Genomic DNA, 288,358 nt, shown 5'->3' with positions numbered 1-288,358 from the left:
AATTCCTCTATTAGCTCTAGAAGTTTTCTTGTGGACTGTCTGGGATTTTCTATATATAGGATCATATCATCTGTGAATAGAGATAATCTTCTTTTCTGATATGGATACCTTTTATTTCTTTTTCTTGTCTTATTGCTCTGACTAGGACTTCTAATAAAACTGAATAAAAGTGGTGAGGGCAGGCACACTTGTCTTACTCCCCATTTCAAGAGCAAGGCTCTCAGTCTTTCTCCACTAAGTATAATGTTGGCTGTTGTCTTTTCATATATGCCCTGAATCATCTTGAAGAATTTCCCTTCTATTCCAATCTTTTTGAGGGTTTTCATCAAGAAAGGGTGGTGGATTTTGTCAGTTGCTTTTTTTTTTTTTTTATCCATAGAGATGATTGTGTTTCTTTTCCTTTGTTCTATTGATGTGGTATATTATGTTGACCTATTTTCTAATGTTCAACCATTCCTGAATTCCTAGAATAAATCCCACTTGGTCATGGTGTATGACTCTTTTAATGGGCTGTTGTATTTTATTCCCTAGTATTTTGTTGAGGATTTTTGCGTGTATGTTAATAAGAGATATTGGCCTATAATTTTCTTTTCTTGCGGTGTCTTTGTCTGGTTTGGGTATCAGGGTTATGTTTGCTTATGGAATGAATTAGGGAGTATTCCTTCTTTCCCTATCTTTTGGAAGAGTTTAAACAGTGTTGTTGTCAATTCCCCAGAGAAGCCATCTGGTCCAGGACTTTTTTTTGTTAGGACATTTTTGATCACTGATCTTATCTCTTCATTTGTTATGGGCCTGTTGAGACATTCTATTTCTTCTTGAGGCAGTTTGGATAGTGTGTATACTTCTAATCATTTTCCTTTTCATCTAGATTATCCAGTTGGTTGCCGTACTGTTGTTCATAGTATTCTGTCATCATTCTCTTTATTTCTATTGGATCAGTTGTAATGTCCTCCTTCATTTTTTATTTTAGTTATGCGTATCTTTTCTCTTTCCTTTTTTTTTTTTTTAAGTCAGTCTAGCTAAAGGTTTTCAATTTTATTGATCTTTTCAAAGAACCAACTTTTGGTTTAAGTGATTCTCTCTGTTTTCGATTTTATTTATTTATGGTCTGACCTTTGTTATTTGCTTTCTTCTGGTAGATTTAGGCTTAGTTTGTTCTTCTCTATCTAGTTTTTGGAGTTGTAGAGTTAGGCTGTTGATTTGAGATCTTTTTTCATGTAGGCATGTATTGCTATAAGTTTCTCTCTGAGTTCTGTCTTCACTGCATCCCATAAGTTTTGGTATGTTGTGCTTTCATTTTTGTTTGTCTTTCGGAAATTTATGATTTCTCTTTTGATTTCTTCCTTGACCCATTGATAGTTTAATAGTGTGCTTTTAATTTCCATGTATTTGTGTATTTTCCAGGGTTTTTTTTTCTGTTATTGATTTCTAGCTTTACTCTGTTATAGTCAGAGAAAATACTTTATATGATTTCAGTCTTTTTAAATTTATCAGGATTTATTTTATGACCTAACATGTAGTCTGTCCTGGAAAATGATCCGTGTGCACTGGAATAGAATACATATTGTGCTGTTTTAGGGTGGAGTGTTCTATATATCTGTTAAGTCTAGCTGGTTTATAGTGTCATTCAAGTCTTCTGTTTCCTTGTTGATCTTCTTTCTAGACGTTCTATTCAATATTCAAAGTGCTGTGTTGAAATCTCCAACTATTATCGTAGCACTATTTCTCCCTTCAATTCTCTCAGTGTTTGCTTCATGTACTTAGGTGCCCCAATATTGGGTACGTATATATTTAGGATTGTTAAATTTTCTTGCTTAATTGACTGTTTTATCACTTTATAATGTCCACCTTTAACTCTGCTAACAGATTTTGCCTTAAAATCTACCTTGTCTGATACCACGATTACCACCTCAGCTCTTTTTTGGTTGTTATTTGCATGGAATATTTTTTTTCCATCCTTTCACTTTCAACCTGTTTGTGTCCTTGGGTTTAAGGTGTGTCTCTTGTAAACAGCGTATAGCTGGATCCTGTTTATTTTATCCGTTCTTCCACCTTATGCCTTTTATTGGAGCATTTAGTTCATTTACATTCTCTGTAATACGAAGTGACTTACTTCCGCTATTTTGTTTTTTGTGTGTCTTAAGTCCTTTACTACTGTGTGCTTTTTGTGTTTTCTTGTAGCGAGATTTTTTGGTTCACTTCTTTACTTTTGTATATGTTTTTGATATATTTTGTTAATGGTTACCATGAATTTACGTTTAACATCTTATATTTGTAACATTCTAGGGTAAATTGATACGAACTTAACTTCGGTAACATACAAGAAATTCTGTATATATACCATTCCTCTCCTCCCCCTTTTGTTGTTATTATCACTAATTACGTCTTTATGTTTCATGCTTCCTGTAACATATTTTTTTCCTTTTTTTTAATATACGTGTTAAAAAACAGGAAGGACAAAACATTTAGAATTATCAAGCATGAATATCTTATTAATAGCGTTTATACTTGCCCATGCACTTTTCCTTTACTATGGCTATTTTTATGTATAGTTTTGAATTACTTTCTAGTGTCTTTTCACTTCCATCTATAGAACTCTCATTAACATTTTTTGTAGGGCTGGTCTGGTGATATGAACTCTCTCAGCTTCTGTTTCTCTGGAAATGTTTTAATTTCACCTTCTTTCTCGAAGGATAGTTTCTCTGGGTATGGTATTCTTGGTTAACAGGTTTTTGTTTTTGTTTTTTCTTTCAGCACTTTAAATTTATCATTCCATTGCCTTCTGGCCTCCAATGTTTCTGAGGAGAAATTGGCATTTGATCTTATTGGGGATCCTTTGTACATGACTGTTTCTCTTTCACTGCTTTCAGGATCCCCTCTTTATCTTTGCATTTTGAGAGCCTAACTATGATGCGTCTTGGTGTAGATTGATTTGGGTTTTCCTGCTTGAGGTTCTTTGAGATTCTTGTATTTGTAGGTTAATGTCCTTTGTTAGATCGAGGAAATTTTCTGTCATTATTTCTATAAATATTCTTTCTGTCCTTTTCTCTCTTTCATCTCCTTCTGGAATTCCCATGGTATATAAATTAGGTCTCTTTTGTTGCCCCATAATTTCATTAAACCGTGCTCAGCCTTCTTTAGCCTCATTCTTGTTGCTCTTCAGTGTCTGTAATTTTAATTATCATATCTTCTAATTGAGGAAACCCTGGTGGCGTAGTGGTTAAGCGCTACGGCTGTCAACCAACAAGTCAGCAGTTCGAATCTGCCAGGCGCTCCTTGGAAACTCTATGGGGCAGTACTACTCTGTCCTGTAGGGTCACTATGAGTCAGAATCAACTCGACGGCACTGAGTTGTCTGGGTTTTTATCCTCAAATTTGCCAATTCTTTTTTACTGGCTGATTAAATCTGCTGGTTTAAGTCCTTCTATCGTGTTTTTCATTTCAGTTATTGTCCCTTTCAATTGCAATATCTCTTTAGGTTATTATTTTGTTCATGCATTGTTTTCTTTATTTCTTTTATCTCTTTGTGTTTTCCCTTAGTTCTTTAACTATGTTTAATGTTGTTGTATAGACAGTCTTCCTTTTATTTTCAGTATTTGGTTATCCCCAGATGTGCTTTCAGTCCCTTTTTTATAATCTTTTGAATGAGCCATTATTTTGCTGTTCTTTGTGATTTTTTTTTTGTTGGAGCATATTTTCTAGGATGTTAACATTCGCAGTTTTCCCCAGTATTTGGTGTTTTTGCCCATACTATTTTCTGCAAAAAACTCTTAAGCAGGTAGAGTGGCTTTTGCTTACAGTTTCCTCTCTCTCTTTCTGATAGCTCCTTCTCCCTCCCTGGTTTTATTAGGATTTGAAAGTTCCAGATGTTGGTTTTCAACTTTCAATCTCTCTCAAACACACCAGAGAACACGCTGTAGTCTGTCTGTCCACCAGCTGGCACTGCCACTCAAGCAAGATACTGTGTACTAATCAATCTGTCCACCAGGGGCACAGTCCTCTCTCTCTAGGTATCACTCCCTTCACTTCTCTGTTTCTACAACCACATTTTTAGTTGCAAAGTCCACATCCAGTGAGACTCTTTTGTTGCCCTCTGATTTTGCCTGAGGCTTTCTTCACTCTGTGGGGGCTGCTTATATCTATGCTGGCATTCAGGGGAAGCACAGGCAGACTTTCCTCCATTGCAGGAGGAAGAAGGACTGGCATTTTCCAGAAGGACCTCTAAGAGATCTGTGTCATTGGTGGCCCTGTGTTGGTTGGGGGAGTAGTCTCCACTTAGGTGACTTACCTCCTGACTCCCCTGCAGGGAACCTGCAGGAGTTTGTATCAGTCCAGCAACTGACAGTTACCAATTGGGGGAGGGGTTTTCACACTCTGAATAGACCCCCAAGGAGGTCTGCCTTTGTGCTATCAGAGCCTCCTCCCTGCCATGGCATACTGTCTGTGGGTGCAGACTCCACTAAAGATTCTTACTTCCTAGCACACAGCAGCCTCAGTCAGCAGTCCTCAGTGTTACCTGGAAAGGGAAGTAGACAGACCCAAACTGATCCTCAGGGAGGTCTGTCCTGTTGGTTTCAGAGGCCTAAGCTATTAGGTGCACAAGTAGGCAGGTAGAGTGCTGACTATGGCAGCAGACTCCACTTCAGGGGCCTTCTGTAGCAGTGTGCAACAGCCTGGCAACCAACAATTACCAGGTGAGGAGTGGGTGTCACACTCTGGTCAGATCTCCTTGAAAGTCTGCCTTATTGCTGTCAGAGTACCTCTACTAGATTGCTGGCAGTGAGTGCAGCCTCCACTCAAGTCTCCTGCTTTCTGGCACACAGCAGCCTCAGGCAGCAGTCCTCAGTACCAACAAGAAGTGGGGGCAGACTAATCTTAACTGACTCCCAGGGAGGTTTATCCTGTTGGTTTTAGACAAGGCTTCTTTTTTTACATTCCCTCAGCACAGTGCAGAGTGCATAAAAGTGTTCAGTAAATTGTTTTTAACTAATTAAAAAAGATAAATTACACAAATAATCAAAGGTGAGATCATAAATTGATATTATAGCTAGATAACTCTAAAACCATTTAAGGGCATGATAAATAGCAAAGTCTCAAAAAAGCTATTAATAATTAAATTAAAAAAAATTTTTTTCTGGAAATGTCATTAGTTCAACAAATATTATCATCAACCATGTGCCTGGCCATGTTACTGAAGTTGGAAATACCGCAGTAAGACAGGAATTCCTGCCCTCATGCAACTGTAAGTTGCATAAAACTATCTCTGTTATTTTTTCCTCAATCTCACTATTACACAAAGTTGAAGAAAACATAGGTTCTTCACAAAGGTGACACAATTGTTCTTTGTTGTCCAACAGAAATATAATGTGAGCAATATATGTGATTTTAAATTTTCTAGTAGCTACCTTTTAAAAAAGTAGAAAATAATTTTAATGATATATTTTATTTAACCAAATATACCTAAAACATCACAACTTTAACATGTAATCGATGGTTTTAAATTATTAATGAGGTATTTTCCTTTTTTTTTGTACCAGGTTTTCAAAATCTCAATATGAACTACACACATTCCGAGTGCTCAAAAACCACATGTGGCTAATGGCTACCATATTGGAATAGTGCAACTCTAGTTTTGTTTTTTTTTTTTTAATACCTTTTATTGTGCTTTAAGTGAAAGTTTACAAATCAAGTCAGTCTCTCACATAAAAACTTATACACACCTTACTAAAAACACCTTACTACATACTCCCAATTACTCTCCCCCCGATGAGACAGCCTGCTCCCTCCTTCTAGTTTCTCTTTATGTGACCATTGTGCCAGTTTCTAACTCCCTCTACCCTCTCATCTCCCCTCCAGACAAGAGATGCCAACATAGTCTCAGGTGTCCACCTGATGCAAGTAGCTCGCTCCTCATCAGCATCTCTCTCTAACCCATTGTCCAGTCCAATCCATGTCTGATGAGTTGGCTTTGGGAATGGTTCCTGTCCTGGGCCAACAGAAGACTTGGGGACCATGACCGCCGGGGTCCTTCTAGTCTCAGTCAGACCATTAAGTTTGGTCTTTTATGAGAATTTGGGGTCTGCATCCCACTGTTCTCCTGCTCCTTCAGGGGTTCTCTGCTGTGTTCCCTGTTAGGGCAGTCATCGGTTGTAGCTGGGCACCATCTAGTTCTTCTGTTCTCAGGATGATGTAGTCTCTGGTTCATGTAGCCCTTTCTGTCTCTTGGGCTCATAGTTACCTTGTGTCCTTGGTGTTCATCATTCTCCTTTGATCCAGGTGGGTTGAGACTCATTGATGCATCTTAGATGGCCACTTGCTAGCATTTAAGACCCCAGACACCACTCTTCAAAATGGGATGCAGAATATTTTCTTAATAGATTTTGCCAATTGACTTAGATATCCCCTGAAACCATGGTCCCCAAACCCCTGCCCCTGCTTCGCTGACCTTTGAAGCATTCAGTTTATTCAGGAAATTTCTTTGCTTTTGGTTTAGTCCAGTTGTGCTGACTTCCCCTGTATTGAGTGTTGTCCTTCCCTTCACCTAAAGTAGTTCTTATCTACTATCTAATTAGTAAATACCCCCTCCCACTTTGCCTCCCTCCCACCCTCATAACCACAAAAGAATGTGTTCTTCTCAGTTTAAACTATTTCTCAAGTTCTTATAATAGTGGTCTTATACAATATTTGTCCTTTTGCAACTGACTAATTTCACTCAGCATAATGCCTTCCAGGTTCCTCCATGTTATGAAATGGTTCACAGATTCCTCACTGTTCTTTATTGATACGTAGTATTCCATTGTGTGAATATGCCATAATTTATTTATCCATTCATCCGTTGATGGGCACCTTGGTTGCTTCCATCTTTTTGCTATTGTAAACAGTGGTGCAATAAACATGGGTGTGCATATATCTGCTCGTGTAAAGGCTCTTATTTCTCTAGGATACATTCCGAGGAGTGGGGTTGCTGGGTCGTATGGTAGTTCTATTTCTAGCTTTTTAAGGAAGCGCCAAATCAATTTCCAAAGTGGTTGTACCATTTGACAATCCCACCAGCAGTGTATAAGTGTTTCGATATCTCCACAGCCTCTCCAACATTTATTATTTTGTGTTTTTTGGATTAATGCCAGCCTCGTTGGAGTGAGATGGAATCTCATTGTAGTTTTAATTTGTATTTCTCTAATGGCTAATGATCAAGAGCATTTCATCACGTATCTGTTAGCTGTCTGAATGTCTTCTTTAGTGAAGTGCCTGTTCATATCCTTTGCCCATTTTTTAATTGGGTTGTTTGTCTTTTTGTGGTTGCGTTTTAGCAGAATCATGTAGATTGTGGAGATCAGACGCTGGTCAGAGATGCCGTAGCTGAAATTTTTTTTCCCAGTCTGTAGGTAGTCTTTTTACTCTTTTGGTGAAGTCTTTAGATGACCATAGGTGTTTGATTTTTAGAAGCTCCCAGTTATCTGGTTCTCTTTGGCATTTTTAGTAATGTTTTGTATTCTGTTTATGCCTTGTATTAGGGCTCCTAACTTTTCTAGTTATTTTTAAGTAGCAAATTTGATTAGCCAATCATTTCTGTGATAGCAATTTCAACACATTAATAAAGCCAACTTAAAAAAAAAAACCAGTTGCCACTGAGTTGATTCTGACTCATAGCGACCCCATAAGAGAATAGAACTGCACCATAGGGTTTCCAGGGAGCATCTGGTGAATTTGAACTGCTGACCTTTTGGTTAGCAGCCGAGCTCTTAACCACTGTGCCATCAGGGCTCCAAAAACTAGGAGTCAAATTCAGGTTATACAGTGTCTCTCTTCCCTGAACTCTGGGAAATGTTTTCAGGTCCTTGATTTAAACATAATGTGCATGTACTAATACTCAGAGCCCTGCTGGTGCAGTGGTTAAGAGTTCAGTTGCTACCTAAAAGGCTGGCTGTTCAAATTCACCCTATGGGGCAGTTCTACTTTGTCCTGTAGGATTGCTATGAGTTAGAATTGACTCGACAGGAATGCGTTTGGTTGGTTTTGGTACTAATATCCACCAAAAGCTCCATGGGAAAAAGATGTGGCAGTCTGCTTCCCTAAAGATTACACTCTTAGAAGCCCTATGGGACAGTTCTACTCTGTCCGATAGAGTTGCTGTGAGTCAGAATCAACCTGATGGCACACAACAACAACAATACGAATACCTGTGCCTGCAAACCTATTCTTCCAAATTTTATCCTTGGAAAGGCTTACTCTGTGGCCCAGCATATTGCATATTTGTCTAGGATGATGTGGGAAAATACTATAATACCAAATTGTAATTTTAATTAATAAACTTGATAAGCAAGCCCCAAAAAGGTGAGTGGGAATAACTAAGAAACAAAATCTCTATTACTTATCACACTTCTGGAACTTGGTGAAATCCTCATCAAACCAGCCACAAAAATATTAGCAACAGAAACAGTTTAATTATATCCCTATTATAAAACAAGTTTTTTTTAAAAAATATACTTTCATTCCACATGATTAAATGACCTCACAGTAATTGTAGTGTGATTTATATCAGACATAAATGTTTATCATAAACACTTTTTATGTTATGGCCACAGCCAGCTCTGCATAGCGAAAACAATTTTATTTGGGTTCCCAATAGTTTTGGTTCCTTATGTGCTTTGGTAAAACAGAGAAGATTGTAACAAACAAGAAGTAGTGTAGGGAAGGAGTGGAAATTACTCTGGATTAGGAACATGAAACCTGGCTTCTAATACCCATAAATATTATAACAGTGCTATCGAGTCTAATACCCAGTTCTCTACAAACCAACGGGATGACTGAAGAGGTCTTTGTCATTTAAGCTCTTAGGATGGTATTAGCCTTATCTGTAGATTTGGAGAGGGTGGTGGAGAAGAGATCGCTGCTGGACTAGATGATTTCTAAAGTTGCTTCCAGGCACTTTTTCAAAGTTTTCAGCAGCTCAAATTATATGTACTACACAATATTTTAAGATATTATAGTGAAGCCTCTCTCGATTTATTTACCATACTCATTGTGAGAAAAAAAAAAAAGACTCCATGAGAAAACAAATGTGAAAATGGGGAAAGTGTATTAAAAGACAAAAGAAGTTAAACTGTCTTTAGCTTGAGAAAACTGATGGACTACAAAATTATTTTTCTATAAAGTGAGAAGGCCAAATGGTGTAGGGAAAAAGAATCCTGAATCAGAAGACCAGGGTTCTGGTCCTAATTTCATCTCTAACTTCTTTATCTTGTACAATCTCAAAATCTCTGATCATTTCTTCTTCTATAAAACAGCATTAATCTGCCTCAAAGGGTCTGTGTGTGAATCAAAAGAGATAACATACTTGAAAACACTTTGGAGAAGTTGTGCAAATCTAAGATAGCATTATAATAATATATCAGTAATTATGTCTAGGATGCTGTTCACAAATAATGATTTTAAACTAACTGGTTCTGGAAAAGTAATTTTTTTATGACAAAAAATGAATACCGAACATGTCAGAGAATTATATAACACCCATGTGTCCTATGCCTAGAATTAAGGGTAAATAGTTCGCCACATTGCTTCAGATTTTTAAAAAAATATAAACTACTACTGAGAGTTCTCTTTAGTGTTTTCTGACTCATTCTATAGTTTACAACAAAAATGTACATCCATGAATAACAACATTGGTTTATTTTCAAAAATCACTTACATTGCAAAAGTCATATCATGTTTTACTATCATTCTGAAGCTTTTTTGCTTTTCATTGCTTTTGCAATCTAATCATATTGATAACCTACAGTTCCAGTTTTCCTTACGTGTTAAATAGTAATCCATCTATGAATATATCACAATTCATTTATCCATTAAAAAGTACTTATTTCGCCAGAAAATGTTCACTAGGGAATAAAACAGAATCATAGGAAAATGTATAGATACAGAAAGGATCCCATTTACGTAAAGAAAGGAGATCATCTGGTTTAGCTTCTTAACCTGGGATTCATAGACCTGAAGTCTAGGAAATTGGAGCGTCTGTTCGTATGAGCATTTTCTGCAGAAAGATATAAAACCAAATCAAACCCGCTGCCATCAAGCCTATCCCAACTCATAGCGACCCTATAGGACAGCGTAGAACTGCCCCATAAGGTTTCCAAGCAGTGGCTGTTGGATTCAAACTGCCTACTTTTTGGTTAGAAGTCTGAGCTCTTAAACACTGCACATAATAATTACTTGTCCTAAGAAGGTTAAGAACCACTGGTCTAGTTCAACTCCCTCATTTGACACCTAAGGAAACTGAGGTCCAGAGAAGTGTATACAAAATCATAGTCATCATGGAGCCTGTTTATAGACCCAGATCTAGGTATATTGCCTTTCCAGGAATGCCACATTGCTGGGGTTTTGTGCTTGCTTATTTGTTGATTTCTTATACAAAGATAATGTGAGTTAAATTCAACTTTTAGTCTTTTAATCTTCTTTTTTCTTTTAATTATTATCCACTGCTGGTGGGGAGGTGGTAAAATTAGTACACTCCTATATTGCTGTGGCATTGTAAACTGGTATAAAACCAAAACCAAATCCACTGCCGTTGAGTCGATTCTGACTCACAGAGACCCTAAAGAACAGAGTAGAACTGCCCCATAGGGCTTCCAAGGAGTGGCTGGTGGATTCCAGCTGCTGACCTTTTGGTTAGCAGCTGTAGTTCTTAACCACTGCACCACCAGGACTCCAAACTGGTATAGCCTTTTGGAAAATAATAAAATAATAATAAAAAATGAAGTGCCAATAAAACATTCATAGCCTTTGGCCCAATGATTTTCATATTAAGAAAAAATTCCTAAGACTGGACAAAGCTGCACGTACAAAATGTTCATCGAAGTATTATTTGTAATAGTGGGAAATATCCACTAATTGGGTAATGGGTAAATCGTGCTATGTCCACTCGATTAAATACTATATATTAAAAAAAAAAAACCCAAACCTAGTGCTGTCGAGTGGATTCCGACTCATAGACACCCTATAGGATAGAGTAGAACTGCCCCATAGAGTTTCCAAGGAGCGCCTGGTGGACTTGAACTGCCGACCCTTTGGTTAGCAGCCGAGCACTTAATCACTATGCCACCAGGGTTTCCAAAGCAATTAAGGTCTTATTAGATTTTGAGCAATAGGAGGAAATTCTTACAAAATAACATTAAGTAAAAAAAGATACAAAATCTATTTACATTGTGATTACAACTTTGTAAAAAGTCTGCACAGGAGAAGAAATTAGAATACAATAAATGATAACTGGTTGTTTTTCTTTTCTTGATGCCAAATCTTTGGCAATACAGTTATGGTCATAATTTTAAAAAGAAAACAAAACTAATACTATCACCTGGTCCAAGTAATGAATTCTACTTAGTTCCCACAGACTTATCATCTTAAAAACAGCTAGAGATAAAAACTTTCCTTTTGGAATACAATTTCATAAGCATTAGAACGCTGTCTTCAGAATTAAAGGCAAGATTACCAATTACAGGTTGGTTGATTACACTTACTAGTCAGCTGGCCAAATAGCTGCTATATTTCCACATACAAAGTTGGAAGATGATTTTTTTCATTGTACCTAAGTGAGTAGGACTGGCTTCTGCATTTACTAGACAAAAATGTTCATTTTATAAACATATATGTACTAAAATCAGGCAGTTACTTCCCTAAAAGCAGGGCTTTGATGTTTATAATTCATTATTTTGGTTTAAATATTTTACTGGTGTGTAGGGTCTGCTTAGATCTTGTCATATGTTCTTATTCTGGTATTTCTGTTTAGTATAGCTATCATATGGTAGTCTAAAATCAATTTATTTCCAGTTTCTCGGCACACACACAAATATTTTTTGCTTCTCTCCTTACCGGTCAATAAACATTTATAGTGACATACAGAGTATATTCAAGCTGGCGCACGAGCTAAACCAGCAGGGGGCGAAATACAATAGGAATAAATTTGAAAAGCCTTATAGATTTTTTTTCACTTTAGTGACTGAGCAATAACAAAAAACCCAGCACCACCCCAAAGCAATTGGTACTCCAATTTAAAGTGATGCAGGCTCCGTATATCTTACAACGATTGAGTTGTAAAGAGACAAATGTGGGTCTATTTTTGCTCTCCAAGTTAATTTGTCTGAAACATTGCAGAGGCGAGATAAACCGTGATGAACTGCTATTGTCCTGATCTTTTCCCTGATTTGTATAATTTCTTCATTCAAAGGGGTAGACACTTGTGTGGCTGAGGGTGTGTTTACCATCCTTGTTTTCTGTAGGTGCTGAGCTTTGCAGTTCTGGAACTATTTTAAATTATTCAAATTACTGGCGCAGGTTAGGCAAACACGGGCAGACCCGAAACCCTGCGGATCCAGCACCAGGAACCATCGCCGGACCCGGGCACATCATCCCGGACGGTAACAATCCTTGCAGCCTGGTGACATAGTCTGGTTTTTACAGCGACCGGTGTTCTAACAGATATTCCTGATAAAGGGGGAAAAGGAGGTTATAAAAATGCAAATGAGCAATTGCTTGGACTGATCATAGGAAAATCTGTTTTGACCTCTGTTAGAGAAATGCATTTAAATACAGAAGTTGGTTTGATTTCTTTAATTTCATTGGATATTTTCCCGCATAATTTATGAAAAATGACCGCCGTCTCCTTTAGCAAAGTGCCGAATTTTTTGTTGTTGTTGGTCAGTTCGGCGCTGCTTTCCCTCCTGCTTCCCACCTCAAATTTGATTTATACCAATCTCTTCTTGTTACTTGTTATATTAGCTTTTTCCTACGTCGACTTAAAAACGAGGAAAGGATTTAAACTGTGAATGAAAAAGTCGCTTTTCGGGACAAAAAGGTCAAGTTCGTAAGTGCTCTCTAGCAGGTTTTTGATGGAGAAACGAATATGGTTCTGTATTTCAAAACTTTCGCAATTTTATCTGGAGAGGGAGAGACTTAACTCGGTCCTGAGATGAACGTTAACAGTTTTCAACCGGCTGACAGAATCCCCTGTCTCTGGCCGGGAGCGAGGCTTCAGCGTGCGGCGGAGTGCGGGAGGACGTCTTTCCCTCCCCTTACAGCTCGATGACTCGCAAGGAAGGAGAAAGGGCGGCTTGCCCGCACTCAAAATGGCGGCCTGCGCGCTGCACCAACACGCCTGCGCAGGGATGAGCGTCGGTGACACTAATTCCCGCGGAGTGTCTTCCCCGCCCCCTGCCAGCACCCACCAGCGCCCGGGCCCGACCCAGCCACCTGCGCCCGGAAGTGACGTCTGGGTAGCAGCGGTTCCCCCGCTGCATGATGGGAGAGTGTGTGGAGTGGGCGGGGGGTCTCCGCGGAGGAGGAGGTGGAGGCGGCGGCGGCGGCGGCGGAAGAGGGCGGAGGATAGTGGGATGGGGGGTCCCGCGGCCGCGCTGAAACTCCGGGTGGGCGTCCATGGCGCTGTTCGGCTGACAGGGCTGTGAGCAGCCTGCTCTCCGCGCTCACCAACTCCCCGTCGGAATAGCCGGTCCTTCCCCGGGGAGCCAGTTCCTCCCCGGGCCCCTGAGCCATGCCCATCGCGGCCGCCGGGGATGAGCCAGGTAAGCGCCTCCGCTCGGCTCCCCCAGCCGCGCGCGAGGAAGAGGGTACGGGAACCGGGCCCGGCCCACCAGCCGGACCCTCGCCCGGACCGGGGGCACCTGCCCGCCGCTGAGCCTGGGGCTGCGGGGACGCAGCCGGCTCTGCGGGCCTGCGGGCTCCGGGCTCAGGCTCTGCCTTCCCCCGCGGCGGGTGCGGGGACGCCGTCGCCGGCGCCCGAAGCGCGCGGCCCCCGTCGCCATCCCGGACACCGGCCCGGGAAGTGTGAACCCCTTCTCCGCCCGGGCCGCCGTCGGCTCGCCCTGCTCCTGGGCTTCCACTTTCCCGCAGCTCCGCGCCGGCCGCTCCCTCCCAGGAGCTGTTGAGAAGTTTGGGGCTTTGCTCGGGCTTCCTCTTTCTCCCTTCCCCTCCCTCGTGACAGGTGTAAACACTGCCTGCTTGGCTCAGGCCCGAGGCCGACCGCCACCGGACTGTGCTGCTCACAAGGGTCTCTGAAAGAAGCCGATTTGGAATCCTCCAACAGAGGAGACGGCCCCCAAAACTCAGGCGTCCTTTCCTGAGAGAATCTTTCTGCTCCCTTCTTGCACTCCTCAAGAAATAATCTGCTTCTCCTCCCTCGACTGTGTTCGAAAAGTTGGACCATTTATTCTTTAAGTGCTCACCTCGGCAGGTGCTGCGTCTTGCTTGGGCAGGGTACGGAGTGTGGGGTGAACGGGTGGGGTCCTGTCTCCATTAGGAAAATAGTAGGAACGGCTGAATATTTTTTTGTTGTTGGCGTTTTCTGCAGTTCGTAGCTTAATTTCCCACTGAATCTTCTATAGGGGCTGAGAGCAGGAGAACATGCAAATATTGTCGAGGGGTGGGTTGCAGATGAAACAAAGGCAGTGAGTGGTTCCTTTTCAGAGTTTTCAGTTTAGGAGACGAAAAGTAGAACTTCACTTTTGAACTTTTCCTAATGTGTAAACCTTCCCTTCCACTGCCTGTATTCTCCTACTCCGAAGTTTTTTGAGGGGTAGAGGAAATAAGGTTTATTCTTGAAGGTTACAGTTAATTGTTGCTTTCAGTTAGCCTTTTAGATGTAGAAATACATCCTAATTTTAGGGGAAAACATGTTTCAACGCTATTGTGTTGAACTAGCATAGCTTATCTGCATTTTATATGCTTTACCAGCTTAAATGCTGGCTTTTGTAGTTGTCATTTTTAATTCTTTTCAGAAGTATATTTGTCGAAAGAAAGTGTCTGTGTTGGTCTTCTAAATTTTGTCCGTGAAGATTTTTCAATGGATTGAAAGATAGATCCTGGGTAAAACATGCAGCGCAGTAAATGACACCTAGTAGATACTGGTTAGCTCTAGTTCCTTTGTTTGTATGTGTATCAGATATGTTAGTTGATCTTCAAAGCATAGATATAGTTGAAAACATTTAAAAAGCTATTGAAAGAAATTCACTTAATATGTAGGGCATTTAAGTTTTGGATGTTTTCTAATCTTTTGATCTAGAGGCTATTATAAAAGTAATCCTATGTCGAAACAATGATAATGTGTCCATAATTGCATTGATAAATCTTGTAGAATCCAGTTCTCTTTACATAAATCATGTAATCTATGTGAATCCTATTATGAAACGTTGTTTTAAATTTTAATTTGTTCTGCTTAGAATTAGTTAAAAATTAGTTCAGAAAAGTAGTAAAAACTTGAGAACAAAATAGTGTTTTATATTTTGTGAAATATAAAGCATCTCTCTCAGCAGGCTAAGAAGTCTTTGAATAGCGGCATCTCATTGAGGAATCACCTCTTCTCTCCCACCCCCAGTCCCCAAATCTCGTAAAAGGGGGCCACTAAGTATCCTGGTATTTTTAAAGCAGCGCCATAAATTATTTAATTCAAATGTTTACATTCTAATTTAATGTTGCCTACACTTACTGTTTTATGCCCTTGAGTCGGTTCCTACTCATATGACCCTATAGGACAGAGTAGAACTGTCCTAATGTTTCCTAAACTGTAATCTTTATAGGGAGCCCTGGCGGCACAGTGGTTGAGCATTTGACTGCTAACCAAAAGATCAGCAGTTTGAATCCACTAGCCGCTCCTTAGAAACCCTATGGGGCAGTTCTTCTGTCCTACAGGGTCAGTATGAGTTGGAATCCACTTTAGGGCAGCAGGTTAATCTTTGTGGGAGCAGACCACCAGGTCTTTTCTCCCTTGGGAGCAGCTGGTAGGTTCGAACCACCTACTTTTCAGTTAGCATCAAAGCACTTAACCATTCCACTACCAGGGCATCTTTGCCTACAATTATTAAAAATTTTTTAAAAAGGCTATTTTTTTCCGTGGTTAGCACTAATAATTCCCGTTTCAGTAGCCTAGTGAATCTTGCCGGCCTTAGTTTCATTTCTGGTTTTACTCAATTTTGAAAATAGCTGGCATTATATAGATTTTACATATGTCATTTTGGTAATCAGTCTCTGTCTTTCTGTATATATATGTGTGTGTGTGTGTATTTATGTACATATATATACACACACAAAACACGTACATTTTGCAACTTTATATGATAATTGCTAACAGTGATATATATTATTTCCTGTGAGCAAGGTACTTTTTTACGTACTTTTATATATTAACTCATCTAATCGTCACAGCAGCCTTATTATCCCCATCTTTTCCGAGAGGAAGCTGAGGCCCGGAGATGTTAAATAACTTGCCTGAGGTCAAAGAGCTGGTAAACTGGCCAAGCCAGGATAAAACACAATACTACCTCTGTAAAGTTTTAAAGCATACAAAACTATCCTGTATGTTTCCTGTGACTCCTAGAATATATAGTAAAAGGATAAAAACATGCAGGAAATGATGATGAACACCCAATCAGAATCGAAGTTAACCTCTGGAGAACTGGAGGGGGAAAAGGATCTAGGAGGGGACCATGAGTTTTCAACCATAGCTTTACTGTCTTTAAACTACATCTGAAGCAGATTTGGTAAAAGGTTAAGATATAACACAGCTGTTTGAAATCCTTCATAATAAAAGGTCAGATATTTAACTTTAAAACAGATATGTATAGTATCACTTTATCTCTCTGCATTGTATATCTTTAAAAAGAACAGGGAAAGATTGATTTAGTGCTAATTTGTGTTGACTTCCTTTTAAAATGAAAACAGCCTCTACCTTGAAAATATTTGAATTAAGAATTGTTGCCCTCCCCAGGTTCCCTCGCAGTAACTTCCCTTTTCTGTCAACATATTTAGTTTCTTTTTCTGGCCTAGAGTAGGGACTCACCCAAAGACCAAAACCCCTGCCAGTTGAGTTGATTCTGACTCATAGCCACCCTGCAGGACAGAGTAGAACTACCCCAGAGGGTTTCTGAGGCTGTAAATCTTTACAGAAGCAGACTGCCACATCTTTCTCCTGTGGAGCCGCTGGTGGTTTTGAGCCATTGACCCTTCTGGTAACAGCCAAGCACTTAACCACTGCACCACCAGGGCTCCTTCTCGAACCAAACCGCATTGCCGAACCAAACGTGATTGCCGTCAAGTCGATTCCTACTCATAGTGACTCTATAGGACAGAGTAGAGCTGCTCCATCGAGTTTTCAAGGAGCCCTGGTGGGTTTTAACTGCCAACCTTTTGGTTAGCAGCCGTAGCACTTAACCACTATGCCACCAGGGTTTTCTTAGGGGCTCATAAGTCTGTGAATTACACCTGCTCCCTAGGAAATGGTAAAGGTCAGTAACCCTATTGGGTGGGGAGGAAGAGGGAGATGGGATGGAGTCATTGCCCATTGGTTTGGGAGAATTGAAAAGAGAAGGAAAATAGAATACTCCATCTTATTGTTTCTGTCATCAGTAGCCCCATTCGAAATAGCTATAAAGGTAAACCTTGCAAAGATAAATTGCTGATAAATTAAAGGTTGCCTGCATGCTCAAAGCTTAATTTACAAGCATATTTGTGAATAGTTCCCAGGAAAAAGTTAAGTAGTAAATTAAAATAAATTCACTGTAAGTTCTATTTATGTAAATATAGTATGTCAGAAACCATTTCTACAAAACACTGACATCATGGCATTCTCTTTCCTTCATTCACACAGCAAATATTTATTGAACACTTGCTATATGCCAGTCCTTATTCTAGGTGCTGGAGATGCTGAAATGAACATAAAGAAAACACCCAGTGCCGTCGAGTCAATTCCAACTCATAGTGACCCTAGAGAAGAGAGTAGAACTGCCCCATGGAGTTTCCAAGGAGCACCTGGCAGATTCGAACTGCTGACCCTTTGGTTAGCAGCTGTAGCACTTAACCACAGGAGGGCAAAAAGTCTGCTCTCATAGAGCCTCAATTCTTGTGTGTGTCTGTGTGCGTGCGTGTGCGCGTTGTGTGTGCATGTGTAGGACAGACAAGTAAAATCTAGAGATGGCAGAAGGTATTAAGTCCTATGGAGAAAAAAAAAATAGTTGTTTTGGGGGGAAAGTGCTTTTAGGAGGTAGGTGCTTGCTGTTTTACATAGTGTGGGGCCAGAGAAGGCTTAAGACCTGAAGGAGGTAAACAGAAATAAGGGGAAGAGTGGTAGAGGCAGAAGCAGGCCTAGAATGTTCAAGGAACTACAGTAGGGAAATCCAGTGTGGGTGTAATAGGGTGAACAAACGGAAGAGTGGTAGTGGATGTGTTCAGAGTTAGACGGTGGAGGGCAGTGTTGTAGGGTCTTTGTAAAAATTCTAATGGCTGGCTTTTTACTGTGAGAGGCGGAAGCTGTTGCTGAGTAGCCATTTTTGAGTAGAGGTGTGGCTTGATCTCTGTTTTAAAAGGATCTGTCTGGCTGGTGTACAGAAAATAGATTGTGGGAGTGCAGTAGTAGAAGCAGGAAGATCAGTTAGGAGATGATCGTAGTGATGGAGGTAAGAGATGACAGTGGCTTGAATCAAGATGGTAGCAGTAGAGGTGATGAGAGGTGGTAGACAGTTGCTTGAGTTGAAACCTCTAATAATTTCCTACAGCTAAATTCAGAAAGCTTGCAGAGGTACCCCCATCTGAAAATTCAAAGCCCTCACAACCTCCATTTCCAGCTTATTGCCCAGTCCCTTTATATAGCCTACATTATCTAATCAGACTCCTTTGTGGGACTTAGTGTTTCTTTACAGTGGCCCCATGTTCTCTCTCTCTTTTGTTTTAGTGCCTGCCATTTCCTCTATCAGTTAAGATCCTTCCTATTTCAAATTCTCCTTCATGGAGCTTTTTGTTTGTTTGTTTTCACCATTCCTTCTCTTCCCAATCAAAGAGATCTTTTTCTTAGAATCCCGGTAGCCACATTTTGCGTCATTTGATGCTTATAGTCTTCCTTGCATTACTCTTACTGGTCTCTTGTATTTTTTTCCCCTAATTAATTCTAAGTTTCTCTAAGACTGTGACATCTTTACTCACTTCTGCCCCTAACAGAACCTAGCAGTTTTGTATATGATAGTTTTTAAATATCTTTTATTACAGAAACAGTATATGAGCGTCATAGAAAGTAAAGAAGAAAAAAAAAATTCTCACTACCCGCAGATCCTTACTGTTAACAGTTTAGTGCATATCTTTGCACACATTTTTTTTAATATGTTATGTATGTGTGCTTTTTACCAGGAAACCCTGGTAGCGTAGTGGCTAACTGCTACGGCTGCTAACCAAAAGGTTGGCAGTTTGAATCTACCAGGTGCTCCTTGGAAACTTGATGGGGGCGGTTCTGTTCTGTCCTACAGGGTCACTATGAGTCAGAATCGACTTGATGGCAATGGGTCACTTTTTACCAAAATGAAATCTTATTGTACATACTGTTTTGTAGGGTTTTTTGTTTTGTTTAGTAAACTAATCTCACCTTACCATTTCAGGAAATTTCCCTCTAAATTAATGCCCAAGGTCATATTCAAACTGTTATCCCATTAGCCCAGAAATGTCCCTTTACAGCCAATTTGTCCAAATCAGTATCTACTCCATATTATATTTTTCTGATTATTAAATTTATGAAAGGTCAGTATATATATTTCAGAAATTTGGAAAATGTGGGGGAAAAAAGTGTAAAGAAGACTGGTAAACGACATGACAGGGACCCAGCCTGTGTCAATGCCTGGCACAGAGGAGGCACTCAATAAATACATGTTAAAGGGAATGATAGAAGAAAAACATCACTACAGAGAGATAACTCCTAACATTCTGGTTTTCCTTTGGTTGTGTTTTTTCTCATGGGTGTGGAAGTGATATATATATATATATATATATATCACATGTATGAACCATGGTGTACAGATTTTCTTTTACTTACTATTGTGAGCATTTTCCCATGTTATTAAATACTCTTTAAAGCGTGATTTTTAATGTTTAGGTAGAATACCATCAAACAAGTTTCAGGTTATCTCTGCTGGCTATTAGGGTGGTTTTGGTTTTACCAGTTTTGACTCCCATAGAAAAGCATCTCAGCGAATACCTTTTTACATAAATCTTTGACTTGTGTTTGGTGATTTCCATAGGACCAAGTTGTAGAAGTGGTATTACTAAATGAAAAGGAAAGCCAGTTGCTTTCTAAAAGGTTGGGATAAATCCACTCCCACCAGCAATGGTTTGGAGTACCCATCATCCTGCAAATATGCAGGGTGGTTCTCCTCCTACCCCATCACTTCTCAGTCCTCCTACCCACCCCCAGCCCTAGGCAACCACTGATCTACTTTCTATCTGTATAGGTTTGTCTTTTCTGACATTTATATTTTCATTTTATTGTAGTAAAATATATGTGACATAAAATTTGCCATTTTGGCTGTTTTTAAGCGTACAGTTCAGTGACATTAATTACAGTCACAGTGTAGTGCCATCACCACCACTATTTCCAAAACTTTTTCATCTACCCCAAACAGAAACTCAAAACTAAAACCAAACCTATTGCTGTTAAGAGTCAATTCTGACTTATAGTGACCCTATAGGACAGGGTAGAGCTGTTTCATAGGCTTCCCAAGGAACAGCTGTGGATTTGAATTGCTGACCTTTTGGTTAGCTTCCAAGCTCTTAACCACTGTGCCACCAGGGCTCCATACAAACTCAATATCCATTAATTAATAACTCCCCATTTCCCCCTCCCCTCAACCCCTGGTAACCACTAATCAATCTATTTTGGTCTTCATGCATTTGCCTGTTGTAGATATTGCATATAAGTTGGATTACACAATAATTGTGCTTTTGTGTCTGGCTTATCGCACTCCATGTAATGTTTTCAAGATTCATCCATGTTGTAGCATGTATCAGAACTTTATTTCTCTTTTTTGCTGAATAATACTTCACGGTACGTATAAGCCACATTTGTTACCCATTCACCTGTCGATGGACACTTGGGTTGTTTCCACCTGTTTGGCTATTGTGAGTAAGCTGCAATGCATAGTGGTGTAAATAAATATGCAATATTATAATTATTTCCCTGAATTATTATTTTGAATTTAGGCTTTTCAGTAGTCTGAAATGTTTGCAGAATTTGAAAGTTTTCTGAAGGATTGGAACATGAGACATGTCCTCGTTTAATATGAGGTTAAAATTTCTTAAGGCCATGGCTTTTTAAAATAACTCTTGATTCTGTTAGCAAGCTATTTAAGTACAGGAAATACATTACTATTTTCTAGGCCTGTGCTCTTCAATATAGTAGCCACCAGCCACATGTGGTACTCGAAATGAGGCAGCTTTTAAAAATCACATGTTATATTTAAACCTCAGTATATTATTCGTAGTACATATAGTTTGCACAGTTATTTTTCAAAGGGGTCTGATTACACACCTAAGAATTGAAGGCTGGATGGGACTGTCTTTTAGGCAATGGAACCGCAGGTGCAAAGGTCCTGTGGCACAAAAACAAGGGAATATATTGTTTGCATTTAGAAAACTGAAAGAAGGCTTAGCCCCAGAGCATTGAAAACAATGTTTTGAATTTTATCACAAGCAGGAGATAGACATGATCAGATTTAGCTTCTAAAAAGAGTACCTGGGCTAAGCATTATTGGATACTAGTTAGAGAGCCTAATTTAGATGATAATGACCCCTTTAGACCACAGTGGAGGCAGGGGAGTTGAAAAGATACAGACATTACAGAATTGAGAAATGCATGAGGTAAAATCATTCTTTAGAGAGAGAGGAGGGTGGAGGTGGGGAACTCTGTTAAGGTTGGCTCTTAAGCATCTACCTTGGTAACTGAGTAGATGGTAGGGACATTCACTGAGTTAGAGGACCAGAAAGAGGTCCTCTCAGAGGAAGACCAGGCTTGAGGAAGAAGAGCTTGAACTCTGTTCTTGTTAAGCTTAGTTTGAGATCTTTGAGGACTTCAAAAGAGGTCTAGTAGAGAGTGGGCTCAGCTGGAATGGAGTTTGGGTTGGAGGGCTGGGCTTTAGAGATGAATAGTGACCCTACCAAATAACCACCCAAACCCAATGCCGTTGAGTCGATTCCAACACATAGCGACCCTAGAGGACAGAGTAGAACTACCCCATAGAGTTTCCAAGGAGCGCCTGGCGGATTCGAACTGCTGAGCCTTTGGTTAGCAGTTGTAACACTTAACCACTACGTCACCAGGGTTCCCAGTGACCCTGCAGGACAAAGTAAAACAGCCCCATAAGGTTTCCAAGGAGCGGCTAGTGGATTTGAACTGACCACCTTTTGGTTAGCAGCGGTAGCTCTTAACCACCATGCCACCAGTGGTCCCTGGGAGTCCTAGAATATGTTAATTAAAGCCTTACCCCATTGCTCCTGGGGTGAAACCTGGAAGAATTTATTTAATGCCGAAGAGAAAATTTCAGTTTGTTTTGAAGCCCACTTGTAAAAGTGAAAATAAGAAGTTAGATTATGTGAATTAAGTACTTACTATTTGACATATATATAATCAAGTAGATAATCTTACATAATGCTTATTTAATTCTTTGGGAACATGTACCTTTCCTGAAGCACAAAGCATAAACTGGACTTCCTAATTATCAAACAGGCAAAAAGAATTATGAATAGGCATGGGTATTTTTGCTGTATTAATAGATCTCAGAAAAAATTTTGTATATCTCCCCATGAATACTGAAAAGGCATTTTAAAAACCCATTTCTGATTGTTTTTAAGCAAAGCATCTTAAAATAGGAATTATTATACAGTTCTGTAATATGATAAAACATACATACTTTAACCCCAAAATTTAGCATCTTAATAATGGTTTTGTTTTTCCTTGTGCACCATACCTGCTAATGCCTCCAATACAAAGTCTAGTAATGGTGGTGATAGCAGGCATCAAGTGTTCCAAGGGGGGAACAAGGGGGGAACACTTGATGCCTGCTATCACCACCATTACTAGACTTTGTATTGGAGGCATTAGCAGGTACGGTGCACAAGGAAAAACAAAACCATGAGAATCGGAAAGGAAGAAGTCAGACTGCTCCAATTTGCTGATAATGTGATGGTATACTGCACAGATACCAAGAGTTTTCATTTATATAAACAGTAGTCGCCAATTAGAAGATATGATGGAAGTGAACCAGCTGCCATTGAGTCATTTCTGACTCACGGCAGCCCCACTGTGTCCAAGTAGAGTTTGTGCTCCATGGGGTTTTCAGTGGCCAATCTTTTCAGAAATGAATTGCTAGGGCGTTTCTTCCTAGGCATCTCTGGGGGGACTCAGACTTCTGACTGAGCGCGTTAACTATTTGCAGTGCACAGGGACTCCCATAGAAGTGAAGACCCCCATTTACACAAGCAGAAAAAAAAAAGACTAAATACCCAACAAAACACATAAAAATAAATGTAAAAAACCTGTATTGTTAACAGATTGTTCTTATGTTAAACAAAATTAACATTTCTGTATCTGTAGGTAACAGAGGAAATCATTCCTAAGTCATGTCTTACTGTTCTTAAAATGCTAATAAGATAATTTCAAAGCAAGCCATTTAGTTGTAGGATCTTCAGTATTTGCATGTATCTTAATGAAACTAACCCATTGCCGTTGAGTCGATTCTGACTCATAGCGACCCTATATAGGACAGAATAGAACCGCTCCATAGAGTTTCCAAGGAGCGCCTGGTGGATTGGAACTCCCAGCCTTTTGGTTAACAGCTGTAGCACTTAACCACTACACCACCAGGGTTTTGTAATGAAACCAGTTTACTAAATTAATGAAATGAATAGTATTTCTGCCTCACCCACCACCCCGAGCGGGGTGTTTGTTGTTGTCTTAGTCGTTGCTTATATTTGGTAGTATTCTCTACTTTGCTGTTTGTCATCTCACAATTTATTATGTAGATCAAAAATGTTGGAGTATTTACGGATAAAATACTTACACAGTGATGCTCAAAACCTGAAAGCGTTGATTATTTTCTTAAGGCTTTTGTTTTCAGTAGCCATTTATAAAAAATAATGAAGATACATCTATAGAGAGAGAGAGTTTAGCTCTTTTTATAGTGGATATTTTTAATAACATCTTTGTTTCTAAAATAATTAGTACCAAGAATATCAGGTATGAAAATCTCAGTTTTGTTTTACCTTGAGCCCAAACAGGATGTTTGAGTATTTATTACTTTTTCCTTGTAGTTAAATCATCGTTTCCTCTTGTGCCTTTTGGTACTTCAGACTCATTGCCCTGTATCCCAATAGGCCAGCAGATGATAACTTTGTTGTATTATTAGGTTTCCCGTATGTTTACTTGAAGCACAGGGAAAGTATTACACCTAATTAAAAAGTTCAGATTTTAGTCAGGTTACCAGTGACCTGTGTTTGTGGAGGTAGATAAAAGTTAAGGATTTTTTGCTATTGTTGCTGTTGTGATTAATGTTTTAAATGTTTTATTTTTGTAAGAATTCTATAGCGTTTAAATTATATGCGTAATTGTAAGTGATGCTTCAAAAAAGGTATGCATAAGTTTCATAAGCTTTTTGGTTTAAAAAAAAAAAGCTGCGGTTGAGTTGATTCTGACTCATAGCCATCCTATAGGATAGAGTAGAACTGCCCCATAGGGTTTCCAAGGCTGTAAATCTTTACGGAAACAGGCTGCCACATCTTTGTCCCATGGAATGAGTGGTGGGTTTGAACCTCCGCCTTTTGGTCAGCAGCCACTGTGTCACCAGGGCCCCTTTTTGGTTAATAGGAAAAAGTAATTAAATATTTCTGAAAGAGAATTCCCCAAATCTAGAGTTGTTTGAAACACTTATTTTTTAATCAGTTTCAAAGATTGTTGCAGTAATTTAAATTGGATCCTTTTAAATCATCCAGCTTCCATTTTTAAGGAAAATATTGACAGTTTTGTAAACTTCCTATTTCTGAAATTTCTTAGTGCTATTTTTAAATAAATGTGTGTGACGCAACTTTAAGAAATATTTGTACAATCAAACCATTGTAAGTAAGGGTAAAACTTTTCGCAAGAAAATGTACTATTATTACATCATGTTTCCCACATCTTTGGGTATGTGGGTACAGTGGAGCCCTGGTGGTGCACTGATTGAGCACTTCAGCTGCTAACCAAAAGGTCTGCAGTTCAAATCCACCAGCTGCTCCTTGGAAACCCTGTGGGGCAGTTCTACTCTGTGCTGCGGGGTCGCTGTGAGTTGAAATCAATTCAGTGGCAGTGGGTTTGGGTGTTGTGTTTTTTTTTTTTTTTTGGTTTTATGGGTACAGTGGTTCAATTTTGAAACATTTATGCTACCCCTGGTGTTATAAAGACCAATAATGCTCTTATCCTCTGGGAAGGATGAGAATGGCTGCACGATTCATAAAATGTAATCAGTGTCATTAAATTGTATACATGCAAACCGTTGAATTGGTGTGTGTTTTGCTGTATATATTCTCAAAAACAACAAAATAAAGAAAATGTAGGAAAAAGCTTTCAAGCAGCCATTGAGGGTACAAGAGTTGGTCTGTTCACCTGGAGCAGAAGAAGTAGGAGAGTCAGGAATAGGAGGAAGAAGTGGAATGTATGGCTAATTGCCTTCTTTACCATGAGACCAGAAGAACGGAATGGTGCCTGGCTACCATTACTGAACATTTTGATCAAAGATTCCGTAGAATAATTCTGATCAAAGGGGGGAAAATGCAGAACAGAATTTCAAATTCCCACGAACTCCAGATTTTCTGGAACTATGAACACTGGATAAACCCCTAAAACTATTGCCCTGAGATAATCTTTAAACCTTAACTTTTTTATATATTACTAAATTGCCCTACGAATGTGTGAACTAATATGTGCTCTCAGCAATGGTATCTTTTAAAGAACTTTAAAATTGTAGATACTACCCCAAAATTTCAATATTAGAAAACTTAAACAATTGGTAAATGCCTTCTGAAAGTGAACATTTTTCAAATTTGCCAAATGTTTTTGCTTTGTATTATGTGTGCTTTTAAACATTTTTATCCTTAAGGTGGCTTGCTTCCTAGAATGAAGGTAGTAAGAATTTAAAGAAAAATAAAGACTTTTTTATTTATTATTTTTATGTAAATTATATAAATAACAAAAGGGACACTTTCATTTTATCAGATTACTTAGTAGATTCAAATAATTTAAGAATGCGTTTTGTCCTTGTAAGCACAAGATCAAGGAGATCTTTAATTAGAAATCTGGTTCTTTGTTTAAAAAGAAGCTTCGGCCCCTCTTTTTCTGCGCTGGAAGCGGTAAATCGGTTTAGAGGAAGTGGATGAAAAGGAAAGAGAATGGTAGTATTTTTGTGAGGAAGAGTAAAGCTGAACAAAATTCATGCATGTGAACAGTTCTTATGACTGTTGTGGACATACTGATGTTATCAACACAAATCCTGTGCTAAGACTTTTTTTAGAAAATATTTTTAAATTTTATTTTGCTTCTTATAGCAAACTAACAACTTCCAAGACTGTAAAATGAGTAATTCTTGTAAAACTTAGCGCAGTGAAGAGCTGATGTCTTGGAAAATATGCTGAGAGTAGAGACACTGGAAGTCTAGCATACCTTAAGTCACATGGCTTACACAATTTAAAGGTTTTTTTTTTTTTTTTAATGGACAGATTTCACAGCTTCGTTTTTCTAAATTACCTGACGTTGTTTAGAACCCCTTTGTGGAAGGAGCCACTGTCTTTCCCTACCTCCAAGGTACTAACAGCGTTTGGGGAGGAATTGACTGCTAGTTTTAGTCATTTTCTCTAAATTCTTCACTGTCCCTTACGTCAGAATTTTTTATATTTTGGATTTTGACTCACATCTGAATTGTAAAATCAGTTTTGAAGGTCACTGCCAGCTTTTAGGAAACCCTGATGGCACAGTGGTTAAGAGCTACAGCTGCTAACCAAAACATTGAGTGTTCGAATCCACCAGGTGCTCCTTGGAAACCCTATGGCAGTCGTATTCTGTCCTGTAGGGTTGCTATGAGTCGAAATTGACTTGACAGCGATGGTTTTCTTTTTTTTGCCAGCTTTTAAGAAAAACGGAAATAGAGCTAAGAATATCAGTACGCAGAGAGTAAAGCTAAATACAGTTTGGTGAAACTGCTTTTGTGTGTGTGTGTAGGTATGTATGTATGTATGTATGTGTTTGTTGGGCTGTCAGATAAAATGTATTTCTGTGGGTCACGAGGAAGAAAAGGTTGTGAAATCCTGCTTCATATGACAGGCTAATTCCTACATCTTTTCTAACTAAAGGTACATGGTACATTTACAAGTAATACGTTTTTCCCTTTTGCCCTTTAATCTTCTCTACCTCTCAGGAAAAAGTAAAACTTTAAACCAAGTAAACCAAGTAAAAATACCAGTAAAAGGTCAACCAGCTAGAAATCTGTCTGCCATGGGGATTCTTTCCATAGTTTGCATGGGGTTATGTGTGCAAGTAGGCCCACTTGTGGCATTACCTGTGTATACCACACACACGTGCACATACCTGTATACTCATGAGCACTATTGTAGAAGGTGTTTATATTTTATTTCTGAGATATACAAAGCGTTTGCTTCATTTCTTCCCTCCCCCTCATCACCCCCTCCCTAGGATGTTATCTGTGGATCATTTATGGCTGTTTTAAGCCTGGCGCATTGTCTGGCTTCCCTGTGCCGCCTCACAGGTCTCCAGGTCATCTTTTTCTCTTAGTTCGGAAGTGTTCAGGGAGCAGATCGAGGGAAAACTGATAGCACCTGGCAAAGACATAATTCGAAAGGTAAATCTGATGCTTCCTAGATCATACTTTAAGGCCAAGTTTGTGATTTTTAGATTATTTAGGATATTGTCTGCTTTCTTTCTCATTAGCTCAGGAAACTGAATTCTACCTGCATTTGGTTGCAATTTTATAACCTTTCCTAGACTCTTCTTACTCCAAAAGGTGAGTTGCTCCTGTGGAAGGCATTTTTAATGGAGAGAGAAGCACCACTAGAGGAAGGACAGCTGCCAAGGGCAAGCCAGTGTACACACTTTTTAGTTACACACTAGAGTGGCATCCTTAGTTTTGAGAAGCCAGAAAGTAGATTTCTTTTTCATGGCGGGGTGAGGGGGAGGAGGATATCCTGGGCTCTTGAAGTTTAACTCACCAGCCTTGACCAGAATGCTGATTTAAAACTTTGTAACAATTAATTTCTTTCAAAACGGGTCAGCTACTCATGCCAGCTTATTGAAGAATCTTGTGGGAAAATTTACATGAAGCAGTAAAGAAAGTTGCTGGGGAGCAAAGAACTCGAGCAAGGGAAATCAAAGTTGGACTCTCCAGAGTAAGTAACATCTGCTCTGGCAGCTGACACCTTCACTTAAGCTGAGAAATTGCTTCAAATCAAAGCAGATATTCACGTTAGCTGGTCTGTCCAAACACACTAACACGCTTTTGTTATTTACCCTGTGTTTTTCCCCCTAGGTTTCATATAAATTGCTGCCCCACTCAACATGTTCCACCTTAAGATGGATTGCAGCACAGACTATTTTGGTTCGTTTTCTGTCACATTTGGTCACATTTCAGGCCATCCTCTCTTAGATCACACTTCCTTTCCTTGATTGAAGCTGGGTATTTCCTAACTTACTTGATGGAGCACTTGGAGGCCAGAGGTAGGGTATAGAAATCACGGTGGGGAGGAGGGAGAGGGGAAGATTTCGAGTGCTCAGTGGAATCAGTGCCACTGTCAAAACAGTAATAATGTATTCAGCGCTTCCTCTGAGCCAGACCCTGAGGGTGCAGTGGCGAACAGTAGAGGCCTGTCAGTCTTTTGAGATCAAGTAGAGAAACTCGTGCAATAGCAGTTTCTGTGGAGTGGTAGGATGGAAGCCAGATTGTCTTGGGTTGAGGAGTGAGTGGGAGGTTAGGAAGTAGAAATAGTGAATAGACAGGGGTCTTTCAAGAAGCTTGGTGCTGAGGAAGAGAGCTAGAAGGGCACAGAAGGGAGGGCTTTTTGTTTGGTTTTGCACTGATTTGTTTCTAGGATAAAGTCTTGAACATTTAAGGACTGATGAGAAAGCATCAGCAGTGATGGAGAAATTCAGAGTCCCCTCTGCAAGAGATTGAGAAGAAAAACAAAAGGTCCCGCCCGGGATGATCCTTGGGCAAGATTGTGGGTATAAACAAGATTCTAGGGGAGGGGCATGAAACTGAGGTAGTTTCTGCCTGTTAGATCCTGTTTTCATTGTAAAACTTCAGAATATTAGGGTGGAAAATTAGAGTGGCTGATTTATGCTGCCACTCCACAAAAGAAGCAGAGAGTACTAGGGGAAAAATTGTTTTCCAAGGACTAATGCATCTGCTGCTTCCGTTCTGTTGCCCTTGTTATTAGTTACTCGGTGTCCTTTGTGCAATTTCAAGTTGAAATACCTTTTGGGAGAAATAGCTGGTAAACACTCAAATATGATCAGTTGATATAACAAGCTAAAGGCAAAACAATTTCCAGTGTTTTTACCTTTAAATACTTTGACAGTTTAATTTTTAGTGCCAAACTATCCAAACTCAGCTCTGAAATGCCTTACTATGGATCTGTGTAGAAAATTAAAAACCTATAGTACAATACAAGGTTTTCCATGGGGATTTTTAAAAACCAGCTTCTATAACATACCTTACTGCTCTTTAACAAGATGGTTAGCACTAGAAGAATGAATGTGTGCTTTGGCTCGTGTCGGAATTGACTTTATGTATATGATATTGGTACTTTTGTGAACCTTTCTTACTGACATCTGCTGTGGATTGAAATGTGTCCCCGCAAAAATAATGTGTTGTATATCCTAACCTTCATGCCTGTGGTTGTAATTCTATTTGGGAATAGGCTGTCTTTGTTATGTTAACAACACAGAATTAGTGTAGGGTGTATCTTGAGTCGGTCTCTTTTGAGATAGAAAAGGAGATTAAACACAAGCCAGCAAGCAGAGATGGGGTAAGACAGATGCCAAGCCACGTGGAGATCTCCAAGAAACCAGGAAGCAGAAGCTGAAGAGACAAAGACCTTCCCCCAGAGGCGACAAGGAGAGAAAGCCTTCCCCTAGAGCCAGCGCTCTGAATTTGGACTTCTAGCCTCCTAAACTTGTGATATTTCCGGTATAGCAGCACTGGGTAACTAAGACAACATCAAAAAACAGGAAGACAGAAAAGTTGGTTGTCACTTCTGGCAGTCTGGCCTTTTAAGGGTGATCAGCTTTGACACAAATGTATTTTGCTGCTTATTTTCACTGTTTCCTCACAATTAGTGCTATGTACATTCTGAAACAAGAGATTTGGTTCTTGGCATTCTTGGTGGTTATACTTTCTTCATCTGGGCTTATAAGCAATTTTTTCTCCTGGAGAAAATTACCGTGAAAGTTTCAGAACCCTTCTGAACAACGAAACCTTTTGGGGAAAACTCCTGTGATTCTGTTTTTTTACAATCACTTCTGCAATATTATAGAAGATACTCTTCAAATATTTGATTAGTTAGTGACTACTTCACTCCTTACTGGTTATTCTTGAAAAAATATTTAACCGCTTTAAGCCATTATCTCTTTGTCTACGAAATGAGGATAATTCCTACCTCACAGGACAGTTGTGAGAACTAACAGAGGTAATTCATGAATGCGCTTCACATAGTACCAGCACATAGTAAGGGCTTAATAAATATTAACTTGGTGTTGGTGTAAGCAGGGAGTGAAAGTACAGGAAAGATGATATTTATTTAGCAGTGTCTTAAATAAAACTGCATAAAATTCTGCAGTATTACATACAGTTGGTGTCTGTGATATTTGAGGATTTGGGGTTTTAAATTGGCAAGTTCAAAGAAATTATGAAAACTTAAAAATACTTAGCTTTGGGGTTGCGGGAATTTGATTAAATAGCCTTGAGGTTTGTAGCCTGTGTTGAAGAGGGGATGGAGACCTTATAAAAACTAACAAAAAAGCTTTCTCAGTTTTTACTAAAATGCATCCTTTTGCGGGCTCTGTCTGCGTTTGTTATTTATTAGCCTCCACTGAGCTGCTGTGTTGAAGACAAATACCCATCCCCCAAAAAAGAAATGAGAAATTAATCATTTTTGTAGGTTTTAAACTTTAGAGGCATGAAAACTTTTGTGCCGTCTTGGTCCAGGTATCTCTAGATGTATTGAAAACAAAAAGTTATCTGTCATCTAAGCCTTTGTGAGGCTCAGAGAAGGGGCCTCTGTTTCTCTAATATAGCATACTCCACCCCTCATGTGACAAGGTGACTCGCGAGCAGAGACGCAGGCCAGGTGGCTTTGTTGACAGTACGATTTGGTGGTACCTTAAGACTCCCATGAGGATATTCTAGTAAAGATTTGAAAATTCTGAACTACTGCAACACCAGACAATATTTGCAGTGCAAGTTGATGTTGTTAATTGCTTACATAAGATTTTTATTGATTTTTCTAAAGAAAATACAGATGTCATTTTTTTTTCTTCCATTCACCCAAATGGTTTAACAATTGACTGACTTAAACCTCAAACATATTGTGGTAAGAAGGCAGTGATTATTTTTTGTGATTCATTGACTATACCTTGCTAGTGTAGTTTGTGGTGCCTTGGTGGAGTAGTGGTTAAGAGCTAGGCTGCTAACCAAGCAGTCAGCAGTTCAAATCCACCAGTTGCTCCTTGGAGAAACCCTATGGGGCGTTTCTGTTTTGTCCTGTAGGGTCACTCTGAGTGGAATCTACTCGATGGCAATGGTTTTTGTTTTTGTTTCTTTTTTAATGTAGTTTATACTATTGAAGTCAGCAGCATGATTTCAGATACAGTTGTTTTTCTCCCCCTACTCTCCCCCCACCTTTAAAAAAAAAAAAAAAACCAGCATTCAGTCAAGATTCAGTTAGTACATTCGGTTGTTACATGTATTTTCCTCCAGTATTGGTCAGGATTTCACGGAAAGGGAATCAGTGAGAAGTATATATTACAAGATTTATTGAGAGGAATTGGCTTATGCGATTGTGGGGGCTGGCTGGGCAAGTCTCAAATCTGTACCAGACCCTCGGGAGAGGCAGGGTAGGACTCCTGGGCGGGCCAGAGCTAAAGCTGCAGTCCACGGGCAGAATTTCTTCTATTACTGCCGTCCTCCCAACTTGTGTTCCTCCCCAGCCCCACATACCAGTTCCTTTATTTTATTTTTATTGTGCCTCAAGTGAAAGTTTACAAATCAAGTCAGTCTCTCCTACAAAAACTTACACACACCTTCCTATATACTCCCAGCTGCTCTCCCCCAATGAGACAGCACACTCCTCCTGTCTACTCTGTATTCCCCATGTCCATTCAACCAGCTCCTGTCCCCTTCTGCCTTCTCATCTTGCCTCCAACTGGAGCTACCCACATAGTCTCGTGTCTACTTGAGCCAAGAACCTTACTCCTCACCAGTATAATTTTCTCTCTTACAGTCCAGTCCAATCCCTGTCTGAATAGTCATCCCAGTTCCTTTAAATGAAACTTTGGAATGAAAGGTTCTCACTGAAGCTGGAATGTATGATCTAGGCTTGTTTATCTGGCCTTGAGAGATGATGTGCACCTTGATGTTGTCAGGCTAGTGCCCTGTAAAAGATACTAGTTTTTCTCTGGTGAGCAGTGCGTACTGAAGGCTTTTGGCTTGTCTGTAAGAAACCCTCTATGTTTGATTCTGGGAGATTCCTAGAGGCCAATAGCCTCTTTCTTAGAGACCCACCACTACCACCAAATGTGAGCCCAGGGCTTTTTAGGGTGGGTAACATTGTGTGGAAGATGGAGGGAGGGTGGCAGGGACTGATGATCTAGTAGAGGAATGTGAAGGGCAACCCGAACAATCCTTTTTATCCCAACCAAGCACCTACTTGTAGGCTTCTATTCTTGCGGTCTTCCCTCTGACTAGTAGCTATAGCTGGTTTACTTCAAGGTACTGGTGAAAACTTCTAGGTTGCATTTTTCTTTTCCTCCTCAAAACCTCCATCTATCTCTTAACAGACTAATCTTCTGAACTGGTTGAGAAGTTATAGTCTTAGTTCTTCAACCTTGGACTTTAGATTTGGTTTGTTATCAGCTCCCCTCTCTCCCCCAAGCCTACATTTTATAATTTACTTATATAAGTTTCATATTTTTTAAGGGTTGGTTATAAAAATTAGCAAGAAAGTCAACTTCATGTACCTTTAGTGTTGTTAAGAATATATTTCTTAAATGACTTACTCTTTCAGTGACCTTTTTAAAAATATATGCCGAGAGCCATGTGAGTCTGTGCCAACTAAGCAAACATTGACTTAGATTTTGTTAAGGGGAGATTATGATTTGAGCCACAGACTTGGTAAAGGTTAAAATGTGACATTAATACTTACTGAGTGCACAGAATGTACCAGGTACTGAAGGTTGTCTATAATTTTCACTACAGCTTTGAAAGGTAGGGGCTGGCAGCTCCCACCCCACCCCCTTTTTTTTTAAAGGTAGAAACGAGGCTTAGAAAGGGCAAGGTCATGTAACTAGTAAATGGGAAATCTGAACTATTCTGACTCCAAATCCAAGATGTTCCATCTATACCATGCTGCCTCTTGAGACATACATGCATACATATATTGCCTTAAATCCCAGAATTAGGCAAGGTATACATAAGCGAAAAGATTTTTTGATACAATAGTAAATTTAAATAACTATAGTCATATATTCATCCCCTTGTAATGTAGTGCTCTTAATCTAAGTATGTTGATTTTCTGGGAAACATTTTTTTTTTTCTTTTTTATTGATGTATAGACAGCAAGTGCATAAATCTTAGTGTACAACTGGATGAATGTTTACAAATATATGCACCTGTGTAACTATAACGCATATCAAGAGATGATAACATTAGCAGCACCCAGCGGACCCCTTTATGCCCCTTCCAGTCAGTACCCTGCCCCCATAGGTTACCACTATCCTGACGTATCACCATAGATTAGTTTTCCCTGTTTTGAATTTCATATAAATGGAATTACACAGTAGCCTTTTGTGTGTGTTTATCTGGCTTCTTTCGCACATTATGTCTGTGATACGGTGTTACGTGCAGTAATAGTTCATTTCACTGCTATGTAGAATCCCATTGTCTGTATATACCAGTTTATTTTAACCGTTCTCCTGCTGATGGAGATTCGAGTTGTTTCCAATTAAGAATAAAGTTAGCATGACCAGTCTTGTACATGTCTTTCAGTGCACTTATGTACTCAGTTTTGTGAGGTATATGCTTGGTCATAAGGTCACGTGCATGTCAAGTTGTAGCAGATATTGCCAAACAGTTTTGAGTGTGCCAATTTATACTCCCATCAATAAAGTCTGAAAATCCCAGTTGCTCTACATTCTTGCCAACAGTGGGTATTGTTAGAATTGCTTTTGTTTTCGTTTTAGCTGTTCCAGTGATTGTGTAGTGGTATCTTACATGGTTTTAATGGGCATTTCCTTGATGACATTTCATATGCATATTGGCCACTTGGTTATCCTTTGTGAAGTACCTTTTCACATATTTTGATAATTTTTCATTGGGTTGTCTCTCAATGATATTTTTAGGAATTCCTTACATATTCCAGATGTGAGTTCTTTGAGAGTTAAATGTATTTTGAGTATATTCTCCTAGGCAGTGGCTTGCCTTTTCATTCTCTTAATGGTGTTTTCTCTTAGTTTGTTTTTTAATAAACAGAATTTTTTAATTTGAATGAAGACCAATTTTTCTTTTATGGTTAATGCTTTCTACGTCTTGTTTAAAACACTTTTGCCTTCTTTTAGAAGGTTAATTGTTTTACTTTTCACATGTAGGTCTGTGATCTATCTGGAACTGATTTTTGTGTAAGGTGTTAGGTAGAGTCAGAGATCATTATGGATATCCAGTTGACCTAACGCTAATGGTTGATAAGGCCATCCTTTCCCCGCCGTACTGCAGTGGCGTGTTTGTTATAAATCATACGAGCATGTGGCTTTAACCCAACTCTTGATACCTAATAGTTTAAGTCCGCCAACTTTGTTCTTCTTGAGAAATAGTTTTTGAATGGCCAGCTAGTCTCAGATAATAGTTGGCCTCAAACCTCCTTTCCTCCTCTGCTTCAAAACCCACCTTGCCTCTTGGCCACCTATCTCTCAGCCTTAGGCTCACCTTGTCTTCTCTCCCATTACCGTTTCAGACTTGGGAATAGAAGTCCTTAAACAAGTGCAGCTCCTCTTCCTATGGGGGAGTAATACTGAGTCACCTTCACCCATTGTATGCCCTACTACCCTGGCTCCTAATCTGGCACAGGGCTCAGAGTTCCACTGCTGATTACTGCTGGATTTCGGGGCTGTTCCCCAGATCCCTCTGTATCAAATTAATTTTGATAAAGGACCACCTATACCTGAATTCCTAAACTCAAGACCCTTTGATTGTCCTAGTTTGTAATGTTGAAGGTTTGCTTTGGTTTGCATTTTTAATTACTGTTATTCACCTATATTTCTCCCTAGTCTCCCTGTAAGGATGTGATTTCCCATGGACAAATCTGCATAGTGCAGGAGACCTGCCCAGATTCTCTTACCTCCATGCTCTACCCACTTTTATGATACCCCAATACTTCCCAGCATTGAGAACATCATGCCAATTATTGGTTGATACCATGGCCTGAGTCTTCCTTGGCTGCCAAGCCTATACCCCATTACTTGTTTACTCTCTTCCAGCAGGCCTTAGAAGGAGCCCTGGTGGCACAATGGTTAAAGGCTTAGCTGCTAACCAAGAGGTTGGCTGTTGAACCCACATAGTGGCTCCATTAGAGAAAAGTCCTGGTGAAATGGACCTGTAAAGATTACAGCCTAGACCCTGTGGGGAAAGTTGTACTCTGTCACACAACAACAACAGGCCTTGGAAGAAGCAGACATAAAAATGGCAAGTTGAACACAACCTGCTCTTCACAAATACACAAACACTTGTTCAGATTATAAAGAAATTGGGCAACTGGTTGGGACTTCTTGTCTCTAGTTCATTCAGGAAGAAGAGACATTTATTGAGTTTGCAAAATTGGATGTGCCAGGCACAGTATTAAAGTAGCTCTTCTATCCTTTTTTCTCTTTCCTGTTAAGTAAAACCCACCAAACCCACTGCTGTCGAGTCAATTCTGACTCATAGCAACCCTATAGGACAGAGGAGAGCTGCCCCATAGAGTTTCCAAGGAGCGCCTGGCAGATTTGAACTGCTGACCTCTTGGTTAGCAGCCGGAGCGCTTAACCATTATGCCACCAGGGTTTCTGCTCCTGTCAAGTAGGAGCAGCTATTTAAAGCCTGTGTTGTCTGTGTAAAAAAGAAATGGGCTTGTCTGATCTCTTTGTTTGTAGATTTATTATACAAATAACACCTCAGTTAAACTTATTTTACTTAGAATTGGCCTTGGACAATGAAGGCTTTTTTTTTTAAAGAAGGTTTCAAGCCTCTTCTGCGCTAGCTGGTTGACATTCTCAGCTGAGGAATGGGAGAGTGGCACTGTCTTAGATTTTGAAGGGTGAGGTTGGCCAGAACCAAGGCCCGCTGGAGAGGAACACACAGCTCAAATTCTTCTCATCAATAGGTGACTCACTTTTGAGAAATGTGGAAATGTCTGTAGAGCCTGTCTCACTTAGAAGGAGAAAGAGGGAGTACCTTGCCAAAGTATGCCAGGAAGAAAAACTACTTTCTAATGTTTTGCTACCTTTGATTAGAAAGTTCCTGATACAGATTTTTTTTTTATTTGCATAAACGTCTGAGTTGAAATAGGCCTTGAACCATTGAAATACTTCATATTTCAGTGAAGAGTTTTGGAAAAACCAATAGGTTTTGCAAGAAAGAAACATTATGGGTATTAAAAAAAAAAAAATGAGGATGTATGATGGTAGAGCCAGTCTGGAAAGTAGTGTTGCATTTTTTTACGAAACTAAACATGCACTTATCGCAGGATCCAGCAGTCACACTTGAACATTTATCCCAGAGAAATGAGAACTTATGTTCACACAGAGACCTCTACACGGATGTTTGTAGCAGCTTTATTCATAATAGTAAAATACTGGAAATGTTTCTCAGCGGGTAAATGGTTGGACAAAGTGGTAAGTTCCTACAATGGAATACTACTTAGCAGTAAAAGGATTGAACTATTGATGTGTGGAACAACCAGAATGGACCTCAGGGCATTATGCTGAGTGAAAAAAAACAACTTGAAAGGGTTATATCCTGTATGGTTCATTTACATAACATTGTTGAGATGACAAATCTGTAGAGATGAAGGACAGATTAGTGGTTGCCAAGAGGCAGGGCTGGGGGGCCATTCTGTATATTGATAGTAGCGTTTACACAAATCTGTACACGGGATAAAATTGCATAGAACCGCACACGTACAAATACAGATGAATGTAAATTTTTTTAAAATGGTAAAAACTGAATAAGGTCTATGCCCATTGCCGTTGAGTCGATTCCAACTCATAGTGACCCTAAAGGACAGGGTAGAACTGCTCCATAGGATTTCCTAAGGAGCACCTGGTGGATTTGAACTGCTGACCTCTTGGTTAGCAGCTGTAGCTCTTAATGACTACACTACCAGGGTTTCCAAAGAAGGTCTATAGTTAACAGTAATGTACCAACAATGAGAATTTCCTGGCCTTCATATTATACTGTAGCTATATAAGATGTCACCATTGCTGGGAACTGGCCGAAGAGTACACAAGACTACTATTTTTGCAACTTTCTGTGAGTCATTTCAAAATAAGTTTAAACTTAAGGTATTATTAATATTTTATAAGTAACGTGTATTAAAACCAACACCCACTGCCATCGAGCTGATTCTGACTCGTAGCAACCCTATAGGACAGTTAAAACTGCCCCATAGGGTTTCCAAGACTGTAAATCTTTTTACAGAAGAAGCAGACTCCCACATCTTTCTCCTGTGGAGCAGCTGGTAGGTTCAAACCACCAACCTTCCAACCAGTGTGTCACCAGGGCTCCTTATAAAATGTGCGTTTAAATGCATATATAATCCAAACCCAGTGCATATATAGGTACATATAAATTTTCTTGAATGGCTGTTTTTCAATTTTTCATTGTGAAACAATCACAAACAAAAAGTTACAAGTTCAGTACAAATAACTTTTTTTTCTGAACACCTTTAGAGTATGTTGCGAATCTGTTGCTCCATCACCCCCAAATACTTCAGTGTGTATTTCTTATAGCCGAGGACATTCTCTTACATAACCACAATACTACCATCAAAATCAAGAAATTAGCATTGATATATTGCTGGTGTGTAATCCTTGGACCCCATTCAAGTTTCAGCAGTTGTCCCGATAATGACATTTGTAGAAAGGGGATCCAGCTGAGAATCAGGCGTTGTATTTAGTTGTCTTTTCTCTTTAGTCGTCTTCAATTTGGAACAGTTCTTCAGTCTTGATTTTCATGACCTTGATACTTTTGAGATTATAGGCCAGTTATTTTGTAGACTGCCCTTCCATTTGAGAGTGTCTAAAGTTTCCTGATGATCAGATTCAAGTTATATGTTTTGGGCAGGAATATTGAAAAAGTGACCCTGTGGTCCTCTCACTGCATCTCCTCAGGTGGTGCGTGGTTTGAATGTTTCTGTTACTTTGCTCATTTGATTAAGGTAGTGTCAGACTTGAGCATTGTAATGTTACACATCTTCCTTTTGTAATTAAGCATGTTGTAGAGAGATACTTTGTAACTATGCATGTATCATGTTCCTCATCTTTTAGTTTATTCACTTACGTATTTACATCCGGGAGGACCCATAGTTTATTATTTTATTCAGCGGGTTATACTCCATTATTTATTTAGTTTATTGCCCCCGATGTGGCCAGTACAAGCCCCTTCAAGCTGGTGTCTGTATCCTTTTGACAAGACCCCATCATTATGAATACTTTTCAATTTAAAAAGAGAGCAAGAGAGAAGAATCATGGCTGCAAAACATGCCATTGTAGGGATATAGCATAATTTACTTAATCCCTTTGGAGCATTTTTACATTTTGGATATTAGTTATCTTTGTACCTAAGTAGTAAGTTATACAAGCTTGTGCAAATATTCCCTTAGTCTATATTCGTGGAAATGGAGTTGATTGAGTCAGAGGGTTGTTTGTTGAAGAGCTTATACGTGTATAGCAAAAGTGCCTTCTGGAAGCCTTGTAACAATTTACATCTACAGCAGCAGTGTATGTGTGCAGGTGTCCCTTTCCTCATACTCTCATTAACAATCACAGAATATTTTTTTCTAAATTTTATTTACCGTTGAGAATATGCACAGCAAAACATATACCAATTCAGTTCTTTCTGCATGTACAGTTCAGTGACATTGATGACACTCTTCGAGTTGTGCAACCATTCTCACCCTTCTTTTCTGAGCTGTTCCTCCGTCGTTAACATAAACTCACTGGCCCCTAAGGTTCCTATCTAATCTTTTGGGTTGCTCTTGTCAATTTGATCCCATACAGGTAGTTCTTAAAAGAGCATAATCTCAAGGCAGACCTGTTTTTACTAGTTAAGCTAGATTATTCAGGTTTAAGAAGACTTCAGGTGATATATTTTGTTTAAGGTTTAAAGATTATCTCGGGGCAATAGTTCAAGGGGTTCATCCTCCCTTCCTGACTCCGGAAAGTATGAAACCCATGAGAATGTGAAATTCTGCTCTGTATCTTCCCCTTTTACGATCGGGATCCTTCTGTGGAACCTTTGATCACAACGTTCAGTGATGATAGCCAGGTACCGTCGAGTTCTTCTCGTCTTGTGGCAGAGGAGGCAGTTAGCCACACATTCCATTTCTTTCCTCCTACTCCTGACTCTCCTCTGCTGCTCCAGTGGAGTAGAGACCACTTCTTGTGCCTTGGATGGCCACTTGCAAGCTCTTAACACCCCAGACACTGCATGGCAAACTAGGAGGTGGAGCGGAAGCACTGAACACGTTATTAGGACAATTAAATGTGCTATTCCATGAAACCATGACCCTAAACTTCCAAACCGAGGAATCTAATCTATGAGGTGTTTGGTTTTTCATAAGCAGCCTCATCAGCTACTCTTTGTTTTTGTCATTGTAAATATATCTATCGCACAACTTTTGCCAATTCAACTTTTTTACAGGTGTAAAGTTTAACAGCAATTACAATAATCAGCTACGCAACCCTACCCTTAATCAATGCGATTTTTCTTTCACCATTAGCCCCCTTTTCCCCCTCCCTCTCGCCCCTGGTAACCACCAATAAACTTTGGTCTCTGTACATTTGCCTTTCTTGTCTTTTTATATAAGCGAGGTCATACAATATTTGTCCTTTTGTGATTGGCTTATTCACTCAGCCTAATGTCTTCAAGCTCCATCCATAACTGTCACAGAATATTTTTAAATAACAATTTCATGGATCCCTTACTGGCGCAGATGGTTAAGTGCTTGACAGCTAGCTGAAAGGTTAACAATTCGAACCCACCCAGAGGTACCTCAAAAGACAGGCCTGGCAATCTGCTTCCAAAAGGTCACCCTATGGAGTAGTTTTACTCTGCACACATGGGTTGGACTGAACTCAGCAGCAACTAACATCACCAATAAGAGTTTTATAATTACGGGCACACGAACCATAGAAAAAACCATATTTTCTTCCCACATTTAGTGTCCTGATAATCCCTCCACGAAGCATTAGGAGGGATTATCAGGACACTAAATGTGGGAAGAAAATATGGTTTTTATGTACCTTTTTTGTTTCTTGTTTTTTTCCCTTTTCTCTTTAAACCAGCAGCAGAAAAGAAGGGTATCTTAGAGCTAAAAACAGTTACTTCCTTCTTTATGATGCTCATTTCGTAAGGAAGATAAGTTAAAGTAGATACATTACAATGGAGTCTTTTACTTTTCTTATGTCTTGCTCATTTCTTGCTCGTTTCTTTCAAACAACTCCCATGACTGACCAGTCTTTGACCTCACAGATCCTTTTCAAAATTCTGAAGCTCTGACGTAAGCTCCAGGAGGCTTGGGTTCGTGTGCCCTTCTCTACTAACCAGCTGTATGACCTTTGCAAAAATTACCCACCAGTAGGCCTCATTTTCCATGTCTCTAAATTATGTGGTTTCTAAGGCACCTTCAAACTCTAAAGCTGAAAAATCTCACAAAATTTCATTCTGAAAGTTGGAAGTGACTTTTTCCAGCTTGCAAACCTGGTTTGATTCTACAGTAAACATTTTCCTTGTATATCCAGCTTGGTAACTGTGCGTTGCAGAAAAGCACCAGCTCAGTGTTTGGGGCTGGTTTTATTCTAGGACTTCGGTGGGCTGTTTTTGCATTGAATGTTAAGTCTGTCTTGTGACACTTTTGAGTCCTTAGCACAAATGGACAGAAGAGTCCAGAAACGCTCCATTTAAGAATTACTGTGTGAAAAGGAAGATACTATAAATCCATGAGTACGGGAAGGATTACTCAATAAATGGGATATGATGATTGGTGGGCTATTTAGAAAATATTATTAAGATGCCTGTTTTACATCATACACCAAAATAAGTTTTGGATGTATTAAAAATTAAATGTAAAACAATCACTATAAGACTAGAAGAAAATAGAAGTGAATTAACTTGGGTCAGAAATGAACACTGAAAAGCAAAGTGAAGAAAATATTTGTAGCAAATATTACAGATAAAAGTTTTGTCTTTTAATTACAAAGAATTAATACAAATCCATAAAAGCACTGAGTCCCCAGTAAACTTGAAAGAGAACTTAAGAGAAAAAGCATATGCTCTGAGTTTTGTGGATATACTTTTTTAAGTGTATATTTTGAAATTCTCTGGAATTACCAAATTCAGTAATACCCTACCAATGCTCTTGGTAATATAAAGTAGATTTTTTTTTCTTTTTGCCAATGTATTCTAGCTATATGTATATAGAATTTTTTGGTTTTATTATAGCTGTATAATCTCACTTAAGAAAAAAACAGTTTAAAAGTTTCAAAACAGAGCAGTGTAAATTTGCATTGTTTACAAGTAGGTTTAGGAGTCCCGGCTGGTAAAAACAGATAAGTGCTGAACTACTGGCTGAAAGGTTGGAGGTTCAGACTCACCTAAAGGCTCCTCAGAAGGCAGGCTTGCCATCTACTTTGCACACATGGGGTTGCCATCAGTCAGAATCAACTCAACCTCAACTAAGAGCAACAAAGCAGCTTTGAGATAATTTTTAAAGGCCTGGTGTATGTAATCTCTCCTCTCCCCCCCAAAAAAAACACTTTTTTTTTTTTTTTTACAGGTGTGAATTAATTATTTGAAAGCACTTAAACAATGGAGCCAGACATCATTCGAATGTACTCTTCATCCCCACCACCGCTAGACAATGGAGCCGAGGATGACGATGACGATGAATTTGGGGAATTTGGTGGGTTTTCAGAAGTTAGCCCTTCTGGTGTAGGGTTTGTTGATTTTGATACCCCAGATTATACTCGTCCCAAGGACGAGTTTGTACCTTCAAACCATTTTATGCCAATTCATGATTTCTCAGAAAATGTAGATAGCCTTACAAGCTTTAAGCCCATTAAAAATGGCAATGATAAGGACATCACTGCTGAACTTTCTCCTCCTGGGAAAGGACAGTCTGATGTTTTACTTTCTGCCACCAGCACAGAACTAATTCCATCTAAAACTTTAGATATTTCCATTGATGGTCTGGAAAGTCCAGGAGATTTAAATAAAGCAGTGGAACAGAGACAGAATGTTGGAACACCTGAAAGTTTCTCTCCAGGAGATTTTAGAACTGATATGAACATTGTTCACCAAAACAAGCAGTTAGAGAGCTGCAATGGTGAAAAGGCTCCTTGTCTGGAGATTCTGACGAACGGGTTTGCAGTACCAGAAACTGTAAATCCTCAGGGAACAGATGATCTGGACACTGTAGCCGACTCAAAGGGACTAAAGCCTCTTAGCACTCAGAGCACTGAGTATAATTTTGACTCTGCACCTAGTCCTCCTGAGGAATTTGCAGATTTTGCCACATTTTCCAAAAAGGAAAGGATGCAACTGGAAGAAATAGGATGTATAGTTTTAAATGATAGAGAAACACTAACCGTTCAGGAAAACAATAAAATTAACAGAGTCAGTGAACTGAGTTGTGTAAAAGAAGCGTCTTTGGATAGAAGCTTTGGCAACAAAGGAGACACTGACAGAGAGGAACAGGTCTGTGTTCAGGAAGGAAGCATAGTGAGTAACAGAGGTTTCAGTACTGAGAAAGAAGGCTCTACAGCACTGCAACAGGATGAGCTTTTTAATTCTAGTGCTCCATCACATGCTTGGAGCTTGGTAGACACAGCTGATGATTCAGAAGCCAGTAGGAGAGAACAATGTAAAACTGAGGAAGAACCTGATTTATTTCCTTCTAAATGTGCTCACCTCTGCATGGATTTTATTAAAGCTAACGATGCTGGTAATGAAGTTGATTCTTCCAAAGAAGAAACTACAAAGTTTACTAATTCCCAAAGCCCCAGCATCGATCCCACAGAAGAAAATGTTTTAGACGATTCTCTAAGTATAAAAAATGGCGATAGTAGTAACGACTTTGTGACTTGCAACGATACAAATGAGGATGATTTTGGTGACTTTGGCACAGCCAGTGGCGCAACTCCACCTTTTGCCCCTGGCACTCAAGATTCCATGAGCGACATCACTTTCGAAGAGTCCTCAGAGCACTTTCCACATTCTAGTGAACCAGGTGATGACTTTGGAGAGTTTGGGGATACAAGTGCTGTTTCTTGCCAAGAAGAAATGATATTTACCGAGTCAGACCTAAAACAGACTTCTGATAGTTTATCAGAAGGATGTCAGTTGGCAAGAAAGCCTCCTGGGGCAGGCATTGAGCCTGTTTCAAAACTGGAAAATGGGCAAGAAGGAGAGTTTGGCGATTTCGATTCTGTGCCAGATGATCAGGATGACTGCAGTGCTTTTCAAGACTCGGATGATTTTGCGGACTTCAGTTCAGCTGGCCCTAGTCAAGTCGCGGATTGGAACGCTTTTGAGGATGAGCAGAAAGAGAGTTGCTCTTGGGCTGCTTTTGGAGACCAGCAAGCTACTGAATCTCACCATCGAAAGGAGGCCTGGCAGTCACATAGGACAGATGGAAATACTGCTACTCCAGGAACCCCCCAAAGCCACAGTGTCCCTTCAGCAACTTCCAGAGGAGCAGTGGCTACTGGCCAGTTACAGGAATCAGCCACTGCAGTTCAGGTATTTACAGATTTTCTCTATTTTGTCTGACATATTAATTGCTGTGGAGGCTTCTAATTTAGCTTTATTTTATTTATTTTTTTTATTTTTGCTAGGGTACCTGTTAAAGGAGTCTTTTTTTCTGACATATATTGCTTGCCTGATGTGTGGGTTAGTTATATTTCTGCAACTCTTTGGTAAGCTAAATAGTCCTAGGATAAAGCTTGGTAAGATTTTTCTTTATCTTAGTGAATTTAATAATTACAGAAATTCATCAATTTGGTGTTTTGGTTTGATTAGGAATGTAAATCATATTTATGTAAAACTCCATTCATTGGCAAAATAACCATTTAAGTGAATCCTTCAGTTTTTACCTTTACAGTGATTTTAAAAGAAGGTTAAACTGAGATTTAGTTTTGTTTGTTTTTTTTAACTTCGGAAAAAGATGTCTGTTAATTTTATCCATCAGAGGCTTAGGAGATTGAAGTACGGATTGGTTGTAAGAGAAAGTAAGCAGAAGTTGAAACCCCAGCCTGTGCTAAAGGCTATCATGAATTGAAAGATAGAAAAAGAATTTAGAAAATGCAGTTCGGACCTCATAACTTAGCAGCTGCTTTTAAAAGGCCTGGGGTGAGGGTGGGCATGGATTAAGGTTTAGACCTAGAACAAAAACACAGCCACAGATTGACTTATTGTGGTTGTATTTATTTGCTTATACTTTCTTAAAATGTGGATTTATGTTTGCTGTCCTTAAGGCATGGAACCCTGGTACACAGTTGTTAAGAGCTAGGGTGCTAACCAAAAGGTCAGCAGTGGCAGTTGGAATCTACCAGCCACTCCTTGGAAGCCCTATAGGGCAGTTCTACTCTGTCCTATAGGGTCACTTTGAGTCAGAGTGGACAGCAACAGGGTTTGGTTGGTCCTTAGGGCATAGGTGTGTTTGGGAAAGTATTTTCACCACCCTCCCCTCACCCTTACCCCTGTATTTTATCCTTTTCAAGTCTAGGCTCATTTAGAGAAGATTCTCTAAGTTTTATTTTGACCTAAAGTAGCCCCAAGAAGTACAGGTACAGTTTGATATAAGGTTGTTCCCCAGCCTAGAGTTACACCATGTGCTAAATTTCACTTTTCCTCAGCCTGGGGAGGGGGGTAAAAGTGGGCGCTCCATTGAAAATCACAGCTTTATCCTGATAATTGATGTATTTAACTGCTGGTCCACAGGCTTATTTTAAAGATACTATGAAAACAATCAGAATCTATAAACACTGGTTTTCTAGGTATCTTTTGTTAAAAAAAACCATTTTCCCTTGGAAATATTTCCAGAGTCTTGAGTGTTAATCAAAATGATCCTACATCATTGCTTTGATACCTTTGACACAGTAAGATTTAGAGATATTACAGTATTACCAGTTGGTGTGCACAGCTAATCACTTCTCATTTGGCTTTATGTGTCTGAATAGTTTAATTTCCTAATTCAGGTATTACATGGCTTGGCTAATGTATATTACTCCTGTCTTGTAATTTATTATTGAGGTAGAAGCTTGCAGTTTTAAACAAGTAATGAGCTAATTATAATGCAAAGTGAAGACTGTTGGTTTTGACCTAACCCACTCACTGTTTAGTTTCATCTTACTACTAGAGAAGAGGGTGACACTAGTATCGGATGATCTTTAGTTGGTAGCGTTAGAACTTTGACATAGTGTGACCACTCAGATAGGGGTTCCTTGCATCATTTATGTATAATTTGGCCATTGGACCATAGAGCATAATGAAGCACATGGACTGTTTGAAATCTGATGGGTCCAAGTTTGAATGTTGACTCAGCTTTATGATTTTGGTCAAGTTACTTCCCTGAACTCAGTTGTCCAAAAAAAGGGGATGATACCTACTTCAGAGGATTTTCGCAAAGATAACATAAAAGCAAATGAGAAAATGAGTGAGAAAAAAAATCAGTCTGCTGAAAAATTGGAATTTTGTAGTATGATTCAATTTATAAAAAAAACACAAAAACTGCATATATGTGGTAAGATGCATAGAGACTCCCCGAGATACGTTTGAGAACCAGTGGGTGAGCTGGTTTTGCTGAATGAGTTAAGTAAATTGGAGCAGAATTTTGGAGATTGATGTTGTGGAGGAGAGACTGCAGGAAGGGACCCAGAATGGCGGGAAGGAAGTTGGGGTAGGAAAGTGGGTAAGCCCTGCCGCAGGAGTGGCCAAGTAAAGTGGGTCAAGGTTATGCGGTGACTCCCATTCTTCCCCTGCTGTGGTGATGGAGATCCGTGGTCTGCAGTTCTTCCTTGGCCTCCATGTTCTGCTGGAAAACTGCATTAATCTAGTCTCCTTACAGAGGTTTCGATTTATTGGTATTTTTCTGAAAATGCTTCTCCTAATTGCTGCAGTGTTGAGGACAGCACAGAAATCCTTACATATCAATGGCAGGAAACATTAGGTTTTTGATGGGAAAACTTGAAATGATTTACTCCTGTTGAATCCTCCCTGGATGCATCTAACACCCAGAACAGAGTGCCATCAAGTGGTTTTGTCCAAATCCTGCTTCGACAAAGTGTTGTGAGGCTCTTTTAGAATTCAGAACCCAATAAAAGCCATATGGTGAACATTTATTGAGAAATACACATTCTTCTCCCTTGGGTGATTTTTTTTTTTTTTTTTTTTTTTTACCCCTGAGACCCCAGAGTTCAATAGATCTCATTCTGTTGTCAACATTCTCATAAATTGTTGAGAAAAGCAAGTGTTGGTATCTCCATTGTACAGATGGGAAATAAGCGAAAACTGTCTTTTGTTTTTTTCAGTTTTAGAGCTAACCTTAAGATTTAAAACAAAACAAAATGACAGCAACAACAACCAAAAAGCCCTCCCTCATCTCAAAGCACTCCTCTTTTCCAAAAGACTATTATGAATATTATTCCAGTGATTTTCAGTTTTTTTAACTTTTAATGTCTTAGAAAGGAATCTTGGTTGAAATAGCGGAAACACCTTTTTCTTCATGTATGGTAAAAGAAATAATGTCATAAGCACTGCATTTAATCTTGAACTATTGTAAATTTTTAAATATTCTGCTGGGTGTTGTATGAGAATTTATGTAATTGGTAGCTAATCTGTTTATATTAATTGGCTATCTAAAAGGAGGCTGTTAGCCATCTAATTGATAATACTATTGGGAAAACATTATTAGATGAAGATTCATTTTTGAGAGCTTTAAAAATTAAGAGTATCACAAAAAAGAAGCCTCACTAACGCTTTAGCTTATATTGTTCCTGGATTATTTAAAGTTGTTGGTTTGTTCACCAGAAAGTCAGTCTTCTCCAGCTGAGAACTATATTTTCACCTTCATTTATTTAATCATCTACCTAAGATTTGTATAGATCTTCCCTTCAGTGGGTGAACACTTGAACTTGTGACTGACAACAGAAAAGTAAGCAACAAGGGAATTGAGACTTAGGGCTTTGGCCTTACTGCTCTTCGCTTGTTTGAATAGCATTTCCTTTTGCTGTTTTTCCCTCAGAAGACTTTTGACATTCTGGTCTTTAATTCCAGCATAGAAATACTTCATTAGGTTGATTGCAGAAATCATGGAGAAGGGGCAGACCATCGTTTTAGAGCGTGCTGAGTATTACAGTTAGTTGCTCTTGTTTTTTTATAGCTTGAAATTGGGGATTGCCAAGTATACAATTGTAGATTGTACTTGATATCTTACTTAATATTTAATGGTGGGGAGGCATAAGGTATCCTCTTAAATGGAAGATTAAATTACCCAGTGGATTTTATGTTTCTTTTAAGCTTCCATTTAAGTGCAAGCACCTAGTGCTGTCAATATTAAAACTATTGACATTCATTAACTTCTGTTCCTAAGCAAAAAAGGAAAAAAATAACTGGAAATATGTTGAAAGAGCTTTAAGAGTTACCTTAGATATAAGGTGCTTTAAAGGAGATGTGCATTTGAGGGGTCCAGAAGCCTAGGTGCTAGTTACACCCCTTTGAAAAGCTGAATGTGACTTATAAGAGGCTTTATCTTTTTATACTTCCATGTTGTTATTTGTAATAGAGGGAACACCATATGCCCATATTTAGCTTTCAGGATTTTTGGAAGACTTGTAACCTGTTTGTGACTGAGACACACCATTTGGGAAGCTCTGCATTAAATAATATGGCTAATTTGCACCAGTGGATAAAATGAAATGACAGCTTATAAACTCAGGCCTTTCTTCCCCCACCCCAAGACATGGAGATTTGACAGAACTGCAGAGTGGTGGAAGTTGTGAATTTATACAAGATGCTTTGTCTGCATTGATGAATCAAACCATCAGATAGTTAATTGTTTTTGCTTGCCCAGGAAGCGAATCTGGTTTGAAAAAATAAAATAATTGTGGAGACATTCAAGGTCATGGAAGATCCTGATAGGAAAACAAATATATGAGAAGATTGGGAAAGAGGAAAATGCTATAAAAGCCAGTGCACCTCAGTATGACTTTTGGGGGCCCCTCTCCTCCTCCATTAAAAAAAAAAAAATTATATAATTCTATTTTATGACAGTTGATATAAAGATATATTAGCTGTTAAAACATTTTCATATACCCATAAAAGGATTTTGAGTCCTGGGCCCTGTGCCTGCTTAGGTAAGTTGGCCCTGGGTGTATATAGAGGTTAAAAGCAGGACTCGGGGGTCACACACTGCTAGATTCAGGCCCAGGTTTTGGCACTAACTTGCATTAGCAATTTCCTTAAGCCTCAGATTTAGAGAATAATTACAGCACTTACTTCAAAACTCTCAGGCAGACAGAATAAAGTTGTGCACGTAAAGGTGCTTACACCACAGAGCCTGGCATGTGATAGGTGCTCAGTAAATGTTAGCTGTTACTGGATAACCTCAGAAATGAACTTACGGAAAATGGTTTTCAGGAAGCATAGGAATCAGTGTTGCCAATTGGGTTTTTTCCTGGAACAGTGGAAAGTAATAAGGAGGCAAGACAGAATTTGTGTGAAAGTGCCCCCAGCTCTGGCTCAGGTCAGTATACTCACCTGTCGAGCTATTTTGAGAGCAGATGCTGCCACTCTGGGCTAGTTCCTGTTCTCAGAATAGTTAGGACAGGCAGCCTTCTGATCACAAGTGCACTTCTGTCTGGTGACCTCCTCCTTTGGGTTTATCGCATTGGCCACTGAGAGAGAGAATAAAAAGGGAGCCTTGGACTTTCTCGAAGAACATTTGAAGAACGTTTGACTTTCAACCGGACATGTATCACAGCCAGACTTCTTAAAACGTTTAATGGCCAGGTGTGTAGCTGTTTGCAAGGCTTAAAATGTGGTATACATATGAATAGAAGGACAGACCCGAGTTACGGAAACTGGTATTCAGCTAACCAGTCACCAGTTTCTGTATTCCCAGTTGGAGGAAGAAGCGATGGTTATTTTTCCCCTTTGTACTTTGGAGTTGAAGGTGTTTACAATTCAAGTAATTGGTGTGAATATTATTTTATTTCATTTCCTGGTGAGTTAGTATTGTAACCTCAGTTAAATATTTAGTGTGTGCAGAATGTGTGCACTTATTTGTTACCCTTATACTCACTAGGGTACAACACTGACTCTGTAATAAAAATGTACAATTTGCTTTACTGAAAACTAACATTCTAGTGTTAGATAAATAGTTTGCTTTTTAAAATACAGTCATCACCTCAGCAGTTAGTGTCTCTGGGCTTCGCTTTCTTCATCTGCAATGTGGAGATAATACTTATCTCGTGGGTTTCTTTTAGAAGACTCATCAAGTAATCTATGTACAGCGTCAAACATATTAGGTAATACATAGAAGACATTCAGCTATTGTTATTTATGTATGTTATAATTATATAGATACACCTAGCCTACCGAAAAAAATGATACCGGTGGCTTACAGTAAGATAGACTTTCATAAGTAGAACAGATATGCCCCCTGCAGTCTCAAATAAAAGTCACATGCTTTTTTTTTTTTTTTTTTTAATCTAGTGCACACTGATGTAGCCAGCATCTGTGGAATACTAACTTTGCAGGAATCTAGGTCCCAGCAATTCCAGAATTACACATGGGCCCTGCCCACAAGGCTGCTGTAGTTTTTAGAACTCAGACTTAAACCTGCTCTCCCAACAATATTGTGCTGTGGTTAAAACTCTGAAGCTGGACTTCCTGGCATAGAAGTCTGCCTCCTTAGTTAATATTCATGTGACCATGAGCAAGTTACTTCAACCTGTCTGTGCTCTGTTTTTGTCATCTCTAAAACGGGGGTAATAATATTACTATTACCTCCTTCATATGGTTTCTAATAGACTTAAGAGAGTCAGTATGTGCAGAGCATTGAGAATAATGCCTGGTACACGGTGACCACTATGTAAGCATCAAACCGAAACCGTCGTACATCATATCAGGCCTTTTGTACTTTCTGACCAGGTTTCAAAGAACCTTCTTTTCATCTTTTGTTGAACTTAGGCCCTCAGTTTCCTGAACTGAATTATACTTGTCTTATTTGCTTTACATACATATTTGCTTTACATACAACACCGTGGCTGCAACAATGGACTCAAGCATAACAACAATTATGAGGATGGCGCAGGACCAGGCAGCGTTTTGTTCTGTTGCACGTAGAGTCACCGTCAGTCAGAACTGACTCGATGGCACCTAACAACAACAACAACAACATGCTGCTGTATCTGCCTAGAGAAACTGGAGTTCAACCAGGCCAACTTTGTCGCAAATTCCAAATAATGGAGTATAATTTTTTTTTTGGACTTTTACATCTAATAAAATTCACAGGTACTATAATGTATTATTAACATCTTTTTCTGAGTTAATCAGATACAAGATATTTTAAAAATTAGGTGATACTCTTGTTGACTCAAGACCAAGAGTAGACCTGTTATGGCTGAATATTTTATAAAGGAACAGGCATTCACTTAAGCAGGGGTAATATGAAAGTTTCTTTTTGCTCATCCACAGAATAAATCCATGTTTAAATAATATTTTGCTTTGTTGAGTTTGTAATTGTGATGTGATTTAATTTATTTATTTGGTCTAAGGCTGTTGTGTATATTAAACTATCCTTAGCTCATAGTGTTGAGAGAAAAAAACTGTATATACTTAAAAATGGTTAAAATTATTTAGTGAAGTTACCACACACACAAAAAAACTTGAAACTTTTGCCATCATCACAGTTTCAATATATTATCTCAGATGCTCAAATATTATGCTCAAAATGATGACTTTTAAAAAATGTAGTGTCTGATTACAGCACAGTTTTGGAAAATATGTTTCTTGAAAGAAACTTGTCTGCGTGATGACAAGAGACACTATTCCTATCTGTGGTAGGTTAATTCCTTCTGTTAGTTCTATTGTTGTACTTGTTATACTTATCAAGTTTTGGACTATGTCCTGTCATATTTTTGAACTTTTAACTTTGCTTCTTTGGAAGAAAAATACTCTTAAACACTCTTAAGATTGTGGTTTGTATACTTTGTATTTTATTTTATCTACACTTTGTATTTTATAATGCAGTCAAGATTTAAGTCACAAGTACCAAGTCAATCAAAATGTTTACTAGTTTCCAACATTTAAAAACCACAAGGAATAGCAGTAAGAGGTTCTATTTATATAAAAGGTTCTTAAAAATAGATATTAAAAAAGTAGGTCTTCCTCTCCCCTCCCCCCACAATGCAAGAGGAAGATCTCTGGGAGGATACAAAATACTTGGATTATTTCACGTCTTCTTCTGTCATAATGGTAGAAGTTGATAGAGATAAGTACTTTCATAATGATTTAAAACGCTAAATAGCTATAGAGAAACATCCTTAGTAAGCTTGGAGCCTAGTTTTGACACTATTACCTGACAAGCCACTGTGTCTTTTTGTATCATCTGTATAATAGCAGTAATCCGAAAAAAACCAAACCCATTGCCGTTGAGTCAATTCTGACTAAAATGGACTCTATAGGACAAAGTAGAACTGCTCTATAGGGTTTGCAAGGAGCAGCTGGTGGATTCGAGCTGTTAACCTCTGTGCCACCAGGGCTCCAAAGCTTCCACCTCTTCAGTGACACACTAGGTGCTAGTATTTAATCCTCTAATTCTACATCTACCCTGGAAGGTAGGCCTGAAACTTCCAGTTTATAAATGCAGAAACTGAGTCTCTACTGAAGTGTTGTAATTCCATCATTCGTTTGCTTACTGGAACACAGTAGTGAGTGAAACATGGCATTATTTATTATCTGAGCAAGGTAGTAGTGAGAAACTCATTTTAAAGGATGTCCTTACCGTCAAACTGGCTTTGTGATAGTTCAAAGATGATTTTCTTTTAAAAGTGAAATGTCAGGAGAAATTTAATTTTAATCATAATCTTGGCTAATTCTGTTAGCCACATTCTTGCTGAATTCTTGAACAGTTCCCTCTTTTTGGTTCAGTTAGTGGACTCTGGTTATTTGAATCTTGTTGTTTATTTATTGCTCTACCTCGGGGGCCAGCAAACTATGACCCATGGGACAAGTCTGTCTTGTCACCTTTTTTTGTAAATAAAGTTTTCCTGGAACACAAACCAAACCAAACCCACAGCCGTCAAGTCGATTTAACGAGCCTACAGGGCGTAGAGTTTCCAAGGAGCGCCTGGTGGGTTCGAACTGCTGACCTTTTGGTTAGCGGCCAAAGCACTTAACCACTATATGCCACCAGGGTACGGCTACATTTATTTGTTTATGGAGAGCCTGCAAAACCTAAAATGTTTACTATCTGGCCCTCAGTAGAAAAGATCCCGTACCCCTGCCCTCTTCTACCTCACTCAGGAAAAGATTTGATGCAATCCAATTTAATACCTAGTCCTAAAAATATATAGAACTTGCTCTTTAAATTTCCATGTAATGTACAGTGAAACCAGTGAGAGCCAGAACTCGGCAGGACTGCCTTGTTTTTCTGGTCTCGCAAGTTTTCTGCCTTTGACAGAATACAGTCTTACCACTTTCCTCTCGCTCATTTTAGGGGAATATATTTGAGTTTTCCTTCTCTGACAGGTTTCTGCCTTACACAGGTTCCGCTTTTGCAGGTTTTACCGGGTATTCTTTACGGGAGAACGTTGGGGACAAAGTGAAAGTTGAGGTGATACGGTTAATGTTTAGTTTCCTCAAGAACATTCTGCTAATTTGAGAATTTGCTCACTGGTGTATTTACAACCTGGTTTTTTTTTTTTTCTTCTTGGAGCGGGGGGAGGTATTGCCCAAATAAGTGAATGTATCTTGGGGTCATTTCTTTCTTCCTATGATAAAAGTTTTTTTTCTATCCCATTAAAAGGATAACAAAAGAGGATACAAGAAAGATTCTGTATTAATTTACAGAGAACTAAAATTTGGTCTTGTGTGAGTTTTTGTTTACCTTCCCTACCCCTGAGGAGCTAGTGCTGCATCATGTTTCCAATTAGAAGGTTACGTTACCTGATCCTTCTCCGAGTCAGCTCTGCCCCTGCCCTCTGTGGAAGAGAGGGAGTGCCAAGTCCCCTGGATGCGCTCAGGTTTCACAGGCCTTGGGATCGCAAGTCTCCCCTCTCCTTTAGGTTTCATAATTGATAGTGAGAACCTTTCCCATCTCTCACATGTGAATATAATGAAGGTGTTAGAGTGACTTATGTGGAGATCACAGAAGAGCACCCCGAGACTAATTATGCGGCGTTCAGCTTTTTGCCCTGATGCTGCATCCGAAAGAGATTTTGGTTTGGAAAATCCATTTGGGAAAATGTTTCCTTTTGTTTTTCATTTCTCTGGTTGCCGACTATACTACACTACAGAAATCAGGTGTTACATTGTTTTTATTACTTGGCAGCAAGTACAAACACGTGGCATTTTCTTGTCCACCGAGTACCATTTCAGTAGTGCACTTAATCTTCCAGAGGCTTTAACTTATTAAGAGTTTGTATTCCTATCTGATGTTTAAGTAGTAAATTGTGCTACATTGAAAACCATCTGACATGTATCTGAAATACAATTAGGAAAGTGGGAATAAATGTCACTGTAGGTTGCACGTGTAGGCTAAATCTAGCAGCACCCCAAAAATGTAAGTTAATTTAAATCCAACAAGTTTTAATTAATAAAAATACTCCAGAATACCAAGAGATTTATCTGTCTGACCTTGGTGAAAATACTCTAGGGAATATTCAGGCTTTGCTTGAAAGGAAGGTAGTTTTCTATTCAAAAAATACAAACATGCGCCGTAGAAGAATAGAGAAATAGAATTTCTAAAAGATAAATCATGAAAATAATAAATGAACTGCTGAATTTCTTATGTAAAAATTGAGACATTCTTTCCTACTTTGGCTTATACTGTTGGCAACAAAGGTATTTTTTTAAAGGCTTCCAAATTTCAAGTGTCTGGGTCCAAAAAAAGGGTTCTTACTCCGCTATACTACCGTAATACTTTTCAGGCGCATCCAATCTTATCGTTCCTAAATCTACAGTATGTAAATGGTGGTGAGCGATATCTCAGTGTGGTGGAGAAGAGTATGAATGATGCCGGCTGTCAAGTTTGGTTGTTTTGTTTTAGGCAGATTATTCAAACTTCGAGATCACTTTTTCACTGTACAACTCGGTCATATTTCTTCTTTATAGAATTTTAAAAAGGATTAAATAAGATAATGTTTGTAAAGTACCAGGTATGATACGGGGCATGTAGCTACATGTATTTGGCACCTGCTGTATTAACACCATGATTATTGACAGTAATGTAACATCTAGAACAAACGTTCTATAAGTGGTACTTAATGTTCCTTTCATTCGGTATTTCAGTACCTGAGTGGTGATTTCAGTGGGGAAGGTGTGTACGTGTTAAGGATAAGACTATGACATTATTAAAATTAGAGAAATGAAAATAAACCTTTGGGGGGGTGTTTTGATGCAGACAACTTTACTAAACCGCCTGGAGCGAATTTTCGAAGCATGTTTTCCTTCCGTATTTGTCCCTGAAGCCGAAGAGGGAGTTACTTCTCTGAAGCACCTGCTGGAAGCAAGCACCTTGCCGGTAAAAACAAGCGAGGCCTCAGCTGATAGTGGGTGAGTCGTAGACAGGTTTTGGATAGCGTGTGTTTTTGTTAGTTTCAATTGTTCCAATTTATAAGCTGATCTTAAAACCTTAAGATTTTTAAACATTAATTATCTTAAAACATTAAGCTTAGAATGAAAAACCCCTGCCTCTCCACTTTTGAGCTTTTCCTTTTATTATTTCTAAAGCAGAATTCTGCTCAGTCAACTTTATTATGTATTCTCTCTCAATTTCCTCATATGATGTGAATTTATATTACACCTGCTCGTCTCCTTTTTTAGTTCTCCCAATACACTTATCACAGTTTTTAGTCAAATTGTTATTTGGTATTTTCATTGTTAGAATCATGTAAATATTATACACTGCCAAGCCACTGTTTTCTTTATAGTACACCTTTTTCCTAGACTTAATAACTACCTGTTTTTTCTTCATTTACTAGGTTTTTCCATATTCTCCAGCAGCCTATGAATATAGTTTTATTTTTGATCAAACATGTGAGGCTGCATGTTTTCCTATTCCAATCTGGAATTGTTTCAGTCTAGGCCTCTCACACACGTGTTGTCCTGGTACTTCCCTCACTTAGGCACCATTTTGGTGGAGCACATTCTCTTATGGCTTCCTGTGGATAAGGGTACATGGTGGGGGGAGGGCGCGAATTTTATTTTATTCCACCTTCACAAGGCTGCGGGAATTGATGGAATACCAATTGAGATGTTTCAACAAATAGATGCAGTGCTGGAGGCACGTGCTCACTCATCTATGTCATCAAATTTGTCAGACAGCTTCCTAGCCAGCCAGCGGGAAGAAATCCGTATTTGTGCCCATTCCAAAGAAAGGTATTCCAACAGAATGTGCAATATCATTAAAAATTAGCAATATCATTAATTTTACACAAAAGTAAAATTTTGCTGAAGATAATTCAAAAGCAGTTGCAGGAATACATCAACAGGGAACTGTCGGATGGATCTTGCCTGAAAGCAGAGACTACCAGAAAAGTGTTTTCCCGTGTTTTATTGACCATGCAAAGGCATTTGACCATGTGAATCATAACAAAGTAGGGATAACATTGTGAAGAATGGGAATTCCAGAACAATTAATTGTGCTCATGAGGAGCTTGTACATAGATTAAGAGGCAGTTGTTCGGACAGAACAAGGGGATACTGTGTGATTTAAAGTCGGGAAAGGTGTGCGTCAGGATTGTATGCTTTTGCTATACTTATTCAGTCTGTATGCTGAGCAAATAATCTTCAGAAGCTGGACTATATAAAGAACAATGGAGCATCACGATTGGAGGAAGACTCACTAATAGTCTGCAATATGAAGATGACACAACCTTGCTAGCTGGAAGTTAAGAGGACTTGAAGCACCTACAGATGAAGATCAAAGACTACAGCCTTCAGTGTGGATTGTACCTCCGCATAAAGAAAGCAAAGATCCTCAGAGCTGGACCAATAAGCAACATCATGATAAATGGAGAAAATATTGACATTGTCAAGGATTTCATTTTACTTGGATTCACAATCAACACCCATGGAAGCAGCAGTCAGGAAATCAAACGATACATTGCATTGGGCAGATCCGCTGCATTGGGCAAATCCGCTGCATTGGGCAAAGTCCTCTTTAAAGTGTTAAAAATCAAAGATGTCACTTTACGTATTGAGGCGCACCTGACCCAAGCCATGGTGTTTTCAGTCGCCTCATATGCATGCGAAGCTGGACAGTCAGTAAGGAAAACTGAAGAAGAATTGATGCCTTTGAATTATGGTGTTGGCAGAGAATATTGAACATACCATGGACTGCCAAAAGAACGAGCAAATCTGTCTTGGAAGAAGTAGAGCCACAGTGCTCCTTAGAAGCAAGAATGGAGAGATTATGTCTCACATACTTTAGACATGTTATCAGAAGGGATCAATCCCTGGAGAAGGACATCATGCTTGGTAGTGTAGAGGGTCATCAACAAAGAGGAAGACCCTCAATGAGACAGATTGACACAGTGGCAACAACAGCGGGCTAAAGCGTAACAGTGATTGTGAAGATGGCGCAAGACCAGGCAGTGTTTAATTCTGCTGTATGATTTATGAGTCCGAACCGACTCGATGGCATTTAGCAACAACCCTCACATTGAACTTACAGTTTAGGATCTTTTCTTTGTTGCTGATGTTATAGAATTTCACAATGAAGTGTCTTGGTGTGGGCCCTTTTTTTTTTTTTAATTCAGCTGCACCCTAGGTAAGATCTTGTAGTTTGGAGGCTCTGCTCTTTAGTTTTGGGTAGTTTCCTTATTCTAATACTCTAACAGTTTCTTTCTGTTGTCTCTGTTTTCTCTTTCTGGAATTGGGTGTTAGAGGTTCTAGACTGATTTTCTAATTTTAATTTCAAAGTTGTTATTCTCTTGGATCTCATCCCTGTCTGCCTCCAGTGGCATTTACTCCCCCTGCAGGCCTCTCCTTCCTCCATTCTGCCAAGTCTCTGCTCCTTCATCCCTCTTTGTGACCTCATTATTTGTGGGCTAGGGTCCTAAGTATCTCTTAATTTCGTTGAAGATAGAGATGTATTGTTTCTTTTTTTGGAGGGGTGTGATTTCTGAGAAGAGAGAACAGAAAACATTATATTTTGCCATCTTGAAACTGCTTAGGTGTTTTTTTTTTTTTAAGAAATATATCAGTTGTGCATATAGAGATTTCGAGAACTTCATACTCTAGCACCCAGTAATCTGTCTCCAAGAGATTCAGCCTAAGGAATTAATACAACTGTACAACAACACGTACCATAAAATACAGGAAGGTATTCACTGCCTTCTATAAAAAAAGGTGTGGCGGGTGTGCCTGACCTCCTGTAACTTCACAAGGTGGGGTGAGGGAAGAATCAAGATCAACATCAGCCCAAGTCTGATTCCTGTGAGGTGATCAGACATACCTCCGCCTTTTAACCTTTTTACCTGTTCTGACACCAATGTCCCTCCCACAGCGCTGGGTTCGATAATTTGTTGAAATGGCCACCAAGAACTGACAGACCATACTTAAAGTTATAGGGTTTATTAGGGAAATAACAGGTTACAACTCAGGATCAGGATCGAAAGGCTACTACTCGGCCTCAGAATCAGAAAGCACGTAGACAGTTCTCCCTTCTTCAGTGAGGACAGGGTTCTCTCAGCCCCCTGAGGACAGACTTCGTCTCTCAGCCCTTGGCCCTGCTCGGGCCTGGTCTCTGCTCTGCTTGGGGAAGTGTTAACAAAGGTGTCTAGCTCCTCTGAGAACTGTCCAGAGGCACCCCGCTCTGCCAGGAAGCCTCCTGCCTGAAGGCTCTCTCTCACTCTCGATTGGCAAGCCTAGCTCCACTGACAGGTGCCCAAAGGCACCCTACTCCACCAGTAAGCCTCCTGTCTGAAGACTGTTGGCTCTCACTCTGTGGGATCAGCAAGCCCGCTATAGCTGCCTTGTTCCATGGGCCAGGGAGCCCGCCACGCCATCTAATGCCAGTTTCCTGGTTCTATTACCGCTTTCTGTGCCACAGCTTCTCACCGTCTTGCGCTCTCTCTGGTGCTACAGCTTGCTCTCTCTATCTCCTGGGTCCAGGAGGTTCTCAGTGCAGTGACCCCAGGTCCAAAGGGCACTTTTCACTCCCGAGGCTTTTTTTTTTTTTTTTTTTTGATGATAGTGAAGTCTCCTCTTCTAACATCTGGAGTGGCTCATTTTAAGCCTAGTGGGATGGCAAAACTGACCAATCCCCCTCATTAGGGTTCCATACACCTTATTTGCATAGTCCCGCCCTGCAAGGGTTCCACATACCTTATTTCTATGGTCCCACCCAGTCATTGTGTGGGAGTCACAAAGACTGTGGCTAGAAGGGCCATATTAAGTAATTCACTACATGACACTTACTAACTATAAGAGTCAAATGGTGAAAACAATTTTTATAAAACTATAGAATTGTGACTGAATGTATGATGGTGAATCAGTCTAACAAAACAGTACACAGCCATTAAAAGAGATACATGTGCAGACTAGGAACTGCAAGAAGAGTACAAGTTACGTTTAGGCTCTAGTTGCAAGGAAACCCTGGTGGCGTGGCGTAGTGGTTAAGTGCTGCGGCTGCTAACCAAAGGGTCGGGTCGGCCGTTTGAATCCACCAGGCGCTCCTTGGAAACTCTTTGGGGCAGTCCTACTCTGTCCTGTAGGGTCGCTATGAGTTGGAATCGACTCGACAGCACGGGGCTGGGTGTGGTTGCAACTGGGTGTGTGTGAACCAAGACTCAAGGAGAAAACACAAATGTTGAATAGGTCAATTAAGATGGTGGGATGCTGAATGATTTTTTTATTTTTCTTTGTTTTTACAATAAAAAAGGAATAACATACAGGTTAAATTTCTGCTTGATGTGTCTTTGCTTGATTTCGTATTATTTCAAATTTGTTTAACTTAGTTGCTTTTCTAATGACTATAACTGTTGGCTGTTGGTTCGATACAGATAATAGTCATTTGCTCATTTTAGACACAAGATTATTGGAATGTATAATATGTTATAGTGATACTGAAAGTAGAATTCATGATGAAAGCTGTGGAGTAACCTGTTGTTGGTGGTGCCTTCGTCATGGACTTTGCAGGGGGCTGCTGGATGTGTGGACCGAGCTTCAGGATATCCACGATGCACATGGCTTGAGATATCAGTGGGGCGGCTCCCATAGCAACAAGAAGCTTTTGTGCTCCTTGGGAATAGACACCCGAAACATTGTGAGTTTATTAGTCCGTTTAAAAATCCTTTCATCAACCTATGAATTTTTAAAAATTCTGTTCCAGTCAGTTACATGTGATAAGCTAGTTCCTCTGAAAAATGAATATTAGTTCATTTAAATGTTCATGCAGCTTGAATATGCGAGCCCTTAAGTATTTAAGTATAAATCCACCTGAATTTTTCTCTCTCTGATTGATACTTATTTTTAGAAAAAGTTGTTTTAGTGTTTTTCCTTAGCTGTAAAATGAAGGAATTGGACTAGATCAGAAATATAACCCCAGATGGGCAGTTCACCAGGTTCTTCAGTTTATCATTCACAATGTGTGTAATAAGGCGTTGGAAACCTATTTTGGGAAATACTGTATGATCGATCATTCTCTAAATATATGTTCTTTCTCTCTAACACGTGTGTAGCTCTTCACGGGCAATAAGAAGCAGCCTGTTATAGTGCCCATGTATGCAGCAGGATTGGTGAGTACAAAAATGTCTCTGTGTGTGTTTATCATTTTTGCTTTCAGTCTGTAAGACCATCTTACATAGCATCACATAGAAAGTGTGTTTTAAGGGGCATCTAATGTGGGAACAGGTATAAATACGATACCTTTTTAATCTCAGAAATCTCTCCAATAGGATTTTCTATTTTGCAATAATCACAGATGCAGTTTTGTTTTAGATTGACTTATTTTTGTCTTAGTGATATTAACACTTGAACTCTTTGTAAAATGCACCTTGGAAGTTTCTTTTTCTTTCTTTCTTTTTGTAAACTTGCCCTTAAAAAGAAGACGCTCAACTGTATCTCAGAGTTTAAAGATAAAATTTGTTTTCATCCAGCTGTGATTAGCTTTAAATAATGTAATAATTGAGGCTATGAATGCATATAAAAGCTTAAAAAATACCAAATTATACTAAATAAAAACGAGCCAGGATCACTACGTCCTTAGTTTTTCCGTTAGTATTTTAAATGTGTTGAATTTTGTTTTTTCAGATATGCCAGGTAGTCTAGGGTACCTGAGGGATTTTCCTTCTGTACCTTATCCAGACCCAGTCACATTTTAAAGTTCGATGTGCTTGTGTTCATTGGTGTGTCTTTGAGTTATTGGTGAATAAAAACGTCCTGTCTGTTAAACTAAAAATGTTTTTTAATTTTTCACCAATAAGTTGAAAATAAAGGGGAAACGCTGTGTTTAAGAAAGAAAGAAAAACAGTAAGGAATCCTTGGTGTGAAATTGAAATTGTACCGCCCATTTTGTGCGTGTGAAAGTGAATTTGCTGTGGAGCTTATTTAACTACAAACTTTTTCCATTAATAAGCACTAATTATTAATATTGAATTGGAACATTTTGCTTTGTTTTGTTTTTGTAGTTTGTTTTGTGGAATTGGGCAAAAATTTTCTGTGCTGGAGCTTTTTTGTCAGTTTCTCCTGCTTTGTAAGTGGTTATGTTGTACCTAAAAAAACACCGCGACGATTGCTGCAGTCTTTTCTGTTGTGGGTAGATATAATCCAGAACATTTCCGTAACTGTTTGGTTGTTTGGATTTCTGTTTTTCTTACGAAGTAGCATTTCAGCGGTTGTAGCATTGTTAGTGTCACATTCCAAGTAGTAACTGGGGATTTAATTTGTGGCGCTTTCTTTCACGTGTTGGGAGCAATGACCTGCCTAATAGTCGTGGGGAGTCTCAGCACATTATCCAGCCCTTTAATGGCTTTTTTTTCCTACTTTCACTACAGTCTTTATTAGTTGTAAATAATTCTACCCTTTTGGTAAGTTACAATAAGAAAGTTTATTTAGTGGCTGTAAATTCATCTCCTCTCCCCTGTCTTTGTGATACCTAGAGTTTAGAAACTTACTCTTTTTAACATCTAGTTTCAAATTTTAATTATACCTGATTTTTATTCCAGTGATGCTTGGATGTTCAATATTTTCCTTTTTTCTGGAGGGATAGTATCTGAAATGATCATCTCAGTCACTGGTTCTGTAACTTTAATGTGCATGAGAATCACCTGGTAGACTTGGTAAAACACAAATCGCTGGGTGCACCCCCAGAATTTCTTGTCCAGTAGGTGGAGGGCGAGGCCCAAGAATTTGTACATGTAGCAAGTCCCTGGTCAAAGCTGAAGCCGCTGATTGGGGACCACACTTTGAGAACCGCTGGCTTAAGTGATAGTTCACATTAGAAAACTAGGCTGAAACCTGTAATTATTTTTTCCAGATGAATCATCAGCTTGCATTATGGCGCACAGACAGCCTGTGTAACGTAGATGGTATTTAGACCATTGGACTTAATTTCGTTTTTCTATCTTAGCGCGTGTATCGTTGTTAAGAACTGAACCTGTAAATTGCTTTAGTCAGCGTGTGCTCTGCTTTATGGGGGGAGATTCTCCTGAAAACTTGTTTTTCAGAGTTTACAGATTCTTGTAGTACTGCTTTTTAGCAGCTTTGATTTTATTCCCAGTTCAGGGAGAGTTTTGTACCTTCTTCTTCATTTCTACACCTTCACGTCTTCCTTTATACTCGAAATGTGTGTGAGATTTGTAACGTGCCAGTGGAGCGTGAGAGGTGGTGCCTTCTGAAATGGCCGTGTCTCTTCTCTGCTTCACCAGTGCAAGGAACTGAGCACCTAGGCCCCCGTGCATGGAGAGGGAGGGAGGTCAGACACTACGTTCACACTGAAGACTGTGGCAGCCACCAGCTGTATGACGTGTTTTAGAATCAGCTCTCACTTCTCCAAGCACCATCATGCTGTAATGTGCACAAGTGGAGCCTTTTCCCGTAATTTCAGCATCTGAGCCATCATAAAAAGGGTTGTATTCTTTGGGGCTGGATATAATATATTAATTTGCAATTCCCTGTCCCAAATTGTGCTTATGTGATGGTGCGTAACTAGGCACTTTAAAACAAATCTGATTTAAAATATGAGGCCTTGTTTCAAAAAGTTTGGGTTCCAAAGGTATAATTGTAAAGCATTTTCCCATTAGAGCTCTACAAAATTCTCTGTAAACAAAATCAAGAATAGTTTCTTTTTGTCTTTAGTACTTTCCAAATGACCTGTGTTTTCTTTTTGCTTTCTGCTAGATTAACTTTCTTATAAAGTTTATGGGTTGATTCTCCTCCCACTCATGTTAATGGCTAATATACCTTTTTTAGGGCATGTTAGAGCCCACCAAGGAGCCATTGAAACCACTCTCTGCTGCAGAAAAGATAGCTTCCATCGGTCAGACAACCACCATGTCACCAGAGATGAACACATGTACATCTGATCAATTCCAGGTAAAAAGATCCAGATGTGAGTAGATACATTTATGTATGTATGTACTCAGACATGCGCACATGCTGTTCTTTCCCTTAATCTGAGAGTTTTTGATTTGATGGCAGACGTGATTGTGATTATGTATAAACATCCCTTGGAATGCAATGAACAAATTGTCTTTAGTTTTAAAAACAGACACAATTTGATAACCGGGTGATTATCGTAAGTTGCTTAAACCTGTCCCAGGCCTTTGTCTCTTTACGTATAAAATGAAGAGTTCAAAACAGGTTATTTCTGAAGTCCATTGTGACCTGAGCATTGTATGATCATAATTACTGACACACAAATCTGGTAAGTGCTAGGTTTTCTAAAAAATCGGAAATGCGGCATTCACATCAACTTTTCAAGTCTGCTATTGTGTGTTTTTCCAGAAAGCCTAAGGCATTTGATAAAGTGGTAACATTTAGGTGTGTTTGTTGCTTCAGAAACTTTGAGAGTTTGAGTAAAACCTTTAAGTTGAGAAAGATGGGGCCTTAATAATACTTTGAATGGATGGGAAACAAGTGGTTTTACCTTCCTTATCCTTTACCCCCATGGCACATTTACACACAAATTTTATCTCACTCTTATATAAGTTTGGTATTAAAGTCTTCCCTCTCACCTTTTATCTGGGAAAAATGGGCCGTTTTGATTTACTTCCCATATCAAATTAGAAACAGACTCAGTGCTGGTTACATGTTGTTTAGAAGATTATTATTTCTAAGTGAACATTACCATATCTAAAACATGTTCTTGCCATATTTGTCATTTCTTAACCTTAACTATTATCTTCAACTGTATCTAACAGAAAAAAATGTATGTTTGGACAGCCTTTCCCAAAATATGTGTTCCACTGAACACTGGTCCCCAGAGATGCTCTCCATGGTACCCCCCCACCATACCCCACCTACGTACCCCACCACCGCACCCCACCTCTGTACCCCACCACTGCACCCCACCACCGTACCCCACCACCACACCCCCACACCGCACCCCATACCACAGCACCACACCCTACCACCGTACCCCACCACTACAGTGCACCACCACACCCCCACACCATACCCCACCATCCCACCCCACACCCCACCACCGAACCTCACCACTATACCCCCATACTGCACCTCACCACCGTACCCCACCGCTGTACCCCACCAGTGCACCACACCACCACGCCCCCACACCATACCCCCACACCACACCTCACCACCACACCCCCACACCGCACCCCACCACCACCCTCAGAGAGGCCCAGCATGCCTGTTAAGGACTCTGAAGAGCCCTGCATTAAAGAACCTTATTTTAATTCATTTCCCAAATTTACTTGTCCACAGAACGCTTTTCTGTAGGAAACCCTGGTGGCATAATGGTTAAGAGCCATGGCTGCTAACCAAAAGGTTGGCAGTTCGAATCCACCAGCTGCTCCTTGGAAACCCTATGGGGCAGTTCTGCTCTGTCCTATAGGGTTGCTATGAGTCAAAATCGACTTGATGGCAACAGGTTTTTGGTTTAGGGGTAGGGGGCATGATAAACCCATAGAACAAGTTCTCTAAGAACTTACCATAGAAAAATGATATAAAACATGGGTCATAGTCTTTCAGTTTTGTCTACCAAGAAGCATCTAGTATTCCTGCTGTGTGTGGTTAAACATCACTTTGAAGCCAGCCTATTACTGGCACTAAATTAGTGGGCAGGGGGGCCTGATGAGTGAAATGCCCTAGTTGAGCAGCAGGCAAGGTGGCTTGGGCAAAATGTCTCAGTAGATAGAATCTGTCCTGACTTGTCTCCCTTCTGTTGCCCCAATACTGTCTTCTGGCTCTCAGCTGTTCTCCTAGGCCTGCTATGTCTCTGCAGTTTCCAAAATTACTTCTCCCACAGCCCATTCTCACTTCTACCTCAGCCGACATTCTTACTCCTGCAGTGCTGAGTGTTAGGAAAATAATTTGAGTAACTACTTAGTACATTTACCGGAGATGGAGCTGTTCTCATTTGAGGCCACTTGTTGCCAGTTTTGCTTGCCTCCTTCCTCTTCCCCCTCCGCCCACTTCCAGGTGTTACAACCCCATAAACCATCGCTTGTTTTATCAGAGGTAGCTGTCACTAGTCATTTTTACCCCTAGCGGATTTGGTTGATCTTATTATATATTTCATTCTAGTCATGCCTCATAACTAATCATCTTTCTGTTATAGTCGAATTATAGATCTGACTAAAAGCAGAATAGTCTAGATGCCCTCATAAAAACCATGTGTGTTCATATAATGGCAGACTCTTAGAGGTTAGTTCTAGCTCAGTGGGATGCGTGCAGCTGCTGCCATCTGTACACGCACACACCCTGTGCATTCGCTTTTGAAGGACTGTTGTCTCCCTGTTTGTAGGCAAGTATGTAAGTTTTTGGCAGCATTTAAGCATATCTGACTTTTTTGTGCAAGAAGGTAGAATTAGGTCTCTTGCTACTTGTATAAAAAAGCTGCTTTTAATCAAACATACATCCTTTCATTCTGTTCAGGACACGCATTTCTCTTTTAAAAAAACATGTATATATATATAAAATTAAAAAGTTTATCCTCTACTTTTTGTGGTAGTTTGTGTGAACCTCCATTAACGTTAGTTTTTAGGCTTCTTTGAGAACCAATGAAAATATTTACCAGTGGAAATTCTTCAAACGTATTTCTGAATTGCCTTGAGCCTCTGTAGGCCTTCGTTCTAACATATGCCTGTACACGCAGTCAGACTGACGATCTTAGGATGCGAATTAGAATTTTTTACTGTTTAGCCGTGCTGTGATACTGTTACATCTTTCTCCGGTCATGTTTCTCAGATGAAACACAATAGCCTTTAGTGCTAGAAGCTTAACAAAACGTGTCAGGGAAAGACCAGAACAATACCTGGTTTGTTTTTCAAAAAAACATGTTATGTGTTTGGTTTTGGCACCATTAAACAGTGACTTGCAAACTTAGCACAGTTGTAGAATGCTCACTGTGACTGCATGCTGTTTGATCTATGTATTGCTGTCCCAACATTGGTACCCATTAAATTATTTTTTTCCCCAAATTAGTTTGAACTCATTAATCTTGTAACCATTGCATCTCTTGTTACAGGAATTTATTAACTTATTATAACCACTAATGGTGTTTTCTCTACAATACTTTTACCTGGAAAGACAACTAAAGGGTAAAAAATAGTAGTGATCCCCCCCCCACCTTTATCCACTGAATTTCAAGGTCGCACCATTTATGGTGCCATTACTAATGACCCTATTAGTAAGATCAGTCCTTTAGCCACGCTTTATTCAATGCTGAGTACAGCAACTCACTGGTTAGCAGTTACCCAACCACTCAGCACTAGAAGATTCCTCTCTTAGCCTACTTGATGTTGCTCTCTCAGTTGTGAATCAGAATTTTAGAGCTGGAAGAAAGAAAAAACAATCACCTAGTTCCTTTTTTACAATAAGAAAACATATTTGGAAAGGCTAAGTGGTTTTACTCAGAATCACATATCAGTGGTACATCTAGGGCTAGAACCAAAGTGTCATGTCTCCAGCCTCCATATTTTTGCTCTTTTTGTTATGACCTTGTTTCCTTTGGAGCCGTGGTGGTGCAGTGGTTAAGAACTAGGGATGCTAACCAAAAGGTAAAAAAAACACAAACACAAAAACACCAAAAGGTGGGCATTTCAAATCCACCAGCTGCTCCTTAGAAACCCAGTGGGGCAGTTCTCCACTGTCCTGTAGGGTCACTATGAGTTGGAATTGATGGCAACAGGTTTTGTTTCCTTTGTGCTTTTGTCTCTGCAGTAACCGTTCATTCATATCACATTGCTTCAGGCTGCTCCAAAATGCTCCATTCCAGTGCTTTCTCTTCAAGTTGCTTTACTAGCGATTGTCCTTAGTTAGCCTATGATTGCTTAGGTTTCCTGTTTTTCATTTTCCTCATTTCCACCAAATGTTGATTTGTGTTTTCGCACCTCATTATTTGTAATATTGGCTGTGTCTTCAGAATGCCATCACCTGGATAAAAAGCAAATTCCAGCAAATAACTGAAATATCTCTAAGCATCCAGCTGCTAAACATCCTTTAGAGAAAACATGTTAATAAAAGGACTTGGCTCCATTTATCCAGAAATTTTGTTACATAAACCTAGGCGTTGTCCATCCATTCAGTGTTGAATATGGCCATAACGTGTTACTGATTTAGAAGCGGAGTGATATAATTTTAAAATTATATCATTGGAATGCTTAGAGTCTTGCTCGTTTGTCTTTGTTTATATTTGAGATAAACTAAAGAAGATCTTTTCTAAATATTGCTTATCACTCCTGCAGGTAGGTTATAAACTAGGTATTCACCAGCATTCTTGCCTTTTTTTTTTTTTTTTTAACTTCCATTTCTTTATAGATTCACAGGAAGTTACAAAGGTAGTACAGAGAGGTTCCATGTACCTTTCACCCAGTTTCCCTTATGGTTACATTTTACATAATTATAGTATAATTTCAAAACCAGAAATTCGACATTGGTACAATACGCATGTATAGTTCCGTGTCATTTTATCACGTGTAAATTTGTGTAACCACCACCTCAGTCAAGATGCAGAACTATTCCATCACCATAAAGATCTCCCTGTATAGTCACCTCCTCCCACAGCCCCCACCCCACCACCACCCCTAACCTCTGCAACTGTTAATGTTAGCGTGTTACGTGGTTTATATTTCCCCACCAACACACGGGCCTGACCAGATTTCCTTGGGGCTAAATGTTGATAATAATTTGCGTGTCATTGGTATCCCAGTTATCAAGACAACAGTATTGTAATACCTACCATGAGATTAGATTTCACAGACAACCTATTCATGCCTTTATCTATCCAGAAAGAAAACAGTAGAAAGTATTAATAGTGCCTGACATACAGAAAAAGATCCTTGGGTGGCACAAATGATTTGCCCTCTAACTACTAACCTAAAGGTTTGTGGTTCAAACCCACCTAATGGCACTGCAAAAGAAGGCCTGGCTGTCTGCTTCCTTAAGATTACAGCCAAGAAAACCCTATGGAACGGTTCTACTCTGTAACACGTGGGGTTGCCATAAGTCAGAATTGACGCCACAGCAACAGATTTGGTTTTGATTTTTTTTGGCCTTGCGGTAAAGCATTCTGTTGCCATCGAGTTGATTATGACTCATAGCGAACCTATAGGATGGAATAAAACTGCCCCATGGGGTTTCCAAGGAGTGGCTGGTAAAGCATAGTGGTAATTTTAAAAAGAGGGGAGAAAGAGACCTGAAAATATAGGCATTTTTCTGTTTTAAAACCCTTCTAATCTCTACCTATATATATATTTATTTATATATATGTAATATTATTTATATATATAGGTAGATATATATATATAGTATATATATATAGAATCTCATAAAACACAGATATTTCATTAAGTGTTGTCAACACCTCTTCTCCCAAAAAAGAAAAATCCCAAAATATTTTCTCTTCAATAATATTCTTAAAGTGAATCAGTGCTCATTTAGAAAAAAAAGTACCATTTGCTCATTTTTATCTTTATGTGTTTTGAACAGTTATGAAGTCTAAAAGTCTAGAATATTCAAATCAGTTCTGAGTATCCTTTTTAAGGCATTATTTTAAGAAATTAGGTTTCTGATATCTGATTATATGTAATTTCTAAATTAGAGAAGGTGATTAAAATAAATACTTGAAATCAACCTTTTTTAAAAAATGTAATATCCGTTTCATGGCCCATAATTTTCTTCAAAGTTTGGAAAATTGTAAAGAACTTGAACCTTCTCATTTCGTATAAAGAAGACCAACTAAATTAACTGAATTATGCAGGGTCATACAACTGTAGTTACTTGGTCTTGAATAACTGGAATCTCCTCACTTTAAGTATGGTCCTTCTCCACTGCATTATATTATTTGTTAAGAAATTTTAAATGGCTCTAGTAACTTAAGGAGCCCTAGTGGCGCAGTGGGTAAGAGATTGGCTGCTAACCAAAAGGTTGGCAGCTCGAATCCACCAGCCGCTCCTTGGAACCCCTACGGGGCGGTTCTGCCCTGCCCTGTAGGGTTGCTTTGAGTCGGAATTGACTTGAGGGCAACGAGTTTGGGTTTTTGGTTAACATTTTCAGATATGCCTCATGTTGGACATGATTCATGTGTACTTTATTAAATTACTCATTAGTGAAAAAACAGTGACATTTTTTAACATTTTAACATTTTTATTGTAATCAAGCCAATAGTTTGAATCATGATTTGAAAGAAGATTGAAATCTTGACAGAGATCAGTCCATAAATTTCTGTTTGAAAATGTAAAGATACACCGTTTCTCAGATATAACTGTTTAAATGTCATTGAGCTGTACTGTTGGTCAGTTTGTGTTAGTATCTGCAGGTGACTTTCTGAAACCGTAAATTATCCCAGTTTTGTCTTCAGGTATTTTGTTGCCTAGTGAACTTGCTATAATAGTTAAAAAAAAAAAAAAAAAACTTTATATTGCTACAACCTTTACTGATTAATTTTGATTTTTTGGTTTTCAACTCTAGGAGTCTCTACCACCCGTCCAGTTTGACTGGAGCAGCAGTGGCCTTACTAACCCTTTAGATGGTACGTCTCTCCGTAGAGCCTCTAGCACCAGAGCTAGAGTTAAGAAAGCTCCAAGGTTCAGACAGACTTCTCTCTGCTGATTTCCCTTTTCATTTGAACATAACTTCTTATTCTTATCTTTGGAAATTCAGGCTTTCTTTCTGAATAGTAATCGCTCAAGAAACCAGCCGTTACTATTATTAACAGTATTGATGTCCAAATATAGGTAGTAAGAACTAAGTAAAATTTTCGTTTATTTAAGTCAGAAACAAGCTTCTTTTTTTTTAACAAGTATCTAGGTAGTTTAAATGATATTTTAGCTAGGACCACTTTAACTTGAAACTTTTTTCTGGAGTTTTAATTTATGGAATTTTCTTGGATGCAAAGTCTTGTGGCTAGAAGCGGCTCAAAAGCACAAAGCACAGTTATTTAACCAAAAACAGTGTGCAAATACATCTGTATTTATTGACTCAAAGTAGTTTTCAGATTTAGTAACATTTTATAGATCACCTGTGTACAAATGGGTAACGAATTATTTTCATGATCCTTTTCTAAAATGTGTCTCAAAATGCTACTGGGCAGTTCCAGAAATAATTGATTTCACTATGGCTTTTTAAAAAAAATCTCAAGAAAGAAATAACTTATTCCAGTAATGTGGGGTCTTTAAGTAACACACAATGCTGGTTTTCCAGTGTGTTGACACCACAAGTTTTCGGGTGGACCCTGAGATAAAATTACTCTTACTCCTTGTACTTTATAAATGGTTTGAACCATTGTCCAAAACACCTGTCACTCTTTCAACTCTGCCTCACAGCGGGGCCCTAGGGTACCTGGCCAGCACCCGATTGAATAACGTAGTGCTGACGGAAAGCCTGGATGCGCCGTTTGCTGTTGTCTGGTGTCTTATTCAGCCAAATCATCGTGCTTTCTATTAACAAACAACTTCTTTAAAAATGTGTACTATTTCTGATTACTGTTTCAGAGTTAAAGGGGAACAGTACCACGTGAGGTTACACACCAGGGTAGGGGAGTTATGGCCTTCCTTAGTATGTTATTTTCAACTAAGTTAATATATCGGTGTGTGTCCTGAAACCGACAGCTTTGTCACTTTTTAAAAATCATTAATTAGAAACCAACATTACTAACACAAAAGATTGATTTGGGCATGTACAACAACTCGATATTGGATTGAGATCGAAGTATTGTTTCCCTTTAACGGGTACGCTTTCCCCCTTGGTCTTTCTGGTATGGCTTCCAGTTTTGAGTAAAAGAACTGACCTTCTAACTAAAACCTTACTAAGTGTTAAATTATTTACATTGTACATGAGAAGGTGTACACAGAACTAAATTGTTACTTTAGAAATGTCCTTAGTAATGAAAAACTAATCTGTACACGTTGTTTTAATGTTGATTTTTAAAGTGTGTAATGACTACTAATTTTGACCTGCATGTTCAAGTGTGTGTCTTACCCCTTTTCGCACATAACCCCCCTCCCTTGGCTCACCTCCTGTGTGGCTCCGACCGACACGGTCACTGAATCCCAAGCTAGTGGAGGTTCCACTCTCCTGAACCTTGACCTCTTTGGGCCGGTGGATGACAGTAGCCCTAGCGGCAGCACCGCAATCCCAGGTCAGCAGAGGGTTCAAACCGCAATCCTAGTTGGTTTACTGAAAGCATGCCCACGTCACTTGACTTTCCTATAAACAAGGAGACCACCAGACCGTATTCTCTGTAATGCCTTTCTGATGCTTTTCTTTCATCTCCCTATTGTTGTTTTCTAGTGTCTGACTACAACAAATGACGAATGTGAAATGTATTTTAAGGAGAGTTTTCTCAGAGTGTAATATGCAGAGCCCAAAGTAGTTTCTAGGAGTGAAACAGCCCCGATGTCCTTAGGCAGTTAAAAGCAGGGTTTTTTGGATTTTTTTTCCCCCTCTAAGTGGAAAATGTGATGTTTTATATTATTATTTTTAAAAGCCTGTTCTGTAGAGCTATTTGAAAAAATGCAAATTTGGAGATAGAAGAATAGTTGAGTACACACAGATGACTTTACATTGTAGTGCCTGTGATAATAGAAGCTTTATAAATTCTAGCATTGGCATCATTGTTTATTAGTGCTGCTAAAAGTATAATTAGGTTCCGAAATGTTAGAGTCTAGCTCTTAGTTATATAGCCCACGTAGAACTCTATTATTGTTTTTATGTACTTTCTTAAATAGAACGTATACTGTTAGTTTGCCATGGAGGAAAAATCTGTTATAGAAGTTAATAGAAGAAAGTAATTGCTAGGAGATACTAAAAGCTAGAAAGTAAAATGAATTGGAGTGCCTGTTAAATTAATGTTCAGCCCTGCGAGAAAGTTCAGTTCACTGACCAAAGGACTAATGTACATTGTCATTTTCTAACTGAATAAAAGATTAAAATTATAATGACATTTTATGTTTACCTTGTATTGAATATGATCTGAATGAGTCCCTGTCATTCTAACTTGTGACTAGTAATCAAGCCCACTGGTCAGCTTGGTTCGGGAGAATTTGGTGGGTTTTATTCTGTCCTGCTAGATTACCCTGCCACCCACTGCCAGTAATGAGGGAACCATGGTGGGAAATGGGGCAGACCGAGAGAGTCAGCTGAGGGTAAGCCTGGGACCCAGGGTGCCCTTCTCCAAGATCTGGCATGGTAATCTGATCCTGCCGCAGGGAAGTCCCAAGACCGTTTGCTAGAATGGATTCCTCTAGTCCAAGCCCCTGGTTATCATTTTCGTTGTTTTCAGGATTTTATAAGCGTATGAAAAACCAATGTGTCTGGTTTTGACCTCAGGATGATCTTTTACTATTTACTTAAATTACTTCTAAATACATTTGATCTGTGGAATGACCTGGGTGAGCTAATTAGTTGTCTGACATTTTTTAATACTTAATGGAGAAAAAAATCCCAACCACTGTGTATCACTTTCCTCATTACTATATTCCCAAGAATGAATTACCAAGCTCCCGTTTAAAATTTGCTCTCAGCTTTGTTTTGCCATGAACTGTATTACAATTTAAATGAGGTCATTGTTCTTTTTTTTTTGGATGCCTGAAAATCTGGTTTAAATTTAATTTTTGGTTACATGTCAGACTCGTTTAAAAACCATCCATAGGAGCACAAATAAGCTGACTATATAACGAAATGCAGAAATGACCTGAGAACCAGGCTTAGTATATACAGCTTCAAGAACAGCAAGTGGTTTCAGAAGCTTAGAGCTGTGATGGAAGTGAAGTTAGCATGGTCAAGTGCAGCCTTCATTTCTTTGGGGTCTTTTCAGTATTTTCTTTCAGTATTTTCATTAACATGCTCTAGCTGCTGTGTAAATTCAATTCCTATAAATTTGCTTTGGTTTTTTGATTGCTGTTGGGTTTCGTTAAAATCTACCATCAAGTTACAGGTATCAGCACCCTCCTTAGTATTCCATTTCACCATTTGCTTGCACTTTTTCTGACTTGTTTCTGGGAAAGTCATTTTGTCTCAGCTTGCGGTTATTTAATAACTTTGTGTGTGAGACTTAGGAGGCTGGCATAGAACTTGGTTGGCTAGCTTTAGTTATATAACTAAACTGCCTCATTAAGGTTCTGTTTAAAAGAAAAAAAAAAAAACCTCTTCCATTAAAGAAATTACCCTCCAATTATCAGTGTACAGTTAGTAGTTATCTTGTTTCTGAAAAATAAAGGGTTTTTTTTGGTAGTGGTGGTGATTTGGGACTTGGGTGGGGGCGTTGTTGCTATGTTTTTGTTGTTGTTTTAATGTTCCACTTTACTGCTTGGCAGCCAAGCGGCTAGTACTTTACAAACCCAACTATGCTTTCACTCGTACCTTCCCCTTACCAGTCAGAATGCCGTTGTTTATTCTGCATTTTGCATTAGACAGTAACTTCAATTTTGTGGCTAATTGGAATCTAACCTTTCAGAGTGGAGGAGGGTGGTTTTTTGGGTTCATTCAATCCCTCTGCAGGCATCCACAATTCGTTAACATTTTAGTTGCAACCGATACTATAGAACTAAAAAGAAAAGACGTTTTTAAATTTTGAAACTGTACCTTAATGAAACACTCAGAAATTGGGAGAGTCAACGTGCATTTTCTGTAGCCTTCCTCCCTTGCTGGAGGTGGTGGCTGTGGGAGCCGCTTTCTGCTCGTTTGGTGTCTGTAAACATCTGAGACCTGCCTTCACGTCTGCTAAGCATCTGCCCAGTTGGTTAACAGAGTACAGTTCCTGGTTTTTTTCCTCTACCTTAAAACAGCCTAAAAGGAGGAAAGTTGTTGATGTAAATATATGCATTTGTATATAGTTTTATCTGCTGATCTTGCAGGGCTGTTTTAGAAAAAATAAGTAAAAAATTGATGGAGCTCTAAGAGATTCTTCCTTACAGGCCGCTCATCTGTTACGCCCTATAACTGCTGAACATTTCAGTGCAAGTAATTTGTTGGTACCAAAGAGAGTGTAGGATTAAAAACTTTCTTTAAAAAAAATATATTATTCAAAGTTTAGCTTGAGTTTAAAATATTTAATTGTACTTTTCAGTGTTTTTATAGTTATCATTGTTATTTAATATAAATCTACATTATATAGGAAAATTGGGAAAAAGTTACATGTATATATTCATTAATGAAGTCAGATAATGGAGGATTTTGGTAGGTTTTTATAGATTTTTGCAGCAAATCTAACCCCTAACTCTGCTTCGTTTTGAATTGCTGTAACAAGATGTTTGAAGTTAGGGCTGCCAGATTTAGATATGAAGGTATAGAAATATAGTTAACTGTGGAGATAAGAATTTTCATTTTGTCCAAAAGTAGTGCTTTTATTTGTTTTTTCCTGAAAATATTTTACTCTCTCTATCTCTTACTGGAAGAAAGAACAGTGTAGAATGCAGTTTATTTTTAATAATAATTTCATGCTTTGAGTAATAATATTTCATATCCTCAGATGGTCAGAATATATTTAACCAAATTATTTCTCATGTTTGAGACTTTATATTAGCTCCCGAATCTTTTGGTATAGAGGAAAATAATAGAGAAAAAAAATGTTTGGGGGTAGAGGCAGAGGAAGGTCCAAAGAATGAGGTTAGTCAGTCACTTTGACAACGGGAACTGTCCCGTTGTGTAGCAGATTATGTGCGTCCTGTTTAAAACAGTGACGACTTCCCTGTTGCAGACTAACCCAGAATTGGGGGAGTTTGCTATAGCAGATAGAAATTTGGGGAGTATTTGGATAGTATCTGCTCTGTAAATATTAGATTAGTTAAGCGTATATGTATCAAAATGTAAATTTAAAGTATTTTTCCAATTTGGAAAAGGATAGCGATAATGTTTCACAGCATGAAGGATATAACCAGTGTTACTGAATTATACGTGGAGAAATTACTGAATTGGCAAATGTTCTGCTGGGTATACTTTCCAAAACCACAATAAAAAAAAAAAGTATTTTTCTGCTTTATCAAAACTCTGAAAAGTAGAACTTGTAATTAAAAAAATAAATGCACCAGTACAGTGTTCTAAAGATATATTGTGTCTGTGAAAGACTCAGATGTTTACAGAATTTTGCCGTTTGCATCTTGGATTATGACTAATTGAGTAACCCATCTCAGCTTGCCATCACTGACTGTCATTTTGTACCATAAGGTGTGGATCCAGAGTTGTATGAGTTAACAACTTCTAAGCTGGAATTCTCCACCTCAAGCCTCAAAGTGACTGATACATTTGCAAGACTCATGTCCACGGTAGAGAAGACAAGCACGTCTACCAGGTAAACAACTAGTGCTCACTGCACCCTAATTTTGAATTCTGAGTCAAACAGAACAGCCCAAATGGAAAAGCACAGGAGTTGGCAGTATTTTAATATACTGTGTGAAAATTGACTTTATATTTGTAGAAACCAATAGGTGCCCAATTCCAGAAAATGGTACCAAATTATGCTTAATTACGAACTTTATTAGAGCAGAGCTATTCGTAAGAGACTGGAAAGGGCAGGCAGATGTGGTTTTCATTTTTTCTCCACTTTCTAGAGTAGAATTCTGATTAAGTATGAAAATCATAAGGCAGTTATAGATGAGCTTCCCCTTGCACCCATTAATAACCACTGAGACGATCATCTTTGGGAACCCAGTGTCCTACTACACAGTTACATGAGTGGATCTTTGCACTCCCGGGCTAAGATGGTATAGGGAAAAGACACTGTTTTCAGAATTTTCTGATTTTGAAGTGAGTTTGCCTTACCAGGCTTTTTGGGAGCTCCATGGCCTTTAGAAAAGCAGGTATTATCTCCCAGTGTCAGAGCCAGATACAAGGTGTCACCAGGGCCTTGTGTTTAGAATTCAGGAAACCTTTAGTCTTACATAATTAAGTACCGGAGTAATCCATTGCTTTGACATGTTAGCCATACTAACCAGTTGCCATCAAGTTGATGCCAGTGCATAGCAACCCCACGTGTGTCAGAGTAGAACCATGCTCCATGGTGTTTTCAATGGCTGACTTTTTGGAAGTAGATCACCAGACCTTTCAGTTAGAGCTGAGGGTGTTAACTATCCTCACTACCCAGGGACTCCAGCCATGAGGATGATAGCTTCTAGTAGGAGGGTAATTATTGCAAGGGCAAATACTGGTTGATTAGCATGCCAGCTCTGCTGACCCAAATCCATGTTTTATCAGCATTTTAAAGTAGAAATACTTAACCTGTCAGTTGCCTGCTTTGGGAGAAGTAATTTTTTTAGCTCTTTCTCCTGAATAAATACATGCCACTCACATGTCAAATTTAGACTTATCTTTTAAGCCAGTTCTTCTACAGAAAAATAATTTTCAAAAGCCTTTTTTTTATGAATAATAAATGCTTTTCTGTCTTAAAACCTTGGCTTCAATTATCATACTGCCTTTTAAACTTCCTTGTGTATTTAAGTATTCATTCAACAGATATTATCATCAATGATAATTATGAAAAGCCATTATTATTCTTTTTATAATTACAGATACCCTTAACTTACCCCGGAATGAGTTCGCGGCATACACCTTCTGTTTGCTCACAGACTCTCTCCGTTGCTCTCCTTTCGCCTCTGTGTTTGTAGTATTCTACCTGGCACTGCTCATGCCTCGTATTAAGCGAAGCCTACTTGTGAATGAAGCCATTGTGGGTTTTTATGCTTGCTTTCTGATTTTTTTTCTTTTTCTCTTTCCAAATAAATAATATATTTAAATTGAAATTCTTTTCATGTAAATTTCTCACCCGTTTTTCTACATACGTTAACCAAAAGCTAGACATTTTAGATCTCCAGATCTAGAACTAATGCACATTAAAAACCAAAAAACCAAATCAGCTGTCGTCCAGTCAGTTCCGACTCACAGCGACCCTACAGGACAGAGTAGAACTGCCCCAGGTAGTTTCCAAGGAGCACCTGGTGGATTTGAACTGCCGACCTTTTGGTTAGCAGCCGAGCTCTTAACCACTACACCACCAGGGTTTCCAAATGCACATTAGGCTTTAAAAAAGAAAAAAAAAAGTTTTAAATAAGGGGAACAAAGTAAATATACCAAAAAAGATAAAAATGGGGTGAGGGCACCACTGATGTTTTTCATATATGGGTTTTCCCCTTCCGTTTTTAGGACAGCCCTTTATTTACTGTCCTTGCCGTTTGTCCCCTGCAGTCTTACTAACCTAAGTCCAGTTTTGAAAGTCCCAGCATGAGAATTCATTCTTTGTGCCAGTAGGAGGCGCTCTAAACCGCATTGTTGACTTGCATGCTCACCTCACTTTTTCTGTCTTGGAACGTGCTATGCACCAGAGAACTTTCCAAGCCCTGTACACTTTCAGAAGTTATTTCCATTGCCTTCTTATTCTGTACTATTTAACTAAGACTGCCGTGTATATCCTGGGGCCAGGGGGGTAGCTGCTTTGACTTACCCCCAGTACCTGTCCAGCTTTATATTTAAAAACAATTTTTTTTTTTTTTTTTAAAGAATACAAGTTGCTAACTTTGTATTTTCTGTTTTGAGGAACTAATGTCTTGAAAATGGTGTGAAAGGCAAATATTCACAAGTCTCCCAGTAGGGGATAATGCTATAAAGTGTTCCTACAAATCACTTTCAATCGCACAGGGTAGAGAAAGATGGTTCACGTATATAGTTTCAGAAAACATTTTCAATATCTTTGTTGTTTTTAGGCCTTGTTTCATTTTTACTTTAGATGATATAAAATGTAGAAAGTAAAAGCTCAGCAGAATCTTCTTGGCTGGTGGCAGTACACAGAAGATAGAGTGAGAAAGCATTGTAAGGGAGTGTAGGAGAAAAAAAGATGAAGAAGCGGTGGTCTGGGCAGAAGACACTGGACGTGTGAGAAGTTCCCCCCCGCCCCCGACCCCCACTCTTTCTGAGGGCCTTTGAATATGTGTGAGAATACACGCTCTTCTCTTTCCAAATGCAGAATGTGAAAGTGACTTCTCACTTTGAGTTTTTTAAAGAGATGCAAGCTATTAGTTTTAAAATAGTTCTGTCTTCAGGCTTAAACCCACTGTCATTGAGTCGATTCCTACTCATAGCGACCCTACAGGACAGAGTAGAACAGCCCCGTAGGGTTTCCAAGGCTGTAATCTTTATGGGAGCAGACTGCCACATCTTTCTCCTGTGAAGCAGCTGGTGGGTTCAGACTGCTGACCTTTTGGTTTGCAGCTGAGCACTTTAACCACCGTGCCCCCAGGACTCCTTTCTTTTGGCTTCCTTTTTCTAATATTGAGAAAATCTACTTTCTAATCTGAACCAGCAGGTAGCCAGCTGGTGATTGGCCACAGACCTATAACCAAACATTTATCCAAAAATGTAGTCTGTGGACATCTTGCATGAAAATCACCTGGATTGCTTTTTAAAAGTGCACGTTCTTGGGTCTGGCCCCATACCTCTGCCAAATCAGAAGGCAGTGGAACAGGACGGTCTACATTTTTAACACGCTGCCCACATGACTCTTAGGTGGGCTTCCTTTGAGGGCCACTGAGCAGCCTGAGCCTGTCTGCAATGGTCCCCAGGGTCAGGTGGCACCAGGGGTACCTGCCTGTCTGAATCCTGGTGCTGTGTTACACCATGGCTCAGCAGTGCCATCTACAAACAGAGGCAATATCATGCCAAGATTTTTTAATGTGGGCTCCAAAACATCGCTGCTTTTAAAAAACTGATTAATTACCTCGTTTATTAACCCTTGATGGCTGCCAATCATATTGACTTGAATGTTGGAGAAATTCTGCTTTAAGCTAATACCACTTTAAATTTTCCTCAGTGGAGGCAACCAAGATTTCTGGCAGACGCAGCAACACACAGAACATTCTGGTGGAAAGTAGGAGAGGAATAGTACCAGTAACTCATTTTAGTTTCAGAAGACCAGCACTGAATACTGCGGCAGTCAAGTGAAAGAACAGGCTGTAAGCAGCAACATAATGAATCTGAAAGGCATACTGTTGAATGAAAGAAGCCAGACAGAAAAAAGAAAACAAGCCCTATGAATCCGTTCATATAAATTTTGAAACATTGGAATCTAAACTGTATTATTTAGGGATGCAGATACCTAGATGGTAAACTGTTGGAGGGAGGGGGAGAAGGCTGGATTGGGAAAGGACTAATCAAGGGCTTGGGGGTCTTCCCAGTATTATTAATCTTGACTGGGATTGTCGTTGTTGTGTGCCGTCGAGCCCATTCTAACCCTTGATGACCCTATAGGACAGAGTAGAGCTGCTCTGCATAAGGTTTGAGGAGGTAAGACATTGAACTGGAATTTCTGTATTTTGCTTGTTGCTATTTTCTGCAGTATACTATCGAGAGAAATAACTTGATGTTAAAAGTTGACACTTCACTGGCATAGTAATTATAATCTAATTTATAGCATTCCATTGAGAATTCTTAAGTGTGGGTAATAAAAATGAGAAATTTTTAAAAACTAGTAGAGTTTAAAGCTTGATGTGTGTTTTTAAATTTGTTGTGTTCTGCTCTTGTTTTTTTGGGTTTGGCTTGGTTTTGCTTTTTGCTTTTTCTTTTTGTGCTATATCAGAGTTAGTAACTGAAGTTTATACAAGCAAAAGGATTAGCTGCCAAAAGGGATAAATCTTTTTTTTCTCGTTTTTATTGAGACATAACTCACATACCATAAAATTCATGCTTTCTGGAGTGTACAATTCAGTAGTTTAGTATATTCACAAGGTTGTTCAACCATCAAAAAAAAAAAACCAGTTGCCGTAAAGTTGGTTGCAACTCATGACGCCCCACTTGTGTCAGAAGAGAACTGTGTTCCATAGGGTTTTCAATTGCTAATTTTTCAGAAGTAGATCGACAGGCCTCTCTGCCGAGGAGTTTCTTGGTGGACTTGAACCTCCAACCTTTCGGTTAGCAGCCAAGTGTGTTAACTGTTTGCAGCACCTGGGGACTCCATGCAGCCATCGCCACTATCTGATTCCGGAACATTTTCATCATTAGTCACTCCCTATCTCCCTCTCCCCCTGTCCAAGTCCCTGGCAACCACAGATCTACTCCCTGTCTCTGGATTTTCCTATTCTGGACATTTCGTATAAATGAAATCCTATAATATGCAGCCTTTTGTGTCTGGAGTCTTTCAGTTAGCATAATATTTTCCAGGTTCATCCATGTTGTAGCATGTATTAGTACTTCATTCCTTTTCATGGCTGAAGACAATCCCATTGTGTAGATACACCACCTTCTGTTGATTCATGAATCAGTTGATGGACATTTGAGTTGTTTTCACTTTTTGGTTATTAAGAGTAATGCTATGAACATTTATTTACAGGTTTTTGTGGGAACAAATGTATTTAATTCTCTTGGGATTGGAATTACTGGATCAAACTTTATGTTTAACTTTTTAAGGAACTGCCAAACTGTGTTCCAAAGCAGCCGCGCCATCTTACATTCCCAGCAGTGAACGAGGGTTCCAGTTTCTCCGTATCCTTGCTAACGCTTGTCATTGTCCTACTTTTTTGATTATAGCCACCCCAGTGGATGTGAAGTTGTATCGCATTGTCAGTAGTGTCCTTTGAACACAAAAGTTTTTAATTTTGACGATGTCTCATTTATCTGGTTTTTTGTTGTTGTTACTTGTACTTTGGGTGTCATATCTGAGAAACCATTGCCTAATGCAAGCACACGAAGATTTACAGCTATGTTTTCTCCTAAGAATTTTATAGTTTTAGCCCTTACATTTAGGTATGTGAACCATTTTGAATTAATTTTTATATATGATGTGAGGTAGGGGTCCAGCTGCATTGTTTGGCATGTGGCTATGCAGTTGTCCCAGCACCATTTCTTAAAAAGACCGTTCTTTCCCCACTGAATTGTCTTGGCACCTGTTGGATGGATTTATTTCTTTACTCTCAATTTTATTCCACTGACCAAATTGATATAGTTTAACTAAAAATAATGTAAATTAAAATTAGGTCACTGCTTTTGACTTTGAGAAAAGGTCAAGGCACTTTTTTTTTTTGCAAATTCTCCTCAAGCATTTTCTTATATTCTAAGACTAGATCACATCAGTGTACATGACTACAAATTAATACACAGACTGTAAGCTGTGTAATGTTTTTTAATACATCTTCATAGTGTGTCTGGATTAAACCCATATCAAACTTGTTGCCATTGAGTCGATTGTGACTCATAGTGACCCTATAGGACAGAGTAGAACTACTCCATAGAATTTCCACGGAGCACCTAGTGGATTTGAACTGCCAACCTTTTGGCAGGCAGCATAGCTCTTAACCACTCACTGTGCCACCAGGGTTTAAATAGTACCTCTGAAATAAGGCAACTGGTAAAACCCTAGAATAATCTTTATTGAGTGTTTTTTGAGTAAAAGCTTCTTCCTTGCTCTCCTTTCTCACACCCCAACAGCACTCCACAAATGGAGAAGTTCACTGGGGTGCAGTTTTATTTGTTAGGGTTTTAAGTATCCTTTTATAACTACAGGAGCAGTAAGATATATTGTAGAAAGTTAGAAATATAAACACAAATTTTGAAATGAGAATATTACATTCTTACCACTCAGATCACTATTAGAATTCCTTAGTGTATATCTTTACAGGCCTTTTTCTATGTAAATATACACATGTATGTATTTTTTAACCAGAAATGAAATTTTACAGTTTATACTGAATTGAACTATCCTTGCAGTCAGTGGTCTCCATCTGTCAATTTCAATAAATTTTCATTTCATCTAATACCCAGGCTTTATTCAGATTTCCCCAATAATGTCCTTTCCCTCTGGTTTCCCCAAACCAATATTCAGTCCAGGGCTATTGGACCTGGATGGTACAGCTGTTAAGTTCCCTTTAACCTAGCATAACTCCACTTACCCATTTGTTTATGTGGGGTTTTGTTTTCTGTTTAGTAACTAACTTGTTAAAGAGATCAGGCCAGGTGTCCTGCAGAATGTCCCAACCTCTGAATTTGTCTGCTTGTTTCCCCCAAGTGGGGCCCTGGTGGCGCAGTGGTTCAGAGCTCAGCTGCCCACCAAAACAGCGGTTCAGATCCACCAGTCACTCTGGAAACCCTATGCAGCAGTTCTACTCTGTCCTGTAGGGTCGTGATAAATCAAAAGTGACTTGACGGCAACAAGCTTGGTTTTTGGTTTCCTTCAAGTAGCATTTAATATTTCTCTATTCCCCTTATTTCCTGTAAATTGGAAGTTATATCGTAAAGGCTTGAGTTCAGGGTAAACATTTTTGGCTAGAACACACCACAGGCATGGTGTCACATCAGAAGACACATAACATCCGGCTGGTCCCATCAGTAGTGATGCTGAGTCTGACCATTGATGAGAGGCTGACCTTTTCCATTATACACTGCCGGTCTTCACTCTGAGACTAGAAAGCAGCGTCTGTGGTTTGACTTTGGAATGGTGCAGACATCCAGTTCCCCACCAAACATCCACCTGATATAATAGTTTTGCCACCATTTAGGTGTGATTTAAAATGTAGATTTTAATCAGAAAAAAAAAAATTGAATTGCTATTATAATTCTTTGAAAACATCCTGGAACTGAGTTCAGTATGGATTGACCTGCTGATAGTTTTCAGCTGTCTGAAGCTATCTCCCTAGTGGAGAACTTTGGTTCTAAAGTCTAATGTTGGATTTTTCAGTCACATTCTATATCATCTTTTTGTTTCAGCCTAGACTCAACGTAACAACAGAAAAGTCTAGATATAAAATAAAGGCCTGCGTCCGTCCTTTCTTGCTTCACCTCCTGACTTGTTCCTGCTCCCTATCCCAAGGGCAAAGAAAAGATCTGGGTGGAAGAAATAACTTGTGTCACATCTAATAGGTTCCCAGCTGTCCTTTACCGTAAAAGAGAATAGGGCTTCTTGGAGTCAACAATCTAAAATGAGCTTTGGTCTGAATTGAGTAACTGTATGACATCAACTATTCCTTCAATATATTAAACAGCCTGAAAAAAAATACAGGTTGGATTACAATCACGTGCTCAATTTGAGCCACACTTGAGGCTCCATAAAGGAGTTCTGGCGGTGCAGTGGTTAAGTGCATGGCTCCTAACTGAAAGGTAGGCAGTTCAAACCCAGCAGGCGCTCCAAGGAAGAAAGGTATGGCAGTCTGCTTCTGAAAAGAGTTACAGCCTTGGAAACCCAGTGGGGCAGTTGTACTCTGTCCTATAGGGTCACTGTGAGCTGGAACCATCTGAATGACAGTGGGTTTGGTTTTGAGGGTCAGTTAGCTTTTCCTGCAGGTCACCTGCTGGGAATACCTGGGTCTTTGTGTCTGTGCTGGGCACCAAACCGCTCGCTTCTGCTATCTGGGGGCAGTGTAGTAAAGCGCTCATCAGCTACAACACCCGTAGGATTTAGAGGTACCCCCCTCCCTGAGTTCTTCCCACCTGTATACAGCCTCAACACCAGCAAGCGTTGCTGCCTTTGGACCCACCATCCCTGTCCCCGTGGGACGAAGGCCAGGTGTTTTTAAGCTGAAAACTTTCTGTCCTCAAATTCCCCATCTGGGGTCAAGAAAGCCTGAGGTTGAAATGGCTCAAAAGTCCTTGTGTCAGACATGTTTTTGTTTTATGTTGAGGCAATTTTGGTAATTTTGGGGAGGGTGGGAAGAGGACCGAGTTAGGCAGAGTGTTCTTAGGGCCTCAGCATTATATTTCTGCTTAGGAATGTCTTAAAATTATGCCTGGGTGAAGGCTTCTAGCCTTAAGTAAAACTATAAGCTTCACCCACATACATGTGAGTGTTTGTGTGCCCGCGCTCTCACTTCAGTGAATGTCCATGAACAGGGCCCATGTCTCTCCTCACAGAGGCTTGGCGTCTGGAACAGGAAGCATACACAAAGGCGTTACAAGGTTGAGGGACTGGCAGAGGAAAAGGAACTGCAGTCCCCATGGGTTACTAACTGCCTGACGGGAGGGTAGATTTTCTCCCATTTGACCTACAGCAAAGTCCCATTAAGAGAATTTTTCCTTTTTCATCGGTCAATAGGAAACCTAAAAGAGAAGAGCACTTAAGTGAAGAAGCCATCAAGGTGATCGCCAGCCTCCCCGACTTGACGTTCATGCAGGCCAAGGTGTTGATGTTCCCCGCCACGTTGACTCCTTCCGCGGGCTCCCAGGAGAAGACAGACTGGTAACTGATGTGAACCAGGCACCTTCAGTTGCTTTTCCTCTTTTTCGTCCCTTCCCTCCCATCAAAAGCATACCTGCTCCTAATTAAAAAAACAAAAACAAATTCAAGTTCCGCTGATTTGTTGGTAAGCCGCACTAGAAAGGTATACATAGTAATGTATATTTATTTACATACTGAAGTCCTAAATTTATATTAGAAAAAATGTAAATAATCAGGGGTGAACATTTTTGAAGATTTATTCTTTTTGTGTTGCTGGGGTGTATACATTTATGTCTTTGTGAAATACACTGGTGGTGTCCTTCTTATAAAACTTTTGAAATAAAAAAAAACTCAAATCTCCACTGTCTGTGAAATCCCCTTCAGTCTTTTCTGATTGCATTGAGTGTCCTATTAACTTCCCATTGTTTAGGTTGCATTTTTTGCCATCATAAATAAGTTCCAAAGTCCCTGTTCAAATTTTTTCTTTTTAATTTTGTGTGTAGTGGGTTCGTTTCAGATCTGGCTTTTGTTAACATTTTTGGGCTCTTTTTTAGTCTTTTCAATCTGGCATATTGCTGCGCGACCTTTTACGAGGTCCTTTCCCCGGTTGCTCTTGTGGTGTAGGGTATGGGTCGTTGTCAGAATCCGATCAGAGGGGCTTAAAGAGATTGTGTCTGTTTTAAATTAGTTTGATGCGGAGAAGGACCAAATTACATGAATATCTTACAATGAAAATTTATTTGTTACTGATTTTTTGTTGTTGTTTCATTGTACCACTATTTTTTGAGGATTTTGCACAGTGTAAAATGACATAATCATAGATTGCTATGGTTTAGGCTGTATATACGGTAAAAACTATGGGTTTTCAATGTTTGGGGAAATTCCTATGGAAAAAAGAGCGACGTGTAGAAGAACCTCTAACAAGGCTAACGTGCATGCCAAGGTCTTTTGAGATTTCAGTGTGTAAATTTCCTTTTAGCTTACACAAAAATAAAATAATTTAAAAGAAATTTAGCCTGGTGTCTTTGTATGTGGGTACGAGTTTGAATGTGAAATTTTAAGCTTTAATGTGTCTCAGTCTTGAAGAAGTCATTTGGTAGCATTTCTGCTTTGTTGAACCCAAAAAGGATTAGCACCTGGCCCATAAGAAATGGATCAGTACTTGTAGTCGCTGAGCTGTTTTTAGATGTAGAACATGAGATCATACATAAGAGAAATTCCAGCAGTTCATCATAACGTATCTTCCTCAGCATATTGGCAAGGTAGTAATTAAATAAGGATTTGTAGGGAAATTTTCTTTTCCAAGAAAATATATGGATGAATTAAGGTGAGCAGAAAATTTCTAAAAAGTAATTTTAAAATATTGCTCTTAGATGTGGCTTCAGCAGAAAGTCGCAGGACATATTTCATAAGGAATAGGCGTGAGCCCAGCAGTGGTCCATCTCATCTGCAGTGGGGATGTTCCAGTAGAACCCTTGAGCACCTCCGTCACTGACAGCTTCCTGTGTTGCCAGGTTATCACACGGGCCATCGGAACAGTGGCCTGAGTTGTCTTTTTCAGAGAAGTCACAATCTTCAGGACCCAGTAGACCTTCTGAATGGAAGGAGATAACCCAGAATATTCCTCAGCAGAATTTTACATGTTTCAATAATTAAAACATAAAGGACTACTACAGTCCATTACAATTAAATTGTAATGACAGCTCTCACCAGCCTAATTCAGAGCTCACTTATTGGCTGTGTTTTCATGAGGAAGTTAATCACCTTCTCTGAGCTTTACTTTTATTATCTATAAGAATAGGAATAAAACTACCTACCTTGTGGGGTTGGTGTGTTAAATAATAGATGTAAAACACTTGTCACGTGAATAGACAGTAAATGGTAGCCGAAGTGTAGAGTCAGCAAAACCTGTGAAGTCTCCAGGATTCTGGGTAGATTCAAGAAGCAGTCACAGGAGAAAGGATCACTTAAAATGTCAAATTATCTTATTATTTAAAAACAACCAATTGAGCTTTACTCATGAAATTGAGCCCGCTTTAATGACTCACAGAATAAGTGCTTCATCTTATAACCCGTTTTAGGTAAGAGAGATTTCCCTTTTGTCATATCGGCCTTTGATGTTTTAATCACAAGAGGTGTGTTAACACTGGAATGTCTTGAGAACCACAAGTGCTCTGCCTTGAACCAGGCCAGGGCTTGAACTGCACCAGAAAGCAGTTGCCACCTCTGGTACAGGGAAAGGCCTTCAAGCTGCAAACTCATCTTCATCATCAGCAGCTTCTGCTGGCAGCTGCCCACTTGTCGTTCTCCACGTCAACCACGAGGACCCTGCAGAGTTGAGGAGGAGGAGAAATAAAGAAGTCAGAGCTCCTAAAGGCCAAATCACAGACAGGGGAGATTGGTTTCGCAGTCAGCTTTGTGCCTTTGACGTCTTAAAGCCAGCTGGCGTCCACAGGCGCATCCCACTGATGGCCACATTGCAATAGCCATACAGAATCCCCCAGGTCAATCCAAGCCAGACTGGGAAGTATCAGGGAAAAATTCCCTAAGCTGAGTCATGTGCCACTACTATCCTCCTGAGTCATCGTTTTGTATAGAAACGTCTTCCTACTACATGGTTATTGTGTTCTTCATTTAGAACTTGTCATCCTTTTGTTCGTTCTTTCTTGAATCAGGATTCGGGTTGACCGTGCATAACAAAACCCAAAACACGGCATTTCATGTAGTAAGACTCATATTTGTCACATTTTCACTTCTCTGAAAGCAGAAGGTATCATACAGTTGGAGGGGGCGTCCGTTTAATGGGTAGTGGTTTCTTTTTCTTAGTATTGCACAAAATACTGCGATGTCTTAAACAATCAGTGACAGAGCCAATGAAAAATGGTAATTGTGGCTTAAACAATAGAAGCTTATTCTGTACAAGACTGAAAGAAAGCAGACTCGGGCTTGCCAAGTGGCTTCACAAGGTCATTGGGGACTGAAGCTCTTACTATCTTGTTGCTCCACCACCCTCTGCACGTGGTTTCTACCTTTGGCCCTGCCATGGGGTCCCACCTCCATGGAAGAAAGGGTGAAGAAGGCACCCCACCTCCCGTTAAGGACATTTTCCGTAATGCAGACACACTGTTTCCAATTACAATCCATTGGCCCAAACTTAGTTGCAGCGCCATATCTAGCTGTGAGAAAGACTGGGGAATATCTTTATCCTGGGTGGATATCTAAAAGTAAGTGTTCTGGTACTAAGGAAGGAAACCGTGGTGCGTAGTAGCTACGTGCTACAGCTGCTAACCAAGGGGTTGGCAGTTCGAATCCACCAGGTGCTCCTTGGAAACTATGGGGCAGTCTACTCTTATCCTATAGGGTTGCTATGAGTCGGAATCAACTCGACGGCAACAGGTAAGGTATGGGCAGTGTACCAAGGAAGGAAAGAACAGGTGCGGGAGGGCAACCAGAACTCTGGACAATTCCTGTTGTTCACTTTTCCACCCAGGCTAGCAGTATTTCACTGAGAAAACATAATGCGGACAGAAATGAATCCCGGGTTCAGTGTCCCAGGCTACAATGCCTCAGACCACAAATATTACCTTCCTGGTGCTTTTCCAAGGGGAAGAGAATCCATAGAGGGGAGCCCAGGTTGTCCTGGCACCTTGGGGGGAACAAATGCTAAGACAAATCATGGGTAGAAGTCGGGAGCAGCCTGGCGAGGTAGAGGGGGCACTGGACCAGATGAGGAGTTTGTTCCAATCCCGCTCTGCCACTTAGCAGCTGTCAGGCCCTTCATCCATAAAATGAGGGGTTTGAGCCTGTAGAACTGTCAGAATTCAGGTAGGAAGAAACCCTGGAGAATCATAGAATTTGAGAGCTGGAAGATCAACTGGCCCTAGTGCTTTCTGAAGGACTCCCAGGGGCCCTGCAGCAGTGTCCAGGAGGCCTTGGCTCCTGCAGTAAGGGAGATGGCCAGTAGTAACAGTCCACTTAATATCTTTGGAGGTGGGAGGGCGATTGCAGAAGATTTCGTGTAATAAAGGAGTTCCTGACTACCAAGGAGTCCCTGGGTAATGCAGATGGTTAACATGCCCAGCTGCTAACTGAAGGGTTGGCGATCTGAAAAAAGAGCCATTGAAAACCATTGAATCACAGTTGTCCTCTGACACACGTGGGGTCACCATGAGTCAAAGTCAACTTAATGGCAACTTTTTTTTTTCTGGTGCCTACCAAAGGTTGAAAGCTGACGATGATTAAATTTTCCTAGCTGAAGAAACTGAAGCCCAGATAAAGAAATTGACTTGTCCTAGGTTACACAACTAGAACCATGGACAAGACCTGGACCCAGTTTTCCTCACTCTTGGCCCTTTTGTTTACACTCTCCTGAGTCTGGCCTCTGAACAGGTTGTCTGTCCAGCCTTTACCTGACTATTTGCAAGGACTCCGTGTGGGCCAGGATCTCACGGACAGCCCCACGACATGTGCCTTGTTGGGCAGTACTGATGGCCAGGCTTTCTACTGAGTGGACATCTCGTTCCCCATCACCTCCTGTTGGTTCAAGTTGTCTCCTCTCAGGCTGAATGGGATAAACCTAATTCCTTTTCCATGAATATCTGGAGACCACACTTCTGTTCCGCCTTCCTCTCCTAACCCCGAACCTCCCATATCACATGACTCCAGGCCTTTCACATACACATCATTCATCCCTGGAGATTGTTCCAGTCTGAAAATGTACTCCCAGACTGGATCCAACTGGACCAGATGTCACCTCATCACTGACGTGGGACTTGTATTTATTTTATTTCAGACACTTTTTTTCTTCCAGTCACTTCTTTTAAATGTAGCCTAAAATTGCCTTACTCTTCACGGTAGTGGTGTTGCCTCTAGCCTATTGTGTGTACAGCCTTTGTCCCCTAACTGCCATCAAGCCAGATTTTCTCTATCAGCTGCTTGTGCCACTGGGTTTATGGAACCAAATAGCAAGGTTTTATATTTATCCTTTTACAACTGTATTTGATTAGCTTTAGACCATTTTTTCAGCCTGTCCATCTCATCAAGTCTTAATTGTACTTTCTAGCATCTAGGTTCTACTTCCTTCCACAGCTTTGCCATCCACAGAGTGATGAGCATTCCCCGTGGTCCATGTCACTGACACAAATGTTGACCAGTACAGTTCTCTGTAACTCCGCTTCCAGTGTGCCACAGATGCTCTGGGATGGCTTTCAGCCCATACTGTCAGCGCATTTCTCCCTATCACCGACAGGTCCTAAGAGCAGTCCAAGTCCTTGCTGAATCCAGTCACACTACACATGTGGCAGTTCATGGGCCACCCTCCAAAACCTCATGCACTTGAAAACTTCTGTGACCTGGAGTTCCAAATGAAACATGTTGCTGCCGTTGTTAGTTGCTGTCAAGCCAGTTCCAACTCATGGCCACCCCATGTGACCCCTCAGAAGCGGATGGCCAGGCCTGTCTTTCAAGGCACCTCTTTGTGGGTTTGAACTGCCAACATTTTAGTTTGTAGCCCAGCGCTTAACTGCATCACCCAGGGACTGCTCCAAAAGAAACACAGGGCAAGAAAACAAGTAGAAGATAAAACGACATCCAGTAAATGAGAACTCAGTCATCTAGCACGGTACCTGGCATGTAGTGAGCACACCAGAAATGGCCTTTACAATTTTTTATTATCTTCATTCATCCAGGTCAATATTCTGTCATTGATGATGCAGATAAAAGACTAATCATTAGAGGATATGGTTGTCTTCCTGACAAATCAAAAACTTAGCCTGACCTCCAGAATATTCAAGTTTCCCTAACTGTATCTCTTTTTTTCAGTTATCCGTAATTTTAGCTTATCTTTTCAGGCTGGACTATCTCTGAGGATAGCATTTCCTATGACTTTATGTAATAATATTTTTGTTTGGTGCTTGGAAAATTAGATTTCCTCATGCCAAAGAATGAATTAGGGTCCATACCTCACACCATACACAAAACCAATTCAAAATGGATCAAGAACCTAAAAGTGAAAACTAAAAACGTAAAATTTTTAGAAAAAAATGTAGGGGCATGACCGCATGACCTCGTATTTAACAATGGATTATCAGGTATGATAACAAAAGCACAAGAGGAAAGGATAAAATAGATAGGTGGGACCTCATACAAATTAAATAGTTTTGCTCATTAAAGGATTTATCAAAAGTGAAATGACAATCTGAAGGTTCAGTGCAATCCTGATCAAAATTCCAACAGCCTTCCTCACAGAAATGGAAAAACCAGTCCTCATTTTTATATGGAATAGCAAGAGGCCCAGAATAGCCACTGAAAGAGAAGAACAAAGTAAGAGGACTCACACTTCCTGATTTTAAGACATATTATACAGCTACAGTAATCAAAACAGTCTGGTACTGGTATAACAATAGACAAATAGGCCAATGGAATAGAATTGACAGTCCAGAAATAAGTCCACACATCTATGGTCAACTGATTTTTGACAAGACTGCTAAGTCCATTTGATGGAAAAAGAAGAGTCTCTTCAATAAGCGGTGTTGGTCTTAAAAGCTTGCAAGCAGCCATCCAAGATAAAACAATTAGTCTCTATTCACCTGGAGTAACAGAGGAAGGAGATTCAGGAGTAGGAGAAGGAAATGGAATGTGTAGCTAATTGCCTCCATGAATAACTTGCTGCCTTTGCCATGAGACGACAAGAACTGGATGGTGCCCAGCTACGATTTCTGAACATTTTATTCAAGAGTCGATAGAAGAATCCTGATCAAAAGGGGGAAAATGTAGATTCGAATTTCAAATTCTCATGGAATCCAGACATTCTGGAACCAAAGAGCCTGGATGAATGAACGCCCCCAGACTAATGCCCTGAGATAATCTCTAAACATTAAACCAAAACATCTCCTGAAGTCTTCTTAAAACCAAACGATAGTTTTTTTTAACTAGTAAAGAATGTCTGCCTTGAGCATTGTGTTCTTCAAAGATCTATCTATATGGGATCAAACTGAAAACAGCAGCTAGAAAGATTAGATGGGAAGCTTAGGGGACAATGAGTTTATGTTAATGGTGTAGGAACAACTCAGAAAAGGAAGGTGAGAATGATTGCACACCTCGTAGGGCCCTGAATTGTACGTGTAGAAACAGTTGACTTGGTGTGTGTTTTGCTGTGTATATTCTCAACAACAAAAATAAATGATTTTTAAAAAATTTATGAAGCACAGTTCTACTTTGACACATATGGGGTCACTATGAGTCAGAATTGACTCTACGACAACTGTTTTTTGGTTTTTTTATCCTCAATATAAACAGGTAATAAATGTTCTTGATGGAGATCCTTGTCCTCACCCCTGAGCTCTGCACCTCTGTTCCCATGGCCATCCCCACCTCAATGCCCACCGGCTCCTGCAGTCCAGCATGTGAACCACAAATCCATGCTCCTACCTTTCTCCTCAACCCTCCACCCACCCCCTTCCATAACTGTGCTTTATCTATACCTACAAGGATTGTGAGCACCACCTCAAGCCCCATCTGAGTTTTTCCCCAAAAGCTTCTATTCTGTCAGTCATTGACTCAAACCTCCAAGCTGGTTGACTGGGCAGGTTTCAACATGGAGCGTGCCTTCAGGGCCTCCTGCTGTGTCACTTGAATTTAGTGACTTATGGTGTGACAATCCCCAAACACCAATTCTATGGGAATTCCATTTTATCAAATGCTATTTGTTTGTCTGTTTGTACAAGCAGTAGTTGAGAACTGGACCTGGGGCAACCTCGGCTGCTCCTCGGGTAAAACTCGGCAGCCCACACCACCAGCGTTGAAAAGCAAAGCGTTCTATACAGGTTGCCATCTAGTTGACTCCAACTCATGGTGACCCCATGTGTGTCAGAGTAGAAGCGTACTCCATAGGGTTTTCGGTGGCTGAGTTTTCAGAAGCAGATCGCCAGGTCCTTCTTCCAAGATCCTTCTGGGTATACTCAAACCTTCAACCTTTCGGTTAACAGCCAAGCACAACCCATGGACTCCTGAACAGCTCAAGAGGAGACTCCCAATCCTGAAATCTGCTCTGACCGTTCCCCAGAGGGTGCCCTGAGTGGGTGGTTATGGCAAATCAGTAACAGTACCTCTTGGTCCCTGAACAAGGCCAGAATGGGATTCAGAGGGGCTCAGGTAACCACATTCTTGATACCCCTGAAAGGGATGTCTCACTGTGTATAAGTCACTAAGCTCAAGTGACACAGCAGGGGGTCCTGAAGGCATGCTCCATGTTGAAACCTGCCCAGCCAGCCAGCAGCTTCACCGTCCTGTGTCCATACCCCTTGCCTTTTTTTCTCTGTGGTCCAAAGCAGGGTGTCTTTGTTGGGCTGGAGGTGGTGTGGGCCGGGTGAAGGAGTTGCTCCTGACTTTGTGGTCCTGGGCCATGCTGTCCGCCATGGCCACATCCAGCAGGATCACTGACAGGGCAGGTGACAGGGAGGCTCTCCTTACATTATAAAGTCAGTGCTAAAGATTCCCTCAGCTGAACGCAGACATTTTATTGAAATCAGTATTTTTACTTAGCGGGAGGAAAGACATGTCACCTACCAAAAACCCACTGCTGTCAAGATGATTCCGACTCATAACAACTCTATAGGATAGAGTAGAACTGCCCCGTAGGGTTTCAAAGGCTGTAAATCTTTACGGAAGCAGACTGCCACATCTTTCTCCCGTGGGGCAGCTGGTGGGTTCGAACTGTCAACCTTTCTGTTAGCAGTCAAGTGCTTTTAACCACTGCGCCACCAGGGCTCCTCGGAGTGTTGCCCAAGGAGTGTCCAGTTCCTCGCTTAATGCTTTGATCATGGGAAGCATCAGTCTGAGCTCCATTATAATTTGTTTCCCTTTATTTTTGCTGAGCTGCCTTGGGAGACTGACCTTTGATCGGGCGGGATTCATTGATTCATTTGCTCAGAGAACAGCAGGGGCCAATGTTCAAGCTCTTGCCAGAATACAGTGTTCTCCCGTGGCTCCAAGAAGCGTACTGAACCCTTTCCCCATTAACCTAATATTTGTCATGGCACCCCTTCATTTCCATCCTTTCTCCCCTACCCAGTTTAATTACCTTTCTTGGCTGCCGATGGCCTGTCAGGGCGGCCATAGCTACAACCCAGAAAATAGGGAGGGGTTCCCCTCAGCTACTATCTCGTAACTCCCTCTTCATTTACAATCTGTTTGCTGTTTCAGATGTTTGGAAAGAAAACTCCTTAGTCAGCGGCCCTGGGAAGCTTCAGTTTCAGTAAAATCTGGACACTTCTTTCCCACCCCAGGTTTGTTTGGTTTTGTGGCTTGAACCTAACATCTGTGAGACAGGCTGGACCTCATGGCCCTGGGTCACCAGACACCTGTTGAAAGGATGCACTTGGGGGTAGAAAATCAAGGCCGAGCCTACCGGTGACAACTGGTATTTATCTACTACAAGCCTCCACCCCCAGGAAAATGGATGGGCAACCCAGCATCCAAGAGAAGAGATGATCTGTCCTGGAGGCAGATTCTAGTGCCGGCCTACCAGGAACCTTTTTGTTCTTGACCGACAAGAAAGCCAAAGGGTTTTGAAGGTGCGGCTATTTTCCCATCTCAAGGGTGAGTGTCTGCCATCTTGGCATAGACCTCCTCAGGGGCTGACCTCAGGGGAAGGGCCCTCCAGACACGCCCATGAAAGGCTACACTTGTCATCTGCCCCATTTGTAATTGTCTTGTGTGCTTCTGAAGAATTGTAAGAGGGGCATGGGCTATTATTTTATATAATCATTTCAACACGGGGCTTGGCAGGGATAAAAAAAAAAAAAAAGAACATGACCAGAGCTGTGTTCTGTGGATGAGGCAGCTCTCCGGCCCTGGCAGCCTGGGCTTTCCTGGGTAGCCAACCACAAGCGTTCACAGGCCCCAGGACAGAAGGAAGGAATTCTGGGCCTTTGAGGGCCACAGAAGATGTGGTCTGAACACTGCTTCTGGGAGAGAACAAGAATCAGGCAGCCTGAGTTTGAATCCCAGTACTGCCACTTCCTAGTTGTGTGTTGTAGGGAAAAAAATCACAAAGTTTAGTAAAGAAAAAAAAGTTTCATTCGGCATATATTCAAAAAGGCAAAAGTAGGAAACAGAAAAGCATGCTGCCACAGCCATGTCTGCCCAAGTCTAGGAAATATTACAGAATAAGCAAGAATGGGAAAATGGACAAGCATGCTGCTGAAGCCATGTCTGCCCGTGTTCGAAGAATAGACAAGAATGGAAAAACAGACAAGCGTGCTGCCACAGCCACGTCTGTCCAAGTTGGAGAAATGTTACAGGGTCCTCAGTATACATTAACATTACAAAATGGGCACAACCATTAAAAGCGTCACCTTTTCACAGATTGGCTAGAAACTGATCCCACATTTTGAATTGTCTTTCTTAATAATCATTGGTACAAGTTTCAGTAGCAACAGTCAGGAGGGTCTTCCCTGGTCAGACAAATTTTCTGTTCTCTAAATGCTAATAGAAAAAGATAAGAGTGGAAAGTCTTTTATGTTCCCCTTGATGATTTGTTTATGTGAAAGTTTCCCTAAAAGATATTTTCCAAGATTGTCTTAGCTATTGTCTGTATACCTCAGGGCCCAGTTGATGTGCCCTTGTGAGCCCAGCTCCAGCTGGGTCACATTCTCTATGCTCAAGGATGGGAAATAATGATTCCAATATTATTTTCTAAATCATGTGAGAACATGAAACAGTTGCTTAACGTCGTAAAACGGGGATAGGAAAAAAAAAAACCAACCATTGCCATGGAGTAGATTCCGAGTCATGGAGGCCTCATGTGTTACAAAGTAGAACTGCTCTATAGGGTTTTCTTGGCTATAATCTTTACAGAAGCAGATCACCAGGCCTTTCTTCTGTAGCACCAATGTGTGGGTCCCACCAAACTCTAGGTTAGTAGTTGATGCAAACTGTTTGTGACATCCAAGGACCCAAAATGGGGATAGGAATTAAAATAAAAATACCAAAGCCGAGTTCTGAGGAAGATTAAAGAGATGTAGTTGTTGTTACGTACGGTAGAGTCAGTTCTGACTCGGCAAATCTATATACAACAGAACGAAACACTGTCCGGTCCTGCGCCATCCTCAAAATCGTCATTATGTTTGAGCCCATTGTTGTAGACACTGTGTCAATCCATCTCATTGAGAGCCTTCCTCTTTTTCCACGGCCTTCTACTTTACCAAGCATGACGTCCTCCTCCAGGGACTGGTCCCTCCTGATAACTTGTCCAAAGCACATGAGACAAAGTCTCTCCATCTTCACTTCCAAGGAGCATTCTGGCTGTACTTCTTCCAAGGCAGGCTTGCTCATTCTTCTGGCAGTCCACGGCATATTCAGTATTCCTCGCCAACACCATGATTCAAAAGCATCGATTCTTTTTCAGTTTTCCTTATTCATTGTCCGGCTTTCGCATGCACATGAGGCAATTGAAAATACCATGGTTTGGGTCAGGTGCACGTTATTCCTCAAAGTGACATCTTTGCTTTTCAACACTTTAAAGAGGTCTTTTGCCGCAGATTTGCCAATGCAATACTTCATTTGATTTCTTGACTGCTGCTTCTATGGGTGTTGATTGTGGAGCCAAGTGAAATGAAATCCTTGACAACTTCAGTCCTTTCTCCATTTATCATGACCTTGCTTATTGATCCAGTGTGAGAATTTTTGTTTTCTTTATGTGGAGGTGTAATCCATACTGAAGGCTGTAGTCTTTGATCTTAATCAGTAAATAATTCAAGTCCTCCTCGCTTTCAGCAAGTAATGTTGTGTCATCTGCATATCACAAGTTCCTAACGAGCCGTCCACCAATCCATGTGCTTCGTATAGTTCAGCTTCTCCGATTACTTGCTCAACATACAGGTTGAGTAAGCATGGTAAAGGATGCAACCCTGATGCACAACTTTCCTGACCTTAAGCCACTCAGTATCCCCTCGTTCTGTTCCAATGACTACCTCTTGGTCTATGTACAGGCTGTTCATGAGCATAATTAAGTTTCTGGAATTCCCATTCATCACAAAGTTATCCATAATTTGTTATGATCCACACAGTTGAATGCCTTTGCATAGTCAATAAAACACAGCTAAACATATTTCTGGTAGTCTCTGCTTTCAGCCAAGATCCATCTGACATTAGTAATGATAGCCCTCATTCCACATCCTCTTCTGAATCCAGCTTGAATTTCTGGCAGTTTCCTGTCGATGTACTGCTGCAACTGTTTTTGAATTATCTTCAGCAAAATTTTACTTGCATATGATATTAATGATGTCATTCAATAACTTCTGCATTCTGTTGGATCACCTTTCTTTGAAATAGACACAAATATGGATCTCTTCCAGTCAGTTGGCCAAGTAGCTATTTCCAAATTTGTTGGCACAGAGTGAGCACCTCCAGTGTTTCATGCATTGGTTGAACTATCTCAATTGGTATTCTGTCAATTCCTGGAGTCTTGTTTTTTGCCAATGTCTTCAGTGCAGCTGAACTCTTCCTTCGGTACCATTAGTTCTTGATCATATGCTACCTCCTGAAATGGCTGAATGTTGACCAGTTCTTTTTGGTACAGTGCCTCTGTGTATCCCCTCCATTTCTTTTGATACTTCCTGTATTGTTCAATATTTTGCCATAGAATCTTTTAATTTTGCAGCTCAAGACTTGAATTTTTTCTTCAGTTCTTCCAGCTTGAGAAATGCCAAGCGTGTTCTTCCCTTTTGGTTTTCTAACTCCAGGCCTTTACACATTTCATTATAATACTTCACTTTGTCTTCTCGAGCCACCCTTTGAAATCTTCTGTTCAGCTCTTTTACTTCATCATTTCTTCCACTCGTTTTAGCTACTCCACATTCAAGAGCAAGTTTCAGAGTCTTTTCTGACTTCCATTTTGGTTTTTTCTTTCTTTCCCGTCTTTTTAATAACCTTTTGCTTACTTCATATATGATGTCCTTCACGTCATCCTACAATTTGCCTGGTCTTCAGTCATTAGTGTTCAATGAGTCAAACCTCTTCTTGAGATGGTCTCTAAATTCAGGTGGAATATACTCAAGGTTGTATTTTGGTTCTCGTAGACTTGTTTTAATTTTCTTCAGCTTTGATTTAAACTTGCATATGAGCAATTGATGATGGTCTGTTCCACAGTCGGTCCCTGGCCTTTTTCTGACTGATGATATTGAACTTTTCCGTCGTTTCTTTCCACAGATGTTGTTGATTTGATTCCTGTGTTTTCCATCCAGTGAGGTCCACGTGTATAGTCGCCATTTATGTTGTTGAAAAAAGGTGTTTGCAACGAATAAGTCATTGATCTTGCACAATTCTATCAAGCGATCTCCAGCGTCATTTTTTTCTATCACGAAGGCCATGTTTTCCAACTATCGATCCTTCTTATTTTCCAACTTTTGCATTCCAATCACCAGTAATTATCAATGCGCCCTGATTACATGTCTGATCAGTTTCAGACTGTGGAAAAAAAAATTTTTTTTTTAAATGTTCATTTTCCTCATCTTTGGCCTTAGTGGTTGGTCTGTAAATTTGAATAATAGACATATAAACTGTTCTTCCCTGTAGGCATATGGATATTATCCTATCACTGACAGCACTATACTTCAGAATAGGTCTTGAAATGTTCTTTTTGACGATGAATGTGACACCATTCCTCTTCAATTTGTCATTCCTAGCATAGTAGACCGTATGATTGTCTGATCTGAAATGGCCAACACCAGTCCATTTCAGCTCACTAATGCCTAGAGTATTGATATTTATATGTTTCATTGCATTTTTGACGACTTCCAATTTTCCTAGATTCGTGCTTCATATATTCCACATTCTGATTATTATGGATGTTTACAGCTGCTTTTTCTCCTTTTGAGTCATGCCACAACAGCAAATGAAGGTCCTGAAAGTTTGACTCCATCCATGTCATTAAGTTCAACTCTACTTTGAGGAAGCAGCTACTCCCCAGTCGTGTTTTGAGTGCCTTCCCTCCTAAGGTGCTCATCTTCCAGCATGATATCAGATAATGTTCCACTGCTGTTCATAAGGTTTTCACTTGCCAATTTTTTCAGAAGTAGAAGTAGCCTGCCAGGCGCTTCTTCCTAGTCTGTCTTAGCCTGGAAGCTCTGTGAAACCTGCCCGCCATGGATGACCCTGCTGGTATTTGAAATACCGGTGACATAGCTTGCAGCAGCACTGCAACACGCAAGCCACCAGAGTATGACAATCTGACAGACGCGTGGTAGATTGAAGAGATGATTCATATTAAACACGTGGCAAGACATGGAAATAGTGCTCAATAAATGTTAGGTGTTGTTATTATTTAGGAGAGTAAGTTCTTAATGAGTGTGTCTCACCTGATTCAGAAGTTTTTTAGGGTACAAGAGTGTTTAAGATGAAGCACCTGATTAAATGAAATGATTAGGGACCGGCAGCTTCCTTACTATTAACAATCAAGTGGTGATGGCTTGAAGGATGAAGCCACAGAAGTAATCAAGTGGCCCCCTAGGAGGCGCAGCGGGGGCTCAGGGAGGGGAAATGCCAGTGTTGCTTGAGGTCATCTAGAGAAACCTCAGAGGATCCTCCCAGGGACTGCCACGAAAGACACTTGTTGCTAGGCCTGTGCTTGTAATTGTCTGTGGCATGCTTGAAGGGTAGGTGGGATATACACCTGTGGGGAGGAGATGCTTGGAAGGTTGCCCATTCATCCATTCATTCATTCACTCACCAACATCTATTAAGCACTTACTTGGAAGCCCTGGTGGCATAGTGGTTAAGAGCTATGGCTGCTAACCAAAAAACGTCAGCAGCTTGAATCCACCAGGCGCTCCTTGGAAACTGGATAGGACAGTTCTATAGGGTCCCTAGGAGTTGGAATCGACTCAACAGCAATGGGTTTTATGTGCAGGTGCTGGTTCACAGGCCCTTCCTGAACACACAGCAAGCCTTCACCTGGGGTTTGTGGAGCATTTGGTACCTGGCCACTTCTCTCATCATTCCCCTCCCTCAAGCCATCCCAACCCTTAGATACCTGAGATTTTATTTACTTATTGATTTACTTTGCTTCAGCATTTCAGAGTAAATTAGGGACATCGTCCCATGTTGCCTCCAAACCCTCCAACGTCATATCCCAGAACAAGGCTCATTCCCCTGTAACAGCAATGCCGTTATCACGCTGAAGAAAATTAACAATGATTCTGAGTATTGCTTGACACCTAGTCTACATTCAAATTACCTCCTGGCCTAAAATGCCTTAGATAGCTCAAACCAGGGTCTGATCAAGGACTATGCAGCCCACCGAGTTTTATGTTTCTTCTAGTCTGGGCAGCCACCCTTTTGTCTTTTGTGACACTGACTTTTTGAAGAGACCAGGCCAATGGTCTTGCAGAATGCCCCATATTCTGCATCTGCCTGTTTCCTCCTGGTGTCATTTAACTTGTCCCTCTATCACCTGTATTTCCTGTTGTTGTTGGGTGTCATCCAATCCACTCCAACTCATAGGGATCCCACATGACAGAGCAGAACTGCCCCGTAGGGTTTTCTTGGTTATAATCTTTATGGGAGCAGGTCACCGGGTCTTTCTCCTGAGGAGCCGCTAGGTATGTTCAAACTGACAAACTTTTGGTTAGCAGCCGAGTGCTTAACTGTTTGTGCCACAAGGGCTTCTATGTATTTCTTCTAATAGTGTAGATTCGCTAAAGATCGATGTCAGGAAAAATCACCAGCTTCATCCAGCTTTGAGCAGATGTCCTCGGATTCTGTAAAGAGTGAGTGCAATAGGGGATAAGAATGGGGGAGAAGAGCCTTCAGAGCCCTCTCGGTGTGGCAGGGGGCCCAGGCCACAGCCAGGAAAGATGAGTATACCCCAAGGGGCTCCAGCAGAGGCCTAGGGGTGGTCAGCAGTCTTGTCATCCAGAAATCTCCAGCTACTGTATTTTTACATAAATAACATACAGCTTCTACCTTTGTTTGCCAACCATGCACTTCCCCCAAGATATTTTTGTAAGCACACTATGCTAATGTCTTTATAGCAACATGTAAAAAAAGTTGGTATAGCAAAGCTTGCAAAAATACCTCTCAGGGGAAAGGCAGGATTGACAAACATAGAGGTGAGCGTTATTTGTGTAAAAATACGGTAGCCTTGTGGGTCATCAGTCCTGCTGGGCTGTCTTTCCCAGCCAGGATGGGCCACTAGGTGGATACCCTCTTCCCTCCCTGGGGCCTTCCCCCGACCTCTGCCTGGCTCCCTCCCTCACTCCTTCAGGCCTCTGCCCAGAGAGGTCTCTCCTCACCACTAGCTACCATCGCACCCTGCAGCCCTCTGTGGCACTTGGCTACTGTGTGTTAATTTATAGCACACATTACCATTTAACACAGCGTTATTGTTTATTTTGTGTTGTCAGTCTCCCTCCTAGACCACAACCTTCATTAGGACAGAGGCTTTTGTTGCCTTGTTCACTACCGTATCCCCAGTGTCCTCAGCAGTTCCTCCTACAAAGAAGGCACCTAATAAACCTTGAATGAATGAACGAACGGGCCCCATAGCACATGGCCCAGTTCCCAGCACATAATTGACCCTGAGTAAATCCTGATGTAAACGATCCACGTGCTTAGCTGGAGCCAAGGTTGGAGGCTCCAGTTTACCCAGAGGCACCTGAGAAGAAAAGCCTGGCGATCTACTTCCAAAAAAGGCAGCCACTGAAAACCCTATGGAGCACAGTTCTACTCTGACATACACGGGGTCACCAGGAGTGAGAATCAACTTGCTGGCAACTGTATTTTAGACAGATATTGTTTAAGATTATCTTTGATCTTCCCAGAAACATGTACTAAAAATCTGAAACTACACTTAACTAGAAGAAAAAAAAATTACGTCTATATATATCATCTGCGAACACAACAACACAACCTCCCCCTGCATTGGTGTCTGAGCTCCCCTGCCCTTGTGTCGCCCCTGCCCCCTCCTCCCTCTGTGGCAGAGGTGCTGCGCCAAGACTTTGGGTAACTCCTGGATCACTCAACTCAGGGTGAGTCCAGGACCTCTTGGCCATAAATACTGTTTAGCCCACTCAGCAAATGAGAGCCTGTGAATTATGGTGTTTGGCTTGGAGGATGATTCCTTTGTCTAATTTTTTTTTTTTTTCCTTTCTTTTTCTGTTTTAGCCTTCAAATGCTGAACAGGTGTTGCATTCAACTTCTAGCCAAGGCTTGTGGCTTGGAGTGGGCAGTGAGCCAAGGGGCCTGGGGAGAGGCTGTGGCTGGGCCTGGAGCCAGGGTGGAAGCGGGTGAAGGGGCCCCTTAGGGCTGCACCTACTGGAGAGTAAGGAGGTTTGTTCTGTGGGGCAAAGTCAACACGTGAGATGTGGGAGGGTGCATCATCCAAAGAGGGGCTTCTCACCCTGGCCCTTAGGGGGTCCAGGAACCCCCAAAACTGTACAATATATTGTGAATATTTGCCTCTGGGTGCCTTCCTGGAGAGAGAGTCCATAGCTTTCCCAACAGAGCTTGTCACCCTCCCCCCTAAAAAAAAGTGAGAAAAACAAAGAAATAGCACCTGGCAGCCCTTTGGATACATTATTCAATAAACTTGTGTCAAACTCCTACTGTCCCTCCTGTCCAGCCCTGGAGCTCAGGCCAATTAGGGAGACAAAGCCTGACAGGCAGAGACAGGCTGAGGTGTGTTTTGGTTTGGGTTTTTCTGAGTTAACATTTCTTGTGGCCTTTCTGTGTATGCAGTACAATATTAAGTTCTTTGATAGTAATAATATGTGATACTTCTTAAGTGCCAGGCACTGTTCAGGGTGCTTTCGAGGTGTTAGCTCATTTAACACCCAACAGCCTTATGAAGTAGGTACCATTGCTGTCATCTCATTTTACAGATGATGAAACGGAGAGATAGAGAGGTTAAGTAACTTGTTCAAAAGCGCACAGCCAACTGGATTTAAGCCTAAAGGATCTGGCGCCTGGTCCATGTGCCTATGCAACCTCTCAAGCTCTGTCATCTCATCTGAGCCCCACAACCACCCCCTAAATATCTACCGTTACCTCCAAATCACAGTTGATAACCCTGAAGTTGGGCAACTTGCTCAAGGTCACCCAGTGTGTTACACACCTCTCTCTGTGAGGGCTAAGAGCCAAAGAACAGTTAGAGGAATTCAGAGGGGCAAGAAGTCCCTCCAGGCAGGGGAGGGCAGGAGAGGAGTCTAGCAGGAGGCAGTGAGAACCTGGAAGGCCACCAAGCTCTGGTAAGTGTGACTTAGGGATCGTTCCTGGGGCCAGGGAGCACCAGGCAAGCAGGAGAACCTGGCCCTGCCTCATGGCTCTGCCTCCTTCCAGAGTCCCCAGCCCAAGACAGGTAGCATGTGGCCCTGGTGGTGGAGTTTGGTCTCAAGGTAGACACCCTCTCTTATTTCCAGCTCTACACAAAGTTATGGAGATCCTTCCTGAAGAGTCCCTTCTGTGGGTAGAGGGAGATGAACAGGGTAGCCTCAGCCAGCCGCACTCACCCTGACCCTCCTCCTGGGGCCTGGTGTCCCGCTTTCATTGACCAGTCACAGTGTTGCTGGAGAGGGAATCCCCACCATACTGGACCTCAGGCCAGGTGAAGACCGGGATCATTAGGGGTCACACCGACCCCAGGAGAGGTCAGGCCTGCTGCCACTGATCCCTCAGCTCAGGTGGCACCTTGTGGGGTTTCTTCTTCTTGTCGTTGTTTTATAAAACCAAAAAAAAAAAAAAAACCCATTGCCGTCGAGTCTATAGGACAGAGCAGAACTGCCCGGTAGTTTCCAAGGAGTGCCTGGTGGATTCAAACTGCCGACCTTTGGTTAGCAATCATAGCACTTAACCACTATGCCGCCAGGGTTTCCTGTTCTTTTATATATATATACATATAAAAACCAAACCCAATGCCATCGAGTCAATTCAGACTCATAGCGACCCTATAGGACAGAGTAGAACTGCCCCAGAGAGTTTCCAAGGAGCGCCTGATGGATTCGAACTGCCGACCTCTTGGTTAGCGGCCATAGCACTTAACCACTACTACACCACCAGGGTTTCCATATACACATATATAATTATATATAAATATATACGTATTTATAATATATACATAACCAAAAAAAAACCCAGTGCCATCAAGTCAATTCTGACTCATGGTGACCCTATAGGACATAGTAGAGCTCCCCCATAGAGTTTCCAAGGAGTGCCTGGAGGATTCGAACTGCTGACCCTTTGGTTAGTAGCACTTAACCACTATACCACCAGGGTTTCCAATATATACATATTATACATATATATTATATATATTTATTTAATTTATTGTTTTTGATTGTAGTAAAAATATATATAACAAAACCTTTGCCAATTCAACAATTTGGGCACCTCGTGGTTTTCAGGGCACTTTTTCAGATGTGAGAGTATTTTGATTTTAGATCCCCACAGCTATTCTACAAGAAAGGTAAAGAAGGACATCTTGCTTGATAAAGCAGAGGGTCAATGAAAAAGAGGAAGACCCTCAATGAGATGGATCGACACAGTGGCTACAACAATGGGCTCAAACATAGCAACGATTGTGAGGATGGCACAGGATCAGGCAACATTTAATTCTGTTATACATGGTGTTATGGGTTGAACTGTGTCCCCCAGAAATGTGTGTCAACTGGGCTAGGCCACGATTCCCATTATTGTGATTGTCCACCATTTTGTCATCTGATGTGATTTTCCTGTGTTGTAAATCTTCCCTCTATGATGTTAATAAGGCAGGATTAGAGGCAGTTAATGTTAATTAGGCAGGACTCAATCTACAAGATTAGGTTGTATCTTCAGTCAATCTCTTTTGAGATATAAAAGAGAAGTGAGCAGAGAGACAGGGGACCATATTCCACCAAGAAAGTAGTGCCAGAAGCAGAGCATGACCTTTGGGCCTGGGGTCCCTTTGCTGAGAAGCTCCTAGACCAGGGGAAGATTGGTGACAAGGATTTTCCTCCAGACCCAACACAGAGAGAAAGAATTCCCCTGCAGCTGGCACCCTGAATTTGGACTTCTAGTCTCCTAGATTGTGAGAGAATAAATTTGTTCGTGATATTTTTGTTATAGCAGCAGTCTACATGACTAAGACACATGGGATTGCTATGGATCAGAGCCTACTGACAGCACCTAACAACATCAGCTCCTGGGGGTAGGGGTCTTTGTTTCTTGGAGCAGTTATCAGAAAGCAGGCAGACCCCTGTGTCCCTCCCCGGCTCAGGTCCAGAGGAACCTCTGCCCAACCCCAGAGTCCAGGTAGCGTAGTTTGGGCTTTTGCAGTGACCCCTGGGACTGCCTGCCAGCCTCCACTTCCCAAAACCCATTAGTGTGGAAGCAGCAGTGTAACACAATCCAACCCCCGAGCCCTGGTGATGGGTCCAGGAATGAGCACCTGACTTAGGCACCTTCAGTCACAGCACCCCAACTTCTCCACCACAGTTGGCTGATCAGCAGGTCAGCCTTTAAGTCAAGCTGAGCTATCAATTCCCTTGCTCTGTGTTTATGGAGAGAAGTTGAGGTGAAGCTTTCTGCGATCAGAGAGTTCTCGTGCTTTCGGGACTCAGCCACATCCCTGCCCTTCCTGCTAATTATTTAATCCTGGCCTGGATTCTGTGAGGGGGAGGAAATATATATACGGCACAGTGGTTAAGCAAATTCGCCTGCTAACCAGAAAGTCTGCAGTTCGAATCCACCAGCTGCCCCTTGGAAACCCTATGCAGCAGTTCTACTCTGTCCTATAGGGTCGCTATGAGTTGGAAATGACTCGAAGGCAACAGGTTTTATATATATACATTTCTTTAAGCTACTTAGAGGGCATTTCTGTCACTTACACCCCAGACTGTCTCATATACTTCTCTGAACCATCTGGACATTTTGTGGAACCTTCCTCTCCTGCAGAAAGGGGCAGGGGTGGGCTGGGGAGGACATGAAGGCCTTTGGATTAATGGACTGGAAGCTGCTGTCAAGCTTATAAATTAAGACCCAGTGTCTTTGAACCCATTCAATAAATCTACAGGAAAATGAATTTAAGTTGAAAATGCCATTTCTACACAGTCTTGGAGGCACACGTGTGTGACCCCAAAGCTAACAGCTACTGGACTTTGTACCCAGCTCCCAGTCCGGTGGCAACCATTTGCCTGGATGGGGCTCCCGGGGTCCAGCACAGCATATGACTTGTGGGCAGGGCCAAGCGAGGCCTCAGCCTCCAGAGCAAGGAAGAGCTGCAGGCTGTCTCCTGCCCAGCTGGATTTTCCAGTCAAGCCTACACGTTTTTTCCTGTTCCTTCCCTGGTCCCCCGGCAAACATTTGGCTGAAACCCACGCGCTCACCCAGTGAGGGGATTCCCATGGGGGCTTTGGGCGGGTGTAGGCGGTGGAGGCTCTGCCAGGACCCTCATGGTTGCCAAGACTGCGGGGCCTAGGCACACCCGGGAGGCTAGCGAAGGTAACCCCCCTTTCCTTTTTCCACCCGCCTCAGAGCCCTGCAGTTTTCACCGCCTGTCTTCTTCCTGCACCAAACTGTGTCCTACTGTCTGGAAGGAGCCTCAGAAACCATCCAGGCCCACTCAGCTGCTTTACAGAAAGAGAAACTGAGGACAGGGAGGTAACATGAGCTGTTAAAGGGCACACAGTTGTGAGCAGCAGAGTTGAGGGGAGGAAACACAGGCCCCTAGACCCAGGCCCAGTGCTCTTTGGGGAGGATGTACATTCGAAGCCTTTTATTTCTTCCTGTGGACAAGGAGGGGAGCCCTGTGCTCTAGTAACAGGAAGCTGGGGAAGAGGAGGAGTTTGAGAGTCAGAGGCCCAGTCAGCCTGGACATTCTGGAGGGAAAGGAGTGACTGGCCTCAGCTTACAGGCCCTCCTTGCACCTACGCCTCAGGCTCCCAGCTCTCCCTTCTCTCCAGATGAGCTCAAGGGGACTGGGAAGCCCAGGGGAACCCCCAGCTGGGGTCTGGGTGGGGGTAAGAGAGAGGGGCCATTGGCGGGAGGAGGCCCTGCTGGTCCCTCACTCAGCAGAGCCCACCCCGCCACTGCCCTGCAGCCCATGAGGTGCCCTTGTGCTTAACGCTTTGGGCGGCGGCTGTCTGCACAGCCCGAACCGTCTGGGCAGCAGCACTATACACAAAGCAGCACAGTGGCCCAGACTGGGCCTGGTCCCCTCTCCTCATTCCCCCAGACCTGGTGCTCACGCCCCACCCCTGCCTTCCACACTCACTCTCAGCCTCCACCTCTGATCTGAGCCAGTTCCATCTCCCCTGGGCACCATCCCTGGGCCATGTGGGGGGTCTCTCTTTTCTCGACCAGCCTCCTCAAGGTATGATCCCAGACCAGCAGCATCACCATCCCCTAGAAACTTGCTGGGAATGCAAATTCTCTGCCCACCCTAGACCTACCAAAGCAGAATCTCTGGGAGTGGGCCCAGGAGGCTGGGTTAAACAACCCTGCAAGGTGTGCTCCTGGAGGCTGCAGTTTGAGACCCACAGCTCTGGGGCTCCGCCTCAGCCAGCTCCTGTCTGCCAGGGGAGACTGTGTGCTCCCTGAGGACAGGGACCCCATCTTCGCTGTCCACATGCCCCTCGGTTAGCAGGGTGCTCTGCACAGCCCTTCTCCTCTGCTGATTATTGATGGGTGGGACAGGGAGAAGCCCTGAGGTTATTTAATAAAAATTGTCTTTTAGGGATGATGACCAGGAGTGACTAGATTTCTTTAAAGGACTGATCCATTTAACATCGGTTTAGATAAAACCCCCAAACCCCAGAGTCTCTGTGGGAGATGGGCTGTTGATGGCATCTGTGCAGCTCACAGCATTTCGTGTGATTTATTTATTTATTCAGCCTTCTGTAGAGAAACATGGGTCATTGCTTTATGGGTTCCACTTATAGGCTGAATGGAATCCTATCCAAGAAGGCTTTGGATATATTTATGAATATGGATTTATGGCTCACTAAAGGTCACTGTGAGTCGGAATCGACTTGATGGCAATGGGTTAAGGGTTATTCCCACATCATAAGAAAAGACTACTTTCCTGACCTAGAACAATGTGGAAAAGCAAAAAAGATGGGACCATGACTCTTTGTCCTGTTTTTCCCAGAATATTCTTTAATACTTTTACATAATATTTTCAATCATATTTAAAACTCACACATAAACTTGTAACGTGTCTGATCCCCCGAGGCCCCCAGTCCCTGCTGTTAAGCTAGCGGCAGAGTAGGTTAACCCAGTGGAGGACTATTGGCCTGATGAAGCATGCTTCCGTTTGACAGCCAACAACCTTTGTCCTTACCCCAAGGGAGTAATTATGATGGTAGAGTCCAGATTAGAGAGAAGGGGAGATTTGGTTGTAGACTGGCCTGGTCAGGTCCCTCAACTTCTACCTCCCAGGTGACCCTCCCACGTGTTTCTGAGTGTTTGCAAGGGCAGGGCTTGGGATGAAGGGTGATAGAGGACGAGGTTTTCTAGCTGGCCTGTGGGTGTGCACCTGGGTTGGGGGAGGTGGGGGAGGGTTTGACAGAGCAGTGGTTATTCAGAGCCAACTGTGAGGTGTCAAGAGCCTTGGAAATACCCCTTTTCTTGGTCCCAGCAAATCTACCTCAGGGGTTTCTCCTATGGGAATAATCAGAGAAGCCTTAAATGAACAATAACAATATGGGTGGTTTAAACAAGTAGGGTACTGCCGTATGAGAGAACAGTCCACAGCCATCAAAAATCTCATTCTCAAAGAATTCCTAATGACGTAGTGAATTGCTCATGATACGAGGTGAAAAGGCAGGATAGGAAATGGCATTTTATGATATCTATTTTTTTTATTTTATGCAAAATACTTATTGTTTGTCTAAGTAAAAATTATATATTAAAAAAAAAAAAAAAGGACAAGATAGTGCCTGGCTACCACACCTCTGACAGGGATCACAATACAGGGTCCTGTAAACCAAAATTCAAATTCACAAAAAAGACTAGGCTTACTGATCTGCCAGAGACTGGAGGAACCCCCAAGATTATGCCCCCCCCAGACACCCTGCTAACTCAGGACTGAAGCCACTCCCAAAGTCCACCTTTTAGCCAAAGATTAGATAGGCCTGTAAAACAATAACACACTTGAGAAACGTGCTTCTTAGTTCAATCAAGAATATGAGACCAAATGGGGAATATCTGCCCAAAACCAAAGACAAGAAGGCAGGAAAGGACAGCAAAACCTGGATGGATGGACACAGAGAATCGAGGGTGGAAAGGGAAAGGGGGAGAGAACTGTGGGGATGGCAACCAATGTCACAAAACAATTTGTGTATAAAATTTTGGATGAAAAACTAAATTTGTGCTATAAGCTTTCATCTAAAACACAATAAAACTTAAAAAAAAAAAAAAAAGGACTGGAAGGAAATTCAGCAAAATATTGACAATGTTTTTTTCTGGGTGGTAGGATCCTAAGATATTTTTTTGTTCTTTTTCTGTACTTTTCATTTTTTCTATAGTGTGCATGTGTTTAGAATTAGAAAATAATTTAAGAACCTACAATGTCCAAAGCATTGTGCCAGACTCAAAGATGACTAAGATATAAAGACACATTTCCTGCCCTGGGAGAACCCATGGTCAAAGAAGTAGACCTGAAAAATCGATGCATTTCATCTGTGGTGCTGCAAAAGATACTGAATATATCATGGGCTACCAAAAGAAGGAACAAACCAGTCTTAGAAGAAATACAACCAGAATGCTCCTTAGACACAAGGATGGCGAGACTTCTACTTGCTTCCTTTGAACATGTCATCAGTAATGACCAATCACTAGAAAAGGACATCATATTTGGTAAAGTAGAGGGTCAGTAAAAATGAGGGAAACTCTCCACACAGGGGCAGATTATGAAATAAGTAAGGTAAGCACGGTGCTTACCTTGCTTACCAGATCATCTGTAGTGAACAATTCCACATTTTTTCACCACATCAAAGATTCTGCTTCTAGGTATGGCTGGCATCTGACTCTATCCCAACCCCATAGCACCTTCCTACAGAATCAAAGCCTCTTTTCAAATTTACAATCCCTGACAGGGGCAGATGACCCAGTAAGCAAGGTAAGCATGGGCTTATTTGTGTTTACTTACTGATCTGAGGTGAAATGGTGATAATCCACCCCTGCCTCCATGAGATGAATTGACACAATAGTTACAACAATAGACTGAAACATACCAACGATCACGAAGATGGCCCAGGATGGGGCAACGTTCAGTTCTGGAACACCGCAAAGTAGCCCTGAGTTAGACTTGATTCCAGGGCAACTAACAACAGCTAAAACCCCCATGGGGTTGGGGGAATAAATGCCAAAGAGAGGGGCAAGCTGCAGTGGGCACCCAGGGGAGGGAGCAAGAACACCCGCTGGGATTTAAACCCCCAGAGAGCGGGCCTGTAGGACGAGGTCCGAGTATAAAATACAAACCGTGCGTAGAAGAGCGTGGTGGGGCCAGCGTCCAGGCGGGTGTTGCTCCCTAATGCCATGGGACTTTGGACAAGTTATGTTGAACTCGTCTGTTTCCTTCATCTGCAAAATAGGAAGAATAAAAATGTTTCTGTGGGCAATTCATAAGTGAATGGAGAAGCATGGTCCCTGGCGCAAGAAAAAAAAAAAAAAAGATTTACGATAATATTTTAAAATACAATAATATTCTTTAAGTGAGTCTGGGTGGGAGAGTGCAAGGGCTAAGGGGAGCCGGTACAAGGAGGATGGGGCTCACAGGAAAAGGGAGGCTGTGGGAGGCCAGGGCGCAGGCCGAGGGCTTCCCGTCTAGGCTTGGCTCAGCGCTGGGGCTGGGACTGAGGCACTGAGGTCAACAGGGTAGGGGGTGAGATGTGGCCTGCTGTCTGGGAGCCCGTTTAGGCAGGAGCTGCCTCCTCTGCCCCTGAGTAACTGAATAAGTGGGGGACCAGAACCAAAACCAACCTAGTTGCCATGGAGTCGATTCCAACTCAGGGCAACCTCAGGTGTTTCAGAGTAGAACTATTCTCTACAGGGTTTTCTTGGCTGTGCCCTTTCAGAAGCAGATTTCCAGGCCTTTTCTTCCAAGGAGCCTCTGGTTGGATTGCAAAGGTCAACCTTTCGGTTAACAGCCAAGTTCTTAACTGCTTGCTTCACCCAGGGACTCCGTAAGTAGGGGGCAGCGGGGATGAAAAGAGGATGGCAATTTCAGAGCTGAACTCAGCCCTTAGCCCTGACTGGTGAGGGTAGGGAAAGGGTGAGAAGGGGTTTCTGCAGACCACCCCTGGCATTTACTGCAGCTCTGCGATGTGCCACATAGAGGACTTTGAGTCCTTTCAGCAACCCTGAACATCAGTCTTACTCTCTCCATTTTATAGATGAAGAAACTGAGCTGGGGATCACACACTAGCACGAAACGGACTAGAATTCAAGCCAAAACTTCTTTCCACTGCCACAGAACGGGTTCTTCCACATTTGGGGCGCGGCCGCACCTGTGGGAGCTGTGTTTGGTCTTGAGCAATCTCTAAGCAGTCCCTGACCTGGAGTGGCACTGTGCCAGCCAGGGGGTTTCCAGGGACCTTCCTGACTGAATCACCAGAAAGACCCTTCCATCCCATCCTGTCCTCCAGGCGTGACCCTCGCAGCTTATACCAGGGTGGAGCAGAAGTGGAGAGAAAGGGGAACATATCCTATGGTCTTTCACTGAAATGAATTCAAGTTTGCTTTGAGGAGGTCATAAACCCCTTGAGAGGACTAAAGGTGGTAAAGGTTACCCCTGTACCACCCGGGATACCTCCTGTACCAGAGACCAGGGGGTGCTTCCCCTGGAGAGCCCAATTCCTCAGCCTGATCCCTCCTTGCTCTCAAGGTGCCATCTGAAAGGAGATAAAATGCCTTAGATAAGACTAATCTTCAGTCTCCAAGTTCCAGAGAGGGGGCAAAATTGCTGTGTTTCTGAAGACAGGCAAAACAGAGACGCAAACATAGTCCGTAAAACCTGGGCTTTACCCACTCCTCTTAGAGCTCACGCTATCTGCAGGGAAAGTCTAATTGCCTGAGCAAGCTCTATTAATTTTTTCCAATCCACCTGGCAAAGCGCCTGACCACAGCGTCTGCCTCGCCCTCCTTCCTGAAACCCGCCTCCTCCATGGGACTCACAGAATTTGAGAGGGGGGCGCTGTGTGGCTTAGCAGTTCTGCTGCCTGTTGTTTACAAGAGAAAACTGTGTCAAGGAAATGGGAAGTAGATTCTGCGATGAACACATTTTGAGCCAGAGGGTGAGACAAATTTAATTTCTAACAGTGGTTCTCAACCATGGCTCCAAATTACAAACACCAGGACATGTTAAATAAAATTGGATGCCCAGACCCTCCAAATATATGACCTGGGATGAGGCCTCCCCTCCGCCCTCACCTTTGCTATTTTCCAAAATGAGTTTAATATCCCAAAACTGAGAATTCATCTAAAATAAGACACCTGTGTTTCAAAGAAGAATACCCAATAGCAAAATGGACAAAGGACCGGAATAAGCAATTCACAGGGAAGAAACAAAAATGGCTAATAGGCGCAATGCAAACCTATTGACCCTGATGAATAATTAAGGAAATGCTAAATAAAACAATAATGAGATAACATTTCATGTATCAAATTGTCAACCTTTTTTTTTTCTCAATGAAAGGAAATTCCCAAGAATAACAAGGGTATGTTTGTGTGTGTGAGGGTCTCCAATACCGTTTATGAGAACAAATGGCTACAACCTTTCTTGAGGAAACCTGGACATGAGGTACACACTTTTGATGCAAGAATTTCACGCCAAGGATCCAGGTAAGGAGGTACTGAGATTTAAGTAGAGCTGCTCATCGTAGCAGGGACGAAAACTTGAAACCCCTAAATCACTGACGTCAGGTGAGTGGTTCAGTGAATTATAGAACTATAGAATGCAATGCCACATAGCCGTTGAACATGGTAGAGTGAATAAATATGTCCTGACTCGGGGAGATGCTCAGATAAATTACTGAGGCAAAAAAACAAGTTTCCAATAATCATGTTCACATTTTTGGATTTGTTTTTGTTTTAAATAAAGAGTATGAAAAAGCGTGTGTGTGTGTGTGTGTGTGTATGCATAGATGTGTCTGTATACAAGGCATTAAGGCTGGTGGCTCAATGGGTAAGTGCTTGGCCACTAACCAAAATGTTGGCAGTTTGGACCCACCAGTGACTCCACAGGAGAAGAGACCAGGCGATCTGCTTCCGTAAAGATTATAGCCAAGAAAACCCTATGAGGTGGTTCTACTCTGTCACATGGTGTCATTATGAGTCAGAATCTGACTCAACAGCACACAACGACAACAACATACAAGGTGTTAGCAGGCATCACCTCTGCGTACTACAAAGGTGAGTATATTTTTCTTTTTCCTTCTTGGTATTTCCTGGTTTTTCCCTACATAAGACATACTTGCTTTTGTCAAAAGGGAACAAATTATTTTTCATTAAAAATGTTGTTTTCTAATCTGTCTTCTCCTGGAGGGGAGGGGTCGACATCAGGGAGTGATGAAATCCTTAGATTCCCTGTCATCCTCACTCCTGTGTCTCCTTTGACCAAACAGCCAAAACAGAGCCACAGGCTGGATTTTCCCTTCTCTTCTATGCCCTTTCCACCTTGTTGGGCTGTGACATGGCTGAGGGTGGTGGAGTTGGGGAGGATGAGGGTGATCCAGGGGTCTGAGCGATCCCCGTCGCAGGCGAGAAGACCCCAAGCGTTGAAGACCTGGCTCCACCTCTGTTTAGCCATGCGGCCTGGAGCCAGTCCCCTTAACCTCTCTAAACATCAGTAAGAACAGCTATAAAATGGGAGATTATCTCTTTACAAATGGTTAAGCGCTCGACTACTCGCCAAAAGGTTAGCAGTTCGAACCCACCTAGAAGCGCCTCAGAAGACAGGCCTAGTGATCTACTTCCAAAAGGTCGCATTCTTAAAAACCATAGGGAGCAGTTCTACTCTGCACACATGGGGTCGCCATGAGTCAGAATCAACTAACAACAACATCTCTTTACTGAGATAATGCACCATAAAGGCCGCCTAGAGCTCAACCCACTGCTGTCAAGTCGATTCCAACTCATAGCCAAGCTGTAGGACAGGGTAGAACTGCCCCACAGGGCTTCCAAGGAGCAGCTGCTGGATTCCAACTGCTGAACTTTTGGTTACTAGCCAAGCTCTTAACCACTGTGCCATCAGGGCTCCACCTGGCACATAAGAAAAAAACCAAACCTATTGCCATCGAGTCAATTTTGACTCACAGCGACCCTATAGGACAGGGTAGAACTGCCCAATAGAGTTTCCAGGGAGCGCCTGGAGGATTCAAAGCGCCGATCCTTTGGTTAGCAGCTGCAGCACTTAACCACTACGCCAACAGGGTTTCCACCTGGCACACAGTGCTCAGAAAATGGTACTTATGATTGGTTTTGGTTTGGGGAATCAGATCCTTCCCTACCCAAAGGCTGGGCAGATCCACACAGGGAGCCTCAAAGCAGTGAAGATCGTGACCCTCATCAAGCCCATCTGTGGCTGTCCTGGGAGGGAAGCTGAAGAGAGCATCCAATCCCCCAAGCCATGGACTCCTGGACTCTTCGCCTGAACCAGCATCTGGAAGGCCACGCTTGATTAGAGCTCCTGACCCCAGCCCCTTCCCCATGCAGCTTGTCACACCATCCCATACATGTCCCCAGAACCTGTTGCCCCCTCTTGACCCTTCCTCCCACGGTAATTCCGTTGGTGGTGGGTCAGAGAAGCTCAAGGCCTCTGAACTCAACTTGTCACTACTCATCCCCCCTCACCCCTTACAACACTGTGCACTTGGGGATTATACACCACCTACACTCACCCATCTCCTCACCTCCCCATGATCATCTCTGTCCCTCTAAGCCCCTCACTGTCAGCCCAGAGGGGCGGATCCCTACCAAGTCACCCAGGCATATGCAGGCTCCTCAGTGACACTGTAGCTGTCCTCTGACAACAGAAACAGAAGCAGCTTTAAGGTCTTCTACAAGGCCCCGTCTGGGAATGGGGGCAGGACTAGCTCCACTGCTTCCTGCACCTGGGCACGGGGCTGCCTGGGCCAGGACCTCAGGAGCAGTGTTAGGAGAAGAGCCTGTTATAGCAGAAGATTGTGCACCTATGATTCCCAAAGTCCTTTCCGTGAAAGTCAAGAGAGAGCTGGAGGAACATTTGAGATTTTTAGTGCAGAGGACCTGGTGGGGCCGGCCTTGCCTTCAGTGAGAGATGTGACGAATGGGTGGGTGGATGAATGGATGGATGGATGGATGGATGGATGGATGGATGGATGGATGGATGGATGGATGGATGGATGGATGGATGGATGGATGGATGGATGGATGGATGGATGGATGGATGGATGGATGGATGGATGGATGGATGGATGGATGGATGGATGGATGGATGGATGGATGGATGGATGGATGGATGGATGGATGGATGGATGGATGGATGGATGGATGGATGGATGGATGGATGGATGGATGGATGGGTGGGTGGGTGGATGGGTGCGTGGGGGAATGGATGGGTGGTTGAATGGATAGATGAATGATCTCAGTATACTCTTTTATTCCTAGAGTTAGTTAACGCAGTGAGAGAACAAAACCCCCTTGATGTGCTAACAGCCATTAGAAATAGTTTAGCCCGGAAGTTTTGTTGAGTGCAGGCATATCAGTAAATGGCCACATTTTGCATTTACTTCTCAGCAGCTAAACCAGAAAAGAATGATGGATATTCTGGGAAAATAGGTGAAGAGGGGAGAAAGCTTTGGGAGTATGTCTCCACACCTTCACGGAGCCATTGTGCTCCTTGGTGTGACTTGACAACTTGCCTGAGCCTCTAGTCATGCTCCCACACATGGCGAATTGCAGAAAAAAATGAAAATAACAAAGCAAGAGGGTTGTGGGTGGATTAGGGGGTTTGAGCTCACACCCAGGCTGCTTTCCTAGCAAAGTGGTAACCAGACCAGAGCGTCTGCTATGGAAGCTCATCAGATAGCACCTGTCTGAGCTGCAGGTTTTCTCCCTCAGAATTGCCTGACATTCTAAGATACACACACACACACACACACACACCTCTATGACCCTGTCCTGAGTGTTGCTTGAGCCCGAGCTATGGCTTGTATGGAGGCTTATGTGGAGTAGATCTCCTGGAGCTTGAGCCTGTGGCTGGGACCTGACGTCCATGAACTCCCCCTCCAGGGAGCCCAAGCCAGGCCTCATGGCAGCCATATTGCCTCAGGCCCTCTGGCCTGGTTGCTGTGTTGCTGACTCAGCTGCAGACTCCTGGTGGCTTTGAGACTCTCTCCCTGATCTGGACTCAATCCCTGGAGCTCCAATCTTCTGCCTGGTCCTTGTCTCCCACCTTGGATTCCTCTGGGCAATGGGCTTCCCCAGTCTGGGAGGGGCAGTATCAGGGCAGCCCAGCCCCTGTCATCTGCTGCAGGCAGCATCTGGAGTGAAAGGCAGGCCCCTGTCAGGCTCAGCAAGGCTGCTGTTTTTATCTGGGGGAGTGGCCCCTTTTTGTGACTCAAACCCTGAGAATTTGGGAACCCTGCTCAGCTCTGGCTGAAGTTGGGCTCCCAGGGCCCTCACCAGGCTCAGAGTGAATGCACTTGGTTTTCTTAGCACCCCCACCCCCCCACCCCACACCACCACCATTCCCCTCTGTGGGCTCCTTTTGTTGTTGCTAAATCCCGTCCAATCTCCCCTTCCAAAAGCCAGCAGATCCAAGTGGAATTCAACACCCAAACACTCACACAAAGGCTAGGATTAATAGCTGGCTTTGTCTGGGCACAGATGTGCAGCAGCTTGGAAGGGGGGGATATTTTTTCTGCCACTTGAGTCAACGCTGCGAGCTCCACATTTGGGGGAGGGAGACAAGGAAGCAGGGAGGAGCTGCTGCATGGATTCCCCCTCCAGGGCGCTGAGCTGGTGTGCTCTTGGAGGTCTGGCTCCACCAAAGAGGAGACAGAGTCCACAAAGGTCCTCTCGGGCTGGGAGGCTCCTCAGCCTCCCCCCTTTCCCTTCCTAACGAGTCACACTTGGCCAGCCGGCGCTCACAGCCTTCTGGACTCAGTCCCTGTTCTTCAGGAGCCTGAGCTTTAAAACAGGCCTCAGCAATCCTCAAAAGAACCCCTGTGAGCTGAGCGGACTAATGGGGGCACTGACAGGAGGACCATGGAACAAGTGTCAGCAGGCAGACAGGGAAGGCTTCCTGGAGGAGGCAGAGCTAACCCTGGGCTCCAAATGTAGGGAGGGTGGGAGGGCAGGAGGGCATCTGTCTTAGTTATCTAGTGCTGCTATAATAGAAATACCATAAGTGGGTGGTTTTGGCAAACAGAAATTTATCGTCTCATAGTTTAGGAGGCTAGAAGTCTGAATTCAGGGTACTGGCTCTAGGGAAAGGCTTTCTCTGTCTGTTGACTCTGGAGGAAGGTCCTTGTCACCTTTCAACATCTGTGGGTCCGGCATTCCTTGGAGAGCTCCATGTGTCTTGGCATCAGTATTCCCCTGGGTCTAGGAGGTTCTCAGTGCAGGAACCTCTGGTCCAAATGATACACTCTGCTCCCGGCTCTTCTTTCTTGGTGGTAGTGGCTTCCTCTCTCTGCTTGCTTGTTTAATCTCTTTTATATCTCAGAGATTGACTCAAAATACAACCTAATCCTGTAGATTGTATCCTGTCTCATTAACATAACTACCTCTAATCCTGCCTCATTAACATCATAGAGGTTAGGATTTACAACACATAGGATAATTACATCAGATCATAAAATGGAAGATAATTACATCAGATCACACAATGGAGGATAACTACATAATACGAAGAATCATGGCCTAGCCAAATGGGCCCATAGTTTGGGGGGACACAATTCAATCCATAACTGCATCCTAGTCAGGAGGCTCAGGTAAGGGTCAGTGGGGCAGGAGAGAGCAGGCCTTGTAGGCCTGGAAGGGGTTTGCATATTTTCTGTTGGTAATAGGGAGCCACTAAAGATTGTGGGCCAGAGGAATATGATGGGACGTAAGGAAAGCTAGCTGTTGTTGAGTGTGGGACAGGCTGGAGGAGGGGTAGCCAAGGAGACAAATAAGAGTTGTGAGGCAGAGCTAATTCCCACCCAGTCCTCTCTGCCTCCAACAGAATCCTTTTTCTGAGCAATCCATGCTACAGCTCAACCACACAACTGGAAGTTATAAATCTAGTCCTCAATACTTAGGAGCAGGAATATCATGTTTCCTTATTCTAATCAGTTCTCAACCAAACAGCTGGTCAGAAATATGTCAGTCAAGTTTAAGGAGGGGATAGGGTCCCCCTCCCCAGGTGGTATGAGTATCTGTGGTCCCCAGCCCATCTGGTCTCTGAGGTGATTGCTGACCAAGACAAGGTCCCTGCTGTCAGGGAGTTTATATGCTAGGGGAGGGGAACCAGATAAGAAACAAGGACACAAATGAATAAGTGAGATGACTCATGGTGGTACGCATGCTGACTGGGGACGGAGTGGTCAGGGAAGGCCTCTCTGAGGAGGTGGCCTTTTGAGCTGAGATTTGGAGGATGAGAAGGAGTGGGACGTCTTAGGTGGAACATATGTAATCGCTGGACGATGAATAAGGAAGACTGAAGAAGAATCGATGCCTTTGATGTTGGTGAACAATACTGAATACACCATGGACTTCCAGAAGGATGAACAATGAAACAATTTGTGCAAGAATCATTGATTGGGAAATTAATTGGCTATGCAAACTTTCTCCTAAAGCACAATAAAGTGCTAAAAAAAAAGAATGACTCCAAGGGTTTCAACCTCATCAAAACCTTCATCAGTTAGGTGAATGGTGGTACCTTCTATGGCTGGGGAACACTGGGGAATGAGCCAGTCAATGTCAGGTGAATGAATGAATGAGTGAACCACAAGGGCTCCCTAACCCACAGCTTTTCTGGCATCAGATGAGCCCATGGGTCTGTTCTAGCTAGAAAGGTCCTATTTCCTGGTCTGTTATGACCTGTGGGGACTGGTCTCTGTGGCTGTGAGCCCTCTGCCCTCCAAATGTCCTCTCTTGCCTGTCCCATTCTTCCTGTAGCCAAGCTAAGGAGTCTGGCAGGTGGGGATGAAAACTGCTGAATTTGGGGACCAGAGCCTGCTCCTGGCCCCTCGTTCCCCTCTGAACCAGCACCCGAGACAGACAGGGGTCATGTCTGAGCTCTCTGCATAGTGGCATCTCCACAGTGGTCCCAGTGTGGCCCAGGGCTCCCTGACAGCAGCACCACGTCCACGTGGGGCAGAACAGAGTCCTAGAGCCGCACTGAGTCCGGCTCCCTCAGTTACCAGCTGCACCACCTTGGGCAATGCCTAACCCTTCTGGGCCTATGTTTCCACAACTATAAACCAAACCCATTGCCATCAAATCGCTTCTGACTCACAGCGACCTATAGAGTTTCCAAGGAGCAGCTGGTGGATTCAACCTGCCAACATTTTCGTTAGGAGCTGTAGCTCTTAACCACTGCGCCACCAGGGCTCCTCTCCACAACTCTACCAGGAGCATAATTACAGATCTCCCTTTCCAGGTCAGTGTGAGAGTGATAATGGGTGAGAGGATCCAGCCTAGTGCCCAGGAGAAAGTGCTTCACAAATTGTGGTCCTGCCCTCCCTCCAGCCCCAGTCTCTCCAAGGGCACAGGCTCTCAGCCCTCACTTGGGGGTCTCAAGCAGCCCTTACCCGGGCCCTACAGTCGGTTCAAAGGCTACTTAGAGCAGATCCAACACTTCTGCACCCTACTCCCTGTCAGCACCCCGGCTTCCACCCCCCTCCCAGGTGGATGCCTCTCCTCAGAGCCCACCTTCTCTGGCCCTGACACCCCACCAGCCCAGTCAGCCCAGTCCTGGAGCCCCTCTCTGCTGCCTAGAACCTCCCTCCACACCTACAGGCCAATTGTACACAGAGCTGCATTGGGCCAACCCAGAAAACAGAAAACCTCTACCGAACTGACCCACAGCTGGGGGCTGGGCAGTGCCAGAAGGGAAAGCTGGGTACTTGGCAGGGCGTGGGGAGGCGTGCACAGCCCCAAGGTCCTGGAGCAGCAGGCAAGCTCCCCTCAGACCCTCTCACAGTGACTCAGAGGTCCCCAGGCCTCAATGAGCCTGAACCCGGGAGCTGCCCAGCCCCCCACCACGCCGCCTCAAAGCCCCGGAGCTGGAGCCCAGCTCTCCCAGTATGGAAAACTAGAACCTTGGAGATGGGAGATGACCTGAGGGTAGAGAGGCCCGTGTCATTTAGCTTTCTGGTCAGACTCAGCCACTCTGTGACAGTGAAGCTAGCCTCCAAGTAAGAATGCAGGAGGCAGAGACAGAGAGACTGACAGAGTCAGAGATTAGGGGCAGGGGGTGGAGGAGGGGGCAGTGAGGGACAGGGAGAAAGACTGGCCGGCAGGGTGGTTGCAGAATTTCTACATTGGCAAGGCTTAGGGGCAGCAACCTGGTTGGAAGAAAACGCACAATTTGTCTCAAAACTGGATTTGCACAGCGATGCCCAACTTCTTTGGTTGAGTATGTTTTTGGGTGGCTTCACGGGTAGCAATGAGGCCTGGGCTTCAACTACCCGTAACTAGGGAAGGGCTGTGGCTGCCCCTCCTCCACACCTCTCAACTCGGGCTGAGGGTGTGTGTCTGGGGAGGAAAAAGGAGGATCTCAGGGACAGAAAGCTCTGAATGGCTTCGTAACCACTGAGTCCTGTGACAAGGCTCGGGGGGGGGGGGTACATGACTCCTGACTCCATGGCTCAATATTGACCCTTAAAACCTTAAGCCACCTTAACCATTACCATCCAGTCAATTGGATTCCGACTCATGGAGATCCAACAGGACAGAGTAGAACTGCCCCACAGGGCTTCCAAGCTGTAATCTTTATGGAAGCAGACTGCCACATCTTTCTCCCACAGACAGGCTGGTGGGTTGGAACCACCAACCTTTTAGTTAGCAGCAGAGCGCTTCACCACTACGCCCCCAGCACTCCTATTGACCCTTATTTTTCATAACTAAAAACCCCAGCCAGTTTCTTTAAGCCTCAAAGTACCGAAGGGCCGTAAAGGTAGGAGCCTGGAGTTTGGTGCTGCTCCTGTTCCTTCCTGTAGTGGACATGCTCCCTTCTCTGCACCCCGGTTTCCTCAAACCGGCTCGGCCTCCCGACAGGGCCCCCCTCCAGACTCGCCACGGGAACCGAATCCAGCAAGTGTATCCAGCGAGTGTATGCGAAACGCTTCATACACCATTGAGCTACACACAAACGTCAAGGACTATTATCACCGTCGCTGGAAAGGCTCCAGGCCAGGGGAAGTGGCATTCCACACGAGCGTATGGACTGGGTTGACTTAGAACAACACCATTTCAAAGCACGCGGCCACCTGGCCCCGCTTTCAGGCACTCAGCTCAGAGATAAGCAACCATAAATCCTTCTCTAGAGGAGGCCCGACTCTGCGCGCTAACGGACACGGGGTCCACCCCCGAGACGACCACCGAGAACAAGGCAGAAGGTGGTCAGGCCCTAAGGAAGGTGGGAGAGGCCGGGCCGCGGGATCTGTTTGTGCTCCGGCCAAATCCCCCACAGCCAGCCGGGTCCCAGGGGGTCGGGAGCCGGTTCCCCAGCTCGCCCGCCCCTCCCCTCCCCTTCTCCTTTTCTCCGGCCTGTGTGCCCGCAGCCATTTCTTGTCACTGCCGAACAATAGGCCCTGCTCGCAGCTGGCAGCCCGGCCGCCCTGCCTGGGGCCTTCCGAGGGGCGGGCAGGGGGAGGGCAGGGGACGCCCCTGGCGGCTGTGGGGCGGGGTCAGCCAGGCCGCTGTGAAAGGGGGTTCCCGGCGTGTGTGCGCCCTGGTCACCCCTGGTGGCCTTGCAGTCCCAGGATCCTCAGAAGCTGGCACTGGAGAACTTAGCGCCGCCTTTCCTCTCCCTCCCGGAAGCGTTTGTTAAATCCCTGAGCCCCGGGCCCACCCCAGAGATGCAGGAGGAGCCCCTAGATCACTCAAGTATGGTCAGGAAGGAGAACTACTGCCTGCAGCTGCAGCAGGTATTCCTGCCTCCTTTTTTTGCTACTGAGCCAACTGAGGCCCAGAGAGGGGAAGGGCTGGCCAAAGGTCCCACAGAGCTGGATGAGAAAACATGGGGTGGTCAGCCCTGTATAGCCACCCAGCCCTGGCTCACTGCTGGTCCCACGGAGCAGCTTCCTCCTCTTGTTTCTCAAAGCAATGCTGCTGTTGTGGCAGGCAGAATCCACACCCCTATGAAGAAGAGAGAAATACGGGGTGGTACAAGCAGTTTGAACCCACCCAGTGATATCAAGGAGAAAGTCCTGGAGATCTGCTTCCGTAAAGATTACAGCCAAGAAAACCCTATGGAGCAGTTCTACTCTGTAACACACGGGGTCGCCACGAGTTGGAATTGACTCCAGGCAACAGGTTTGGTTTTTTTTTTTTTTTGGTTATGAAGAGGACCAGTGGTGAAGCAACTCATCCAAGGAGTAGAACAGGTCTCCTGACTTTGTTCATCCTCCAGGAGTAACCTGCTGTGAACCCAGTGACCTGAGGGCACTGATAGCAGACCAGAGAGAGGGCTGACTGCAATCCCAGCTCTGGCACCTGCCGCTGTGTGGCCTGGGGGAAGTTGCTTAACCTCTCTGAGCCTGGGTCCCTCTGTCAAGAAGAGGTGGCAAGATAGACCTCGAAGGCTGGGGCAAACTGTCTATGAGTTCATGCACACAGGCACTTAGCACTGTCTGACACACTTGTGTGCTCAGGAAGTGGTAACCCTGGAGACCATTACCCCTATTCAGTCAAGGATTCCCTTCCAAGAGAAGCCACAGGGACATTAAAAGCAAACAGAAGGGGCAATGGAGACATGGGACCTTAGATTGCCATGCAAGCTCAGAGAACAGTGTTCTCAGTAAAGAAATAGCTGACCACTATCATGACAAGCATGGTGTTCAGAAATCATGATGTCCCTAAAAGTGCAGCATTGAGGTACCCCAGCTTTGCTCTAAGGCCTCACCTACAACACCACGCTGAGAGTGGAGACCTGGTTTGTGGCCTTGCCGGTTGTCCTGACCACTGTAGCTAACATTTGTAGGCACTTTATGATGTGCCAGAACAGTCCTAAGGGCTTTACGTGTGTTGATTCACTTCATCTCTACCCCTCCATGAGATAAGTTCAGTGATGACCCCATTTTATAGATGAGGAAGCTGAGGCACCAAGAGATTTGAGAAATTGCCCAAGGTTACACGCTGTAAAAGGTGGAGTCAGAATTCAAACTCAGCCAAATTCTGAATCCCAATAAATGGTCTCTGGCCACTTCATCACTCTGGGTCTCAGTTTTCATGTCTGTAAAATGGGGCCCTTTGACCAAAGGATCTATCTCTAAGGTTCCTCCCAGGTCTTAAGCTCATTGAAGATGTTTACTTTTCTGTGATGTATTTGATTGTTTTATCCCTTTGGCCCCTGCACCTCCACCTCCGGCACCCAGTGCCATCGTGACTGCCATTGTACCTGTATTCATCTTTCCAGACGTGTATGTCCCCAGTCTACGTAAGCCCCTAAGCACAAGGACTGTGTCCTGTCCCCACTATGGTCAGATACTGTCTGAAGCATTGTGTGGGTTGCAAAGATCTGGGTTTGGCAAACGTTTCCTGTAAAGGGCTAGATTGGTCTCTGTCTGAGGGCCATTTGGTCTCCATTACAACTGCTTAACTATGCCATCATAGCATGATGCAGCCACATTGTTGTTAGGTGCCATCAAGTTAGTTCCGACTCATAGCGACCCTATGTACAACAGCACAAAACACTGCCCAGTCCTGAGCCATGCTCACAATCACTGTTATGTTTGAGTCCATTGTGGTAGCCATGGTGCCAAGCCATCTTGAGAGTCATGTTCTTTTTCGCTGACCCTCTACATTTCCAAGTATGATGTCCTTCTCCATAAAAAACAATACATAAATAAATGAGTGTGGCTGTATTACAATAAGACTTTACTTACAGAAGCAGGCAGTGAGCAGGGTTTAGTCCGGGGGCCGTAGTTTGCCGATCGCTGGCAAAGATGGACACCCCAGGTTGGCTGCTCTGAAGAACAGCAAAGGGTAGCTGAGCAAATGCGCGGGCACAGCTAACCCAGCCACCTGCTAGGTGTGTGTGCAGGGACACCGAGCCCTGCAAGAGCCGAGAAGAGGAAGAGGCTGGCTCTGACGGGGTGCGGGGTATATTCAGAGAAGGCTTCATGGACGACCAGGCATTTGAGCATGACCTTGAGATGATGGGTGAAGTTTCTACAAACAGGACGGGGGGAGGTCCAAGCAAGAGCGCAGGAGGGGCAGTGCAGTGTGTGCTGCGGAAGGGCAGTATCCAAGGGTGAGCATCGGGGTGGACCTGGGCCCGGACATGGAGTCTTGTGCTTCTCTCATTCTGTACAGTAGGGTCAACTACACAATTTCCCCCCTTTTAATTCAACAAATGTTTTGAGTGCCTGCTATGTGCCAGGCACAGTTCTAAGGATAAAAGCAAGGGTCTGGATTGTATAAATCAGGGGGCGTACTGGAAGATGAAACCCTATGGGGCAGTTCTACTCTGTGCTATAGGGTCACTTCGAGTCTGCACTGACTTGACAGCACACAACTGGAAGGTGTGGAGCAGAGGAATTGCGGGAACCACTGTTCTAGAAGGCCAACTCCAGCATCAGGAATGCTACAGAAATGACTGTGGCAGGAGGACTAGTTAGGAAGCAGGTGCAATAATTACAGGCAAGCAGGGGAAGAGGGTCTGAGTTAGGCAAACTGTGGTGGAGAGGCAAAGGATGCGGCAGAGGGAGGGGACACTTGAGTGGCTGGCTGGATGACAGGCTGCATGTTGGCAGCCAACTCAGGCCTGAGAGAAGGGTGATGAGGCCAGCGAGAGGTCCGCAGGAGAAGGATCAGCTCTTGTGGGAGAAAAAGGCTGTTTTGGACATGCTGAGTTTGAGATGGTCGATCTTGGTAGATACGTGAAGCCTACAGCTCAGGAGAGAGGCAGGAGCTGGAAATAAACTTTGAGTCCTGGGTGGATTATGCCACCTCAGGAAAGCTAGCGGTAGAACGAGCAGGCCTTGGCAAAGAGCTGGTCACAGACCAGACCCTGGAAAAAAAGTGTTTAGAAAGATCTGGAGGTATAGACCTGAGGGGTCCAAGAAGCAAGGGGAGAGCCAGGAGAGAAACGTGTCACAAGTCCGAGAAGGATGAGTTCAGGTGGGAAGGTCAACAGCACTAACTCCTGCAGAGGTCACCTGGTCACCTAGACCGTCCTCTGTTGTTGTTAGTTGCTGTCGAGTCGATTCCGACTCAGAGACCGTGTGTGTGCAGAATAGAACGACTCCACAGGGTTTTCAAAGCTGTGACCTTTCAGAAGCAGATCACCAGCCTGTCTTCTGAGGCACCTTTGGATGGGTTCAAACCGTCAACTTTTTGGTTAAGGTAGTTGAGCACTTAACCATTTGCACCACCAAGGGACTGTTCCTTAACATAAGCAAATTATAACATATTAGCTGGGTATGCTCTGGTCCGAAAAAAACACTGCATCGACACTTTGCTCATCTTTTAACTGTTTATTGTATAATATAAAACTACAAAAGTAAGACTGCTCATTTCCATGTACATTTAATCTGTCCAATTGTTTAGATTACAGCCCAAACCTACATGTGAATACAGCCATCTGGGTTCCGATGTAACGTCTGTAATATTGCATAGAAAAGGCACAGCTCTCAGGTCTGTGGGGGAAAAGGTTACACCTTCTTTTGGACAAAAAGCCCTCCTCAAAAACCATGCACCAAACATGTCACTATTTACAGCTTTTCCAAAATCACGGTTGCTTGCATGTACAGACTGCACTTCTCTTCCGAATCTGTTATCCCCAGAGGAAGTCCAAAAATTCTATTGGCTTTGTTTGCAGTAGCATTTGATCCCGGCTAATCTTCAAGAACCATTTGGACTCGTTCTTAGAAGCACTGACGGCACCTGTACAGGAGCAGAACCGCACAGCCTTCTCCGCCGTCCAGGTGCACGCAGTTATGGTGCGTCAACCCCCGACGGCCCATCGGTTAGATACACTCTTCCCAGTATTCTCAGAAAACGTATAAGGTCCAATTCACAACAGCAAGGTTTTGAAATTAAGACAATTAATATACAGTAACAATCGCTGCACAGAGTAGAGTCTCTTGGTTTTTTTTTTTTTTTTACACCTGTCATTTAAGAAGGCTGCCCTGTGGTATTCATAATTCATTGTGTGCCACAAAGGTGGCTAATAAATTTAAACTTTAAAAACGATCCTTAAGTTGATACTTTGGCTCTTTGTTGTTTATTTATTTAAGAAAATTTCCTTGACTGACCTCAGGGCAGTTGGGGCGCTCCAAGGGGCTATGGCAATAAAAAGCTCAATGATAAAGACACTCAAGGTGCAGCGGAGGCTCTGGCTACTTCTCACCCTTTGGTATGAAGGAGGGTGTCAATGTGGGTGCCCCTTCTGTCATAAAGAGAAAGTGCTACTAAAAAAACTTTAAAAATATCAACCTTTTGATGCTTGATTTTCTTAAAAATTTGGAGGTATTGAAACATTCTTCATCCATACCTTTTGCATATTTCAAATAGACCCATAGTAGAGAAGAGAGTAAAAACGCACGTGGACTGTGCGCACAATGAGAAGACCCAGGGGTCTGGCTCGGACCCCTTTTTTAATACAAATTTACATTCCTACAGAAGAATACATTCCTACCATACATTCTGCACATGTTACGACCCAGATGTTGTTAGAGCTCCATAGTACAATAAATATATTTACACAGAAAAAAAAAAGGAATAAATAACTTATGGGGGAAAAAAATCACTTCAAATTCAAAGCTCTTACTATTCTGCTCTCATCCTGTCACTTCATTGCACATCACTGTCAATAACCACCCCTCCCAGCCCCAGCCCGCCTGTCTTCTCATAAAGGCACCTCAGACTGCCTGCTCGGCTCCGGGTGCCACGTGACGTCCCTTACAAAGGGGAGGAAGGCACGGCTGCCAACTGGGGTCTGGAAGCACGTCCCCCAGTCCGATGGGGACTTGGAGACCACGCTGGGGCACAGACTCTCCCCTGTCGGGACATCACTCTATAAAAATAAGACACCAGATGATTTGAACACTTGGTGGTTTTGCCTTTTTGGAAAATGGGCCCACTCATTCCCCAGGTCTTCCTCGTGAGACTCTGAATAGCAAGAATTTACAGCAAGGGTGTCCAGGGTTTAAAAAAGCATTTGCCTGCTGTTGTTGGGGTTTTTGTTTTGATTTTGCAGTCCAGCCTTACAAATACAAGAGAATCAGAGAACCACTTTTAGGCAACACTTCTCTCTGCTTATTTGAACTGTTGCCCAACATATGGGATTTGTTTAAACACACGATTTGCTAATCCAACGAAAGTACAGTTGTTCTAAGTTACTGTAAATCGGTTTTTAACAATGGTAAATCAACTGCTTTACCATGTCATTGTTCGGGACAGTCAACACTATGGTGTATGTATGTGTGTGCAGCATGTGACGACCTCCCCACGTCCTCCGGTTATCAACACCGTGGAGTCTGGGGCAGACTTGTTCTCGACAAGGAAGGAAAGCCCTCAGAACTGACAGACAGTGATACCGGCCGCACCCACAGCAACCGTCACCTTAACTATGTGGTCCCTAGTCCTGTCGGAGGAGACAGCACATCTGCACAGACAGAGGAGTCACGGGGAGGATTCTCCTAGGAGAACAAGTACAATTTGATCAGGGTCTCATGCTCTGCTGAGCTGGTAATTAGCCTTTAAGACATATTCAAGTGGGAAAAAAGTAAATTAGAACGTAGAAAGATTTAATTAGATCATACACAAAACCTTTTGCCTAGACAAGCAGTTCCTTCATCACAAATGTATTTGCTTTGCCATGTGCATTATAAAAATAAAACTATGGCTTGTTTAAAGTGCCATTTTGTCAAGTTGTCTCTTTAAATTGGCCAGAAAGGCCCAATTTTATCCATGGCAAGAAGTGAGCAGAATTGGTGACTGAATATTGACAAATGACCAACAACAAAAACAACAACAAAAACAAAACCCCATAATTTAAAAAAAATTTTTTTTAAATAAATATAAAAGTTATTTCTAAAGAAGCCATCTGCATTTCAACAATATAGGTTGTAACCTGCACGCAACAGCTAAAGTACCATTGGAAGAAAGGAAAAAAACCTGAAACCAAAAGGCCATAAACAGTTTCGGCAACAAGCATGATAGATTGCAAACGTTTTAAAATTAAATGTACACCACTAGAATAAAAAACTACTTCTCAAGTGTTGGGGGAGGGGATGGGAGAAAGGAGGAACATGCATAGAAAGTCTTGTCGGTGTATTTGGGTAAGATGGCCTTGTAAAACGTGATGTAGTTAAAGCAGCTGATTCAAGAAAGCAACCAGGTTGGAAGCTGTGACGTAATGTGACAAGCTCCAGGTTCGGGAGCCACCGACGTCACAATGAGAGTGTGCTCTGGGTCGGTGGAGGTGAGCTGGGCTCACTGTGGTGATGGTGGAGATGCCATGTTCAGCACTTAGCAACAGAGGGGACAGAAGCTCTAGGGAAGGGGAGCTGAAAAGACAATTCGGCAACATGATGGATGCCTTCTGGGGAGATTTTCTTTTTTAAGAGCCCTGAGCATTGCAAGAGGGCTTTAGTTCCATGAAAAGCTTGGTTGCTTTTAAAACAATTTTGTTCAGATGTAAAATTTCAGTTCATAATAAAAAATATGCCACAGAGAAAGACTTGGGTTTGATTTAGGGAAAAAAAAAAGCACAAACTTGGCATACATACACACTTAAGTGAGTTACTCAGTAGCCTTCCGCTCAAAAGAGGAAGCCAAAGAGAGCCATCACTTAACCTTCGAGCTCCACAGCCATCTCCCGTCAACTGCTTAACGCAAGTTTGATGAGCAGACGGGCTCTGGCCTTGGGAATCTCAATACTGGCAGGTGTTTGTGCCAGGGGGTTGGTACTTGTGAAACTTGGGTGTGATATCGTCTGGCCCTTTCTTAACGCAGTGTGTGTGTGTGTGTGTGTGTGTGTGTGTGTGTGTGTGTGTGTGTGTTTGCATTTGGGGACATCAACTGCAGATTGATTTGATCCAATTTTCTCTTTGCACCATACACATATAAAACATTACAATTCTATAAAAGTACAAGGGCAACTTGTACATCTGAAGTTTGCAGGAACGATGTGAGCACATCCTATCAAAATAGCTATCTCCTATGTATAAACAGCATTTGTTTTTAGAAAAACAATATCATAAACTGCAGAATCTGTACAAAAATATAAAATAAATTTGGGCAGCAGTTTCTAAACAGCCATGTAAATGCAACACTTACGAGGAGTAGTTAATGCCTCTAAAAAGGCTGAATTGCCAAGTCAACCTATACAGGGCGAAAATGCCAGAAAAGGTACTGAGATTATCTAAATAATATATATATATATATATTTTCTTTTTTTTTTTTTTTTTTGCCTCTTGCAATAAAACTTATAGAAAAAATAGACAAATATGCACATGCAATGTACAGCTTTCCCAACTTAATCCTTGTGCTTCACTTGGACTGTTCGTTCATGTCATTCGACATAATAGCATTGTCTTCGAATGTGTTCTTTCCTACACCAGGGAAGAAGGTCTCTGAGGAACCACTCAAAAAAACGCATATTAAAAGTGGTCATACTTGGATGAAGGCACTCCAACTCTGCTCAAAGCAAAAACTAGTGTGATCTTTTTGTAAAATTTTCTTTTTCTCTGAAAAAGGCAAGCCAGGGTGCATGCACAGTGCGGAGATTGTAGGGGCCGTGGGAGCACTCATGGGGTCTGGGTGGGCACAGATGTCACCAAGCCCCTCAGTCTTAGGACCCCACAAGCACCTCCATGATGTGGTCCAGTTCCGTGAGGTCCATCTTGAAAGGCTGACTCGGGGCAACCGGCTGACTGCTGTAAGGGGCAAGAGTCTTGAGGAGGTCGTCGGCCGACACTGGGGCCATTTTGGAGGCTGACCCTGACGCAGACGTGCAGGGGTCAAAATCATACATCGACGTGTCAATGTCAGCAAACAGGATGTCATCCAGGGTCAAGTCTGTCAGAAACCCCGTGGACGTGGTTATTTCAAAGTTCCCAGGCAGAGAGTCCATCAGCTTCGAGTCGTCTGTCCGGCCCTCAGGGAGCCCCTCGGGTTTCAGGGCACTGGGCTCACTAGAACTCCCCTTTGAGCTGTCAGTCACGGCTGCTGTGGCCTCTGTGGAGGTAGATGTGGGACAGAGCTCCTCGATCTCGTCCAAGGCCGAGGAGAAGCTGTCCTTTTCCGGCGGGAGAGCTGGAGGTGAGAGTTTGGTGGGCACCACAGGCGCAGCCTGGGCAGTGCAAAAAGTGTCATCGTCGTCCTCGAGCAGTGAGGCTGGGGTGAGGCAGGCCTCCAGGGGCGTAGTGCTTCCGAGGTCACAGGGGTGGGTGGGTGGGGATGCAGGGTGGCTGAAGGCAGGCGGGGTCTCTCGGTAGCTGTCGCTAAGCGAGTCGCTTGGCTGAGAAGAGGGGGCAAACACGGGCCTCAGGCTGCCTTCCTGTTTGAGTTCCTCCTGGATCCGCCTCAACATGTTGTTAATTAAAACAGTCTTCTGAAGGCTGGGCTCTGTCAGGGGCCTGTGGTTGTAGAGCTTCATAAGGGAAATGTTGAAGACAGTCTGGCGCTGTAAGGTGTAGGACACCTTAGATGGACCGTCAGAGGGAGACACAATTTTGCCTTCCAGCCCATCTTCATGCTCATCAAACTTCCGTTTTCCTCCTTTACCCAACATATATCTGTAAAGGAGAGAGGAAGAAAATGGAATTAGTCACCCGAAGACAAATTTCCAAAACAAAAATAAGGAGCTTATTCAGAGGTCAGGTCTTGGACTTCAGTTCCTCATCCCGTGTTATTTAGAACAGATCAATCAATTGGGGGAAGACCTTTCAGATGAGAGAATTGGACCATCTACCTTCCAAGGCCCGTGGAGCAATTTTTATCACTAGGTCGTCTGGTAAATGTGTTTCTTGAGAAATGTGTACAACACAGACAAGTTAAGAGTTACCATGGAAACGGTGATTTTGACTTTCTCAGCTCATGTGCTTGTGTTCGCATGCCTAAGATTAACATGCAGGTTCAATTTCCCTCCCCCAAATACACTTATTTTTAAAGCCCGAGAGAACGCTTACAAGGCTATGACCCACACAGATATGTGTGTCACAAATCACAGCCTGGACACGTCGTGAACAATTCAAAGAACCCAGTTACAGAAGGGGGAACATGTACAACGTTGGCAGAGCTGTGAGTGCTTTCAAAACACTCTCTCCTCCCTCATTATTCACAAAGCCTTTCTGCCTGTTTGGTGACGTGTGGCGAAGCACTTGGCCTGCGTGAAATGACCACAGCGACTGAGCTGCTACCGTGTTTCATTCTAGAATCAAGTGCAGGAATGTGTATTTTCCAGCCCAAGTTTCTCCTTGGCCCAGTTTCATTGCATACAGTTATGTCTGAATGCAACTGGATTAATTTAAAAGTAATTTGCTCTGATTATGAGCATTGCTGTTTGGGTACTTGAGAGAAATTTCATAACAAAATACCCACTGTGATTCCAGAGATACAGATGTATCTCAAATAAACAGCGGCCTCCTGTCTCAGACCCCGTGAATGTGGTAATGGACTGAATTTTAAAGCCGCCACAAAGAACTTCTGCCTCCTCATCTCTCCTGACTCCCACAGCCAACTTCTCTCTACCTCTGGTTTTGGTGAAGACACCCACCAGCTGGTTGTCATCTTCTGGACAGTGGGCTTTCTTCCTCTCCAAGTTACTTCGCCACCACCGCCTTTCAGAATTCCTCTGCCCTGCACAGAACAATCTCAATCAAGTCCACCAGCCTTTGCCCCACAGACCTTACTTTCTAACCATTTCATTAAGACAGTTCTTCCGTTGTCCAACCAGGATCCGTGGCTCTAACGAAGCCAGGCAAACGTACCAGCAATCACGAAGATGGCGTAGGATCAGGCAACACTTGGTTCTGTTACACATAAGGTGACTGAGAGCTGACTCGACAGCAACTAACAACAACTAATGCCTGCTCCCTCACCCTCTCTGCAACGCTTACACTCAGAGCATGTTAATACTCTCCTCAGTGTGACTCACTCTTTCTGATTTCTTCATAGACAGGTATGTGTTGCCTAATATCCACCATGCGTTCTGTGAAACGGCACGTTGTGTGATTTGGATGCTGTGCGAACACCTGGGTCCATGGGGCCCAGCCCAGGCTCCCGGATACAGGGGGCCTGGTGACTGCTGTGCAGCGTGGGGCCCTGGCAGCTTCTGCTGCAGGTGCCTCAGGTGAGCCCTTGGCGGGTCCCATCGGGCACAAGCCCAGGCAGCAGGGGAGTGGTCTTGGAGAACCAGCACCTCTGCCCAGGCCAGGCCCCGCCATACCTGCCGCCCTTGGGTGCTCCAGAACAGGGTCAGGCGCCCACTCCTCCCAGCGGCAGGGGCACCAGTTCCTGAGGGTGAGGGTCTGTGGGGCAGGCTCACTGCCTGCTGGGGCTGTAGGCAGACCCCGGAGAAAGGAAGAGAAAGGTTTTTTCTTTTTCCTTCTCTTTTTAGGAATATCAGTCATTTACAGTGGGAGTGGAGGTGGAGTTAGGGAAAAAGCTCCTTTACAAACAGAAACCAAAGGCTGCACCTGGAGCCCCAGAGCAGTGTCTCTCAGTCCCAATCTGGGGCAGTCAGTAGGTCTTGCTGGGGCTCAAGGTCCAGCCCCTCTCTTAGGTGGCCACACCCAGCCCTGCACATGGCCTGGGCAGCCCTTCTGGGCACCAGCTTGGCCTGGCTTCGCAGGACCTGCCCTTAGGCTTTGGAGACATCTGATCCTTTAACCTGTCGCTTCTTGAACGGAGGCCCAGCAGGCTGGCTTCGCTTGGTCAGCCCAGGGAACAAGTCCTTGTCAGGCTCCTGGCTCACCGCCTGGTAGAAATACTGAGCTTCATCCTCCTCCTCCTCAGGTCAGTCAGCCCCCTCGGCCTCTGGCGGGGCCCAGGTCCTCGGCATCACTATCCTCATCAGCCTCTTCCCATGCCTTCTTCATGCCCACCAGGCTCTTCTTGTCGCGGGCCCCTCCTTGCTCCCAGTTGTGCTACACGTTGTGGGCCTGCTGGTCCTGCCTCTGGGCCTTCAGGTGCAGCCTCTTCTTCCTCTCTCTTGTGCATGAACTGTGGATAGCATATTCCCCTCCCTGGCACCCTCCTGGATCTTGACGGTCTGCAGCGCCATCTCAGGACAGATCTCGGTGAGCCACATAGCACTCTGCTGGGCCCGATGGTTGCTGCACATGGCGATGACCTGGGGCAGCTCCACAGTGTCGTCCTGGGGCCTTTGGGCTCCCCCTCGCTCTCTGACAGCCCCACGCCTGTGGCCAGCACCTCACTGATGTCCTGCAGGTGGCTCGTGTTGGGGAACTTCTTCTGGAGAAGCTTCTTCATCTTGTGACTTGTGCCCACGGGAACAGCTCTGATACTGTAATGGCAGAAGCGCAGCCCCTGGGAGTGGGGGTTGTAGTTGGTGAGGAGGCAGTGCTTGATGGTGTTCGGGTTTGCCTTGTGCATGTCAATGGAGGGTAAAAGGCTCTGGAACACAGTGGCATGGGCTTCACATGCGTGCCACAAGGGGCTGAAGCTGCTGAGCACCAGGAAGGGCAGATGGGCATCCCCTGGAGGGCGCACGCTGGGCCACAGACGTATGTGCAATTGGACGCTGCCTGGACGTTATGCAGCACCTGACCATATATCTAAGTCATTGCTTTGCAATTATCCTATTTTTCTTCCAAACTCTACTTATCTCTTACTGAATTGCTACAGCTGATTTTGGTCATGCCTCACTCTTTAACTCACTCCCAATCTATGCTGTCTCAGACACTATGGGGTGTCCCTCAGATGCATAAAACCACCTTCAAGGGGCTAAATATCTCCTCCTGCAACTCACTATAAGGAGCCCTGTTAGCGCAGTGGTTAAACTGCTTGTTTGCTAACCAAAAGGTATGTGGTTCGAACCTACCAGCTGCTCCATGGGAGAAAGATGTAGCAGTCTGTTCCCATAAAGATTACAGCCTTGGAAACCCTATGGGAGGTTCTACTCTGTCTCACTGGATTGCTATAAGGTTGCTATGAGTAGGAATCGACTCGACGGCAACAGGTTTGGTTTTCTGGCTACACCTCATTATGAATTTGAATTACGAATCTCATCCTAAAAGAATAAGGCCAAACATATTATAAACTTCACAAAACTTCCCTCCAAGAAAGCCACGCTGCCACTCAAGGTACACATGCAGAAGCCAGGGTGGTCATGGAGCCTGCCTGGCACTGAACCCCAACTACCTGTGGTGATCAACTCCACTGGCCTCAGACTTCAGGAAAGAAATATGTAGAATGCTGCAATCTACCAACGTCAAAATTAGCTTGAGACTTCGCTAATGTGTAGGAAGAATACGGAGTTACTTGTATGAAACACTCTCTCCCATTTTGTAAACATTAAGAAAATGGCTGTCAATCACTAGGACCAAAGATGAGTCAAGTAATTAACTGTTCTCTAATATAAGGAAGGTATAATAAACAACTCACGTATCTAACACTTCACATGACAGAAATACTTCCTACTGTTTAGTGGTAAAAGTCTCATTTGTGTATATACTTTGCATAGAACCTTTCCTCTGTAAAGTATCTCTGCCCAATTAAACTTGAGAGTGAATTACGAGTTGAGATGGTTTCACTCCACGTTACAAAACACTTTCTACTTTATGTGTTACAGGACAATTGTGTTTTGAAACAGATAATTGTATTCACAATTATGCTATCCGTATTTGCTTACAATCATTTAAATACTTCCAGAAAATAATCCACATTGCCAAAGTGCTTATCGAGTGCATTTAATTCTCACATAAAGCTGTTGCAAAATAATGTGATCATGCCTGACTCATTTAAAAGTGAGTGTGAGTCCATGAGTGTGTGTGTGCATACATAAACAAACACATACATACACACTCTTAAAAACAGCATTTCTCTGAATGGGGTCCCTAAATGGTGCTTGTCTGTGGGCTGTTACCAGCCCATAATGGGCTAAGTACAGATACTGCAGAATTTAGAAAATTTTATAGTAAACTGACAAATTGTACGCCCACTGAATTAAAATAAAAAAAAGGCGGGGGGGGGGCTTGTATTCTCCACATCTTCATGTGTTTATTTTGTTTTTCTTGTAATTATTCTGTTTTATAAGCGTATTAGTCCATGAAGGATTGAAAAAAAAAAAACAAAAAACAGGTCCCTCATCACAGTTTGAGAAACACTGTTCTAAAATGTAAACGTAATAAACAACTAAAACCGAATCAGCTCATCACCGCCTTGACTTTTTATTGATTTTCTAGGGGAGAGGTAATATAGTGTAAACTTTTCTTTTAGTCACTATGTAGAACTGTCATTTAAAAATGCGTTGCTGCAACGGACTTTTTCAATAACTTACCTTTCTCTAGAAATAATCACTGAATATACAGAACTCAAATATTTAAAAAAGCTCATGGGGTCAGGCAATACTATCGTATTTAGCGGAAATCCAGTAGCTAAAAAGAGGTGTGTGGAGGTACTTTCAGAGAGATTCCAATATGAGAAGCACTAATTTCCAATTAGAATGGCCCAGCTGCCTGTAGCTGTGTGGTAATCCTAATGATTTAGAAAAAGCCTGATAAGACATTTGTAATGCTGCCCAGAAGGGCAGGAAGGCGGGCCCTTGTAAGCAAAATCTGTGAGCAGGAACAGATACACAAATCCAATCTTATGCTTTTCAAGTGTATAAACAAAGACCCATGACACAGTTTGTCTCAAAGCAGGTTTGTCTTCATTTCTCCTATATATGTTATGAGGCAAAACTAGTTCTACATACCCACTGAGATTGCAAAGCACACAAAATCTTGAATTTAAATCTAATTCTATTGAAAAAATGTATAGAGAGGAATAAAATACAACATCATAAAATCTACCTCACATTTTTACTTAAAAATGAAGTCAAGTTTTCCCAAAGTCCGTTTAACACACTAATGTTTACAGAGTAATGCCTCCCACCAAGGGGTGGTCAGGAAGGGCCTCAAACTCCCAGGCTTGAAGGCGTTTGAGCCAGAGTGGAGGGTAGTGAGACTAAATCTTATCACTCAGGGCTTTGTTTTAAGGCACAATTTAAAGAAGAAAAGAAAATACATGCATCTTAAGAACCTGTGGGCAAGCAGTCCAACAACGCACCAGCCCTTCCTGGGGTCTCTAGGCTGTCGCCTCAGGAGCCTTTTTTCCCTCAGCCACTCTAAGAAAATAACAATAGGGCTTTAAGAGAGACACCGGGAGGCACGTGACCTTTTAAAGGGCCTCACTAGGATGCAGCTGGAAGAGGAAGCAGTGGCTGAGCTCACACTGGGGAAGGGAGCCTTCTTTCTGCTTCTCTGAGGCTGAGGGACATGCACGCCAGGAGGTGGGCCTGGAATTCACAGAAGGGTTAGGTTTGTGACTCAATGGGATCCTACGTTACCCCAAGGCTCTGACACCCCACTTTGTCTCTTCCTTCAGCCTGGGAAGACCCAAGCCCCAAAATCCATGTCTTCTCTCCAACTTTCCAAAGACGCAAAGGGACCCTGAGCTTCAGGGCTGGGCTAGAGACCCCCACCTCCCCATGGAGGAGTTAGGAGGACAGACACTCACGTCCCCTCAGGCCACTACAGCAGTGCTCCCTCCCTCTTCTGCTGATACAACTAACCACAGCCACGTTTCTACTGAATATTCATCAGCTCTTAATTTAAGATTAGAACAAAACACCCTCCTGCCCCCATAAACTTGTTAGAAACAAACTCGATGCACTCTGATTTTCTTAGCATAAATTTTAGGAAATACTAACTGCAGCAAACTAAGTTTTGGAAATGAAGAACAAAACTTATTGGTAGGAACAGGAATGAAAACTTCTCTTACAGAGTTTTCCAGAAAGTTTAATATTGAATAAAACTCTCCGTTCTCCACACCTGACTTTCAAGTGCACAGCTTTCCATTAGGAAGGACCCTACCCTTGAAAGCTACACTTTATTGGGGAGATGGTGTTAAAAGATATCAAAAGTAACAAACTTCACAAGGTAGGACAAAGGTCCTCCCCCAGTCTTTCGATTCACCATACTGTGGTGGCTTGTGTGTTGCTGTGATGCTGGAAGCTATGCCACCAGTATTTCAAATTCCAGCAGGGTCACCCATAGTGGACAGGTTTCGGTGGAGCTTCCAGACTAAGACAGACTAGGAAGAAAGGCCTGGTGACCTACTTCTGAAAATCAGCCAGTGAAAACCCTGTGGATCACAACAAGATACTGTCCTATACGGTGCTGTAAGATGAGCCCTGTAGGTCGGAAGGCACTCAAAACACACAGCGGCTGCAATGAACTTGGGAATACCAACAATCACAAAGGCGGCACAGGCCCAGGCATCATTTCATGCTGTTGTACATGGAGACGCCATGAGTCAGATCTGACCTGAGGGCCGTTAACAAAGGAGCAAAGAAGTCTCCTCAGAAGACAGAGGACCAGAGAAACAGAAGGCCGTGGTTTATATCACTACTGAGTTCTGCCAATTCCAGACTGAGTGGCACCCACAGAAAGGATCATCATGGGATAGGGCGCTCAGGGAAGACTCCTCGAAATAGGATTTGTAGTGCCACCATTTAACATTTGTATCTAGGGTGTGGCTGTCTCTTAATGTCTGTCCCACCCCTGACAGTAAGCCCCTTGAGGGCACAGGCTGTGTGTTTCCTGCATCTCTGTATTCCCTGTGTAGGGCAGAACTGACGCACGGAAGACGTTCCATAAATAGTTACTGAATAAATCAATGGTAAATGCAAAGAATGAAGAAGACTGATGGGACAGCCAGGGAAGAACTGTAAGATCAAAGGGGTGTGTGTGTGTGTGTGCGCGCTCGCGCACATATGGGTGGGATATGGGAGGGAAGCGCGAGAAGGGGAGGACTGAACAGACCTCAGAGGCAGACAGCTTGACAGGGCAGGTCCTGGGTAACAAAAAGCACTAGGATCTGAGGTACAGAGGCTAGGCAGGGAAGCTCCAGCTCAGAAAGTCCCTCTGTGAAAACGTCTCTTATTCTTTAGTTCTCAAACTCAGGCAAGCATTTGAATCGGCTGGAGGGCTGGTCACACAGATTGCTGGGCCCCACTCCCAGCGTTTCTCCTTCAGCAGGTCTGCAGCAGGCCTGGAATCTGCATTTCCAACAAGCTCCCAGGTGATGCTGGCCTGGAGACCATATTTTGAGAACCTCAACTTAGGCTTTTCCCCATCTGGTCTTTTAATGTTTAAGCCGGGGAATATCTTTATTCAATCTTGAGTTCTAAGGTTTTCTGTATCTGTGTTTAAGCAAGTAGGAAAAAAGGACATCAACAGCATTTTTGTGATGGTAACTGACAACTGACAATTTAAAATATAGTATGTGCACAATTAAGATGTTTTAAGCTCAATTTCAAAGATAAAGTTTGGCTTCTCGGATTGATACTGGAGATCCCGCCGGCCCACTGTGGCCAGACTCTTTGTGCTGTGTCTTAGAGTGAACGGCAGTGAGGCCTTTATGCCCAAGGTCCAAAAAGAGCTGAAACAGTACCAGGGCTTAAAAAGGGTAACGTTTCATAGCTTTTGTTTTTAAGGTATTAAAGAAATGCAAACACATACACACAAAAACAAGTAAATCAAAAAAGTTCTCTTTAACTCACTGTTTTTCAACTATTTAACAGCTATGTCTCTTTTGAAAGATTTTTTGAAAATCACATTCTGCTTTGACATTATTTGAAATATTGAAATAAAGTAAATGTTAATGAGTTTAGAAATTAAAACATCAAGTCCACTTTCCAAACTACCACTTCTGCCATTCCCACTAAATCACTGCTTTAGCCTGCAGGCTCACTAGGATGTCCTCCTCGGTGCTCAGGGCTTCCTGGCATCCCAGAGCCTGGAGGGTGCTGACTGGCTGCACCCAAGGGAGGGGCTGTGCTGCCCCTGCTGGCGACACGCTCTGCTAGGGCTTTGTGGGAGGCCTGCATGGGGGGTCCTCCTTAGCCCACCACTTAAGAGCCTGCCCCTGACTCATGGCTACCCCGTTCACAACGGAAGGAAATGCTTCCCAGTCCCGCGCCATTGCCAGGATCAGTTTCAGACGGCACCACTGTGGTCCACAGGGTTGTCACTGGCTGATTTTCAGAAGGAGATCACCAGGCCTTTCTTCCTAGTCAGTCTTAGTCTGGAAGCTCCGTTGAAACCTGTTCATCATCAGAGCAACATGCAAACCTCCACTGACAGACGGGTGGTGGCTACATGTAAAGTGTGTTGTCCGGGAATCGAACCCAGGTCTCCCACACAGAGGAGGAGAATCCTTCCATAGAACCATCAGTGTCCCCCCAGTGTTCCACAGGGGCTGGCTTTCTGGTGAAGACACTTTCTGACTCTGTGCCAATCAAAAAGTGATGTCAACGTCTGCATGATGTTTTAACTCAACTCATTCAACAGTCGTGATCCCAGAGAGAAGGAAAACCTCCATCATTGACGGACTTTTCTGCTCACTATCCAGAGAAAGGTAGATAACACTACAAAATCTCTTTAAGAGGGGATCAAAATTGACAGCTCAGCCCCATTTCTGAGAAATAACAACTGGAGAAGGTGTGACTGACTGCATGACCAAAAAGGCAGCGGAGGGTGAGTGAGTGGAGGAAGCTGGTTCCACACCTGCAGGAGCACAGGTGGACACGTGGCTCAGAAAACAGTACAACACAGGTAGAGGGACACTTGTTGCCACAGAAATTAGGGACACACTTCCAACCACCTAAAACCAATCGGGTCATATCTTGTTTACATTGTCAAGAGTGTGATGCAATTTCCTTTTGGACTAGTAGATAACGACAAATAGAAACCCAGGGCTTTCCCTTCTCAGGGGTGCAGCAGGTTTCACAAGTTAGTGCTGTGTTGTTGTTGTTTTAATTTCATTAACAAGGCAGAACTGAACTTTGTGGCAGCAGTTGGGGAAGAGGATAGTTACTGGAGGGGCCCACAGCTTCTTGGGTCTATTTTGTCAGCTGGGTGGTGAATACACCAGTGTTTGCTTTGTGACAAGTCCCCGGCATGGGCACTTGGAATCCATGCACACTTCTGTATGTGCGCTATACTTACTAAAAATCGTTTTTAGAAAAATGAGTGAATAGCTCTCAAGAAAAAGGATATGAATTTCAAAAGGAGCTTTAAGAAGCCATACCCCCAATCTCTTTAACTACACTGCTTAATGTGACCGCTGGTTGCTGAACAGCCCAGCAGAGTGGGGACTCCACCCATAAAGGCAATGCTGACATCAAACACCATCGGAGGAGGCACTTGCATTAATGCCAACAATTCGGAGCAGCGACTTGTCTTCATGCATCTATCACTTTTAAAGGAAAAAAAAAAGAAAGTAAGAGAAGATACGCGGCCAGTGTCTTAAAAGAAGGCCAGTGGAGGCTTGCTGACATCCTGTGAGGCCACAACCCACAGCCCTTAACTAGAAACACATACATTCAGGTCCTTTTGGAGGTAGTGGTGAAGAAAGAAGCATCCTTGGCAAAATTATTGTGTAACAAATGTAGGGGACAAAAAGAGAGGCTGGCTCAAAGCTGGGCCAGAAATCGTTTTGAGACAATTTCTGAAACACAGAACACTTGTTTCTGTTTCTCTTCGCTGGCACACTGGCTTTAAGATGGGTTTTGGATCCTGCTGTTGAGGTGGTTCAAACGGAGAGCCTCTGTGCAAAGCACGAAGACCCCTCCCACCAGCCATGCGGAAGGGGCTCTAAGAAGCGACTGACTCTCTCGTGAGCGAGCAGCGAGCTGCTTCCCCGCGGTCTAGTGTCAGGCGGCGACACAGCAACTCCCAGGCAGGAAGGAAAAGCCCGGTCCTGCTTCAGTGGGGGAAGCCACAGCTTGCTCAGGCAACTTTTTACACCGATAAAACATTACACCTTAAAAAACACCCATGACTAAGACATCTGATAAAGCCCGTGCTTTAACACTCTCCCTCCCCACAAGTAACAACAAAACGCAAGAGAACAAGAATGCCACCCTGAAAAGGACGGAGTTGGTGATGCGGGTGGGATCCGGGAGGAAAGCTAATAAAAACAGGCCAAATCCTCAGCCGGGGCTGTCCCCGGCACAGGAAGGGTGGCCGTGCGCCCAGCCTCAGGGTGGCATTGCTTGGCGCAGGGGCATCTGAGCACCCAGAGTGTCTGCCTCGGCCCAGGGAAATGGCTGAAACACGGCCAAATTCCAATGGGGAGATGGCCTCTCTGCTTATTTACTGAAGGAGTAAGGGCTCCTAGAAGACAAGGGCGAGTGTTAGGGGCAGAACACCTAAAGCCACCCACTCAGGGAAGCCTTTTTTTTTTTTTTAAATCAAAGCTCATCCAGGATTTCTGAGGTCCCCGCAGTAACATCCATGCTAATTGGTAAGTAAGACAAAGCCTTCCCTAACAAATCAGCAATGTAATTATAAAGCCAGTGAACTGTGCTCCAGCGAGAGTCCGAACCTGTAACCTGACACCACTGTCTGCTTCCCCGAGCCTCCTCCAGCTCTCCCCTGCTGCACCCCGGCAATTGGAGGCCCGAAGGGCGACGCAGCCGGGCTGTTTATTAAAGATCAGACACAGCGCTCTGACAGAGAGCGACAACGACAACCCTCTTTACTTTCTTGACAGCGTCTTCAAGCCTAGAGATAACTGAAGTTCACCTAGGAAGTTAATCTCTAAGTAAATTAAGGGGAAAAAGAAAGTTTTACTGTTTGGGGTTGTTTTCTGAAGTCCACCTTTTTAGAAAGTTGAGCTTTCTTTCTCGGGATTTTTACACGCTCCTATTAAACTGAAGACAATTTCTAACACTATTCACTTGTTGAATATAATCTTCCGGGAGAAGAAAATATATTTTTTAAATGTCGACAACTGCATTTAATAAGCAAAATCGAGTCAGATTCTGGGAAGGAATTTTTCAAGTAAATATTTCTTTGGAATAAATTATGGCCTTGTTAATAAACCTCTGGTAAGAAAAACAGGCTTTTTATAGAGTAACTGTTAAGTAGTATACAGTGTTTCCAATATCCTGACTTACTGATCCTTCTATTGTCGGTAATTTTAGGTTTTAATCCTAACTCTTGCCAAGCTAGGCACACCAGCCATCTTTTTCCAGCAACAGTGGAAATGCAAGCAAGTCTTACACTTTACCTAAGGGTTCTGGCTAAAAACACTGCACACTTAAAAGGTTGAGAAGAATTACACAATCTAAGTTTAACAAAAACATACCCGATATGATACGATGCCTGGAATTTGCTTAAAAATACTCCAGGAAAAAAGAGCAAAGGCCATGTAGATGAAACCAGATTGACAGGCTGATAAATGCAGAGTTCAAGCCGGGTAATCAGTGCAAGGGGGCTCGTTGTACTCTCTTTACTTTTGAGTATGTTTAGAGTTTTCCGTAACAAAAAGTTGAAACACACAACCTATCAATACATATTTTTTTAATTCTGTGAATTAAAAAAATAAGCACAATTATTTATATCATCAATCAGAACTATAAACTTGGCTTTTTTTTTTTTTTTAACACAGAAGAAAGCTAGTAGGGCTCTATGTAAACAAGCTCACCCAGTACAAGTAGGAACTGTCTTTAAACTCTGCAAGACTATGCAGCATCACCAGCCACAAGGGGGCACGATAGAGCAACAAGGCACCCCTCAGTCAGATCCTTCAATACAATTTCTACCAACTGATCTCTCGTTGTATACAAATTTCCAAGATTGTTCCCAAATTCAGGTCTCCACAGGCCACTGCTAAGCAAGCTGGGAGCCTTGCCAAGATCAAACTAAATTATATTAAGCTACAGTTCAAACTCTGGAAATACTGTATGTAGTCAAGTTTGTTACCATTATAGAAGTTAACACTGATGGTTCAAAAACTGTGGTTAAAACCCTCGGAGGATTCCTGAAGTGAGAACACACACACAACAAACACACAGCCCAAGTCAAGAGGTGTGGACGTGGGGAAGCCAACAGTTCAGAGTTTCCAGTGGGGGTTCCTCAAGTTGACTCCCAAGGACTCAGTGAGTCTCCAGTTTAGCACTAAGAATTTTACTAGGATAGAAGCCTTCAATAATTTCATTGCTTCTTAGTGTGGCAAATTACCTCCACCCTGAACAGAGACACTGCTTCAGGCAGTTATGTGGGAAACGTTTTCATAAAGAATGTTGGGGAGGAGCCATTTAATTGTAAAATGTAATGCAATTAGCCTTAGAGAGATAATGAAACAAGTTACTGTGCAACAACTTGCTGGAATTCTTTTTATTCAAATTACAAGTTAAGGTTGTATGACGTATGTTCAATAATAATGCTGATAACACATGAGCTATTTTCACCAACCTTTCCCTCTGAAATTTGGTAACTAAGAACATAATACTATTTTTATATATAATTATTTAAATAATCATGCTACTTCATAATAATTTGGTGTCAGGCGCACCTCTTTTCCATTCAGAATTTAAAGCCTCATTAACATTCAGGCGAGGAATTCTTACATTTAAACTTCTTTCCCAAAAGATTGTGTGCCGGCCCCCACCGTCATGCCCCATGCATAAGGGGACTATTTTTCTCTCCTGTATTTATAATTGCTTGGATGGGATCCTTGGTTCAACTCTCTCCTACCATCTTTTCCCCAAAGATACTTTGTTTTTCCCCTCACACTAGAGACCCTCAATAAACCCTGTCAGGAAAGAAAAAAAAAAAAAGGCTTTGCTTAGAAACCAAAGCCTTGGCTAAAGGTATGTGACAACTTTTAAAAAACGATGACCATCAGATTTATAAAAGTCACACTACAACAGGTAAGTGTAATCTGTAGACAATTCTGTGAAAGATAAAACTGTATCTTGGTTGAAGCAAAAAGCTGCCCTCTAGGTTTTCTTTGTTAACCCATTACTCGCTACTAAAAGGAATAAAAATTGAGTGTGCTACATCAGGAAATGTTTTTATGGAGTGTTTCTTAAAAGTTATGACTAGTTTTTAATCTTCTTTGCTTCTCAATTTTTCAAAGTGGAAAAATCACTTAAAAGAAGACCTGCTACAAAATAGTCCTCACAAATACAGAACACATTTCATCTTTTAACTTCCACATACAATCTGAACAGGAAAATTAGAAAAATAATATTTCTTTATCTACTTACTCAGTAAAACTAAACCCTGTAGGGTCTAAATCTGGATTCCTTAACAGAAAAAAAAAAATCACATTTCTGCAGTCTGACATATGAGTACAAAAATGTATAAGGTATAGTATAATAAAGATATACTCAGAGACATGTAAGAGGGAGAAAATATTTCATTAATATGTAAATACTATTCCATGTAAGTAACACACATATTCAGAATGTTTATTTTAGCTACTCCTAAGAATCAGACAAGCTAGTAATAAGGTTTTACAAAGCCAATTTAAACTTTATACACTGGAATAAATCACAAAGTAGAAAATGGAAATAAGGATACAAATTAAACTTGGGGGCAAGGGAACGATACTTTGTAAACAGGGCAACCATTTTTTTTTTTTTTTTAAATACAGGCATTCCCCTGGTTACAAAGGTCAGACTTACATACAACCCATAGTTAGGAACCAACCCCATAAAGCATATTATCTTAAAAATTTGAGGTATGTAGAATGGTTCATAATAACAAATGGGCTACTTGGTGACACAAACGCATTATTACTGTATTATGTTAAAGATGTTTTAGTGTATCTGGAAGTGTTTCTTTAATGTTTTTTATACATAGAAAAGTACATTACATACTACATACTAAGACAAACCTTGGGCTAACTGACATTACATACAAACTGTACCTAACTGTTCCGACTTACGTACCAATTTGACTTAAAGACAGACTTAGGGATGGTACTCGTGCTTTATCCAGGGACTGCCTGTAATTATTTTGAGACTATTTTTAGATAAAATGCATTTTTAACAGAGGATTTCTGTGTATTGATAATTTTTTGGGTTTTATGCAGTTAGTCATGTACAAAGTAATCAGAGTACTGCACTAAATGTGGTGAATATTTATTTTCGAAGGACACTACCTCTTAAAATTTGTTTCAATTATCTTTAGGAAAAGTCCTTCTACTACTACCCAGCTAGGCCATCTCGTAACATTCTATTCATGCCACCCTATCTTCAGGGGCTTTGGAAGAAGGCAGGTGTCAGCTGAGGAATCCACATTTTGAATCTGTAAACCAACTTCTGTCAGTCAGCTAAGAATCATTACTAAAAAATACTAGGTGACATCTATTTTATTTTTTCAGACATGGTAAAAAATAATAATAATAATAATCAGTTTATTTTAACAACTGTCCAGAGAAGACCAACACCAGGTTAATCACAGAGAGGCAGAGAAATTTCTTCTTCAGCTGCAGACCACAGGGCTCAAATTCCCATACCAGATGGGTTTTCTGTGAGCTGGGAGAAACACAGAAGTACACCAGCACACGAAGCTTCCTCAAAAAAAGTACAGAAATCTGAAAAGCAAATCTGTATCATGTGTTATAAACTGGGATAACCATTCAAGGGAGATCAGTTTAAGACAGTTGCTACCTCCTTATCTCTTTAGCTAGAATCTTAGGCAAACCTGTTCTAGGGCAGAGATGTCCTTGGGACTTTCGGATGCCCCGAGTTTAGCTCTCACAACACTTTTCAACACAAGGGTGGGGTACTCCAGCAGCCTGCTGGAAGCCCCTGTGGCTGCATGGTGTGGAATGATAAGCAACCAGCCAGAGAGGAAAGCAAGGGGCCAAAGGTTGAGCTGCAGCAAGTGACATTTCATTACAGCATTTAATTTTCTGACCATGGCACATACAAGCAATACATTTTACTTTTGCCCAACAAGTTGATACCGGCCACCCGAAGAGAGTGTGTATATATATCATGCCCTTATATAAGAGCCAGGAACCCTTCCCTTCTTCAACAGTCTACGTGAAACTCCTCAGAAACATGAATACTTAGCTTAGCTTCTTCTTTCCAGTGATGAAGGCTTTTTTGGGGGGGGGAATCTTAGAATTAATTACTACCTCTGCAAAGTTACAGGTTTTGCAGAGAGACAAAAAGACAGTAATGCAGACATGAATAAGAACTTAAGTTTGCTGCTACCTGGAGTTACTACAGAGAAACAAAGCTGCCTTTGGGCAAGTAATACTAGTCAGACCTGCTGCAGCAGTTCGGTGGCTTCAGCTATGCCCTCCCTGTCCCCCAGCCCCCGCCACATAGCTGGCTCCTGGGGCGGTGCTGGGCCAGGCTCGCTCAGCTCTCATCCTGCCATCCCTGTCTGTACAGAGCCAGTCCTGGACACACAGCCTGCCAGTGGGAGGGGAGGCTGGGCAAGAGGGCAGAGGGCGGCTCCATTCTGAACCCCAAACTGCAATGGGTGCAGAATACAACTTACATGATGCTGGGTTTCTAAAACAGACAATTTATCAAATTTTGGTGTTTGCTTCAGCAAATTCTGGCAGTTAAGTTCAGATGACAGACAAAAGATTCCCGAGAAAAGGTAAATAGCACTTCCCAGTTTTAGGACCCCTCAGACCACAAAAGACAACAACATTTCCAAAAGGGAGTGTCTGCATTGTCCGGTGTGCACATGTGTGGATGACTAGTATCTGTCTTACTCCATCAGGAGTCTTAGGGTTTAAAATATGTTGTGACGTTTTTACTCTGAAAATTTTATTTGTATTTCAAAAACTTTTTTCTTTGACAGCCAAGCATTTTTTTTTTTTTTTTGTCTCATGATCTTCAAGGAGAAAAAAAAAGAAAAAAACAAGGCATCTATTTATTACCCAGAATAGGAACGTCTTCTTATTGGCCTGACATATGCCATTCACAGACTCATACAAAGAAGAACTGCCACGCAGCGCTAATGGAGAAAGACACCGCTCCACACAAGAGAGATGGGCACTCCGGGGGACAGTCCTATTCACAGGGGTTTCCCGGCACCTGCACCAAGGGCAGAAGCTTGCCTTTAATACCAACTGCGCTGCCCATCTGAGGCAACCATTTTCTAAAAAGACACGCCCAACTTTGGCTACTAGCTGTTTCCTTCAGAAATATTAAGACTAAAGTATCTACAAGCATCTTAAACAGGACTCAGAGTTTAGGTTTATCTGTCAACTGTTTTCAGGAATAACTACCGGCAGTAGGTAGAAAGTATGTGACTTGTGCAAATGTGGTGGCCACAGCATTTTTACATCTCCATGTTCTGTGGGTCAGTATTAATTAGTGGAAAGATCTGAGAAGGTGAGTGTGTTACCTTTATTACCAGGCCATTTCCACTTCAAGTGGAGCTTGCCCTCTGGCTCCTTTAGCTCAGGACCTGATCTTTGGACTCAGTAATCAGAGACAGCGCGCTCTCTCTTTTTTTTTTTTTTGCCAAGAAACTATTGCAACTGGAGCGCTCTCTCCTGCAGGCTATGCCATGACAACAAACATGAGATTTCTGTAGCAACAAAGTCTTAAAAATTCTACAAGTGAATTAACTACCTTTAAATACTGGTATTTATCTATGCATGTCTTTATTTATAAATAATATTGACAAATGGTCTTGAGTTTTCTGATATAAACGAAAAAATGAAATAAAGCTTCATACTTTACCAGTGCTCTTTAATAAGAGATCACGGCAAAAGAAACCCCTGGAAGTTTCTATCTGTTGCAGCTTTCACCTTCCTTAGGTACTGAAGTTTAAAATACTCTGATTTGAGGGTAAGCTGGTAGTATAATTTGATACTAATAATTTGTACTCTGCGACTTTAGTTACTGCTAGAAATAAGTTTATATATTTGCCTTCGGACATCCTCAACCCTCCCGTGCCTTTTCTGTGTGTATACGAACCCCTTTCTAAAATAGTGTTGTAACTTTTATCTTGCCTTTGGAGCTCTGTTTAAAATAGCAAATGCATACGCTATCAGTCTCCACACAAATTCTAGTGAGTTTTAAAATATCAAAATATATGCTATTTTACCACACTCATTAATAATTCAGTGTGGGGCAACTTGGTGAAATTTACATTTCAGCTTCTCAATCAAATAAAAAAGCTTTAAAGGGGGGCAAACCAGCAAGTGGTAGTCTAAAGATTTTCTAAATCTGAGTTAATATCCTTCTCTTAGTTATTTAAGGGAAACAAGCCTCAGCAGCTCTTACCTAAGAAGCTCTGACACTTGCCTGACAAGAAAACTATTCCCTAGGACACCTCCTGGGTATGCTTGGTTGGCATTATAAAATGCAGGTCCTCTCTCCTACCTGTTGTAATAAAGCAAGGAATACAGCTGAACAGTATTTAAAAAAAAAAAAAAAAAAAGGCTGTCAAATCCACTTCATAAGACCTCTCCCCTGAAAGCAACATGGTTACACATTATTTAAAAAATCCCTTATTAAAGGGAGTAGGGGAAAGGAGTAAAATTAGTTTAAAGGGTTCCAAATTTGATGAACAACATGAACAATTTTATAATAGCATATAAAATGTCTAAATAAATCACTGAAGCTAAAGGAGAACTTTTTTAATATTTTTTTTTCCTTGACAAAATTCATAAAATGAACAGGAAAGCAGAGATCCATGAATGAGCCAGAAGCTCGTCCCAGAAAATGGAACTTAGGGTGGGTATTTTCATCCTCACAGCACTCCCTAGCACCCTCAAATCAGAATAGATAGGTACAAAAAAAAAGGAGGGGGGGAATGGGAGCTCCCGGGGTGAGCTATGCCTCTCTGGTTAGCTGAGCAACTGCCCAGATGAGCAAAACAAACGGGATGCACTCTCAGGTGGTCCCTCCTCTGGGGGTTGAGTGGAGCCAAGAGCCCACACTTCACTCTAGTCAAGCACTAACTAGTCACTAATTATAAAAGGTCACTTTGAAGACAGAAGTCCTCAGTGATTCCATTGTTGGCTACGACTTCTAAGCTCTTTTACACACCTTACGGACATTTCTTAACATACCCAGGGAAATCAAAAAGGTATTTCATGAACTAAGTTTGAAAACATTTATTATCTTCTTGAAGACCAACTGGGGCTGCCCGATTCTATTCAAATAAACACAGCTATAGTCTGAGACTGGATGTCTCACCCTGCTGATTCCTCCCCAACTCAGTGCTTGTAAAAAGCTACTTTCTTTATCCTGAAACTACCCAGCTTGCAAGCAAAAAATTATTCTAAGACAAACTATATCTAATCTTAGCTTAAAACTAGGAGCTGTACTCCCATCTCAATCTATTAGTACAACGTAACTATTTCATGGCCAAGAAAAAAATAAGAAGGAACAATTTATGACTTTCTCTCCACGCAGTGGCCCCCTCCTGTCTTCACGGTACAAAGTCCAGGGCATGGGACAGCTGGCTCCCCGCAGCCCCCCTCCCTTTTAGTCACAGGCGGTCACCACCGAGATGACTTGTAAAATTCTAATCTAAAAACCAACGAGCCTCCAAGTTCAATACACACATATATCCAAAATCAATTCACTTGGGCGCGGAGGGCGAAACAGCGCGATGGGCGAGGAGGGGACAGGTAGTGGGGAGGGATGCTTCCAAGCGAATAATAACACAAGGGAAACTCACAGGGACACGCTCCAGGGCAAGCCGACTGCAAAGCCGGCCGCGGAACTCCGAGGTGAAGCAGCCTTCGGGCCAGCAAGCCCAGCCCTGGGAAAGGCTCTGGCACGTTCGCTACAACACGGCGGCCACAGCTCCCCACGGCCGCTGCGGCGGGCCACAGCCCCGGCTCCTCCGCCCGGCCGCCGGCTCCCTCCGCCCGGCCGCCGGCTCCCTCCGCCCGGCCGCCGGCTCCCTCCGCCCGGCCGCCGGCTCCCTCCGCCCCGCCGCCCGGCTCTCCCTCCGCCTCAGCGCCGACCCCCTCCTGACCCGGCCCCGGACCGCCGGCCCGGCCCTTCCCCCCGCAGACCTGCCGCGGCCGCCGCGGGCTCCCGGCCCGGAGCCGGGGGTCCCAGGCCGCGCCCTCCGCGTACCTGCCCCGGCTCCCGTCGCTGGGGCCGAGCCGCCCCCCCACGCCGGCCCCCAGCCCCTCCAGCCCGGCGCCCCCGAGGAGCCCCTCCAGCCCGGCGCCGGGAGAACTTACCACATGCAGCTCCACCTGGGAACTAGCGCATCAGGAGGGGTTTCCGCCCACTCCTCAAGCTACTCCCGCTCCATGCGGAGTCCCCCGCTCCGGGGGCCCGAGGGTGGCGCCGGGGAGCGGGCAGGAGGCGAGACCCGGGCTAAGACTCCGCCGTCCTCCGCCTGCGCGCTCGGAGCATTATACAATGGAGGAGGAGGAGGCGGCGGCGGGCGGCGGGCAGCGGGCGGCGGAGGAGGAGGAAGCAGGAGGCGGACGGAGGGGGCGCCCTGACGGAGCCAGCGGCAGCTCGTGCTCCAGCACTCGCCGTGCGGGAGTGACGTGCGGCCAGCGAGCCTCCCGCGAGCTCCAGCCCCGGGCTCCGCAGGCCCCGCCCCGCCCCGCCCCTCCGCCCGGCCCCGCCCCGCCCCTCCGCCCGGCCCCGCCCCGCCCCTCCGCCCGGCCCCGCCCCGCCCCGCCCCCTCCCCCGGCGGTCCCGGGAGGCGCAATCAATGCCAGGCTCGGCCGCGGCCGCCGGAGGAGCAGGAAGGAGCAGGCGGAGCACGCGAGGCGCCGGTGGCAGCGCCGCCCCACGGCTCCGGGTCCGCCCGGCGCGCCCTTTATTTTCTCTTAGGGAAAGGCTTAAAAGAGGAGAGAAAAGGACACAGGGGCCAGAGGACGAGAACTACCACCAGTAATCCCCCGCACTCCAGAAAACACTCATGCAAATGACGAAGCCGCTGGTGACAAAGGCAGAGGAGGCGGCGAGTGCAGTGCGCGCACAGCCCGCTGAGTCGCGCGACCGCAAATATGACAAACATCTGAGCTATTCGGCAACTTGGGGCCGGTCAGCAGGGCGGGCAGGGTCCCTGCGAGGGGTGGGGGGCAAACATCTGGCCCCGAGGCGCTGCGTTCACGTTGTTCGCGGCGGTTGCCAGACAGGCGCCCCGGAAAAGGGGGGGAGGGGGCAGTGTCTGCAGCAGGGACACCCCCCACCCCCCGCTCTGGGGACCCACGAGGAGCCCACTGAGATGTCCTCATGGCCAGCGCCGTGAGCGCGGTGGCCACAGCCAAAGAGTCGAAACGGGTCACCAAGTCAACAGTTCTTTGGGAGCAGGAGGGGGCCAGCTGCACCCTTCATGGCCAGCTGCGCCGCGGTGCAGACCCGGCGGCCGCCCGCCCCCGCAGGGCCCACGCAGGTGGGGCAGTCAGGCTTGGAGACGCAGGGGTGTCCGAGGCGCCGTCCTCTGCCCGGAGATTTCATGCTGATAGTCTTTTCCCTCTCCTTAAGAAAACTTAGACTTTGAACTACTTATATTTAGCAGGGAAAATTATACTAGTTGGGAGGGGTGTGTGTGTGTGTGCCTAAATGGTGTGAATTTAAAAGAACTGAGAGACCAGAGACAGCTCTAAGAGAATATTAATGATTATTCTTTAAATTACATGCTCGCTCAGTGTAAAGGTATTATAAAAAGTAATTCAGGAACCTTAAGATTTTGGCTGTCACCCCAATCAACGTAATCTCAGATCACTCTGGCATTTAATGGTCCACTATGCTACTTGTATTTAAGGATAATAAAGCTTTAAGACCTAACATAGAGGCGATTATAAGTCGTTAACATCAAGACAAGTTTAGATCTATTCAAACTGTCCTGTATTGATTATCAGTCAAATTGATGATCTTATTGAAATTAAACTTGGACAATGTTTCTTGTTTCATCTTTAAGGGGAATGAAAAAGGTTTTTACTGGAATCTCAGTTTGGTTAAAATCTTACATAGATTTTTCTTTAATTATAGCTAATGCCAAAAACTAATTGTGGATTTATTTTTGCAAAGTTACCTTTTAGAAAGTTTCATTGTAATAGTGAAGTAGTGCTCACAGCCCTTGCTCAGTTGATGCCTGGGTGGCATAATATTCAGACATTTTTCTGTGAAGCCAAGGTTTTTTATTTCCAGAGTTCTGCATTTCAGAGAAGACATGAACTACTAACAGTTTCCTAACCACCCACTCACTTATACTTTCAGCACTCACTTGAAGGAAAAGTCATTGAAATAGAAGCTGCGATAATCTCTTCCTGTGATATCTTGGTAGGGGAGGCCAGAGGCATTAGCTCTGTTGAATTAAAATGAACTTTAAATGGCATTCATTAATCGAAGTCAGCAGAAAGTTAGATTTGCAGAATTTTTGTGACATTTGAGTATTTTCTAGCAAATGGATTACTAAATGTAGTGTTCCTGTAAAAAAGAACAAAAAAACCCAAAATGACAATTTTTGTGTCTCCAGGGTGGAGGCGTGATTCTGCTTAAGTATGTATTCTGTGTGTGCTCAGTAGAGGTTTGAGCTCTTAGCGGGGCAGTCTGAGTTTGGGTTGAAATGGTTTACCTCTTTCTGCAGTTTTGAAGGCTGTAACACACCTTATCAATGCATGGATTGCACACAACTCCCTCCTCCCCACCCCCCCCCCCCGCCCCCCTTTTAGATTCTGGCATCTTTGACCAAGAAGTCAGGGCAAGAAGTGGAGGCTTCGACAGCTGCTGCTGTGGCCCAGCACCAGGTGGTGAGCCCTCGCCTCGGGCAGAGTCACTCACAGGCCAGCACAGCAAGCCCAGCCGGGCCCTAGGAGTCCAGGTCCACAAGAATAAGATGCAGTCAGCATGCTTTTTAAAAACTATTGCTTATGCCTAGCAAATGGACAGAAATGCTGAATGAACAGTCACTCGTTGGGACATTTAAAAGACCACTGAAAAAATTCTACTCTCAGGGCCCCATTCAGAATGTAGTTTCTCCCTCTCAAGTTCACATAACTTTAGAACTGTTTTAAGAAATTAGGCCAGTCATCCCCATCTAACCAGCAGAAACATTTGTTTAGAGAGAAAAGAAGCATTCATTTTGTAACTATAAAACTGTGATGGTAATTTTTAAAAACACTCATGAGAGTAATTTCAGACAAGTATTTCTTTTATTTCTTAGCATCGTTTTGTAGTTCTGGGTACTAGTTCACACTCTGCTGCTTCTCTTTTGAAAACGTCTGTGCCATCACAGCTTGCAGACTAGTAGGCTACCGTACTAACGGAAGGCCACTTTTAGCACTTCTTTATTAGCATGCACCAAAGAAATGACACAGGGACAAGCTGGATATGTAAACTGAGAAACAAAGACTTTAAAATGGTTCTCAAACTTTAATGAGCTGAATTTTTCTTTGCTCCTTTATTATGTCTTTCAGGTTCCACCTGAAATACTTGGTCGTTATCATCCACCTATCTACCTTGCAAAATATTGGTCTTAGTGGTTTTATGGCAAACAACATAAACAGTTCAGTTATTAAACAAATTGTATATGGCCAGCAGGGCTAGGTAATCTTTCCATGGAAAAAACAGAGATGTTGACTGAATGCTAACCTCCAATTCCCTGATAATTGAAAACTTGGAATAAGTCTTCAAAATAGTTATAGAAGTCACATCACCTAACTGATCATGAAGGAGTTGCTGACACCAGATAAAGGATTTACAGAACTAAACACCGCTCAGAAAGATGACACCGACAGGTTCAGTACCTTTCGGTTAAAAACCCGTTACCATCGAGTCAATTCTGACTCACAGTGACTCTATACAGGACAGAGTAGAGCTGCCCCATAGAGTTTCTAAGGCTGTAATCTTTACAGAAGCAGACCGTCACATCTTTCTCCTGCAGAGCGGCTGGTGGGTTCGAACCACTGACCTTTTGGTTAGCAGGTGAGCGCTTTAACCACTGCACCACCAGGGCTCCTTTCAGTACCTTTCAGCCATGAGCAATTTAAAACTTCATCCAGCCAAGGGAGCAAGTTATCTCTTCCACTTCTACAAATTCTTCCTCTCTTCTTCCACCTACTTTGTCAGGTTTTTTTTCCCCCTGAAGTCACACTTCACACACGTATCAACTTCAGCTCCACTGATAGGCTCCTTCTGCAAAGCTTCCCATACTGTTACTGGACTGCTTTGCAATGACTCCTATGTGCCGAGAGAGGTTTCAGACTTCTGTTTGAGATCTGCCTTTTCCTCTTTAAAAAATTGAAAATATTTACATCCTAATTGGGGACAAAATCTTAAAGGCAAATTTGAAGAAAATGCTTTTAAACCCTTTTTTTTTTCCTAGCATTTTTGATTCGTCTCTTCTAACCATTACTAGAGAAGATGGCTTCTGTTGGACATTTGCTTCCTTCTTGTTCCATTTCCCAGTATTTTCCACGAAAACCCTCCAGTAACTTGTGAGATCCCCCTTTGGAGCAGCCCTCCCCAGGGACTTCCACCTTTGCTTTCACCCTCTCCTCAGCTCCACCATAACGGCCTCCCCTGGAGACTCAGGCAGCTCCAGTGCTCCCTTCCTGCTGGGATGCTGCTCCCAGACCGAGTGTTGGTGGCTTCTCAGAAACATCTCTGCTCGTCCCCAGCACTACCTCCTGTTGGTCTCTACACGTTGACTCTGTATTTCCTGTCTATAAGCCATCCGCCTTCTTGAGAAGTTGATACTCTTCTCAAGACATTAGGCACTCCTGGCTTCCACGGTAAATTTCACGAAATGTGAGAAATCACACCGCTTCCAGGCCTTCTCTGTCCCTGGGAATCAACCTGGTGAGAGGCAGAGTTCTGGACTACATGTGTGAAGACCTTGCAAAAATTAATCACTTCACTATGATTAATCCGTGAGGTTTTACTTCCTAAATCTGCCCTGTCACAGATTGAGGATCGGCACCGGGTTCTGGTGGGAAGAGCAATGGACGTGGTGAGTCCAGCCCCTCAGCCACAGACAGTAGTGAGCCTGAATCAGACCCTTGACATGGCTGAGCCTGCTTCCGCACCTCTCAAAAGGAGGGGCGTGGGCTCAAAGATTCCCATGTCCCCTCCACAGAGCTAGGAGTCTATGGAAAAACAATTACAACAGTAACTACCCGAATGGCAGAGCTTTAGGGCTCAAATGAGATAAAATATAAGAGTTTTGTAACCTGCCACCAAATTCACATTCACACATTTCTAAAAGAAAGGTCTAGAAATACCACATTATTTTTCATGTCCAAAAGATGGATTTAAGCTGACGTATCCATATTGTCCTGGATCTGTTACCCACTGTGGTTCAAGCCTAGCTGTGAAGTCTATAATACCCCCTTCTACATGTGTATAATGGAGCCCTGGTGGTGCAACGGTTAAGCACTCAGCTGTTAACTGACTATTGGAACTCACCAGCCACTCTTTGGGAGAAAAGACCTGGCAATCTGCTCCAGTAAAGATTATAGCCTAGGAAACCCCATGAGGCTGTCCTATAGGATCACTATGAGTCGGAATTGACTCGGCAGCACGCAAAAACATGCACATAGGAGCACAGCAGTTTACAAGACCCTTTCACATGGATTCACTTGTCTTCTCTTCATAAAACCTCTGTGTCATTGGCAGGGCAGGTACTTCTACCCACATATTACAGATGAGTAAACAGAGGCTTAGAGAAGGACTTGCCAGTTGACTCTTTACCAGGTTGATTCCCAGGGACAGAGGGAGGTGGGGTGATTTCTAACATTCATTGAGATTTTTATGAAGCCAGGGGTGTGGAGTGTCTTGAGAAGAGTATAAACTCCTTCAGAATAGTGAACTGTTTACAGACAGGGAGTACAGAGTCAACATATAGAGACCAAAAGAAGGCTAGTGCTGTGCTGGGATCTTGGGACACTTTGCTTCAAGTGTACTAGACCAAACCAAACCCGCTGCCATCGAATTGATTCTGACTCACAGCAACCTTATAGGACAGAGTAGAACTGCCCCATAGGGTTTTCAAGGAGCACCTGGTGGATTTGAATTGCTGACCTTTTGGTTAGCAGCCGTAGCTCTTAACCACTACACCGAATGTATTAGAGTCATGGGATAACAACAAATCTATTTTTTACACAAAGAGTTCTAATCCTGCCTGTCACTCGCCTTGTTAGCACCACATCATCGCCCGCAGATTAACAACCTACAACTACCACAAGCAGAAAAGAAAACCTATCACAACCTCTGGCCCCTCATTCATTTCCAGCATGGTTCATAAAGCTGTTACAGGTATCCCCTACTTTTTGAAAGCTCGCTTTGTGCCACTTCGCTTTTACAAAAGACCTACATTAGTACCCGTTTGCACTAACCAAGAGAAATTCAAAGAGGATTTTTGGTTTTATGGAAAAAAAGGCGAAAAGCAGAAATAGCGGTCAGGTCAGCGTTTGTTTTGCAGACAGCCTTTAAAGAGGCGGTGAGTATCGAGAGTGGCGTTGCCAAGCTCCTTCCCCAGGACCTACACTCAGCATCTCAAAGCTGCCATAGGTTTGGACCTATGAGCATCTGCGCTTTCTCTCTATTTATTTTGTGCATCCGTCAGCAAGATGTGTCCTAAGGTATCAGAAAAGCCTAAGAGAGCCCCTAAGCATTTTACATATTGTTTAGTAGGTTATTTTTTGGGTCTGGCAATGCCCAAAAACTTTCCACTATAAATTAATGGTAACTGTGTCTTCGCTTTATGCCATTTTGGCTTCGAAAGGAGTCACAGGAATGCTCTGTGTTCACATAGCAGGGGAACCCTGTATTCTTGTTTATTATCCATCTCTAACCTCTAGAACGGTACCTGATACACAGTAGACATTCGATATGTAGTCACTGAATGAATGAACAAATAAGGAGTGCTGAAAAGTTTATATCAACTTCATGAACTCAAGGGGTAATCTTTCCTGTTAAGATTTTCTTCTCACTACCTTTTCACTGAGCTGCGCTGTATGTCCATATGAGTAACTACACACATACATTGTTTAAGCAGTCTTTTGGAACCTCCATAATGAAAGGGATCACTGTGAGTGACATATTTTTGTAATTATAACTGCCTTTTTAGCATTTCTAAAAGATGCCATTTGTGCTTCACATAGTTACAAGGACTAGTGGGCACTCACAAAGTAATGTATTGTTAAGAGTTAGTCTAGACGGTCTTACTACTTGGGGACCAATCTTGGAGATAAACACCAAACTGTTGCCATAATCCCACCATTCTGAACTTCTTCAACCAGGATTTCCTCTCCCTACTTTCCTTTAAGAATTATAAGTCCCAGTTAAATCATATTTAAAAACACAGTAGCCATTTGAGAGTTATAGGCAAAGAAACCTGATAGAGGCTGGAGAAAACCAAAGTGTACACTTAGGCCATCAACCTTGACGTAAGTTTAAAGAAAAAAACAAAAAAAACCCTCTTTGCCTAATCAAAATTTTCAAGGGAATACATGAATAGTTCACATGACCACCTATTAGTGTAACCTTCATGCCCTCTTGGTCACGTGAATGTCATCAATCAATATTAAATTCCCAGGATCGCTTGGCAAAATGATGATAGGAAAAATACATATTTTTTTCCCAAAAGTATTATTCTAGTGCCAGGTGTCCTTTACATCTCAAAATCAAGCAAAGGTATACGACCCGGAAGACTAGACTCTCTTTTCTGTTACACATATTCTTACATCTATTGTCAGAACCACCTAGGATTGTGCACCTTTCAACCACTTATGAGTAGAGAGGTTTAAAGAGAAGTATGGTAATTTTGTAATGAAAACAATATATTTTATACCATTTTTAAAGATTTCAGCTATAAAAATTCTACTTTAAGAAGTTAAAAAAATCCAGTGAGTGTATACCTTAATGAGTATAGGTGCCCAGAAGATGCCTCTAAATCCAGGCTATGAGATATCACTAAACCAAAAAAATCCAAACCCATTGCTGTTGAGTTGGTTTCGACTCATAGTGACCCTCTAGGACAGAGTAGCACTGCCCCCCAGGGTTTCCAAGGAGTGGCTGGTGGATTCCAACTGCCGACCTTTTGGTTAGCAGCCGAGCTCTTAACCAGTATGCTGCCAGGGCTCCACAAGGTCACTAGAAAATAAGAAATAACAGAGGATACAGTTTAAATGTAGACACTATACACAACTAAAAAGGCATCAGCTCTTTGCCATCTTGAATTTTTACTGGTTTTCTGCAAAAGAGGTAACACTTAGGTAAGATAGTATAGATTTTTTCCTTTTCTTTTAGTCACTGATGCAGAACTGTCTTTTAAAGACCTGTTGCCGGAACAAACGACAAGACTTTTTCAGAATTACACAATAACAGTCCAATAATAGTCATCCCTTTCGTGCAATGTGTATTTAAAAATTCAGAAATGCACAGAGTGAAGTCAAGTAGGAAGAAACTAGAGCAAGCATCTCAGATAAACACCAACACCATATTAGATCCACTCGTGTAAATCAGTCGATTGTTTCTTTAAACATGTTTTAAATGTTGAACAAAAGATTTAATCTTGCTAACTAATATTGAAGTTTCAAAACCATTTTAATAAAGAAGTCTTGTTTGGGCTATATGAAACTCCTTAAATGGGCAATTATCGGGGAGACTGGGTTTAAGGAAAAAATAATAGTGTGAATGATCTTTATGCAACTTCCCTTTTTAAAAACAGAAGTTGAGTCTGTGACACCAAATTTAGAAAGGAGAGTGGATGGCAGCAAATACCACGAGAACATCATCTATAGTGCAGACGCCCACTGCCTCTCTGTTCTTGTACAAATAAACGCGTACTCTACGCTCCTGGATTCGCTCAAACAACGCGTGTTTTTACTTGTCCCCAAAAATGATTCTTTTAAAATAAAACATATATCTGATAGGGTCACATCAAAACAAAAATGTCACTTAAAAAGTGCCGGGTTCCCTGACTAATTCCTTTGGCCCCATTACACAGAGGTCAGTATAACCCAGTACCAGGTCTGCAGATAAATAGCTTTTGTAGGAATAATACTAGTAATTTCAATACCACTTACATTTCCTTTTAACTTCCTGTAGGAAATTAAAGCCCCAATTATGAAAGAAAAGTATTAGGATTTTTCCAATTAATCAGATACTTATTTTCAATTCATTCTGATCTGCTACCACTTAGAGCTGGCAGACACCATGCCTCAGTTTTAGTGATAAAAATTAACAGCTATAAGGACAAAGAGCCCAGAGTCACTATTTTCACATTACTGCCAGATATGGAGGCCGAGAAAATAAACACGTTTCACAAAGTTCATCAGAAGAAAAGATGAGAATTAATGGACAGCCATACCACTTTATGGACAAGAATATACATGTCAATTCTCACCAAACTTCTCCATAAATTAGATGCAATTCCAAGTTAAATCCCCGTGGGTTTTGTTTTCATGGAACTTAGCAAGTTAATCCTAAAATTCATCTGGAATAGCAAAGGGCCAAGGATAGCAGTAATAATTTTAAAGAACAAGACGAGGAACGTGTGCTATCAGATATCAAGGCTTACTGTAAAGCTCTCGTAATTAAAACAGAGTGGTGTTGGCATAGGGACAGATAAACAGATCCATCCACTGAGAGCCCAGAACTGACAGTCCAGAAATAGACAGACATATATATAAAAAATGTGATGTATGACAAAGATGAAATTACATATTGGTGGGGACAGAATGGACTACACAAAAAATGGCTCAGGGTCACCTGGTTATTTGCATAAAAAATAACTAAATAAAATTAGGTCCCTAATATTATCTTCAGAGCCCTGGCAGTGTAGTGGTAAGAGCTTGGCTGCTAACCAAAAGGTCAGCATTTGGAATCCACTAGCCGCTCCTCGGAAACTCTACGGGAAGGTTCTACTCTGTCCTATAGGGTTGATTTGAGTCGGAATCGACTCAACAGCAATGAGTTTGGTTTTCGTTGTGGTTAATACTGTGTTATCAGGAGGGACCAGTCCCTGGAGAAGAACATCATGCTTGAAAAGTAGAGGGTCAGTGAAAAAGAGGAAGACCCTCAATGAGATGGACTGACACAGTGGCTACAACGACGGGCTCGAGCACGGCTAGGATTGTGAGGATGGTGCAGGACTGGGCAGTGTTTCATTGTGTTGTACACAGTGTGGCTATGATTCAGAATTGACTCAATGGCACCTAACAGTAACAATGGTATTTACTCAAAAAATACATTTCAGGTAGATTACAATTGAAATATGAAAACATTAAAACTTATAGGAGAAAATGTTTATGGCCTCACAATAAGGAATGTGTGTGGACTATTTTGTTTGCCTTCTGAGATCCATTCTCCACTGAGATCCATTGCCTTGTACCTTGAAATGCTGACCTTTCCGGACTGTATTAGAAACCCTGGTGGTGTGGTAGTTAAGTGCTATGGCTGCTAACCAAAAGGTCAGCAGTTGAAATCCCCCAGGTGCTCCTTGGAAACTCTATGGGGCAGCTCTACCCTGTCCTACAGGGTCTCTATGCGTCGGAATCCTCTTGACGGCAACGGGTTTGTTTTTTTAGGGACTATATCACCCATGTTCTCCTGCCAACTGGCATCCAATTGGGTTCCATCAAAGAAGGCACCAGAAGGAGACCAGTGGGTCAGGAAAGAGAAACTGGGGTATTTTTTCCCTGCTCTTTCCTGCTTTGGCACCCACCTCTGGCAGTACCCATCCCTCTGCATCACAGCTCCTGCCAGGTGACCACTTCAGGGCTCCAGCTCCCAGTGGGTTCCAGCAACACCATTTCCTCTCCCTGTCCCTTTAGGCCTAGGGATAGTAACAGCTTCCCACCGTTGTTAGTCTCGGATCCTTTAACTTTTGTTATGTCTCTGTAAAAAGTCCCTTTATTAAAGTCACTTAAGTTGAATCACTTGAGTGGAATTCTGTTTCCTGCCGATATTCTATTAAGAAAAAAGATACCCAATGCACGAACCATAAAAAAAAGATCGATACGTTTGATTACATTAAAAATTTAACATCTATTAAATATCTGCTAAACAAAATCTACTACAAATAAGTTAAAGGCAAGCTAAAGACTGTGGAAGATATATGTGACTCATTAAAAGATGAACATCCAGCATTAACCAAGAACTCTTCTGAATCTATTTTTAAAAAAGACATAGAAACCCAATACAAAAAAAATGGTAAAAGAAGAAATTCAAATGTCCAATAAACATGAGAAAAAAATACTCGACCCCATTGGTAATAAGAAAAATGCAAATTATAAAGAGATATTTCACAGCTATCAGACTGACGAAAACTAAACCCTGACAATATCAAATACTGATGAGACTGTAGATAAAAGAGAAACTCTCATAAGCCGTTGGTGGGGATGTAAGTTGGTGCACCTACTTTGGAGATAGTGAGGCATTATCTTGTAAAGCTGGAGACGCGCGTACCCTTCCACATAATGCGGTCTTTCTCAGCTTGGGTTCTGTGAGAAAATGAAGCGCTACAGAAAATGATTCAGTGCCAATTTCCTCAATTACACCAGGGATGGCACAGAGTTAAAACCAGTGGTATGCTGGTAAATATTTGCCATTTCTTCTGGCAAACGCTCCCACCAAGGCTGGTTCCAAGCCTCCCAAGTGATCTCATATTTGGGAAGAGATGCGCACAATTGCTCTTAGGAGTAGGTAACGGTTTCTAGCTCCAGCCCACCACTCGAACAATTCTAGATGCACAGGACAGAAGTCAATTCATTACATACAATGGATGCCTTCGGACGTTGGGCCTTAATTCTCTTGAGGAATTCTGGATGCAAAAGGGCTAAGTCTAGAATCTAAAGAAACTCTTGTTTTTATCCCCTTGGAGACAGAGAAAAATGTTTGTGGCAGCACTGTTTGTAATGCAAAAAAAATTACGAATAACCTAAATGTTCATGAAGATGAGAATGAATTGATACGCTTGAAAACTATAGGGATTAAAAGAAACTAAAGCTACGTATATCAACATGGTTAAATCTCAAAAACATAACACTGAGTTAAAAAAAGCAAACTGTGAAATATACACAGTATAATATCATTCATATAAAATATTTTAAAACATGAAAAATACCGCTATGTATTATTTACAGATATCTATGTATACAGCCTTCAGTATGGATTACACTTCAACATAAAGAAAGCCAAAATCCTCACAGCTGGACCAATAAGCAACATCATGATAAAAAACCAAAACCAAACCCAGTGCCATCAAGTCTATTCTGACTCATAGTGACCCTATAGGACAGAGTAGAACTGCCCCATAGAGTTTCCAAGGAGCGCCTGGCAGATCTGAACTGCCGACCCTTTGGTAGCAGCCATAGCACTTAACCAGTACGCCACCAGGGTTTCCAACATCATGATAAATGGAGAAAAGATTGAAGTTGTCAAGATTTCATTTTACTTGGATCCACAATCAACACCCACGGAAGAAAGCAGTCAAGAAATCAAAACACACTGCATGGGGCAAATGTGCTGCAATAGACCTCTTCAAAAGTGTTAAAATGCAAGGATGTTACCATGAAGACTAAGATGCACCTGGCCCAAGCCATGGTGTTCTTAATCGCCTCATATGCATGCGAAAGCTAGGTAATGAATAAGGAAGATCGACTAAGAATTGATGCCTTTGAATTATGGTGTGTTGAAGAATATTGAATATACCGCGGACTGCCAAAAGAACAACAAATCTGTCTTGGAAGAAGTACAACCAGAATGCTCCTTAGAAGCAAGGATGGCGAGACTTCGTTTCACATACTTTGGACATGTTATCAGGAGGGATCCAGTCACTGGAGAAGGAAATCATGCTTGATAAAGTAGAAGGTCAGCGAAAAAGAGGAAGACCCTCAATGAGATGGATTGACACAGTGGCCGCAATTATGTGCTGAAGCATAACAACGACTGTGAGGATAACAAAGGACCGGGCAGTGTTTCGTTCTATTGTACACAGGGTCGCTATGAATCGGAATTGACTTGATGGCACCTAATGAGAGCAATGTATGCAATTATAGAATAAAAATGTCGTTGTGTGCTGTCAAGTCGATACTGACTCACAGCCACCCTATATGTCAGAACAGAACTGCCCCACAGGGTTTCCTAGACTGAAATCTTTGTGGGATTAAATCACCAAGTCTTCCTCCCACAGAGCGGCTAGTGGATTCAAACTGCCAACCTCTTGGTTAACTAAGAGCCAAGCACTTAACCAATGTGCCACTAGGGCTCCTTAAAAATATACTAAGAATTAAAACAAAAACCACAACAAATTCAGGCAAGTGCCTCAGGGAAAGGGAGGGAAAAATGGAACCAAGGAAAGACATACCAGTAGCTTCTATTGTATCTTTAAATTTCTTTTTTAAAAACATCAGAAGTAAATAAATGTTGCAATAAACTATTTTATTATTTTACGTTTCATTAGATTAAAAAATACGTTTTCTTTTCTTTCTTTCTATGGTTCCCATGAAGTAGAGCTTCATAAGTTTTTTTTCCTACAATTTCCATTTTTTTTTTTTAATAAAGCATTAGACAATATTAGTATTTCAGGCATTTATTTAGTCCCCATGATTTCAGTAATAAACAATTTATTCCTTTCACTCAGTTTGATATATTATCTGTCTTCTCTCTCTCTCTTAACATAGACTGTAAAACCCAATGATGATGCTAAAATAACCTAAAATTCTTAATGGGAGGCCCAGCTGACAGGGCCAGTTTTAAGAGAACAATTGGTTTAAAACCCGCGTTTTTAGTATACTTCTCACCTGCCAAACTAGCTTCTATCATGCTGTAAAGGATAAAAGTTTCCACACAGAATATGGAAGGATTTTTGTTACATTTTTAATATGCTAAAGAAATCATTTAACATTGAAAAGTGAAATCTTACTTTAAAAAAGGAAACACATTTTCCCCATGAAATATCTTTCACTCTGTTCAGGTGACTACCGACTGTCACACCAAACGCAGTTTGGATTCTTTCTTGTTGTGTGTCCTGATATCGGGGGTCAGGGGAATAAAGCCCACATACTCTTTCGACCTTTGGGGACAAGATGTTGCCTCAATGCAGGCGTAGGGCGACCCTTTTCCAAAGACATTGTCTTGAAACAAGCCTATGTTTTAAGTACACACTTTGCTGTGAGCTAGCAGGCATTCTGAAGCTAGGTGGTTCTAAATAAAGAACCCTAGTCAACAACAGGAAATAACTCCCACAGAAAAAACGGGCAGAATACAAACTCTCACCAACTCTTGTACACAGTTCACAACGGCCTTTTGTTCCGTGCACATTAAGCCTGAAATCTTTACTTTTCAGAGCATGTTTGGGCCTTCATAGGGCAATCTAACCTTTCTTTCCCTTTTCTTGGTGTCTCTGCCTTCTTCTCTCAGAGGAAGTTAACCTTACAACTTGTTAACTATGAGGTAGCCAGCTCTGAAACGGAACAGCTTCTATTCTGACTTTTTTTTTTGGGGGGGTAAATGGAGCTTCTCAAGGAAAAAAAATTCTCAGTTTAAAAGCTCACTTTTTCATCTAATATACACAACTACGGAAACACACACACACGTTCTAAAGGAATATAGTTACTTGCAGCCATTTCTAAATCTACCCACAAGGATATATCATTTCAATCCATAAGTCTAAACTATTAGGTTATCAACACTTTAGCAGTGACATTTCAACAAGTCAGTGCATCTAGAAGAAGCCAAACTTGTATTCTACTCAAAGGCTCCCATCTTCAGTCTTTAGAAAACGAGGGAGAAAAATCTAGATCCCAAGCCAACCAAATAGAAAGATATACGGATGGTAATTTTCAAAGTCAGAGTAATTCTTGCTGGACCGGATTGATGGCATTCAACTATGTCACAGCACAGGAACTCCTGACCAAAGAGTGGGCCTGAGCAAGATGGCTTCTGTATGACTGCAGTCTGGTATTTCTTCCTTCTCCTGTCCATTCAGCCTTGCCCTCTCTACTGGCTCCTTCCTGTGCCAATAAATTACACACCCAAAGCCCTATCCTCGATTTTAAAAGGGGAAACGATCCTCCCCCATTCTAATCCAGCAGGAATGCTTGTCTATCCTTTATAGCTTTCTTCTTCCTCCTGCTTCCTCCAGCTTCTGCAGACAACTGTACTGGCCACCGCAGTGGACACGTCCCAATTCCCTGTGTGACTTAGCCTTAACGTTTGGTAGCATTTGACATTACTGACCACCTCCTTCTTCCTCCAACTGTTTCTTTCAGTAACTTTGGTCAAACTATAGTCTCCTGGTCCTTATCTCTCTGGCCACTCTCAGTTTCCTTTCCTTTGCTGACTCCTCTTCCTCTAGCCACCCTATAAACCTGTAGTTCTTACCTTTTTAAAAATCATCTCCAGTTGCAGTTTGGAGCCTGGCAGGTGAATGGGAGTGGATAGAGGGTGGGGATGGTTGGGTAGGATAGCTGAATCTTGAGGAAAATTTGAGGGCATGAGTGTTCTGAAATGCTTCCCAGTTGATAATCAATCACTGCCTAAATGTACATGTTCCCTGTGATTTATCTTTGCCCCCTCTTCTTCTCACCCTATAAACTCTCCCTTGGCACTCACTTTCAGGGCACCTACACATGAATGACTCACGGAGCATTAATCTTTCTCTCTGAGCTTAAGATCTGACCCTTATGTGTAGGCAGCACATACTCCCAGCTTATCAGGGGCGTTCTGGTTTACACGGGTTGTCCTGGCGTAATAGTTAATAGCACCCTGCAATGTAATGAGTTTCTCTTTATGTAGGGCCTTTCTGGCCCTGGGTTTATAGTTCTGCCAAGATGATTTGCTAGGCCACAACCTTGCAGGGATTGGACAGCTTACTATGCCAATAAGGCCTGCAAAACCCTTGTGGGATTGGTCAACTGCTATGCAAATTAGGAGACTGTGGCCTACCTAAATGATTGGTCAGTTCATGGTCTTGGTGGGAGGAGTAGCCTTATAAAAGGGCCAATCCCAGAGGTTGAGGGAGACCTCACTACCATCAAGAAGAAGAGCCTGGAGCAGACTACATCTTTTGGACCTGGGGTCTCTGCACTGAGAACCTCCCAGACACAGGAGAGAGAGAGCTGTAACACTGAAGATGCTGAGAGACGGTGCAGTAGTATGAGTGGTGGGAACTGGGAGACCGGCACAAGATGGCTGCGGTGGGCTTCCCAGTCCTTGGAACGAGGTGACTGGAGTGGGCTTGCCGACCCACGGAGCAGGAAAGCTGAGCACCTTCAGGCAGGAGGCTTGCCAGCAGAGTGAGGTGCCTCCGAGTACTTGTCAGCAGAGCTAAAAAGTTGTAACACTTGCCTGAGCAGGCTAGAGGCCAAGAGGGGCCTGGCAGCAGAGGCCACTGGCTGGCACAGCTGAGAGGAGGTTAGCATGGCCAAGAGGAGGCTAGACCAGCCTAGAATTATGGCCTGCCTACAGGCATGGCTGAGAAGGAGCTGAGAGCTATCTTGGTTGGAAGCTGTCCTGATTGACGAACAGTATCCTCTCTCCTGAGTTGTTCGTCTTACTTCCAAGTTGATCCTAATCTTGAGTTGTAGCCTGTCACTTCCCTAATAAATCCCATAACCATTGAGTACGGTCTCTGAGTTCTGTGTGGCCATTGCAGAGAGCCCAGCAGAGTAGAGAGTGCCGGGGAGGGGAGGGCTGGTGTCAGAACTGGTAAAGAAGTTGGAGAGAGGAGGTATATCTGACCTCCACCTCCTAGGAATCAGCTTTGGACTGATGGCGATTTTCATCCCACCTCATAAATGCAGACAAGTCTGACGCTACTAGACTACACAATTCTCACACTCTCAAAAGATTCTGGTTTGAATAATAAAAGTATATAACCTATTAGACATCTTCACTGGATAGCATAAAGGCATCTCCAACTCACATCATTGAAAATTGTCCTAATCGTTTCCTCCTTAAGCCCATCTGTCCTCCCGAATGTCCAAATATGATTAAGGCACCATCATCCACCTGGGTGTCTACGTTGGAAATCTAAAATTCAAAGTATCTTCCCTCTCTCTTGCTCTCATATTGAACCAGACACAAAGTTCTGCCAATTCTACCTCTTAAATATCTTTCAAATATGTCCCCTCCTCTCTATTTCTCCCATCACTGCCCTAGTCCAGACCCTAAATTATGTCTGCTTTGGTTATGGTGACAATCTGTCTCCCTACTTCTAGCCTTGAATATTCCCCTCTGACCCATCCTTCGTATCACCTGCCACGTGCCAGGTAGCATACCAGGTACTAGAAACACAGAGATGAACATGGGATGCTCCCATCGAGCTCACAGGGAAGACAAATTCATGTTGTGATGCAATGAGTCACGTGGTGACATGACACACATGAATGGCAATGGACCCTGGCTGGGGTGGAAGTGGTCAGAGAAGTGGTGATGGATTTAACGGTAAAAGGGAGCTAGTTAAGTGAAGAAAGAAGATGTAGGGTAGGTTAAGGTTCTCAAAGGCAGATGGAATAGCATGAGAGAAGGCAGGGAGATGAGAACCGGCGTGTGACATGGATGCAGATGTGGACTGTAAGTTGCAGGCATAGTTAGCTACCCGTAAGACTAGAGTTTGGCCAGGGCAGGTCCAGGAAAACGTGCATACCACCTCAAGGAGTTTGGCCTTCACATTCTGAAGGCCATAAGGAGTTGTGAAAAGATTTTTCATGGGGGAGTTTGGCTGATCTGATTTGCATTTTAGGACATTAACTCCACAACTATTCCTGAACTTGACAAAATGATCCTAAAATTTATTTATAATAATCAACAATGAGGTGAAAAAAAGGTTTAAAAGAGATCAAACATATTAAAAAGCTGCAATAATTAACAGGGTTGAGTTCTGGCAAAAGAAAAATAAGAGTGAACCTGAATTGAAAAACCTAAAACAGATCTTAGTATAAAGATTTGATGTTTTTCTTAGCTGCTGTTGAGTTGGCCCCCAACTGATGGTAATCCCATGCACAATGCAATGAAAGATGCCTGGTCCTCCGCCATCCCCATGATTGTGGATTGGAAGTAGATTGCCAGGCCTTTCTTCCTAGTCTCTCTTAGTCTGGAAGCTCCGTTGAAACCTGTTCAACATCATAGCAACACACAAGCCTCCACTGACAGACAGGTGGAGGCTGTGCATGAGATGCACTGGCTGGGAATCAAACTTGGGCCTCCTGCGTGAAAGGCAAGAATTTCACCACTGAACTACCACTGCCCCCAGATAAAGGCTTAAAGAAAAAACCCAAAAACCTGTTGCCGCTGAGTCAATTCTGACTCACAGGGACTGTATAGGACACAGAGTTCCCCCACAGAGTTTCCAAGGAGCACCTGGTGGATTCTAACCTCCGACCTTTTGATTAGCAGCTGTAGCTCTTAACCACTACACCACCAGGGTTTCCAGTAAAGGGTTAGTATATGATAAAGACATCATCTCCAGTTAGTGGGAAAAGGAAGGCATAGGTAATATAGTTTACTATTTACAGGGGGAAATGGATGTTAGACTCTTCCTCACACAATATGATAAAACATAGATTAACTGAAGAGGCACTTTAATTAAAAGATGCTTAATTAGGAATAACTACTTAAGAGTAATTAATCATAAATAAGAGAACTAAAATAAATTACAGGTGTATACTTGATCTTAGAAGTAGACAAGACCTTTCCAAACATAAAACAAAACCAAAAAGTTGACTGCACTAAAAAGAAAACAATATATAAAAGAAAATCATAAGCAAAATTAAAAGAAAAACTAGGATATATGCAACACAGATAACAAAGAGTTAGTGAACCTTACAAACTAAAGCGATCTTATGAATCAAGTAGGAAAACACCATACTAAATGAGAAAGCACTAGAAAAATGGATACAAGCTAATGATTTCCAAAGCAAGAAATACGTGAAAATACAAATTCACCTAACCAAAGCAATACAAATTAAAAAGAAATACAATTTTCACATGCCAGACTGGCTAGAGATGATTTGAACTGCTAACAATGTGAATCACTACCCATCCGTCAGTGTGTCATACTGTGGTGGCTTGTGTGTTGCTGTGATCCTGGAAGCTATGCCATCAGTACTACAGATACCAGCAGGGTCAACCACAGTGAACAGGTTTCAGTAGCACTTCCAGACTAAGACAGACTAGGAAGAAAGGCCTGGCAATCTACTTCTGAAAATTAGCCAGTGACCCTATGGATCACAACAGGATATTGTCTGTGCTAGAGATTAGCCCCGTAGGTTGGAAGGAACTCAATATACACAGTGGCTACAACAATGGACATAAACATACCAACCATCATGAAGATAGTGCAGGACTGGGCACCACTTCATTATGTTGTACACGGGGTCACCATAAGTCAGAGCCGACTCAACAGCAACTCACGCGCAGTGGTTAAGCACTCGGCTGCTAACCAAAAGGTTGGTGGTTCAAGCCCGCCAACTGCTCCATGGTAGAAAAGTGTGGCAGTCTGCTTCTGTCAATTTACAGCCTTGGAAAGCCTATGGGGCAGTTCTACTCTGTCCTATAGGGTCACTATGAGTTGGAATCAACTCCGTGGCAACAGGTTTGGTTTGGTTTGGTTTTTGGTCGACAACAACAAAAATGTGAGGGTACACTGGACCGATGTGTCTCCTGTCTACTGACGGGCGTTTAGCAAATTGATTCAACCTTGGGGAAGGATAGAGTTTGGGCAATGTATATCAAGAACCTTTAAAATGTCCATATCCTGTAATGAGGCAATTTTATTTTTAGGGCTTTACCCCATAGAGCTAATCAGCACTGTGTACAAAGAATGCATTCATCCGACAAGTATTTATTGAATGCCTACTGTGTTCAGGTTCTGGGAGCAGTGAATTAAACACACCCAAATCCCTGTTCTCTCAGGTCTTATATTCGGCGGTGGTTGACGGGCGGCGGGCGGGGGGAGGAAGGCAGTGAGTAGATAGTATAGATTAGTCAATTCTATAGTATATTAGATATTAATATACTAATACAGCACATTCTATGTTAGTATTTCATGATAAATGGAGAAAAGATTGAAGTTGTCAAGGATTTCATTCTACTTGGATCCACAATCAACAGCCATGGAAGCAGCAGTTAAGAAATCAAAAGACACATTGCATTGGGCAAATCTGCTGCAAAGGACCTCTTCGAAGTGCTGAAGAGCAAAGATGTCACCCGGAAGACTAAGGTGCACCTGACCCAAACCATGGTATTTTCAGTCACATCATATGCATGTGACAGCTGGGCAACGAATAAGGAAGACCGAAGAAGAGTTGATGCCTTTGAATTGTGGTGTTGGCGAAGAATATTGAATATACCACGGACTGCCAAAAGAATGAACAAATCTGTCTTGGAAGAAGTGCTGCCAGAATGCTCCTTAGAGGGAAGGATGGCAAGACTGCGTCTCACATACTTTGGACATGTTGTCAGGAGGGATCAGATCCTGGAGAAGGACATCATGCTTGGCAGAGTACAGGGTCAGTGGAAAAGAGGAAGACCCTCAACGAGGTGGACTGACACAGTGGCAGCAACAATGAGCTCAAGCATAACAACGATTATAAGGATGGCTCAGGACGGGGCAGTGTCTCGTTCTGTTGTGCACTGGGTCGCTGTGAATCGGAACCGACTCGACGGCACCTAACAACAACAACAACAACGTTAGTATATTTAGAAAGCAGGGAAGGAAGATGGGGAATATGTGCTTTGGTATGTATGTGAGGGGTGGGGGTAAAATTTTAAGGAGGTAGTCAAGGAAAGCCTCTCTTAGATGGCATTTGAGTAATGACCTGAAGGTGGTGAGGACGTGGCCACGCAGCTACCAGGCAGAAGAGCTTTCCTGACAGAGAGAACAAATGCAAGCAGGTCTGGAGTAAGGCGCATGCATGCCTGTAGGCTGGAAGATGCCAATATGGCGGAGAGGGGTGCAGGAGGTGGAGAGTGGGAAGAGACGAGGTTGTGGGGGGCAGGTTGTGCAGGGCCTTAGGACCAACTTTGGCTTTTACTCTGAGCGAGATGGGGAGCAATTATTGCAATACCTTAGACCCCTACCGCATATTCTCGATACAGAGACCAGTGATCCCGTTAAAAGTCAGATCATGTCCCTCCAGTGATGAAAGATGATGACTGGATTCTTTCTAATTATTGATGATTTCTTCAGTTTAGCTTTGATTTTTTTTGTCTCTTCCAGTGTGCCAAAAATTCTAATACTGGAAAATGTGCCACCAACACTAAACAACTGAGAAGCACCAGGCTGGTATAATGGGTAAGAGTTCAAGCGTTATGATTAAAGCAGACCTGCCACCTGCGAGCTATGGGATCCTGGGTATGCTTCCCAACCTCTGAACTGGAACTGTGAAAAAGGGGAGAATATGACTCACCCCACGGTGTTATAAAGATTAAGTAGGATGATGCATTTTTTTCAAAGTGAGCGGTGCTACTGGTGGTACGTATGAGTTGAAAAGATACAGAAGCCTGGCACTAAATGACCATCCTAGAGGAGGGTGGGAACAGCTGGATGAGAGATAAGTGTTGTTTGAGGAGATGCAAAGGTTTCCTGGGGAGGAGGAGATTAACAGGACACTGTTTTAAGATGTTACTCGATGTTTCTTGCTGTCCAGCCTTCTATGCAGCTGGAGGTGGCCAGGCAGTGTAGTGCTGGTTAGTCAGATGTAAGGGAAGTCAGCTGGAGATCTGGGAAAGACTTTTCCCTCCTTGATCAAAAGTGAGGGCTACACAGGCATGCAGGGAGAAGTCTCTCTTCCCTTCCTGGCTGCACGAGGACATGATGCCTGGAACTGTGGCAGCCATCTTGTGATCGTGACACCACAAAGCCTGAGGATGAAAATCCAACATGCTGAAAGTGATCAGGCGAAGGTCAAGGTGGAGCCTGGGTCCTTGATGATACCACCCACCTCCAGAATTTTGAGGGAAACAATAAATGTCCTTATGGCTATGTTTGTAACTTTGAAAGTGTAGTCCAAGGACCATAGGCCACTGAATCCCCCAGGGACTTAAAACACAGAGCGCTGGAGCCCACCAAGCTCTTCTAAAACATTATCTCGGAGGGGGTGGGTACAAAGAATCTACACTTTATACTTCCCAGTTGTATTAGTTTCCTATTTCTGCTGTAACAAAATACCATAAACTTAGTGGCTTAAAATAACACAAATTCATTCTCTTACAGTTCTGATCAGAAGTCTGGAATCAAGGTGTTAGTAGAGCTGTGTTCCTTCTGAAGGCTTCTGGGGAGAGCCTGTTCTTCCTTGTCTTTCTAGTTTCTAGAGGCCACCTGCATTTCTTGGTTCCTGGCCACTTCCTCCATTTTCAAAGCACATCATTCCAACCTCTGCTTCCATCGTCACCTCTTCTTCTTCTGCCTTTGACCTTCTTGCCTCTCTAAGGATCTTTATGACTGCACTGAGCCCACCACGACAGTCCAGGAAAATCTGCCCACCTCAAGGTCCTTAATTAAATCACATGTACAAAGTCCCTTTTACCACGAAAGGTAACATGGGGGATGAGGGGGCATTATTCTCCCTACCACACCAGTTGATTATGGAGTCACTGAGAAAGGTTTCAGCCGTTGTTTGTTGACTTCTGTGCAACCTGCAGGTGAAAGCATCTTAACAAACCCAGTGCTTCTCAACGGGAGTGGGTAGGAGGATGGAGGCTAGGGTAGGGGAAACTTGTACATCTTAGAATCATCTGAGACCTTTTTCTAAATTATACATACTTGGGTCCTTGGTGGAGCAGCGGTTAAAGCACTCGGCTGCCAACAAAAGGTTGGCAGTTTGAACCCACCAGCTGCTCCGTGGGAGAAAGATGGGCAGTCTGCTTCTGTAAAGATCACAGCTTTGGGAACCCTAGGGGACAGTTCTACTCTGTCCTATAGGGTCGCCATGAGTCAGAATCGATTCGACAGCCCTGGGCTTGGTTTGGTGTTTGGGGGGTCCTGCCACAGACTTACAGGATCAGGATATCCCGGTATAGGAACCAGGCATGTATGGTTGAATAAACTCCCCAAGAGATCAAGCTACAATCTCTGATTAAGAACCACTGAATTTACAAAGTAAGCAAAAAGTCCTTGAAGGAAAACAAAAAAAAAAGGAATCACAAGCCCACATACTACAGCTCCTGCATTAGCAAGTATTCCCTAAATGCCTATTTAATCTTAATTTAAAGATCATTTTAATATATTTGGCTTTCCCCAAACCACAGATTGTAAATGGGAATTTAGAGGGACACATGGATTAGAAGACACAAGCACAATGACAGCAGCAAAAAAAAAAAAAAAAAACGACAATTCATAACGAGATGGAGGAGGGAGGATTAGAAGATGTTGACGCAAGAATTTAAAAAATTTAGTAATCTGGGATCATTTAAAGCAGGGGAAAATGGCAACATGCACTTCACTAGCCCTAAAGGAGTCTGTATTTTAATAGAACAACTTAACAATCTAAATTATCCTGACTCATGAACAAAAGGTATTATTATGCTCTCTGTGGAAAAATGTAATAATAAAATCAACAATGATAATCATATGGGGACAGATTTATATCGAACAAGCTCACATTAAATATGTTTGGGTGTTCAAAGAGATAAACTTTAGCCGCATACGAAATTCATGTGTACAGAATCCTAGAATGCTAGCATATCACGTCCTATAAATGACATATCACTGTATAAACAATACCCAAAACCCACTGCTGTTGAGTCAATTCTGACTCATAGCGACCCTATAGGACAGTTTAGGACTGCCCTCATAGGGTTTCCGAGGCTGTAATCGTCACAGAAGCAGACTGCCACATCTTTGTCCTAGGTATGAAAGATAAACCAACGAACCGAACCCACTGCTGTCCAGCTGATTCCAATTCATAGCAACCCTATAAAGGACAGAGTAGAACTACCCAAAAGAGTTCCCAAGGAGCACCTGGCAGATTTGAACTACTGACCTCTTGGTTAGCAGCCACAGCATTTAACCACTACACTACCAGGGTTTCCAGTATAAAAGATAGCTGTTGTAAATTTACACAGAAGTTCTGCTGATGTGGACCGAAGTTCTCACACATCATAAGAGCTCAATAAATCTGTTATTTGGGAGACTGAAATCGACATTGTCACCGTCATGGATGAAGGATGATGATAAATCATCCATCTCTCTACCTGCTGTGGAGTACATGATAACGATACCACACCTCTAAATTCATATAATTACTTTTTAAAAAGTGTATATAGCATTTTACAAGGAACCCTGGTGGTGCAATGGTTAAGCGCTTGGCTACTAACTGAAAGGTCAGCAATACAAGCCCACCAGCTGCTCCTCGGGAGAAAAGACCTGGCGATTTGCTCCCATAAAGATTACACCCTAGGAAACACTATGAGGCAGTTCTATTCTGTCCTTTAAGGTCGCTATGAGTTGGAATCCACTCGATGACACATGACAACAATATAGCGTTTAGATTATAAGGCTCGTTGGAATCATCTTGCTTGCTCCTCCCTGAGCCCTGAGAGCTGCTACTACTCTGTACATGTAAAGAACTGAGGCGCAGAGAAAACTTTCTCAAAATGCCACATGACCAAGTGGTGACGCCCAGCCTAGAACCCAGACCTGACTCAAGACCCAATTCTCATTTTCAAATTTATATCATTTACTAAATACCACTTCACTTAAAGAGTCTCTGGCAGACTCTGCCAAAGGATGTTTCTATAAAGAAACTCAAATGGGAACTTTAAGTATGGTGATTTGTCTTTATAAAGTGGCACAAATAAAAAAAAATTAATTTTCTTAACATCTTATTTTTTTCTTTTTAATATGCTCACACCCTGGCTACGTTTCTATAAACAGCTTTAACTTTGAAATTTTATGACTAAATCTCAAACACTGAAATAGAAAACGCTAAGTTGGTCTTAGCTAGTAAACAAAAGCATTAGCTCTGAAAAGGGAAGGAAAAAAAAAAACCTTCAAAATGTACAAATCTCTTGAGCATTTGGTCACTAGATGAAATACTGCAGTTACTCCAGTGGTTCGTTTTACTTTTATTTATATTTTTAGCAAACTACTACGTTTCCGTGCTATTTCAACCCACGAGCGCTGATGACACACACAGCGCCTAAGATGCTGTGATTCATCCCAGGCTGTCATGCAGCTCAGTGATGTACCTGCTGGGTGTGAAGCTTCACTCGGCGTAACGTACAGTCATTCACTTCTGCCCCCACCATGCACTGCGTGCAACTCCAGCAAAAGTACAGTCACTCGCTTCTGCCCCCACCATGCACTGCGTGCAACTCCAGCAAAAGTACAGTCATTCACTTCTGCCCCCACCATGCACTGCGTGCAACTCCAGCAAAAGTACAGTCATTCACTTCTGCCCCCACCATGCACTGCGTGCAACTCCAGCAAAGCGTATTCTTCCACCTCTGACCCACCCTCCTACCTGACGGAGAAGCACGCAGTAAAAATGAAGTAAATCAAAGGGACTACATAAAGGCATGCTTAGTCAGAAACCATCTTTTCTACATTAACAATAATATAAATGCTCACTAGACGTTTGGCCATCCTGGTGGTGTAGTGGCTAAATTCTACGGCTCCTAACCAAAAGGTTGGCAGTTCAAATCCACCAGGCGCTCCTTCGAAACTCTATGGGGCAGTTCTACTCCGTCCTATAGGGTCGCTATGAGTCGGAATCGACTCCACAGCAATGGGTTTGGTTTTTGGTTTTGGTTTGGTTCCTTTGCAGAGAAACTAATGTACAAAATACAGAGTATTTTGAGATTCTCAGCTTGCTAACCAAAAGGTCGGCAGCGCAAATCCATCAGCCACCCCTTGGAAACCCTATGTGGCAGTTCTGCTCTGTCCTATAGGTCACTATGGGTCGGAATCGGTTTGGTTTTGGTTTAATAAGCTATGTCAACATTTTCTGGCATGCCTAAGAAGGATGACTTTGGAGTCAAATGGTCCTAGGAGCTAAAAGACAGCCAGCATGTTTCATGGCCAAGTGTTGGCTATTTGATCCTGGACTGCTGGCGTAAGCCTCAATTTCCTCATCGGCAGCAAGGGGACAGGGGCATCACCTGCAGCATGGAGGTTTCATGAGGGTTGAATGAGATCATGTATGTAAAGACGTCAGCACAGCCTCTAACACAGAGAATGATTCCTAAATGGTAGCTATTTTTGTGATTAAGAATTACTTAATCATAGAATGCTCATTAAATTCAATACTGTGCCGGTGGTCACTAGCCTTGGAAGACGAGCTCCCCCGCTAATCCCCAGCAGCCCCAGCCAGCTCTGCCAACTGCAATGAATCTTATGTAAGGGTCTGCGATACACATTACAGTACACCAGAGATTAGATGGAGCACCACTCTCTTCAGGCTTTAGGTCAGACTGGAGTGCAGGAGAGTGACACTGTTATTGAATAAATCTCATCAACTGACTCACATTCAAAATGTACCTCTGTCCCTGAAATTCAATATAAAACTAACCCCACTTTTTCTTCTCTAACATTTACTGAATGTCCACGGTGACAGGCCCCAGGATAAGCTTATGAAAAGATTCTCTCACAAATAACTAAGATGGTGTCAACCCTCTGGATTGTTAATGATTTGTGATCCTTTTTTTTTTTCCCTCCTTGAGCTTTTGCTGTAAGTATATTACGATGGGAAATGTGGGCATAACACGACATAATAAAGACCAGGAAAGATCAGCGATGTTCTTCAATGGCTTCAAAAGGTAAGCAACCAGCATGCCTCTTCCTACTTTCATTGCTGTAATTCTGCTACAATACTTTCTTTTTCCAACTAAAAAATGTCAGTAATATTTGGCAAGTGAACTCACAGAAAGAGAGAATGTACACGAAAAATGTAGAGAGCTTTAAGCCTCATTTGGAGTAAATGTACCTATCTTTCCTTAGTTCCTGTTATACCACTGTGCAGCTAAAATCTCAGGCTCTGAGTTGTTCTCAAAGAGATTGGTGCTACTTATGGGCACCAATATCTCCTCTGGCCCATATTCCTAACCCCAGGTTAATGGAATATGGGTCTTGAAGGGGGTATCTGGATTTATATTTGTTTGGGAATAAAGAAATACTGACTACCAGTGGCTTAAATGACTAAGAGTTTAGTCCATAAAATTAGAAGCCTGAAAAACAAACAAAGAAATTAGAAGTCTGGAATTCGGCAGACCAAGACTAGTAAGATGGCTCAAAGGTACCCGACTCTACCATCCTCATTGTCCTCAGGGTCACAAGAAGGCTGCTACTCACCATATATTTCATCCACATTCCAGGTAAGAATAAAGTCAAAAGTCTTGTCTTCATGAGGCTTTGTCTTTTTATTCAAGAAGGGCTATCCTACCCATAGACATCTACCTGTATCTCACAGGCCAGAACAGATGCAGACTGTAGCCACCTCAGCTCTAAGGGCCCAGGACATCAAGTATTTTAGCTACCCCCAAATAAAATCAGGGTTCCCTTAAGGTAAAATGGGGAGCAGGGGGAGCAGGTGTAGCATAAATAATAGAATTTACTGTGAGTGGTGAGAGACTGACTACAATTTATTATTTTATTGTGGGAAAAATGAATCAAAATGTCAAATTATTATTAACAACTGAAATGACTTTGTACTGGCTAGTAATTAAAAGTAACAACCACAATGGTATCTTGGACTTATATAAGACTGTTCTCTGAGGATGTATGTCCATATGCTTTCGACCCATACTAACTTTTTTCACAAGATTAAATGAGAGCTTGTCCTAAGAACATCTGCATAAGGTAAAGGAAAGAAACAAATACAGGATGAGCCCTTGTGCCAAGTACTACGCTAGATGTGTTACACACACTACCTCGTTTAACCCTCGCAGCAACCCCATGAGGCAGACCTGGCTCTCACTGGGCTGTGAAGAAGCTTTGGAGATGGAAGGCTCCAAATCCTAGGCTTTCTTCCACCACATTCACTGTATTCTCATAATATCTCTTTAAGATTGACGAGGACCAGATCCCTGGTTGGAACTAACACAAAGTGGGTCAGAGAAATTATGTAAATTCAGGGATGAAGAAAATTTATACAGGCTTTCAAAGGCTGTTCAAAAGAAATGTAACCTGAATCTACTTAGGTTCACCAAGACTGAATGTGCTGAACAGGCTCGTCGTTAACCCAATCCCCTCCTCTTCTCAAAGAGGTCTGCAAGCGTAGCTCTGTGAGTGGTATGTACGGTGAAACAGAAAAAAAAGTCTCAACATCTAGGTCAACGAGGTCAAAGTGTCAGACCAAACAAGGAAGGCAGGGAGAAAATGAGGGAAGGGAAGCTTTGGTCACTAAGAAACAACTCCCAAAGACTGAGATGGACTAGAGCCATGTCCCTGGGTAGCACAAAAGGTTAAGTGCTCAACGACTAGCTGAAAGGTTGGCGGTTTGAACCCACCCAGAGGTGCCTCAGATGACAGCCCTGGTGATCTGCTTCTGAAAGGACACAGCCTTGAAAACCCTATGGAGCAGTTCTATTCTGCACATCTGGGGTTGACATGAGTTGGAATCGACCCAACAGTAACTGACACCAACAAAGCCATGTCACCTAAGATATTATTCCTTTAATTCAATGTAAGTTCACAGATGGGTAGCTTTGCCTCAGAGAAATTAAACTTTCAGAGAATACGTATGCAACATATACAAGCCCAGAACATATTCAAACTCCCAAAGCCAACTGCCGTTGAGTCAATTCCGACTCATAGCAACCCTATAGGTCAGGGTAGAACTGCCTCATAGGGTTTCCAAGGAGCGCCTGGCAGATTTGAACTGCTGACCTTTTGGATAGCAGCCGTAGCCCTTAACCACTCCACTGCTAGGGTTACCAATTCAAACTCAGTAGGGTATATTATAGTCATTAATTAACATTATAATTTGTACTTGGGCATATGAAATTTCTAACCAAAAGAGTGCTGATTTCCAAATCTTCAGCCATTCTGGAGGCTTGGGAAAAAAGTAGTATTACAACATTATTACTAAGCAAAATACTAAAAATACTAAAACCCAATGGAAGCTATTCTTCTCTGAGCACATAATACAACTCCCATTGTTATTAAGAGAGCTGAACACCCATTTGGAGAAGAAAAAAAAGAGAACACTGTCTTGTCTCAGAGCTAAGTGATGCATTAGCTTCCTAAGACTAAGGAAAGCTCAGAAACTGGTTAAATTTACAGATTGCAAATATGTACGTGTCCAATGAATTATTTATTTTGTGTTAATACCTAACAACAAAAAATTACCCCAAATGAAATGGTTGCATCACTGGTGAATTAGATCATAACACTCTTTTCAGAAAAGCCAAGGTAAGTTTAGTGAGTGCAAATGATACACGAAATAAAGGTCCCCCTTCTGGGTAGAGAAAACACCTGAGTTGAAATAAAATAGGGGGAGTTCGGGAGTCAGTTTGTAATTACTTATGAAGCCACTAGTAATAAGAGCAAAAATTCTTCATAGGACCAGATTGTTTTTAAATTCACAATCATGTGTTTGGGTACGTATTCACCACTAGCTATGCAGGTCATAAGGTCTCAAAACCAAATAAATATGCTCTCCCTTTTTGAGACTTTTTTTCTTTGAGGAAGAATAGGTATGGTCGTGGCAGGGTAGGAAGAACTTTAAAAGCTAGGAGAGGACCTGGAGAGGGAATCCCAGCCTTTCGTTTTAAGATGAAGAAATGGAGGCCCAGAGAAGTGAATTAATGCTCAAGGTCATAGAGACTAGTGACAGCCAACAGGGGAACTCAGGCCTTCCCACTGCTGACGCCACACTGGCTGCTGTTTCTCAAACACATCAGGCTTAAGTTCACAGGTTATTATAAGAAAGAGATCCAAGTTTTATTTACATGGGGATCTATAACAAACCAAAAAAAGGACGTCAGTATATACCTCTGAACATGCATTCGGAAACATTACCCATGTTAATTTGTCCTTTATAAATGTCATTTAGAGTCTTTGAAAGTAGGTAGGTAGGTAGGTAGATAGATGCAGACAGACATTAGTGCCATTTGTTGAGGAATACTGGTCTGGTCGCGATAATGAATACATTTCTTTGACTGTGGCGTGTGTCTTGGGGAGGCGGACACGATTCTTAATGGTATATTACTGACACTGGTTTACAATGCCTTTTTTTTGCTTTAAAACTAACCAACCCCTCCTCCCCGGCCAAATGTAAAACTTTTCCCCCCAATGGTTGAAGGAAGACTTGGGCCCCGTAAAGGCTTCATACACTGCGTTGGTTTTGAAAACCTGGAAAGTGATTGGGTGACATTTAATCTCTGAGATTAAAATCACTTAGTGAATATTGTATTGTTCCACTGCTCTCACTGTCATTTTGGCATTTGGGGCCTCGCTCTGCTGCTTCTGCTGGCGTACTTACCAGCTAATGAAACCTAGCCCAGGAGCAGCTGCCTGAATCTATGTCAAACTGCATCTGGCACCCATCTATCTTCCAGCCATCTAAACTCACCTCGGAAATCGTACAAACGCAGCACAGAGCTCCTGGCGGCCACACCAACACACCAGGCTTTGTTTCATCTAGGCTGTAAAGCAATTTCAGACCTTTCTTTTTTTTTTTTTTTAATTTGCCACATATTTTAGAGTGGCAGCTTTTGAAAGGAATGGGGGAAAGTTTTTTTTTTTTTTTTTTCTTTGAGAAGCTGAGAATATCAAGACTTAAAAATACCCTGTTAAAATTTGGTCGACCATTATTAGCAGCTTTGGCTGAAACAGTACTTTTCAGGGCTGGCCAGGAGAGACACACTGGTGCCGGCAGATCCCAGACAAGGAGGCCAGTCTGCTTAAAATTCTTGAGTTGTCACGGTTATTAAATACACTGCACCACAGAACCTTCCGATACGAAAGGTTTTCTCTATATCAGCTCTGTAGAATTATCAAAAATGCTGGGTTTTAGCAGGGAAATTATTTAGACGTGCATTCAAGGAAAATTATGTTCAATTATCACAATATGAGAGAGAGAATGGTTTTCCTGAATGAGGATATATAATTTTAAAGATTTGCTCTTCTCCAAAATGTTGGATAATTTGGTGACAATTGACTTCTCTCCTGTCTTTCCAGCAATGAGAAAAAGACCTTTAAAAGCGGACAATAGCTCCTTGAGCTGCAATGACTAAGGCTTGAGCCATTAGGAAAGGCATGTAAGAAATAGGTACTAAAGGGCCTACAACGAAAATCAAGTTGTAGATAATGGCTAAAACAAACTAGGTCTTACATCAGAAATAAATGATAAATAGCATTTTAAAACAAATCTTTTAAAACTCAGTTGTGTCCTTGTAACGAGCCATTTGGAGCCCTAGTGGCACAGTGGTTAAGCGTTCAGCTGCTAACCATAAATCGGCAGTTCGAATCCACCAGGTGCTCCTTGGGAACCCTATGGGGCAGCTCTACTCTTGTCCTGTAGGGTCACTATGAGTTGGAATCGACTCAACTGCAACGTGTTCTTTTTTTTTTTTTCTTTAATGAGCCACTGGGTAGCTTAACAGCCAAAAATTCTCTCTCTCTGCTGTGTGGGGGTCATCAGTTGACTTCACTTTGCTAAGCTCAATGGTCCATTCTCAGTCTTTATCTTACTTGACCTACACACAGATCATCTGCTCACTCCCTCCTCCAGGAAACACTTTATTCACTCTGGCTTCCAAGACCCTACGGGCTTGGTTTTCTTCCTCTCTCCCAGCAACACCTTCTCTGCCTCTGCTGGTTGCTCTCCCTCTCCCGACCTCTAAAACTCTAAAGGGTTGTCCCCAGAGCCCAATCTTCGGGTTTCTTCACTGTATTTCTCCCTTGAAGATCTCATCTAGTTTCATGGTCTTAAATACCATATAAATGCTGACAACTTCCAATTTTTTTTAATAATTTATTTTTGTTGTTGTTAACTGAAAATGTACACAGCAGAGTATGTACCAATTCAACAATTTCTACATGTACAATTCAGGGATATTGATTACATTTTTCAAGTTATGCAACCATTCTCACTCGCCTTTTCTGAGTTGTTCCTTCACCATTATCATAAACCTAAGGTTCCTATCTAATCTTTCGAGTTGTTACTGTCAATTTGATCCCACACAGACAGCTCTTTGAAAGGGCACAACGCTCAGGGCAGACATTCTTTACTAGTTAAGCTATTGTTTGGTTTAAAGAAGACTTCAGGGGATAGTTTTGGTTTAAGGTTTAAAGATTATCTCAGGGCAATAGTTTTAGGGATTCATCTAGCCTCAATGGCTCCAGAAAGTCTGGATTCTTGTATACCTCTCCTCTGAACTCCATACTCAAATATTCAACTGCCTTTTCAACATCTCCACTCCAAGGTCTCACACTGAACATGTCATAATGCACTCCTCAACTTCCTCCCAAAGCTGCCCCTCCCCGTTTTTTCTATCTCAGTTAATGTCAACATCATTTGTCCAGTTCTTCAGCCTTAAAGCCTTGAAGTCATCCTCGATTCCTCTTTCCCTCACATCCCACATTCAATCTGAGGGGAAATCCTGTTGGCTCTACTTTCAAAATCTAAACACAACTAGAGTACGTCTCACCACGCCCCTGCTACCACCTGGTCCAAATCACCATTATCTCTTCTCTGGAGTACTGAAACAGCTTCCACAGTACTCTTCCGTGCTTCACCCTTGTTCTGCTACTCAACACAGCAGCCAGAGTGATTGTTTTAAAATATAGTTCAGGTCATGTCACTCTTCCACTCTAAAACCTCCATGGCTCCCCATTTCACTCAAAGTAGACTTTGCAACACCCGATGAGGCTCTCCATGTTCTATACTCTCATTGTCCCTCTGATTTTATCATCAAACTACTGTCTCTCTCACTAATTCGTGTTCCACCAACACCGGCTTCACCTACTTGCTAGTCCTTAGACACATTAGATATGCTTCCACCTCAAACCTTTACACGGACTGCTCCTTCTGCCTGGAACTCTCTTCCCCCATACATCTGCATGGTTTTCTCCCCTACTTCCTTCAAGACCTTGCTCAAATGACACTGTCCCTTTGTCTTCAAATTCTGTTTAAAATTGCAACCCATATCTATCTTCAACCCCTAAACACTGCTTTTTAAATTTTTTTTCCATAGCACTTATTACCTCCTATACCCGTTGCTGGAAACCCTGGTGGCATAGCGGTTAATAGTCCGGCTGCTAACCAAAAGGTTGGCAGTTCAAATCCACCAGGCACTTCCTGGAAACCCTATAGGACAGAGAAGAACTGCCTCATAGGGTTGCCAAGGAGCAGCTGGTGGATCTGAGCTGCTGACCTTTTGGTTACAGCTGCATCTCTTAACCACTGCGCCACCAGGGCTCTTATCATCTCCTAACATATTATAACCTCCTAGTTTTATAATACAATATCACCTCCTATGAAACCCTGGTGGCGTAGTGGTTAAGTGCTACGGCTGCTAACCAAAGGGTCGGCAGTTCAAATCCACCAGGTGCTCCTTGGAAACTCTATGGGGCAGTTCTACTCTATCCTATAGGGTCACTATGAGTTGGAATCGACTCGACGGCACTGGGTTTTTTAGTTATCATATTACAAAATTCATGTATTCTGTTTATTGTCTTCTGCCCCAGTTAAAACGTAAGCTCTATGAAAGCAGGATTTTCCCCCGATTTTGTTCACTGCTGTATTTCTAACACGTGGGACAACGACTAGCATAAAGTAGATGTTCAATAAATGTTTTTGAATAAACAGGTCAGCAGAGAGGTGTCCTTCATTTGGGGCTGTACTATCAGTTATGGGAGTCCTGGTGGTGCAGTGGTTAAGACCTTGGCTGCTAACCAAAAGGTCGGCAGCTGGAATCCACTAACTACTCCTTGGAAACCCTATGCAGCAGTTCTCCTCCATCCTATATGGTCTCTATGAGTTGGAAGAGACTAGAGAGCAATGAATTTTGGTGTCAGTTATGGGTGTTGAATGCAGCTACCTTAAAAGGTTCAGCTTTTCTCACTCAAGGCAAGCCATACACTGGCTGCTGGGTACATCCTTCCCTCATGGAGTTCAAAGTCCAAAACAGAGTTCTAGGGAATTCATAATTTCTTTCTTTTTCAAATTAAACTCTTTATTTTGAGATAGTTGTATATTCACAGTTATAAGAAACACCACCGAGAGATACCATGTACCACCTTACCAAGAGTTGTGCCCTCTACCTAGTTTCCACCAAAGGTAATAACATCTTGTAAAACTACAGTACGACATCACAACCAGGACATTGACATTGACTCAGCCGAGATCCGGAACATTTCCAGCACCTCATGGTGCCCTGCTATATACACACCCACTTCCTCCCTCTCCCACCCCCTTCTTAAGTAACACCCCCACTTAGTGACAACCACTAGTCTCTTCTCCATTTCTATAATTTTTGTCATTTCAAGAAGGCTACATACATGAAATCGTACAATATGCAACCTTTGGGGATTAGCTTTTTTCACTCAGCATAATTCATCCAGGTTGTGTCATGCATCGTTAGTTGGTTCCTTTTCATTGCTGGGTAGTCCATGCGCTCATCAAAGGACATTTGGGTGGTTTCTACTTTTTGACTGTTACAGAGAAAACTGCTATAAACATTTGTGTACAAGTTTTTGTATGAACTTAAAGTTTCCATTTCTCCGGGATACAGGACCAGGAGTGCAATTGCTGCAGCATAAAAAAAAAAATTTTTTTTCTTTTTTTATGGAGGTACTTGTTAATTTTTCTCTTTTTTTAAGAAACTGCCAAACTGTTTTCCAGAGTAGCTGTATCATTTTACATCCTAGTTTCTCTGCACCCTTGCCAGCATTTGGTGGTGTCGCCATTTATTTTAGCCACTCTGATAGCTGTGTATCTCACTGTGGTTTTAATCTGCATTTCCCTAATGGCTCATGATACTGAACATCTGTTTGCCATCTCTCTGTCTATACATATATTCACATCATTGATATGTCTTTTCATGTCTTTGCTTATTTTCTAACTGGGTTGTCTTTTTTAACTGTTGAGTTTTGAGAGTTCCTTATATATTCTAGATACTAGTGCTCTGTCAGATATGAGGTTTACAAATATTTTCTCTCAGTCTGTAGATTGTCTTTTGATGTTCTTGGCATGGTCTTTCATAGAGCAAGCTTCTAAACTTTGATTATCAAATTCGCTAATTTTTCCTTTTATGGTTCATGTGTTACACATGTAATACAGTTTAGTGATGTACCTGGGTCTTGAAAGAGTAAGGGCTCACCAGCTGGAGAAATGGGAAAGGATATTCAATGTTAATGTGTCAGAACTGCAACGGTAGCAATGTTGCCCATAAAAACCCATTGCCTTCGAGTTGATTCTGACTCACAGCCACCCTATAGGACAGAGTAGAGCCGCCCCACAACAATGGTACCAGTTAGCTTAAAAACTATGAGAACTGGTGGAAACGGGGAGTAATTGCTCTATGTTTCCAATTTAAAATATTTGAGGATTGGCTAATATAGGCACTTTCCTTAAAGAATTTATCAGTGTCAACCCCTCTCCAGAAACAGATTTCGGAAAGGATTTTCTGCTACAAATAATTAGGTAATTAGATAAAGGTGAAGATCACTGCCAACAGAGGGGCCTCTCTTTTATTTGACAGAACCATTTGCATGGAACGTCCCACATCAATGAATGTGCCAGATAATTGATGAAGTTTACCTCTTTCAGAGGGCCAAAAGGTCTTCTTTTTTAACCACAAGGGAAGACTCTGGATCATCATTACTAAACCTAAGTATTTTACTCTGTGGTTTGTTTTTAAATGAGCAATGCTGTGGGACTACTAAAGTTCACGAGACTGTTTGCCCCTCTATCCAAGTCCTCTGAACTGCTGCCTTGGCCTTGTGTATGTCCTTATTTGTTACTGGACATTCTGCTCTCCATTTCTGCAGCTGTCAAGATGCCTGCTTCTCACTGCATTTCCTCTTAACCTGCAGTGGTTTGGGAAGCCCTATAACCAAGTTAATAGGAATTCTGTCCAAATTAAGAGTAAAAGGCTTCGAATGAGGACATGATTTTACTTACCTTTGAGTAAAATGCATTAGTACATGGTTGTGTGACATCCATCTTAATGCTACTGAAAGCCTCTGGCAGAGGCTTCTAGCTTTCCTTTCAATATATATCCTCCTTTTCTTCCATAATAATGTAATTTTTAGCTGAACCCATGACTGCCCCACCAAATAAATTTCCTAGCCTCTTCTGCAGCTGGGAAACCCTGGTGGCATAGTGGTTAAGTGCTTTGGCTACTAACCAAAAGGTCAGCAGTTCAAATCTACCAGGTACTCCTTGGAAACACTATAGGGCAGTTTTACTCTGTCCTGTAGGGTCCTATGAGTTGGAATCGACTCGACAGCAACGAGGTTTTTTTTTTTTTTTTTTTTTTTTTGTAGCAGGGCATGGCCATATGACTATGTTCTGGCAAATGGAATATAAGCCAAAGTGATAGCTGCAACTTTTGGGTGGTGCCCATCTCTGGTCCCCCCCCCCCCGCCCCCGCCAATTTTCCCTTTCCACTGGCTGTTCCAGTGGATGTTGAGCCACAGACTCCAGGGATAGCAGTCAGGCTCCAGGGATAGCAGAACAACAGACAGGAAGTGATACGACAACAGAGATAGTATATTGTTCCCCTTTATCTATTACATCTTCAGGTATCACTAATTTTTTTTCAAGAGCTATCACACATTTCTTAGTAAAAAATGAATTCTAATTTAAAATACATATTACATAGAACTTTCTGAGAGGAATGTTGTGTACTAGGCAGCCCCTAAGATGGCCCCCAGTGATTCCTGCCTTCTGGTATTCAAGCCCTTGTGAAATCCCCTTCCTTATGGGCTGATATAGTGACTCATGTCTAAAAAATAGAAGGCAGCAAAAGTGATGGGACACTGCTTTCAAACCTCAGTTTTTTAGAAGACTGTGGCTTCCATCTTGTTCACCCCCTCTTGCTGTCTCACTCTGAGGGAAGCCAGGTACCATGCTGTGAGCCATTCTTATGGAAAGACCCACGTGTTAAAGAACCAAGGGAGGGCTCCAGGCAACAGCCAGGAAGGAACGGAGTTCCTCAGTCCAGCAGCCTATAAGGAAATGAATTCTGCTTGTAACCACGTGAGTGAGATAAGAAGCAAATCCTCCCTCAGTGGAGCCTGCACATGAGATCGAAGCCCCACCTGACACTTTGATTGCGGCCTTTTGAAGAGACACTGAGGCTTTTTTTTTCTGAGGCAGAGGCACCCAAAGAGGCAGCACCTGGATTCTTGACTCACAGAAACCAAGATCACAAATGTTTGTTGTTTTAAGCTGTTAAATTTTGGAGTAGTCTGTTATGCAGCAACAGAAAACTAACACAGATATACCAAATATAACTATCGATGGTAACAAATCATGATTTCAAATAGACACACATAAATTTCATTTCATGGTTTTGCTACTTTTATGCATACTAGAAACTTGTAGGTAGTCTTTATGAAAAAATAAAAGGAATACATTATCCAGAGTATGACAATAACTTCGTTTATGGCTATAATTTAGGTGCTAGCAAAGTGCCCAAATAATTAATTGTATGCAGATCTTTTAGAACTTATGATTTCATATGAAAGTAATAATCTATGTTACATAGCCAGAAAGATTTCCTACTCCTTTCCACCCAAATAAAATAGTATCTTGATTACAACTCAAGATCAAATTCTATCTATGAAACATAAAATGTTATAAAATTCAGGAGAGATATCAATAATAACAGGTCAATTTCTAAATATTCACATTTGGAAAAATTTTAAGTATTGTTGATTTAAATATTCATATCTTGGGAATTCCATTCCCTAAGTAAGGGTTAAGTAAACTCCGTCACAGAAGGAAGAACCACTGCTTTTTTTTTTCTCTCTCTCTCTCCAGATTCATTGAAAAAAAAACAAACCTCAAATCCGGCAGACATATTTTTAAAGCCTTTATTGAGATATAATTTGCATAACACACAACTCACCCCTTTGAAGGGTAGGATTCAGTGGGTTAGTACAGTCACAGAATCGTACGACCAACAGCTCTTCGCGCTCGGTGTTCTGAGAGTCCGGGTTGGAGAGAGGATAGAAGGAGGGGCTTTCACAGAAAGTAGCGCCCTTTCAAAAGCTCAAATCACAGCTTCCAAAGCCAACCTACAGGAACTTTTCAAAGTGTGTTCTCCTTCAGGCAACTGGCTAAAATTCCGAGATTCTTTTTCAGTCTTTATTCTTAAACGAGTCTGCCCTCAAGGCCCCTAGCCATCCACTTGCTCCTTCCCTGTTCCCTCCAACTACAACCTCCAGATTCAAAGATCTCCAGAAGCACACAGTGCTGCCCAGAGCTGAGCTCTGTAGGGTCTGCAATGAGCCACGAATGGTGGCAGGTCTGCTGAGCTGCCCATCCCTCAGTCCCTAGCATAGCTGCAGAGGGCTGGGGGCAGTGAAAACCCCCAAGCCAGCTGCCTCCACAAGGGTCGACTCTTCAGTATTTCCCACGTGCCATAACATGAAAAACATTGTGAAGCGCTATTTTAGTGTGACTTATTCAGTGAACGTATCTTGGCACCAGCCATATGCCTTCCACTCTGCCTGGTACTGGGGCAACATAACTGGGAAGACACAGTCCCGTAGAAGCTGGAAAAACAGATACATAAGCAGGGGCAGATGAACCAGTAAGCATGCTATGTTTCAGTTTACAGTAAGCAAGGTATGCACGGGTTTAATTGTGTTTACTTATTCATCTGTAGTGAACAATTTCAGATGGGTTTCACCACATCTTTGTGCATTCCTTGCTTACTAGGCAATCTGCCCCTGCTATAAGGGATTACAGTATCCTGTGATAGAACCAAAACCAAACCAAACCCAGTGCCGTCGAGTCAATTCCGACTCATAGCGACCCTACAGAACGGAGTAGAACTGGCCCATAGAGTTTCCAAGGAGCGCCTGGCGGATTCAAACTGCCGACCTTTTGGTTAGCGGCCATAGAACTTAACCACTACACCACCAGGGTTTCCATCCTGTGATATAAACTATATTATTCCTAACAATATGTAAGATACAATTCCCAGCAATAACAGTGTAACTGTGTCTCTGACTCACTTAATTCCTGGGATTCACAGCATGTAAGGAATTAACGGTAAAGAGATAATGATGTTACGGAATGTAACAGTACAACAGAATCATAGAGAAAAGAAAAAAAAGAAGCTTCTAGACCTTGTTTGAGGAAAAAAAATAAGAGAGAGAAGGGGGAGACAGGTGAGACAGGACACCCTCTAGCTAGGCAGCAACCTTCTAGGGGAACTTGGAATGTCAACTCCCCAAGGACAAGACAAGTTCTACCTTGGTTTACCACCATATCCCAGCACCAGGACAGGTATTAAATAAACTATGTTGAATGAATGGCACACTCCTCTTCCTAAACAATGTGACCCAGTAACTAGGGGTTCACTGTTATCTGACTCTGCAGAATTACAAAACCACTGGGGACATACAATCTTTGTCTTCAGTCTCCTGGGATTAATTGATCCCTTTCTGGGGAGTCCAATAATCTGGTATTTCTCAATTCAGCATTAAACCTAAGCACCTTTAATTAAAGCAACAAGTATTTACTGAACGTCCACTATGGCAGAAAGTTATTATTTTACTGGACAATGTACAGATCTTGCAATACTCATTTTAAAAATGCTATCTCCCAAATAAGTCTTGGTAAGAAAAGCTAGGTTCTAGGAAGGTCATGCCTTTTTTTTTTATGTACAAAAGATCCAGCTCTGAGAAGAAATGACCAAGAAGTACCTAGCCCAGGAGGAGACATCTAGGCAAAAGACTTTAATAGTAAGGAAGAGGGAAAGCGTAAGTAGAGAACTTGAATTCGGAACACAGAAACACTCATTGTAACAAGTCAAAAAGGAAACTGAGAGCAGATGATGGCACTTACTCATTTTCGCTCTCTGGTAATTTATGATGGCTTTAGACTTCTCTGCAACAATATATCTTAGGATTCAACTTTGTCTGGTGTTTACTTCCTACTATTTTAATAAATACAGCCACAAACAAACAAACAAAAATCTCCTACTCAAATAAAAAAGAGAAAGTGACAGAAAATACAGTTACAGCTATATCACATCCTATTTAATTAAAGCTGTAAGAATGCCACTGATGCGATAGCTGTCAAATGTTGCACATTCCAAAACTGTGCAAGGAGGACACGCATATAGGAAACAAGAGTGCAAGCAATTCCCAACAACTATGGGGTAATTAGGACTCTGCCTCACTTAATCCCTGGGATTCACAGCACATAGAGAATTCCTGGTGGCTGAAACAGTACAACAGACAGGCAGAATGGCACTCCTATCCTTAAAGCTGGTTCTGCCCTGGGACAATCAAAAGCTTCCTTCTAATTGTACTCTACCTAACCAAACCATCAACATTCCCTCAGAAAAATGAATCCTTACAGCATTTTCCTTGGATCCTTCATACAAACTAGTAACTCTAAATCTTCTCCCTGGGTGCAAATTCATACTTCAGAAAAAAGATAATAAAAAACAGAAAGCACTCTTAAGAAGTAGACAGACAAGCATATTATAAACTGTGAGATGACTGAATGACACTAAACCTTAAAATTTAAAGTTGAATTCCACCTCTAATGGTAAAAGCCTAATTTTAGTTCTTTTACCAGTGCATACCCTTCCCCCACCCCCATCTCCACGCCCCACACGAAGACACCTTTTTAAAACACTATTAGAATGTAGCAGAACTGACTGGTTTGGTTTTAAGTATTTCTTCCTGTATCTGGGAGGCACATAATCAGTGAAGTGTTTCAAAAGACGAAAAAGCAAAGTAAACGGAATGAGAGAGCTGGCTTATGTTCTTTGATTCTAAGATTTTATAAGCAAAACAGAAAACGTGTATAATCCATGAACCAAATAATCAGATAATGAATAATCAAGAAAGGATGTTAATTTACCAAATACCCTAGTGACAAAGAGAATTTTACTTGATTTTATTTTTTTCCTCAGGTTTGTATTCAGTATTTGGTGAGCAGCACAATTAAGTTGTTGATTATCTTACAAGCCGAGTAAATTCAAATATCTGGGATCACTTTCGCTAAGAACAAAATGATTCCTTACATATATTACCTGGCTTCATCTCTATTATAATATTCTGCTGCGGTGTAAAAACCGCAAACAGAGGCACAGGTTATTTATCAATGGGTTTGATAACTGAAGAGATCAACTATTAAAATTGCCCGTTATCATTTGGTATGTTGGTGCTTTAGTTTCTGTATGGTTTTATTTCTTTCAGCAGGCATTAGTCAAAACCCACCGCGGTGGAGTTGATTTCTGACTCATAGCAACCCTACAGGACAGAGCAGAACTTTCCCATAGGGTTTTCACAGAGCGCCTGGTGGATTTGAACTGCCAACGTTTTGGTTAGCAGCCGTAGTAGGTCTTAACCACTACGCCACCAGGGTCTCCATAATTTATGGTATCTGAACAAAAATTCCCAGTAAGTGCCATGTACTATAAAAAACAAAACATGGTTCTGGCAAATGAAATGTGCAAATGTCTAGAATGTATTTTTCAACATCTTTAACTGAATTTTTCTGGAACGTGTATTATCACTCATGAGCTGAAGCTTTTCCCTGCCTACTTTACATACCTTTCTGTATTCAAAACTGAAGACAAAATAGAGACTACCCAAACCAAACCAAACCCACTGCCGTCGAGTCGATTCCGACTCATAGCGACCCTATAGGACAGAGTAGAACTGCCCCGTAGAGTTTCCGAGGAGCACCTGGCAGATTCGAACTGCCGACCTTTTGGTTAGCAGCCGTAGCACTTAACCACTAGGCCACCACGGTTTCCAAAATAGAGACTATAACCCAGAAATTGTAGGGGTTTTCCCCCAAATGTTATTTGTTCATAAGCACAACTAATTATCTTTCAAAGAAATCTTTCTGAAATATTTGGACAAAAAAATTCAATTTATTATAACTGTACGTGTGTAACTGCCTCTTGTTTAAACAATTTACTGTAGTTAATACTCAGATCTCAAAACAAGATCGTGTACCTCAAATAAAGGACAATAAGGATTCAGCTTTTTGGTTTCCTAAAATTCATTTCAACATTGTACTGTATTGTGTTCCAAGGATGCAAAATGAATCAGACTCATAACAGATTTTATTAATTTTACTGTTCTTTGCAAAGAACCAATTTTTTTGTTTCATAGATTTTCCGTATTTTTTCATCCTTTTTCTATTTTGTTGATTTCCCTTCTTTATTATTTCCTTTCTTCTACCCACTTTGGGTTTAATTGGCTCTTCTTTCTCTAGTTTCTTCAGGTGGAAACTCAGATCATTGATTTTGGACAATTTTTTCTTTTCTATTGTAAAGGATTTAAAGCTATAAATTTCCCTCAAGCACTGCTTTAACTGCATACTACAAATTTTAACACACTGTGGTCTCATTTTCATTCAGTTCCCAAAACATTTTCTACTTTCCCTTGTGATTTCTTCTTTGAAACATATGTTATTTAAAAGGTGGTGTTTAATTTACAAGTGTTTGGAAAAATTTTCCAGATAAAATTCTTTTATTGATTTCCAGTTTGATTCCATTGTGGTCAGAGAACATACTCTTTGTGATTTCAATCCTTTTAGATATACTGAGATCTGTTTCATAGTCCAGAGTATTGGTGAATTTTTTTGTATGCTCAAAAAGAATGTGTATTCTGCTGCTACTGGGTAAAGTGTTCTATAAAAAGCAATGAAGCCAGGTTGGCTGACAGTGTTTTTCAAGTCTTTCACATCCTTTCTGATTTTTTGTCAATTTGTACTATCGGTTACTCAGTGGAGAGTATTGAAGTCTCCAGCTCTAATTACAGGTTTATCTCTGTTTTTAGTTCTGTCAGTTTTTATTCACTTATTTTGAAGCTCTGTTATTGGGTGCATACAGACTTAAGATTTGAATCTCCCTTTTATCATTGTATTAGATATCTGCTGGTGTGTAACAAATTATCCCAGAACTTAACAGCTCAGAACAACAAATATTCATTATCTCACACAGGTCCTATGGGTTAGGAATCCAGGGGCAGTTTAGCTGGGTAGTTCTGGCACGAGGTCTTTCATAAGGTGGCAGTTAAGATACTGGCGGGGGCTGCAGTCATCTGAAGGCCTGACTGGGGCCGAAGGATCTGCTCCCAAGATGGTTCACTCACATGGCTGTTAGTTGGAGACTTTGGTTCCTCACCATGTGGACTTTCTTCATGACGTGGCATGTGACATCTCCGAGAGCCAATGATCCAACAGAGAACAATCAAGCTGGAAGCCACAATAACTTTCATCCCTTCCGTCACATTTTCTTTGTGAGTCACAGAGTCCAACATACATTCAACGGGAGGGTAATTAGGCTCTGTCTCTCAAAGGGAGGAGTATCAATTTGTGGACATATTTTAAAACTACTATAATAATTATGAAATGTTTCTCTTTATCCCTGATAATATTCCTTATTCCAAAGTCTATTTGTTTAATACTAATATAAACAAAACCAAAAAACCAAACCCAGTGCCATCGAGTCGATTCCGACTCATAGCATCCCTATAGGACAGAGTAGAACTGCCCCATAGAGTTTCCAAGAAGCACCTGGCGGATTTGAACTGCTGACCCTTCGGTTAGCAGCTGTAGTGCTTAATCACTACACCACCAGGGCTTCCAAATACGAATATAGCCATTGGAAAAACTGGTGGCGTAGCGGTTAAGAGCTACAGCTGCTAACTAAAAGGTCGGCAGTTCAAATCCACCAGGCGCTCTTTGGAAACTGTATGGGGCAGTTCTACTCTTTCCTATAGGGTTGGAATCAACTCGACGGCAATGAGTTAATATAGCCATTACAGTTTTCTTGTGATTACTGTTTGCATGATATATTGTTCTTGATCCTTTTACTTTTAACCTATCTGTGTCTTTGTATTTCAAGTGCATAGATAACATGTAACTGTAGACGGTGTATACTGGGGCCCTGCTTGTAGACAGGATATATAGTTGTCTTGTCTGTTTCGTTTTGTTTGTTTATATGCAGTCTGACTCCTTTCAATTGGAATGTTTAAACCACTTACATTTAGTTATTGATATAGGTTGGCTCTAAGTCTAACGTCTTGATATTTCTTTTCTACTTGTCCCATCTGTTCTTTGTTCTGTTTTTCCTTTTTGTCCCTTGTTCTGGGCTCAATAGCTTTTACTATTTCATTTTCTCTCTTCCATTTGTGTATTAGCTATACCTCTTTATTTCTTTATTATTTAAGGAGCCCCGGTGGCACAGTGGAGCCTTGGTGGTGCAGTGGTTGCAAGCTTGGCTGCTAACCAAAAGGTCACTGGTTTGAACCCACCAGCTGCTCCACGGGAGAGGGATGTGGCAGTCTGCTCTGGTAAAGATTTACAGCCTTAGAGACCCATGAGGCAGTTCTACTCTGTACTATAAGGTCACTATGAGTAGAAAACAACTTGCTGGCAGTGGGTTTGGTTTTGGTTTGGCATTATTCTTTGCTATATCCATTTGTAACTTAACACAGTAAATTTTCACATAATATCAAACTATTTCACATATAAGAAACATTCTTGGTACTACTGTTGCCATGTTTTATTTATAAGTTATAAATCCCACAATACATTGCTATTATTTTTGCTTTAAACAGTTAAAAAAGATAGCTTTTTTAATTAAAATATTTTTTAATTTTATTTATTTTTTTTGTTGTTGAGAATATACATAACAAAGCATACACCAATTCAACAGTTTCTACACGTAGAATTCAGTGACATTGATTACATTCTTTGAGTTGTGCAACCATTCTCTCCCTTCTTTTCTTAGTTGCTCCTCTTCCATTAACAGAAATTCACTGCTCCTAAGTTTCCTATCTAATCTTCCAAGTTGCTGTTGTCAATTTGATTCCATATAGATAGTTCTTAAAAGACATTAATGCTCAAGGTAGATATTTTTTACTAGCTAAACTAAACTATTGTTTGCTTTTAAAAATACTTCAGGGGATACCTTAGTTTAAGGCTTACAAATTATCTCAGAGCAATAGTTTCAAGGGTTCATCCAGCCTCCACGGCTCTAGAAAGTCTACAATCCATGAGAATCTGAAATTCTATTCTGCATTTTTCACCTTTGGATCAGGGTTCTTCCATAGAATCTATGATCAAAGTGTTCAGTAATGGCCTCTGGACACCCTTTTAGCTCAGTAATGAAGTCACTCCTGAGGTTCACTCTTCAGCCAAAGATTAGATAGTCCCATAAAAAAAAATGAGACTAAAGGGACACATCAGCCTAGGGGCAAGGACTAGAAGGCTGGAGGGAATAGGAAAGCTGGTAATAGGGAACTGAAGATTGAGAAGGTGAGAGTGTTAACATGCCATGGGGTTGGTAACCAATGTCACAAAGCAATATGTGTACTAATTGTTTAATGAGAAGCTACTTTGTTCCATAAACCTTCATCTAAAGTATAAAAAAAAAAAAAAAAGTTCAGGAATGGTAGCCAGGCACCATCAAGTTCTTCTTTTCTAAAATAGTAAAGGAGGTAGTTATTCCTGGAGGCCACCCATTGCATATCCTCCTCCTGTTCCTGATTCTCTTTCCTCTGTTGCTCCAGGCAATTAGAGACCAATTGTTGTGCCTTGGATGGCAACCCGCAAGCTTTTAAGACCCCTTAACAAACTGGGAGGTAGAACAGAAGCACTTAACACTGTATTAGGCCAAATAACTGGGATGTCCTATGAAACCATAGCTCTAAACCTCCAAATCAAGGAACCAAATCCCATGAGGAGTTTGGTTGTACATAAGCAGCCTCAGCAGCTACTCTATTTTTTTTTCCTCAATTTTTTTTTCTATTTTTTCACACAACTTTTGCCAATTCAGCTTTTTACAGGTGTACAACTTATTGATGGCACTTACAATAATTGGCTGTGCAGCCTTGTTGTTGTTGTTGGGTACTGTCGAGCAGGTTCTGACTCAGAGCAATGCCATTTACAACAGAACGACACTTTGCCTGGCCCTGCGCTACCCTCACAACGGTTGCTATGTTTGAGCCCATTGTTGTAGCCACTATGCCAATCCATCTCATTGAGGGTCTTCCCATTTTTCACTGACCCTCTACTTTACCAAACATGATGTCCTTCTGTAGGGGCTGGTCTCCCCAATAACATGTTCAAAGTAAGCAAGACGAAGTCTCACTATCCTTTCTTATAAAGAGCAGTTTGGCTGTACTTATTCCAAGACAGATTTGTTTGTTCTTCTGGCAGTCCATGGTATATTCAATATTCTTCACCAACACCACAATTCAAAGACACCAATTCCTCTTTGGTCTTCCTTATTCATTGTCCAGCTTTCACATGCATTTGATTGAAAATACCATGGTTTGGGTCAGGTGCACCTTAGTCCTCAAGATGTCATCTTTGCTTTTTAACACTTTAAAGAGATTACTTGCAGCAGATTTGCCCAATGCAGTATGCTGTTTAATTTCTTGACTGTTGCTCCCACAGGTACTGATTGTAGGTCCAAATAAAACGAAATCCTTTACAACTTCAGTATTTTCTCCATTTATCATGATGTTGCTTATTGGTCCATTTGTGAGCATTTTTGTTTTATTTATATTGAGGTGCAATCCATACTGAAGGTTGTAGTCTTTGATCTTCATCAGTGAGTGCTTCAAGTCCTCCTCACTTTCAGCAAGCAAGGCTGTGTCATCTGCATATTACAGGTTGGTAATGAGTCTCCCTCCAATCCTGATGCCCCATTCTTCATATAGTCCAGCTTCCTGAATTATTTGCTCAGCATACAGATTGAATAAGTATGGTGAAAGACTACAACTCTCATGTACATCTTTCCTAACTTTAAACCATGCAGTATAGCCTCGTTATGTTCGAACAACTGCCTCTTGGTCTATGTACAGGTTCTATGTGAGCACAATTAAGTGTTCTGTAATTCTTGTTCTTTGCAATGTCCATAATTTGTTATGATCTACACAGTTGAATGCCTTTGTGTAATCAATAAAACACTGAAAAACATCTTTCTGGTATTCTCTGCTTTCAGCCAAAATCCATCTGACATCAGCAATGATATCACTCATTCCACATCCTCTTCTGAATCCGGCTTCAATTTCCAGCAGTTCCCTGTTGATGTACTGCTGCAACTGTTTTTTAATTATCTTCAGCATAATTTTACATGCATTTTACAGCTCATATACAGCACACAATGGGTATAAACCAAAAAAAACCCATTGCCGTCAAGTCGATTTCAACTCATAGCCACCCTTTAGAATAGAGTAGAACTGCCCCATAGAGTTTCCAATGAGCGCCTGGTGGATTTGAATTGCTGACCTTTTGGTTAGCTGCCATAGCTCTTAACTACTACACCACCAAGGTTTCCCACAAGAGGTACAGACAGGGAAAACTCTTAAACATAACCAAACACCTCTCAGGATGAAGTTCCTAGGCTAGAAGACAAAGAACCACAGACTCGGGGGATATCTACGTCAATTGGCACAACATAATTCATAAAGACAATGTTCTGCATCCTAATGTGGTGAGTAGTGTCTGGGGTCTTAAAAGATTGTGAGCAGCCATCTAAGATACAACTATTAGTCTCTTCCTGTCCAGAGCAAATGAGATTGAAGAAAACCAAAGACTCAAGGGAGCAATTAGTCCAAAGGACTAATGGACCACGTGAACCACAGCCTACACAACCCCTGAGAACAGAAGAACTAGATGGTGCCCAGCTACCACTACCAACCACTCTGACTGGGATCACAACAAAGGGTCCTGGACAGAGCAGGAGAACACTGTAGAATGAAAAATCAAATTCACAAAAAAAGACCAGACTTTCTGGTCTGATAGAGTCTGGAGGAACCCCAGAGACTATGGCTCTGAGACGTTCATCTGACCTGGAACTGACACTTCACAGCCAAACAATAGACAAGCCCACAAGATAAACAATAACATGCGAGAGGAACATGCTCCTAAGAACAATCAATTACACAGATCTAAAGGGCACTATCTGCCCAAGTGCAAAGAAGACAAGGCAGGAAGGGGGAGAAAAGCAGGACAAAAGGAAATGGGGAACCAGGGGCGGAAATGGGGAGAGTGCTGATACATTGTGGGGAATGAGACCAAGGTCATGAAACACTTTATGTACAAACCATCAGATGGGAAGCTAATCTGCTCTGTAAACTTTCACATAGCACACTTACGAAAATACCTCACAGCAGGGAGGGTGTGGCTGGCAAACAAACGCAGGAGGTCCATCATTTGCGTAAAAATATGGTATTTATACAAACAATATGGTTTATGCTGAGCACCTGCTTTCTTTCTGGGAGTCTAGAATTTTGGTATATGCCAGGCAGAGGGTGCCTATGTGACTACACAGAAACCTGTGATGACCCCAGGGCTTACCCCACCTCCCTCTCTGAGAGATCACAGTTTTGCACCCCCTGTTGCCCAGTATTTGAAAAAAGTTCTCTCGTACATTTTGTTCAGTTATCTAGTTATTTATGGCAGGAGCACAAGACCAGTACCAATTACTCTATAGTGGTGGAAAATGAAATCTTCCTCATAATTTATCTTAATGTGGGTATAAACTGAGCTAATCTGCGATATAAAGGCTTTTTTGCAATCCAGGAGCATTCCAACTCAAGAAACAGTTTTTCATGCATCTGCAAAGGACCAGCCATCCACGGTCACTAATACTGATTACCCCGATGTTATTATTTATCAACGTTTTCTCTTATTCAATTAGACAATTTTTTTTCTAACTCCTAGCCCACACCTCTTTCACCAAGACCATCTCATAACACTCTCTCCCACATGCCTGTTTATCTGAATCTCACTCACTTATTTGTGTCACCAGATATTAAGAAACTCCCCAGTGCCGTTGAGTCAATTAAGAACCTACTACGTGGCAACCTGGTGTGGTGGTTAAGAGCAAGTATCTGCAGCCAGACTACCTGGGTTCAAGCTCTCGTTCCTCCTCTGACTAGAAGAGGCCTTAGGCAAGTTACTTAACCTCTCTATGCCTCAGTTTCCTCATCAGTTAAATGGATACAATAGTATCTCCCTCATAGGGTTGTTGCGAAGGTCAAATAAAATGGCAAAGTGTGTTTAAGGTACTGAGACTTGCTTGATGAGGTTATAACAGAAAAATGTCCTTGGAAGGTGGGACGAGATGCAGTTGGAAAGTCATCTGGTCATTTTTGGCACAGCCTTGATGGACATGTGTATTTTATCTTGGAGAGCAACACTTTCCAAACGTTTTCACACCATGGCACACAAAGAAAACAATTATCTATAAAGCATACTACAGTGATAGATGAGCCTGCTTGGGCTGGAGGCAGCCCAAGTGACTTCGGCAGCCCAGGCCCACGGATCACCCCAAGGGCTGAGGGAACTGGATATGGAATGTGAGGAACAGAGCTGGGTTTCCAGCTTAGATGATTAAAGGATGGAGAGAGACGTCACAACGGGAGACAGAGAATTCAGAAGGGCGAGCTGGGGGCTGGGGAGCAATAACAAGTCTCACTAAGGACTGGCTGAGTCAGGGCCTACAAGACATTGAGAAAAGTACTTTGTAATCCCTCACTGCAGATCAGGAGAAAGGTCTTACCATTATATCTGACTCATCAACCCACTTGCCAAAATCTTTGTTTTCTTGCCTTAATAAATTATTACCCTCAGTGCTGTTTTCAAGCCATGTGTCCAATGTCTTTGGGATGTATGAAAAAGAAACACTGAATATGTTTTGGGAAATGTGTCTTTGAGTCTGGGGAGAAAGGAGAAGAGTTAGAGGTTGGAGTGAAAATTACCAAACTTTTAAAAAAGGTGACAAGTACTGTTTCTGGCCTACCTGTATAAGAACACAGCCTACAAGGAGTTTTTAAAAGTTAAGGGAATAGGCGGTAGCCAAACAATGGAATTTACTAGGTATTAGGGAAGGGAGAATGCAATTGTGCAACACTGGAATTTGACCAGGACGCTGGGGTCAAGTAGTTAAATGTACAAGGTGCTTCTGATGAGCCAGAATGTGAAAATACCTGCTTTCCGATGCATCAGAGCAAAATCTCAAATCACACTACTTTCAGTTCTCTTGCTCCTTAATTCTGAATGCAATCAATTATACTTAAGTAAGTGGTACAACTGGAAGAGAAACTGGCTGCAAAGAAATATATTCCCTGGGGACTACAGTGAAAAGACAACACCCAAAAAGGTGTATATAAGGAAAACCTTTTGATGACTGATTTTGAAATAGTTTAATATGCGTAGTAACAACTGCAGTTCTGTAAAAAGAGACCATGTAGAAAATATACCGACATTTAGTTTATGTTTTCACACGTATATACTGACTGTCTTGTAATTAAGTATACAGAGCTCAGAACAGCCAACACTACAGAGAGCTTACGCTGACTGTTAAACATTATAGAGAGGTTGAGAGATATTTGCTAATGACTACCATAAAAGGAATGGATGACTAAGAACAGAGAGGATGTGTGACTAAAAAGTCCCACTATAGTTCTTTGAAAATTCCCTGAATAACTAGGCATGCCAAATGTGGTCTGTCACAAAATTATTGGATGCTAAACTCTGTAGACAACAAATATATGCTTTGCCCCAAGGATAAAGCTTTTGTAGAAATCATTCAGTTGCAAAGTGCCAAAACAACAAGGCCATCAATAAGTGAAAGTGTTAATCAAATTCAAGTGTGGACCATTTTTAAGTGCCACTGGGCTAGGCGGGCGGGGCTAACCCCAGAGGGAACACATTCAGTTCTGGGGGTTCCAGGTCAGGCCAAAGCTGCTCTTTCTTACAGCTAAAAATGTACAGAAAGGGCTGGCTGGACAAGGGCAGGCCCTTAAACATTACGGAATAATCTAACCTAGCACATCGCAGTCTATCTTTCGTAAATCAACCGTCTTACCCCCAAAGGCCTCACACGGTTACACTAAAACTGCAGATATCAAAAGAAAACCCTAGTACCCATTTGGAAATGCGCCATACTTCTTTCATATACACAACTATTTCTGAACGTGCTACTTGATACAAACGAATTTCCAAAAGAATGTTACTTTCTTCCTAATAGTTCCAAATGGCAATAATAAGGATAGTAGTTACCACTGTTAAATAAACCATCTCATTTAATCCTTAAACCCAAATGTATATATGCCATTTTACAGGTGGGACACAAACTCAAGGTCACATCATTTAAGAACAGATTCAGACCCACGTTTGGCTGACCCCCTAACCCATGTTTGTTTCACGACACTACGCTGTTTCTGGATATTTTTCTGTCTGGTCAGAGGACATCTTACCAACATTCGTGAGAGAAAACATATTGAGCAAGTATTGACTCAAATGGGGAAAACAGTTTTGAATAATTGTGGGACTGTCCTGTAACACACAGCAGTGGCTTTTCATGCCGTGTGATTGAGGGTTTGTCTTTTTTTTTTTTTTTTTTTTCAGTTTTGTATTTTTGGCTTTCCTACTACAAGCCACTATCTGGATGGCCAAACACATTTGTAGCACTATCTCAGGTTTCAGTAATGGAAGCCTTCAGTCGTAAAACGTGCATCTTCACCACGTATGACTCACTCGTACTTAAGAATCCACATTCCATGTATACAATGCAAAAGAAGCAATGCTTTACTCCTCTGCGAAGTTTTCTTTCATTTGGTATATTTCATTCAAAAATGAAGAATGAAACTTACTTTCCTCACTGGGATGTTGCTATTTCCTCTACCTAGTGACTTGTGTGCAGTGGGAAAGGACTGCTTTAAAAAAGACATTTTTAATTTTCTGAAACAATAAATTGCCTAGTGGCATTCTGCTCTACTGAAAGAATACAGAATCCAGTAGAATATTAAAAATGTCATATACCAGGTTACAGAGGACATCTGTTGTTTTTGGTGCGTCCCTTCTTCCATAATGGCACTCACTTTTCTTTGAGAACTGTCCCTCCCTTTCCTCAGTACAACTGATTCTACTCTCAGCTCCTGGGATGGGCACATGACTGAGGCCTGGCCAATCAAAACATTCCACCCCACCCCCACCCCCACCCCAACCCCCACCCTCACAGTTTATGCATGCATGTCCCAAGACAGGCCAATGATGTTCGATGCCAAAAGCTCTGCGCCAGGTGTTGGGGAAAAGGTGCCTTCTTTCTGCTGGGGATGGGGCTTTCACCTCTGGCTGTCTCTACTACCATATGGGGACAATATACCTAAGAATGAGGACACCACAGGGGAAAGCAATGAAAAGAAGTAGAAAGACTACACATTCCTGTTACTCTTATTTGAGCAGCAGCAGGGTTGGGGCTGGGGATGGTTGGCCTTACCCTGACATGCGGCCTTACTCTGATGCAGGCCACCCAGCTCCCCTGGACTCCTTGTTTCCAGCTTTCTTGGGAACTCTGCGAGCACCTGATACCATTTTTGGCTGATACCATTTTTGATCAGAGTCAGTTTCTGTTTCTGCAGCAAAGGCCCCGGGCTAGTCCAACGGGCTAACAATTTTCCAATCTTAAGGCGGAGAAGGACTGCCTACAGAGATGGCTGTGACCGCATACATAGCAATCTAAGACAGAAAAGTAAAGTATGTGACTATTCACTTCACAGAAGAAGAATGTTAGTCAACATACACAGAAAGAGATAATAATGAGAAGGTAATAAATGAAGATTAAAAAACACACAGAGAGAAAGATACTAGCCTCCCCAAACAAATCCTGAGAAGGCAAAAACCATTTCTATATTGAAACCCTAGCAACTGGCACACAGTAGGTACTCAAAAAGTTTATTAAATAAATGAATGAATCGGATTAGGAAGAAACTGGGCATAACGAAACAGGACTTGTCATGTGCTATTAGCACGGGCACACCGGGTACAGACTCTGGGAGAACAAATTACTGGCAACATTAGAAAAGGTTTTCATCTACGTTCTGTCAGACTCAACAAGCCTATACCCACAAATTTATCCTACAGAGAAAAGTAGAAAAGTGTGCAAAATGTATGTGATGTCCCCAGCAGCACGTTGCTTACAAGCGCACAGAAACAAAAAACACAACTGTCTGACAAAAGTGGTTTACTGAATACATGAGTGCATACATCCATTCACAATGGAATACTATGTTGTCATTTCAAAACATAATCTATGCCGACATGAAAAGAGCCCCACAAATAAAAATACTAGAAATCAAAACACCATCTACAGTATGACTTCATTTACATAAAATTATTTATTTCTATAAACCCACTAAGTAATAATAAAAACCACACACATGTACACACAGGTACAGAATCAGGGCAATTTCCAAAAGTTCAATTGAGTGTGGAGTCAGTTCAGAGATAAGAAAATCTTAATCTTCTCATGAGGGCAATGTAAGCCTAAACATTTACCACATTGGTCTAATAGAGAGTAAAATCCCCCCTTTTCATTCCAGAGGTCTAAGACCCACTGGAGAGGCCTAAGCTACAGAAGCTATCAAAATGAAGAATCCTGAGAAAGGAACCTGTCTTATCTTATACATGATACTCTGCTGAATTTAACACAAAAGCAAAGGAGACTGAAGAACTCCGAGGGAGTGAACCAAGGCCCTCAGGAGCTGTTCAGACGGTCACTGCATAATTCTGACCAGTCAGAAAAACTACACTTGAAAACATTCAAAATGTAATGAAATTCTTTTGTCCAACGACCACCAGAATATCTCTGGACATGCTGCAATTCAAACATACCCACCTACCACCAAACCTGGTGCCATTGAGTCAGCTCCTACTCAGAGCAACCCTACAGGACGGAGTAGAACTGTCCCACAGGGTTTCCAAGGAGCATCTGGTAGATTCGAACTGCTGATCTTTTGGTTAGCATCGGAGCTCTTAACCACTGTGTCACCGGGGCTCCACCCACCCCCTACTTATCCCCAAATCTCAGACATACAATCAGTTTAACAAACAGTAAAGTAAAATGTTGGCGTGTAATATACAAGGCAAGATTGAGACCAGGAAAAGGTAATGTAATACAAGCTTTCAGTCTACCACAGTATATACAGGATGACCAGAATATCTGAAAGTCTTGTTTTAATGCAATAACCTAAATTCTCAAGAATTCTACCTTTGAAAGGGTAACTGCTCTACAGGGTGTCTTAACTAGTACAGTAAATCCAAGTTTATTTTATAAACCCTCCCTTCTTTGAAAATTAAGATATATGGGAATTCAAGTATTTTAAACTTCATCTTAGAATTTATGTATTCAAGTGTAGGTAGCCTAGTACAGTGGTTAAGGCCCTGGAGTTGGACACCATGACTACAAATCTCAGCTCTGCCACTTCCAAAAAAAACCCAAACTCACTGCTGTCAAGTTGATTCCAACTCACAGAGACCCTATAGAATGGAGCAGAACTGCCCCATCGGGTTTCCAAGGCTATAATCTTTTCGGAAGTAGACTGCCACATCTTTTTCCCTCAGAGCAGCTAGTTGGTTCGAACCACCAACCTTTCAGTTAGTAGGTGAGTACTTTAACCACTGCACCACAAGGGCTGCCATATAATAGCAGTAAAATCTTGGGCAGTAAAATCTTGCATGTCAGTTTCTTCATCTACAAAATGGATGTAACAGTAACACCTATTTCATAGAGTTGCAATGATTAAATGAGTTAATACACATACAGTATTTAAACAGTGCCTGGCACAGAGAACACACAATAAATATTAGCAATTCTGATTACTAAGGAGCCCTGGTGGTGCAGTGGTTAAGAACTGGGTTGCCAACCGAAAGGTCAGTTGTGTGAACCCACCAGCCACTCCACGGGAGAAATATGTAACAGTCTCCTACCATAAAGATGTACAGCCTTGGAAACCCTATGGGGCATTTCTACTCTGTCCTTCAGGGTCACTATGAGTCGGAACGGACTCAACGGCAGTGGGTTTGCGTCTTTGTTGTTATTCTGATAATGGGGCAAATGATACCAGTATTCTAACGCTTTGGGATAGTCATGAAACTAACCAAACTAAATTTACATTCGAGGCATTTATAATTCAATTCATTATGGTTCTGACTTAAAAGAGAAAGTGGTGAATAATAAATCTTAATTTTTTGAGATACAATTAAACTGTGTGCTAACTAAATGTTATTCATAAGGTTATACAGTACAATTGCTCCAAAGAGCTCTGAGGTTTAATCTAATTATTTATCTTCTGAGCCAAAGTGTGGTAACTTGTTTTTTCAAATAGACAATGTCTAAAAGTGGGTATGTTTATCAACTACAGGTTTCATTCTAAAAGAAGTCATTGCAAGCACGACACCTATACTTCAAAGAAGTGGTAATCAGGAGTTAACTAGGCCAGGAATCACTATGAATCTGAAAGAGACCATTGCAAAATCCAACTAGATGGATAGCCTAGTACTAAAACATGCTTTAATCTTAGATGCTGTTATTCCCCACCCTATCAAAAGAAAGCTTCTTTGTTTTTACTTTCTTCATCATTCCATTTTTAGCCGTCTCTTAATTTCATTAACATATCATTAGACTTCATTTCACTGCCCCTTTTAGTAAGGAAACCCTGTTGGCTTAGTGGTTAAGAGCTATGGCTGCTAACCAAAAGGTCAGCAGTTTGAATCCACCAGACACTCCTTGGAAACCCTATGGGGCAGTTCTACTCTGCCTTTGGTGTCACTTTGAGTCAGAATCGACTCCAAAGCAAAGTGTTTTTGTTTTCAATAGGGATGCTCTTTTAAAATAAATCTTTCTTTTTTTGCAAAAATTCATGAGCCTAAAATTTGGCCAACTCATCATATCTGCACCTAAAAGAATCTATCTGTAACACACAAACCCACTGGTTTTGGTAGAGACATCCTAGAAAACTTACATTTGTAAGAAATCTGCTCCATCCCAAAATATCATTTATCTTAGTTAGTCCAAAGACCACGATTTTGTATTTTCACTGGTATTTTTGTTTTGTTCTGAGTTTTGAGAGAGGCCCTTTTGGGGCAGGTTCAATTATTTAAACATCGTAAATAAGCCTCTTCTTTTTTTTGTACGGAAACATCTAAACTTTGCCAGAGCAACTCTTTTATCTGGTCCTGATTTGAAAGGCAAACATAGTCTATTGGGGCCACATCATCCTCTGGTAAAAGTCCTAGTCTGACATCAAAATCAGACTTACAAATTGTCACACACCACAGTTACTGCTACTAACAAGCATACTTTCTAACCCACACTGATACAGCTTTACAGGTATAGACTCACCTAGTCCTCACAACAACCCTATGAGGCAGGTCCCATTCTCACGCTGGCTCTTCAGATGGAAAATCTGAGGAAAAGAGAGATTAAGCAACTTGCCCAAGGTCACACATATTGTGAGTGACAGTGACATAATCTGAACCCAGGTGGTCTGAGCCCAGGGCCAATGCTCTTAACCACTATGCTCAAAAATCCAGAGGGTGAAAGATATCATGCCAACATGACTTGGGACAAGCAAGAAACAAAAATACAGTTGTGTGAGTTATATCATATGTATTGAACTTACTCCAATTCAGCTATATCTGCTCAATTAAAAAAAAAAAAAGAAATCTGAAAATAACAATTTAGGTTGCATAGGTGAGTCTCCCATTTTATTCATCATATACCCAGAAGGACAGAGAAGGGAAGCCAATTTTTTTATACACTCAGTAGACTTCTGCACTCAAGTATCCACTTCTTAATGCAGCTGGTGGGTTCGAACTGCTGACCTTTCAGTTAGCAGCTGAGCGCATTTACTACTGTGCCACCAGGTGCCTCCATGACTTGAGTATTCCTCCTTAATGAGAACATTTAATTAAGCTGAATGTGGTTTTAGTGTGGAGTCACATTTTTCATCTAACCTTAGTTGTATGCAAGCCAACTATTTCCTCTGGTGCGCAAATGAAAGAACACTGATGACTCCACTGCTGCAGGAGAAAACTGGCTGTCCGGGGAGGGGCAGAACATCGGTCCCACCGTGCACCTTCCTGAGGGATTTACAAGAGCAACTGTGACCAAGTGCAACTGCTGCCTTCCACGCTGACTTCGCAGCCTATCTCCTGCCTCACTCTGTGCATCAGCATGGTACACATCACTCCAATAACAGGGAGTAACAGAGCCCAGATAATTACAAAATGCAATTCGTGCTCATCTAAGCCATTGCAGTGCTTTGCAGTCACTTGTCCTCCTCAGGGTATCTGTTCAGATCTTCCCCTACTCTCCACAGTCTCAAATAGATCCACACCTCACTCACAGGTGGTAGCTGGCAACGACACTTCATAGGAAGATGGGGACGACATAGAATGAAATTTCTCCATTTACTTTACTTTCACCACAAAATTCTTCTGTACCCTCATCCAACCCCTCCTGCTGCGAATGGAAATCTATTCTCATCACTTCACTGGAACCACTCTCTCAAAGCCGCTGGTGACCTGGTTGCCAAGTCCAGTCGCTTCTCAGACTTCATCATACCCCATCTCTCTATAGCAATGATTCTCCATTCGGGCTACAAATTAGAAGCTTGCAGTAAAAAAATAAGATAAAATAAATACTGGTGTCAGGGCCCTACCCACGGATTCCAATTTAACTGGTCCTGTGTTGGCAGAGGCCTGGGTACTGTCGACAGCTCCTCAAGTGATTCTAACGTGCAGCCAGCGTTGAGAACCACTGCCCTACAACATTGACTTCACTCATTAACTCGCCCTCTCTACTGAAACTCTGGGTTGTCATGATTCTGTACTCGATGGGCATTTCCATTTCCCAACAGTTCCTCACTATCCTTCCCTGAGTCTCTTTCTATGATTCCGTTTGCTCTGTCCATTTTTAATTCTCCACCCAACCCTTAATTTAAGGGTTTCTAACCATCCCAAATCTGCATATCTAATCTTGAACTCTCATTGCACAGAGAACCTGTCTCTCTGGAATTTAAACTCCATAGGCCCACAATGGTCACACTGAGCTAGTTGTCTCTCTCCTCATTCCCCACAGGGGCTATTTCAAACTTGCTGCGTTTTCCTCAGACCCCTCATTCTACCACATCTCTCCTTGTTCTCAGCAGAAAAGATTGTTCCTACTTCACAGAGAAAACAGAAACCGTCAGATTCTCTTAACTGGACCCCACCCTGACCAAGTCACCTACACATGTACCTTCTTTGCACCCACCCCCTGTGGGGCACCCTTGTTTTCAGCCTCCATGGAGACCGGGACCTACCAATTATTTTCTTTTCCTCTTCTGGATCCTTCCAGTCAGGTTCTAAGCATGTTCAAGCCTTTCCCATTTTCAACAAAAGAAACTCGGAAAAATATTCAGCTCCACATACTCTCTCAAGTACCACAGTCTCTCTTCTCTTTACAGCCAGAATTCTTAACAAGTTGTCTACATTCACCTTCTCCCCTCCCCACTCACTGCTCAACTCACTGCAACCAAGCTTCCACACCACCACTCCATCCAATTGGCTCTTGTCATGGCCGGCAAAGGCCTTCTGGTTCCTAAATCCACGGAAGCCTTTCAGCCCTTAGCCTTCCGGATCTCTCTGCAGCACTGTACACCACTATCCATTCCATGTTTTTAAAAACATTCCCTTTCTCTGGCTTCTAAAAACACATCATCTCAATTCTCCCCTATTTTTCTGGCCACTCAGTCTCAGTCTCTTTTGGAGGCTCCTCTTCCTCAAAGCCTTCCTCAGGATGCTGTCCTCACCTATTCACTTACATAACCCCCGTACACTCCCATGCCATCAATTATGGGCAGATGCCACATAAACATATCTCCACCCAGGTCTTTAATGAGATTCAAATCTGCGAATTCAAATCCCTAGTCTATTGCTTCTGTGAGAAGTCTTACGGGTATTTTAAATTCAATATGTCCCAAACTGACCTAATCCTCTTCTCTATACCTGTCCCCAAACCTGGTCCTCTTCCTCTTTTTCAGTAAACGACATCATCATCATCAACAATCCTTCCCATTTTCCCAGCCAGAACCTGGGCATCACCCTCATTTTCTCGTCCTAAACCCACCACATTCCAGCAAGCACCAAGTTCTGCCCCTTCCATCCCAATTGCTTCTGTTCAGTTCAGGTTGAGGCTATCGCTTAAACTTTACCGGAACAGAATCCTAAATGGCCAGCATGATCTCTCTACAAATGCAAATTTGATCACGTTACTATGATGCTCAAAACTATTCAAGGTGGTGGCAGTTAACCCAAGCACGGGAATAGACCAACAGATTTATAGAACAGAATAGGGTTCAGAAAAAAAAATTTTTTTACATATGATGACATTTAAGCAGCACTTACAATCAGTGAAAGGGTATGCTATTCAATAAGTGGAGGTGGGGAAACTGGCTATCAAGTTAGGAAAAAAAGTTGCACCCTCTCCTCATATAGTGAACAGGTATAAATTCCAGATAATCTAAAAGATGCAAATGAAAATAAAAATGAGTCCATAAAAGCACTTGGTAGAAAATATATGAGAATATTTTTACAAACCTGGGGATGAGGTCACTATGAGCCCAAATTGACTTGGCAGCAATGTTTTGTTTTTTTTTTTGTAGGGGTACAGGGTGGAAAAGGCACTTGAATCAAAGTCCAGTCTCTTTAGAAGAGCATACAGGGTCTGACCCTTGCTTACCTCTTTAACACCACTTCTTCCCTACTCTGCCTTCCAGTCAGGTGGCATTTCTTGCTCCAAGAGATGTACCATGCCTGCTCTCTCACCTCAAGCCCTTTGCAGTGTTCTTCTTGCCCTCTCTTCCCTCTGATTTTAAATGGTGTGTTTATCATATACTAACTTTGGTTCTGAGGGTAGTGGTGGTTCAGTGATAGAGTTCTTGCCTTCCATTGTAGTAGACCCGGGTTCAGTTTCTGGCTAACACACCTCTTGCACAGCCACCACCTGTCTGTCAGTGGAGTCTTGCGTATTGCTATGATGCGGAACAGGTTTCAGTGTAGCTTCCAGACTAAAATGGACTAGAAAGAATGCCTAGCGATCTACTTCCAAAACATCAGCCAGTGAAAACCCTATGGATCACAACTGTCCAATCCAGCCATGCATGAGGTCCCCATCAACTGGGGGCCAACTCAACAGCAGTTAATAACAATAATTTTGGTTCTAAGTCTTTTTTTCTGAATTCTACTCTGTTCCATTGATCTGTTTGTCTCTTCCTGTGTGCCAATGACACAATGTTTTAATTATACTAGATTTAAGGTATGCTTTTATTCCTGGTGGAAACCCTGGTGGCATAGTGGTTAAGAGCTACAGCTGCTAACCAAAAAGTCTACAGTTCGAATCCACCAGGCACCCCTTGGAAACTCTATGGAGCAGTTCTACTCTGTCCTATAGGCTTGCTATGAGTTGGAATTGACTCAACTGCAATGGTTTTTTTTAAGGTTATTCCTGGTAGGATTATTCCTCTCATTCTCCTTTATTCAAATTTTTAGATACAGTAAAACCAACTTATCAGATTCTCTTAAAAATTCCTTGGGAATTTTGGTTGAAATTGCACTGAATCTACAGATTTCTTTGGGGGAGAACTGGCATCTTCCCATCTAGGAATATATGTTTGTCTATGTATTTGTAGTTTTTCAGATAAAAAAAAAAAAATCTTTTAGAATTATTAATTTTTTTCTTAGTGTTTTATTATAGCTTTAATTGCCATAGTGATTAGGGCTTTATATTTCTGTATTTCATGATACACTGTTGATGTATAGGAAAGTTTTGGTCTTTTGTATACTTACCTTGCATCTGGCCACCTTACTATTTTCTCTTATTAGTTCTTAACAACTTATACCTGTCATGGATTGAATTGCATCCCCCTAAAATATGTGTCAACTTGGCTAGGCCATGATTCCCAGTATCGTGTGATTGTCCACCATTTTGTTATCTGATGTGATTTTCCTGTGTGTTGTAAATCCTACCACTATGATGTTAATGAGACAGGATTAGAGACAGTTATGCTAATGAGGCAGGACTCAGTCTACAAGATTAAGTGGTATCTTGAGTCAATCTCTTTTGAGATATCAAAGAGAGAAATAAGCAGAGAGACAGAGGGATCTCATACCACCAAGAAACAAGAGCCACCAGTATAGCGCGTCCTTTGGACCCAGGGTCCCGGTACTGAGAATCTCCTCAACTGGGGAAGATTGATGACAAGGACCTTCCCCCAAAACTGACAGAGACAGAAAGCTTTCCCCTGAAGCTGGTGCCCGGAATTCAGACTGTTAGCCTCCTAGACTGTGAGAGAATAAACTTCCCTTTAATTTAAATCCATCCACTTGCAGTATTCTGTTATAGCAGCTTAGTTAACTTAGTTAACTAAGTCAATACTCCACAAGGCTGAAAGAGGGAAAAAATAAACAAGTAGTTGAAACAGGTTTGTATGCAAGATAATGAGGTCCATTTTAGACAAGTGGAGTTTCAAGTGACAACATTACACTTAACCTGAGATGTCCTAAATGTATACAGAAATACAGATCCAGAGCAGAAGGAAGCACTTGTGAGGAGGGCTGGAAAAGACATGGGAGTCCTGCGCACACAGGTGACAGCTGAATACTTTCCTTAAGAGCAATGTTGAGGACTAATGAAGAAAAAAAAAAGGTTCATCTATTCCAAAGTTTACCATTAAAATTAGAAAGAAAAATATATTTTTACATTGGCTGGTGGTTTCATATTTCAGTTACTGGGTAGAGATCTGTAAAATGTACTTTTCCAAAAAGAATTTCAGGAGACCAAGGGTGGGGTCTCCTGACGGTTGATCTAAATACTACATTACTACCGTGGGATTTTGTGCAAAAAAATCCTGATGATCAAAAGTAAAGGCAGGAAACGGGTGGAGGGAAAGGGAAATGCTGAACTACAAGGTCATGGTCAGGAAACCAATTTGGCAAGGCATGTGGAAAACCAAGGCATATAGAATCAAGTACCACATACAGTAGTGCACAGTCCAAAGCCAGCTTTGTTTTCATGAACAGGACTCAAATGGCAGGGTGAAGGCCAGCGCCTGCCAGCCACACAGGGAACCACCTCAAAATGCGCCGTCAGGCTCCTTTTCCTTCAGCCACTCACACTACTGAGACAGACTTCCAAATGGAGCTCAGACAAAGGCTGTGCCTCGTAAAAGAACTACTTTAGTAATAAATGCCTCGTGTTGATTGTCGGCCACGGATACCAAGTCTCCTTTTTATTCATTTCTACTTTTTAAAAATAAGCCAAAGAAAAATATTTGAAAATCATACAACAAAAGAAAATTAAGATACAGTATGTGTGGATGGATCCTAAGTTTATGAAAGGTATCTATGTGTGTGTGCATTATACATGGACATTGATGTTATATACATATCTGTGTGTGGCGGTGTGTGTATTCATTGCAAAAACACAGGAAGGGCATTTACCAAAATGTTAAAAGCAAATATTACTGGTGATGGTTGCACAACATTGTGAGTGTGATTAATGCCACTGGATTACACACCTGAAAATGGTAACATCGCAAATTTTATATTGTGTACATTTTAAACACACATACACAAAGAAAATAACACTAAGTAGCAGAATGCAGCATAGTTTTTATATTCTGAGCTTACTCTTCTCTGCATTTTACAGTTTTCTACAATAAATATATATTGATTTCGTAATGAGAGAAAACTGACAGCAAGTGTTATGAAAAATAGTAATAGAAAAATAGAATAAAAGACTCTGATAAAATTTCAGTATCAAAGAAAAACAACCATGATTCTAATACAGAGTTTCAGATTACTCAGGGAGAGAGGAATTTCAATTAAATCTCTAAATTTTCAAAATATTAGAAATAAAATAAAGGAAGACGTACACCAAAATTTCTCCTTTGGTGAACCCTAAAAGAAAAGGGTCTTTTGAAGTGTGAAATCCATAAGAGGAACTGTAGTGGAAAAAAAAAGAGAATTGATACTCTTATGCAGAGAGAATGGGAAAGAGGTCAGAGAAGACAACAACCTCAGAAACAACCCCTTTAAAACCGCAGGTCAAAACAAGAAGGCCATACTTTGGGGAATAAATGGAACGTCTCTCTGAAGGGGGATGTCTAAGGGTTAACTGTAAATACCACACAGGAGGTGGGGCTCCTTCCCAGCGCAGCCACCGGGGAAGCCAACGCTTGGTGGAGGCTAAACCTGCCGTCTCCTAAGACAGCTGTCTCTTAGCCTGGCTCTTACCTTCCACCACAGCTCAACCAGGTTGCCTTCCAGATGCCTGGTAGTTCCAGAGAGTTCCAACCAAATCCTATTATCCACCTTCCCATCCTACACTCCTGAGGGCACAGACTTTAAAAGCTCAGACAGAAGAGCCCCTGAAAGAAGTTAAAAGGGCAAACTAGAATCTCCCATTTGAGGATAAAGATAGTCTGCCAGAAGACAGTTGCCTAGAAGGGGAACACCAATAGTAGTAGTTTTCTTGAGACTAACTGTGAGAAACGGATAAGTTCATTAGGCTGAATTGGACGCACATTTGTTGAGTGTCTTCTATATATGAAGCAGTTGCTGGGTGTTGTAGGGGATATAAAAAGTGACTACCTCCTATCCTGAAGGAGCTAATGTTGATAGGAGTATGTGTGTGCGTGGCAGGGCGGGGGTGGGGGGAATAAAGCAGGTCAATAACAATGTAATACAATACTGAGACGTAGCTCAGCATGGTGGTTAGTGTGGGCTCTGGAGTCAGAGGACTAAGTCCAAATCCATGACTTCCTTGCTGAGTGACCTTGGGCAAGTCAGTTAACTTCTCTGCATCTTAGTTTCTTCATCTGTAAAATAATGATAATAGTGGCACCATCTCATAGGGTTGATGAGAAGAGCAGTTAAAAACAAGGAGTTTAGAACAGTGCCTAGCACATAATAAAACTTCTGCTATAATACTATGTAGCAGAAAAGGAGCCCTGGTGGCACAATGGTTAAGCGTTCGGCTGCTAACTAAAAGGTCCACAGTTCAAACCCACCAGTGGCTCTGTGAGAGAAATAACCTGGCTATTACAGCCTAGAAAATCCTATGGGGCAGCTCTACTCGGTCCTTATAGGGTCATGATGAGTTGGAATTGACTCGACAGCACACAACGACATGTAGCAACAACAACAATGTGCCAATATTTAATACGTCAAATAAGGTCGGCATTACTAGCCCTGTTCACAGACAAAGAAACCAAGGATTCGTAAATTCCGTTACTTGGATAAGATCTAAAGAGAGGAGGAATGCGGTTGTGATTTGAGCCCACATCTGCCTGAATTCAAAGCTTGTGACTTTTACTACTACTGCAATAGAGTCCCTAGGTGATGCAAATGGTTAACACGCTCAACTGCTAACCGAAAGGTTGGCGGTTTGAGTCCACCTACAGCCGTCTTCAAAGAAAGACCTGGCGATCTACTTCCAAAAATGCAGCCATTGGAAACCTTATGGAGCACAGGAGTCAGAGTCAACTTGACGGCAACTGGTAACTACTACTACTACATCAACAACAACAAAGCAGTAGCAGTTAACATTTGTGTAGTGCTTACTCGGTACCAATCATTATACAATTATTACTCGCACTAGATAGAATTTGACCCCATTTTACAGGAGAAGAAACCGAAGCTTAGAGAGGCTCAGGCCCACACTGGTGAGTGGTAGAGCCAAGACATGAACCTGTGTCTGCTCATTTCCAACACCAGAGTTTGTCACCTCTGGCTGGTAGTGGTTCACCTGGGGACAGAGAGTGAGCTTGAGGGTCCTACTCCTAGAGGTTTCTGACTAGGTAAATCTGGGGTGGGGAACCATGGTGCATACTACATCTCGCCAGTGGCTCTCAAGAGCCTGCAAAGGCACGTTGTGTCATAGGTCTTCAAGGCCAAGGTGAAAAGTTTATGCTCAAATCATCTAGAAATAGGGAGTCAATTAAGGTTTTTCAGTGAGGTTTTTCGGTAAGTGGTGTTTTAGGAAAATTAATCTGGGAATAATGAATAGGATAGGCTGGAGGTGAAGGAAAAGTGTGGCAGAGACCAACTGGTCAGAGACTATTATAAAGCCACAAAGCTTATTTTAGTCTTAACACGGCTATATATCAAACACACAGAAAATAAGTCCTTGGAAAAAGATCTACCTGAACACAAAATGACCTGCAGCTTGCAGGAACGCGTATTTTAATATTCTAGACCTATCTATACTAGTTCAAATAAAATTTGGATTGTTCCTTTTAAAATTAACAAAAGAAACATATACATGTATGCATGAATATCACGTTTTATAAAGTAAACCCAGGCATAGTAGGCACACAAATATGATTGAATTGACTTAGCATGTTGCTGGTGGTGGTGGGGGTGTTAGGTTCCAACTCATAGCGACCCCTTGTACAACAGAAGGCAACACTGCCCATTCCTGCGCCATCCTCACAATCATTGTTATGCTTGAGCCCATTGTTGCAGCCACTGTGTCAATCCATCTCATTTAGGGTCTTTCCCTTTTTCACTGACCCACTACTTTACCAAACATGATGTCCTTCTCCAGGGACTCATCCCTCCTGATAACATGTCCAAAGTATGTCAGATGTAGTCTCACCATTCTAGCTTCTAAGGAGCATTTTGCTTGTACTTCTTCCAAGACAGATTTGTTCGTTCTTTTGGCAGTCCATGGTTTATTCAATGTTCGCACATTACGAAGGAAAAAAAAATCAGGATTTTATAGGGATTCATAGTTTTGGCAAACTACTGATAGAAACTTCCCGGAAATACTGAAGAAAAGAGAAGATGACAGTGCAGGGATTTTGTGTGTATGTGTGTAACAAAGGATATAATTTATTTAGGATCATTATAACTTCAACTGAACTCACTTTTTATTTATATTACAGATGTCAATGTAATTGTAAGATGCTAAATTTGAGGTTAAAAACAAAAATCAAAACTGTGGTAAAACATTATATTTTCTAGACTTATTATCCTTAGAGTGTTCAACAGATGAAGTACTCACTTTTCAGAAAGGAGCTGAGACGTGTGCCATAAAGATATTATGAGCTTTGATTCAATAAATCTCTCAGGAATTTATTCTAGCGAAGCAACTAAATAAAAGCAAAAAGACATATGGAGAAGACACACACTGCGGAGTTTCTCCAACACCCCAAAACAAGAACCAATCTAACAACCCAGCTTTAGAGAGCTGCTTGATAAATTATGACTTATAAACATGATAAAATATTTATAATATTACGGTGATTTCAATTATAAAAATGATACAGAAATACAAGAAAGTGGCTGTTACTTTTTAAGTACAAATTCCAGAATACATAATTATATGCATACCATTTATATCTATGTAAAAACATAAATACAGGGAATAAGGCAAATGGCAAAAATAAGAATGGTGATGGGTCTCTTTTTTAAAATAAAAAAAACTTAATGTTCTACTGTCATTTTACTGTCTTTATATCTATCCTTCTTCAGTTTCTTTAAAGCAGACGAAACTTCCTAAGAGAAAGCCACCTGCCCCCCTCTAATCTCACTGATTCTAACTTCCGCCACGTAAGACGTCGCCTAACAGCCTCATTTCGAAGGTAGCAGGAACAGTAGCCTTCCTTCTTGTTCTTCATATTCATACTGACTGGAATAAATGGCTATCCCTTCTAAGACTGAGTCCAGGGTTAACACAGGCAGATGCACGCTCCTTTCTTGATCTCTGGATTCCAACGTTCTGTGGCTGCATGGGCTGCTTATGACAAAACTCTTCCTATTTCTAAATCAAGTGGAAATGCACCCAGAGTCTCCAAAAGAGCTCATTTTATCTGGGTCGTTAGATCAGAATGCCTGACAAAGAGCGAATGAGATTCAGGCAGTAAGAGCTGCAAACCGTTTTCCAGAAGTCTTCCTACCACCAGGATTTTAGAAATAACTTGGGAGGTATCACAGTTAGGAGCAGGCTGCAACAGAAACACCTTCTCTTAACCAGATTTTCCAGTATTTCTCGGCTCAATTTCAGAAAAATTATCAGGAAAAAAAGTAGTTTGTCAAAAAATTTTTCCATTTTTTTTTTTCTGTGCCTTCCCATCCCTAAGAATAACCCAGTGATTTGAAATGGGCCAACACAGATCTCACAGAAAATGTAGACATGGGCAACGGAGGGTTCAGTAGAAGAATGAGTTTCCTCTCCTCTGATCCAGCCGCCTCTCCTCCCCCATTTCCCATTCTCTTCCACGTCATCCCACCACCACTGTTCATTGTTCAGCAAGCACAGCTCCCTTACTCCTTCACACAGCCTCTTTTCTTCAGCAAAGACATATGTCCATGCAAACAGAGCCGCTTCCGGTCCTCTCCCCTCAGACTGCCATCAAAATCAGCTTCAGCTCAATCCACATCACGCTCCTCTTCACAACCTGCAATAACCGGCCAAATTCCTTGGCACAATCTTCAAGTCATTCCCCATTCTGGTCTATCTGTTGTCCCTCCTTTATATTGAAAATTTCTCCCCTTCATGTTCTCTCTGCTTCAACCACAAGAATGAGTAACTACTTCCTATATATGACTTCCACCAACCATCTGTCAGTGTGTCATTCTGTATTGGCTTATATATTGTTACGATGCTGGAAGCTCTGCCAAGTATTTCAAATACCAGCAGGGTCACCCATGGTGGACAGGTTTCAGCAGAGCTTCCAGACTAAGGCAGACTAGGCATAAAGGCCTGGTGATCTACTTCCAAAAATTAGCCAATGAAAACCCTATGGATCACAGCAGAAGACTGTATGATATAGTGCTGGAAGATGAGCCCCTTGGGTTGGAAGGCACCCAAAATGCATAGTGGCCATAACAATGGGCTCAAACATACCATCGATTGTGAAGATGGTACCGGGCTGGGCAGCCGTTCATTCTGTCGTACATGGGGTCACCATGAGTTCAAGCCACCTAGATGGCAACAAACAACAAACACATGACTTGGGCTTTTCTATCTCCAAGTCTTTGCTCACAACATTTCCACTCTGAAAAGCCTTTCCTCTCTTCGTCTTCATTGTTCAAAACCCCATTCATCCTTTAAGATCCGGTTCAAAGGACGTTCCCTCCAAAAAGCCTTCCTGCTAGCACTATTAAGATATTTTGTACTTCTTTTAAACTTTTACTCTAAGTTGTACCTCTATTACGGCATTGATAATATCATGGAAATTTTATAGCTACTTGTGAGTAAACTTTATCTCTCCACCTTAAGAACATCAGCTACCTAGGGTACCATCTGGCCCTCACACCCAGAGATTCATACTTCAGGGGCTGGGACAGGGCCTAAGCACAGGTATTGTTTTTTAAGATCCACAGTGACTGATGGTGAAGCCAGAGGACAGCCACGGTATTAACTGTTGGCAGCCTGAGTTTGAAGTCCTAGCAGCAATGAATACGTAGTTCAACAGGGAGAAAGAAGGGAAAGAATTCTCCTTTTCTGGGAGAAGAATGAACCCACTCCTACTTTTTAGTATTCCCTCCTCATTTCCCAGGACCTCTAATGATTCCCTAAAACAAAGCAAACCCAGGTGCTGTTGAGTGGGTTCCAACTCGTGGTGACTCCATGTGTGTCAGAGTGGAACCACGGTGACTCCATGTGTATCAGAGTGGAGCCACGGTGACTCCATGTGCATCAGAGTGGAACCACTCCACAGCATTTTCATGGTTGTGACCCTTGGGAAGCAGATCACCCGGCTTTTCTTCTGAAGCACCCCTGGGTGAGTTCAAACTGCCAACCCTTCAGTTAGCAGCCCAGTGCTTAACCATTTGTGCCATTCAGGGACAAAACTGAAACCGGTTGCCGTCGAGTCGATTCCAACTCACAGTGACCCTACGGGACAGAATAGGACTGACCCACAGGGCTTCCAAGAAGAGGCTGGCTGGTGGGTTCAAACTGCCGACCTTTTGGTTAGCTGTTGGGCTCTTAACCACTGCACCACCAGGGCTCCGTGATACCCTAGATCTGCTGAATTTCTCAACTCGACCTGCTCTTCCCTAGCATCTCCATGTTGAAAAGTTCCCTGCTGTGCCACTCTTCTCAGAATGTCATTTCCTCCAGGGAGTAAAGTTCAACGAGATACGCTGAAAAAAGCATTGTCATAAAAATAATTTACGCCGAGTGGACTATTAATGAACCTTTGTTCAGTATTTGCACGAATGATAAGCACTACCATTTACTGAGAGCTTATCACGTCCTAGGCATGGGGTCATGCACACTGTCCATATGCAAGTCTTCCTTTAATCCTTAGGCTAACCCTGTGAGGTAGGTAGGATTATCCCCACTCACAGAAGACAAAGTAAGCGCCGCCGCCGCAGCAGCAGCAGCAGGTGAGGTAAAATAACCTGCCCACAGGTGACACAGGTGGAAGCTCAATATGAAGTCGGAAGTGTCAGACTCCAGAGCTCAGGCTTCTAACTACCTCATTACACGTTAAACAATACTTGTTACTCCAAACGTGTTCTTCCATTCAGTGACACTGGACAAGAGACAGGAAAAAGAACTCTGCTGGTGGGATGGGAAGTGCCACAGTACAGCCAGGTGGGCCCTGCTCCTGTGGCCTGCTCCCCTGGTTGCTGTTTCCACCGCTTTTCCTCCTTCCTCCCCTCTGACCCTCAGATTCTCTGCAAGCACTGACGATGCCTTCTGTGGCAGCAGCATCTGGGACTGCTTAGAAGGAAAAACTGGGGCAAGAGCAGCAGCTGTTTGTATGCAGGGGTTGCTTATAATTAGAGACTGCTCTACTGGAAACGCATCAGGAAAAATGCAATTAGTAGCTTCATTTATTAGATTTCTACTATATTTCATTTGTGAAAAAACTTGGATTAAGATCTTATGTCTTATATACAATACCCTGGTAGGGTTTACTGAGGAAAGTGTTTAGTGAACATGGATCTAGTTGTAAAGTACAAGCCCTATACTATTAAAAAATGTTTTATTTACTCAGGGATACTAACATTTAATAAAGGTAAACCTCACTTAAAATAACAACAACAACAAAAATAGTTTGGACAAACTATAAGAAGGGCCTTACTTTATTTTCTGATCATCTCACTGCTCCCAGATTCTTAGCCAGCTTTAGTGAAGACATTCACGTGTCTATTTAAATACCACCTCATTCTACAAACATGCCATTCCACAGTCTCCACAGTCCAGGCAATCTTGGCCTAATCCATTGCAACCAAGCTGGGATAATTCTGTTCTCTTAGCGCCTACTCCCCTGCACACACCCAGCCCGAGGGTGTGAAGCTCTGCCAAGGAACACAAGAGGATGCTCCCGCTCAGAGACCAGGTCTGAACGTTCGTCCCTTTCCTCCGAAGCTTAGCCCCATCACTTTCCAGTCATCCTGAAGGCAGTAAGCAAGCCCTCCTCTTGCCCCTGGCATGTAGCTTCATGTTGCAGGCAATGATTAGTACCATAGACTGCACATCTCAACGTCCTCAGTTTTTAACAGACGAAACCGAAATTTAACTTGAGTTTCTGTGATTTTCTAAATGTTCTCATTCCAGGTCTCAGAGCGTAGGGCAGCACGAACAGACTCACATTTCTGACCAACAAGGCAGGGACAAAAATGTCCCGATTTTGATGAATACCTTGAATGCCTTACAATTAAACTAGCTTCGTGGGAAAGCAAATGCTGGGAGTCACGAAATCTTGACTAGCAGTCCTGACTTTGCTACTGAATTAGTTATGTGTAAATCACCTACCTTTTCTGTGCCTCAGTGGTCCTACCTATAAAATTCAGTTTTCCTAACTATGCTTAATGCATAGTGTTACAGAGATAATGTGAAACAACTACCGTGAAATGTTCTAAAATTCTAAAAGGATGACCAAGAAAGATCTAATTACCATTTATTTCATCTACAAAGCCACTGTAGTTCTAGAATGGAAAACTAGGAAGTCAGAAATGGTTTAATTCTCTATTTTCTACCCTTCCTTGTCACTTTTCTTTTTGTTCCCCTTACAGAAAATAAGGATATGGGAAAAGCTTCTCCGGTAAGGTCCTAAGTCTTAAATTACTAAAAACTATGTCAAGTTTTGGTTAGCAGCCAAAAGGTTGGCAGTTCGAATCCACCAGCCGCTCCTTAGAAACCCTCTGGGGCAGTTCTGCTCTGTCCTGTAGGGTCGCTATGAGTTGGAATTGACTTGACAGCAATGGGTTTATGTAAAGTTTAGAATATAAAGCTTCCTCCTCATAACTCTTCACTGCCTTTGACATGTCAGTAACTATTGGAGGCTAGGGGAACGCATATAGAAGTAAGTACTTCAATTCCTACCCCAAATGAAATATAACCAAAGGAACCACTGCCAAAAAAACAAAAAGGATTCAACAAATAGGTCATGCATGCAATGCAAAGAGAGAAGCCCCAGAGGACGGTTCCTGCCTTCCAAACACTTTATATCACGAAACCAGCAACTAACAACGCTAGGACAAGTCAAAGAATCTGATCTTTACGTTTTAAAAGTTAGAGTATAATGGACATGTAGAATAGTGCATAAAATAAGTAGACAGCGAAACATACTACAGAACAGATGTTCCCACCCAGGTGAAGAAATAGAACTTATCACAATCCCAGAAACACCGCCCCCCCCCCCCAGTAATACTCCCCTCCACCCACCACCCATGTACCCTGGTACCCGAGAGCCTGCCATTTCTAGAGCAGCAGCTCTGGAAATGGCCGCTTCAGGGGGCTGACAAAGTCAAAACTACTTTCATAATAATTCTAAGGTGTTATTTGCCTTTTTCATTGTGAATGAAATCATGAATAAAGGCAATAGCACCAAACTGTGCTAGCACCAAACTCGTTGCCATCAAGCCGATTCTGACTCACAGCAACCCTATAGGGCAGAGTAGAGCTCTTAGGGTTTCCACAGGGCTTCCAAGGAGCCATTGGTGGATTCAAACTGCCGACCTTTATGGTTAGCAACTGAGCTCTCAACCACGACACCGCCAGGGCTCCAAACTGAAATAAACCAAAAAATCCCAAACCTGTTGCCATTGAGTCAATTCCAACTCACAGCGACCCAATAGGACAGAGTAGAACTGTCCCATACAGTCTCCAAGGAGCACCTGCTGGATTCGAACTGCCGACCTTTGGTCAACAGCTGTAGCTCTTAATCACTACACCACCAGGGTTTCCCCAAACTGTACTAGCAGTCTTGTATTCCTCACCTCCACACACTACAGAAAATGTGCCAACTTCACTTTAAAATGTCTTTGGTGAAGCAGTAAAAACAATTAGTTTTATTAAATCTTTACCCTTGAGTACGTGTCTTTTTAATATCCTGTGTGATAAGGCACTCCCACAGCATAGTAAGGTCCCAAGGCTGCCCGGAGGAAAAGCACGTGGGCAATTGTTTGCCTCAGAGCTGAAGTTGCCACTTTTTTCCTGGGACACCATTTTCACTTGAAAGAACGACAGTCAGACAAACTATTCAGACTTAAGCATCCGGCAGACAAGTGAGCCTGACACTTAAGGAGGAAAAGAGCTGACAGCCTTCGGTGCCAGGGATAAGATTTGGGCTTCAAGTGAAAATTAGAATTTTGGGAAACTTGTATCCACCATTATGAGTTTGACAGCATCCCAATACTTAGCCGTCCTTAATGAGATTAGTAGCAAAACTAAAGAACGTGATATTTTAATGTTGTATAATCAAATATGTCAATAATTGAAAGCTCTGTATGACTCAGTGATCCAATATTTTCTCAATGATCAATGTATGATGTTACAAAATCAACATGAGTAAAAACGTATTCAGAATGCAAGATAAATCAAAGATTTAATGTAACAGAGTACTACAGTTCATTGATATGGTTTCAAATTTCACATTGCAACCAACCTTTAAAAAACTACCATTTGTCAAGTATTGGTGTAGTATCAAAGAAAAATATCCACAATCATCTGAAAAGGTTATTAAAATACTACTCCTTTTTGCAACTACATATCTGTGTGAGGCCAAATTTTCTTCATATACTTCAACCAAAACATATCACAGCAGACTGAACACAGAAGCAGGTATGAGAATACAGTTGCTCAGTTAAGCCAGACATCAAACAGATTTGCTGAAATGTAAAACAAAGCCACTCTTGTTACTATTTTATTTTTTGGTTTGGGAAAAATTTATTTTTTATTACAAAAGTTACCTACCTTAACATGTAATTTTCAAATGAATAATTTTTTTTTTTTTAATTTCTCAGTTTTATTTTGTAATAGGGTAACTACAGAGATCGCTAGCTGGGCACTGTCAAGTTGACTCTGACTCACGGATACCTTACATACAGCAGAGCAGAACACGGCCCGGTCTGCAACGTCCTCATGACCTACAGCACGTCTGAGTCCGTTGTTGCAGCTACTGTGCCAATCTATCTCACAGATGGTCTCCCTCACCTTTGCTGGCCCTCTGCTTCAACAAACATGATGTCCTCCTCCAGCGATGATCTCCCCTGATAATGTGTCCAAGGCAAGTGAGTTGGACAATGCTCTGTTGTGACCCATAAGGTTTTTGCTGGCTAATTTTTGGAAGTAGATCACCAGGCCTTTCTTCCTAGTCTTAGCCTAGAAGCTCTACTGAAATCTTTCCTCCTGGGTGACCTTGCTGGCATTTGAAATCTCGGTGGTATAGCTTCCAGCATCACAGTAACATGCAGACTTCCACAGTATGACATACTAACAGATGGGTGGTAGAAGGTAAATACAGACAGATATAATATACATACACAAAAGTTCTTTGAGGTTTTCAAAAATTTTTTAAAGTATAATGGGGTCCTAAGATTAAAAAGTTTGAGGAACTGCTGCTCCAGGGTACAAATCTAGGAGTGAAATTGCTGGGCCACAGGGAATCTTATCTTCAGCTTTACTAGCTACCACCAAACTTTTTCCTAACATGGTTGTACCAATTTACACTCTGACCAGTAGTTCTTCGTATATTCTGAATATGAGCCCTGTCTTAGTTATCTAGTACTGCTATAACAGAAATACCACAAGTGGATGGCTTTAACAAAGAGAAATTTATGTCTTCACAGTAAAGTAGGCTAAAAGTCCAAATTCAGGGTGTCAGCTCCAGGGGAAGGTTTTCTCTCTCTGTCGGCCTTCTCATCAATCTTCCCCCCGGAATAGGAGCTCCTCTGCGCAGGAATCTTGGGTCCAAAGGATGCACTCAGCTCCTGGCACTGCTTTCTAGGTAGTATGAGGTCCCCCCTCTCTATTTGCTATCCTTTCCTTTTAATCCCTTGAAAGACAAAAGGTGGTGCACGGCCACACCCCAGGGAAACTCCCTTTACGCTGGATCAGGAATGTGACCTAGGTAAGGGTGTTACAATCCCACCCTAATCCTCTTTAACATTAAATTACAACCACAAAATGTAGGACAGCACACAATCCTGGCAATCATAGCCTAATCAAGTTGACACATATTTTGGGGGGACAAAATTCAATCTATAACAAGCCCTTTGTCTGTTATATGTATTCTAAATACTTTCCCCAATCTGTCTTTTAATAAATGAAAATTCATCAACAGTAGTTAAATTGACCAATCTTTTTCTATGTCTTGTTTATGAAGTCTTTCCCTATTCCTAACTCTATCATGTCCCAATATAACCCAAAAAACCTGTTGCTGTCAAGTTGATTTCAGCTCACAGCAACCTTGTAGGACAGAGCAGAACTGCCCGTAGGGTTTCCAAGGAGCAGCTGGTAGATTCAAACTGCTGACCTTTTGGCTAGTAGCCGAGCTCTTAACCACTGTGCCACTGGGGCTCCTTGCTCCAATACCATCTTCTAAAAGCTTTATTGCTTTGCATTTCACAGTTGGGGCCAGGGCACTATATGCTCCTCAGTTATTTAGGATCTCTGGGCTTTTGACTATCTGCAGTAAGGAACTGTACAGCTCTTCTCTGCATTTTCATATGTCTCATTCAGTAGTTACTCTACAATGTTGTTATTTCCATGTGAATCTCTCACTGCAAGAGATAAGGGGTCATCTCAATGCAAGAGACAGGGGGCTAGAGATTTACCCATTTCAGTAAAAAAACAAAAACCTGCTGCTACAGAGTTGATTCTGACTCATAGCGACCCTACAGGACAAAGTAGAACTGCCCCATATGGTTTCCAAGGAGTGGCTGGTGGATTCGAAATGCTGACCTTTTGGTTAGCAGCCAAGCTCTTAACCACTGGGGGACCAAGGACAAGAGACCTTACTTTATCAATTGACTCCAGTGCAGGTAAAGATACCATCCATCCTTTTATAGAATTATAGCGATCAGGAAAGCCGTGCTTCATACTTCTACCATAGAGCTTTCAGGAAAATGGTGTTGATGTTTTGTTCTGAGGCAGAACTGAAAGCACTTTGGAAAGTTTTCTAGATCCACAGGATTTCAGTATTTCTCAGCAAATGGTAAGTCCAAAACTGAATAGAATGCAGCTGATTGCATATGGTACTTGTTTTACTAACTGTACTTCTAGAAGGGCTCAGGAGTGGCTCCAGAATATTCCTCAGTTGGGAAGGTGCTGTCATATCCACCACGGAAGCTGGAAAGGGGAGTGTTGGCATTCATGTCACGCATTTGTCACTCTGTGAGACCCTAGCCTCTTTCTAGAAAGTTCTTTTTTCAACAAGACCCAATATATGCCCATGCTCAAATACCTGTTGACACAGGAACTAACCTACCTGTTACTTTTAATGTCTAGCACAGTATTTTTCAACTACAAATTATCTATTAATGAGTCATGAAATCAATTAAGTGAGTACAATCAGCCTTTTTTTAATGAACTAGAATAGAATGTAATAGAAAATACATCTTGCACATCATGAGGATGAATATTGTTTCCTAAGATGTTTTTCAATTAAACGTGTGTATGTGTAGCTCGATGTAAAAAGTATTTCTTATTACGAGTTTCTGTCAAAACATTTGGAAGGCACTAGTTGAGGATCCCTGGTAGCGCAAGCATTAAGCGCTCAGCTGCTAACTGAAAGGTCAGTGGTTCGAAGGTACCAGCTGCTCCACGGGAGAAAGATGTGGCAGTTTGCTTTTTATAAAGATTACAGCCTCAGAAACCCTATGGGGCGGTTCTACTCTGTCCTGTAGGGTCGCTATGAGTCTGGAATCGACTCAGTGGAAGCAGGTTGTTTGGCATATTGTACTAAGCACACATTCTGGGGAATTTTCTTCCCAGCAACCTTCTCTAATCCTGGGAAATACCTACCCACCCATCCACTGCCATATGGTGAAACACACGTGTCCCCACATTTCTACATGACCCCCACCACCTCGACCCCTGCTGACGGACCCAGGATGGACAGCTGTCCCATATTGATCTGATGAGTTCCTTGCTCATGATTTTTAACTTGGCACCCAGTGAGCATTTCAGTGACAGAAGCTGTAAAATAAACTGCTGGTGGCCGTGTCTCCTGCCACGAGAAAGAAATGAAACCAATATGCAGAAAGAGGAAGAGCTGAAAGATGGAAAGAACACTCTGGCCGTCCTGAGGCCAGCTACATTCCTGTTCTTCCCACAGTTTGGTGGCCCAAGCTCTTCTTGGATTCTGTAAGCCAATAAGTCCCTCTTTTTTCCTAAATTGGTTTGACAGGTTTCTGACTCTTGCAGTCAAACAAATACATATGCAATGCTTTTTTTTCTCCTTAAGTCTTGGAGCTGAAGTGATGAATTGAAAATTTCAACCCTGATGAATAATGGACCAGGTTACTGCCTCAAAATCTATGGAATACTCAATAACAACAATAAAAATAATAAAATAAGTTGTATTTGGAAATCTATGGCACTCTCCCCTCACATATCACATAAGAGGGAAAATTGGCACAACTCATAAAAAGTTATAAAAAGATGTTGTTATTGAAATTCAACTTTGGTCTTCACTACTTTAATAAAATAAAGACTATTTGGGGGTAAACATGTAAAAGGAATGCATCACGGTAAGTGGAGGTAGGATGCTTCAGGGAAGTTCACATATCTGTACACCATTTATAATATTTTGTCTCTGTCTTTGGTCTGATTTGAGGCCACTGAGACACATGGTAGAAAGGCACTGCCCAGACCTTTGTCAATGGGCTGTTTATTTTTTTAAAGCTGGTCCAAATTCATTCCATCAAGATCTTCGGCCCTGTGCTCCTGAGTGTGGTTTAAGGATTTAGAGGCAGAAACAGGAGAGAATGAAGAGAGGTTGGCTGAAGAGCAGAACCTGGAGCTGACAGAGGTATGTACAGTCTAAGCCAGGAGACAGGGACCTGAACGCAGCTTTTAAATTAAGGAGAAAAAAGAGAAATTTCTCTGCATCTAAGAATATAATACAGCCTCCTCCAATACCTGCTCTACTGCAGGCTAGTTTGCCCTTGAAATTTGCAACCTGACTGCCTTTGTGTACACCTGAACATTTACACAATGCCGTTTGTGCAGCTTTGGGCGCAGCGGCTGAAAAAGGCAAGTTTAATTCTGGTGCAAGCTAAGATCTATAATGGCATTCTGTGAGTGTCTGTTGGCAAAGTGATCTCTTTTATATAATGGAACTTGTAATTATTCTGATCAACTCTGCATTCCCTATCAATTCAGCTTGACTTGGAGGCTGTCCAAATTATCAGGGGTCCATCCAGAAAGGTCCTCCAGGTTCTCAGCAGAACCATGCTCACAGAAGGCCAGGAACCATGTGGCTCGCCTGTCACCCACTCATTGAACAGGAACTCCAAGGAGTTAAAAGTTACTACCAGAGCTTTTATAACAAGGCACAAGTATGTGATTATCTCAGTTAAAACATCTAGGGACAATGCCTAAAGAGAAACCTGGTACTAAAAGCCACAATTTTATTTGCTTTGAATCTTCACACTTCAGCTTCTCAGGGATGGGTGGCATTATTCTGAAAAGCTCCAAAGTGGCCAACTTGCGTTTTTCATACAAATAAGAAGTCATAGAAGAATACACAAGAAAGGGCTTCTTCATAAACGCTTCCTGAGGACTGAGACCAAATTAGGGTAATCTATGAGTCTATCTCCGACATCTTAGTCTTTCAAACAGTGAACACTTAGCACTTGGGGCATTTTACCCTAGCTTGTCTCCCCGACTAGATCCTGAAGTCCTGCAAGATGGCTCCAGCACAGGCTTTGCAGAAGGCAGATACTCAGGAATGTCTGCTGGAAGCCCAAGCCAAATGAGCTCCTAGGACAAGAACTGTAGCCTCAGTTTAGGGAGGTGTCCTTTAAAAGACAGGGCACACTGGACTGAGCCTGGGGAAGTGGGTCCTGGTCTCTGCAGTTAACTGGAGTTTCACTTTCCTTATGAAGGGTTTTACCCTAAATTTTTTAAAAATGTATATTTTATCTATATTAAGACTGAATGGTCTCTAAAGTTCAGTCTGCACTACTATCCTGATTCTATGCAAAAAGTAAAAAGGCTGGCCCCCACCCCCCCTTATAATAAGATTACTAACTTTAAAGTCAAGCAAGAAGCTCCCTTTGATGATACATACGCTCCTATTGTGGGCAACATGGAGTGGTCACTAAGGCGGATTTGCTGACTGTGTTCTTCTGTGCAGACACGCCAAAGAAAGCCAGGGAGAGCAAGAGAGAGAGAGATAGGTGGGGGGAAGATCAGGAAGCTAGGTGTCATCAAATACTCCTTATTCCTAGTTTGCTGAAAGGAAGTCTAGAGCAAGAGTCAAAAGACAAGGGACTCCAGTCACAGCTCTGCTCTTACTAGCCATGAGCCCTTAGACAAATCCTAAACTCTCAGGATTGTTTCTTCACCTGTAAAATGAAAATGGCAATTATCTCACAAGGTGGCTGTGAGTGTTAAACGGGATAGTGCTCACGAGAGCACTTATATATCGCAACACACCACACAAACTTTTGGCGGTATTATTCCTTGTAACAAACCTGCCAAAATGGCATGTTCCTGCAAACTCTGAAGTGTTCAAATAAAAAGCAAATGCTTTCACGAAGGATTAAAATTTTAAATTAAAATTCTACTCCCTTTTCTGCTCATGTTATATCCACTGCGGAATGGTCAGCAAGATAACTTACTTAAAAGTTGAAATGCAAGCCCAACCGGCTCTCCCACCAGGCCACCACCGACTTCAGTTATCTAACACAACACGCTCACACATCTGTCCTCTGCCCTAGCTACTATTTGTTTACAATTACAAACAGCTTCACGTAGCGATCAGAAACTCCTCACTGGTTAAATGGTAAACAGGGACACTTTAGGACACTTGAGGAGTCAGTTATAAGTTAAAGCTGGGTTGGAATGACCGCTGCCACCAGCCCTGTGGGCGTGGGTTCCCTCAGGCAGTGTCAGGGAAGCCCGGCTGAGGCCCACACACTGCTTGGCCGCTCCTGGTAGCTGACCAGACTCAGCCTCCACTGCAAAGAGGAAGTGAGAGGCTTTGGCCGGCAGCTGTTACTTGCTCCTTATCCTTTGTCACTGACAGAAAGAAGCGAAAGATGGTGAGAAGGCAGTAACTTGTTTTCTTTGTTAAAGCCGGCTTTATGTACTACTTCACCTCCGTCCTTTCACCTTGCTGTAATTTTTAAGACCGGTAGAATCTTCGTTAAAGGCCAAACTTGCTTTTAATGAAATGAAATGCAAAATTAACAGCTTTTTTGTTCATTTTATGGTTTTCATTAAAATAAGTTTCTTTCACCCACAATGCACTTTTTTTCCCTCGGTCATATTTTAGTCAAATTCTGTATAGGCTTAGTGAGGCTGCTAACACAGTTAACGTCTGTTTATTACCGCTTCATTTAAAAAACATTTTTGAGTGCCTACTGTGTGCAAAGGAGCCCTGGTGGTACAGTGGGTAAGAGATTGGCTATTAACCAGAAGGTCAGCAGTTTGAATCCGCCAGCTGCTCCTCGGAAACCCTATGAAGCAGTTTTACTTTGTCCTATAGGGTCACTATGAGTCAGAATAAACTCAACTGCAATAGGTTTACTGTACGCAAAAGTACATTTTTATAAAGCAGTTTTATATTTTTTAAATTAGCCTTTTTAATATATAGGAATTTCAACACATTTTCTGTCAGGGGTAAGCGAATGTCAAATAAGCTTGCATCCCATATATACACACCTCAGAATCTGGTGAGCTGGCTCCCTGTAGGAGTGCCCAGCAGAGAAGTTAGGGCCCACGTAATTTACTGTGGATAACCCACACATGTCTAAACACCACTCCTGCCTCTTCTTGACGCCACGTCGACAGCCAAGGTCAGAGACACAAACAGAAAACCAAGAGTTATGTACAGCCTGAGGTATTTCCAAACCATACCTGCAACTATAAATCGTGGAAAATAATTGTTCTTTTTTCACTCTTTTTATAACTACCTGAAAATAAACTAGGAGCCGGCACAAAAGAACAATTTTGTATAACAAGTAAGTTATTTTTTAACCATGTGGCTCTTGAACCCTCCCAATAAAATTCAGACTCCTACCTAAATAGCACACTCCTTTCATGTCAGTTTCAGCCCAGAACAGTCAACAACACAAGTGAATGCGTATCATTCATTCTCTCCATTTTATGTAGCTTTCAGGGGCCAAACGAACAACAGGATCATCTCTTTGGATGATTATGTTAATAAATCTTTCCAATTAAGCTGGTGAGTGTAGGTTTTTACTAGATTTTTCAAAAGGTTTTCTCTCAGAGGCAAGGGAGTGGGTTACCCTATTGTCTAAGAGTTCCCAAATGCAACCAAGACTGAGTCTAATACACAGATGTCTTAACTAGAAAAAAAAAACCTCATAAATCATCATCCCACATATTTTAAATGGGAGAGGAAGTAACAGACTAGAACAATTAACAATTAGTATACTAGTTATTTAATAAGTAAAAAGGGAGCCAACACAGTGTTTAGAAGACTTGACTCTCAATCACAGCTCTACCACATACTAACTTTTCAATTCTCTAGACTTCAGTTAGCTCATTTCTAAAATGGAAATAACCACAGCTCTTCTGCTCATCACACAGGTTTGCTGTTAGGATTGTATGTGGAAATTCGTGGATAAGCATTTTAAAAGCGGTCTTAAAGGGCTACCCTGGTATTTCCAACACTAACAAATTTCTCTGCATTGCATTTACTCAAGTGTGACTGAAGATGATCAAAGCCAGTGACAGGTCGTCAACGGTTCTGCCAAGGAGCCTCTGTGAAGTGGGTCCGCGATCACTGCTGCACGGGGTGACGTCAGACTGTTGTTTACAGGAGAAGAAAGGCTGCCAATTTCTACTGAGCCTAAGCCCGTGGTGGCCAGCTCCTCTGGCCGTGTGTGAGCAAGAATGGCCTCTTTATGTGCGGCATGTGTGCACACGCAGCGGTTCACGTGCGGGGCGGGGCGCCTAAACAAGAAGACGGCTTTGTGTGTGCACACCAGCACACGCCTTGGGTCTTCAAAGTTTTCACTAAGAAGACGAAGCGAAATTGATCGAAATGCGACTTTCACTTTTGTTACTCTGAAGGGGAAAAAAACTGCCATTCTCAGAAACTTCTGCCTCAGTTTGATTTTTTAAAAGCATTTTTAAAAAAGCAGAACAGTCAATTCTTCTAAAATGTACAGAATTCTCCACAAGTCCTACAGGCATTCACCCACAAACGGAATCATGGAAGATCTATTTCAAAGCATAAGATATCTTCAGACTAGAGAAGCCAAGTTCTATAGGAATAACTTTGTTTTCAGAGTGGCTGAAGTTGCTTCTTTCTGGAAATTCGGGAAGCACTCGCTCAAGCACTGACTGAGTCTAACTGAATCTACTTTGGGGAGATATTTTGTTAAATTTATTACTATAAAGGAAAAAAAAAACCTGGCTTATTAACATTTGCTCATTCATGAAATTTCCTGGCAGAAAGCAAACTGTTAAATCAAATTTAGAAGGGCAAAAAGAAAATAGGGGCTGCATTCATTATAATCTTTCTTCAACTATCCGCCACCTTCTGGGATAGCAGTCAAATCAGAAATAATATGGTAGCAGATCATGTTTATAACTGGCACTGAAACTTTACTTCAGACAATAAATCGAGTGTAAATCTAACACTGGAACACTGAAGAGGAGACGTGGGAAATATTTTCTGGTGCCTGGAAATGTGTTTTCTTTGGTCCTGTTGTAAGTATAACTGAAAAGGAGAGAAATTATGGCTCAATAATAAAACGACGCTGAGGAAGAATCCTGAATTCTGCTTTTGGCTGTGTGGCTGATTACAGTATAATCCTAGGTCAAAGACATAGCCGAGATGCACCCTATTCTCAGTATCTGAGAAATGGGGATGATAATACTATTTTCCAATTATTGGGAGAACATAGAAAAAAAAAACAGATTAATGAGTGAAAGTCTCATGCAACATTACATGATAGGAATTAGAAGAGGAGAAAAAAACGGGCTGGGAAATAGACTGAAAATGGGCAAGCCCTTTGAGATCTGGGGAGGAAAATGTGCTAAGCAAATAGGAGGTGTTATTAGCTCCTCCTTCATACTATAATGAGACACAACAGTAGAATGAAAAACATGGCACCAGTTCAACTCTGCCAGGGCCAGTTCTCACAAGTGACAAACTCATCAACAAAAAAACCATCATCAGGAAACCTGAAAGGTCCTTGCAGGGCTCTTCCTCAACATGAATGCTAAAAAAAAAAAAAGAATGCCAGAAAACCTTGTAGAGAAATACGGAAGTAGCTTTATATCATACATGAAAGCGGCTGTTAACAGCTTCATCCTTTCATGTGGTAAGGGATACCTGAACACACAAGTCGATGATGCAAAACACTGATACGATGACAGCAGTGAGGAACATTAATAGTGTTCAGCCAGGGATGTGTTCAATGCCCAGAAACTTTACAGACTGAACAGAGCAATCGTTAGAGCAGAGCTTCACACATCCTTGTGCTAGTACAAAGTTCATAAGCTTTATCTTTAACAGGAATAAAACCTGACATAAAGTAAAGCAGTCCAGTTGTCGGTCCCAGCAGTCAGCAAAAGGAACAGTATGAGAAGCCAAATTGATGGCAGTCCCCATATGTAATACCACCCCCTATCCAACATACTTAAAACTCTAAAATTGACTATTTGGACTGGATTTTCCTTACCCTTCTTGCTTGTCAAATTGACAGGATCACTATAAGATAATTATAAATGCACACAGAGAAAACAGAAGGACATACGATGAGTAGAAACGTATAACTGGATTGACCAAGCGCCTGAGTTTCCACTTGACACTTCATGGCTTAACTGGTGCACTCCACTATACCAAAACAGCCTCTGTTCTATGGTACGCCATCTAGAAAAGTCAGAAGATACTCGCTCACTACACATTTGCTTCATAAACTGCCTCCTTGGGAGCGCAAAGGCTTCCAAGAACTCACTTCAGGAACTCTCACGGGTGACTACTGAATCATTTCAGCTTCAAAGACATGCCTAACAAGACACTGAATTCCATTTCAGTAGCTGACTGAAGAGGACAGGACTTCTCTTTGCCAAGAACTTATCCCTACTTATCAACATGCCTAATTTTCTTCTCATTACATAAAGGTGTACTGAGGTTGCACTGATATCTGCATCCAGTATTCAAACGTTAAAGGATAAATATTCCCATGTGCATCTTATTTGTGTTTCTAAGGTAAAAGGTTGGGATACTGCTAGCTGGGATTTCAGCAACTTGGACTATTTAACAATTTGAAAGCTATTTAAAAGAGTAATTCTCATACCAACAATGCCTGTAAGTCTCCAAATGGCTAACCTAAGATGAAGCAAGAGAACCAAAGAAAAGGCCTTTATGAGTTTGTCCACACTTAGGAAATCCATCACAAAACAAAATAACCACTCTCTTATTCAGATAATTATTAAAAAATAAAAGTCACATTTTCTCCAAAAGATGTGAAGCTTAAGTCACCAGAGGCCATATGAAATGATTAATGATCACACAGGTGACCACAAACTGATGGAAACAAGCACCTCTCCTCCATCCCCACCCTCTCTAGAGATTCTTTGCCCATCTCCCTGTCCGATCACCACGTGAGAGCAAAACTGAAAAGAGTGGCCAAGCGCCTTTATGTCTCTATCAATCACCCTAAATGAGCCAAAACAGAAAATGCTTTTCAGATGGATTTTTAAACCTGTCTTCATGACATTGTTCTTAGGATGCATAAGTATTGCAAAAAAAACCAAAACTAAACTAAAAATTCATGACTCATGTCAACCTAGTGCATGTAGCACTCAGTAGTCCCAGTGTTAATGACAAGAACAATTAGCTGTAGAGGAACCAAACAAGAGGGCTGAGAAGACGGCAGTGCCCACCACCACAAGATTTTCTTGCCAAGATAGGAAAGATGGACTCAGCATCACCTGCAGAGTCCGTGGCTTGATTTACAATAAAACTAATTTACAGCTATGGGCTTTGCAGAACTATTTCTTGCCAAATTACAGACAAACTCTCTGCCAGTCAAATTTTTCAACCATAATACAATTCCCATAACACCTTCAAACTAGCCTCTGTTTTTGCCCAGCTGCAAATTATTAAGGAAAAAAAAATTACCTCTCAAAACTCAAGCTAACTAGTGTCACTGAGTGCTCCGTGACTCAGTCACAGCAATAGTTGAAGGTGCACAAACTGAACGGCACAATGCTTAGTACAGCAAAATGGATTCACGGCCCTACAGCTTCTCCATGGTATTGGGTCTTTCAGAAATAATAACAAGAATCATTCTTTCCAAATAATTTTTTTTTAAGCTACTGGAAATATACTTTTCGTAGCTAGTCCTTGTACTGGTCAACAATTTTTCATTGGTCATTCTGCAATTTTCAGTGAAAATAAAGAACTCCTTAGAGAAAAGTGAAAACAATAAAAAACCTAGGAGGAAAGCAGTTTGTCCTTAGAATCCGTTCCACAGAACTTGATGTTGTAGACCCATGAGAAGCTCCAAGACAGAACACAGGAATTTTAGAATCAAGAAAGAAGCAAATACAAAGACAAAGCTCCAGCAATGACTCTGTTATTAGGGTACGAGTCTTCAGTAACAACAGGGGGATTATGTCCCTCGTCACTTAGATTTTTGGTCTGTTCACTTAGGTAACTAAAAGTAGGTAACTACAAGTAGGGGCAAGAAGCACAGTTGAAGCTTCTGTAGGGAGGAAAAAAAGACATTGAGTCAGTCCCCGCTCCTTATTCTTGTATTTTACCTGCCTGACTGAGTGTCTGAGGACAAGTATACACCCTGATGCAACTACAGATAGTCCGGACTTAAGTCGCACCCGACTTACAACAACTGCACTTATGGCCGTTTTTTTTTTTTACATCTTATTGTTAATAATATGTACTACATACAGTGTTGTAGTGTGTAATTTCTGATGTTATCATTCTCAGATGTTCAAAGATCAGATTTATAAAGACACTGATAATAAAAGGCAATAATAATAAAGGCTAAAAAAAAAAAGGTATTTGACTTATGTCAGAACCAACTTACTGACATCATCAGAAGAGAACCCCATCATAAGTCGGGGACTACCTTTACTAATCCCAGCAATCAGTTGTCAACTATATTAAAAAAAAAAAGTTGTCTTCGTCCGGCTCATGGTGACCCCATGTGTATCAGAGTAGAACTGTGCTCCATAGGGTTTTCAGTGGCTGAATTTTCCAAAGCCGATTGGCAAGTCTATCTTCTCAGGTGCCTCTGGGTGGACTGGAATTGCCAGCCTTTCAGTTAGCAGCCATGCACGTTAACTGTTTGCACCGCCCAGGGAATCCTGGTTAACTATAGAGCTTCGAACGTTTGTTTCCTAGGTAGGACTTTTTACATCATGGCAAAGCCAGGCTTTATTCTAATTAGGAAATTAAATTTTACTTTGAGCTTTTGGATCTTAATCTTTGCTTTATTTTTGGTTCTTTTTTTTAACTGACAGGTAGTGGAAATCAAAAAATCTGGTTAGCTGGGAAAAAACAGCCAATCCACTTTTCATTTCAGTCTCTGAGCCACTGGTAGCAAACATCAGCTCAACAGTAAAACCATTTGTTACAAAGCAAAGGGAATCTGGTTCATGAAACTTCTCTGCAAGGTACTAAAATTTAAATTTTTCCCAAACAAAACTAAGCTTTCTAAGTTATAATCAAACCTGACTCTTGTGAAAAGTAATCAATATCACTTCAAGGAAACGCAGTACTGATTTCAAACTGCCCAATCCCTACCCCCCGGCCCCTACCAAACACTAGTATTTTCAACTAAAACTATAACCACAGTATCCCCAGTATTCCTTCTTTGGCTTTTAAAACAAAACCATAATTTATTTCAGAGTTTTGATTTCGTTGTGCTGCTTTCTAATCCCACATTAGAGAACTTCCATTTGAGATGTATAAGCAACATCAACATGTGTGTAAGTAGTTCCATTATAAAAAAATATCCCCCTGGCTCAAGCAATTCATACCAGCAGAAGCTTTGAACTATGGATGGAACCATTCAAAATCTGAGTAGGTATTTTCCATATGCACAGACTGATAGGTCTCTTATCTTCACTAAATCTAAAAATTAAAGGCAAAGGGAAAAAAATTCTGACTGAAAGGGGACAAACCAGGGCTTAGAATCTCCCAAATCAAGAGAGACACCAGGCTTTTTACCCTTCTTCTATTCCCTTGCCGTGGAGGCTGGCAGCAATGAAATACAGTAGCATTCTATTTAGAGCACTTCAGAAGAAGCAATAGCTCTCCTTTAAGAGTGACTCCCATCATTAGGAAGAAAACTCAGAAAAAGGTGAAGATACTCCCGTGTGATTTTGTTATGATCACTTTGCAAGACTTCACAGGTGTTTTGGCAGTGCTTTCGAAATTCCAGAGGGGAAAAATATGACAATCTTTTTCTATGTATTTTGAAAAGGGCATGCCTGAACAAAAACGCTTCATTGTTCACACATATTGGAAAACACGCCTTTGGAAGACGACTTTTTCAGGTTGGGTGTGATAGGGTTCAAGACAAAACAATCCAAAAAGATTTGCTCGTAAGTTTGACACCATTCTTTTTAGAAAGTAAGTTCTGGAGAAACCAGGGCAGCTAAACTACAGTGGTAAGCCTAGAAGTCCCCAAAGCATCAAAAACCTAGCCTAAGATACAGCGTTTTATTTCAAAATATTTCAAAATACAGCATTTTATTTTGCTAACTTTTTCACAGGTCATGGTGCTTTTCTTTTAAAAAAGAGGAAAATCTCTATCAACATGGTTGTTTTTATGGGTAATGAAATTAAAGTGTCTTGTTTGTATTTGATTTGAATGTTGATAAATACATACACACTGTTGACAGTGTCCTTTCCCAGGCTTTGGAATAATATAAAGTGGAGTTGAAATACATAAGAAAGAGTAAGATGGACCAAGATGGATTAATGGAGGCTATCTGACCAATCTGCAAAAGTTCACGGGAAATGCTGTGCCTACAGACTGAGGTGAGAGGACAGGTAAGACACCGCCTAAGAAGAGCCAAGGAGCCCTGGTGGTCTAACCGTTAAATGCTTAGCTGCTAACAAGAAGGCTGGTGGTTCAAACCTACCCAGCTGCTCAGCAAGAGACTTGGCGATCTGCTCCCGTACAGATTACAGCCTACAAAGCCCAATGAGGCAGTTCTACTCTGTCACATGGGGACACTAGGAGTGGAAAATTGACTCGAAGGCACTTAACAACAACAAGGAGAATCACTTCCATGTGATATTATTAGTGTGGAGTGTGTTGGCATCAAAGGAAGATAGAATTTTGTATAAGATGGAAAGGAGAGAAGAAAAAATGCAAATTAGCATTTATTAAGTATCAGCTTTGTGTCTGGTGCTTTACATATTTTTATATGTTATTAATTACAGAGGTGCACAACCCATCTGTCAGTTTGTTGTACTGTGGTGGCTTGCATGTTGCTAAGATGCTGGGAGCTATGTCTCCAGGATTTCAAATACCAACAGGGTCACCCATAGTGAAGAGGTTTCAGCGGAGCTTCCAGACTAAGCAGACTAGGCAGAAGGGCCTGACAATCTTCTTCTGAAAACCAGTCAATGAAAACCTAATGGATCATAACAGAATACTGTACAATACAGTGCTGGAAGGCAAGTCCTCTAGGCTGGAAGGTACTACACAATAGCTGCAACAATGCACTCAAACATACCCGTGGCGCAACACCGGGCAACATGTTGTCCTGCTACACATAAGGTCGCCATGAGTCAAAGCTGACTCAACAGCACCTAACAACAACAACCAAAGAAGCAGACGTCACTCCTTCCATTTTACAGTAGAGAAAACAGGCGCAGAGAGGTGCAATGGCCACCTGCTAGTTAGTGGCATACCCAATGTCTATCCCTTCCTTCCCTCCCTAGAAGAACCCCATCCCTAGCTCTCTAGGGTAGGGCATGGTATTCCTATGAAGATGGCAACTTGTCCACAGGTGGGCAGAGATGCCCAATCAGACAGACAGACAGACATCGCCTGTGCAGTATCTGTCTTCCTCTGAATACTGTCATATATGTATGTGAACCAGTTTGAGGAAGGAGTCAAAATGGAACGGGGAGTCAACAAGGTGTCTGGCACAGTAGGAAGATGTGAGAAGCTGAGCTACTGAACCAGCCAACCCTGGAGCCTGCCCTACCTCTGGGTTTGCTGTGAAATAATAAATTCCCTGATGATTCCTGCCAGCTCGAGTGTGGTTTCTGAAAGCATCCTGATAAAAGAATTTAACTTCTCTAAGGTCACCTGCAGCAAGTGGCAGAGCAAGTATTTGAACCAACATCGTTTTGGGCAAAACCTAAGCTTTTGCCACTAAACCACACTGTGGCATAAACTTTGATAAATGTTCTTTCTCATGATACGATTATGCGATGTTACAGCCAGGCAGGATCTGACCTCACCATACATAAGAAAATGCATTCCTCATGCAAATGCTTGAAGAAATGGCCTTACGTGTAAACACAGAGAAGAAACACATGCCTTCAGCAAAAATTCTCAGAATCTCATATTCTGCAAAACTTCTCACTTCATATGCATTTCATTTTCAGTAGATAAAGAGATAAACCCAATTCATATGGCTTTAATAAATGAAATTGAGCCTTCGAAAAGTATTTCAAGTTATTATTAATTTTCTTAAGTAAGACAATGGTATTGTGGTTGCTACACAGGTGAATGCCCTTATTCTGGGGAGACACACACTGAAGCATCTAACAGTAAAGATTCGTGATGTCTGAACCTTACTTTCACAAAGTACAGAAAAAAACACACACAGAGTCATAAAGCAAATATAGCAAAAGCTTAATAATTACTCAGTCTGGGTGGAGGGAATATGGGTGTTCATTAAATTATTCTTTCAAGTCTTCTATGTGTTTGAAAAGTTTTATAATAGGAACTTTAGGTATGGGGGAATGCATGGTTTGGGAAGACAGCGCTGTGAAGTACAGAGTGGCTGTACATTAGAATAACCTGGGGGCTTTTAAAAATACTGAAGCCAGGGGTCACCCCTGGGTTGCAGCCAGGGCATGGATATTCTAATATGCCCCACTGGTATGGCAGAAACAACCTTGAGCTGTTAAAAGTCACAACTCATTAACACCTTGATAGTCGAACCCCAGAAAGCCAACTCTGAAAGGTTTTCTAGACTATTATTCATGAAAGACTGCCAATGTTTTCAACTTAACGGAGGCATTAATTCCAACAATGAAGACATTTCTCTGAAATATACATTGGGTGGCAAAAGGAATACTCAACCAATAGTATCTGCCCTGGAGCCTGCACTGCCTCTGGGTTCGTTGTGAAATAATAAATTTCCTGATGACTCAAATACCAATCCTTTAACCTTACATTAAGCCTTCTGTGCTGTGCTCAAGACCATGGGACAAGAAGAATGAAACAGATTTAGTTCCTCCCTAAACAAATCTATTCATAGTAGTCCATAGCCTAACATGTCAAAATTTAATTTACAAAAATGTAAAAAAACAAAACAATACATGAAGAGTACCATCAAGCCATTTAACCACTTAAAAAAAAAAAAAGCCTACTAAAATCTCGCTCTTTACTTCATACCAAAGATGAGTCATAATCTCTTAAACTATAAGGAAACGAGGATTCCTTGCAGAATACCTGTCATGGATTGAATTGTGTCCCCCCAAAATATCTGTCAACGTGGCTAGGTCATGATTTCCAGTATTGTGTGACTGTCTACCATTTTGTCATCTGATGTGATTTTCCTATGCGTTGTAAATCTCTATGATGTTAATGAGATGGGATTAGTGGCAGTTTTATAGACTCAATTTACAAAATTAATCTACAGTTTAAGCCAACCTCTTTTGAGATATAAAACAGAGAAGCAAGCTGAGAGACAGGGATCTCATACCACCACAAAAGCAGCTCTGGGAGCAGAGCACATCCTTTAGATCCGGGATCCCTGTGCCTGAGAAGCTCCAAGATCAGGGGGAGATTGATGACAAGGACCTTCCTCCAGAGCCGACAGAGAGAAAAAGCCTTCCCCTGGAGCTGACACCCTGAATTTGGACTTCTAGCCTACGAGACTGTGAGAGAATAAACTTCTGTTTGTGGAAGCCATCCACTTGTGGTATTTCTGTTATAGCAGCACTAGGTAACCAAAACAATACCAAAATCCAAACCCACAGTGACCCGTACGACAGAGCAGAACTGCCCCATAGAGTTTCCAAGGCTGTAATCTTTACAGAAGCAGGCTCCACAGCCTTTTTCTCAAGGAACAGCTGGTGGGTTCAAATCACCACCATGTTGGTTAGCAGCCAAACACTTAATCTCTGCACCACCTGAGCTTTCCCCTTGAAGAATACACACTCCAGTTCTCCAAATCCACGTTTGTGCAAATGGCTTAAAGATACTTCACATGGAGAAAAAACTCTATGGCTCTATACTCATACTCATCAGTATACCTAAATCTTAGCCTGTGCACAGGCCTCCTTGGTTCTGTCATTCTTACTGGAAATGCATGTATATGGAATATAGGCGAATCAATGGTAGATAAAATAGAAGAAAAAAATGACAAGCTTTAAAAATATCATTCTTATAATACAGATTTTACCTAGAAATAGTATTTTACAACCTAGGTGGCTTTTTTTTTTAGACAGCTTTATTGATATACAATAAATGCATATATTTAAAATGTATAATTTGATAGGTTTTGACACCCTCACAACCATCACCACAGTCAGGACAATGAACATATCTACCAGAGGTGGCCTTTCGAGTCAAACAGATGTGTGATGGTTCTGTCACAGGGACAGTTTTCAGGGAAATAAACTGTCGATAGAGATTGTTATTAAAAAAAAAAAAGTCTCCACACAAGTGTTCAGATACTTTCATGTGCAGATAAAATAAACATCGAGGCTTTGGTTTTTTGTTTGTTTTTTAATTCAAATCTAACAGACAAGCATAAATTTGGGGATTCAGTGATAGAATCCTCGTCTTTCACACGGGTGACCTGGGTTCAATTCCTGGCCGATGCACCTCAAGCACTGCCACCACACATCTGTCAGTGGGGGCCTGCATGTTGCTAGGATGCCGAAGGGGTTTCAGCAGGGCTTCCAGGCTAAGATGGACTTGGAAGAAAGGCTTGGTAATCTACTTCCAAAAATAAGCCAATGAAAACCCTGTGGATCGCAATGGTCTAATCCAAACGCTTTACCACTGTGTTACCAGGGCCCCCTCATAAGGCATAGATTTTATAAGGTACAACTTCTGGAAAATTCCTTATTTAATTAATTCCAAGTGTAGTTTACCTAATTTTATATTTAAATCGTTTAAAGAAAAAGTAACAATGGATTGTTTGTTTTCCAAATGAAAAGGAGGATTCATTTTGTTTAACCTAATTTAAAGGTTTTCTCCTACTGATACCTGAATGATACCAGGTATTCTGAGAAGCTATTAAACATTCTCTCTAAATCAATGAACTTTGGTCTTGAGGAATAATTTTGACTCACAAGATTTTTTTCCAAATCTTTATTTTTGTTTAAAAATACATACTCATTTTCATACTCTTTGATTTTCCTAAAATCAAAATCAGCCCAAAGGGATGCATTTCATTGGAGTTGAAGCCATGGAAGACAATAAAGCTGATGGTTACTTCACCAGAAACCATTAATCATTCAAACAATGGTGAACCCTGGAAGCCCTCTCAGCAGGCATGGTCTGATGTTCTGTCTGGTCTTAAAGAGTTAAAAGCAAAACAAAGGAACTGCTCATTCTGTCCACCCCAATGTCCTCAGGCTGGCCACCCCCAACGTGGGCAGGTGGAGCTGCTCCTTGTTGAAATAGCCTCCTCAGTTTGTGGGAGCACCGGGCATAGAGCAAACACATATTGAATGTTTGAGACGTTTCAAGGTAACGTGAACAGAATCAATTCTGTAGGCTCCCCCATAAAAGAGATTAAAAGAAAAGCAGTAAATAATAAGCACGTAGCAGTTTTCGCTTTTCATCATCTCACATAAGCTAAATAAACCTTATTCTTAGGTGTACAACGGCCCCTTCAGTTTTGGGTAGATAAAGTGTACAAAAAGCTCATCTTTTGAGATTAAGGCAAAGCAAATCTTCCATACTGAGGGCCTCTGCCTCAGCCTCATAAAAGCAGGCTGAAGTAAATGAAACCCTACTCCACATCTTGTATAGAGGGAAATACAAGAGAGAGTTAAAGAAAAAAAGCTACTATGATTAAGAATCCCAACGCAAAACGAAGATACGGAAAAATAAGAAAGACACTGCCTAAAAAGAAAGGACAAATTCATAAAGAAATGTTAAGAAAACAATGGTAGAACAAAAGGAAAGCTGTGAAAAACATAAAATTTAAATAAAAGGTGGACTACTTCGGCCATTTTGTTTGATATGTTTAAAAGCAAATCACCACAAAAGTCATTATGAACATCAATGTGGACTTTAAATTCGAAAGTACAGAAGACACCTGATTGTTCTTAGCTTTAGGCTGTTGGCTGTTGAACAATAGGGACCAAAGGACAATGTATTTTTACAAGTTGCTTTTTGCTTAGGAACCTCACATTTCAGGATCACTATCCTTGGAGTTCTGGTGGCGCAGGGGTTAAGGGGTTAAGGGCTTGGCTGCTAACCAAAAGATCAGCAGTTCAAATCCATCAGCAGCTCCTTGGAAACCCTATGGAGCGGGTCTCCTCTGTCCTACAGGGTCACTAAGAGTCGGAATCAACTCATCGGCAACGGGTATGAGTATTTTATCACTAACCTTGGAATTCCTGGATGATGCAAATGGTTAGCACACTCAGCTGTTAACCAAACGGTGGGCAGTTCAAGTGCACCCAGAGGCACCTTGGAAGAAAGGCCTGGTGATCTACTTCCAAAAAAATCAGCCATTAAAAACCCTATGGAGCACAGCTCTCCTCTGACACACACATGGGGTTATCATGAGTTGGAGTTGACCACAACTAGTTCATCGCTGTCCTTAATATTTGTTAGAGTAAATAATATTGATTTGTATGACTCACTTGTTTTAATAGATCTTACTCTCAGTACCACAGAATTTCATTCCACTTCAAAAAGTGAGTTATATTACATCGTGAGGTTATAACAACTCTTCCAGTAAGATATAAGGGTGAAGCTGAATTTAAAGAAATTTACTTAAAAAATTTACTTACTCTGGGGCCTTTGACCTTTTTTTAAAGACTCCTATCTCGTTTTTGGAAACCCTGGTGGCATAGTGGGTAAAAGCTATGGTGGCTAACCAAAAGGTCGGCAGTTCAAATCCACCAGGCGCTCCTTGGAAATCCTATGGGGCAGCTCTACTCCGTCCTATAGTGTCCCTGTGAGTCGGAATTGACTCGACAGCAACCAGGTTTGGTTTTTGGTTTATCTCATTTTTAGGAACAAGAGAGAAAAGAATTAGTTTCTTACAATGCAGGCTTTTCCACGCGGAGCCTTCACTCACCTTCCTTCATAAAAGATTAGCTGGAATGAATAAAATTCTCCAAGCCACTAGATTCTGAAATGCGTGTATTTCACTGCACCCAAGGCACAAGGCAAATGGATATAAGGAGGGGTCCTACAGCCAAGTAATCCCTTTGAAATTTAGAAGTAAATAATACAATTAATTTTCTCCACTTCTAATGCAATCTGATGTCTGAACATCTTTTCCTGCAGCACAAGTTTTATAAGCTTCAGCTTAATAAAACGGATTCTCTCCTACTTACATAAAGTTTGTTCTGACAACATCAGCATCCGTCATAGCCCAGGCTGCACCAAAACTCGGTGTTAACATTTAAAACCTCAGTCACTTAAAGTCCCCTGCCTCTTTAAAAAGGCACTTTATACATTTTTGTGAACATACCAATAAAGTCCATCCAAATATAAAATGAAAATGAAAAATGCCCTTCAAATAAAAAACGAAAAGGTCATAATTTTTAAACAATAATATATAAATCTCTATTTCTAAATGCTAATGTTACTTTGTATTTGCTTGCATTTTGCCCTTCTGAAATGCTTGTAGAAAGCACTTGTAAGTGACCCCTATAACTTCCTCTTGTGAGTGAGGGCAGGGTAGCTGCCTTCCGTCTTCCCACTGGATGGGAGGGGCTTATGGAGAGTCTTGGAGGTTAAGTGTAATGCTCAAAGCCACCTGCCAGTAAGTATCATCCCTCAGTCTAGACCTCCCTGAGCCTTAATTCTGAGTTTATGTTCATAGACAATACATACACTACTCCCCCCCGCAACTTCTGATCACTGACACAGTATATAGTTATCCATTTTCCTAACGCTAGAAGACAAGAAAAAAAATCTCAAGCCCTAAAAGTTTGTTTCCCTCCCTCTTTCCTATTATTTCAAAACGATTCATCATAAATGTTACTTTTTTAAAAAAAAGTTGGAGACATCATGTATGCCTGTAAAACCTGAATACCTTTCCTCACAAAAAAGGTTAAAGGAAAGATGCGAGCCATGAAAACAACGTCATGCTAAAATGTGTCAAGTGAAGTAATAAGTGACCTTCCATCTCTCTTGCAGACCAGACACTTAAGTGCAGTTTCTAAATGCTTATAAATTTTTTTTAAAAAATCATTTCAGATTAGCTGCTTTAAAATTACATAAACAAAAAGGGGCAAATTTTCTAAATTGTTTTAGCCAATAAAAATGCAGACTATTCAACTGATGATTTAGTTAAACAGGATTGTGTACGCAAGATTATCCACATTGTAATAGAAACTTCAGATACCTGAAAGTTTTCCAGTGTTATGGAACTCTGTAACACTTCTGAGCAGATGAGTATGCAGATGTTTGTTGCTGGGGATACTACTTTCATGAAAGGCACTTCTCGAATTTTAAAAACTTCAGAGGGCACAATAATTAAACTAGATTTATTGACAAGTGAAAGACTGATTCCACCAGTGAAGCAGGTAGGCCTCATCAACTTTACCTACTTAAAAAAAAAAAATTCCCCACGTATGTAAAGCCTATTAAGTGTGTGGTGAAATTTGAAGTTGAAGGGCTTTATTTACTAATTACATATACCTCCTGTAGGATCCCTATTACACTATTTACTGCAGCTATTTCAACAGCTAATTACTAAGATTGCTCAAGAGAAATCGTTCCCACTCTTGAATGGAAAGAGAAATAAAGCTTTGATCATTAAGGAAATGATGTACCTATATGTTCACAGCATTAGTTTGATAAATTCTCTTCGTTATTAATTCTAAAAGAGGTAATGATATCACACAATCATTGGGGACATTCAAAATCTAATTTGTCTGACTCAAATTAATTACAATAACATCCAATTTAGTGACAGAAAGTTTGAGATTCAGAAATAAAGTCCTACAAAAATAAACGAGCATATCAGGGGTCAAAGGATGCTATTAGATTTGTATTTTTCAGGCTATTTTTAATCTTCAAAATGAAAAATATTTCCTTAATAAACAGTTAATGGTACTATAATTCCCCCCATTTTTCCTGTTCGCAAAATTAATAATTGGGAAAGTGAAAATTTAATTCAACTATACAAGTAACAATATTCGTCACAATATCACTTACGATGTTCATTGAGATATTTATAAATAACTTGAGAAGCATATTATTTAATTCATTTCAGAAGCATTCATTAAGCTTCCTTCTGTGCCAAGCACTCTGCTAGGAATCAGAGACTAAATTATGAATGAAATACTATTCTTACCCTCAAAGAGCTTTCTGTTTAGAAGGGAGAAAACCACAGGTGACAGCAAATGTGTGATAGGTCTTACAACTACAGTAGAGGTGTGTACATTACATTACAGTTCAACCTGACAGGGAGTAGCCCACTCAACTCATCCTATAGCTAAGTTTTTGAAAGACTCATATTAACTCTAGTTTAAAAGTATAAATCCCATAAAACATCATACATATTTATAAAAATTCAACTTATTTTACTGACAACAATAATTCTTTATCATTACAAAAAAATCTACTTCTAAGTATGCTAAGAAAAAAGTGACCCATATTACAAAACACACAAGGAGCATAACAGAGAATTAATTAAACTTGAAAAGATGTAGTACACACTGTTTAAGATCTTTACATATATTAACTCATTCTGTCCTCACAATATCCCTACAAAGCTATTAACCCATTTTACAGATGAGGAATCTTAAGTATAAAGAGGTTAAGTTACTTGTCCAAGGTTAGAGAGATTTCAAGAGGCAGTTCTGGGACTTGAACCTACAGAGCAAGCCTGCTTCCAGACTCATCACTCTTAACCACTACGCTGGACAGCCTCTCTGAGAACAGGGTAGACAAGAGGGCACCGAACTCTGAGTGCTCTGTGACGTGCACTCTCATTTATCTTCACGAGAACTTGTTGAGGAGAGATCACTCATTCCATTTCCACGAGAAACCTGCCACAGGCCTGATTAGAAACCTGTCCAAGGTCACGGAGCCAGTGAGGGGTGGTGGCAAGATTCAAACTCAGGCAGCATGGCTCGCCTGTGCTATGACGCCTCTCAATGATTCAGTCTTAAACTCATGAAAAAGGCCACCTGATGACATTAAACAATTCAAAAAGCCGTTGTATAAGTCTGCCTGAAACACTCTGCAAGCTTTAGGGGTTTGCGACAAGCATTTCTTTAAGACGGCATTTACATTTGGTTCACCTTTCAACTTTACTACTTTGGGCTGATCATAAACAGATTTCTACTCTGTACCAAAAAAAAAAAAAGTTTTTCTGTAGCAACTTGGCAGATTTCAGTACAGGGAACACTCTATTCTTTAAAATTAAATTTAGTAACAGCTTATTCTGCTTAGTCTGAAAGGGAAGGAGGGAAAGAACTACGAAGAGGCCTTTCCTGTACTTTAATATTTCAAAACATGTTTGCTTTGGCCTAATTTGAATCTTGTGGACAATTAGTCCAGAACTTGATTCAAAAGAGTAATACCACTGAAAAAAGGCTGCATTCTCAAAAGCAACCTCAGAAGCAGATTCAAAGCAACTATCTCTCTTAATTTTTACTTTTATCTCAAATTAAATATTAAAGATGCAGAAGGCAAGATTCTCATAATTGGTATATGCACAGGCATATGTGCTTTTACCTACCGACAATCAAGAACTAAATTAAAATTGTTACCAAAATTCTGTAGCATGACATTGTTGACAGAACAATCACTTGAACAAAAGATGGATATCAAAAGAAAAAAATTCATATTTCTCTTGGGTCCTTAACACACCCCACTGCATCCAGTAACTGAAAAAAGGAAATATCCTGTGTTGTAATGCCTTGCTAGAACAGAGGTGAGCCGAAGATGAAGTGTCAAATTGGATTTCCATCTTACCTTGCTTTCCTCCAACAGGTTCAAAGACTTCATAACCTTTACTTTAATGCTGAATTCATTCTTTTTTTTTTTTTTTTAAAGAGAACCCATAAAACTATTTAAAATAAAAATAGTAGGAGACGCCACTAGGCAAGCTGTCTTTCCTTGCGCTATCACAAGACACATTTAAAATACCTTTTGCTTCGCCTTTATTGAATAAAAGTTTAACTTTGATTTGGAGGAAAATGTACCTATTAGGCGTTTTACACTTTGTGCAGGTCACAGAGTCTATGTCAGATCACGTCGCTGATTATAACCGCTCGCTAAGCATCCTAAAGGCAGAAAGCGTGCCATTACCACTTGTTTTACAAGCACTGTAACGACCCGATGGGGGAAGTCTGGCAATACCTACAAATACAGCACAGCTGGTGAATAAGGAGTCGAGGGGCGGGGGAAGAGGGAGCGAGGGAAGGAGGGAGTCGCCACCCCAAAGCCACGCCGGACCGGGAACCTCCAGTCCACGCCGGGATCCCTGCCCTCCCCAAAGTGGACCGACTACCACATTTCCCCGGATCCCCAAGACCCAACACAGGACTCACCCTTCTGCGAAGAAGTCGGCACCCGGTCCAGCTCCGAGACGGGTCGGGTGGCAGCAGGGAGGGACGTCTGGGCTGTGGGCGGGGGTGTCGGTGCGTCACCCGCGTGCAGGACGGTGAGTTCGCGGGGTGGGAGCCAGACGAGCGGGGAAACCAAGTCACGGCCGGAAAGGAGAAGGAGAAACCGGGGAGCCCCCTCCCAGAAACACCCACCGGCCCCCGCGACCCCCGCCCCGGGGGAGGAAAATCAAGGGAAATAATAGACTGACAGACAAATCTGTAAAACGACGAGGAGCGAGGAACTGACTTTAATTTTTAGGGGGGCGGACTGAGCGAGGGCCGGAGGGGAGACAGAGGGAAGTGGCTCTGGGTCTATCCCATGCCTCTGCAGTCCCCGGGCGGAGGAGGAGGCCGGCTGGGGGAAGTTGCAGCCGCTCCTGGGGAGAAGGCGGAGGATGCTACACGGTAACGAGTACAGACAGACAGCCATGGATCGGAGGGGCGCTGCGGGCAGGGGCGGTCGCGGCGGGGCGAGCGGCGGGCGGCAGCACCGCCTGCTCCGCTCGCTCAGGACATTTAATTGGATTGATGGGTTGTGCAGTGACTCACAGACTTTACAGAGTCCTACAGCAGTCCCCGCCCAGCCGGACAGGGGCGAGGCGGCGGGGACTGGCGGGGAAAGGGGGCCGAGGAGGAGCCGGGAGGCGAGGAGGCGACAGGGAGGGCGAGGCCTTGCGGGGCGGGGAGCGGAGCGGAGCCACCCAATGGCGAAGCCCGCCGCTCCGATGGGCGTGAGCGTCGGCCAATGACAGTGCGGCTCGCAAGGCGGCTGGCTTCGCCCCTTGCCCAATGAGTCTTCTGAGGACACAGCGGCGAATGGGGCGGGGGAAGTGGAGTGGGGGGTGGGAAGAGGTGGGTGGACATGGAAGTGGGGGGTGGAGGGAAAAAAGAGGCGCCGGAGACCGGCGGAGTCACTCTGCCCCCTCGCTCCCATAAGCGCTGCTTCTGCCAATCGGAGCGCCGCGTAGCGGTGATGGACGCAGGCCTGTGACCAATGACGAGGAGAAGGCTCCAGCAGCGAGCCAGAGGGGAAGGAGTAGGCGGGCCCACGCCCGCCCTCCGTCCGCCTGCCGGGTCCCCCGCCCGCTTCGGGTCAGTCACGCAAATAACAGTGTGAGGGCTGGGGCCGCGCGGGGGGGCGCGGAGGGCCGCGCTGCTGGCTGCGTGACAGCGATGGGGACTGGCTGTGCTGCCGACTCCGCGCCGGCAGGAGGAGGCGGCGGCGGAGGCCGGCTCCTTACTCAGCCTGCAGGCGGCTGCCGCTGCTCAGCCGCTACCTTGCGCTGCCGGAGAGCCCCTGCCACCAAACCCCGCTCCCGGGAGTGCACCAGATGTGGAGTGAATCAGATCGAAACTTCGCCCCGCTCTTGGGGACAGCTCCGTGTGAAGTCGTGTTGGCCTGTGCTTTGGGGCCGCCTCTGGGATCTGAGGAGGCTGGAAACAGGAGACGGGAGACTTGGCAGTGAATGGCATTTGCCCCCTTGCTTGCCTGTTTTCTGGGGAAGTCAGAATAGGGTGTGGGCAGGTTGAAACAGCTCCTGAACACATACCGTTTCTTTATTGAGTTTCTGGAAAAGACACTTCTTAACCTGATATGAGCGATGCTGTATAAAGGGCTCCGCTTTTTAAATACATATATATATCTTATCTTTCTCCAACCCTCCCTCCCGCACCCCTCTTTCTCCCACTTTTTGCCCACCCTCATCTACTTGTACCCGACAGCAATGCCCCGGAGAGCCCACTGCTAGAGCTTCTCACTGCTGATTCCCAGGAGCCATGGTTTGTCTCAATTTCCTGGCTGCTGTCCAGTAATCATTTTACAGGTCTTAACCCTTTCCCTGCACTTGTACTTGGAAGTAACTACAATCACCAATAAACCTGAATAGAGATGTCCACATAAGCAAAGACACTGCAAAAATGCACCATCTTCCCTGCACGATGCATTTCTGCACATTATTTGAAACTTAGGAAATTGCTTCTTATTAAGAAGCCAAGGAAATGCAAATCAAACATCGTATCCCTACAAAAAGATATTTTCAAGTCCACTTAGAATACCTAACATCCGTTTTCCATGTACAAAACTAGAGACACCGTAGGACTGACTTAGGGTCTTGAAAAGGTCAACTGTTTTTGTTTGTTTTGCTCTTTTATAATTATTAGATTAAAATCTACATGGTCTGGAATTCAAAGAGAGATACTAAATGAACTTGCAAACTCATTTAATCATATTAGGACTTTCTCTGTTGTCATTTCAGGATAGAGAACTTCCCTGGTCTTTAGTTATAATGCTCAGCCTGACACCTCTTCCCTCTCCCCTTTCTGATTTTAGTCCTATTCCATGATTTCAGTGTGTAGTCTTGGGTCCACTTACCGAAATGGACTGTGCTGCAAACTTCCAGCAGCACCCAGCTTGTGTGTGTGTGTTCCGCGGTCTGTTGAAACTCCTTTGGAGTTCCTCAGTGCAAAGAGGCCAGTGTCCTCATCCTGGGACAAGGTGATCCGTAAGAGATGGGCAGTGTTCCCTTAGCCAGATCACCCTGTGATAATCTAAACGGACTAGATCCCTCATGTGGGGAAAATTTGCTCCGTTTCTAATGTGGGTTGTAATAGTACATTTAAGAATGTGCTAAGGATAACTCTTTTGGAGCCCTGGTGGCGCACTGGTTAAGAGCTTGGCTGCTAACCAAAAGGTCAGCAGTTGGACTCCATCAGCTGCTCCTTGGAAATCTTATGGGCCAGTTTTACCCTGTCCTATACGGTCGCTATGAGTTGGAATCGACTCAACAGCAATGGGTTTGGTTTAATGATACTCTTTAGAAAGCCCTTGTTTTATTCTTCCACTCTGATGTCATTTTGTGGCCCAGGTGAATGCTGTTGGTGAAAGTATTATTTTATGTACTGCGGTCAGTGCTAATAACACAGAAGTAGATTTCGAGTCTAGACACACGTTAGTATCTTTCAGAGGCTCTCCAAATACCCAGGGTTAGCATCCTGTGGCAGAAGTTGCCTCGTCGTCAGTTGTTGTTGGCCCGCCTCCAATCCCCACCATGTGTCATTTTCTAATTCTGTGCCCTCCCTATTCCAGTATTTCTTAAATGGTTGTCTAAGGCCCACCCAGATTCCTGGGTCTGCTCAGACCTGGTGAGTCATCATTTCTGTAAGCTGGTCCTGAAAATCTGCTTTTTAAACATATACCCCAGGTGAGTGACTTAAATACTAAAATTTGAGAACCTCTGTTTATAACTTCCTTTCTTCCTCTTCTTTTCCTTTCTCCCACATGTATTTCCTTACTCTCACATTGCTTCTATTTTTCATTTGTGTGGTCACTTGCCTTTCTACATTTCTTGTATACATGCCTGCGTTATATACTGGCAAAGCGATCCGTTAGAAGGAGGATGAAGCCAGTAAATTCCTTCATGAATGCTATCAGCATACCTCTTTTGTCTGACTTTGAAAGAAGCCACCATTTTGAAAAGCTTAATGTATAAAATAATTTCAGATATTCAGGGTCTGTCATAGTCTTTGGAGCCCTGGTGGCGTAGTGGTTAATAGCTCATCTGCCAACTGAAAGGTCGGCAGTTCAAATCTACCAGCCGCTCCTTGGAAACCCTAGGGGGCAGTTGTACTCTGTCCTACAGGGTCGCTATGAGTCGGAATCGACTCAACGGCAACTGTTTGGTTTTTGAGTTTTATCATAGACTTTGCTCAGTGCTCTCACGCGTTCACACTCTCTTCCGTGATTTTCTTTCCCTTTATAATGTTTAAGCAAAGTAAGACACAAATAGAAGCCTAAATGGAATTTAGTCTGAGGGGGCGGGGGGGCGCGGGGGGCAGGGATTAAAAGGTCAGCAAGACAAATAAATGGCAATAGAGAAATGAGGGCAGGGGTAACAGTAAAACAGTAAAGAAGAGCATAAAGAGAAAGACGCTGGAAACCGAGAGGTAAGGGAGAAATATAAAAATCAAAATAGAATTGAATCCAATGAAATGAGTGGACTTTGTTGGATTTCGACCCAAACAAACCAATACTTGAAGAAAATCAAGGAAATTTGAATCTAGGTCAGGTCATAGAGGTCATTGTGGAATTATTACTCATTTTGTTCTGTGTAAAAAATGCTATTGTGTTTAAAGAAAATGTGCTTATTTTTTACAGAATAGGGATAAATGACAGAATGTCAGGGAGTTGTTTTTTAAAATTATAGCTATAAAAAAAAAGAAAATAGGTCAAGTAAGGTTAGCAAAGGTTCGTAATTAGTGAATCTGAGATAGTTATATGGGGATTCATTATCCCGTCTCTTTTGTGTATGTTTGGAAACTTTTATAATAAAAAAACTTTTAGCAGAAAAAATTTTAAAGGTGAGAGAGACTACTGGGAGAAGGAAGAAAAATAAGAGAGAGGGCAGGAACCCAAGTATCTAGAAAGGCCAGACTTGTCATGCTAATTAGTACAAAGCCACAGGTTCAGGACCTGAAGAGCAGTAAGTCAACAAGCGCATAAGAATTTGCTTTCCATTGAATATTTACAAGAGAATCTGTACCTGCGTAGTCAATCATTTTAATGTTTAGGGGAATTTAATATAAAATAAAAATTATCTCAACCTAGTGCAGAGAATCTGTACCTGCGTAGTCAATCATTTTAATGTTTAGGGGAATTTAATATAAAATAAAAATTATCTCAACCTAGTGCTCTGTCTGAAGGGTACCATTTTCCTTGCCATGGAGGTGTGGTTTATACTGCAACACTGAACAACACTGAAAAGCATAGGGAAAAAATAGGAAAGTCAAATAAAAATTTTATCAGCCTAAAAAACCATCACTGTAATCAATGTTATATGTGAATCTACAATCTTTGTGAAGCTTATTAGTTTGTGGTTTCAAAATACACAGAGAATTTATCATATGTGGGAGCCAGATTTCAAAATGCAAATTTCAACATGCGAATAATACATTTATATTCTTACTATATTTTTCTTCCAAACAGTGGAACCAGACTAATGTGCGAAAAACTATGATGGTTATTTAAAAAAAAAAAAAGTACCATGTAAGATTATTTTCTCTCAAAGAGCTTACAATTTAGTTGAGAAGCTCAAAAGTATACATATGCAACATTTCAATAACAACCAGAGAAAACTTGGAAAGACTAAATATATTTGCCAGAGATAAGCAATTTTTATCTAGTTTTTTTATCTAGTTCTTCTTTTGCTTATCTATACTTTCTAATCTTCTGTTGTGATTATGAACTAGATGTATAATTTTTAAAAATCTAAGATAAAGAAATTATACAATACATGATAAAATATTTTCTTTTTACTATTATTTAAGTATTTATGTGAGTAAATCTGATCTTCTCAGTTAGAGTATATGCTCCTTAAAAATAGGTTTGACATTTCATAACATGGAGGAACCTGGAAGGCATTATGCTGAGCGAAATTAGTCAGAGGCAAAAGGACAAATATTGTATAAGACCACTATTCTAAGATCTCGAGAAATAGTATAAACTGAGAAGAACACATACTTTTGTGGTTACGAGGGGGGGAGGGAGGGAGGGTGGAAGAGGGCTATTTACTGATTAGTTACTAGATAAGAACTACTTTAGGTGAAGGGAAGGACAATACTCAATACACGGAAGGTCAGCTCAAATGGACTGGACCAAAAGCAAAGAAGTTTCTTAGATAAACTGAATGCTTCAAAGGTCAGCGGAGCAAGGGCAGGGGCTTGGGGACTATGGCTTAAGGGAACTTCTAAGTCAATTGGCAAAATAATACTGTTACGAAAACATTCTGCATCCCACTTTGAAATGTGGCATCCGGGATCTTAAATGCTAACACGTGGCCATCTAGATGCATCAATTTGTCTCAACCCATCTGGATCAAAGGAGAATGAAGAACAAGAACACCAAGGTCACATGACAACTATGAGCCCAAGAGACAGAAAGGGCCACAGGAACCAGAGACTTACATCATCCTGAGACCAGAAGAACTAGATGGTGCCCGGCCACAATCGATGACTGCCCTGACAGGGAGCACAACAGAGAACCCCTGAGGGAGCAGGAGATCAGTGGGATGCAGACCTCAAATTCTCATAAAAAGACCAGACTTAATGGTCTGACTGAGACTAGAGGAATCCCGGCGGTCATGGTCCCCAAACCTTCTGTTGGCCCAGGACAGGAACCATTCCCGAAAACAACTCATCAGACATGGAATGGACTGGACAATGGGTTGGAGAGAGAGGCTGACGAAGAGTGAGTTACTTGTATCAGGTGGACACTTGAGACTGTGTTGGCATCTCCTGTCTGGAGGGGAGATAGGAGGGTAGAGAGGGTTAGAAATTGGCAAAATTGTCACGAAAGGAGAGACTGAAAGGGCTGACTCATTAGGGGGAGAGTAAGTGGGAGTATGGAGTAAGGTGTATATAAGCTTATATGTGACAGACTGACTTGATTTGTAAACGTTCACTTAAAGCTCAAAAAAAATAATTAAAGAAAAAGAAAAGAAAAAAATAGGTTTGAATGTATATTACTTACGTGGACCAGGAAGCAAAAAGAAATCCTTCAACCCCGGCCTCGAAGAATTTCCACAGAGAGCCCAAGCAAACATGAGCTCACACTCCAAACTATAAAATAAATAAAGAAGAAACCCTCAGGAGCAAGACGCCGAGACAATAAGCAGCAGAATTGTATTCTAAATCTTAAAAAGAACAGTTTAAGAGGAGAATTGACCTATTTCACTTTTGAAGATGTTAAAATTCTGATTAAAATATTAGCTAAGTGAATTCAACATCCTTACTTCAGTGAGCTAGAGAAACTTTTGAGAATCATTTACCTGTCTATCCCTCTAGTCATCTGTCATGAAAACATGATAAAATCAAGAAAGGTTTATTCCAGAAATTCAAGTATGGTTTAACATCAGAAAATCTATGAATGTAATTAATTGCAGAAAGACTAAGGAGAAAAAGTATTTGAGGAAGTCCATCGCCTATTATTAATAAAAGCTTTCAGAATACTATGAAGAGAAGGAAGTTTACTTAATTTTATAAAGGAGCAAAAATGCATAGCAAAGATATTAATTAATGGATTAATTTTAGACACACTCCATTTAAGATAGAGATCAAGGCAGTATTGCTACTACTATTTAACATGGTATTGAATGTACTGGCTAACAGAATAAGATTTTGAAAAGTAAAAAGAAATCAGATAGAAGAATTGGAAGGAAAGAGACAAAACTGGGTTTGTTTAAAGTAGTATAATCAACCATATAAAGCACCCAATAGAAATAATAAACAGAATTAATAATAGTTCCAAAAGGTGACAGAGATGCCGTTCTCTTCTTCCATAATACTAGATTTTTTTCAGCAGGGTATATGGCCAACTAGAATAAAGACTGTATTTGCTGGCCTCCCTTGCAGTGGCGCAGTGGTTAAAGCACTCAGATGTGAACCAAAAAGTCTGCATTTCCAAACCACCAGCCAATCCTTGGGAGGAAGATCTGGCAGTCTACTGATATACAGCCTTGGAAACCCTAAGGGGCAGCTCTACTCTGTCCTATAGGGTCGCTATGAGTTGGTGAGTTGTAATTGACTTGACAGCAATGGGTTTGGTTTTTGGTTTTTTATTGCTATGTTCCACGTAATGCATTATAAGCAGAAGTGGTGTATGCAGGCTCTAAGAAGTGTCCTTAAGGGGAGAAGATGTGCCATTTTCCTTTTTCTCACCATCTGGAATGCAGATATAATGGCTGGAACTTCAGAAGTCATCTTAGACCATGAGCCAAACTTGGGTATGAAGCCGCACATGGGAAGAGTAACAAGACAGAAGAAACCTGACATATACCAGCCCGAAAGTATTTACTTCCAATCCTTTTGAACTTTTCGAATAAACCTGTCTTGTTTATACCAGTTGTGTTTTTTGTGTCTGTGTTTATGTGTGTGTGTGTGTTTGTTGTTACTCATAACCAAACCTAATTCTAGCTGATACAGGAAGTTTCCCAAATACAAAATAAATCTATGAAAACTGAAAGCATTCCTACACACTAGCACTAATAAACTAGAAACTAAGATGCTGTTTACAAAAACCACAAAACTATGAAGCGTCCAGGAATTAACCAAAGAAAGAATGCACAAAACCTGTATGGAGAAAAATTTGAAATTCTACTAAAGAACTTCAAAGAAGACCCAAATAGGGGTATATATAGTATTAGTGTTGATTTCTTGACTGCTCCTTCCATGGGTACTGATTGTGGATTCAAGTAAAATGAAATCCTTGAAAATTTCAATCTTTTCTCTGTTTATCATGATGTTGTTTACTGGTCCAATTGTGAGGATTTTTGTTTTCTGTATGTTGAGGTGTAATCCATCCTGAAGGCTGCAGTTCTTGATCCTCATCAGCAGGTACCTCAAGTCTTCCTCGCTTTCAGCAAGTAAGGCTGTGTCATCTGAATACCGAAGGTTGTTAATGAGTCTTCCTTCAATTCTAATGTATTGCATGGAGCAAATCTGCTTCAAAAGACCTCTTCAAAGGTTTAAAAAGCAAAGATGTCACTTTGAGGACTAAGGTGCACCTGACCCAAGCCATGGTCTTTTCAATCACCTCATATGTATATGAAAGCTGAATGGTGAATAAGGAAGATGGAAGAACTGATGCCTTTGAATTATGGTGTTGGTGAAGAATACTGAATGTACCATAAACTGCCAGCAGAATGAACAATTTCATCTTGGAAGAAGTACAGCCAAAATGCTCATTAGAAGCGAGAATGGCAAGACTTTGTCTCACATACCTTTGGACATGTTATCAGGAGGGACCAGTCTCTGGAGAAAGACATCATGCTTGGTAAAACAGAGGGTCATCGAAAAAGAGGAAGACTCTTAATAAGATGGATTGACACAGTGGCTGCAACAATGGCCTCAAATATAGCAATGATTGTGAGGATGGCACAGGACCAGGCAGAGTTTCGTTCTGTTGTACATAGAGTCGCTACAGTTCAGAACTGACTCAACTATATCTAACAACAATGTAGTATTTATGAATAGAATTACTTAACATTATAAAGATATCAATGCTCTTTAAATTTATTCACAAACTCAGTGCAATTCCGTTCAAAATTGTAGCAGGATTTACAGTACTTCAACTTATTCTAAAATACATATGGAAGACTAAAATCCATTGTAATCTGGTCATTTTTTAAAAGGTAAACCAGAGATGGGAGATTTGGATATGTAAAAATGTACTCTCCCAGATAAGTAAGGCGTATGATAAGTTACATAATAACAGATGTGTAGAAGTTCTGCTCTCCTTGCCCTCAAGTCAATTCTGACTCATAGCGACCCTAAAGGACAGAGTAGAACCGCCCCATAGGGTTTCCAAGGAGCAGCTGGTAGATTTGAACTGCTGACCTTTTGGTTAGCAGCCATAACTCACCCACTGCACCACCAGGGGTCTGATATATAGAAGAGTGACACAGAATAGAGAGCTCAGAAACAACTTATTTACCTATGAGAATTTGGTACATGATAATGGGAACACCACAGGTCCAAAAGGAAAGGATGTTGAGTTAGTCAGCTACTGCTGAAATAATAATACTGCATAACAAACAACCCAACATATCATTGGCTCACAAGTCATTTATTTTCCTCCCTCATGTGTGTCCACTGAGGTTCAGCTGGTCTCCTCTAGGCTCATCGACACTTGGTTAGGCTCAGCTGAGTTCAGCTGGGCTTGGCTCCAGGCACAGGTCAGGCTCAGGTCTTTGCCGCATGTCTCATTCTGTCAATGACAGCACCCAAGAGGTTAAGCCAAGTTGCTCAAACACATTTTAAAGTCTCTGCTCGCATCACAAGCCCTTACATTCTGTTGGCCTAACAAGTCACAGAGCCAAGCCCAACATCAACATTGGGAGGTGCTGCAAAGTCACATGGCAAAGGGCATTCAGGTATGATTCTATAGCAGGAGGGACACCAAGGATTGGAAACAATTATCCAACCTACCACAGAGGCTTTTTTTCATAGATAATGTTGGGAAAATTGGTTCACTGTGGCAAAAAAATAAAGTTGCATCCATATGTCATACCATATGCAAAAGAGAACTCTAGATAAATTAAAAACCTGAAAGTGAAAAGTAAAAATAGAAGAATATCTTCGTAATTCTAGGATAGCAAAGGACTTCTTAAACAAGGCCGACCCTGAAAGCATAAATCATAAAACCAAAAGAATGACAGACCTGACAACTTTAAAATTAAAGCTTTCTGTTCAAGGTTGTCATGGATTGAATTATGTCCCCCCAAAAATGTGTATATCAACTTGGTTAGGCCATGATCCCCAGTATTGTGTGATTGGCCTCCATTTTGTGATCGTAATTTTATGTTGAGAGGATTAGGTTGGGATTGTAACACTACCCTCACTCAGGTCGCCTCCCTGATCCAACGTAAAGGGAATTTCCCTGGGGTGTGGTCTGCATCACCTTTTATCTTTTAAAATAAAAGGAAAGGAAAGCAAGCCCGAGAGACAGGGGAACCTCATACCACCAAGAAAGCAATGCTGGGAGCAGAGCGTGTCATTTGTACCCAGGGTCCCTGCGTGAAGAAACTCCTAGTCCAGGGGAACACTGATGAAAGGCTGACGGAGAGAGAAAGCTTTCCCCTGGAGCTGATGGCCTGAATTTGGACTTTTAGCCTACTTTACTGTGAGAAGATAAACTTCTCCTTGTTAAAGCCATCCACTTGTGGTATTTCTGTTACAGCAGCACTAGATGATAAGACAAAGGAAAAACATCATAGACAAGAGAAAGCTGACAGACTGGGAGATACTTGCAAAGGTTAAAACCAACAGAAGATTAATATCTAGAATATACTAGGAATTCCTGAAACCATTGAGAAAAAAAAAAACAGGAAACACAATAGAAAAATAGCCAAAGGATATGAACAGGCAAATTTACAGAAGGGGAACCTTGAATGACTAGCAAGTAGATGCAGAGACACACGACCTCACTGGTGATCAGATAAATGTATATTAAAATAACAAGGCACCTCTTTACACCCATTAAATAGGCAAAAATATCAAAGTTGAATAATACCAAGCATTGCCTGGAATGGGAGGAAGCATGAACCCTCATGCTTTGCTGGTGGAAGTTAAGTCCTGGTACAGCTATTTTGGAGTTATCTGGCAATACTTAATGAAATATAGAATGTATTTTCCCCATGAACCAGAGGTTCCACTCCAGGGAATATATACCCCTAAGAAACTCTCAGAAGCCTTGGTGGTACAGGTGGTTCAACCCCCCAGCTGCTCCACTGGAGAAAGATATGGCAGTCTGCTTCCGCAAAGATTTATAGCCTTGGGAACCCTATGAGGCAGTTCTACTCTGTCCTATAGGGTCGATTTGAGTCGGAATCAACTCGACAGCAACAGATTTGGTGCTTTTTTTGGTTTAAGAAATTCTCACACAAGTCTGGGAGGGCACAATTGAGGCCGTTCCTCACAGCAGGACGTGAGGTAGCAGCATACGGGGCAACCCTCATCAGGATCCATCACCAGTACGATGGGTAAGTAAAATTCAGTGGCTGTTACGGAATAACATGCAGTTCTTGGAAGTAAGGCACTAAATGTACATTTAGCAACATGGATAAATCTTTCAAATGTGTTAGGAGTGAAACTTCCAAGGAGCGCCTAATGGATTCGAACTGTCAACCTTTTGGTTAGCGGCTGTAGTTTTTAATCACTATGCCACCAGGGTTTCTGAAAAAAGATAAGAAACAGAACAAGATCATGGAAGCCCCAGGCCTTGGAATGTCTTTCATTATAGGGCCTATCTCTGTGTTTTTCATTTCCTGTCTTAGCTGGGGCACTTTGAGGGAAGAATAACGAAGGTACTATCACAACACATTTCTAACTTGAATATTTCCTTTGCGTTCTCACATGAGGTTGTGGTAGGTTGTCATGCAGGCCCCCGTGAGGCAGTGACTCCTTCTGCGGCCTTCCCCACCTGCACTTTATACCACTACAGCATCCCTGTTACGTCCCTGCTCCCCCGATCTGTTTCCTTCCCACCCTGGATGGGAGATGTGCAATGGCTCTTGAGGAGTGGGCCACAGTCAGAAACCCAGGAAATAGTCTTGTCATTCTGTCACTCACATCTGCCCACTTCCCCATTACCACGTTAGAAACACCTGGCGGCCCATTACTGGCTTTTTAGGTTGCTTTCTTTCAAGACTGACCTAAAAATGTGTTTGCTTATATATTTTTATACACCTTTTAGTGCTAATAATAAGCATAAGGGTGAAACAATAACGGTAATTGTAATGTTAGCTTTGTGTCAGTACAGACATAAAGGCCATTTAAAGTTGTCTGAAAGGGATGAGATTTAAAAAGGGAATTAGCTGTGGAGATCTAGGTTAGATATAAGAAATAGCTCCCTGAAATCAGGTTTGATAAGCACCTGAACGAGTCACCGGAAGATTTTGGGATAGATGGATAGTTGTCCAAGAAGATTTAGAGTTTTCTAATTGAAAGACAGAAGAATGGACGAAATAGCTCTCAGAATTTCTCTCAGCCCTGTCCATTTATGAATCTCCTCAGAGCAGGCACGTTGAAAACTTAATGGTTTCCCGCAAAGGTACACTGAGAATGCGTCTGCTTGGATTATACCGCCTTAAAAGCCTCTCTCTCTCCAATGCTTTCCTTAAACGTTCATTACCAGCATGCTACGTTCTGACCCTTAGTAACTGGCTATGATTTCATGGCCCTCAAACACCGGTATTCAGGAGCTTGTCTGAGCCAAGTAGGGAGTTCTGCAGGGTAGCACAGGAGATGAGGTCCAGCTGCCGTCACCCCTTTCCAGTGGACTGAGCAGCAGCTGCAGATAATTTACTGACTAGCTTTGGGTCCCTGGACTCTGCAGAAGGCAGAATATGATCCTACAGAGATGACTGTTGCCAGGATTGCACGTCTTATGATTCCCATTTAGATCCTGTTACACTCATCACTAGCTCCCAATATCAGGGCATTAATGTTAGCTTGGAGTCTCCGGGTGGTGCAAACAGTTAACCCACTTAACTAACTGAAAAGTTGGTAGGATGAGTCCACCCAGGGGCACCTCAGAAGAAAGGCCTGGTGATCTACTACCAAAAAACCAGCCATTAAAAACCCTATGGAACACAGTTCTGCTCTTACATACTTCGTTTGCCATGAGTCAGGATCAACTCAACAGCAACTGGTTTTAATATTAGTTTGCATCTATTTCATAACCCTAACCCTAAAAGGTCTAATGATTCATCCATCTGTAGCCTCTGTAACTCCTGGGAGCTATGTAATCCATCATTTCATATTTGCTCAACAATTACTTACTGACTTCCAGGGAGTTGTACTTGGAAAAGTAGATTGAGGCCAGATTGTAGAAGAATCTTAAATTCCTAGTTGCTTCAATTTATAGGCTAAGGCAATAGGGAGCCTCTGAGGGTGTCTGAGTACTGGAATAGCCTAATGAAGAGAGTGTTTTAAGTTTATTGAACAAACACTTATTAAAGAAAAGGACCAATAACTATTAAGTCCTTATTACAAGAAAGCGAGGAAAACACCATGGTAAGCACTGAAGGACTGAAACAAGAAGGTCCTTGCCTTTCAGGAATTTATAGTCTTGAGGTTTTTGTTCTGTTTTTCATTTTAGTATAACGGGTAGTATTTTGATTTATTAACCAAGGTGTTTTTCCCTGGCATGTTTTATACCCCAGGGTACAAATGTTCCATAGCAGAGATTTAAAAGAAAGAGTCAATTCTTGACCTCCAGGTTTCAAAATGGACTTTAAGAACTCACAGCAGAGCCAACAGATTTAGAGAAGAGGCTTTGGGTTTTCATAAGCTACAATGCACCATAAATGATAGATTTGGCAGCAGGGCCAGTACATACTTTGGGGGACCCTGAAAAAAAGGGCTGTTAAAAATACTAAAATAAAAAGCCCTTCCCTTTCTTCCCCAGTCTCTCCCTCAATGTGTCATTGTCTTTTTCTTTGTTATTTAATGTCAACCTAAATAAATAAAAATTGAGATTTTAAATCACCATCCTGCATTTTACCATTCATTTTTACGCTGTGCAATATCAGGTTGAAGTGCAAATATAAGAGCAGTTAACTCATATGGGCAATCACTGGAATGATCTAATTCCTAATTAGTAGTTTGTATGTGTGTGTGTATTTCATTCTTACCGGAACTGTGGAAACACTGTACAAAAAGATTTCAACTGTTTTTATTTCACTTCTTGATACGTGCACATTCTACCAACTCTCTCTACCTTCAACTCACTGATGAGTAAAGAAAAACCAAACCGAAGAGGAACTATAGATTGCCCTACATTTCCCTGTCCTTCTCTGTCTTCATTTTCTGCGTAAGTGGTTGCCTAATACAAGGAAGTATCACAAGTAAGAAAGGATATGATAGGAATCTTTGGTCATTCATGTTTCGTAGAATGCTATTGCCTTCTGTCTGCATTCAAAGCAAGTTCTAGTTTAAATGGAAAGTGTGGTCTCTCAGTGCTGTCAACACCCCCACTTACTCAATCAAAGACGTAGTACACTTATATCTCACTGAATTCCCAAGCATCACGTGTCCACTAGAATTCTGTACTCATGGGATAGCAAGCAACGGCAGAATACGCTTCACATGTATTCCCCTCCTCATGATCCATTGTTCCATCAGTCTTTACTTATAAACTATAGGTTCAAAGAAACATTACTAAGACTTTCAAGAAGGCACCAAAAACAAAACAGACAACAGTTGTTGTCAAGTGGATTCTGACTCACAACGACTCCATGTTGTGTCAGAGTAAAACTGTCCTCCGTGGGGTTTTCAGTGGCTGATTTTTCAGAAATAGAGCACCAGGCCTTTCTTCCAAGGTGCCTGGGTGGATTCAAACCACCAATCTTTTGGTTAATAGCTGAGCACTTAACCATTTGCACCACCCAGGATGTCCCAAGAAGCACAGCCTGTGAACATTAAGCCAAACTTTTTGCCCTTCTGAGTGCAACTACACAGGCCACACACCTGTGAAGCTGGTGTGTGGAAGAATGGTTGAAGGGCCAGGCTATCCTACCACAGCTGAGATGATGGTGGGAGAGAAAGCCAGGGCCCTGGATATGAATGTGTCCCTAAGAAAGGGGGCTCTGTGTCCTGCTGTCGTGCATCATGTTCTCACTGCTCTGCCAGGTCATACCCCAGGAACCACTGGGAGGTTGGAAAATAAAAGCAGGGAAGACCTAGACTTCACTCCCAAGGAAATTGATTACATGAATAATATGTGTCATCTGTTAAAAATTTGGAAAATATAGAAAATCACAAAAAATTAAATTACCCATAACCCTACTGTCCAGTGATAGCCACTGTTAAAATTTTGATCCACTTGTGTTTTATAACGCATATGCACAAAATTTATAAATTCAACAACATACGGTAAACGGTTCTCACACCATTGAATATGCTTCTACAAAATGATTTTTAATACAACTTTGCTTTTTAAGGAGAACCTTAGGTGGTGGTTTGTACCACGGATTCTGGAGAGAAGAACCTGTTAACTGAGAGTCTGGTTAGGGAATAAACTCAAGAATCCCAGCAGGGTGCAAGAGAAATCACACAGGAAGGGTCATCAGGACTTGGTAGCTGAACATTTATGGAGCCAAGGAAAGGGCCGCAGTCATCAAGGATGAATGAAAGCTTGGTATGCAATGACTGGGAATTATGATCTCACTGATGAAGACAGGAGTCAGTAGGAGCAGCCCTGGGGGAGGCAGCAGTTTGTGATCAGATGGGCCCAATCTGAGATGGCCTTGAAATCTCAGGATGAAAAAGTCCAGTTGGCTGTTGGAGATATGAGCAAGAATTGATTGGTGGTCAGAGCTCAGGAGGTGGATGTCAGTGAAGTTCTAAGGTGAACGTGGAGACAAAGGAGCAAAGGTCAGGTTTTACACGTACTTAAGATTGTCAGGCTCTGGCTGTCTCAGAGAAGCCCCTGTGAGCGCACTGCCCACCCCTCACCCGGGCACATCAGCGCCTCCCCAGCCCCTGGCTTCAAAGTCAGGTCATATTAGGCTCCGCGCTCTGCTTGACGGTGAACCAGGCTACAGGCCACACTCCCTGTCCTCTTCAGAACCCAGATTCATTCTGCGCCTGTAAAACGGGGACACAAAAGAGCAGTCATTCTCATAAAAGCCTGACACCAAATGTCCAGATGATGTTTGCAAAGCGATGTGAGGCTTTTGTGTTTAGGTATCACTTTCAGAAAAAAAAAAAAAAAAATTTTTTTTTTTCTGAATTGAAATAACCAGGCAATATCCTGGTGGTGCAGTGGTTAAAGTGATCAACTGCTAACGGAAGGTGGTTCCAAACCATCTGTAGCTCCATGGGAGAAAGATGTGGCCATCTGCTTTGGTAGAGATTTATAGTCTTGGAAATCCTGTGGGGTCGCTGTGAGTCAGAATTGACTCCACAGCAGTGGGTTTGGTTTTTTGGGGTTTATCACACTTGTTGTTGTTGTTAGGTGCCGTCGACTCGGTTCCAACTCATAGTGACCCTATGCACAACAGAACGAAACACTGCCTGGTCCTGCACCATCCTTACAATCGTTGCTATGCTTGACCCCATTGTTGCAGCCATTGTGTCAACCCTCCTTGTTGAGGGTCTTCCTCTTTTCCGCTGACCTTGTACTTTGCCAAGCATGATGTCCTTCTCCAGAGATTGATCCCTCCTGACAACATGTCCAAAGTATGTAAGATGCAGTCTCACCATCCTTGCTTCTAAGGAGCATTCTGGTTGTACTTCTTCCAAGACAGATTTATTCGTTCTTCTGGCAGTCCATGGTATATTCAATATTTTTCGCTAACACCACAATTCAAAGGCATCAATTCTTCTTCTATCTTCTTTATTCATTGTCCAGCTTTCACACGCATATGATGCTACTGAAAATACCATGGCTTGGGTCAGGCACAACTTAGTCTTCAAGGTGACATCTTTGCTCTTCAACACTTTAAAGAGGTCCTTTGCAGCAGATTTACCAGTGCAGTGTGTCTTTTGATTTCTTGACGGCTGCTTCCATGGCTGTTGATTATGGATCCAAGTAAAGTGAAATCCTTGACAACTTCAATCTTTTCTCCGTTTATCATGATGTTGCTCATTGGTCGAGTTGTGAGGATTTTTGTTTTCTTTATTTTGAGGTGTAATCCATACTGAAGGCTGTGGTCTTTGATCTTCATTAGTAAGTGCTTCAAGTCCTCTTCACTTTCAGCACGCAAGGCTGTGTCATCTGCATAACGCAGGTTGTTAATGAGTCTTCCTCCAATCTTGATGCCCCATTCTTCTTCATATAGTCCAGCTTCTTGTATTATTTGCTCAGCATACAGATTGAATAGGTATGGAGAAAGGATACAGCCCTGACGCACACCTTTCCTGACTTTAAACCAATCAGTATCCCCTTGTTCTGTCTGAACAACTGCCTCTTGATCTATGTAAAGCTTCCTCATGAGCACAATTAAGTGTTCTGGAATCCCCATTCTTCGCAATGTTATCCATAATTTGTTATGATCCACACAGTCAGATGTTTCTCAAGCTGAAAGAACTGAAGAAAAAAATCAAGCCTCAAGTTGCAATGGTGAAGGATTCTATGGGGAAAATATTAAGTGATGCAGGAAGCATCAAAAGAAGATGGAAGGAATACACAGAGTTATTATACCAAAAAGAATTAGTCGATGTTCAACCATTTCAAGAGGTGGCATATGATCAGGAACCGATGGTACTGAAGGAAGAAGTCCAAGCTGCCCAGAAGGCATTGGCAAAAAACAGGGCTCCAGGAATTGATGGGATATCAATTGAGATGTTTCAACAAACAGATGCAGCGCTGGAGGTGCTTACTCGTCTATGCCAAGAAATATGGAGACAGCTTCCCAGCCAAATGACTGGAAGAGATCCATATTTATGCCTATTCCCAAGAAAGGTGATCCAACCGAATGTGGAAATTATAGAACAATGTCATTAATATCACACGCAAGCAAAATTTTGCTGAAGATCATTCAAAAGCGGCTGCGGGAGTATATCGACAGGGAACTGCCAGAAATTCAGGCTGGTTTCAGAAGAAGATGTGGAACCAGGGATATCATTGCTGATGTCAGATAGATCCTGGCTGAAAGCAGAGAATACCAGAAGGATGTTTACCTGTGTTTATCATACTAGATTTATAATATTGGTAGGTTTTTTTCTTTCATTTCAAAATCAGGTCATATAACTCATAGTGAACAAGTCTAACCATGGAAGTTCTTATCTAAGACCCCCACCTCCACTGAGGGGGCAGGGTCACAGGGCGCTGGAGCTCAGCCCTGAGCAGGGGCAGGGTGAGGTCAGACCTCTCTGCCCACCAGGGAGAGGTTCCCCAGCTAGCCCCACCCATCCCAGACGGGGTGGGGTGGTGACACTATAACTTACTGCACTGGGTGACACCAATTCTAGTGATGCCACTGTGAAAGTGGTTCACTCTGGTGGTGCATGAAGGTGAGAAACGTTGCGCAGGAACTTTTCAGTTCTTTGGAAAGTGGAATATGGGCCATGCGCTGGTTGGCTGTATGACCCCAAACACGACCTGTGACCCTAGAGACTACTGTAAACCTCATCTTATTCCAACATTACAATTCCATTTTCAGACTTTATTTTCTGTCAGACTCCACCAAAGTGCTCCGTGAGCATTAGTTTACATACAGGTAAACTAGCAATATTTCCATTTATTCAAAAATATTCCTCCTCCACCTGGTCTTCACCATCATCATCATCAACACAGGGCATCAGTGCTGGGTCCTCTGAAGGAAACCACTTTGACAACATCAATCCTGACCCATTCCTGTCGTGACAGTGAAGAGTAACGACATGAACTTACATAAACCTATGTAAGAAATACCTACAAAGGAATTGAAAACATAAATAAATAATTTGGCTTATTTCTGGTATAGCTCTTGTAGTACACAAGCCTTGTCTACTTCACTGCCTCCATTTCTTCACTTCTTCTGCAGAGAAGCACTCTGTAGATGTTACCCCACTGGAATATTTTTAAATCTAGCCAGCCGATGTCTAGTTTAGAAACCCATTGTAGGAAATATAAATATAGTCTGGTGGAAAATAAAATGGTTGCCTTATAAATCTCTTTAAATAACTATTTTATAATACATACCCAACAGACCTTTACTCTGCCACTAATCCCATTGATAATATACCACAAGAACAGAGAAAAATAAAACTTGAACAACAGAGTGGCTTGTTTAAAAATTGCTGGTGAAATGTTTTCCTTTATTATATATATATATATATATTTTATACACACATATATGCGCATAGTCCCTGAATGATGCAAACGGTTTGCACTTGACTACTAACCTAAAAGTTGACGGTTCGGTTCAAACCCACCCAGCAGCACCACAGAAGAAAGGCCTGTCAATCTTCCATAAAGATTACAGCCAAGAAAACCCTATGGAGCAAGTTCTACTCTGTAACACATGTGGTCGCCATGAATTGGGGGACAACTTGCTGGCAGCTACAACAAACAAATACACACACACACACAAAACCACTTAAAAATTGCTGGTAAAACTTCAGGCAAAGTGTCTCTGTGGTGATTCATAGAAGGGAGGGGCAGGAGGTTTTCACAGTAAACTTCATTATGTTTCAAATGACATTAATCCCAAATACAAAACTACTACAAATATTTATTGAGTGTCTACTATGTGCCCTCAGGCCCTCACAGTCAAGCAAAAGAAGATAGTGAAGATTTCTCTCCAAAAACTAACTTCATCTATACCTTAAAGAGACATCTATCATAGGTGGAGACATCTATCATAGGTGGGTAAACTCAGAAAGAAATTTAAGGGCATTTTTAGTTAAAATGTTTAATTAAAAAAGGGTGAGGCATGGTCATGGAACAAAATTCAAAGGTACAAATGGGTACATAGTAGAAAACAAGTTTCTCTCCTATCCGAGCTTCCTAGTTCCCTCCCAAGAGGCAAAGATTGTTGCCAGTTTCTTGCCTGCCTGCCTGCCTGCCTGCCTCCCTGCCTCCTTGCCTCCCTGCCTGCCTTTTTTCCTTCCTTCCTCTCCATCTATCTGAATATATATGCAACTTAATATATACATGTGTATTTATTTTGAAATGTAAATGGTAACATTTCATATTGTTTCTACACTTTGTTCACTTAACAGTATATCCTGGAGACATTTCCCTAGGGGTACAAAGGAGTGCCGCTTCACCAGGCTACATAATAGTTGATTACATGGCTATGCAATTTACAGTTGTGCCATGTACAACTGGAGGACATTTACATTATTTCTAACCTTTTCCTAGTATAAGCACTCCAACAACCAATAACTTCACCCATGTGTACTACATTCCACTTCCAGGAGCGGAATTGCTGGGTCCAAGTACAAGTGCATTTTAAAATTGGATGGCTATTGCCAAATTGTCTTTTACAGGGTCACACCATCAAAAGGGTATTTTATAAGGCACTGTAACAATTGCTATTGTGGTAGTCCTTTAACTTTACTAAGTACTTATACAGTCCTAGGGCACAGTCCTCCCAGCAAGACCATCTGTAGTGCTGTTACAACAGACAAGCCCCATTTCACAGACTGGGTCTTAGCAAGAAGGCACATTGTATATTACCCTGCTTCCATTTTGTGGTCATAGAATTACCTGCGTGGTAACCAATCTGTGGTTTAGCAAGGCTTTTTAAAAACAGGCCTACAGTTTATCTACATAAGTATATCCAATCCTTGTTCTTAAGAAATCTAAAAAGTAATGTTTCTTTGGTTGACTCTGGAGTTTCTGGAGTTTAGAAAGTGAAACTGAATAGAAACCAAGATGAAAGCTAATCATCAGGCTTCCTCTTTAGAGCGACTGCAGCACAACAACCAAATTATGAGAAATAAATTAGTTTTTAAAAATCCCCTGTTTTAATTACTGAAACTGTTGATGTGACTAGGTAAGAATTATTTTTAATCACCTGTAATTACACGTATAGCGTAATCTAAAAGCATAAAGTCAGTATCCAAAAGCCACAATTAAAAAAAAAAAAGCCCTAAGATAAACTTTGCTTTTGTTTGAAATGTTGCACTATATTCTCTTTATACGCACCCTCTCCCCCATCAATTCGATGTTGAAAATTGCTGAGTTTTAGCAGATACGGAAAGCCAGCTAGAAATATCCTTTCCCTGAATTCAGTGGGTTTGCATCTTAACCAGCTTGAGCAAATAAATTTTTGGCGAATATTCCATGAAGTCAAGGGAGACAAATTTATTTGACATCTTTAGGAGGCATGTAACATAAAGTGTAAGTTTTAAACCTTCAGAAAACTGGGGGGAATTTCCTACGCCAGAGAGAGAGAATTAGACCTGCAATTAATAATTAGATGAGCGATCGCTTGGAATTATAAAGGAATGCACAAAATAGACTTCTTCCCTATCGTTTGAGTATTACGATCTTCCATTCTAGGTAGGACTTTTCATTCCTCCCTTGCGAGAAAGGAAGGAGAGCGAGGGCGAGCGAGGTCTGCGGTCGGTGGAGTGTCTATAAATAGAAGGTGAAGTGTTCTAATACCGAGAGGGTGCGTCATAGCGTCCCTTGCCCGAGCTGGAAGCGCCGCGGCGGCTGCGGGAGCTTGAGCACGGCAGCTGGACACCCGCCCCGGCTTCCTGCTCGCGCGCCGGTCGGCGCCCCGCTACCTCCCAGGGGCAGAAGAGAGGCGGGCGGGGCCGGAGTCTGGACCCGGGGAGGCGCTCGGAGGCCCCTGGGCTGCGTGGGTCAGCCGTGCGCAAAAGCCGGAGCCTCACGCTGCGTTAGACCCATTCCTGGGCGCACTGCCTGCAGCGGTGAGGCGGGGCGCAAAGTGCCAAGGCTTCCCTGCCCGGGTGGCAGCCGAGCTCGGCCGCATTCATTTCCCGGCTGCTTCCCCCACCCCTGCCCGCCCCTCCTCCCTGCTGGAGAAGGGAGAACAATAACCCTGAGCGCGCCTGGGAAGCCGAGACACCGGGCAGGCACAGACAATGAGAAAGGACGTGTGAAGGGGCGGCCCCCGCGCACGGCGCGTTCTCGCGGGTCTCCCGGACTGGAGCGAGGGCTCGGCCGCGGCCAACAGGACCGCGGCTGTCCCCCGGCCGCCGGGGCGCAGTAGGATGCCACGTGGACGTTGATTTGGGTCTGTAAACCCTGAAAGTGTCCAAGGCCAGAGATAAAGAATGTCCTCTAGCCTAGATAGAACATAAGCTGTTGGTCAAAATACACACAGCTTGTATATTTGGGTTCCTTTTTTTTTTTTTTCTTATTTCGGATTTAAATTTCTAAAGTCACTTTTGGAATTTCCATCGGTCTATCTTTTGTAAACAAATTGTTTTGGGATTTCCCCAGCGTGTTCTTCAGCTAGACTCTGCCTAAGTCTCTCTCTTGTGTTCTCTCTCTTTCTCCCTCTCCATCCCCCACAAAAGTTTTGTCCCCTTTGCATGGGTTTGTTTTTTTTTTTTTTTTGCACGATTGGGGCGGGGCGGGGGGGGGGTCTTGCAGTTCTTCCTTCCCTCTGATTGGTGCCTCCTTTTGGATACCCTGCTGTTTTCTCTGTGCTGATTTTATTTAGATCTCACTCATAATTGTGTTCCCTCCAATTCCTTTTTTCCTGTGTGTTTTTCTTTCACAGGTAACCACATCTGCATGATTTTTTTCTCTCTCCACTGCTGTAAGATCTGTCCCCTTAAAGACTCAAGGGTTTCTGGAAAAAAACCAAGAGAATTTCAAGGCATTATCTCAGGGAAATGTGTTGCAGTTATACTTTCAGGAAGTCTGGATTTGTCAGGATTTTTATACATTTATGTAGGTCAAGAAGCCCTGGTGGCCCAGTGGTTAAGAGTTGAGGCAGCTAACTGAAAGGTCGGCAGTTGGGCAGTTCGAATCTACCAGTCGCTCCTTGGAAGCCCTATGGGGCAGTTCTACTCTGTCCTATAGGGTTGCTGTGAGTCGGAATCGACTCCACTGCAAGGGGTGTGTAGGTCAAGCCATCTTAGCTGAAGAAATCACAAACCTCTGTAATATCGTGAGTGCTTGTCTGCTTGCTTACAGTCAAAACTTGCATGAGAAAGTAGTTTCAAATTAGGTCTCTGCGTAGGGATTTCCCAACCGTCATGTATTTTGAAGCAAAATTTTGATTAGATGATACTTGAAGTTCAGGATGCTGGCATCTTTCCTGCACTCATGAAATACCATCTCCTTGGTCATCTTTTTGCACTTGTCCCCATCTGTGGAATGCCTGACCACTTTGCTCTTTCCTCTGAGCCTGGTCTAGAGTACAAAGTACAACATTTTATCAACCACACAAAGCAGAAGTACTTAGTCTTGGAACCTGAAAAACAAAAACAAAAAACCCTATAAGCAAAAGAATGGTTAAAATATTAAGAAAAAACATTTGTGTCTAAAATATTTGGAGGTGAGAATGGATGTGTGTAGCTGAGGGGTCAGGTGGGAGAGGGGGTTGTGCCATCCTTATGAATTTCCAGGATGCAGTAAATTAATTTTGCTGGGGCTGACCCTCAGGTTGGGCTGGGCCTGGACATAGTGTGTCTTAGTTTGGGTTCTCTAGAGGAGCAAACTATACATACATATATAGAGAGAAAGCAGGAGGAAGAGAGAGAGGGAGAGAGGAGTCCTGGTGGTGCAGTGGTTAAAAGCTTGGTTGCTAACCTAAAGGTCAGCAGTTCAAATCCACTAGTTGCTTGTTGGAAACACTTTGCGGCAGTTCTACTCCCATAAGTCACTATGAGTTGGAATCTACTAGAAGGCAACGGGTTTGGTTTGGTTTGATAGAGGAGAGGAAGAGCCACCTGACCGCGGAGAGGCTGGAGGACGGTAACCGGAAGGTTTGTCTTTGTCAGCACCAGCTGTGGATGTCAGCACCAGCTGTGGATGGCTGGGAGTGGGGGGTGGGGGGAGGACATGCTCTTCCATCCTGCTGCCACTTCTCCCTGCCTTTCTGAGTTACCAAACCTTGCCTTACCCCAGCCAAGGCCTAGACTGGAGATTAGAAGCAAGCTATAGGTCACATGCAATTCTGTTCTCATAAACCACCCTCATGTCCTTCAAAAAATTGTAACGATTTGGGGGCCAGAGGTCAGGTTCCCAGCCACAAGGTTAAGACCCTAATGTAATTTTGTTAGTTTTCATCAAATCTGCTCCAATTTATGACAAGCCCATGTACAACAGAACCAAGTGCTGCCCTGTCCTGAGTTATCTTCCCAGTCGTTGGTATGTTTGAGGTCATTGTTGTGACCACCTTCCAACCTAGGGGGCTTCTAGTGCTGTATATCAGACAGTCTTCTGTTGGGATCCATAAGGTTTTCATGGCTAGTTTTCAGAAGTAGATTGCCAGGACTTTCTTCTTACTCTGTCATAGTCTGGAAGCTCCACTGAAACCTCTCCACCACGGGTGGCCCTGTTGGTATTTGAAATACTGATAACATAAGTTCCAGCTTCACAGCAACCCTCAAGCCACCACAGTACCACAAACTGACAGATGGGTGGTGAAACATAATAATAACCATCATTTATTAAAATTTATGCTAGGCACTCTGATGCAACCTTTAACATAGTGTCTCATTTAATCTCCACAATAAGACCTTAAGGTAGGTATTATGACTGTCATTTGACACACGAGAAAATCAAGACAGAGTAGTGGCTAAGAGCTTATTTGCCCGGGGTCACAAATGAGTGGTAAACCAGGACTCAAACCCTAGTCTAGCTCCAAAGCCTAAACTCTGAACCCATCTCCACAAGGGGGAGAGAAAATGGCTGTCCCAATCATGAGGACCAGGCCCCAGGAACTAATCCTGAGGCGGGGGACAGTCAACGAGGCTGTGTAACACCCAGGGGCCCAGGTCTGTGTTGATGGGGGCTAACACGATCTGCATAGGGAACACTGTGACAATCATCTTTGCCCTTGTGGAACTTGATATGGGTTCTTCTAAGGTGAAGAGCAAGGTTTCCTCGAGGGGCAAAGCCCTCCTCCCAGAGCCGTGGCATTGAGCCTGGGGTGCAAAGCCTCCATCCACGTGGGGCAGCAAGAGGGCAGATCCACCAACAGGAGCAGCCTCTGTCAGCAATGATGGGACAGGCAGAGGCAAGACAGGAAGCAGAGGCAGCAGTGGCAAAAACATAGAGCTCAGAGGGCCCTGATCAGAAATAGGTGGGCGGCAGCACCAGAAATGCAGCCTGAGCCAACACCAGCTCATCCCAGGCACTACCCAGTGCAGGCAGCCACAGGCTGGAGGTGCTTGTCTAAGAGGAAGCAGGAGAATTCCAGTGTTTAAGAGCAAGGACCCTGGAGCCACCCTGTTACAGTTTGAATCCCACCTCCACCCCTTCCTAACTCCATGACGTTATATAGGTTAATTAACCTCTCTGTGCCTCAGTTTCCTGACCTGCAAAATGGGGGTGATAATAATACTGCTGCCACCCCCATAGGGCTATTGAGAGGGTTAAATGTGCAGATATATATAAAGCACTTGGAGCAGTCCCTGGCACACTGTCAGCCTTCTCCATGTCAGCTGTTATTATTATAATCACCCAGCTTGACACAGGGTGAGTCTGCTGGAACTGATAGGGCAGGAGGGCAACAGGGGAATTCCCATCAGGCAGTACATTCCCACAAAAAAAAAAAAGCAAAACCAGGCAACAAGAAGACTAGCGGAATTGGGAGTCCAGCATAAGACTGAGTAGAAGCGTAAGCATAGGACAAGGCCTTTAATTTCTCCTCCCCTGCTGCCTTTCCTGTGGCTCAAGAGCCCAAGGGTTCCACAGAATGAGCAGGTGTGTTGGGGAACATACCAAGCTTTGGACTAGGAGGCGGAAGAGTGGAGTTTAAGTACAGTTTGTACCCTTGGCTAAGTCATTTAACTTCTCTGAGCCTAAATTCCCATGCCTGTAAAATCAGATAGAGTGCATTTTTGGGGGGAGAGGGGGTCTGCACATCATGCCTTCCTTCTTATGGGAGCTCTTTCCCTCCCATACCCCAGCTATTGGGACTGCCTTTTTATTACATGACACCACCTTCCTAGCCACAGCTGATTGGTCCAGAAGTGGGCACCTCACCCAAGCTGGGCCAATCAGAATCCTTCCTTGGGAGTTTTTGCTTAACTGGTACTGGAATAGACAGTTGGTGTGCCTCTGGTGGTGAGTCAGTATGGAGAGAGGCCCAGAACCACTTGGCAGCCCTGTTTCCACCCTATGAAAGCTAAGAAGCTAACATGCAACAAAAAACAGAGATAAGACAGAGATCATTCTGGTGGCATTTGGGTCATAATTCCAGGTGTCTCTAAGACCCATCAGCAGTGAAGTGAGACACTCGCTTGTCCTTTCAGTCAGTTTCCTCTTTTGCCTAAGTTGGTTCAAGTTTCTTTTCTGTTACTTGCAGCCTCTAAAACTCAGACTGATATGGACTACAGTATTTTTGTGCAAGTAATACATGCCTTCTACGTTTGTTTGCCATCCACACCCTCCTACCCATGAGGTATTTTCATAAGTGCTGCTATGCCAATTTTTTTTTTTACATTTTTCTGTAAAAAAAAAAATAGCATGCTTATGATAATGCCTCGTGGGGGAAGGGCGTAGTTGGCAAACAAATGTAGAAGGTGTAAGTTATTTGTGCAAAAATATGATCTATTTTTAAGATCTTTTTATTTCTAAATTCATATGCGTTTATGCAAAAAATGAATGAATGGTGTTCAAATAGGACTATGTCTAGGAACTGTGAATAGCCATGTGGAATAATCAAAGATTGAAAAAAAAAAAAAAAACCTCATTTAACTCACTTAAAATTGTAGAATAGGTCAAGACTCTCTATAGCTTTTTATTGTATCTAAATGAAAGAAATAAATAAGTCAAGAGCTCGTGTTTTGGTGAACTGTGAGGAAAACAGCCATTAAATTATAAAAATTGATTTTGAAACTGTTGACATGGTAACCTGGTTTTGCAATTGAATCCTTTTTTTTTTTTTTTTTTTTCCTTATGCCCAGCATAATATGAGAGGGAAATTAGTAACTTTGGCTTAGTGAAGATGAATAATTTCAAAATGCTGGGTCACAGTGTGGGATTTTGGCCTGAATCCTCTAATTTGACTGTCGCACTACCTAATTAATAATAAATGAGTGAGATATTTTCTTTCCTTCAATTTAAACAGATAATGTAAATAGCTATCAAAGTTTCCCACTTCTGGTTTCTCCTTCAATCCATCCATCTATATGGGTGGCTATGAGTCCAAATTGACTTGAGACATCTCACAACAACGTTTGTGTATCATTAAAAATAACATAAATTTTGTTTCTGTTGTTAGGTGCTACTGAGTCAGCTCTGACTTATGTATGACAAAAGAAAATGCTGTCTGGTCCTGCACCATCCTCACAATTTTTCCTATGCTTGAGCCCATTGTTGCAGCCACTGTGACAATTCATCTCATTGAGAGCCTTCCTCTTTTTTGTTGACCTTCTACTGTACCAAGCATGATGTCCTTCTCCAGGGATTGGTCCCACCTGATAACATGTTCAAAGTATATGAGACAAAGTCTCGCAATTCTTACTCTAGAAATCAAACAACATACTGCTTTGGGCAAATCTGCTGCAATAGACCTCTTTAAAGTATTAAAAAGCAAAGATGTCACTTTGATGGCTAAGGTGTGCCTGACCCAAGCCATGGTATACAGATGAAAACTGGAGGATGATTATAGAAGACCAAAAAAGAATTGTTGCCTTTGAATCATGGTGTTAGTGAGGAATCTGAATATTCCGTGGACTGCCAGAAGAACAAACAAATCTGTCTAAGAAGAAGTACAGCTGCCCTATCACTATATAACATCCTATGTATTTCAGTTGTTTTCTTTCTGTCTCATTAGACTATAAGTTCCACGAGGGCAGGGATTTTTGTGTGTTTCGTTCACTGCTGTATCCCAGGGCCTAGAACACAGTTGGTGATCACTAAATGTTTGCTGATTGACTGGTTTTTCATGACTTGTCTTCTGAATAAGACATAAGCCCCTTGGACATAGGGATTCCCTCATGGCCTTGGAGCACCAGCAGGTGTAGGAGTGTGGCAGATGACAAGCCGACCTGGATGAGTGGGCTGTCTTTCTGGCATCCTGGACTTGACTCGCCAGGGCTCTTTTTCTCTCTTATCTGCCCACAACTTACTGTCATGCTTACACTCTGACATGAATACAGCCTGGATGGATGACAAGCTGATGTCCCATAAAGAATGAGTGCACAAAACAGCTCAGCAAGGACATTTCAGTTATTTTCTTTCTGTCTCATTAGACAATAAGTTCCACAAGGGCAGGGATTAGTAATTAGTGTCACTGAGCTGTACACGTGAAGATTGTGGAAATGTCAAATATTTTGTTACATATATATTTATTGTTGTTGTTAGGTGCCGTTGAGTCAATTTCAACTCATGGAGACCCCATGTGACAGAGCAGAACTGCTTTGTAGGGTTTCCTAGACTGTAATCTTTACAGGGAGTCCTGGTGGTACAGTGGTTAAGAGCTCAGCTGCTAACCTAAATGTTGGCACCGCCAGCTGATCCTTGAGGTGAAACCCTGTGGGGCAGTTCTACTCTGTCCTACAGGGTCACTATGAGTTGGAACCAACTGAACAGCACCTAACAACAACAAGGACAGAGTAGAACTGCCCCATAGGGTTTCCAAGGAGCAGCTGGTGGATTTGAACTGCTAACTTCTTGTTAGAGCAGCCAAGCTCTTAACCACTATGCCACCAGGGCTCGTCTACTCTGTCCTATAGGGTCATTAGGAGCTGGAACTGACTCAGTGGCAATGGGTTTGGTTTTGGTTTTGGTTTGGAATCTTTATAGAAGCACATTGCCAGGTCTTTCTCTTGCAGAGTTGCTTGGTGGGTTCAAACTACCAACCGTTCGGTTAGCAGTCAAGCGCTTAACAGTCGTACCACCAGGGCTCCTTACATATATATTTACCTCAATTAAAAAACAAAACACAGTTCAGCAAGGACACTGCTGCTAGTTAATTATGCAGGCAGAGCTGAAGAGTAAAGGCACTGACAGCGCCAACAAGAGGGATTTCCCCCATTTGTGAAACGAAGCAGATAAAGCTACCATGCAAGGTGGTTGTAAAGACCAGGTATGATGATAAAGAGACATCACAGTAATGCTTGTGCATTCTATGTGCTCAGTAAGTGATGGCTAGTCCATGTGGATGTGATGTCAGCCCCCTCCAGGGCAGTCACATACTGATAATAATGGATATTTGACCCATTACAAGCCCCAGGGCCACTTGGCAGCCTTACCTGCCAAAGGCCCTGAGGACACAGTTATTTCTTGAGGTAGTAAGGCCTTGCCAAGACCCACTCAGGCATCTGATGCAGCTCATTTCCCTCCTTGTCCAGCAGCGCCAATGACTTTAGATATTAAACATTGGAAGAATGCATCTATGTCATACTTTAAAACTGATTAGGACGGGGTCCAAAAATAATGCCAAAAGAATTCCCCAGTTCCCAGATAATAGGCACTGCTGTGAGCTGTGATACAACCAGAATTAAAACAAGAGGGGCGCTGCCATATTTTCTGACAGGGTGAATTCTCCTCTATCATACATGGGGGAAAAATTTTCTCTACCACTGGTAAACTTAATAACTAAGCAAATCATTGATCAAGCCCATGCAAGCTCCTATTTTGACACTGCCTGGCTTGCCCTCTGAATTTTTTTACTTTTCCTTCCCTCCCCTTTGCATTCCAAAATCTCCCCTCCAGTTATTACTTCCTCTAACTCCTCCCTATTATTCACCTTCCTGTTCCCCTGCTATTTTCTCCTTCTTCTTTTCTCTTTTCCTCGTGTGTTTAGCCTTTTGTGAATCACTTTATTTCTTCTCCGGCCTCCTGGTCCTTCTGCGTGGGATCTTAACTTGCTAAGTAACTTGTCTCCTGCACGTTTTTCTGGCTCTTAAGATACAGTCCATGCACCCCGGCTCAGGAAGCTCCTAACCTCCCTTTAACACTATATTTAGAAGCAGCCTCAGTGGAAGCCCTGGTGGCATAATGGTTAAGAGCTATGGCTGCTAACCTGGAGGTCAGCAGTTTGAATCCACCAGGCACTCCTTGGAAACTCTATGGGGCAGTTCTACCCTGTCCTATACGGTCACTATGAGTTGGAATCGACTCAACAGCAATGGGTTGGGTTTTTTGTTCCTTCTATTTCATGGCCAAGGGCTTAGGGAAACTCTTGGACTAGGAAAAAGGCATGCTTAGTGGAGCCCTGGTGGCACAGTGGCTAAGAGCTCAGACCGCTAACCAAAAGTTTGGCAGTTCAAATTCACCAGCCACTGTCGAGCTGATTCAGACTCATGGTGACCCCATGTGTTATATAGCGTAGAACTGCTCCATAGGGCCTTGTTGGCTGTAATCTTTATGGAGGAGTCCCTGGGTGGTGCAAACAGTTACGCACACAAGTATTAGCTGAAAGGTTAGCATTTAAAAACTCACCCAGAGGCCTGGCCATCTGTTTCTGAAAGATCACAGCCTCGAAAATCCTTCGGGGCAGTTCTGCTCCGACGTGGGGTTGTTATGAGTTGGAATCAACTTGATGGCAACTAACAACAACCACAATAACAATCTTTACCGAAGCAGATCTCTAGGCCTCTCTTCCAAGGCACTGCAGGGTGGGTTCAAACCACCAACCTTCAGGGTAGCAGCCGAGTGCAAATAGTTTGCACCACCCAGCAACCTTTTAAGATTGTTGTTGTTAGGTGCCGTTGAGTCGATTCTGACTGACAGCGACCCTATAGGACAGAGTAGAACTGCCCCATAAGGTTTCCAAGAAGCGGCTGGTGGATTCGAACTGCTGACCTTTTGGTCAGTAGCTGAGTGGTTGACCACTGCATCACCAGGGCCCCTTAGGGAGACTGAACTATCAGGGAAAATGAATTGCCTTGTCTGCAGCTGTCTCACTGAGAATGGTGGTAAGGCCAAGGGAGTTCAGAAGGCTGGGCAGGTGTTAACAACCCACTGCAGGTTGCCCAGGAGAACCCATTAGCCCATGGTCACAGCCACACACACACCCTCTCTGAGGTTTGTTAGGGGGTCCTGCCATCCCTCCTCCTCTTGTGAACCCCTAGAGTCCAACTCCGCTCACCTCTTCCCCTGTAGCTCTCCCTTGGCAAACACCACACATTAGAAGACATTGGGACCCTGGCCTGCTACTTATTAATTGCAAACCTGCAAAGAAAAAACTTCTTTTCATTCTCTTTAGGGGAAGTGATCATTTTTTCCTTCAGACTAAAACCTTTGCTGCCTCCCATCTCTCCAATCTTTACTTTAAAGTGTTCTAGTCTGACTATGGGGGCAGTGGTGGTTCAGTGGTAGAATTCTTGCCTTTCATGTGGGAGACCCGGTTTTGATTCCCAGCCAATGCACCTCACACGCAGCCGCCACCCATCTGTCAGTGGAGGCTTGCGTGTTGCCTTGATGCTGAGTGGGATTCAGCAGAGGTTCTAGACTAAAATGAAAAAGGAAGAAAGACCTGGCTTCTGACAATCAACCCATGAAAACCCCACGGACCACAGTGGTTCAGTCCACAATTGATCATGGGAATGGCACAAGCCTGGGCAGTGTTTCATTCCGTTGTGCATGGGGTTGCCATGAGTCAGGGGCCATCCAGGCGATGGCTAACAGAAACCACAGTCTAACTATAGACGACGTCCACATGAGCCTAAAGTCGACTATATGGTCCAGCATCACCCCGAGTTACCACACAGTCAATGACGTGGTGTCCATGATGGAAGACTGTCTCTATGGTTTTGTTTTCCATTTCTACTTTTGGTAGAAAAAAACAAATCTGTCTTGGAGGAAGTACAACCAGAATGCTGCTTAGATACAAGGATGGCGAGACTGCGTCTTACATACTTTGGACATGTTGTCAGGAAGGATCAGTCCCTGGAGAAGAACATCATGCTTGGCAGAGTATAGGGTCAGCGGAAAAGAGGAAGACCCTCAACGAGGTGGATTGACACAGTGGCTGCAACAATGAGCACAAGCATTAACAACGATTTTAAGGATGGCTCAGGACCGGGCAGTGTTTCGTTCTGTTGTGCATAGGGTCGCTATGCGTCGGAACCGACTCGACGGCACCTAACAACAACAACAACAACGGCAACTTCTGGTTGGCATAAACACTTTCGAAAAATGGGCTGCAGTTGATACCTTTTAGTTTAGTTCCCTTTAATGAGGGGTTTGCGAAAGGATTCTTACTATGCAGAACACATGTTGTAACTATACAGTTACTTGATGGACTGAAACGGTGCTGAAATATGTGCAACACATGTTTTAACCCTTTCGTGAGCCAATTATTTTCTGCTTTGAATTTTCTGTCTATACCATGTGTTTTCATTAATGGAAGTATGCTGAATCATTGAGTGTGTCTGAGTTTTTGGTAGGTAGTGTGGACTTTTTTTTCTCGCCCCCTTCCACAAGCTTATCCTAAGTGTTTAGTGGTACATATGAAGTACCACTCATTATACCCCAGAGCCCCTACCAGGGCCCATTGGTACATCTGTGTAACAAATAAAAATTTTCAAAATTTCTTTTTCCTATGAAAAATTCAGAACCTCATACAATACCCTGTAAAAACAGTAATTTGCAGCATACACCATTTTCTCTGGTTTCAAATAGTCATAAAGGCCCCTGCCTTGCAAGACCCCTGGTGGTACAGTGCTTAAGAGCTATGGTGAGCTACAGCTGCTCCTTGAAAACCCCATGGGGTAGTTCTATTTGTCCTATAGGGTTGCTTAAAGTTGGAATCAACTTGACAGCAATGGGTTTTGTATTTTTTCTTGCGGCTGCATGCACTGTCAACAGTATAGTAAAATAAACCTTCAGAGGCAGAAAAAGCACTTGGTCCCTAGAGGAACCCATAAACACGAAAGGGTTCAAGTATTCCTAAAATACATAATTACCCCATGGACCAACCGGGCACATAATATTCATTTTAATACACTGTTTAATTGCTGTTTACCTAGGAGGCCAGAACCTTTCTGGCCTCTTGGGTTAAACTACAGATTTTTAGAAACTGTCTAAATATATATTTACTTGATTCCTTCTGGTCTCTTGGGTGAAGAATTCTTTTCCAAAGAAGTGGCTTTACATGCAAAGTCAGAGAATTCAATGCTCTGAGGTAATGGCTACTAAGGAAAAGACAAAGCTTTATCTGTCGTGATTTAGGAATAAAAATCCCAATGCTTAGGCTAAACCCTAGAGCCCTAAAAAGAATCCAGACCCCTGAAGCTCACCCCCTCCTAACACCTGAATATTTTTTCATCACAAGCCCTCCTGATAAAAACATCTAAATTGCATTGTACTGATGTCTTAAAAGAGAATATTAAGGAGATAATAGTTGGATATCTCCACCTTCAAACCCAACAAATCCGAGGGGAAACTTATTATCTCCTTCCCCCAAAACCTCCGTCTCCTCCTGTGGCCCCACTTCAAGAAATGGCACCAACACTCACCCAGTTCTCATGTCAGAAGCCCAGGCGTCATCCTTTACTCCTGTTTCCCTCTCTCACACCCTCATCCACTCATTGGCAGGCATGGTATTTACCTTCTTTGTGCCTCAGTTTCCTCATCTGTAAAGTGAGGATTCTAATAGTACAGATGTCTAGGGGACACTGAGCTTCTGTTAAGGGTGGTAGAAAAATTTGGGAAAGGATAAGGGTTGAACAACATGATGGACATATTTATTGTCACCGAACTGTACATGTGAAGATTCTTGCCACGGCAAATGTGTCGTTACATATATATTTACCACAGTTTTAAAAATATAGTCAGACCTCATAAAGTTGCCATTATAAGTTTTAAATGTAAAGTGCCTACAACAGTGCCTGGCACATGCCAGGTGCTACGTGTTTTCTTCTCCTCCCCCTCCCCTCCATATTTAATATCAGGACAGTCAGTCTGCTTCTTTCCCCAACTTCCAGTGCCCCATTATCTCTCACCTGTGCCCCTAGCTGGTTTCAGGGCATTCATAGTCTCTGCCCCTCACCCCTGCCCTACTCCAATTCATTCTTTGCGAGGAAGCCACAGCTGTCTCCTACATTCCAGTCTGAGCACAGCACTCTCACACCTAAAAGCCTTCCACAGCTTGCTCACTGTTCCAGGATAAAGCTCAACATTTAGAAATGGCTTTCAAGGCTCTTCATGACCTGGCCCCTGGCTTCCACTCCCACCCCGTCTGCGTTCTGGAAGGTTGCGGCTAACAGAAGGCTGACTTCAGGATGAGTGGCATGTACACGTGAGGCACTATACAGTCTGGACCCTTCCTCCTCACCACGGGGTGGTTTCAAGAGAGCCAGCAAGACCATGCAGCTCCTACCAAAGGTCTGTTAGTTTTCTCGGCCTCTTCAAATGACAGTAGTCTTGTGAGGGGTGGGAGGTGAGCCTGCTCCTTCCTAGGGGAGAGAGAATCAGGAGTCTAGCATAGTGGTTCTCCGATTCAGGAGGTCCGGAGCAGGGCCCGAGAATCTGCATTTCTCACAAGTTCCTAGATGACCTTGAAGCTGCTGGTCTGGGGACCACACTTTGAGAACCATTGATCTAGAGGACTGTGACAGGGAGCCCACAGTGCTGGGAAGAAGGAATAAAATCTTCCTTGCTTCTCCCCATCTCGGAGGTCCAGAAACGGGAGTTGTATTGAAGTACAGAAATTTTTATTCATCAGAATTCTTAAGGAAAGCTCGGTGTTTCTTTGGAAGAAATATAGCAGGCCCCCTTATCTGCGATATCGCTTTCTGCGGTTTCAGTTACCTGCAGTCAGCCATGGTCCAAAAATGTTAAATGAGTATGTAGAGTGATGAAATCTCTCGCCGTCGCGCTTGGTCATTCACATAACTTTTATTACAGTACATTGTTATAATGTTCTATTTTATTATTAGTTATTGTTGTTAATCACTTACTGTGTGTAATTTATAAGTTAAACCTTATCACAGGTTTGTACCTATAGGATAAAATGTAGCATATATAGGTTTTGATACTATCTGCGGCCTTCGAATGTATTCCTCGAGGAAAACGGGGACTACTGTACTCTGATAAATCTTGGAGTGAAGAGTGGCCCCAGGAGCACTTGCCAGTTAGCAAAAAACCAAACCCGCTGCTGTCAAGTTGATTCTGACTCATAGCGACCCTGTAGGACAGAGTAGAACTGCCCCACAGAGTTTCCAAGGAGCACCTGGCAGATTTGAACTGCTGACCTCTTGGTTAGCAGCTGTAGCACTTTAACCACTACACCACCAGGGTTTCCAGTTAGCAAAAGTGGATACTAAACCACTTATCTGCAACAAGGAGAGGGACTGGTCTTGATCTGGGAGGGACTGATAAATAGGGAAGTGAACGAGCGAGAAGAACTGCTGAGAGGCCAAAAGGCTTCAGCATGTGACCCCTGCTCACGGCTCCTGCACCTTCATGAACGTTGACTAGATTCACAAACTGCTTGAGGTAAGCAGCCCCTGTAGACGGGGTGAAGGTTCAGAACTTTATGTCTGGTTTGACCAAGCGTTTGAAACACAGGCAGGGGCCACAAGAACCAGAAGTGGAGAGAATCTAAGTCTACTTCCTAAGTCCCAGGAGGCTCCTGGCAATCCAGGCACAGGCTTTGGACTTGCCTAGTGTACAGGTGAGGGCTTAAGTCAAGTGCCCACTGGCCCAATAGAGGCCCGGCAGGGCGAGGACAGTGTCCTCAGTGCTGAGGGGCGGCCCCTCCCTACTCTGCAGTGGAGCACACCTGCCTGAAAGGTGCACTGGGCCCAGAGCAGCAAGCAGGATAAGTGAGGTGTCCAGCCTGGGTGGGTAGCACCACAAAGCAAGGGCACGGAGACATTCAAGCTTGCTGCCTGCAGCTCACAGCTTCTCTGCCAAGACACGGAGAGAGACAGGCGCTGGGGCTTACAGAGCCTGGAGCAGGGCCCAGGCTCACCCAGGGAGCAGTGAGCAGGGCCAGTAGGCCCGAGAAGAACCACCTAGAGCCTCTGTCTGGGCTTTGTCCAAGACTGTGGTGTCCCTTTGTGGACAGTGTTGATGAAATCCCTGTGTTTTCTGCTCCCAGGCTGGTGGGGCCTGGGAAATCTCCCTTTGCAATTGGGTGCGGGAGTGAAGGCTGCACTGTGACAAACCAGGAGGCAGCTTTGGGGAGCACGGCACCCAGAACAATGTTCACCAAAAGGTGCTGTACCAGGGAGGCAGCTGAGGTCTTCTCTTCTGGTACTTCAGAACTGTTCATTTGGTCCTGCCTGGGGGAAGAGTCTTTAGCCTCTAAAGAGTCAGGATGGGACATACCAGCCCTGGATTCCCTGAAGGGAACTTCCCCATATCTGCTAGGAACCCCCAGCATCTCCCTCACATCAGAGTACTCATTCTCTTGAGGGAGACTGAAGGCTATGGCCTCAGAGTCCCCCATTACCAGCCTTTTCTCCTGCATGTGTCTAAGAGAAGGTTTTAATGATGGGAATGTAGGCTAGTAGAGGGTGGGGAGGGACAGAGCCACTCAGAAAAGTGGGCACCTGGGGAATAAAACAACCAGTTGCCACGAGTCCATTCCCACTCATGGTGACCCCAGGTGTGTCAGAGTAGAACCGTGCTCCATAGAGTTCTCAGTGTGTGAGTTTGTGAAGTAGACCACCTGGCATTTCCTCCAAGGCACTTCTGGATGGACTCGAACCCCCAACCTTTCAGTTAGCAGCTGAGGGCTCTAACCGTTTGCATCGCCCAGGGACTCTGCCTGGGGAATGGGAGAGGGTAAAAGGCTCTGAGCTGACAGGAAGGGGGATGCAGCCCCTCTGTGGTATCTGTTTCCATGGCAACACCCAGAGGGGAACAAAGGTCTCAGTGGTACCAGGCCCTCACTGGTACTGCTCTAGGCCAAGGGGGAGACCCTGGAGGAAATGTGGAGACCCCGGAGGAAATGTTGACACTGGACCATGACAATCACAAGGATTGTGTGTTTGCTGTAGGAGCAGAAGGGAGCAGTGTCCAGGTGGAGCTCAGGGAGGAATCAAAACCCACCATTAACGACTTTAGATTTTCAGGCAGAAGATGCCAGCCAAGGCCAGCTTGTCTGAGCAGAGACCGTAGATGCTGGGCCAAACTCATTGGGCTTAAGAGCACAAATTTAGAGGCAAAGAAAAGCTTAGGCAACGGGTTGGGACCAAAACAGGTGCAACCTCTGGAATGGAATTGAGGGCTCCCTCCCAGCACAAGGCAGCTGGGGCAGCTGAAGCCAAGGGCTCTACCGAGGCAGCAGGCAGCAGCAGCTCAGTAACCAGGGTGACCACGTGGGTGTCCAGGGAAGTCTAAGAGGTGGTGATGTAAAAGCTGAGCTTTTGTGGTGCGACAGCTGACAAGGTCCCCTGTGGAAGAGCTGTGCGACGAGACTTATAAAGATGTCTATAGCAAAAAAGGGTGTTAGCAAAGATTGAAGTCCATGTAGCAGCAATCAGTGTTCAAATCCTAGCTCTGCCACTCCCCAGCCACGTGACCTTGGGCAAGTCACTGAAGTTCTCTGTGACTGTTGGTCATGGTTAAAAGTGGAAAATAATAGTACCTACCTAAGAAGGTAGTTGTGAGTGTGAAATGAGATGATAACCTGCAATGTGTTCAGCATTCTTCTGGGCATATTGTGGGCACAAAATTTATGATTATTATAGCAGGCAATGATGTCTCTGACATATTAAGTGAAAATATAAAACACATGTATGGCATGATTCCATTTATGTAAAGAAGAATCGCTATATTTCCCTCTGTGCTTTTATACACACAAAGAAAAGTCCAGAAGGGTCAAGCTTTTAACCGTGGTTACCACTGGGGAGTGAAACTGGGGAAGTCAATGAAAGAGGGTCGCTCCATTTCACTAACTAGCTTGCCTGGGTGTGTGTGTGTGTGTGCATGTGCGCTGTTGTTTTTGGTGGGTAGCAAGGAGGGTAAAGACTTGGGGTCAGGGCATCCTTTCTGTCTTAAGAGGCTGTGACTTGCAAATCGGGCTTCACAAGGCCTTGCTGTTGTTGTCAGGTGCCACGGAGGTGGCTCTGACTCATGGTGACATTACCTATAATAGAACGAAACACTGCCTGGTCCTGCGCCATCCTCATGATCATGGATAGCTAAGACCTTAGTACTTACTTATTGGTCCAAGAGTGTCCTGGGGGTCCTGGGTAACACTTACTGAGCTTTGCCTTGTGGGTGGTACTGTACACAGGCACAGACTGCCTGGCCGCCTGGCTCCTTCTCACCATGGCCCTCCTTTCCCCATGGCCAGGGCTGACTGCTCGATTCTGCCCCAGCCAGGGCATAGCTCTGCCCCAGGTGCCATGCGAATTCAGAACCCAAAACCAAAAACCACACTTGTTGTCATTGAGTTGATTCTGACTCATAGAGCCCAGGCGGGGAAAATCTGAAGCACTGGAAACAAATTCTTTGGTAGTCAGAACTAAGTGAGGTGTGCTGCCTAATTCTGATTGCGGGATGCAGTAGAGACCATTTTCCCCTTCTTCCTTTAGTAATTGAGCACCTGTATAGTAAGCTCGGAGCCTGGAGCCCTGGTGGCGGATGGGTTAAGCACTGGGCTACGAACCAAAATGTCGGCAGTTGAAATCCACTAGCCACTCCTTGGAAACCCTGTTGGGCAGCTCTACTCTGTCTTATAGGGTTTGTATGAGTCAGAATTGAGTTGATGGCAATGAGTATAGTAGGCTGAAGAGCCCTAGTGGTACGATGGTTAAAGCACTCAGTTACTTACCCAAAGGTCAGCAGTTCAAACCCATCAGCCGGTGAGATGTGGCGGTCTGCTTCTGTAAATATGTACAGGCTTGGAAACCCTATGGGGCAGTTCTACTCTGTCCTGTAAGGTCTCTGTGAGTCGGAATCGACTCGACAGGAGTGGGTTTTGGTGGGTAGTGGGCTGAATAATGGCCCCCAAAGATACCAAGTATGAATCCCTGGAAACTATAACCCAAAAAACCACTGTCGGGGAGTCAATTCTGACTTATAGTGACCCCATAGGACGGAGTAAAACTGCCCCATAGGGTTTCCAAGGCTGTTAATTTTTATGGAAGCAGACTGCCACATCTTTCTCCCACGGAGTGGCTGGTGGGTATGAACTGCTGACCTTTTGGTTAGCAGCCAAGTGCTTAAGCACTGTGCCACCAAGGCTCCTTTGGAAACTATAAGTGTTAACTTTATTTGAAAAAAGAGTCTTTGCAGTAGAATTAAGTTAAGAATATTTTTATCATCATCATTATTTTATTGTGCTTTAGATGAAAATTCATAGCGCAAATTAGTTTCTCGTTCAGAAATTTATACACATATTGTTTTGTGACATTGGTTGCAATCCTTGCAATGTGTCAGCACTCTTCCCATTTCCCTTTGCACCCCACGTTCCCCATGTCCCTTCATCCAGGTTTCCTGTCCCTTCCTATCTTCTTGTCTTTGCTTTTGGGCAGGTGTTGCCCACTTGGTCTCATATAAGTTAAGGATCTTGAGTTGGGGAGTCCATCCTGCATTATCCGAGTGAGTCTTATCACAAACATCCTTACAAAAGGGAGGCACTTACTGATTAGTTAGTAGATAAGAACTACTTTAGGTGAAGGGAAGGCCAATACTCAACACAGGAAAGGTCAGCTCATCTGGACTGGACCAAAAGCAAAGAAGTTTCTGGGATAAATTGAAGGCTTCAAAGGTCAGCAGAGCAAGGGAGGGGGTTTGGGCAGAGATTGGAGTGATCTGGCTATAAACCAAGAAATATCTTGAGTTTCCAGAAGCTGGAAGGGGCATAGAAAAAATCCTCTCCCACAGTCTCAGGAGAGAGTGTGGCCTTGCTGACTCTTGGTTTCGGCTCCCTAATACTGATTTTGACCTTTTGGCCTCCAGAACTGTGAGAGAATAAATTTCTGTTGTTTTACACCACAAAGTTTGTGGTACAGTAAAACCTGCAAAAGCCGGAACATGTGTAAGGCAGAAAGCTGTGACTGTGACTTTTGAGAAGGAAAACTCAAATACGTTCTACTAATAGAGAACAATAGAAAAGTGGTAAGCCTGCACCCTGTCAAAAGCAGAAAAGTTGTGAGTGATCCAGAAAAACAAGGCAGTCCCATTGAGTTCTGGCTCTCACAGGTTTGTGATTTGTTACAGCAGCCACAGGAAACTAATACAAGCCCCCTTCCTAAATTTTTAGCTGGAAATATGACCACACAGTGACAGACTACGTTTCCCAGCATCCCCTAAAGCTAGGAGTAGCCATGTGACTATGTTTAGCCAATGAGTAGAAGGGATGTGTGTTAACTTCTGCTTCCTGAGTTTCAAAGTCAAGTTTCTTGCTCTCTATGCTATTTTCCCCCTTCCCACAAACTGGAACTCACAGCCAGCTGTGGCCAAGAGGAGAGGACAATAACCTAGACACAAAGATGAAAGCAGGGGGTGTCCCTCCTGTCCTGCTGTACTACATAAGAGAGGAATACCTACTATTCTTTCT

The 288,358-nt window shown here is 42.3% G+C and overlaps 2 protein-coding genes and 1 pseudogene across 4 annotated transcripts; 1 reads left to right on the top strand and 2 right to left on the bottom strand.

Annotated features, from left to right (window-relative positions):
* Positions 1-13,375: 13,375 nt before the first annotated feature.
* On the top strand, positions 13,376-84,468 carry AFTPH (aftiphilin). Of its 2 annotated transcripts, XM_049856539.1 has the most exons (9): positions 13,377-13,568; positions 42,145-44,108; positions 54,994-55,145; positions 59,736-59,862; positions 60,278-60,334; positions 63,009-63,131; positions 69,693-69,753; positions 75,387-75,510; positions 84,223-84,468. In XM_049856539.1, the coding sequence occupies exons 2-9, from the start codon at positions 42,177-42,179 to the stop codon at positions 84,368-84,370; spliced, it is 2,724 nt and encodes a 907-aa protein (XP_049712496.1). In that variant the 5' UTR covers positions 13,377-13,568; positions 42,145-42,176; the 3' UTR covers positions 84,371-84,468. The 2 variants fall into 2 exon arrangements, with proteins under 2 accessions (XP_049712497.1, XP_049712496.1); XM_049856540.1 differs by lacking the exons at positions 69,693-69,753; positions 84,223-84,468 and having other exon boundaries at positions 13,376-13,568; positions 75,387-75,504.
* A 40,511-nt stretch (positions 84,469-124,979) lies between these two features.
* On the bottom strand, positions 124,980-248,310 carry SERTAD2 (SERTA domain containing 2). 2 transcript variants are annotated; one of them, XM_049856526.1, is made up of 2 exons: positions 247,746-248,310; positions 124,980-130,256 (listed from the first exon to the last, which is right to left on the bottom strand). In XM_049856526.1, exon 2 carries the CDS (start codon positions 130,250-130,252, stop codon positions 129,311-129,313), a length of 942 nt encoding a protein of 313 aa, XP_049712483.1. In that variant the 5' UTR covers positions 130,253-130,256; positions 247,746-248,310; the 3' UTR covers positions 124,980-129,310. The 2 variants fall into 2 exon arrangements, with proteins under 2 accessions (XP_049712483.1, XP_049712482.1); XM_049856525.1 differs by lacking the exon at positions 247,746-248,310 and adding an exon at positions 149,674-150,020.
* LOC126060294 (suppressor of SWI4 1 homolog) lies at positions 130,979-138,577 on the bottom strand (annotated as a pseudogene).
* Positions 248,311-288,358: the final 40,048 nt, after the last annotated feature.

This window comes from Elephas maximus, chromosome 17 (assembly GCF_024166365.1).
Source record: "Elephas maximus indicus isolate mEleMax1 chromosome 17, mEleMax1 primary haplotype, whole genome shotgun sequence".
NCBI lineage: Eukaryota > Metazoa > Chordata > Mammalia > Proboscidea > Elephantidae > Elephas > Elephas maximus.
The sequence above is the reverse complement of the archived record's forward strand: the minus strand, read 5'-3'. Positions and strand labels throughout refer to the sequence as shown.

Excerpts from the sequence above, each read along its gene's own strand:
- AFTPH (XM_049856539.1), top strand. The coding sequence starts at position 42,177 with ATGGAGCCAGACATCATTCGAATGTACTCTTCATCCCCACCACCGCTA. Across the intron at positions 44,109-54,993 it reads AATCAGCCACTGCAGTTCAG|ACAACTTTACTAAACCGCCT; the intron begins GTATTTACAGAT and ends GTTTTGATGCAG. Across the intron at positions 69,754-75,386 it reads CCTTACTAACCCTTTAGATG|GTGTGGATCCAGAGTTGTAT; the intron begins GTACGTCTCTCC and ends TTGTACCATAAG.
- SERTAD2 (XM_049856526.1), bottom strand. The coding sequence starts at position 130,252 with ATGTTGGGTAAAGGAGGAAAACGGAAGTTTGATGAGCATGAAGATGGG.